At 42.9% G+C, this 288,358-nt stretch overlaps 2 protein-coding genes across 21 annotated transcripts; one reads left to right on the top strand and one right to left on the bottom strand.

Annotated features, from left to right (window-relative positions):
• The first annotated feature begins 103,196 nt into the window (after nucleotides 1-103,196).
• CUL1 (cullin 1) lies at nucleotides 103,197-196,493 on the top strand. 8 transcript variants are annotated; one of them, XM_035699737.2, is made up of 23 exons: nucleotides 103,364-103,637; nucleotides 105,122-105,186; nucleotides 139,285-139,585; nucleotides 156,344-156,518; nucleotides 158,653-158,820; nucleotides 162,360-162,410; nucleotides 162,604-162,694; nucleotides 163,639-163,802; nucleotides 167,302-167,464; nucleotides 168,716-168,846; nucleotides 182,961-183,068; nucleotides 183,150-183,256; nucleotides 185,766-185,814; nucleotides 186,178-186,309; nucleotides 187,512-187,629; nucleotides 188,759-188,835; nucleotides 189,166-189,297; nucleotides 190,139-190,231; nucleotides 193,880-193,927; nucleotides 194,008-194,090; nucleotides 194,526-194,631; nucleotides 194,912-195,025; nucleotides 195,977-196,493. In XM_035699737.2, the coding sequence occupies exons 3-23, from the start codon at nucleotides 139,446-139,448 to the stop codon at nucleotides 196,055-196,057; spliced, it is 2,331 nt and encodes a 776-aa protein (XP_035555630.1). In that variant the 5' UTR covers nucleotides 103,364-103,637; nucleotides 105,122-105,186; nucleotides 139,285-139,445; the 3' UTR covers nucleotides 196,058-196,493. The 8 variants fall into 8 exon arrangements, with proteins under 8 accessions (XP_035555632.1, XP_025289808.1, XP_035555630.1 ...); XM_049094627.1 differs by lacking the exon at nucleotides 103,364-103,637 and adding an exon at nucleotides 103,763-103,874; XM_025434022.3 differs by lacking the exon at nucleotides 103,364-103,637 and adding an exon at nucleotides 104,006-104,120.
• A 3,646-nt stretch (nucleotides 196,494-200,139) lies between these two features.
• Nucleotides 200,140-265,782, bottom strand: EZH2 (enhancer of zeste 2 polycomb repressive complex 2 subunit). 13 transcript variants are annotated; one of them, XM_025433739.3, is made up of 22 exons: nucleotides 265,664-265,782; nucleotides 239,402-239,525; nucleotides 238,674-238,802; nucleotides 230,272-230,380; nucleotides 229,997-230,175; nucleotides 226,424-226,540; nucleotides 223,102-223,222; nucleotides 222,153-222,293; nucleotides 221,073-221,175; nucleotides 220,383-220,561; nucleotides 211,986-212,077; nucleotides 210,319-210,559; nucleotides 209,442-209,611; nucleotides 208,980-209,074; nucleotides 207,709-207,749; nucleotides 207,211-207,336; nucleotides 206,318-206,496; nucleotides 204,754-204,849; nucleotides 204,071-204,152; nucleotides 203,367-203,447; nucleotides 203,124-203,208; nucleotides 200,140-200,468 (listed from the first exon to the last, which is right to left on the bottom strand). In XM_025433739.3, exons 2-22 carry the CDS (start codon nucleotides 239,516-239,518, stop codon nucleotides 200,408-200,410), a joined length of 2,544 nt encoding a protein of 847 aa, XP_025289524.1. In that variant the 5' UTR covers nucleotides 239,519-239,525; nucleotides 265,664-265,782; the 3' UTR covers nucleotides 200,140-200,407. The 13 variants fall into 13 exon arrangements, with proteins under 13 accessions (XP_025289524.1, XP_025289528.1, XP_025289527.1 ...); XM_025433743.3 differs by having other exon boundaries at nucleotides 238,701-238,802; XM_025433742.3 differs by having other exon boundaries at nucleotides 220,398-220,561; nucleotides 265,664-265,781.
• Nucleotides 265,783-288,358: the final 22,576 nt, after the last annotated feature.

Raw genomic sequence — 288,358 nt, 5'->3', positions numbered from 1 at the left:
TACTATGAAAGACAGTGTAGAGGTTCCTCAAAAAGTTAAAAATAGGGCAGCCCCTGTGGCTCAGCGGTTTAGCGCTACCTTCAGTCCAGGGTGTGATCCTGGAGACCCTGGATTGAGTCCCACGTCAGGCTCCCGGCATGGAGCCTGCTCCTCCCTCTGCCTGTGTCTCTGCCTCTCTCTCTCTGTGTGTCTCTAATGAATAAATAAATAAAATCTTTTTAAAAAATTAAAAATAGAACTACCCTAAAATCCAATAAATTGCATTACTGGATATTTACCAAAAAAATACAAAAACACTAATTGAAAGGAATTCATGCATCCCTATGTTTATTGCAGCATTATTACAATAGCCGAACTATAGAAGCAGCCTAAGCATCCATACATAGATGAATAAAGACAAGGTGGTGTATGTATACAATGGAATATTACTCAGCCATAAAAAAAGAATGAAATCTTGCCATTTGGGGTGCCTGGGTGGCTCAGTTGGTCAAGTGTCTGCCTTCAGCTCAGGTCAGGATCCCGGGGTCCTGGGTTGGAGCTCTCTGCTCAGTATGATGACTTTTTAAAACTTGGTCTTTAAATAAATAAATAAATAAATAAATAAATAAATAAATAAATACTTGGTCTTTTTTTCCAGCAATTTAAATAAAGAAAAGTCAGCTTTACTACAGATGAAGAATCAAATGGCATTAGATTTAGAACAACTTCTAAATCATCATGAGGTACTTTTTCCTTTTTGTCACAGTGGGGAGCCTGCTTCTCCCTCTCTCTCTCTGCCTACTGCTCACTCCCTTCTCTTTCTCTCCGTCAAACAAATAAATAAAATCTTCAAAAATCAAAAAACTTATAAAATGAAATCTTGCCATTTGTGACATGGATGGAGCTAGAGAGTATTAAGCTGAACAAAATAAGCCAACCAGAGACATACCATATGATTGCTCTCATATGTGGAATTTAAGAAACAAAACAAACAAAGGGGAGGAAAGAAAGAAAAAAGACAAACCAAAGGACAGACTTAACTACAGAGAACAAACTGATGGTTCCCATAGGGGCAGTGAGGGGGACGGGGGATAGAGGAAATGGGTGATGGGGATTCGGAGTACACTCATTGTGTAGATCAGAGAGTCATATACGGAATTGAGGAATCACTATATTGTACACCTGGAACTAACAGAACACTGTACATTAACTACACTGGACTTAAAATTTAAAAAATAAGTAAATAAATGAAGATAGGACCAGAATTGCTGATTTTTTCCTTTTGTCTCATGCTCCAGCATGGCTTAGCAGGCACTGATTCTTGTATCTACCACTTTATCCCATCTGAGCAGGCTTTTCTCAGCCTTTCCATCATGGCCCAGCTGGCTCTTCCTAATTCTCCAGCAGACAGTAACTTTCATTGCTGTGCTTAATTCCAGCTCACAGGGCCATAGGTTCCTTCACCTGTTATTAAAAAAAATTGTAGTTTCTTTTTCCCCCACAATCCACTAGGTCAAAAATCTCTGTGAGGGGAGCCTCCTTGCCCACAGTTCATACACATGCTAGTATTTGAGAGTCGTGGTTCTAGAGCACTCTGTTCCTTTAGCTTTCTTGGCACGAGTACCAAAAAATTCCTCTTTCCTCATTTGCTGATTAAGAAATTGAATTTTTCCAGAAAAACATTAACTAGAAGACAAAGAAGGAAAGCAAAAATATTTTCATGACTACTCAAAAGGATGAAGACAGGTGATTCTGCAGAGCACATACTTCTCCAGAGAAGATTCATACTGCGTCAAAGATGCAAGAGTTCCCAGACTATTCAGCCTCTGGGTACTTTCCTCCCTCAGGCCGAACTCTAGAAAGAGAAGTCTTCAGAGATTTCTACCAAAGCTGCATTCAGTGGCCAAGTTTGAGAAACACTGCATAATCTAACGCCCTCTAGAAAATTTAAAATTTACATCAGTATGTAAAACTCCAGCCATAACAATATTTGTTTATCTTTGCTTTGCCTAAGATTTTTGAATGTTAGCCTAACACAGAATCTTTTTATAAGTTAATCAAAAATTAACCATCCTGAAAGAAGAAAAGAAACTAATCCAAGTAACTTTTTTTTTAGGTTTCTCTGTATGCAATTTTATTTTTAATTCCTTTGTCTTTCATACCTATTGTTGACATTTTTATGACTTAACAGGTGTGTTTTTTTTAATTGTGGCATGTTTATTGTAAGAAATTTGGAAATACAAGTTTAATAATAAAAAAAAGGTCATCCAGCCACTAGCCATCATCCTATCACCCGGAGGTAACAATTTGTATTTCCTTCCAGTCTGTTTTTCTACATGCACACACATGCGCATACACATATACATATATGTTATATGCATATGTATTGCAAAATTGGAATTATATAGTATACCTAGACATTTACCCTGCTTCATTCACCTGAACAATATATGCTAATATTTTATATCTTAAATATTCTTTTAAAATATTGTTTTAAATGGCTGCAAAATGCCCATATTCTATTACTGTTTTTAGTTTCTCATTATTATACATAAATCTAGGATGAATGTCTTTGTTCAAGTATCACTGACAATGTCCTTAAGACAAATTACTAGGAATAAGTACCAGGCCAAAGAATTAAACATTTTTAAGATTTGGGACACCTGCTGCCCCACTGCTTACTGAAAGCTTGTACCAGCATATATGCCTGCCACAGTGGAGAAGGACCCCATGTCACTTCATCCTCACCAGCCCTGGATGTTACTTTTTAAATTTTTTAAATTAATTTTCTAGGAAAGAACAGAATATCACTGTTTTAATTTACTTTTCTTTTGATTACTAATTAGGTTGGAGATGTTTTCATTAGATTATTGACCACTATATGTTTTGTAACCATTTGTGATTTATTCAAGTTTTTATTCATCCTCTTACTGGAGTGTTTACCTATTATCATTTTACGCTAGTATATTTTATAATCAGGTCTGTGTCATTTGTATTGAAAATATTTTCCCTAGTTCTTCATTTACCTTTGATTTGGCTTATGGCACTGTTTGGTATACAGAGTGTTTCATTTCAATGTAATCAAATCCACTGGTCTTTCTTCTTGTGGGAAAAAGAATATATACTTAGAATAGTATTCTTTTCATACAGATCTGGTAAGATCTGATAAATATTTACACGTATTTCCTTCTGGGTCTTTACTAGTTTCATCATTTACATTTACTTCCTTAATGAATATGAAATTTCTTTGGGTATAGGGCATAAGGTAGAGAGCCAATTTAACTTATTTGCAAATATTTAACCATTTATCCTACCACCTTTCTCATTTGCTTCACATAGGTCCTTCATGTTTAGAAGATTATTTCCAGATACTTCATATTTTTGCTGCTACTGCAAGTAAGATTTTTTATTTCTACTTTTTATTTATATTTACTAATTGACCTTATTTTTTAGAATATAAGAAGCTGTTATTTTTTGGACATTAATTTTGTAAAAAGCAATCCTACTAAACTTTCCATTTTGAATTATGCATCAGTTGTTTGTCTTGGATTTTCTAGATATAGAATTATATCCTTTACAATTAATGATAATTTTTTTTCTTCTTGTCTAATACTTGTGAAATCTCTTTTTGTTGTTTTATACATTCACTAAAACACTATTAAAGTGTTAAATAATAGTTACAACAGGCCATCTCATTTCTGATTTTAAATAAAATATGAAACCATTTATTCATTTAACAAATATTTATTTATAGTCTGTTATGTGCCAAGGTGGTTCTAGGTACTGGGAATACAGTAGTAGACAAACAGTAAGAAAAAAAATGAACTTCCTGTGTCTATAATTCTAATAATACTTATACTTATTTTAAGACAGATCATTCTTCATAGAAAGAATTTTTGAGGGATGCCTGGATGGCTCAGTTGGTTAAGCGTCTGCCTTCAGCCCAAGTCATGATGTCAGAGTTCTGGGATCAAGCCCTACATAGGGCTCCCTGCTCACTGGGGAGTCTGCTGGCCCCTCCCCCTGCTCATGCACTCCCTCTGTCTCTCTCAAATAAATAAATAAAATCTTTTTTCAAAATTAAAATAAATTTTAAAAAGAAAGAGTTTTGAACATCCAGAATTATCCATAGATTAGTGGATGGTCTCATGTGGTGGGGCTTTCTGAGGTCTAAGAGTACTCACCCATAGAAAAGACACCTACACAAGAACGTCCTAGAAACCATTCCAGCATTGGATGGATGGTTGGGCTACATTGTTTAATTTAACAAGCATTTATTAAGCATCTATCATCTGCTAGCTGCAAGAGAGGTAAATAGAACATTCTCTGTCCTTCATGGTTTCAGAATCTAGCGGGAGACACAGTCATATGGACAAATTCATTATAGTAATGTGAATTATGGTATGAGTGGTTTAAATAGTCTTATACACAGACATGAAAAGAGAAGTGAGTAGTTCACTCTGCTCATTTAAGGGAATGAGGATGGCATTCCAAGAATAAGACACAGCATATGGAAAGTCAGGATCATAATGGAACATGTTCATGGTTAACTACAATGGTTCAGTGTGACTGGAGCACACAACCTTGGAGTTCCCTTGAAATCCTGAGATTATATTATCTACTGTTAATAGAAATGTTATTAATGTTAACATATATATTATTCACTGTTATATAAATTCATGTGTTGTGTTTCAAATTTCTTATTAAGCTTCTTTTCTCAGTCTTCCTATGCTAACGTACATTGTAAATCTCTAATCATGAAATATTTACTTATAATTTAGAAGCCATTTGTTTTTAAGAGGAGTTGCAGGGTTTAAGGTAGCTAACAGAACAGTAAAAATATAAAAAGATAATTAAAGTAAAAATTGCAAATCAAAACCACATTAAAATAGGGTGACAAATATATCAATCATTTGAATGTGTGTGTCCCCAAAGTATATTCTGTGGAAGTAAAATTGTGGTTGCCAGTAGCTGAGGGTGAGAGAAATCAGCAGTTATTATTTATGGAAAGTTTGGGGAAATGAAAAAATGTTCTGGATGATGGAGGTAGTTGTGTAACATAACGTACTTAATGCCACTGAAGGGTGCACTTAAAATGGTTAAAATGGTAAATTCTTTCTTATGTGTGTATTTTATCACAATAATATATGTATTTTATGGAATGCTAATACCAAGAAGTGTTAATACATGTTATATGGGAGAAAAAAAAAAAGAATCCTCCCTTCAAATAAACAGGGGGCAGAGGAATTGAATCAAAGTAACATAGGTTTCTTTTCCACAGACATTTCTGAGTCTTTTGTATATTAATGTGTATTATGGAATATGCTATCCCATAATTCCCAGTTGTATTTACGCACAGAGTATCTTGTGGGGCTCTCTTTCATGGAACCCACTCAAGGCAATGCTGGCATAGGAAATAGTGTGTCTACTATGATTGATTATTAAATTTACTGTCACTATTTTCTTGACAGCTAAAACAAAAAAAGAAAACACAACCAGTTAGAGCTCAGAATAGGAAGCATTTTTCTTTTTCTTGTGCCCAATACTTAAAAGAAGTGATTATGTGATCCTTCCATGAAAAAACAAAGCAAGGGCACCTGAGCGGCTCAGCAGTTGAGCATCTGCCTTCAGCTCAGGCCATGGTCTCAGGGTCTTGGGACAGAGCCCTGTGTCAGGCTCTCTCCTCAGCCGGGAGCCTGCTTCTCCCTCTCCCTCTGCTGCTCCGCCTGCTTGTGCTCTCTCTCTCTTTCTCTGTGTGTGTCAAATAAATCAATAAAATCTTTTTAAAAAGAAGAAGAAAAGAAAGCAAAAAACAAACAGTATTATCTTCAAGAGTTTTACAAAAGGTGCAGAAATGTTCTTCATGCAGCTCTTTCTAATATTGACTCTCAATAAATGTTAAAGCTGAAATATGAACATACAACTGAGTAAAGGTGTCAGGTTGGTGTAACAGAATTTGGGTACAGACAAGAGAACTTTACAGAAGTAAATTTATGAATCACAGAACGGTGGTTATAAAAACGAACCTAAAATTCCTGGCAATAAAACATACGGACATAGTGCTAATAAACTGACCTCTCTTGTGATATTTCCAGAAAACCAGAGTTTTCGTATTTTGGCACTTTATGTCAAACTCGTATCCTTCTTCATAATTTTCAGTTATCACTTTTTTGTCATAGGGAACATAGAGACACTATTACGATGGCTTTTGTCACCATGTCTCCCCGAGACGGATCACAGTCTAGTATTCATGCTGCTTTTAAATATTCTCCTATCTGAGATGCATCCAGAGGCTACTTTTAATTGCTGCCTCTGATACACGTTACCCGTTGTGACTTCCCCCAAATTCTGTGACAAATTAGCTTGGAAACTCCCATTCTGAACAATCACTCTTGTTTCTGAGCCATTCCGACACACCAGGCTGGCTAATTGTGTCATAATGTATTGCTGTAATTAAGCATCTTGACAGGAAAGGGACGTGTTTATGTTCCTCGCCAGCATGCCCTCCTAGGTTTCACACCCTGAAGACTGAAACTCAACAGAGAAGCATGAAAGGGGCAGAGAAATCTGTGGGACATATAAACTATACATCTCTGCCAGATGCCAGAGCCTGAGGCTTTCACGTTGACCTTGCCTGTACTTGCTCTGTGGCATCAACTGTATGGATCCAGAAAGCAATGAACTAACATTGTTTCAAAAGGCAGCCATGTTGGAAAGCCTCCTTCTGCGTTTCCGGTCTTGGTTACCATCCGTCTGGTCAACCAAGCTAGAGAACTCGGGGCAACCTTTGTCTCTCCCTCTCCTTCCCCATCTGTATTCTATCCATCACTTAATCCCAGCTCAGAAAACTGTCTGGACAAAATCTGCCTCTGTGTCCATGATCCCTGTCAATACTTAGGGCTCCCATTTTTCCTGGACTATTAGAATATGTTCATGATTTTGGTTAGATTCTTTTGCCTAACTTGAGTCTAACGCTCTTTAAAGCAAAGTTTTAAAATATTTTATTTATTCTTGAGATTTTATTTATTCTTGAGAGACACACAGAGAGAGGCAGAGACACAGGCAGAGGGAGAAGCAGGCACCCACTGGGAGCCTGATGTGGGACTCGACCCCAGGACCCCGGGATCATGACCTGAGCTGGAGGCAGACGCTCAACCACTGAGCCACCCAGGTGCCTCTCTGTATAGCACCTTTCAATCCGCTGCGTGAGTTATTTTTCTAAAACACCTATCTGGTGATCCTACTTTTCCTAAAATGCCCCCACTGACCCTAATAATCACCTGCAACAATATTTCTCTCAGTGAGGCCTGGGAAACACTAGCACATAAAAATTTTAATAGGTATTGTCTAAAGTAAGGATTGTATACAGCCAGCTCTCTTTGGGAATGTCAAGTTAAGAGATGTGTTCACTTTTCTTTACCCACAAAACCTCCTAGAGCCTTGAAAGTGATGCTGTGTATCATGAAGCTCCAAGATGCAGGAGCATAGCTGTGGGGCTTCACAAACATATCAGTTCTGGAACTCTTTCTCAAGAGTGTCTTGCAGAAGTGTGTTTCTATGGAGAACACTTCAGGAGATACTGACCTAAAGGGGAAATCCTCACTCCTTGGTGTGACACAACAATCTTCAAGACGTGTCCTTATACCTCCCTTTGCAATCACGATGACATGAGTTCGGATATAAATGGCCAGTGGTTGGTTCCTATCCTTGGTCCAGCCCCTTCCCGAGCATGTAATAGGGACCCCTTCTCATAAGTTCTTGTCTTCTGGATGGAGGTGTGATCATCAAGTGACGACCCTATGAAATGAAATTGACTTCAGCCTTTCACAAGGAAGCAGCATGTTGCTTATGTCTGGGAAGGTTTAGAAAACGGAAAAGCAGAGCTTACCAGCCTGCTCTCTGAAGTGAGAGGGCTGCCGTGGGACTGGTTGCTCATGGTGGCAGTGGTGACAGTGTGGACACTGGGTGCCCTGACTCGCACAGGCCACCAGGAACCAATGAGGGTCTTTCTATTGTAGCAAGTCCAGTAAGCCTGCCTCTAGTGTCATTTATCTGAAACTATTTCAGCTTTTCCTGCGGGCTGTCTGCTCCTACTCTGTCAAGGAAGAGGCCCCTCCTGAACTGGACAGTCACCCTCTAACCCGCCACATGGGACCAACCCCAGATATGCAGACACCTCAGCAGGGCTGATGCCAAACAATCTTAAAACTTGTCTTTGATGACCTGCTTGTGAAAACCTGAGAGACAGCTCAGCTGCTTACGGCTCAATGGAAGAGAAGAACAAGGCTGAGGAGGACAGGGTATGCAACAGCTCTGATGATATCAGCCTCCATTTAGAACCTTCCATGGCTCCCTATTGTCTAACCAAGATGACTCAGCCTGGCAATAAGGATCTCCAGGAAGGCCACATCCCCCCACTATCCCTCTAATTATTGGGCAACACGGTGATTAAGAGTGAACACTGAAGGCTGACTCTCTGATCCCAACCCTACATCCATTACTTGTTACTAGGCAACCTTAATCTCTCAAAATTTCCATGGTTTCTGTGTCTGCAAATGGGAAAGAATGGTAGTAATCGTGCCCTACTTGCATGATCATTTTGAGAACTGAGATAATGCATACAGAGCGCTTAGCACAGAGTTCGTTTGTCACACAGTACTAGTCAATAAATCAGGGTTGGCAAACTCTGGCCTGTGGGCCAAATCCAGCCCACTGCCTATTTTTGTAAATAAAATGTTTTGGGAACTCAGCCACAGCCATACTGCCTATGATTGTTTTCACGTATGACAGCAAAGTTGAGACCGTGTGGTCCACAGAGCCTAACGTATTTATTATCTTGCCCTTTATAGAAAAATCTTCCAACTTCTGCAACAAATGTTACCTTAATATTTTATTCCACTCAAACTGTACCACTCACCATTCCTTGAATGAACACTGTGATTTCGTCCTTTGGCCTTTGCTCAGTCGTTCCCTTCACCTGGAATGCCCTTTCCACCCACCAGGATATGTAAAACACCCAACGCAATGCCTGACTCAGGGAGTGCTCAGCCAATGTTTCTTCCCTCTCTTCCCAGCTCTGTTTTTAAAAATTTCTGATATTGATCCATGGAATTGTACTTTCTTAATTGTCATCACTACATAATATTCCTTTATAAGAGTATACCAAAATGTATGCAGTCTTCTGGTGATGGATATATTGGTTGTTTTGAATTTTTACGACGACAAATAATGATCCTAAACATACTTCTGTACACTATATTCCTTGCCGGGTAATTGCTGAGTTGCAGGTGTGTTCACCTCTACTAATTAGCGCTAACTTGTTTTCTGCTGTCGTCGTGCTTGTTTTGACTCCAAACAGCACTAGATGAAGAGGTCTTGCTTCACCACCTCACCAACGCTTGGTATGGTTTTACTGTATTTGCTGCCAATGATGGGGGTGTAAACTGATACCCCACAGTGGTTTTAAATTCCACATTTCCCTTCTTGCTATTGAGGGTGAACATTTTTCATGAGTTTATTGGCTATGTGTTCTGTGAAATGCTCTTTCATGGCCTCTTGCCCATTTTTCTTTGGACTTTCTCTTAGTGATTGTTTTTTTTCATTGACTTTCTATTATGTCTTTATTACTAATTTGTAGGAGTTTTTTTTTTTTTTAAGACTTTATTCTTAAGTAATCTCTACTCCAACATGGGGCTCAAACTCACAAGATCAGGAGTCGCACGCTTCACCAACCGGGCCAGCCAGACACCCTAGAGGAGTGTTTTGTTTTGTTTTGTTTTGTGGACTGTTGTCTGCTACATGAGTTGCAAAGAATCTCTCTGGAACCCTTGGAGGGTCCCTCTTTGGGGAACTTGTTCCCTGAGGTTCATGCCCTCAGAACCAAGTCCAGTGATTTGGCTCAGAGTATCAGAGTTTTATGAACTGAGAATGCTCACACAGGCCCAATCTCACTTTTCCTACTGGCCACCATGGGTCACAGGCCTGTGACAATTCCATCGATGGCACTGATCATCCAAAACTACCATTTTAGGGCTCCAGACAGCATTTGAGGTATGTTAGCTTAACTACAGCATCCTCTGCATCAAGTGCTCATGTCCAGATGTCCCTTCTTCAGCATCCTGAATGTGAGTTCCTAAAACCACCTCCCCACACACTGCTCCAGAGTCAACTGGTCCAGGGAAGCTGAGAAGCCTGATGACCGCTCCTGTGCTGTCAGCATCCAATCTCTGCTCAGCAATGGCCTTTGGCTGACTGGCTGTGCCCTCTCCAGTAGGGTCTCAGCTCAGCCCTCCCACAGCTCACCAGGCTTTTTCGAGACCCAGCCAGGCTAAGAAGAAACTGGAGTCCCCCTGCTTCACCTGGAGAAAGCGAGCCAGTGTCCTGCTCTGCAGCTCAGCTCTTCTAGGGCCCAGCAAAGGCCCTGTGGTGTGCAGGTAACAGAAACAGCCCCTTTGTCAAACGTTTCTCTCCTTGAGCAAGAAAAAAACATGAAAATACAAGCGCAAGTTGTATTCTTCAAGAGGTAAATATGGAAAATGTGTAAACTTCACCCTTGATTTTCAATATGTTTTCCAGATCTGAGAAAGTTCCCCAAATAAAGTTCAAAAATTGAATTCTATGGGCATGTTTGAAAACATGCTCCTTCTCTGATGCAGCTATTGAAAAATTCTAGAGGCAGGGTGCCTGGGTGGCTCAGTCAGTTATGCATCCGCCTTTGGCTCAGGTCATGATCCTGGGGTCCTGGGATGGAGCCCCCTGTCAGGCTCCATGCTCAGCAGAGAGTCTGCTTCTCCCTCTCCCTCTGCCGCCCCCCCCCCCATCCCCCATGCTCACTCGGGTGATCTCTCTCACTCAAGTAAATAAATAAATAATCTTAAAATAAAATAAAACAAAAATTCTAGAGGTGAACATTTCTGTGGCCTGAGACCTCCAAAGGGGAAGCTCCTTTCCTGGAGATGCATTCCTCATGTCTCCACCAGGACTCCCTTCCGTTATGTACCTGAATTCCCCTGAGGCTGACTGTAAGGAAATACATATCAAAGTACCACAAAAATATTTTTTTTCAGTTATTGATTTAAACTTCGTGGCCTGGGAAAAGTAGAAAAAGAGCATCAGAGTTGACTTCAGTGTTTTAAAACACCTAAACAGAGGTACTCTTTGCCAATAAGATACACACCCAAGAGGAAGGAGAGTCAGCATCCAATCTCTGCTCCAGAAGCAAGGAGAAAGCCACCCTCCTGTAGAGTGGATGAAGCAAGATCTTCTTCTTGAAGGGAAATAATCTTCTCCCAATAGTAATAAAAACTATGGCGCAGAGGAACAAACTGGTTCTGGGTTAACTGCTTGCAGATATGTTCGCGCCCTCGCTTCCTGTTTATCTGTGTCATAGACAGTGATACTGAGTCGCTGGAAAAGCCATCGGAAGGTGAAGTGCCAAAGCCACAAGTGTGCAGCTGTCAGAGGATGCTGTCTAATTAGTCCTCATCTTTCACCAGAGAACACAAGAGAATGAAATGGGTACAAACCAACCGGAGCCTGAAAGGATGAGCATATAAATGCTTTTCTGGCAGGTAAGGTTGTGAAACATGCCATTTCAGAGGTTCATAGGGGGCGGGGGGTGAGCAAAGGAGGTGGGGGCAGGGGGAAGCAGGAGGATCTCCCGGTTTGGAAATGGGAACAAGTAGTGAGCTAGCAGGACGCTGAGCCAGATGATGGAGCAGTGTGAGTGATGGGGGAGCAGAGGGCCAGCTGGGGACAAGGCACGAGCCGGGCAGCACATTGACAAGCCCTTGAGACAGGCAGAGGGACAGTCCTCTAGGGACTCAACTGCCTCAATGTTCATACTGTGCTGAGGGCGAAAGGCCATCTTAGCCTGACCCCCAGGAGCCTGTGGGTCTACTTTAACATGTAAACACTCCTTTAGAAATTTCCTTTGGTGACAAAACATGAGACACCTAACTCTGGGAAATGAACAAGGGGTAGTGGAAGGGGAGGTGGCCGGGGGGTGGGGGTGACTGGGTGATGGGCACTGAGGGGGGCACTTGACGGGATGAGCACTGGGTGTTATTCTGTACGTTGGCAAATTGAACTCCAATTTAAAAAATTAAAAAAAAAAAAAAGAAATTTCCTTTGTCTCTAAACCCCCAAGGTATGCGTTGGTGATCTCCCCCCAAGCACATGGCCCACCCCTACTCATCTGAAGGGTCTCATGACTCAGGTTTAATTAGACGGAAATCAGTGGCCTCTCCCCAACAATAGCTACCCCCTCACGGTCCTGGAAACCCTGCTTCCAAAATTCCTTAGAGAGCACGCCGTCCCCAAACCCCTCCCGACTCCCAGGTATATGATGAGCCACCCCTCAGGGGCCCGGGGCAGCCGCGCTTCCTGCCCCCCTGGTCCTGTCCAGCATTTTGCCCCAAGGACGTCTCAAGAATTCTCCCTTGGTCGTCGGCTCTGGACCTCACCCCACCAACCCTCACCTATATTCCAAAACTTCATCATGAGGACAACATATCACTCGACCCTGTTGTTTCAATCTCTTACACCTTCTCTGGTTGTCTCTTTGACACTCGTATCCACATCCAGGCCCATATCATCTTTCTGTTGGAAAATATGACTCCTCCTAAATAAATCCCCTGTCTCCATCTCCCCCACCCCCTCAAAATACCTCCATATACCTCCAAAGTGCTCTTTCCAAAATGCAGGTGAAATCAAAACAGTTCCCCAGGGCCTACAGCATAGGATCAAAACTGCTTGGCATGGCGTACATGATCCCTTCTGACCTAATCCTGCCCTTCACTGTCCTGCATTTCCTCTTTTTTTTTTTTTAAGGTTTTATTTATTTATTCATGAGAGACTGAGAGAGAGAGAGAGAGAGAGAGTCACAGACAGAGGGAGAAACAGGCTCCCCGAGGGGATCCTGATGCAGGACTCGATCCCAGGACCCCAGATCATGCCCTGAGCCGAAGGCAGATGCACCACTGCTGAGCCACCTGGGTGCCTCTCTCCAGCATTTCCTGATTGTGTTCTGCAGATGACGGGAAGCTGAAGAATATTGTTGGGCACCCCACACACGATGGCTTCTTGCTTAAATAAGGGGAGGAAATGTTGGATTAGACAGCCCCAGGATTTCTCAGAGCCTTTTAAATGCTGATAAACATTGCAGATTTCCCAGGGGGTGTAGTAAATACTGTGGTGCCCCAGCCAAATCTCTCCTTCAGGATGGGTGACCCATCCCCCAGCTTCTGGGACTCTGGGCCACTGACACACACAGCTCTGCCCCTCTCTGGATGACCTGAGGCCTCAGAGAGCAGCCCTGTCCAAGGCTCGGCCTCCTCTGGGGGTGGGGGTGGGGGGTTGCCCATAGCCAGGGGTTGGCTGGTGGAGAACACAAAGGCCTGGCCATCTTGCCTCATTGGAACCACTCTGAGAGGCCATCCCAGCCCCAGGAATCTCCGCAGGTTAGAATGAGGCCTCAGTGCCAACCCCACTAGGGATCAGCATGGCAGCCAGGAGAATGTGCCTCACAGAACTCCAACCACGGGCAATGTGATTGGCCAAGGGCCCAGGGGCTATGCTTTGAAATCTGTTCCACGTTTGCACCAAGGCCATCCTGCCATGGGCATCTGCCTCTCAGTGACTGAGTGTCAGGGGCACAAAGACAGAATTCCTTTGCCAGCAGACTTTCCTGACAGCAATCTAGATGCTTCCACCCAACTCCCCCAGCTCCAATGATAGACGTCTGGTGTAAATGTTCACCAACCACGTGACTTGATTATAAATTGTGCTGGTCTACCCAATGCACCAACACACAGTCTTCGAATAATAAAATATACAGTACAGCTCATTGTAAGTTCCACGTAGCCATTGTCACAGATCGCTCTCAGTTGACTTTGGCTAAATCCTGTGTCTGTAATCAGCCTCTGGTCATTCGGGATGATCAAGCACAGATCCAACAGGAGTGTTGGTTGATGCCTTGTTTAGGTAAAGGCAGAAGGCAGAAGGGAAACAAGAAAAATGAATTTCAGAACTTTGCTTGTTGGTCAATGACTAGTGAATTCCTTGTTTTTTGTTTTGTTTTTATTTTTTTATTATTTTTTTTTCTTTGTTAAATCGAACAAGGATTTTCAAGCACTGGAAGATTATTTCCTCAATTTTTGTGCTCTTCTCAATGTAGCAGCTACAGACCTGATACACTTTTAGGTTTAATCTGCATTATTAGCTTTTTTATCCATCGCCGTCTTAAGCCCGGCAATCAACAAAACAATTAATCAAGCCTTGATTTGCAGTGTGTATCAATACGGGGTACAGATCATCACCACGGCTGATTTTAAGTTGTTGGAAGATGATCACAAAACAGAGGTTGGGAAGAGATGTGTACAAGCCCACCATCATACAGTTTTTCCATCATATAGTTGCAATACACATTAATGTCCTCAAGGATGGAGAACAGGAAGTTGTAATAAAATAATTAGGAGATGATGACGTTTTGCTCACAACCAAAGATTTAATGAAGCACTGGGATTCCCTGACTCTCTTAAGCCTGTACGACCGTCTTACGCAGAATGAAATTTGGAATCCATGTCGTCTGGTTTCTAGACTGACCTGTAAGTCCTATTTCATACCAATGCTTGTTGACGACCTGGAAAATCACCCAGAGCTCAGCGGGTGCTGTTACCATGTTCCATGATGATAGAAACAAAACTAATGTGCTTTTAGGTAAGATACTCAGAAAATTACTTAAATTTCCAATATAATGATGACTATTTATTCTCCACTGCTTTCTTTTAAAATAATCAAAACCAGCTAAAAGTACAGATGTAAAATATTTCTCTGAGCGCTGTGCCATTTTGATGGAAGCTGACAGATTAAAATTCTTAACAAATACACCCACTGCGGAATGCTAAAGTATACTTTCGGGCAATTTTTCAGAGCCATGGATTCCATTTATTCTTGTCACCATAGCAACAAAAGGAATCACTCTATTATTTTCGTTGTAGCATTTCCAATTATTTTTTCTCATGGTTTAGGCCACAGACAAAACTAGAAAGAATGGTGTTGGCCAGAAAACAAGCCATAAAGTCATAGTGTTCTCTCAAGGCTAAAGGTTGCTCCTGGGTAGCTGATACCTTTTGGCCTTTAGGAATCTCATACTAAAATCCCATATCTTTGGGGAGGAGCGGGGAGATTTACTTAAAAACTCATCACATGACCTGTCTCGAATTGCAGGAAGAGGAAGAGGAGACATTTTACCAATTATGTAAACTAAGAAAATTTAAAACTAATTTTCAGAGGGCTTTCTTTGGGGGTAGTGAAAGCAAATTACACCTCAATGATTATGGACTCCCAGTGATGAAGCAACATTCTGTTCTCTGCTTCTAACTTGTCAAATATGGTGTATTTGGGGGGTAAGATGACACAGCGGTAATAAGCCCCCGAGGTCAGAGCATCAGATCCCGCCCTCCACGCAAGACACAGGGGAAGAGGAACAAAACTAAGCCTCACTGGGCTTTGCCAAAACACCATACCATCTGACCACATAAGAACACACTTGCGGGATCCCTGGGTGGCGCAGCGGTTTAGCGCCTGCCTTTGGCCCAGGGCGCGATCCTGGAAACCCGGGATCGAATCCCACGTCGGGCTCCCGTTGCATGGAGCCTGCTTCTCCCTCTGCCTGTGTCTCTGCGCCTCTCTCTCTCTCTGTGTGTGTGACTATCATAAATAAATAAAAATTAAAAAAAAAAAGAACACACTTGCTAAAATAAAAAAATAAAAATAAAAAATATATAAATAAATAATAAAAAAAGAACACACTTGCTGAGCGGCCAAAGGTAAATGCATTCCTCCTGCAGAAATGACTGTGTACGTATGGTTTTTCTGCACACGGACTCAGCATCTCACGCCTTACAGCATTGGGGATAAAATAATGCCACAATTTCATACCTACCCACCAGATTTCAGGAACCACATCCTCTCCCGTCTCTCCTCCTGGTGCTCCTGGTGCTCCTGCCGCATCTCAGATTATGGCAAAGTCCAGCCTGGAGTCAGCCCAGAAGTGAGACCTCACCTTCTCCCTTGTTAGCCTCCTCATCAAATCACCGATCTGTTTTCCCTCCTGACAGTTTTGCCTTTTCCAAGATGTCATATAAATAAAATTACGTGGCCCTTTGGGTCTGGCTTCTTTTCTTTAGCTAAATGCATTTGAGATTCTTGCCTATTGTTGCACGTGTCAGTAATTCTGTTTGTATTTACTTAAAGGACCCCAAAGAGAAAAAAAAATTCTAAAATACAAGAAGATATTCCAAGAAGTAATGAGTAGAGAAACCTGGCAGAACCACCTTAAACCAAGAGACCAAAATGATCACCAATTACAAAACAAGCCAACGTCACATGGCTAGTCCCAGCTCTAACTAGAGATCAGATATTTGAGTTATATTTGGGAGACTGGGCACTTCCTGATTAGCTGCCTGGGCTTGAATTCTGGATCACAGATTATTATCGCTCTGGTTTCCCCTACAATTTTAAAGATAAGCCTTTATCTCTCTCTACTTCTTAATTACTAATACGTCACGGTTTGAAAATCTGAGCCTTGGAAACACTTCCTAGAAGGATTTCTTCAATTATAAATTTTTAGACATTAAAGGTTTTTGATCATAAATATATAGTCATTGTATAAATCTGGAAAACAGAAGGAAGATTTAAGTCCCGCATTGCTGTTGACTTTGACAATCAGACAACCCCACGTGGTATATGTGCTCAGTCCTTGGCTACTTCTTAGTCTGCTGCATTTTTCTGCTAGAGAGAGAAACTGGATTTCAGCTCCACAGTTACGGCTCTCTTCTCCACGCAGCTTGACTTGTGCAGGAAAAGTCACAATGCACGTCCTCATGACTGCCCTTTCCTACACAAAAGCATCAAAGTTAATTTTCAAAAAGTTAAAAACCTGACCCATGCACAAATAGAGGACGAATGCTTGCCAAAGATTTATTCTACTCTTAATGAAAGAACCAGCACGATGGCAGGGTTGGTTCAAGGAGCTTTTCAGGAAGTGAGTATATATGGGCATTTGACAAAAAAATGTTAGAATAAGAGTTCTAGGTTATGCAACACTGGATGCATGTCCCACAAAGCAATAAGCTGTAACCTTTCCATTATCTTTTCTACCACTCAGAAATTATTTGCATCTTTTTCAGACAAATATCTCAAGATAACTGGTAATTCCATAACCGGTTATGGCCGGACGCTGGCCGGATAACCGGACGCTGGCCCTTTAATCATTAATAGATAGCAAGACAAGCAAGTACATTGCCCTAAATATTTCAATAATCCTAGGGTAGACTTGTTAAATAATGCTTTAAGATGACATTGAAAGGACAAGCTCTCCTCTTTTTGCCTTATTTCCAAGTTTTGAATACCAAATTCACTTTTTAAAAAATCTTCCAAATTTTTTTCTCGATATATTTAAATGTTCTTCAATAGCAGACAAGTGGACTTTTTTGACAGTAATCTACACAGTGAGTTTTTCTACATGGTGAGATTGTGCTGATGCCTAGAAAAGTCTTTATGGTAGGGTTGCAGGGTTAGCAAATAAAAATACCAGACACTCAGTTAAATGTGAATTTCTGATGAACAGATAAGCAATAGACATTTTTTAAAACAATATAAGCATAGTAAGCATATAAACAATGAATAATTTTTAGTAGATAAGTAGGTGCCAAACTTTGCATGGTTGCGCATTATTATTTCTTTGGCCCTGCCACTTCTAATACTCTATGAAAATATCCCCTTAACAAATCATGAATATAACGCACACATTTTTTCCTAGCTGCATTTTGAATCCCTTCATATTTCCAGCTAATCATGTTCTACAAATGCACTGTGTGTTTGAATACTGTACTCTATTTAGTTTGCTCTAAAATGAGCAATTTAAAATGTCAGAGAATCCCAGGGTTACATCGTACAGGGAGACAGCGAGACAGCTTTGTAGCCTGACAATACCTGGGGTTTGGCTCTCGGTGAGACAAACGTGATCACAAATACTCACTTTGTTCCTGACCTTCCTGAGGCAAGGACTTGAATAACCCCCTATTGTTTATACTGACCTAATTCAAAGTTCTTTGTGGCTTACTTCCCCGGACTTACTGACACTGGTCTCCAGCTGCAGTTTGGCTTTTGCAGCTTCGCCTCCTGATTCTACAAAGTCCTGGGAAGTTTTCCTGATCCTTTTTGATGAAGTCATTTTACTTCGATTTTTCAGGCTTCCCTGGGAACCGTGCATTTTACCACTTCCCTCTTTAATAAGAGGGACAAAGCCTATGGTACACATTTTTTTTCTGTGCCAGAAATGGAAACTGAATACGTGTACCATTCTGCAAAATAAAAGCATAGCTCAGAGATAAACGTCATTAGGACTCGTGAATGTGTGTGCTCTCATCCCATCTCTAGAAACTTCTCCTCGAGCCAATGAGAAAGAAGGCTCAATAGTCAGTGATGGATCCACCTCAGGAACCGAGAAATACATACATATGTTGTTCTCCCGAATGACTGAGGGATCATGGACACATCAAGAAGCTAGTCTGAGCTACTGTCCTATCCGTCAAGTACCCCAGGGCCATGCTGTCTGAGAGCCTGGAAAGATGCAAACAGTAGAGACTGTTATTCCAGCCTTGGATGGAGTAAGAAATAGAGTATCTAGAACTCAGGGTCCTTCACTTCCCACATCTGGTGGTGTACCCTAATTAACTCAATCATCAAGATTTACCTTTCCTCAAACTCGCTAAGTGGATTACTTAAGGCCGTACCTCAAGCAGAGGAAAAGAGATTCAAGATGGATGGTCTGAAATATAAGAAGATATGAAGAACAAAGAAAGAGAGAGATCTATAGACCAATATGTGTGAATATGGGCTAAATAACTCTATATAAATTAGTAGTAACAATGTCTAATGAAATTTTAAGAACTAACGTACATAACAATATGCAGCCAAGAAGACCAATGAGTTTAAGCTGTTCTAAATTCTCAAACTATCCAAAATCAGAGTAAAAAATTTGAACTCATTTATAATCTGATAAAATAAGTATGCAAGTGAAAATATCTCAGCTAACCAGTAAAAGAATAGAAACAGAAGAATAATTTCAAAGCTGGGATTAAGGAATAAATGCATAGGGAAAGAACACTATTTTGTTCCAAAAAGAAGCAAGAAAAAAAAAAAAAAGAAGAGAGGAAAAAAGAAGAGAAAATGCAGGACAAATGGAAAGCACAAAATGAGACGATATATTTAAACCTAAATGCATCAGTAATTATATTAAATGGAAATGGATTGAATTCTCCAGATAAAGAAAAATATTGTCAGACTGGATTTTAAGAATTAAATCCAACCCTTTGCTGTTTATAAAGACACATCCAATCCATAATAATACAGAAAAGTTGAAAGTAGAAAGATGGAAAATGATATGCCATGCAGATCCTACAGGAAAGATAGATGGTGTTAATATAAAAACAAAATAAGGCAAAAAGCAACAGTGTAAAAAAAAAAAAAAAAAGAGCCACATCACAAAGACAAAAGATTCAGCCTACTAAAGGATTTTTTAAAATTTAACTTATGTGCATTTAAGATACAGCCTCAAAATATATAAAGCAAATATTGCAGAAATACGGAACAACAGAATGATCCACAATTACTATGAGAGATCTCATTATACCTGAGTTATTAATACAGCAAACAGAAAAAAAATCAGTAAGGATTTAAAAGATTTGAACAACATGTTTAAAAAACAACTTAATGGCACATAGAGAACATCATACCTAATTACATAGAATGCTCACTCTTCTCAGGGCACCTGGCTGGCTCAGTCATTAGAGCATCTGGCTGTTGATCTTGGGATTTGTGAGTTCGAGCCCTATGCTGGGTGTAGAGATTATTTAGGAAAATAAAATCTTTAGGGGGCTCCTGAGTGGTTCAGTGGATTAAGCAACCAACTCATGATCTTGGCTGAGGTTTTGGTCTCAGGGTGGTGAGTTCATGGGGTTCATGGGGCTCACCATGGAGTCTACTTAAAAGAATGACCATATATCTGGTTGTTAAACAAGTCTTGACAAATTTTAAAGAATATGAATAAAATGTAGCATGTTCAATGACCATAACAATCTTACTAAGGATCAAAATCCAGAAGACAACCAGGAAGATATTCATGTGTCTCCAAATTAAAAAAAAAAAAAAAAAGTCTCAAATAATCGTGAGTGAAGGAATCCTATTGGGAAGGTGAAAGTAGTAAAAATTTTGCAAAAATGAAAATATCATATATGAAAACTTGTGGGATAAAACTGAGGCAGTATTTAGAAATGTACATAGGCTTAAGTGCAGATATGCAAAAGAAGAACAACTAAAACCTAATGCATGACACATCCACCTCAATACATTAGGAAAACAGTTTCAAAATAAACCCAAAGAAATAGAAAGGGGAGGGGAACAGAAATTAATGAAAAAAAAAATTTAACAATGAGGGTATTCACCATTTGCTTTGACATGGATGGACCTGGAGGGTATTATGCTGAGTGAAATAAGTCAATTGGAGAAGGACAAACATTGTATGTTCTCATTCATTTGGGAAATATAAGAAATAGTGAAAGGGAATAAAGGGGAAAGGACAGAAAATGAGTGGGAAATATCAGAGAGGGTGACAGAACATGAGAGACTCCTAACTGTGGGAAACGAACAAGGAGTGGAAGAAAGGGAGATGGGCGGGGGGTGAGGGTAACTGGGTGACGGGCACTGAGGGGGGCACTTGATGGGATGAGCACTGGGTGTTATGCTATATGTTGGCAAATTGAACTCCAATAAAAAAAATTTTAAATAATAATGAAATAAAAAATTAATAAAAATTAAAAAAAAAAACAATGAGGGTATTAGTAAAGCCAGAAACAACTTCTTTGTAAAGACCAATAAGAGTAACCAACTGGAGGGAAAAAAAAAAGAGAAAAGGCACCGATTAGCCATAATCAGGAATGAAAAAGAGGATGCTGAAGATGCAAGAAAGGGGCAAAGATAAAGACAAAACAGAGAGGAGACACTACTATAAGCTATTTCATGCCAATAAATCTCCAGAAAATAATGTTTCTAGAAAAAATATAACTTATCATTTCTTTTTTTTTTTTTTCAGAGAAAGAGAGAGCACAGACAGGGGGAGCAGCAGGTGGAGGGAGAAGCAGGCTCCCTGCAGGGAGCCCAATGTGGGACTTGATCCCAGGACCCCAGGATCATGACCTGAGCCAAAGGCAGACCCTTAATGTACTGAGCCACCCAGGAGCCCCAAAATTTAACTTAGTAACACTGATTCACAGGGGGGCCTGGGTGGCTCAGTCAGCTGAGCATCTCGGTGTCCGGCTCTTGGGTTTGGCTCAGGTCATGATCTCAGGGTCCTGGGATGGAGCCCTGTATCAGGTTCTGTGCTCAGTGCGGAGTCTGCTTGAGATTCTTTCTCCCTCTCCCTCTGCCTCTCCCTCTGCTCATGTTCTCTCTTCTCTCTCGATCCCTCTCTCAAATAAATAAATACATCTTTAAAAAATAAAGTAGAGAAGAATGTCTCCATGACTACAGGGTGAGGTTAAGCTAAAAGAAAAGCGAGGACAAAACCAAAGCAACTGGGGATAGGTCTTGGGTGCATCTGTGTCTGAAACAGGAAAACAAGGCATGGTGGGAAGAACAGCGACCAGTTTAACTAGCATCCCAGGCATTGAGAAAGAGCATGAAAACATTTCTGAAAATGAATTCATAGTATATTCATATTAACACTTTTTTATTTCAGCAACGTCTGCTAAATACATTTGGAAACTCGCCTGGGACTCCTCTCAGGCAGACTCTGCTTTTCGCCTCTCTTGGTGAAAGATCACTTTTCCACACTCGCCTTCTGGTTCTTTTCATTCTGACCCACTCGAATATTTCCTTTTTTACAGCTTGCTTGCAGAAGCATATAAAATAAACTTCCTTAAAGTAAGACTGAGGTTTATTCGATTTTTAAAGCATACTTTAGGCTCCCAGAGATATTTTTTTGGAGCGAAAGAGATCATTTGTTTCTGAAAACTTTCAAATATGGTTTCATATGTAGGATTACATTATAATTGTGAGTATGTTCATTTGCTTACTTGGCCTATTTTTCTAATGTTTCTGAATGATTACATAAAAAAATGCTTAACAAATACAGCATGCATGGTTTTGTGTAGGAAAAACTATTGGCATACTTTGCTTAACAATTGGGGTATGAGGGCGCCTGGGTGGCTCAGTCAGTTAAGCATCTGCTTGCAGCTCAGGTCATGATCTCAGGGTCCTGGGATCGAGTCCCACATCAGGATCCCTGCTCGGCAGGGAGTCTACTTCTCCCTCTCCTTCTGCTCCTCCCCGAACTCAAGCGCTCTGTCTCTCTCTCTCAAATAATAAATCAAATCTTTTTTAAAAAAAATAATTGAGGTATGAGGAACGAACTTGAATTTTTTTTTTAGGTTTCTTTAAATTTTGAATAGCGTAACTATAAATTATTTAAATAAAATGTGTACTTTCAGTTTTTTCACCTTCGATGTTTCTCCCTGTAATTCATTCTCGTTTGCCTCCCCGGAGAAAGAGGAGAACGTTCATATTGAGCCCCCACTTTGTTGTAAAATAAAATGCCGAGTAAATAGAGCAGAGTTCTGCTCTAAGCTGAGAAAACTGTCATCACCGTCAGAGGGCAAAACAAATTTACTAACTGATAAGCAGTTGAGCTCTAAATTCTTGTCAACAGCCTGTGTTTCTTGAAGCAATGTTTTATTCTGTGTTTCATATAGTTAGGAAAATGTGGATCAAATTTCCACTACCTGTTATTGTTATAAAATAAATATTGCCCCATTTGACTTTCTGAATTCTGTCCTCATTCTCTTCAACAAGACTGAACACTGCGCTTAGGGAAGCAGACACACCTAAAAATATATTTAACTAGACTGTATTTATCCCACCTTTTAGTTTCAAGGTGAAATTTCAGATTTTAAAATTGTAGTTACCTCGAATGATTACCCCAAATGGGGGTGTAATGATATCCTGCATTTATGATTATTGATGTACCTTTTTATAGATTCATTTTTCTCTGGAACTACTTATTTGATATGCATTGATGAGCATAATTGTAATTAGTTGTCTAGTTTGGTAAATGAGTATCTGGGATAATTTATGAGTGTTTCTAATTTTTAGTTCGGAGTTGACGTTTTGATATTGACTTGAGTACTTTACATAACTAGCTAGATCCATGTGATGACTCACATTTACAGTGAAGGAGATCCCTGCAGAGACTTAGAAGCACGAAGGTGAGCCTTGAGTTTAGCTATTCAATGCTTAGTTTCTTTACAGGGTAGCAAGTGTCAACTGCCCAAAAAGGACCCTCCAGCCTGGAAAGGAATTCCTAAAAATATATGGGTTTCCCCAGGTTAAATTTATTAAAGTTATAAAGTAGAAACCTGACATCTTTTAAAGCTTCAAGCCCAATTTCTATATCTTGATATTTTACTTAGAAGTCTAACAAATTTTATGTAGAAAATAACAATCGCTTTGCATTATCCCTTTATTTGCATTTCAGGGAACTCCACCGACCAAATCATCCTTACACAAGTATTCAACATTACTTAGAAAGTTAATTAAATTCCCTTAGACATTTCAAAGTCTGATAAATTTGAGGTATCTGGTTCTCTCAATACCTCAAGCACCTAAGAAAATGTCTTAGGTTGGGTTCACCAGTAGCACATTCAGACAAAAATTCACATAAAAGTGACTTATTAGAAAAAAAAATTGGTAGGGGACTGAGGAATTAGGGACAGAAGAAGGCCATGCAACAGTGTAATCTCAAGCTGACCACGAGGTGGGGCCACCTTGACTGGGTCCCACACAGAAGTTCTGCAGGTCACACTTTTATATTGTCCTAATCAGCAGCAAAAAAAAAGCCAGAGTAGGGCGTCCGGGCTACACCTAGTGAAATGGAAATTCTCAGACACTTCCAGCTTTGGCAGCCTGAGGGCAGCTCTCTGACAGAGATTGGCTCCTAGGGTCCTACCGGTTGACCGTGAAAGCCTGCCAGGAGCCAGAGCACACCACAGTGGGAAGGGATCTGAGGGACATGGGTGGAGCAGCACTGAGATCCCTCCACGCCTCTCCTGAGTTGGCTTCACTGCTCTTTCAGGGTGGTGGCTGGTCACAATTTCAAGAGAAGTGTCAGTGGAATGCACTATGGCTGGTTGGTCCTCAACCTGTAGCCAATTTTCCTCTCCCTCCTCTCCTGTCCATTTGAGATTCCCCTCATCTTAGGCCGCCATTTGTTTTTGTAATTTTTTTTTTATTGGTGTTCAATTTACCAACATATAGAATAACACCCAGTGCTCATCCTGTCAAGTGCCCCCCTCAGTGCCCATCACCCAGTCACCCCCACCCCCCGCCCTCCTCCCCTTCCACCACCCCTAGTTCGTTTCCCAGTTAGGAGTCTCTCATGTTCTGTCTCCCTTTCTGATATTTCCCACTGATTTTTTCTCCTTTCCCCTTTATTCCCTGTCACTATTTTTTATATTCCCCAAATGAATGAGACCATACAATGTTTGTCCTTCTCCGATTGACTTATTTCACTCAGCATCATACCCTCCAGGTCCACGTCAAAGCAAATGGTGGGTATTTGTCGTTTCTAATGGCTGAGGAATATCCCATTGTATACATAAACCACATCTTCTTTATCCATCATCTTTCGATGGACACCGAGGCTCCTTCCACAGTTTGGCTATTGTGGACATTGCTGCTAGAAACATCGGGGTGCAGGTGTCCCGGCGTTTCCCTGCATCTGTATCTTTGGGGTAAATCCCCAGCAGTGCGATTGCTGGGTCGTAGGGCAGATCCATTTTTAACTCTTTGAGGAACCTCCACACAGTTGTCCAGAGTGGCTGCACCAGGTCACATTCCCACCAACAGTGCAAGAGGGTTCCCTTTTCTCTGCATCCTCTCCAACATTTGTGGTTTCCTGCCTTGTTAATGTTCCCCATTCTCACCAGTGTGAGGTGGTATCTCATTGTGGTTTTGATTTGTATTTCCCTGATGGCCAGTGATGCGGAGCATTGTCTCATGTGCATGTTGGCCACATCTGTGTCTTCCTCTGTGAGATTTCTGTTCATGTCTTTTGCCCATTTCATGATTGGATGGTTGGTTTCTTTGCTGTTGAGTTTAATAAGTTCTTTATAGATCTTGGATACTAGCATCTTAGGCCACCATTTTGCTGAAGACATGCCCCAGACCATCATCTCTATCTTTTTTTTTTAAGATTTTATTTATTTATTCATGAGAGACAGAGAGAGAGAGAGAGAGAGAGAGAAGTAGAGGAAGAAGCAGGCTCCCTCAAGGACCCCAAACTGGGACTCGATCCTGGACTCTGGGATCACACCCTGAGCTGAGGGCAGCCACTCAACCACTGAGCCACCCAGGCATCCCTGGACCTTCATCCCTGAGAAGCCTGAACCTCTGGTTACCACAGCCTTGTCACACCATAGTTGCTTATTCGCAATTAAAAATCTAGAACACTAAGAGGTGTCCTAGTGTGTTCTAGACATGCTTCTCTCTGCCCCCAGTATGTGGCAGTAAGTGGACCTCCTCATGCTAACCTGTCAGGATATTAACTCCCTCTTTGTCTGTCGGTCCTCTGTCAGGAGGAGACCAAAAGGACCCAACCAGGTGGCATTCACAGCTTTAGGTAGACTGGAAATGTTATTGGATCCCTGGTCAGAGTGTCCTGTCTGCAGGCCCTCGCCTTCCCATCACACACAACGTTGCAAGTACAAAAAGCACAGATTACCCCCAGTGGGTCACCAAGAGTGATGATGAGAAGGGCTGCTCTTGCCCTGGGTTCCCAGGCTCCGTCCTGGGTGCCTCTCATTTTATCATGGATTGTTGTTGTGCTCACTCTACTTTATGACTTAGTGGGTCTGACAGCACCCCACCACCCAGTTCATAATAGGCAGCTCTGACCACGTATCGACTGATAAATAACTTCGTCAAAGACTCAGCACCCAACAGCAGAGGAGGAGCGTCTTCCAACGGTGGATAGTTTTCTTCTGCAGGTGGCATGGCCTGGCTTCAGTACCAAAGGTGTCTACACTAAGACTCTCCTACTGGAGCCCACCAGAGGCAATGTCTCTGTCTGCCAAGGATACCTCTAGCACCATGGGATCTGCTGCGCCATATGGCCCCAGAAGCAAGGCCTCTTGTCCTACAGCTACAAAGACTGCTACAAGGCCCTCTCTTGCTCCGGAACCCACACAAAACTGATAGCTGAATGGTGGCCCCCCGGTGTGTAGGTACTGGCTGTCGGAGGGGAAATCACTTGGGAGCTGTGGGCCTGGAAACGGTAAAGGGGTCTGAGAGGATATTCAGGGCGCACACTGACAGCACCTCCCAGAGAAAGCAAGTGCTCCCTAAGCTCTTAAGTCATTTTTGTGATTCTAACAAATCGTCATTATCAATTTAGTAGGTCAGATTTTGTTAAATGTTTCGATCATGTTAAAATCAGAAAATACTCCAAAAATTCAAAGATGGCTACCACACCCATGTAAACATATCTTTGAAATGTGAATTTTTTCTTTATCATCTCTCTCTCTCTCTTTTTAAATACCTTCCTAGGGGAATGGTGACTTTGAGCACCTAGGGTTAATCGTTTGGAAACCGGGACCCAAGGAACTCCAGACTTAGGGGCGCAGCTCCAAAGAGAGCCTGACAAAATGTGCTCTCGATGTGGAACCCACCGAAGCCACCATTTCTTTGCCAGGTCAACAGACTTTTCTAGACGCGTGTCCTTCAGCGGGGTTTTAAGCAATCACGTAGGTTTCCATTTCTTGAAAAGGAAACTTGAAATTCCTTTCCCTCAAGTGCCCCATGGTTTTTAGATAAAGGGGACTTTCTGCGATCCCTAGGTTTCACTTCATCTTGCTGATTAAACCTTGTTGGGTAACATCCTGAACTAAGGCCTGCTGTGTGCTAATAAGGTTTGAACTTAATCAGTCCCTATGCTTCCCTCTTTCCCTTTTACTGTTTTTATGCATTCCATTGGCTTCCATTCCTTACTGACGTTGCTAATACAAAGAACTAGGAAGTCTAAGCGTAATTCCACTATCATGCCTCACACTACCTGAGGGAGGGTGTATGTCACCTAGGCTCTCACGCACGGAACAGAGCCAGTCACAATACAGGGTTGACAGTTCTGGTCAGGAATGCATTGGGTAGGGCGCCTGGGTGGCTCAGTGGTTGAGCGGCTGCCTTCGGCTCAGGTCATGACCCCGGGGTCCTGGGATTGAATCCCCACATCGGGCTCCCTGCAGGGAGCCTGCTTCTCCCTCTGCCTGGGTCTCTGCCTCTCTCTCTCTCTGTGTCTCATGAATAAATAAATTAAATATATTTTTTTAAAAAAAGGAATACATTGAGTATATAAAAAGGCAGCCTCCCTTGGATGGAGGCACCTGGAGGTTCTCACCTCCTTACCTCCCTTCCTCTTTCCTTCTCTGGCCCTATTTCTCCCTAGAGTACCACGTCCATCTTGCTGAAGCCCCTGGGGCCCAGGTTGCTAAGTGCCACCTTCACAGTGCATGGAAAACCTCTTCACCCCGGGCCCTGATTTTTGCATCCTATTCTCTAGATGAGAGAGGCTCATTCACCTTGATCCCCTATACTTCAAAGGGAAGCATTTTTTTAAAAAGATTTTATTTATTTATTCGACAGAGAGAGAGAGAGAAAGCACAAGCAGGAGGAGCAGCAGAGGGAGAGGGAGAAGCAGACTCCCTGCTGAGCAGGGATTTCCCAGGTCCCCGGGATCATGACCTGAGCTGAAGGCAGATGCTTCACCAACTGAGTCACCCAGGTGCCCAGAGGTAAGCATTTTTAAAACTTCTTTCACTGCAATTTTTGTGCCAAGCAGAAATGATGCCCAGACAAAAGATGGAAAGAGATAAAGGCAGAAAGCAAGACCAAGAAGCCCTATATTTTTAGCGAGACTTCTCCCTCTAGCAGGGACTGCATCACTCCCAAAGCGCCCTATCATGCCCCTGAGGCTCACGGTCCCACTGCCTCCCACTCCATCCGGAGGTGGTCTGGATTCACAAGGTGAAAGCAAGAAATAAAAGCAAAGAGCTGGAGCTCCAACGTGGCCAGATCGTGCTTCCAAGGATGGCGAGTGATCTTCTCCCCTTCCAGCCCTCCTGGGGAGTCTGAATTTATGGGTTGTTCCTACAACATTTTTTATGGATTCAGGACTTGTCTCCAATCTGAATTGCCTTGAAGAAGCTTTGGACTTTTATTTACCTGCCTTTCCCTAGTTTGTTCCTCCCTGGCAAAATGTAAAACACTTGGCTGTGTCATCCCAGTGTGGCCTGGCCTCACTGCTTGGGCCTCGACAATGGCAGTGAGACAACATTCGCTTGTCAGGCCCAAATTATTGTAATGACCAGGGTCTTTTACTAGGCTTCCTTCCCCAGGCATTTTGAAAATGTATAAAGAATAATAACATGCAGGTGCCTGGGTGGCTCAGTCGGTTAAGTGTCTGCCTTTGGCTCTGGTCTTGATCCCAGGATCCCGGGATCGAGCCCCAGATCAGGCTCCCTGCTCAGCGATGAGTCTGCTTCTTCCTCTCCTTCTGTTCCTCCCCCTGCATGTGTGCTTGCTCTCCCCCACCTTCTCTCTCAAATAAATAAGTAAAATCTTAAAAAAAAAAAAAAAAAAGAGTGATAAACATATCCAGTTTGAAGCTTGCTGCCCTGATAGGCAACCTGTAGATTATTTCCTGTCAAATCTGGATCTGCTTCCAGAAGCTGCTGTGTTCTCCCACAATACACTTTACTCCGAGGATGGGCACAGACCCTTCCTGAATATCCCACAGTGATAGACGACGCATGGTTTGTACATGCCAGAAGCCAGCAACAGGAACAAATGACAGAAACTGATGAAAACGGACAGTCCCCAAGCAGAGTTCATCAGCTCTCATAACTGAAAAAATGCAGGCATATCCTTAGTTTGGGCATGGCTGGATTCAGAGGCGTCAAACTGCCTGTCTTGACCCTGTTTGGCCCTGTCTCCTTTCATCTCCAGCTGGAGGCCCCCAGCAGCTCCAGACTTGCTCAGCCTGGTTTTAAGAGGATATGGCATTTTCACAACAGTCCTGGCAAATGCAAAGGCTGACTCTGATGGGCCGAGCTCGGGTCATATGCTCAGCCTGGAGCCAATCCCTGTGGTCGGGGACACACAGCGCTCTCGGGGACCAGGGCTGTGTCCCAGGCACACCCCGGAAGCTGCTGGACCCCTTGGACCACGTGGGGAATCCAATTGCCTGAAGAAAATGGAAGGTGCTGTTTCCAGAGAAGGGTAAAATGAATGTCAAGAAGGTGAAACAACAAATGCCCGCTACCCTTGCAGATCATAGAAGGGACTGCAGGAGGGAAGTCCTTTAAAACTTCACTCTACAAATGACTGCTTTGAGAATTCCTAGGTACAGGTCACCCCACATGCCTTGGACTCAGCCCCATGAGGCCCAGAGAAAGGCGGTTTCTCTGTGCCCTCTTCCAGGGCAGGGCCCTCTGGTTCCTCAGCCCAGGATTAACCTCTTCCCAGGATCACGGGTGGTGGGAATATCCACTCCATTCAGAGAAAATTCAGCTCCTGCGGGTAGTGTGATCTGGCCACGGGATTCCAACGAGACATTCATCCACTAGCACTAGAGTCCCCAACATCGGACTTCCTTAGCTGAGGGAACACCATGAATGGGATGCAGCATTTCCAGGCCCATCTAGCTCCTTTTCTCCCTGTAAAGATGAGGCTGCATGTCTTTCCTTTTCTCCAGAGCTATGTGCGCAGCTACTCGGCCAGTAAGCCGTATCACCCCAAGAAGAAGCAATAAGCTATTGGCCTGGAATTGTCCAGATGAGGTTCAGAGGGATCATTCACTTGAATCACTTAGCATTTAAGAGCTCAAGAAACATTAGATATCAGTTTTTTCAATGACAATGACAATGTTCTGGGCAAGGGGTTCTGCTCTGGCAACATTGAGGGTGGAAAGGAGAAGGAGAGGGAGAAGAGGAGGAAGAGGCCCTCGAGGATGGCAAGACAGAGATGGAGCACAGCAGTTGCTGGGTTGCTCCTCGGAGACCCCTCCCACCCAAGCCCCAGGCACCTATGTCAGCCCCCAGGTGGCCCCCCTCCACCGAAGTCCAGAATAGAAGCAGGGCTGTTTGGGGTGATCTAACCCCCTGAGGGCTGTAGCCCTATTGCTGCAGAACCCATGGATCTGTCCACAGTGCCACTGCCCTCCAACACAACAATTAATCCCATAAGGAAAGGGATTGTTGGTACCTTGTACCTGTACTTATATTTGGGGATTGTACCCTTGTACTCACATTTGGGGGTTTCTGATCCAGGTGTCACTATCCTAGTGACTGCTGTAACTTGTTTCTGAAATCATTTCCTAGACTCTTTAAATTAAATTCATCCGTGGGGCGCCTGGCTGGCTCAGTCAGTAGAGCACACAGCTCAGGGTCATGAGTTAAAGCCCCACATTGGGTGCAGAGATTACTTAAAAATAAAATCTTTTGAGGCACCTAGGTGGCACAGTTAGCCAGTTGAGTGTCTGACTCTTGATTTCAGCTGGGGACCTTATTGCAGGATCATGAGATCGAGCCCTGGGATGGGCTCTGTGCTCAGTGTGCTATCTGCTTGAGATTCTCTCTCCCTCTCCCTCTAACCCTCTTGCTCATGCTCTCTCTGTCTCTCTGTCTCTCTCTCTCTCTAAAATAAATACATATTTTTTTAAAAATTCATCAGTAGAAGCAAGTGACTGTAAACATTTTTAGTCTTAATACTTTATGCAAGACAAAGATCAAAGGCGTGTACACTCAATGAGAAAAGGCAGTGTTTCAGGTGATAAGAACTAAGCGTTGTTCCTAAGTATATATTTTGGGTTTGGTTTTATTTTTAATAGCTCAGCTATGATACTCTGAGTTCACCTATATAGATACTGAAAACAGATCCAAGTCCTCAAAAATACCAGAGATGCTTCACAGTAGGGGATCTTCACACCCGAACCACCTCCCACCATTTGTGCTTTGGCTAGGCACTCATTCTGTTGCTCCATCCCTTTTAGGACAGTTGAGGTTTGCAGAAGGAGTCCTTAGGGTCCGCAGCACTGTGCTTATAATTTGGATTTTGAGCACCAAGTGAACTTTGGTACCTGCTAATGGGGCACAATAGAAATAGCCACCAATGGGAATAATTGCATTTCTCTTTATAGCATCTGATACCAGATAGGGTTTTTTCTGAGAAAATAAACTCTTTTAATACATGTATTAGCAAACTAATACAGCATTAATATCAACTAGTTACTAATTTAGGCAAAGAAAAACCATTTTAGAGTAAAAGTGAAGTTCACATTGTCACAGAGTCATTTACCATTGGTGACAACACTTAATAAAACCCTGGTTTCCCCATTCTACCTTTTTTTTTTTAAGGTTTTATTTATTCATGAGAAACCCACAAAGACAGGCAGAGACACAGGCAGAGGGAGAAGCAGGCTCCCTGTGGGGGAGCCCGATGCACGACTCGATCCCAGGACCTCGGGATCACGACCTGAGCCAAAGGCAGATGCTCAACTACTGAGCCACCCAGGTGCCCCCCATTCTACTTTAAAGGGAAACCCCAAACTCTCCCTTTCACCAACAGAACTGTGTAACTTGGAAGAGTCCAGAACTTTACAGTGATTGTGCTCCTTGAAATTAAACTGCAGTTTTCACTTTTCTTTGAGTAAAAAGCTTTCAAAACGTGCTCAGAGAGAACAAGCATCGATTGTTCAACTCCTCCAAGGAGCCGCCTTGGTCTCTGCACCCCCGGTGCCTTCTGCATTCTGAGTGCGGGCTCCTCTTCTGAGAGAAGAGTTACTTCCAACCCTGCTCCCGCCCACACCTCCAAGGCCACGCGCGCTCAGAGCTTGACAACAGGAGGAGCTCAGTCCTATGCCCCATAAAGAAGGCCTTTACTTCCAGTTTCTAGCAGGACGACCAACATGTGATTAATTCGCGGGATTGAAGGTGCACTTCTCACCAGGACGTCAGGCATTGTTCAGATATTTAAATTTCGCAAACAGAATCAATGGCCTGGTGAGGGCATCATCGCTGCTTGCCCGGAGAGCTGGGCCATCTGTCGCAACACTGACATTCTCAGGCATTTTGGATGACAGAGTGCTGGGGTCTCTTTGTGGGTTTCAGGATAAAGTCACCCAATAGGGCTCCGTGACTGAACCAGGTTTGAGTTCCTCATAATGTGCCAAGATGGGGCCCTTGGCTGATGAGACAGCAGTGAGAAGATGGTCTGGCGTAAAAACTGTCTCAAGAGCAAGGGGTCGAGTCCCCCAGCACAGATTCAACAGTGGAAGGGAAATCCAGATTTCTGCTCTAGAAGCAGAGACTTTCATTTTTCCCTAAAAGGTCATCTTCTGGGGTTTTTTTTAAAGCTATTATGAACAATTTTCTTTTTCTTTTTTAAGGTTTTATTTATTTACTTGAGAGAGAGAAGAGAGCACAAGCAGGGGGAGCAGCAAAAGGAGAAGCAGACTCCTGGCTGAGCAGAGAGCCGGACACAGGGCTCAATCCCAGGACCCCGGGATCATGATCTGAGCTGAAGACAGACACTTAACCTGCTGAGCCATCCAGCCACCCCAACAGGTCACCTTCTTAGGAGTACACCTCTGGGTCATGACCTGAGGACATCTCAGTGCTGATACACCAATCACAGAAATGCACAGGTATTCCTCACATGCAGCGTGGGGCATGCAAACAAGTTAGGCTTGTGCTGCGGCTCTTTGCACCCCCGGGTGACCAGCTGTCTCGCTCCTCCACTCAACTCCAGGAGTCTTTAGGAAGCACTTCTCTCCCCGGGGGAATTGTCTGACTCACTCTCATTGGGGTCCACCAGTCTTGATCAAGAGTTAGGTGTTCCTAACCTAAGACATTAACCTTGTTTGCAAACAGCTTAAGACATAATACTATGAGTTTGGCCTATTTATTGGGGAGCCCAAGACAGGGTAGCCAAAAGGCAAAACTGGAATCAGTGTTGCTAGCTGCAGGTTCAAACTTCCACAAAAAGTTCTTGGAACTCCAGCCCTACCAGCTCGACCTGCTGCAGGTAATCATTATCCCTGCCACCCACAGAAGCATTTACAGAAAAAAGAAAATATCTCCCCTTACTTTCCCTCAGGGCAATGCTGAGCTCTTTAAAATTTCCCCTTAGTATACAAAGTCCTCTAAAGGATTGCGGGGGGAGGGGGAATCCCAAATTCTGGCTCTTTATGTTTCCCCAGATGGCCCTAATCACGAGCCAGGCACAGCCTAAGGGATCCCATGATTCCCCAAGGCCCAGCTGCAAGCTCACTTCGGTAGCTACGTGGGTCTGCACCTTTCTGGTATTGCCCAGAAATCCTAACATTTCTACCATTTTGACTCATCCTAAGGGATTAAATCACACTATGTGATCTTCCTGCTGACAAGCAGCCTCGCAACAGGTAATTTACGAAAAAAAGATTTTCAATTGATGGGCTAAGCCCGTCCCTGGTGATTTAGGAAACTGTCGGTCTGGGTGGACAGATTTTCCCATTAATTCCTCGTATTTACAAGAGGAACAATAGAGGGAAAACCATTTGATTAAGTAACAGTTCCAATTTGTAAGTCTTAGTGTATCTGCATCTGTGATGTGATGCTACGCTGAAAACATAACTCAACTAATCGAAATGAGGTTTTTCAGGTTTTCACTATTTTATTTTTGCCTCTTGGTGTAGTAAACTCTCAACCACTAAGGAAAGGAAAGGAAAGGAAAGGAAAGGAAAGGAAAGGAAAGGAAAGGAAAGGAAAGGAAAGGAAAGGAAAGGAAAGGAAAGGAAAGGAAAGGAAAAAGGAAAGGAGTTTCTCATTATGATCTGAGACATTAATTCTGATTTTAGAGGTTTTGGATCATTTCCTCCAGGTATTAATCAGCTCTGGCCATATGGTGAGGGTGAGGTAATTCGTTATTACTTTACAATGAATGCCCTTAATTACATCTTCAGTAGTAATATTAGTCCTTCTGTTTATTTGAGTTTCTAAGAGCTGCAGGCAACGTGATCTGAATTGCATGGAGGATGAGCTCCAGCTGACTGTGTAAACTCACATGAGGAATCTAATCTGAGAAGACAAGAGCAGGTGGGGGTGACGAGGAGGCAGCCCATTAGCCTGCCCAACTGGCTCCTCTTTCACCTCCAATTTGCTGCTGGCGTTTTATACTTAGCTGTGACCTCGCTCACAGTCATGCCAACCTGGTGGTCAGGAGAGAGGGGCACCCATCCTGCTTCTGGACCCTCCAGCTGCCCCGGGGGCACAGGTATGACTCAATTTCAAGTTATCAATGGGGAGCCGTTGCCCTCCTTGACAGCATCTGGGATAGGTCATCGCTTTCCCGAGATGCAAATGGGAAGCCTTGAAGAGCATCCCTGGGAACTTCCAGGTCCTTAATGTGAAAGGGGAGAGCTGTTGCGAGAGGGCGCTTGCCGGATCTGGGTCCACGGCAGCAGTGAGCAAGGTGCAGTCCACGCCGCCACACCACAGGGAGACGAAAGGTAGGCTCTTGATTCTTAGGTGGCCCACCTGCTCTCTCAGCCTCAGCTCAGGGATCCACTCACGTATCGGTCCCCCAAAGGCTTGAGGCTGGCAGCTGGGTGTCTGGGCCGTGGGCGAAAGGACATTTAAGACAGGCAGAGACCCGTTCGCTGCCCTGAAGACACTGGGATCTCCTTTTGTAAGAGTCCTCACAAAGCCATCCACTGAGTTGTCTTTTGCATAACCTTTGAGTCAGGGTGACTTAAGTTTTTCAGCATGAAAACTATATTTCTACCCACCCACTAAGGTAGAAGGAGTCGTCAGTCAGTCCTGTGCTGTGTTCTTCTCTGTCTAGGAACCAGGGCTTGACCTCCAGACGAGGTCCTGCCCCGGAGAGAAGTCACTGGAAAGCCTCCATCTTGGTCACCCTTTGGTGTAGGCCCAGCACCTCTTTCCGATTTCCTTGCTCGGGTGTCTTAGGCCCTGTCTGTGAAGTCCCAGTGGACTGTGGTACCTCTTGATCTCTCAGGCAGCGCCACGCCTGACTCCCCAGACTTCTCCCTGCAACTAGGCATGCGTTTTTGGAGGAAATAGGGGCCCCCTCTTTTGGATTTGTCTTGGTCTCGGGTGTCCAGTTCCCCTGGGACCACAGGCTTTCTCATCTAGCTTCCTGCCACTAATTTGCTTCCCATTTTGCAGATACTGACTCTTTCCAGTCACCCACTCCCTGTGGCATAGTGCACAAAACTGACACATGCCACAGGCCCAGGGTATCTTCTGGGCCAGTCATTCGAGAGCAGAATAGGGCTCACAGATCTTCCTTGAAAACAGCTGCATGAACTAAAGGGTCAAAAAGACATTGCTAGCTGCCTGTCAACACGGGCTTAGCTGCAGGAGGCCGTGATCGGTCTGCTCCCAATGTCAGGGAAGGCCTATTTCACATCAAAAGAAGAAAGAAAATAAAAGAGCTAGGGGTATGTTGGTGTGAAACCAATGAAATTAGACTTTGAACTATGAATGTGAATGATAATTGAATGGCATATGTGTGCTTAAAAAAGATGAGAAAAAATTATCACTGCCCAATCCCATTTTTGAAAGAGGCCTACAAGTGAATGGATGGAGTATATGGGGTAGATCTGATTTAAATCTAATTAAATCACAGGAATCTATACCACAACCCTAATAGTAGTCGTCTCTAGATGGCACCATGGATTCTGTATGGCTTTTCCAAAACTCAGATCATTCTGAATTTTTAAAGTAAGATAATATGAATATAGTTGACCTTTGGGCAACATGGGTTTGAACTGCTCCAGTCTACTTGTGTATGATTTTTTTTCAATAAATACAGTATCATGAATGTACTTTTTATTCCTTATGATTTTTGTAATAACATTTTCTTTTCTCTAGCTTATTTTATTGTAAGAATACATATATAATACATATACAAGATATATGTTAGTCGGCTGTTTATATTACGGGTAAAGCTTCCGGTCAACAGGAGGCTTACAGCAGTTAAGTTTTGAGGGTGTCAAAAGTCAAACACAGCTTTTTGACTGTACAGGGGCATGGGTGCCCCCAACCCCCGTGTTGTTCAAGGGTCAACTGTGTGCATGCATTTGTGTGTGTGTAGTGTGGAAAATAAGATTTTTCAAATTATCTTAAAATGTGAATTTAAAGTCAAGATAATTCAAAGTGCTTCTCCTGTGACTTGATGCCTAGCACCTTTGGAGAAGGCTGCACATGAAGCTAGTGTCAGGAAGAGGAGCCTATTTAGAGGGGAAGATAAAAAGGGGAAAGTCCAAGCTGGGACCCAGTGGAGAGGGACAGAGTCAAGAGAGATGTCAGTTGGAAGTGAAGTGAGAGGAAAGAGTATGCCGATTTACTGGTAAGGGTGAGTTGAGGTGACACCTAAATGCAAAGCAGTCCTGGTATCACTCGATTTGCTTGGCAGAAGGTGGGTGAGAATTTGTAGGGAGACACCCTTATAATCCATCCACGTGGTTTAGGGAAAATGTGATGCAATTTGATGTCTGACAAATCCTTGGAGATTAAGACTCAGTGTGATCAGTGGGTCATTTGTCTTCTACTCAAAAGAATGATGACATCACTGTGAGTGTTGTGATTCAGGAAACTAAATGCAAGTGCAGCCTTGATGCATGGCCACTCCCGTCCATGTGCCATGATACGGAGGAGAAAGGACACTTGCCGATCCAAACACTGCCTGGCCCTAGAGTCAGGCCAGGGAAGTCCCAGCCACAGAACAATGACTAGCCAGGTTTTCAGACTTCGTTTCTGAACGTTGAGCAGGTCGTTTTTGTTTGCTTGGTTGGTTGCTTGGTTGCTATTTTTTTTTTCCCAATATTTTTGGCTTCATTACCTTCTTTAGCCTTAAAGCTAATTTAATTAGCTTGAGTATTAGGAAAGGATGCTTCTGCTTAACCAGGTCATGACCATTCAAATTTTATCTTATCACAAATTACTGAAAATTCTGGCAAGAATTAGCAACTACTAAATTACAATAGGCCATTGTGCGACTTAAAATTTTTTTCCCAAATAGGTTTTTTTTTTTTTTTTTTTTTCCCAAATAGGTTTTATGTTAACAATAAACATTCTGGAATTAGAATGTCTGGGCTGTGGTTGAGGCATTTGAGTTTGAAAAAAAAAAAAAACAAAAAACGAAGGTCTTCACAGGAATGTGAATTTGTTTTTAAAGAGTTTATTTATTATTCATTTAAGAGAAGGAGGGAGGAGGGACAGGCAGAGAGAGAGGGATAAGCAGACTCCGTGCTGAGCGTGGAGTGGAGCCTGCTGTGGGGCTCGATCCCACGACCCTGAGATCACGACCTAAGCCGAAGTCAGGAGTCAGACGCTTAACCAACTGAGCCACCCAGACACCTCAGGAATGTGGATTTTTAAAATATATTTTTTATTAACAAACTCTGTATTTTGGAGCACTTTTAGGTTCACAACAAAACAGAACAGAAAGGACAGAATTCACATAGTTCCCACTGTTCCCATATTCCCTATTCCCCATCCTCCCCCATCATATGCACAGCCCCCTCCCACTTTCAATACCCCCCACAGAGTGGCACATTTTTTACGGTCTTTGAACTGACACATCATAATCATCCAAAATCCATAGTCTACATTAGGATTCATGCTTGTTGTTTGTGTACTCTTTGGTTTAGACAAATGTCTAATGACATGTCATCACCATTATAATATCCTATAGAATTGTTTCACTGCCCTAAAAATTCTCTGTGTTCTATCGCACTCACCTCTGGAAGCCACTGATCTTTTTACCGTCTCCTTTTTGCCTTTTCCAGAATGTTCCAGAATCGCTGAAGTCCTATACTATGTAGCCTTTTCAGATTGACTTATTTCACGTAGTGATCTGCATTTACTTTTCCTCCATGGCTTTTCCTGGCTCGATAGCTCATTTCTTTTCAGTGGTCAGTAATATTCCATTGACTGAGAGGCTGTGTTCATTTAGCCATTCACTTACTGAAGGGACATCTTGGTTGCTTCCAAGTTTTGGCAATTATGAATAAAGCTGCTATAAAGATGTTGTGCAGGTTTTTCTGTGGACATAAGTTTTCAGCTCACTTGGGTAGACACCAAGGAGTGTAATTGCTGGGCTGTCTGAATGAAAATAAAAGATCTGTTTTACAAAAAAAAAGTGTCAAACCAAAATTAAAATTGAAATATTTGCTAAATGTGGTTTTAAATGTTTCAGGCAAAAGACCTAAAATAACAAAACAAGAATCTTTCCACCCACTACCCAGCATACTTGACTGGTGCTTCTTAATCCCCTTCCCCAAGAAGTAACTATTATCTTAATTTCTCATTAATCCTTCCCTCATATTTCTTATATTTTTACTACTTATACATGTACTCCTAAACACCTAGGGTTTTTTTTTTTTTGCATGTTCTTAACTCTAGATAAGGGGTGATATATGTATATGTATATATACACATATATTCTTTCCCAACCTGTCTTCGTTCTCCTCCTCCCCACTTCCCCACCAATACTCAGCTTACAAAACTCATCCATATTGAAATGTGTGATTCTGAGTCATTGCCTTTCATTGCTATGTTGTGTTCCATCCTGTAAACATACCACCATCTGGTTTCCCATTCTCTTGTTGTTGAACATTGAAGGTTGCTCCCAGATTTTCACTATTACAAACAATGCTGTGATAAACATTCTGGCATATAACTTTTTGGGACACGTTGGCAAGACTATCTCTGGGACAGTGCTACTCAAAGCATGGTCCAAGAACTGTTTGTTTCTGGTACATCAACGCTTTGCTTCCTTCATCAAGAACGTCTCACTGTGAAGCAAATTGAAGCTACACTAAATAGTGTGCTTCATGATAAAGCTGATTTGCAATGTTCTGGTGCAAGCTCTTCTTACTGAAGAATTGGCTCTCTGAATAGCTCTGCTCTTGGGTATATATCTAGAAATGGAATTATTGGTGGTGAATGGTCTACTTTCTAATAATGGCAAACTGCTCCCCAGAGCTTAACACCTAACAGCAAAGTATGAATTCCCATAAATCTGAAATACTAAAATATGTCTGCCTCAAACATTGCAGGGCCTGGGGCAAAAATGCAAATGGAAATCCCATACCACATGTCTACATATTTAAAGTTCTAAGTTATGCTAACCAATTGTTAAGTAAGTCCTATTACCCTACATTGACAATTCCACCTTCATAGCAACCTAGAAAGTTTGATTCCAGTTTAGAATTCATTTCTTTTTTTTAAAGAGTTATTTATTTATTTGAGAGAGAGAGAGAGAGAGAGCACACACACACAAGTAGGTGGGGGGTGGGAGGGAGAGAATCTTCAAGCAGACTCCCTACTGAGCACAGAGCCTGACTAGAGCTCAATCCCAGATCCTGAGGTCATGACCTGAGCTGAAATCAAGAGTCAGGTGCTTAACCAACTAAACCACCCAGGTACCCCTCAAATTTAGAATTCTTGAAGTCCTTCAAGTTCACTCCATAATGTGAGTAGCTGGGGGGAGCTGTCCCCTGGCCTCTGACCTGCAGTGCACCCCCCTTCTCTCCCCATCCCCTCCTCCATCTTGTACCTCACAGGGCCTCCTATGTACATGTACAGACGTTCTGTCTCCACTCCCATAAACAGCCATCCTTTGGCCACGTTGGAAAAATAGGCCAAGTGCAGTAAAGAGCCCACTCTAGACTTGAAAGTAAATTTATAGCTGCTTGGACAGAGAACCCCACAGCCGTCCTCCTTGTTCCAGGAGGAAGGGATGGGCTCCAGTGGGCGCACCTTCTTGGCTCTGGGTACCTCTGGCCCTCTGGAGAGAAACAGAGCCAGAGGAAGGTCAGAGTTAGGTTAGGCCCTGTAAAGCAGGGCCAGGGCAGGGGCCCCTCTTGCCAGGATATGAGGGCAGTACTTGGCATTTATTACTTTCAATAAAGTCTTTAAATTTTCAGTGTTCTGTGATTTATAGTACTCATTAGGAAAAATATCTCTGATACACCTGCCTTCATTTCCCCTTTTTAATTCTTTATCTATTTTAACTTTTTGTGTTTTCTTGATCAATCTTGCTGGAGTTCTATCTTAATCTTTTCAAAGGACCAGCTTTTGGTTTCGTTAATCTCCTCTGTGTTGCTGTTTCCTCCACTGTGTTGACTTCTAAAATCCTAAAAAGATTACCTTTTAGGTTCATTTTATTTAAACATCCATGTTGCCTGTTAAACTGATTTTGAGCTAAAAATTTTCCTCAAAATTCTACTTTGGCAGTTTCCCATGAACTCTGACAGGTAGTGTTTTCATTATAGCCTAATTCTATATAATTCTTACTTTTTATGATTTCCAAGTCCTTTGTGAACCTGTGATTCTTCAGTACCATGTTATTTGCTTCCTGTGTAGCCTTCCTGTGAAGGTGGGTCTCTTTAAGTAATTCATTTGCGATTCCTTTTAAATTTTATTGCAGTGCATTTAGAAAATATTCTGTTGAATAACGATCCTTTGAAATGTAGTTTGGCTTTCTTTAGAGCTTATTACATGACCTAGAAAATTCCTAGAATTTAGCTTCTTCATGGAGGTCTTGGAAGGAAGAGGAATCTCTTGAAAAAAGAAAACAAGCAGTGAAAATTAAAAGTCCAGCAGAGGGCAGCCCACTGGCTCAGCGGTTTAGCACCTGCCTTTGACCCAGGGCGTGACCCTGGAGACCCAGAATCGAGTCCTGCGTTGGGCTCCTTGCGTGGAGCCTGCTCCTCCCTCTGCCTGGGTCTCTGCCTCTCTCTCTCAATCTCTCCATCTCTCATGAATAAATAAATAAAATCTTAAAAAAAAAAAAAAAAAGAAGTCCAGTAGAAACCAAAGAGTCCTACAATCGAAGATATACTGACTATTCCCAACACCAAAAAGCAGGAGTCCTTTCTTAAAGAACCTGTACTTTGCTGTCTGGACAGAGAGCCTTCCTGGACTGAGGAACCTACTAAGCTACTCAACCCCTCACTCATGCGGTGGATGCATGTGTTACTGATGTAAAACCCAAGGGGCACTAGCCGGGCTCAGTCAATGGAGCATGCAGTTCTTGATCTTAGAGTTGTGGATTCAAGTCCCATGTTGGGCATAGAGATTACTTAAAAACTAAATCTTAAAAAAATGAAGAAGAAAAAATCCAAGACACATATATGAACAGACATAGGCAAATTCTATACAAAGCTACCATGAGAAGAGTGTAGTGAGAATCCAAATTTGTTTACTAATACAAAATTTTACACCAAAAAAGAGGAAATTAAAAAATGGTAACACACTTCACAAATTAAATATAACTAAACAAGGAGTAGCAACTATGACAGAACACAGTGAATGAGAAACACTGGACGGAGGTAGACAAAAAAAGTAAGTGAAACAATTTAACTCAGAAAAAAAGTGAAGAGAAATCAACTCCTGAAATAGAACTAGATTTCAAGGTGTTCAAAGCAGAATAATGAGATGAAAGTATTCAAAAGAGGGGCACCTGGGTGGCTCAGTCAGTTAAGGAACTAACTTCTGATTTCAGCGCAGGTCATGATCTCAGGGTGGTGAGATCAAGCCCCCAGTTGGGCTCTGCACTGGGTGTGGGGCCTGCTTAGGATTCTCTGTTCCTTCTCCCTCTTCTCCTCCCCCCAACTCTCTCTCACACACACACACACTCTCTCTTTCTCCCTCTAAAAAAAAAAAAAAAAAAAAAAAGTATGCAAAAGAATTAGTGACAGAGACATCATCCAGCTGTGCCAATCATGAAGCATCATCTTGAAGTTCCAACCCCTTCCTTCTATAATCTGACCCACAAAGTAGTCCCCACCCAGCCCCACCTCCAAGGTCTGAGTTCCACTCCTGGCTCCATCCCTAAAGTCCTCCATTTCCCCTTCTTGTTCCATCCACCCTAGGAGCTGCCATTACTACTAGTTCCATATTGCCTTAGAGTTCTCTTCTTATGCTTTTATAATTAACACATTTTTACCCAATTGACTTTTTTTAGATGAAATTCTTTTATGTTCAAACAACCTGTGTGTGTACTGGCTCCAGGCTGGGCCTTGACCTCACTGGCGAACTTAAGTAGAGAAGGGATTTGTTCAAAGGATACTGGGTGACTCATCAGAGGAGCAAGATGGTGGGAGAAGCAGGCTTGCTAGGGCAGGAAGGCAGCCTCATTCTTTCTGCAGGGATCATTTGGACAAGTCCCCGCTGTGGGGTATTCTCATTGCTGCACCCACCACACCACCGCAGGCCCCACGAGACAGGAGGTTATGAGCAGGCAGGTAAGGCTTACTCTGCAGAGAGGAGTGCATAAGTGGCCAGGTTTCTGGCCAGTCACTTTTCGTAGATCCATTCCTCCAAAAACCATTTCTCAAGCACCTTCTGTGTACTAGGCATTAGAAAGAAACACAAATAAACTATAGAGGTCCTTTTCAAGAAACTTAAAATCTAGACCAGTGTTTCTCAAGATTAGAATTTGTGAAAATTATCTGGGTTGCTGGTTAAAAAGTACCCTACCCCAACACCTCCCCCCGCACCTCGAGATTCTGGGTCATTCAGGCTGGTGTGAAGCCTTGTAATACATGCTTTTTAATGAGCCTTCCAGGTGATGTTACTGTCAGTAGATGTCGTACAGGCCACAGGAAGGAACACTGTTCTAGATATTGCAAAAATAAAGGAACTATGTAGCAGATGGACAAAACTGTATCTGGGAATTCTCCAAATTCTCCAAAATGTGTATTTATTGATAAAAAGAGGCAGGGGGGGTGCCGACTCTTGATTTCAGTTCAGGTCTTGATCTCAAGGTGGGGACATAGAACCCCGAGCTGGGCACCGTGCTGGGCATGGTACCTGCTTAAGATTCTCTCTCCCTCTCCCCTTGCCCCCACCCTTTCCCCTCATCCTAAAAAAAAAAAAAAAAAAAGGTAGAAATGCATGAGAGGATGGTTCTATGAAACTATAGGACTTCAGAAAGAGATCAGATCCTTCCTGCTTGATTTTAGGCAATAAATGCTCATTGTGTGATTGACCAGGATACCACAGCCTTCAGATAAATATAACTTAGAGAAATCTGCTTCTTTCAGTTTTTGGCCAGCCTTTAAAAAAATTCTGCAGGATATTTCCACTTAGCAACCACCCATAACTGTACCTTCTGACCGTGGCCATGCAAAAGTGAATCAGGCATGAATATGCTTCTTGAATCATGCATGCCCTGGTGAACCTTGATCTGCTGGTCATATTCCTATATTCTTTCCTATTCTTAACCTGTTGTTTTTTCCCTTCTTTTCCTGGCTCCAAACACCTTCAATCTCCCCGTCTCCAATCAATTATCGATGATTTTTTTTCAATTCTTGAGCCATAGGTTCCCCCCATAAAATGCCCTTCAGTTCTTGCCTCTACTTCCAATATGTTATCTCCCATCCCCTGAAGCTCCAGGGAAAACTTTTTATCCATTCCTACTTAATGGAGATAGGTGGAGGAAAAGAAGATCTTTCTACACATAAAGACAAGTACTTGGAAATTATGAGCAAAATAACCAGAAAACATGTCAATAACTAGTCCTCTCCCCTTGCCCACCTAATGCCTCCAACAATCACTCTACATGGACTTAAATTTACACAAGAGCTTGTTTGACTTCCCATCTAGATTGCAAAGAAAGGCAAAATAAATCTCACCGTGAAGTTGACCTGTCAATTTACAACATAAATAACTCTATTTCCTGCCTATTACGACCCTCAAGTCCTGCTAAGAGTCCTGGGTAGAAGGTCCCTTAGGTAAACATGCCTTTGCTTTGGCAAATGCTGTTGTTGATCTACCCTGGGTTCAGAGTTTAAGGGCTTAACACTCATTTTTACCTTGAACAAGCAAAGCGGTTTTTTTGTATGTATGAAAAAGAAAACATCTTAAAAATTTTGTAGACACTATTAAAAAAAAAAAAAAAAGCAAGTCCAATGTAGTGAGCAAGAGGCAGCACATAAAAAAGACCCTAGAATGAACAGAGAACAAACCCCCAACCCCCAGGGATGAGCTGCTGTAGGTGATACATGATGTTCGGGCTTGATGGGGTCTCTCTGGTATAAACCATTCTTACATTTCTGGGCCCAGAGCAAGTCTAAACACTTAGAGGGCTATTCAGTCATATTTTGGCTCCCAGAGCAGAAGTAAATATATGTGCCTGCTTTCAGATAAAGAGTAACAGAAAACTCAGCTCAAAGACCTTTCCAAACAAGGAAATATGTTCATTCACAGAAGAAGTTGAGAGAAAAAGCAGGCTTCAGGTTGCCCTCGATGATGTTAGCAAGGATCAAGATCTTTTCAAATCCCTGCTTTGTAGTCCACACGGACATCTGCATCTTGAAGCCGGTTCTTCTCCTCCTAATTGCAAAGTGGCTGCCAGTACCAACCACGGCTTCTCCCTAAAGAAGGAGGAGGTCACAAGCAACCCTTCCTCAGGGTTCTGTAGCCAGAACTTGGTCACCAATCCATTCCTACAACAATTCCTGGCAAGAGGAAACACATTTCCCTTAAATTATTCTAGCCCAAGGCAAGTTTTCCCTCTGATATTTGGCTATGTGGTGGATAAAGGAGGTTTTGAACAAACTCAGGGCTCTGTTAGAGGAAGAAGGGAGTACTGCCAATTAGGCCACCCACAGAGGCCCCTACGGAGAGACAGAGTCTTCCGTGAGCAGGAGCATAAAAATGGCTACATTAAAAACGGAAAGATATTGAGGACCCTTCCAACTAGCAGATTCCGAAAAGCCTGGATATTTCCTAATCCTCAATCCATTTATTCATTAAGTATTCGCTGAGGTACTATGCAATATCTTGGGCAATATCAGGGCTTGTGTGGGTCCTGCAGAGATAGAAAGGTGAATAAAAATAGTTCTTCCTCAATAAGCAATGAGAACCATATGATGTGTTTGTAAATAACAATAAAACTTAGAATTACTTTGTGCCAGTTCAATGTCCAACAGATCACTGCTGAGAAAACTTAAGGAACAGCAGCAAGAAGAAGGTGGCATCTGAATTATTTACAATACTAACATATGAAAGCTACCCGTCCACCAAGTGACGAATGGATAAAGATGGTGTGAAGTGCATACACACATACCACACACCACTGGAATATTACGCAGCCATGAAAAGAATGAAATCTTGCCATTTGTGGCAACATGGATGGAACTAGAGGGTATTATGCTAAGTGAAAAAAGGTAGAGAAAGACAAATATCATATGCTTTCACTTACATGTGGAATCTAAAAAACAAAGCAAATGAACAAGCAAAAACAGACAAATAGAACAAAGAGGTGGTTGTTACAGAGGAAGTGGGCAAGGAGCTGGGGTGAAACAGATAAAAGGTACAAACCTCTAGTTATAAAAGAAGTCACAGGGATGAAAAGTACAGCAGAGGGAATATAGTCAATAATATTGTGATAATGTTATATGGTCACAGGTGGGGACTGCACTTAGGGTGAGTGCTGCACAATGTATAGAATTGTCCAATTGCCGTGTTGTGCGCCTGAAACTAATATAATGTACAACAACTTAGCTCAATTTTTTAGAAATATAAAAGAAAAGGTAGCCTCTGAGTTGAGGCTTGTGAGAGAGAAGTTTTACATGCAAAAGTCAGGACTGGGGGTGGGGGCAGGTTCTCCTGGGTAAAAGGACAGAAGCTGGGGGAGGACGTTAAAAGACATGCTGAAAGGATCACTTATCTTTTTCTCTTTTGTTCTTCCTTTCTTACTGTAGATTGTTCTCCTAACCCCCACCCCCACCTCACTCCCCACAGAAAGGAGCAAAGTATCCAACTCATCATTCTCATTACTATACTGGTTATCCTCCTCACACCCCCTCCATCCTCCACTGCTCTCCATCTTATCCTGTGGCCCAGTGACTGTCTTTTATGAACTACATCTACCAGGTCCCTTTGCTTCAGTCATAGTTGGGTTCAGCTAAAAGAAGGCATAGGCTGGAGACTACAGAGCAGAAGGAGAAAGACCTGGAGACAATATTTCTCCAGCTTCCTCCTTGCCATCCTGTAGGTTTGCTGTGGCCACATTCCTTTACTAAAAGTCATGGCTTCATGAACAGCCCTTCTCTACAACTAGCTTCCAGTAAATGCGCCGTCCCTGTTCACCAAGTTGAGAGAGCAGCTTCCCAGCATCACCAGCTGTGGATGCTGTGTCATCTTTTTTTGGTTTCCCTTAACACTGTCAACACTTTATATAAAAGTCCTTCCAGGGACACTTAGGTGACTCAGCAGTTAAGCGTCTGCCTTAGGCTCAGGTCATGATCCTGGAGTCCCGGGATCAAGTCCCACATTAGGCTCCCTGCATAGAGCCTGCTTCTCCCTCTGCCTATGTTTCTGCCTCTCTGTATGTGTGTGTGTGTCTCTCATGAATAAATAAATAAAATCTTTAAAAAAATAGTCTTTCCGGGATGCCTGGACCTCTCAGTGGTTAGGCACCTGCCTTCGGCTCAGGTTGTTATCCCGAGATCAAGTCCTGCATTGGGCTCCCTGCGAAGACTCTGCTTCTCTCTCTGCCTATGTCTCTGCCTCTCTCTCTCTCTCTCTCTCAGTCTGTGTCTCTCATGAATAAATAAATAAATCTTAAAAAATTAAAAAAATAAAAGTCCTTCCATTAAATTCTCCCTGAGTCACCTCTTTTTAGTATTCCATCTGCTTCCTGCTAGGACCATGAATAACAGAACTTCATAGTCAACTGAAGTTAGCCAGTGACTTTTTAAAAAATCTCCTTTGTCTACTGTTTCCTTATGTCTTGGTCCTAAAAGTGTCTTGTTTCCTCATCTCCAAAGTGTCGTGTCAATAATAAACTTCCCACGGCACCTGGCTGGTGCAGTTGGTGGAGCACATGACTCTTGATCTCAGGGTTGTAAATTCAAACCCTACATTGGGTATAGAGATTACTTAAAAATAAAATCTTAAAAAATAATAATAAAAAACTTCCCAGCAGACCTACAAGTTGTAACTCTTTCACCTTTACCCCTAAGGAACTAGATAGAGCTTTCAAAATGTTGGAACAGCACAAGAGACAAACGAAAAAATAGATTAAAAATGAGATTTCATCAAAATTAAAATCCTTTGTGTTGCAAAGGATTTCAGCAAGAAAATGAAAAGACAACTCACAGAACTGGAGAAAAATATTTGCAAATTATGTATCTGATAAGGGACTTGTATTCAGAATAGATAAAGAATTCTTACAACATGATAAGAAAAGATAAATAACCCAGTTTTTAAATGAGGAAAGGATATGAACAGACATTTCTCTGAAAAAGATACACAAATGGCTAATAAGTGCCTAAAAATATACTCAACGTTATTAGTCTTTGGAATATGCAAATCAAAGCCACAATGAGATACCACTTCATACCCACTAAGACAATGATAATAAAAAAATAACAAGTGTTAGAATGTGGAGAAACTGGAGCTCTCATGCACTGCTCATGGGAATACAGAATAGTGCCAGCCACTTGGACACATCCTCAAAATATTGAACACGTTCTCAAAATATCAAGCACAGTTACCATTTGAACCAGCAATTCCACTTCTTGGTATATATCCAAGGGGAATGAAAATATGTGTCTGCACAAAAACTTGTACATAAATGTTCATAGTGGCATTATTCATAGCAGCCCAAAAATAGAATTGACCCAAATGTCCACCGACTGATGAATGGATACACACAATGTGGTACGTTCGTACAATGGACTATTATCAGGCGTAGAAGGGAATGAAGGTACATGTGACAACGTGGATGAACCTTGAAGACAGGTTGAGCAAAAGGATTCAGTCATTAAAGACCACGTATTGTATGATTCCGTTTATATGAAATGTTCAGAATAAGCTAATCCATAGAGATAGAAAGCAGATTAGTGGTTGCCCAGGGAGATTTGGGAGTCAATAGGGAGTAACTGCTCATGGCTGTAGGCTTTCTTTGGGGGGGCAGGTGATGAAAAGTTCTAAAATTGACTGGGGTGATGCTTGCACATTTCTGTGAATATACTCTACTCTGTCCTCCAGTTACCTGCCTCTTCCAAGTATCTCCTGGAAGCCTAGGAGGAGAGCAGATGATTCACACCTAAACAAAAATTCTGACGGATGTTGGAACTTATGAACTTAAGAAAACCTCAGGGATCCTCCAAAAGTTTCCAAAATTTAAGACTTGGAGGACTTGTTTCTTTCTAGCATGCCTGACGTTTCCTAATTCTCCAAAGATCCAGCGTGAAACAATGATCACGAGCTTTTTCACCAGAGTGTTTTAATGTTAAAATAAAACAATTTTTACCAACCTCCCAGAGCATCTCGTTAACATCCTGCCCTTCTTCTTTATATTCATAACTACCATTATTAAGAGAACTTATGGCAACTTTAGGAAAAGATGAGTTCAGCCACAGAGATCATATACCTAAACTTGTTTATGCAAACACATTCCTGAGCTAGCTTTGTGCTGTAGAGAGAGGGCACTACGGGAAGCCAGGGGCCTCAGTAGTTATGTGACCTTTGGGAAATCACTCAGCACAAATATCTGGTTCCATCAAATTAGAGCCTCCAACTAGAATATCTCTGGGGAACTCCCAACTTAAGTGATCTATCAACTTGAGCATTCATGTCATCCACCTTAACCTAAAAATCATAAACACTGTTGGTGGTAATAAAGCAGCAAGGCTGGTCTAAAATTATTGTTGGCTACATCACTCTTCATCTTCGAGATGAAAGATTTCCATGAAATCTTTTTATGGAAAATTCTAAAGCCCTACACAGATCAAATGGGCTGAATATTAATAAACACTTGGATGACCTAAGTGAAACTGATTTTGTCTGATTCTAACGGCAGTTGGTAGCAATACTGTTTTAAACTGTGCTCGTGATGTTCTGGGGAAAAGGTTAATCAGTCTGGGATGACCTAAATCCTTGTAACCCACGTGTAGGAAAGTGAGTATGACTTGTGCAAGCTCTACATCCCAGTTGAGGCTTCAAGTGCTTCCGGCGCTGGCAGCGGTAGTGAGAATTTTGCGGAATTGAAAAGTCAGGCCTCCCCAAATGTGTATGGATTATGGATCATCCTCTTGGGAGTAAAAAGAGAATAGCTGGAATTATGGAAAGAACAGTGGCTGAAGACTTGGTCATCTGAAGTCTGACTTTGAACAATAGAGACTGAGAATTCTCATCAGTTATGAACCCTAGATCCATAGGCACCCACAGAAATTGGAGCGGTGAGTATACACAGGTGTGGGCCCCAGAAGAGCACCACCAACTGATGAGGAACCAGGCTGTAAGGGACAGAAAGGTCCCACAGGACCAGGACAGACATGTTTCCCTGACTGTTGTCTGCCAAGCATGTCCTCAGTGAGAGGACCCCAAAGTTTACACCTGAACTACGCTGTAATTCACCTCCTATTATTCGTCACATCTGGTATGTCTAAGTTAACTGTTTGGTAAAACAAGCTATGCAACCATCCTGTCACGATGAAAGCCATGAAACAGTTTAAGGTTGGGGGTGGGGCGTTAGATTTATCAGAGTTTTAAGATGGATTAAGCCAGGGTAGAGCAAACCAGAGGCAGGAAGAGACTTTTCCAGAATTTCATCCATAATCTAAAGAAAAGGAAAAAATGGTGCTATAAACCAAGGCTGGGGCAATTGCCACCTCCATCAAAAGTTCAAGGACCTTGAATATACGAAACAGAAGTGACTTGGTGACCAAGTCTTGTGACTTGGTGTAGGTGAGAGCAGAAGACTCTAGGATATCTCCAAGATTCCTGGTTCCTCACATTGTGAGGATGTTGATACCCTTAACCAAAGAGGAAAATAAAGGAACAGAACTGGTTTTCAGCAGGGAGGAAATTAATTCAGTTTTGAACCTGGAGATTAACAAGAGGCTCTGGCCCGCGTGTTTCTCCCACCCGATTCATGCCACATTGTAATGTGTGACTTCTGTCATTTTCTGTGAATAGAGATGCTCTGACATTAACTGGGGAGATTTATTTTTTATTTTTTTAAGATTTTATTTATTTATTCATGAGAGACACAGAGAGAGAGGCCGAGACACAGGCAGAGAGAAGCAGGCTCCATGCAGGGAGCCCGATGCAGGACTCGATCTGGGGACCCCAGGGTCATGCCCTGAGCTGAAGGCAGATGCCCAACCACTGAGCCACCCAGGCATCCCAACTGGGGAGCTTTAACTGTGCTGTTCTGTAGTCTACACCTGAGCTATTCCACTGGGGTTCATCAGTGGACCTTTATTTACCGCCCTTTGTACCTTAAATCTAACTGTGTCCTCAAGAGATTTTTTTGTATTCAAAGTAAAACTCATTTCAGCCACACAACAGACACGTGCTGATCACGTGCTATGCTTCAAGGTGTCATCCAGGAGATGTGGAGTTCGCTCACATCTCACATGCATACAACACCGTCCTGCCCTCAAAAAGTTAACAAGCTGATAGATGTTTTGATAAGCTCTTTGAGGTTCTTTGGGAAAGGCAGCTTTTTTTTTTCTTTAATTCAATTTGCCAGCATATAGTATAACACCCAGTGCTCATCCCATCAAGGGCCCTCCTCGCTGCCCATCACCCAGTTACCCCCTCCTCCAACCCACCCACCCTTCCCCCCACTCACCTGAAAGACAGCTTTTCTAACTGGTGAACCACCTGTCTCATTTTCTCGGTAGCTCTTCAACTACAAAGTAGGTCAACCAAGAACAGGGTGTTTAGTGACTTATAAATGAATATAGTGCTTCTTGGGTCCTGGCATTCCACAGCATAATTACACACTCCCCAGCCTGCTGCTGCACGCCCAGAGGGCAGAATGGAGCCTCGTGAGACTGATGTTCCGGGCAGGGCCATGCAGACCGGCTGAGCAAGTGTCATCGGGCCCAGACTGAGCAACAGATGAAGGGAGGGATGGGAGAAGGGACAGATCCAGCACCAGCAACACGGCGTCCCCATGTTTGGGAGTCCACCAGTTCTGGCTACAGACTACCCATGGATGAAACTGTACCCAAAAGGAGAGCATCATTTTCCCATTTATATAAGACAGGGAAGGGGGTATAATTCGTATGCATGTAGAAACTGCGTGGATGGATACAGAGGAAGCTGTTGACCCCCGGGAACCAGGAATTATTCTAAGGAGAAAAGCATGGGGGAAGGCAGTTAGAGTGGGAGAGAGCTTTCCTTGTCCTGTATCTCCTTTCTGTTCTATTTGAATTCTTAATGCATGTGTATTACTTCTTCTGTGAAAATGAAAAAGTAAGCATTCAAAATTTTTATTTTTATTATTTTTAAGATATTTTATTTATTTATTCACGAGAGACACAGAGAGAGAGGCAGAAACATAGGCAGAGGGAGAAGCAGGCTCCCTGCAGGGAGTCCAACGCGGGACTCCATCCCGGATCCTGGGGATCAGGCCCTGAGCAGAAGGCAGACACTCAACCGCTGAGGCACCCAGGCGTCCTGCATTCAAAAATTTTATTTTATTTTATTTTATTTTTTAAATTTTAAAATTAAGTAAATACATAAATTGCCATAAGACCCAACAATTCCAACACAAGGTACATACTCAAAAGCTTGAAATCAAGGTCCCAAATAAATCCTTGTGCACACGGGGTCGTAGCAGCACGATCCACAAAAGCCAACAGGTAAAATGACCCAAATGTCCATCAACAGATGAATGATGAACAAAATGACAGCTAGCCACATAATGGAATATTACACAGCCGTGGAAAGGAATGCACCACAGACATGTGCTACAACACAGATGAACCTTGAAAATGTGTTATGTGAGAGAAGCCAGTCCCAAAAGACCCCATACTGTCTGACTCCATTTACACTTCATATACAGGATTGGTAAGGCCACAGAGACGGAACACAGACAGATGGTTGCCAAGGTGGGGTAGGAGAAAGGGAAGAGGAACAACTGTTCAATGGGTCTGGGATCTCCTTTTGGGGGGTGAGGAAAGTGTTTTGTAACCGGGTGGAGGTAGCGGTGGCACAACAATGTGAATGTGCTAAATACCATTGAGCTGTTCACTAAAAATGGTTGATTTGATATTACAAGACTATCACTGCAGCAAAAAATAAATTACTTCTATTTTTAAGTAAACAAAAGTGGGAGGAAGAAGGAGGTAGCGGGAAGGTCACAGCAACAGCAATCTGAATGTCAGTGGGTACAGAGTAGAAGCCCAAAACGTAGCTCGCCATGTATCAAAGTAGTTCATCGAAAGTAGAGCATAATGAGATTAAACCAAAATTCAGAAGAATGATCGTGAAGCTTACCCACAATCCCATCACACTAAGAACTATTTTCATTTTTGTTTCCACATGGTCTCAATGGCACATGTCTTGGAAAACACTGAATTAATAAGCCCTTTTGCTAACGTTCCTTCTGCTTTGGGAAGCACGTTGACTCATAAAAATACTCTCATTACGTTTCTTCGTGTTGAACTGGGCACGTATCCAGCTTGAAAAGAGAATCGTTCGATTGTGGTTAGACCTGGCAGGGAGCTGCCCCTCTGAAGTCCTGCTGTCACCCAGGTGAGAGAGCAGCTGTGGAAAAGATCACTATGGCATGAGCTCTGGCCTGTACTGCCCCTTCCTAGGCCTGGCATCATCCTCCACGATGTCTACTTCATCACACGGCTGTGTCCTTCTCTTTGACTCAGCACCCTTAAACCTGGGGTCACTCTCCACTGACTTGGCCTGAGGGTCCTTTCTCATAAACAGCCCTATAAGAAGGCCGGGCGCATCCTACACCTGGCCTCTGACCCTAGATAAATTAGATGTCTCCTAGGCATCTCCAGAGTCCTCCGAAACCATTTGGAAACCATCATATTGACTCTAAAGGAAGTTTGACCACTCTGTGATCCTAAAATTGTTTTGGTGCGCTTGGGCTGCCCTAACAGAGAACCCCGAGGAGGAGGCTAAAATGGCAGAAATTCCCTTTATCACAGTTCTGGAGGCTGGAAGTTTGAGACCAAGGTGTTAGTTTCTTCTGAGGATAGGACTAGGGCCTTAGAGAGGGAAAGGCAACCCTCCTTTCATTTTAGCTGTGCAGAAATGCAGATCTGTTGAAGAGTTCTCCACCCGCACCTGTCTCCTCTGTGAAGCAGGAGGCCAAGTCACCTCCTGAAAAGGAAGGGACGGTGGGGCTGACGGCTTCACAGTGTCATCTGAGGGAACACTGCTGGGAAGGCCGGGGGGCCAGCTGTTCCTGCCTGCCACCACGTTCTCTCCACGATGCTCATCAGAGCTCAGGAAACCAATGACTTTGAGCTGAGAAGACCCACCGTCTGGGGTCCCCGGGGCTCGGCTACCTACACCGTCTACCCCTTCTGTCCAACGGGCTTGAGAGCCTGCATGCCCTCAGTTTCCTAAAGCCTCAGGGAGCAGGCACACTGATCTCCATAAACTCCTTCCTGAACCACCTGCAGCCTCCAAACCTACATCTTCAACTTGACGGGCGCCTCCTATTCTGTCCCCCAAGCCCAGGGAAAGCTCTTGTTTCTCAGAAATCTGCCGTTAATGATTTCCCAGAGTCCTAGATTTTAGCACATCTGGTCTCCCCCCCACCCCCACCACCGTATTACAGCCTTGCAAGAGCTTTTGTCCAGGACACATTCCAACTAAGTGTCCGTCGATGGGTCTAAGGGACTTTGTCGTCCTGTTCTTGAAACTTTTCCGGAGGTTTGAGATTCTTCAGGATAGAAATGCAGCAAGTGAACAATCCAAGAATCTACCCAAATCCTTTTCTAAACTGAATCAGCTTCGGGTACTGTCGCCCCTGATGAAGACCCCCGACACCTGTCAAGGAGAGAGGGACGTTCCCTGGAACTGTCACTGGGGCCCAGGGATAAACCAGACTCGCTGGGCCCCGGGACCTCCCTGCAGAAGCAGACCCTGCGCGCTGCAGGAAGAGGACACCTGAGGGGTGGGGTAGGGACACCAGCTGCCCCACCTGCCGCCCCTTCTCCCCAAGCACTACATCCACTTGCTGCGTCCCGTGACGGGCCCACTGCTGCGGAGCCAGGTCATAATCGGCTTCTCTGCTAGCAGAACTGGTCAGTTGGTACTTCCTGGTCGGAGTCACCCAGCATTGATTGAGCTTTCATTCTGGAGCCGCTGGGTCTCCTGGTCCGCATCCACACCTCTGCTGTGTCTGCTAGCTGCTCCCTGGGCTTGCTGCTGATGTCCTGCCTCCACCATCCCTTGGTCCCCCCACATGAACTTGGTGGCACCTGGAGCGTCCTGGCTGCCGACGCTGTCTTTGACCTACTGCCCCCCTTGGTTAACCTGTAGTTTTCCATCTGCCTGATTTCACTCCCTTGAGCCATGCGTATATTCCTGATGTTACTGAAACCACTGGCCATGACGCTAGGTATCCCTTTGGGTCTGGTATACCTCAAGCACCCCCCGGATTGCATGCATCCAGCCTCTCTCCAGTGATTTTAGATCCCGCATTTACCCAGTATCCAGCCCTGGATACACTGAGAGCCATGAGGCTTGTAACATGCTCTAGGCTTTTGAACAAACTAGGTATTCTCAAATCTGGCTCTCATACACTCTCCTTGGCCTTTACCTTGCACCTGGTTGCACTTACATATTGTGCAACTGCTTCACTTGCTGATACTTCTCCCATTTTGGTCCTCCCCCCTACGCCCCCCCAGTGATTAGACTTAATGCTTTCCACCATTTCTCTCATGGTGATCTCCAAGCTTCGCCTCTGGGATTCCAGTTCCCAGCTTGGCTGAACACTCACTCTGGATTTAACTCATTTCCAGAACGTTTGGCAGCATATTTATGAAGCTCCCTCCAGCTCTACAAGGGGGAATGGAACAAAAACATTTAACCTAAAACTATTGGTTAAACAATAAAGATGCCAATTACATTTTTTAAAAAAGTAAAATCCCGACCCTAAAAAGATCAAATATTCAAAAGTAGAAAGAAAAACAGAGAAAGAGAAAAGGAAAAAAGGAAGAAACAGAAATGGAGAGAGAGAGAAAGAGAACTATAAAAGTAGTAGAAGAAAACTTAGCTTTTTTTTTTTTATAACTTTGGATTAGGTGGGGTCTTTCTAACAGAGACACAAAATCCAGACACCATAAAATAAAATACTTAGAAATTTACCTTTATAAAACAGAAAACGCTTTAGCATAAAAAAATAAGCAAAGTCAAAACACAAACAAGAAATTGAGGAAAAACCACTTTCTACAGTGCCCCAGATGAAAGCTAAGCTCACAAATATAAAGAAGTACTATAAATTAATTTTTAAAAAATCAACAACCCAATAAAAGAATTGGCAAAATATAAGAATAGACCGTTCATAAGAAACAAAATGTAAAAGGCTTTAAGACGTGTAAAAGAGGGATACCTGGGTGGCTCAGCGGTTGAGCATCTGCATTTGGCTCAGGTTTGTGATCCCGAGGTCCTGGGATCAAGTCTTGCATCGGACTCCCTGCATAGAGCCTGCTTCTCCCTCTGCCTGTGTCTCTGCCTCTCATGAATAAATAAATAAAATCTTTAATTAAAAAATTTTGACAAAATATAATACACCGTTTACAAGAAACAAAATGTAAAAGGCTTTAAGACGTGTAATAGATATTCTACCTTAGTCAAAATATACAAATGCCAGTGAAACTTCACTGAAACATCACCCTCACCAATCAGTTTGGCAAAAATCAAAGAGTTTGGTAACATGCCATGTGGCCAAGGCCATCAGCAAACAGACCCTCTCGTGAGTGTAGGTACAAGTGTAAACTGGTAATACCGCAATGGAGGGTAATTTAGGAATCTCTATCAAATTTATAAATGCATGTACATTTCATTTCAGAAACTCTAGGAATTTTTGTTTTTTTAAAAAGATTTTATTTTTAAGTAATCTCTACACCCGGTGGGGACTCGAACTCACAACCCCGAGATCAAGAGTCACGCTCCACTAACTGAGCCAGCCAAGTGCCCCTTCTATGAACTTATTGTATCAACATTCTCACCTTAGTGTGAAATGATTAGGAATAAGTTTATTCCAATATTGTTTGTCTAGAATATTCAGAGTATATCCAATATTTAACAAAAAGTGAAAACAACTTGATAAAAAATAATGCTAAGATTTTTTAACTTTATGTGGTAGGAGCACTAAACAAGATCTGAACAAAGTTTTTGAGTGTATAATATGTTATCGCTGACTATAGGAAGACTACTTTTAAAATAATAAGTGAAATAAATTCTCAGACTCAAGGAAAAGGTTTAGAGAGTCACACCTCCCTGTTTGGTAATCAAGTAACTCCTGCCCTGCCTCAGGGTCTGCAGATTTTTCAAAATGCATTCCTCCACGGAAGCCTGGGCTTGGTTATCTGCATTGAAATGCCTGCATCAAAAAAAAAGAAAAGAAAAGAAAAAGAAAAGAAAAAGAAAAAGAAAAAGAAATGCCTGCATCTCCAAAAGCTGTTTCCCTTGACGAGCAAGCTCGCTCCTGTGGAAACACAGATCTCTCTGGTTTTTACTAGTCCTGTGGAGCTGTTGATTTATTGACAGATGGTGTAGCATTGAAAATACAGCCACACGGGAGAGGGGAAAAAAAAAATCAATGAAAAAGACAACCAAAGCACTCTCTCCAAACAGAGTCCTTCTGATTCTCGTCAACGAGACTGAGAAATTTTAAGTAAAAAAACACATAAAATGAAATATTTACAGCAGGTGTGCTACGCATGAGGATTTATGGCAAGTATTGCAACTGGCCACGCCTAGAACAAAAAACCTCTTAAACGCTTTTTGTAAGAGCTGGTCCTCTCAATCTTCCCAGTGATAGAGGAAAAAAAAAAAAAGACAACACTTTTAACACTTTTTTTAACAGCCTTCATCTCCCTAAATCTTTTCTTTTCTTTTCTTTTTTTTCAGGATGCAATTAATTTGAAAGCTTTATCTAAACGTAGACTGAGTGGATCAGGGTAGAAAGGGAAATTGATACACTTCAGATTCAAGATAACTCAGAGAAACGGAGTGACCTATATATTCAGAACATTTTAATAATGATTATGTGTCCCTTCTGCTCAGTGCTAGAGGAAGAAGTGGCTGGCAGTTGGCAAAATAACCACTGGGACAGGGTAAAACTGTCTGTCGGAAATCTGTTCCTTTTTGTGGCTCCTTGGGCCACACTCCTTGTGGGTGCTCCCTGCCAGCGCTGGTGCCATCGCCGCCCTGGGTGCTGGAACCTGCCTGGCCTGTCACACGCTGATCACATGCATTCCGGCGGGCGAGCCTTCTTCTCCTGGTCTGGATCCCATGACGTTAGGGGGACCAGCTGATTTGGTGTGACACTTCCTATAATTTTTCACCTGGAGACCAAAAACAAAAACAAAAACAAAACCCAGACGTTTGAAAAGAGCCACTCGAAGAGGTTGTAAACAAGCACGAGGTCTGCTTTCCTGTCTCATTAGCAGATTCCATCCTGCAAAATGCATCCTCTGGAGGCTTCCTTTTTAAGAAACAAACTGTGCTAAATACCATGTGAATGGAAAACCGTGGATTAGCCTTAAAGCTTCGAAAATGGCCATTTCCCAATTGTCCAAAGCCAGAGCTGCTGTCACTTCTGAACATAGTCTTCTGAAGTGTTTGTTAAAATATTGCGGAATAAGGCGTGGAAGGAACCTCCAGGGTTAACAGGATAAAGTGCAGCAGTACCCGTTCAACAGGCTAGGTCTAAATTTTTTCCAAACTGTAAAGTTTTCCCTCCTTTGTGCAGGAAGTTAGAAAAGAAACTAAAACTAAAGCAGTTTTAGTTTAATGCCTGACACACAACTGGGGTTTGGGGTTTGTTTTGGTTTGGTTTTTTTCCTACTTCTGGAATATTCCATTCCATGTTGGCAAAACGCGTATTCCTAACTGAAAAAGAAACAGAAGAAAGGTATTGTGAAAACAACGCCTGTGCTCAGTTCGAATGTGCCCTCCTCAAATGTCATGTGCCTGTTTGTTCCCTCCCATAATGCAAGCTTCATTCCAGGTAAGCCACACTCGGCCCCATCTCACTTCTCATGGAAGGGCAGGGTTCCTTCCAGTTCCTTCCAGAAACAAGGCCAAAGGCAGGTTGAGCTGAGGTCAGGTGCTTGGAGACGCCAAAGAGCAGAAAAGCAGAATTGGGGATGGGTGGAGGTCAGAGCATAAGTCAATAGCCAGAGACACCAAGTTCACACAAGGACAAGCTAAGACCGGCATTTTGGGGGCAAATCTAAGAACAAATCAGGCAGGGAGAGGCAAGCAGGCGAGTTAAAAGATGCTAAGAAACACATGAAATGGGCATGGCTGGATCTACACAGCCGTTCATTCTGTTTTGTGTCAGATCAGACTTTTTCCTCTTCAAACCGGCTCCTACTGGTCTTAAAGAAGCCATGCTCTGAGAAGAGGAGAGAAGAAACCAAAAGCAAAGAACCTAAGGTGGAGACTTGGCTATGCACAGGTGTGTACCACCACAACCCACGAAGGAAGAGCTACAAGCAACACACAAGCTAAAGATTGGCATCACTGTCATCAGCACGATAAATGATACGTAGCAGTACATGCTACATTATTTCTAGGGTGCTACATGAAGCAGTAGCACCCTAGAAATACAAAGACTGAGGTAATGTTCACCCCATGATTCATTCATTAAAATATTGGTTGAGTATCTACCAGCTGGACGCCACCCTGAAAGCTGGCGATGAAAAGTTGAACAAAACAAAAAGTTGAACAAAATATAGTCTGTGGTCCCAAGGAAGTCACAGAGAAAGACGAGTAAATAAGCAATTTCAGTACAGTTGGTGAATACATTGCAAGCAGAAGTCGTGGAGTAGAAGATACGATAGAAGGATAACAGGCGGTGTCCAACGGAAATGAAGTCTAAGCTGGGGACCAAGGGGGGATGCAGGAGAACCAGAGGAAGGAGACCCTCTCTCCTTACTTAAGCCTTCTGTGTCATTCCTCTCCAGAGTCAGGGAGAATTGGGAAAGGAGTCCAAAGAAGACAAATGAATGGAAGCCGAAAAGACATGACCCATCTGTCAGGAGTGAAGGTAGTAGCATGGTGTGATCTTGAGTACTGTCAGAAGTGTAATTCTCAAAATGCTAAAAAAACATGTGTAGAAAGCATATGTCAGGGTTTCGTTGAGCTCCTTCATGGGGGAACCAACAGAGCGACTCCAAGGCAGACAGAAGAAATGGATGTATATATAGCCTATGAAAGAAAAGAAGACTGATTGGGGCACCCAAGTGGCTCAGTTGGTTAAGCATCCGACTCTTGATTTTGGCTCAGGTCATGATCTCAGGGGTGGGAGATGGGAGCCTCGTGTCAGCTCTGAGCTATAAACGTGAAGCCTGCTTAAAAGTTTCTCTCTCTCTCTCTCTCTCTCTCTCCCTCTCCCTCTGCTCCTTCCCCACCTTTCTCTTTCCCTCTCTAAAAGAAATAAAAGAAGAAGAAGACAACAACTAGAATAAAAGTATTGAATTAGATATAAAATTCATTAATATCCCACAGGGCAATAAACTATCATCTTCATGGTTCATTTCAATAGAGAGGAGAAATCATTTGCATTGCTCTTGGACAAAAAATGATTTTTATCTTAGTCATTTCCTACATATTAACTTCTAACATTTTTGTAAAATGTCTGGGTCCTATTAGTTAGTAAATAATAAGTTATATAAAATTTATTTTTTTTAAGATTTTATTTATTTATTCATGATAGACATAGAGAGAGAGAGGCAGAGACATAGGCAGAGGGAGAAGCAGGCTCCATGCACCAGGAGCCCGATGTGGGATTCGATCCCGGGTCTCCAGGATCGCGCCCTGGGCCAAAGGCAGGCACCAAACCGCTGCGCCACCCAGGGATCCCCAATAATAAGTTATATAAAGTTATATTTGCTGAGAGTCAAATGATCCTTAGACAGGTTTGCTAAGTGATGCCCTAGCATAACAATTAAAATCACACCACTATGTTTCCGATAACTTTTTAAATAATTGTAAATTATTTAATCAATTTTTTAAAAGATTTTATTTATTCATGAGAAACATAAAGAGAAGCAGAGACATAGGCAGAGGGAGAAGCAGGGTCCCTGTGAGGGGCCCAATGCAGGACGCGATCCCAGGACCCCAGGATCACGACTTGAGCTGAAGTTGGATGCTCAACCGCTGAACCACTCAGGTCAGGTGTCCCTTTAATCAATTTAAATTGATTTAAATAACATGGATTAAATATTTTAAATAATTGTAATTTACCAAACCTAAAAAAAATCCCACAAAGAGAGTTGTGACCATCACCAGTCTCTACAAATGCTGAAACTTAAAGTTATAGAAAAAAACTGTTTCTACCTGATTCTAAAACATATAGATGATAAACATCTACATGGCAAGCATTGGTTTTTCTCATTTAATCACTTGGCCCATCCCACGTAGTAGGTTTTACTGTATTTAATTTCTATAGTGGAGGCAAGAAAGGAGGGAGAAATCAAATAACTTGCCCCAGGCATAAATTAGTAAAGCTGATGGGGAGCGCAATTGCACAATATCAACCCAAATTTAAAACATATACATATCCTTTGACCCAGTTAATTCTCCTTTAGAATCCATTCCAAAGTAATATTTGCTGTTTGGTACAGCAATGTTTATATTAGCAAAGGAGAAGGGAGAGAGGGAAGGGAAGGAGGGAGGAGGAGGAGGAGGAGGAAAGGAAGAAAGACCGCTCTGATTCATCAAAAGTGAAGTGGTTAGGGGCAGCCTGGGGGAGGGGGGCTGCTCAGTGGTTTAGCACTGTCTTTAGCCCAGGGCCTGATCCTGGATACCCGAGATCAAGTCCCACTTCGGGCTCCCTGCTTGGAGCCTGCTTCTCTCTCTCTCTCTCTCTCTCTCTCTCTCTCTGTCTCTGTCTCTCATGAATAAATAAATAAAATCTTTTTTTAAAAAAAGTGAAGTGGTTAAATAAATTAGGGTATATCCATGCTGTGGAATATTAAGCAATCTTAAAAATGAATAAGGTAGACCCACACTGACCTTCAAGTTCTATTGTTCAGCAAAAGGAGCAATTTATAGAATAACACACTTATGTAAAATAAAACCTGCTTATAAAAGGCTGTAAAGGACACACCTCAACTGTCAATGGTCATCGCCTCGGGCAAGGGTAGTAGGCTTGGGGAAGTAAAGAAAGATAAAGGTGGTAAGAGGAGAATTCTCTACTTCTTTCTATACTTGTACAGTCCTGGAACCACTGATGATGGAAATTGATTACTTCCACAATTTTTAAAATAAAAAATGGTATTGGTCCAGGAAGGATTACCCAACTGATAAAAGAAATTTAATTGACAACTCAAACTCAGGTCTGGCTAACCTCAAAGACTTTGCAATTATTCACCTCATTGATTACCCATGACTTCATTTACAAAGGGATCTTTATTGAGAGTGTGTCTACCACTCATTTGTTGGTGAGAAAATTCCTTTAGAGGAGAGGAGACTCCCTTTGCTTCTCCTAAGACACTGTTGTGGTTTGTTTTCTTCCAGAACAATGAGAATTCTGTACCAGAACAGAACTGCTTTTCATCTGGATTACCAAGAAACTCAGGGGCAAATCTAGCACCTAATTCCCACATTCTGGTTTTAAGGTAGACACTCAATTTCCGGCACAAAGTGGAATTTAGTTAAATTGGGGTCCAGGTCCACATCAAAATATGGCTCCTGAGTCAGACCCAGCATAGGGGGCTAGATCTCCATCAATTACCTCAGCAAAAGGTCAGGATTTGTTCTAACAGACAGATGATCAAAGTCAAGTGTGCCTAAGCATCACCTGGTATTACTCATTAAAAATACAGATTCCTGGGACACCTGGGTGGCTCAGTGGTTGAAGGTCTGCCTTCAGCTCAGGTTGTGATCCTGGGGTCCTGGGATTGAATCCCGCATCAGGTCCCCCTCAGGAAGCCTGCTTCTCCTTCTGCCTATGTCTCTGCCTCTCTCTGTGTATCTCTCATGAATAAATAAATAAACAAAATCTTAAAAATATTTGGATATGAATGTTCATAATAACCAAAAAAAAAAATTAAGACAACCTACATGTCCATCTCCAGATGAAGAGATAAACTAATTTATTCATAGAAAGTTGCCTCTGATCATCCGTAGGAAGTAGGTAGGTAGGTCTGCTGCTACACATGTGTACCTATATGTTAACACTCAGGTGACCCCCTGGGACACCTCTTAGTGCTCTATGCTCAGTTTTATAGGTAAAGGGACAAGTACAGTAGACACAGCCTAAGAAGAGCAAGGTAACCAAAGGCTTACCCACTTCGGGGATGAGGTCAGAATCACTCAACTGGGCAAGCCACTAGATCAGCAGGAGTGCTAGCCCAGAGACAGAGAAATCTAGAATAGGATACAGGAGAGAGGGGGGATGAACATCAGTTATAGCTTTGAGATCAACTATGACATCAGGAGCTATACTTTATCCTTCCCCTCTCAGTTCCCAGGAAATAAGACCGACTAGAATTCTAGAGGAGCTGTTCCCAGACAGGACAAACTTGCTGTAAGATGCGAAGGGAAAAGAGCAGCTCAGGGGGTGGACTGTAATGGATACTTGTTCACTCAGGTGCCCCCTTCAGAGCCAGTGCGCCCTTAGCAGCTGCTGAAGGCTTACGGCTGTGTCCCTCTTTGGGACTTGCTCTCAGCCACATGACACCATCCTGCACAGGTGACCATCTCTTCCCAGGGGGTAGCCCATGCCAAAGACGTGACTGGCTTGTAGCTGCCAGCCTTTTAAAAACTGAAAGTTTATCTCTTTAAAAAAAAATTAATTAAAAGAGCCCTTTTCCAAATAGATCTCTGGACAGACATCCTAGGCTTTAGCAAGGAAGTGGGCTAAGTAATTATGGGGGAGCATAGCAGGGGAATTGCTTGCTCAAATGCAAGCTTGAGTCGAAACGTCACACGGGAGAATGTTTCCAGCTTTTTAAGACTCTCTCAATCCACATTTGCACCTGCACACACTCCCCCCAGTCAACCAGCCTTGCTAGTTGGGGTTCTCCAAACAAGATGCGCTGCCCTTTCCCCCTCTCTCTCCTTTTCTGCCCAGATCTGGCTCTGACTGTCTTGATCCTGACCTAATTTATTTGATCGTCCTCCTCACCTCAAGCCTTATGACATCTTCAGTTTGCAAAATGAGAATCTCTGCTTGTTTGGTCCATCTTCTGAAGCTTTTCTTCTTGGGGGTCAAGTGTCAAGTGGCTCCAGAGTGTAGAGTCCTCACTCTTACTGGAGGAGGGTTTTAGATGATGGAAAGAAGGGGCACAGTATAGCTTTCAGCTGTGCTGGGTGTCTTTTCAAAGCCACCTGTGGTCCAGTTTCCCCAGGTGCACAACCACGGGTCTTAAAGTCACAGTGCTCATAACCCTACAACCAACAAGAAGACTGGCCAGCCTTAGAACTGTCCAAATGCTTTTTTGTTTTTGGGCCAATGACTCTTGAGATTCAATCTACTGGCATAACATTGGAAACTGAAGAGCCCTGACCTCAGAGAGATAATTATTTAAAAGCTAGAGCCCATGCTATCTGTAGTATATGTTATGATTCCCTTATCTTTGAGTTGAGTAACTTAATTAGCTGGGATACAATGAGCTTAATTGGAATATTAGAAACAAAAATAATCACTAATATGATTGCTTGGAGCTTGAATTGAAAGCCTTGCTCTAAAAAGAAAGAAAGAAAGAAAGAAAGAAAGAAAGAAAGAAAGAAAGAAAGAAAGAAAGAAAGAAAGAAAGAAAGAAAGAAAAACAAAAAAAGAAAGAAAGAAAGAAAGAAAGAAAGAAAGAAAGAAAGAAAGAAAGAAAGAAAGAAAAAGAAAGCAAGCAAGCCAGCCAGCCTTGCTCTCCACCTTTGGAACTATAATTAATTAGTTTTTGTTGTGAAACAGCAGTACGTTTTGAGAACTTCAAAATACATTAGAGACGGGAAGTTGCACTTGCAGGGAGGTAGGCCAGGGGGCGCTCTGGCCCAGTGCTTACATTTTACTCTTAAATCTGGTTTGGGGCAAAGCAGGTTTTGCATGAGATTAGTACTGTGTTTTTTTATTTGTTTGTTTGTTTGTTTTAAACATAAAATATTACTTAGGGCGTTCTCTTATCTTTGCACACTTTTGTTCTTTCTTAATCTTCTCTTCATGACTGCCCATCCTTTTCCCCTCTCATTCTACACTACTTTTTTACATGTTTCTCTCCCTCTTTCTTCAGTAGCTTCTCTCTTCATACAACCTGTCTCTCTCTAAGCCCAGTACTGAGGACCAAAATGACATATGTGCTAAGTATTGTCAGGGAAGGAAAACCCACCAAGATGCACATGTTGGAAATGGTATCAATCAACACACCCAGGGACCACGTTCTCTGAGCCAAAAATTGGGGTGTGTGTTCTGATAAGTATGGGGGTACGTTTGGGAGCAGCCAGATAATATTTTTGGAGTTGAGCCTATCCAATAAAGTTCAGATCACATAGTCTTGGGACCTGTATAGAGAAGACCTCAAATGCACAGCCTCGTGTGCTCCAGGGAAGCTCCCCATACAGGCTGACATGGTGCCTTCTCACTTCTTGGACCTAAATCTCCTAAAATTCATGTCCTAACTCTAGATTCTACAGTAAAAACTAGTGCATCACATCCACAAAGCCTTTATTAAATTGCACATATTTAGCCAGGCAAGAAAGAAGCCCTTTTGATTTCCCCTTTGGTTCATTGGTATAAAGTGGTTCATGATGCTGTCTCGAATGGTAAAAAAAAAAATGAGCATCTCTGGAGCACAAACTAATATATATTAATGGGAGAACAGAAAAGATAGGAGGCATCCAGGAGCAGAGAAAAAGGCAAAGCCAGATGGGGTACCTCACCCCAAGCCCAGGAGTGAGGAAAGAAATCCAGCTGTGGGACAGAACTGACCCGGTCCCAGAGAACATGTCACTGTTTTCCTGGCCAAGAAGCAGGACAGACATTGACTTCTTTTTCTATTTTCCCTCCCCATCTCTACCCCAGCATCTTCATCTTCTGCCCCTCGTTTTTTCTTGGCACTTTGCCAGATTTGTGTCTTGGAAAAAGTAGTCCTAGATTCACAGAAGCTAAACCAGGGAAAAGTCATGCCTTCCAGTCATGTCTTCCAACCCCCTGAATAAACAACTGAGGAGCCTGGTGCCCAGAGAGGAACTGTGACTTGTCCTGCTAAGAAGTAGCACAGGCACATCTTGAATGTAGCTTTTTCATCAACACTATGCTGCCTCTCTCCAGAAGATTTTTTTTTTCTAGAAGATTTTTTAGGCAGTGAAAACCAGTAATGAAACATTGTACCCTATCAGGAGACACAAGAGAGAAAGCAGGTGTCTTATAGAGAAAACAGAGATATGGAAGGTAATTGGTAAAATAGGAAGAAGAAAACCGATAAAATAAGACGGATGGACGGGTAGAGACATGGGATACTCTGGGTTACACTGACCTCACCATCTCATGCTAAACTAAACCATTTTTTAAAAAGATTTTATTTACTTATTCATGAGAGACACAGAGAGAGAGAGGCAGAGGGAGAAGCAGGCTCCATGCAGGGAGCCCAATGTGGGACTCAATCCCGGAACCCCAGGATCACTGCTCAAGCAGAAGGCAGACACTCAGCCACTGAGTCAGCCAGGCGTCCCTAAACTAAATCATTTAAAATCATACTGTAGATTCCATTTCTAGGTATTTACCCACAAGAAATGAAAACATATCCACCCACAAAAAAATTTGTACAAGACTGTCCATAGCAGCTTTACACATAATATTCAAAAGTTATGAATCTCCTAGTTATGATTGAAACAGCCCAGGTGCCCATTAATGGGAGAATGAATAAACAAAATGTGATATATCCAGACAATGGAATGTTGGTCAGGAAAACTGCAATGTTCACATGAACATGGGTGGCTCTCACAGATGTTACACTGAGCAAAGGAAGCCAAGCAAAAGAGTATATACTCTTTGATTCCCTTTTAGGAAGCTCTAGAACAGATGAAACTGATCACTAGTGGAAAAAGTTAGATCACTAGTGGAAAAAGTGGAAAACTGATCACTAGCCTGGGAAGGGGGGGATGACAGTAGCAGGGATTAACAGGGAAGAGGCATGAGGGAAACTTCTGGTATAATGGTAATGTTCTATGTCTTGTTAAGGATTTGGGTTACAGGGATGCCTGGGTGGCTCAATGGTTGAGTGTCTGCCTTCAGCTCAGGGCCTAATCCCATGATCCAGGATCAAGTCCCACATTGGGCTCCCTGCAGGAAGCCTGCTCCTCCCTCTACCTGTGTCTCTGCCTCTCTGTGTGTGTGTCTCTCATGAATAGATAAATAAATCTTTAAGAAAAAAAAAGGATTTGAGTTCCACAAGTGTGTACATTTGGTCAAAATTAATGGAAAAATCTACCTCAGATCTATGCATTTCATTGGGTGTAAATTTTATTTCAAGAGGAAAGAAAAAAAACCAAAGAAATACTAACTCCTAGTTAAGGATATGGCAATTTACTTTGACATGAGTCCAAAAGATAAGATGAATTGATGAACGGAGAGACCGAAGATACATGATAAGGCAAGTATAGTAAAATATTAACTGGACAGTCAGGGTGGTAGGTACATGGTTATTCACAATAAAGTTCTTTCAACTTTTCTGCATATTTAAATTTTTTCATTAGAGTATCTTGTGGAAAACTCACTAAAAGGACACAGGGTTTTTGAAGAAGAAGAAGAAGAAGAAGAAGAAGAAGAAGAAGAAGAAGAAGAAGAAGAAGAAGAAAAAGAAGAAGAAGGGAAGAGAAAAGAAAAGAAAAAAAGAAAAGAAAGAAAGAAAGAAAGAAGAAAGAAAGAAAGAAAGAAAGAAAGAAAGAAAGAAAGAAAGAAGAAAGAAAGAAAGAAAGAAAGAAAGAAAGAAAGAAAGAAAGAAAGAAAGGAGGAAAGAAGCGGAGAAGGAAGAGGAGAAGAGAGGAGAAGACGAGAAAGAGAGGGGGGGAGAGGAGGAGGAGGAGGAGGAGGAGGCGGAGGAAGAAGAAGAAGAAGAGAAGAAGAGAAGAAGACGAAGAAGAAGAAGAGAAGAAGAAGAAGAAGAAGACGACGACGACTAAGCTGCTGTGCATGAGGATTTTTGACTGGATTTTCCCTCAACGTGCAACGTACAACAGTACAACAGTGGTGTTTCCGGAGGAAACGTGAGACCAAGTGAGCCAAACTCAGGAAAGTTTGGCTTCCAAACTTCCACTTGCCCCCTTCCTACCTACATCTTTTGCCTTTCTCGTATTCTCTACCACTCAGGAGTCGGATGTGCGATGGATACAATGATGTATCTTAGTATTTTTTTTTTACTCGTCACGATCTTGGGACATTTGCTTTTTCAAGAGACACGTGTGCCACATCCAGCTCTGCTCCAGCTGGATACTGAGCTCTGGAGCAGGTGTCAGAACACAGTGTGGGCTCTGAACCCGAGCCGGCCACTGATGAGTTCTGGTGGGCTGAGTCATCTCATGGGTTGGAGCGCCGGGAAACAGGAGTTACAGGCTAAGCCTGGGATGACATCATCACCCCCCAGCTCATACGAGCAAGAGTCTGAATTGATTTTTAAACTATGACAATGAATTAATTCAATGGATTTTACGTTTTACTTCATGCCCAATTGTTTTTATTTGAAAATATCTGGTAGTGTTTAAATCAAATCTGGCAAATAAAACACCCTGAAACGCAATGCCTTTTACCAAAAGTTGGCTGAAAACCCACATATATTTATGATACAGTTCATGGGAACCACACATGTGTAAATGAAGCAAAACACATGTTGTCTGGCCTCCAGACTGTGACCCTCACTTGTGGGAGGCCCCAGGCAGCCACCTGGAATTCTGCTGGCGATAAGCCAGGACTGTTCCCTTGAACTGCTACTCTCTTCTGTCTCTGCTAAGAACGAAACATCAACTTCCCACTGGTATTTTTCTTTTTCACTGTGAATTAGGATAGTGATACTAATTTCTCTTTTTTTATTTTTTAAGATTTTATTTATTCATGAGAGTCACAGGCAGAGGGAGAAGCAGGCTCCACGCAGGGAGCCTGAAGTGGGACTCGATCCCAGGACCGCAGGATCACAACCTGAGCCCAAGGCAGACGCTCAACTGCTGAACTACCCAGGTGCCCGAGTGATACTGATTTCTACAATCCACATCTAAAAAGCATTCTCAAAAAAAAAAAAGTAAATAAAATAATAAAAAAGCATTCTCTTCTCTTTACAATCTCACATAGCCACTGATGTGTCTTGTAAATATTCAACAGTCACTGGATGATAAATCTCAGTGTAAGCAGACGATGGAGTCTCACCATCAAATTCCCTTTTAAAATGTAACCCTACTATCTAATGAAAAAGGATCACTAATTCCATAATAATATAAGGCAAGTTCTCTTTGGATTCTGGTAACAAGTAATTTTCATTTTTAAATATTTGGTCTCTGGACTCTGAATACCAGAAGTGAAATAAACACTTTGAAGTAATTTGTAGAGTCTGCTCTACATCCCCTGGATGACATGATTGGTTTTCTTTCTGGTAGGAGTCCAATAAAATCCTTATGTGTGCGGGATGGAAGGCAAGTTCCCAGCTCCCTGAATGTCGGATATGTCCAAGACAGCCCCCTGCCCTGACTCATTTTACACAGAACAATAGAATTGTGATTTAATGAGAATCATAGCACTTTGCTTTCAATTCTCCTGAGGAACTTGCCACATTTGATTGCTCATCTCACCCTAAATTTGTGACATTTCTTTGTGCCTCTGAGTTTTGCGCATGTTATGCCCCCTGCCTAGAAAGCCTGTCCATCCTTAATCTGTTTTGCAAATCCCTAGTGGTACCTCAAGACTTATCATCAATGTTACCCCCTCGGTGAGGCCTCTCCTGGCTCGTGCAAGCAGAACTCAGTGCACTTTCTTTTTTTGTTTTTGTTTTTTATAATTTTTTTTATTGGTGTTCAATTTGCCAACATACAGAGTAACACCCAGTGCTCATCCCGTCAAGTGCCCCCCTCAGTGCCCGTCACCCAGTCACCCCCACCCCCCGCCCTCCTCCCCTTCCACCACCCCTAGTTCGTTTCCCAGAGTTAGGAGTCTCTCATGTTCTGTCTCCCTTTCTGATATTTCCCACTCATTTTCTGTCCTTTCCCCTTTCCCTTTCACTATTTTTATATTCCCCAAATGAATGAGACCATATAATGATTGTCTTTCTCCGATTGACTTACTTCACTCAGCATAATACCCTCCAGTTCCATCCACGTTGAAGCAAATGGTGGGTATTTGTCATTTCTAAGGGCTGAGGAATATTCCATTGTATACAGAGACCACATCTTCTTTATCCATCATCTTTCAATGGACACCGAGGCTCCTTCCACAGTGTGGCTATTGTGGACATTGTTGCTATTTAAGCAGGCTCCACGCCCAACGTGGGGCTCAAACTCCTAACCCGAGACCAAGAGTCACCAAGCCGGCCAGGTGCCCCAGAATTCAGTGCATTTTCCTCTGTAGTTCCTCTACAGCTTCCTGATCGTATTGCTGTTATGACAACACTATAATTATTTGTTTACATGTCTTTCTCTACACTAAACTGTGAGTCCACAAATGGGTGCTATTTATCATTTTGTGCCCTTACCTGGTGCATAGAAGACATGAAGGATGGGAAGCTGCATGGATCAATGATAACTCCGAATCCTCAATTATGAACTCCAAAAACATGGGCACAGGCTCTTCTTACTCATCTCACTCCCTACAAAGTGTAACTCCTTGACTTGCACACAGTAGGCAAAACTAAAGAGCCAAATGAATGAGATCTCACAGCGTGGGTCGTAACAACAAAATTGGCAAAACTTTTGCCCCCCACTTCTCCTATACTTTTTTGAACTGAGATTATAGAGTATCTTTCACTCCTGAAAGGAAAGAATGGCAATCACGAAACAATTTCCCAGGTTTACGTGTCCTGTCATATTGGAGTGTCCTGGTTTTCAGGAACCACAGGAACCATTTGCCCCCCAAAGTCTCTAGTAAGCAGGAGCTGCAGCCTGCTTCTGCTATTTTTTCCCCACTTGACCTCTTCCCTCTCCCCCCTTCCTCAAAGTCTAGAGCCAAGGACATAAACTGGCAGCCCAACCACAAACTTGTTTTGTTCACACAGTATTTTTTATGCTTTTAAGTCAGCTGCCAATATGTAAAGGGTGGGGAATTTCACATGAAAATTCAGATGGACGGCTTCTCTTGGAAAGCCAAATCTGGACAATACTCAACCCTCTTCCTCATGTGGCTATCATCAGCTGAGCTGAGTAATAGGAGTCACCACTACTGGGGCATTGCCTCTCCAGGGCTACGGCTGCCTGTTTCACTGATTTGCTTTACCTTCCAGAAGCATCTGAGCACGTGCCTCATGGTATAGAAGCAGAGCCCAGAGTGGCAAATCTAGGGTTGTATATCCACCCAGGGTCGAGGCTCTGGTTGGCCGTCCTCATTCTTCTACCAGACCTCATAGGGAACTCGTGCAAGCCATGGCCATCTCTGGGCCTCAATTCCCCCATAAGCCAGCGGAGGGTACCCGGGAGAGTTCACGTACATTGTCACTAAAATGCTCCCAACTTGAAAGGTCTGAGTCCACATTCCACTACCTTGCCCTGCCTATGAACATTATCACTGACGAGTGCCCCTAAAAATATAAGTTTTTTTTTAATTTTAATTTTATTTTATTTATTTATGATAGGCACACAGTGAGAGAGAGAGAGAGGCCTCCCCACACAGGCAGAGGGAGAAGCGGGCTCCATGCACCGGGAGCCCGACGTGGGATTCGATCCCGGGTCTCCAGGATCACACCCTGGGCCAAAGGCAGGCGCTAAACCACTGCGCCACCCAGAGATCCCCAAAATATAAGTTTTTTAAAAGTAACCATTCTTCAATGGTCTGCTCGTTATCGTCGGGGACATGAGGAGGGCACAGTCAGCCCCTAAGTACCTACTAATCTATCTTCTCCGTCCCCATCCACCTCTATCTCCAAAGACCACTGACGCTCCTCCCTTGAAACATTCTGCCACTTGGCTTCCATAAATTTACATGCTCTGCACGGTCTGTCCTCTCCAACTGCTCCTGTATTTTCTTCCTTTTCTCTTTTACCAAATATAGAAATCCCCTAGCATTGTAGTAATTTTCTCAGACCTTGTTTCCCATGGCTATTCTCTCAGAAAACAGATCCCCTACAGTGGCCTTCACCACAGCCTCCGTGTGGGTGACCTCTCTCTCCCGTGTGCCAAACCCACATTATCACTGAGCCCTCACCACACCTTCCCTGCACCCCAGCCATGATTCGATATTGGCGTGTCCAAAAATAAAACACCCAGATCCAGACTCACCGGGTTGGGTATCTCTTGTTTCTGCCTGCCATCCATCTCTGTTTGCACTGGAGAACAACCACCTCTTCATCTAGGGAGGCTGGGTGGGTTGGTTTCCTAGCTGGCCCACATGGGAGAGAGCATGACCAAGCCTTCACCAGTTGCCAGTACCCCATCTTCCTGTTCACAGTGAGGGGGCTAAAGAGTGAGCACCTGACCTCAGGATTTGTCATATGGTTATGCGGAAGGAGCAACAGGGTCTCTTCTTAGATCATCAACTATAAGGAGGGTATAACCCCCTTTCCTGGCCACATAGAAAATGTAGAAGGAAGGCAAGACACCCAAAGGAAAGCAAAGCCAACACAGAGGCAGAAGTAGATACTGACAATAGCATCTGAGCTCTTGAAACCAAGGGTGTGGAAAATCAGCTGTGCCCCCCTGGATTTCACAATGACATCAGCTAATGAATTCCATCTTTCCTTAGGTTGATTTGAATTGTGTATTTTTGTCATTCATTATCACAAGTCTCCTCTTAAGAGGCGCCTGTGTGGGTCAGCAGGTTAAGCATCCAACTCTTGATTATAGTTCAGGTCATGATATCAGGGTCGTGAGATCGAGCCCCACGTCGGGCGTCATGTGAAGTGTGGAACCTGCTTAAGATTCTCTCTCGGGAGAGAGAGAGCACCACCTTCAACCCAGGGCCTGATCCTGGAGACCCAGGATCAAGTCCCATGTTGGGCTCCCTGCATGGAGCCTGCGTCTCCCTCTGCCTGTGTCTCTGCCTCTCTCTCTCTCTCTCTCTCTCTCTCTCTCTCTCTCTCTCTCTCTGTGTGTCTCTATGAATAAATATATAAATAAAATCTTTAAAAAAAAAAAAAAAGATTCCCTCTGTCTCTCCCTCTGCACCCCCCTCACTTGTGTGCTCTCTTTCTCTCTAAAAAAAAAAAAAAAAAAAAAAAAAGTCCCCTTTCATTACCCCATTCTCCTGGTCAACATGTTAGAAAATCTATAACGAAAAAAAAAAAGAAAAAAAGAAAATCTAAAACGTCTTTAACTCTGTTTGCTTCTCCTCCAACATTTGGTATTAGACCAAACCTTGTGAATCTCATTCCCATGACGTTGCCTTACCATAGTCTCCTCTCCTCTCTCATGCTAGATAATGCCCTCACTTACCCTTCTAAAGGCCATTGTAGTAACTTTCTAACTGATCTCCTGGCCTCCAGGCTCTACCTCTTTCCCCTCCCCTTATATACCATTCAGGGCTACACCTATTTTCCTGAATCATAAATCTGTCTATGTAACCCTCCTCTTTAAAAAGTTTCTGTGGATATTCATTACTTCCAAAATAAGAAAAAAAAAATCCCATATTGGTTTGCTAGGGCTGCCATAACAAACCGGGAGGCTTAAGCAGCAGAAATTTATTTTCTCATGTTTCTGGAGCCCAGAAATCTGAGATCCAAGTGCTGGCAGGACTGGTTTCTTCTGAGGCCTCTTCTTGGCTTGTAGATGGCCTTCTTTATCCTGTATCTTCACATGGTCCTTCCTTGGTGTGCGTCTGTGCCCTCAACTTGTCTTCCTATAAGGACACCAGTCATATTGAATGAGGACCCACCTTAATGACCTCACTTTAACTTAATTACCTCTTTGAAAATCCTGTCTCCAAACATAGTCACATTCTGAGCTATTGGGAGTTAGGTCTTTAACATGTGAATTTTTGTGGGGGACATAATTCAGTCCATAATAATTCCTCATTCAGATTTCTTTACATGGCCCCCAAATCAACATTTTTAACCCTATCAACCTTATCTCCTACCCCTACTCCTATACTAGCAAAACTCCAATAGTTTCTGAGAGTCTCATAATACCTGTCTCTGGGTCGTTGCCCCTCCTACCCACATCCCTTATCCGTGTCCATCAGAACCTGTCCTCCATCCTTCCAAGTCCTTCACAGATGCCATTTCCTCTACACTTGCCTGTTTTCTTCAAAGAAACTGCTGTCTCATTCCTCCTGAGCAGGTATTAGCTGTTTTGTTCCTTTACTTCCTCCCTGTGTTAGGAGCTCAGCTTCTCCCGCATTCCAGTAGGGCTGCTGGAGCTTCCAGGTAGAGAACCCTTGGCTATGGATGTAGTCACGTGACCCAAACTTGGCCCATCAGATCCAATCACCTGGCGTTTTTCTACTGAGTAGTGACACATCTGACAGAAGGTGGTCGGAGCTAAGGTCATTTGATGATGGCATGTGATGGCTCTTGAGTTCCTCCTGTTGCAACTACCACTGCTGTTCTGGTTCCTGTCACTCCCAAAGCATCTGTTAAGCTCTTCTTTTTCTCTCCAGCGAGCTACCCAGAATCCTTCTAATAAGCCCACTAGTTTTCTTTCTTACGTTAGCCAATGTTCATTTCTTTCATGTGCAACCAATTATCTCCACTGATATACTTTGAACCCCAGCACTTGTACATCGTGTAACACACCCTATTTCTGCCTTATATGAAATAGCATCCATGGTTCCCCCACATTTTCCCCCTTGCTCTTCTCCACATTCAAGCAGCTAGTCCATTCTGTGTTTGTTGGATGGAGCAGAAGAGAGAGAGAAGAAGCTTCCTCCATGGGCAAGTGGCTCACAGCACAGACAAAAAATTTGCAAGCAAACATTATTTGTAAGAGCAGGATTCCTACCCCACCCACCCAATCTTCCCAGACCAGAGGATCCTCAGGGCTAGAAGTAAGAAGGAAAGATGGCAGGCAAGTGACAATTGCCAAAACGTCCATTGGTTCTGGAAGGAAGAGGCATTTTATCTCACGTTCTATGCAGAACTTTGGGGGAGATAGTAACATCCCATAAGGAAAACTAATGAAATGTGTGTGTCTTAGTCTGTTCGGGCTGTTATAACAAAATGTCATAGACGGATGGCTTGTAAACAACAGAAATGTATTGTTCATAGTTCTAGAAGTTGGAAGTCCAAGATCAAAGCACCAGCAGATTTGGTGGTGAAATTTGGTGAGAACCCAAATTTCTTGTTCATAGAAGGCTGTCTTCTCAATGGTCCTCACATAGCAGAAGGTGTGAGGGAGCTCTCTAGGGTCTCCTTTCTAATTGCACTAATCCCATTCCCTCATGACCTCATCACCTCCCAAAGGCCCCACTTCCTAATGCCATCATTTTGGGGTTAGGATTTCTATGTAGGAATTTGGGAGGACATAAACATCATAGAGGTGTGTTTAAGCATGCTGGGAAGGGTCATAGTGATTACTTTGCAACCCAGAAAGTCCTAGAAGTAGCAAAGAGAATCAAAAAGTCCTAAAGGGCCCATGCAGAGAAAATGAATATGTCCCTGTGGACACCTGCATGGTCTGATAATGCTGATCCACAGGGGCAGGGGATGCTTCAACAGATAGTGCTGACAGATGATATTAAGGACCATAAAGGCATCCCATAAGTGATGCCTTAAGATTATGTAAGCCCTGAGAATTAGTCATGACCCCAAAAGTGGTGAGGACCCCCACTGAGTTTATTCCAACTGGTAAAAAGTAGGTTCAAAACAGAAATTAAGTTGTTAAAGAGAAACATAAGAAGAAATTGTTTCCTGAGTTGAACGCTAAGATTTATATCCCCAACACATTTATTTCTTGTACTAGTTTTCTCCTTCCTATTAGACGAAAACAGAGCAAGGACTGTGGCTGGTTGCCTTTGTATCCCCTACAACTGCTGTCTCAGTAACTTACACAAAGCAGACTCCCAATGTGTTTTTAAGTTGAAACTTATTGAATCAAGTTCAGATTGGGAAGTTCACAGCAGGGTTGGATTACCAGTGTCCATGAGACAATTATTCCTGATTTATGGAAGGGCCCTGAACATTTTTCATATTTTCATGAGAAAATTAAAGGGTTGCATCAGTGGCCTAGAAATATTAATGGAATTTGCTTCTCCAGCATAGTGCAGGTTGCTTGACCTCAGTGATTAGAAGGAGTTGGCAACGTTTCTCACTCACAGTCAAAGAGTGCTTGTATTTTTTTTGCAAAAGTGAACCACAGAATTTTAGAACTGGAAGGGATGTTGTTAGCCCAATGAGCCAACACCCTCACTTACAAGTGGGAAAAAAACCAAAGCCCAGAGATATGTGGCAATGTGCCCAAAGTAACAGAGTCAATGAGAAAGTCAGAGTAAGAATCTATCCGCAAGGTCCTTATTTTCCCCAGCCGGCTGAGATTCCATGCCCTGCCCCTCCCGCCAGTCCCTTGCACCTCCAACTCTCTTGCTCCATCGTCTCCATTGTCCATACTCCCCAAAACCTGGGAAAACCTCAATTTGGACCATGCCACAGTTTCTCAGCTCTTTGTACGATGGGCCGCTGAGCTCTACTTAGGAATATCAGATGACTTCACAGATGGTTGCCCCCATAAATTCATGACTATCAGACTCAATGGGACCCTCGATGTTGCCGGCAATGCACTCTCTCACAGGGTCTCTGCCTAGCTAACTCACCACGTTTCTCCCCACTCACACTGCTGACCTTACTACATCTCTCCCCTTCACACTCCATCCTACTGAAGTGAACTCCTGTAATGGGAAAACCCTTGACCTCCCACCACCAAGCCTGTGTAAACATCCGCATCCACACTCTTCCTTTCCTTCTGTGCTCTGAACTCCACCTCCTCTCCAAGAGCTCGTTCATTGCTTTATGCTCCCTCTGCTCTGTCTTTCCTTTTCTCTGAGCTACTTCTTATCATCAGCACTTGAGCAGAAGAACACAGGTGGCTCCTCTATTTAAAAATCAAACAGACGTCCTCCCCCTGTTCCCCATGTCCTCTTCCCCAACCACCTCACTTCTAGGTCATTGTCTTCGTCTCCCACCACAGCTGCCCGCTGTCTCAGATTCACCACAACGTTCTCACCGGGACCTCATTGCTGTTAAGCCCCCTGGAGTCCTTATCTTACTGGACAGCAGCTGATCCTATTCAGTAGTCCACCACTTCTGAAAACATCATCTCCCTTTCTGTGATGACTAATTCCTCTCATCTTCTCAGACTTCTCCAGACATATTCTGTCAGTGTCTTTTTCAAGTTGGAGTTCCTTTGGGGGTGCTAGGTTATTTTCCCTGGTCACCCTAAATACTATTATCACTAGGCAATTTCATCTACTTTCTTAACTCCAATTACAATCAGATTGAAGACTACCAAATCTACATTTCCCAGTCCAGACCTGACACCTGAGCACTAGATCTATAATTCAACTGGATGTGGGATGCCTGGGTGGCTCAGCAGTTGAGCATCTGCCTTCAGCTCAGGGCATGATCCTGGGGTCTGGGATCGAGTGCCTCATCGGGCTCCTTGCTTGGGGCCTACTTCTCCCTCTGCCTATATCTCTGCCTCTCTCTGTGTGTCTCTCATGAATAAATAAAATCTTTTTAAAAAAAAATAGCCATATAATTCAACTGGACATCTCTCCCTCTACCTCCCTTCTCTTCCCAGTGAAAGGCAATACCATCCCTCCCCCTACTCATCATCCTGAACTCCTCCTTCCTCATGACTTCCAAATTCAGCCACTGAATCCTCTCAAGTCCACTCCCTCAATACCCCTCTAATCAGCCTACCTCTTGAGAGAGAGAGAGAGAGAGAGCTGTAGGGAAGTGATTAAACTTGCAGCCACATGAAGTAGGTTCAAATCCCAGATCTACCACTTGGTTATGCAAGTAATTTAGCCTCTCTCATTTATAAAATGTAGGTGGTAATAATGGACCTTCCTTGTGGGGATTCTATGAAGATGAGATGAAATGGTGCATGTGAGCACTTAAAAGAATATTTGGCACAAGAAAGGTATCGGCTCTCATCTTTGTTCTTGCTGCCACTCTCCGGAGGTGGCCATGCACTATTGTCCCTGCCCTGGTACTCCTCTTCCCTGGGATCTTGTCCCTCCTCCAACTATCATCAAAAGGATCTTATGAAACAAAATTTGACCAGGTCACTTCACTTCTAAAAACTTCACAGTGGCTCTCCATGGCTCTTAAAATAAATTTCAAATTTCTGAATATGGCTGATCATCCTGTATGATCTGGCCAGGAACACTGCTTCCTTCCCTTCACCTCAAACCCTCACCTACATCGGTTGTACCAGCTCCTCCTCAGCCTTCAGGTCCCACCTTGACATCACTTGCTCTAGGAAGAGAGGCTTTGTCCTCCCAGGTCTGAGAACTCCCCACCCTCTCCTTGTCCAACAAATTCACTTCTGAGCTTGTCATTGCATACTTACCCGTTTCTTGGTGGAGTATGAGTTCTTCTAGCTTTTACATTTATTGCTTTACTTTTTTTATTGCCTCCACATTAGATTATGAGGTCTTTGGGAGCAGGGACTTCATGTGGTTCCCTGCTGGATCCCAAGAACCTAAAAGACTGTCTGGTACATAGGATGTGCTCAGTAAATATCTGTTGAATGAACTAAATGACACCAAGGCTATCATTTTCTCAATACAGAAGTCAGATTTTTAGGTAGCAGAGAACATTACAATCTGTTTTGGAAATTGAACACCCAGCAAATTTTCTTAAAATAATATAATCTGATTTTCGTTCAGATATCTCTCACCTTAAGAAGCCTTGTATAATCTTCTCAGATGCCTTCTACACATTCCATCATCTCTGCTGTAATTTATCTTCATGGAATAGGCTCCAGAGACCCTTAACCTTGAAGAAACCTTAGTTCTTCTTCTTATGAAAATATTTTACATTAGAAAAGCCTGTGGGCTTTAATATTAAATAATGACCTTAATCACATTGGACAACCCTTTCTACTTAAAATTATTTATTTATTTTTTAATTTTTATTTATGACAGTCACACAGAGAGAGAGAGAGAGAGAGAGAGAGAGGCAGAGAGACAGGCAGAGGGAGAAGCAGGCTCCATGCACCAGGGGCCTGACGTGGGATTCGATCCCGGGTCTCCAGGATCGCGCCCTGGGCCAAAGGCAGGCGCCAAACCGCTGCGCCACCCAGGGATCCCTTAAAATTATTTATGAGATTCAAGTGAGTAGTTAGTAAATTAATGACAGATTTAACATTAAATGGTTCTTCCTTCCTAATGCTTTTGCTATAATGACTTGCAATACAAGGTAGCCTTTGCTAGTTTTAGAAAAGAGAAAAAAAAAAGACAAGTTTCTTTCATTTTAAAATGTTCTTTTAAAATATCTTTCCTCGGGATCCCTGGGTGGCGCAGCGGTTTGGCGCCTGCCTTTGGCCCAGGGCGCGATCCTGGAGACCCGGGATCGAATCCCACGTCGGGCTCCCGGTGCATGGAGCCTGCTTCTCCTTCTGCCTATGTCTCTGCCTCTCTCTCTCTGTGTGACTATCATAAATAAATAAAAATTAAAAAAAAATAAAAATAAAATAAAATATCTTTCCTCTAGGCTAAAACAGATGAGATTCAAAAAGGGCATGTGTTGTTAATGATTATGATCAAGCATTTATTCTTCTCATAGTAAATGTTTGAATATTTTTTGGTCACCCCATCCACTTCTCTATTCTCTCTCTTTCTCCTCTCTTCCCTCTTCCTGAGGAAAAAAGAAAAGAAAAAATAAGGAAGAGAAAAATATACGATATATACACACACATCTGTATGTGGAGGAATGTCACAGTACATTCATATATTGCAGAAGAAAGGTTTGCATATAGGCATATATAATATATTAATATATATGCATGTATTTACATATGTTTGTATTTAAGTGTATGTACGTATATACTTAGTATGTCCCAACATGTTTATTAATTAATTTCCTTTTTTTATTTTAAAGATTTTATTTATTTATTCATGAGAGACAGAGAGAGAGAGAGAGAGAGAGGCAGAAACACAGGCATAGGGAGAAGCAGGCTCCCTGTGGGGAGCCCGACATGGGACTCGATCCTGGGCCTCCAGGATCACGCCCTGGGCTGAAGGCGGTGCTAAACCGCTGAACCACCCAGGGATCCCTATTAATTAATTTCCAAGCTCATCTTCATAAATGGGTAAAATTTCCACAGATGTATATGAATATATGTGTGTGTATATATGTATACACACATATATGCACGTTGCATATGCATAACATATATATTATATAATATGTGCATGTAGTACTTTTATATATAAATAGCATACACATATTAATACACATGTCCTGTATGTGTGAATGCATATATGTATACATATATATTATAAATATATAGGTATATATTTGAATATGTATATATTATGTATATATGCATAAGTATGTATATATTACATAAGTATATTATATATACATAATAGGAATATATATCGTATGTTCCTATGAATCTTTTTTAAATTTTTTATTTATTTATTTATGTTCCTATGAATCTATGAAGCTTTACCTATTTATGAAGATGATCCTGGAAATTAATAAACATGATAGAAGGTTCTAGGTATGTCCCTGACAAAGCTACACTACCATCCATATTAAACCAATTTTATTTATTTATTCATGAGAGACACAGAGAGAGAGAGAGAGAGAGGCAGAGACACAGGCCGAGGGAGAAGCAGGCTCCCTGCTCAGGACTTGATCCCAGGACCCCGGGATCATGACCTGAGCCGAAGGCAGACACTCAACCATGGAGCCACCCAGGTGCCCCTAATCCAAATTTTTAATACTTAGTAATCGCCAACCTTTTGGGAAGTGTTTGTAACCTTTTGTTTGGTCTAAATTTGACTCATTTCCTTTCCTCTGAAAACTGTCCTATTAAACCAAAGTAAATTAAGTGCATTCTGGATTTGGGGATAATTCTGTGAGGTCACATGAAAAATCTAGAGAAAGAGGCAGGTCCAGACGTCCTGGTGAAGAACAACTTGTGCTTCCTACATTCTATACTGTCCATTTGTCCTGGACAGGTCTCCATGCAGCCGCCACACTCTGTCCTTGTCCCAGACAACAGAGGGCCTTTCCAGAAGAAGCTAAGACCCTCCTTATGTACTGCTGGTGCAGGAGGAAATAGAGAAGCCAGACATCTTAATGCCTGACAGGGAGCCAGCAGTGGCCCCCCCATCCCCACTTCCCCTCTGTTTTAAGGGCTACATGCCCATGGAGAGTCCAGCTTGCAGGCGGCCAGGGTGGTTCTTGGTGTGTTTCTGTGAACCAGGAGAGCTGAATTTCTACTGAACATGATTATTAATAAGCTGTGCAATCCAGGGCATATTCCCTTCCTTCTCTGGGCCTCACTTCCCCTCTGTAATTGACTTTAGGCTAAATTATCTCGCATTTTCTTTTTAGCTCTCCTGTTCTTTTTTTTTTTTTTTTTTTTTTAAGATTTTATTTATTTATTCATGAGAGACACAGAGAGAGAGGTAGAGACATAGGCAGAGGGAGAAGCAGACTCCATGCAAGGAAGCCTGATGCGGAACTCAATCCTGGGACTCTGGGATCACAACCTGAGCCAAAGGCTTCCCTCTCCTGTTCTATTCTAACTTTCTAAGTTGCCCTTCATAAATGTGGAAAGGCTACTGTCACTCTAGTCTCAAATCTATGTGGTAAAAATGTTGACCAGTTTAATTAAAGTTAAGTATCTTTTGTACTGAAGACAAAATTGGGAGTTTTGGAGGTGCTAAATTAAAAAAGGACTTAAAAGTAGTCAGTGGTAGGAAGAAGGAAGATTTTGAAATTTAATATCCCTCTACTACCAAGATCTTAAATGAAGAGAAAGGAAGTAGGTGGGCCATTTACAGATTAGCTTACCTTACTTTAGAGAGTTCTAGAAGCAACAGAGTTTACTGTGACCTTGCCTTCCTGGCACACTGGTCTTATTGTTAAGACAGGCATATGAAAATATCTGGGGGGCCCCTACCTGGCTGGCTCAGTCAGGGGAGCATGAGGCTCTTGATCCTCAGGTTATAAGTTTGAGCCCCACGTTGGGTGTAGCGATTACTTAAAAAAAATAAATATTGGGGCACCTAGGTGGCTCAGTGGTCGAGTGTCTACCTTCAGCTCAGGTCGTGATACCAGGGTCCTGGGATGGAATCCCACATCAGGCTCCCCGCAGGGAATCTGCTTCTTCCTCTGCCTGTGTCTCTGCCTCTCTCTGTGTCTCTCATGGATAAATAAATAAAACCTTTAAAATAAATAAATTAATTACAAATAAAATCTTTATTTAAAAAAAAGGCATCTGGAAGAGACTGGGAAGGGTGGGTTATGGCAGGATCTCAATCCTGGATTTATGTATTTATATTTGACAAGTTAAAGCATGTGCTCTCCTAGAATCCAGGAAAAAAGACAAAACTTATGAAATAAAAAGTCAAAAAAGTACTGATAAATAATATTAATTATCACAATGATTATTGATCAAGTTCCTACAGGCTTTCCTTTGCTCGAGTGAAAGTTCTTCAGGGCAATCCCGCCTCTTCTCCCCGTCCAATGGGAAGACTTCATATCTTACAGGGGCATGTGATTAAGTGAACCATCACAGACTTGTCCCACTTCACCAAGGAGAAGGGGAAAGCCACAACCCCATTCTTAAAAAATTCCCTCAGTGTCTCCTCTGTATTCTCTTCAGAGCCCTTGCTCACTTCATGGAATCTTGCATCTCCCAGGCTCCAGGGTTGAGGAAACAACCATCCTCCCATCAACATGACAAACAAGGCAGGAAGGTTTGCCTAGTAAGAGACCGGTCAGCATGACAAACAAAAGCGTGACTGAAATTCACTATCTAGCCTTTCAAAGAGAGTCTTAAACAAATTTGCCCTCCACTATGTCATTTTGTTGATTTTAATAAATATTGGGCAATTTTGCTTGGCACTACCTATACTAAAAAAAGGAAGGAGTGGGGAAGGCACTTATGAAGTTAATATTGCTACTATCTGTTACCTGGTATAGGAAAAGTACTAGGTGTTCCCAGTATCTGTTTTACCCATCTTCTTTAGGAAGGGTCAGCCTGCGGGCCAAATCGAGCCAACCACCTGTTCTTGGAAATAACATGTCATGAGAACACAGCCACAAATGGGTATAATCTATGGCTGCTTTCACATGCAACAGCAGAGTTCACTAGTTAAGACAGAGGCCATGGGCTCTGAAAGCCTGAAATATTTACTATCTGGCCCTTTACAGAAACAGTTTGCCAACCCTTGCTCTGTATTAATAGAACACGCAATTCTAAGCTATGTGCATGGCTGCCCAGAATAGAGACCTCATTTCCCCACCTGCTGGCAATTATGTCATGTGGCTAAGAGTTGCCAGTAAGATATAACAGGAAGTTGGGTACAATGTTATCTTGGACCATGAGATTAGCCTGAGCACCGAGGCCACACACAGCAGAGCAGGGAATTAGGGAGGGCCTAGTCCTGACACCACGGCACACCATTCTGGACTTGGATATTCCACCCTGATTTCTAGATGAGCGGGAAATAAATTCTTATTTTGGAATTCTTTTGTCTCTCACAATTAAGTCTAATCCTAATATTATTGGGTTAGGCCCATTTTTAGAATAAGATGTAGCTACAGCCAAAAAGGTTAAACTTTATCTTCCTCAAACAAAAACACACGTATCTGCGTTCAAGTCAAAGACAAGATGTTACTAGAACTTCTTAAAATGATTTCAAATGAATGACCTCCAGACCATTCAGTAACAGCATCATTGCCGAGAAATGGATGTGATCCTTGTTTGTATCTAGAGCTTTATTTTCATAAGCTATAATTTCTCAGTGTATCACCCTCATCCTTAATTGGGTGAGGACAGGATGTTATTTCTAGTAATTATAATAACTATTAAACAAAGTTGTCACTCCCTAAATAATTGAGAATGTCAAATTCAAAATGAGTGCTTTCCTAATGTGTCATCACAAATTAATAGGCATTTGTTGGCGGAAACCAGGGACATATTGGCTATGATTCGACTTTTCCCTCTCCCTGGTATTTTATCTTTGCCTTCATTGTTAAGTGGTAAAACCCTTCCATCACAACAAGCAAGAAAGCTGTGCCTGGTGACACAGCAGGTGTGGGGCACATGTTTTCACAAAATGCCTTTTTATTAATTTAATTAGCACCTGGGCTCGCAGGCTGCTGAGAGAAAATCTGGAAGCTGAAGCATGAACTCTGCAAAACCTTCCTTCCCGCATGGCAAACATCTCTCAGGTTCTCATTCTCTTCCATCTTCTTTCACAGTGAAGGCTCTTGTTGTTTCTTACTGTTTTCCCCTCCTACTACTTTCTCTTGGATTTAAAAAATGAAAATAGGGGCACCTGTGGCTCAGGGGTTAAGCGTCTGCCTTTGGCTCAGGTCATGATCCTGGGGTCCCGGGATCGAGTCCCATGTTGGACTCCCTGCATGGAGCCTGCTTCTCCCTCTGCCTGTGTCTCTGCCTCTCTCAGTGTCTCTCATGAATAAATAAATAAAATCTTTTTTTTTTAATGAAAATATAAGCCTTTCTAGACTGTGGCAATTTATCCAAGTATTTTGTTTTCTTTGGTGAGAAAATATTTGAGAATCAGAAAACCAACACTCAATAATATAAATGTTTAAAATACAATCATAGAATTTGGGGGAGTGGGAGATAGTACTGAAATCAGTTAGCCCCAGCTCCTCAGTCTGGAAAAGGAAACTGAGGCCCAGAGAAATGGAAGTGTTTTGTCCAAAACCGTGGGGAAATCTGAATTGCAAAAACAAATCTCTTGATTCCCAGTCCAGGGCTCTTTCCACAAACTGGGCATATTCTTTCAGTCTCAAGTCTTAAAACTTTTTGAGGAAATGTGACACTGAACTTGACTCGGTTTGTATAATGGGTTTTCACACCACAGAGAATGTTTCCTGGAGAATACAGACCTCTTCCTTCTACAGTGTGCAGACAGCGTTAGGATATCACAGTCAACATGTGGTTGGTCACCAACAAGGTGGACTTTGAGATCCACAAATTTAACTTGCAAAGATTCAGCCATACAAGGGCTTGTTAGTCTATATGTTTGGTGACTTTGCTGCACAGGAATTTGAATCATGTGCCTTGCCACAACAATCTCTTGAGAGTGAGCCTACAGCCACTCCAGGCACACAGGACTTTGTTACTCTCTTATTGTAACAACCCTAAAGTGAATTTTTTTAAAGATTGTATTTATTTATTTGTTCATTTGTTTATTTGAGAGAGAGAGAGCATGAGAGAGAGTAAGAGCAGGGGAGGGGCAGAGGGAGAGGGAGAAGCAGACTCTCCGCTGAGCAGGGAGCCTGATGTGGGGGCTCAACCCCAGGACCCCGGGATCATGACCTGAGCTGTAGGCAGATGCTTAACAGACTCAGCCACCCAGGCGCCCCAACACTAAAGTAATTTTTAAAAGTCATTTTGAGGATCCCTGGGTGGCTCAGCAGTTTGGCACCTGCCTTCGGCCCAGAGCGTTATCCTGGAGTCGCGGGATTGAGTCCCACATCAGGCTCCCTGCATGGAGCCTGCTTTTCCCTCGGCCTGTGTCTCTACCTCTCTCTCTCTCTGTGTCTCTCATGAATGAATGAATGAGTGAATGAATGAATGAATGAATAAATAAATAAATAAATTCTAAAAAAAAAAAAGGCATTTTTATGGTGGAAATTTGCTCCTTAAAGTGATAGAAAGTCAGCTCAAACTGACCCAGGCCCAAATTAGGGGGGAAATGATGAACTCTGGTAACTGAGAGGTCTAGGCTACCAGAGCTTCAGACAAGGTTAGATTCTGATGTCAAATGACATCATTAAGAATCAGTTTCCATCTTTCCCCTTTGCCTTCTTCTGCGTTGGCTCCCTTCTCAGGCTGTATTTCCACGATGACAAACAGGCTGTCAGCAGCTCCTAACTTAAATCCTACTAACTTAGTGACTCCAAAGGAGTAGTTCCTGATCACTGTTTGGGGTCTGCTCCCGTTCCTGGGGCTGGAGTGTGTGGCCACACTACTTGAGCCACAAGAACTGAGATGGGTACGGTGGGGACACCCAGTGGTGTCCAGTAAGTGTTTAACAACCAGTTCTGGGGGTGGGGAGTAGAGTCCTCATCTGTAGAGTCTACCAATTTCCACTGTAGATCTCAAGTTCCCAAGGTGGTCCCTGAGCACCAAGTTGGGAAGAGATGTGCAGAAGTACCCGTTATATAATATTTCTACCATACAGACAAAATAAACATAAATAACCTCAAGATCAATGATAATAATACAACATAGTGAAATAATTAGTAAATGATGAGTTTTGAACATGTACTGCCTTGATGTTAAGTATAATTTATCTAATCGTGAGTTTGTAGGGTTTGACATTAAATAATGGCTGTGTATGTCAACAGGCTGGCCAGATTTCTGATATTTTAATATTTGGCTCTCATGAGCCGAGATGAGCCAGCTGTGGTACCCCAATGGCAAATGCTCCAAAAGGAGTTCTCGTGCTCAGAATTAGGGAGAATGGCTGCTGAGCAAGCAGAAACAATTGATGTCTCTTATAAGTGAGAGATAAGATTTCAGTGAAAATTGAAAATGGTTCTAGTATAGCTGAAGATATGTAAAAGAAAAGTTTTATTCTGGCCCAAACATATTTTGAGAGAAAATCTTGGAGAATTAGGAGACCCAAAAATCTTGTGTGTGTTTGTTCTCACTCACAGTATCAGGAGGAAATGGCTCCTGAGAGGTTCTACAGCCTCTGTGCTAATGATTGGTTGGTGGTTTGGAAGAGGACATCCTGAAAAACCCCGAAGAGTTGTGGGGTTGGAGGCCGAAGAAAGATCTTCTCAGTATTGCACGTTCCCACTTATGTCCCCCATAAAGCTGATATTCATCATTACAATGAAATGTAAGCAAATCCTTTGTAAACTGATAGAAGTCTGGATTATAATTTTGTTGGAAAGCACTGAGGTTGCATTTCCCTCTGCATGGTGAGGACCTTCCATAAAGCCAGTCCCCGCTACCCTAGAGCACGGGGATGTCTACCTCTTGAACTTCTGCTATCCATCATTGTGACACAGTTTACGTACGCTATGATTATATATTCTCTCATTTTGGTAAAAAAATATTCGTGGGAGAGAGCTTTATCCTGCCAGACTCATTATTGCCTCCTTCATGTTTATTTTTTCTCCCCAACAGTGCTAAGCATAACATTAAGCACATAGAATGTGTTTAATAAAAGTGTATTGATACAAAAACTGATGTAGAGTGACAAATCACCAGCTCCTAAAAGAACTTGTTTCATGAAAAGATGATGGCGATTTGGTAACCAGGATAGTAAGTGGTATGTAAATAGTGCTTCCAAGCCCTTCAGGGTGCCTGGAAATTATTTATTCTCTTTGAAATTTTATCAAGGGGCACCTGGGTGGCTCAGCGGTTGAGCATCTGCCTTTGGTTCAGGTTGTGATCCCCTATCAGTCTCCCTGGAGGGAGCCTGCTTCTCCCTCTGCCCGTGTCTCTGCCTCTCTGTGTCTCTCATGAATAAACAAGTAAAATCTTAAAAATAAAAAAAAAAATTCTGACTTGGTTTTCTCAAAGATGGTATCATGGCAAAATGCAAGTGAGGCCCTGTTCAAATTAACCAGGTCCAAAATATGAGATGCTCTGTAAATAAAATTCATAGTGACAATCGTCTCTCAGCCAGTCCCATAAGCTCACTGTCCACAGTGTGAAGGCTGACCAAACTTGAGAAATTCACAGAATTTCGCAGAGGTAACTTCAAATTAGATGGCCTTGATGAGCCAATGCCTTATGTTGATCACTGGAAGAGAAATTACCCAATTCTAAGGACAGAGCCTAAGGTGGTACATTAATGCCAGAGGAAATTTCTGAGTTGAACGTAGGCATCAGCACTAACCTGGTTGACAACCATTTTACTTACCTTTGGAGGCAAAGTCACCTTTCTGGTAAGAAAATTGAGACAATTATCACCTAATCATCTTAATTGTTCACACTACATATTAGAAAAGTTGTAGAGTTTCAAATGCTATAATTATAGTGTCTTATTCAGCCTTCCGACTACAGCTGTTCCCCAGACACTGCCCCACCCCTCACTAAAACTGCTTCTTAAAATTATGCTGTTCAACTTCTGGTTGAAGTTTCCTAGTTTCAAGGAGATTTACACCATATATCTGAAGTCCTCTTCTTTTGATTTTTATTTCTCAGTCTTGTTGAGCCAGCTGCCTTCAACAGATGGAAATGTGGTCCCTTTTGAAGGCTGCATCTGTTATGGTACCTGCTGGCATCATTTCTTCCCATTTCATGTTGAATTCACATAAGCTTTTGCCTATGGCCTGCTCTAGCCACACTTTCAATTATACCTAAATTTAATTATTTAATTTTAATTCCAAACACAATCTCTCAGAGCAGCAAATAAAAACAAGTAATTAGAAGTTTGCAAGTTTCTGATATAATTTGAAGAAACAGAAAAATGGTGTAAATGTGGAATTTGAGAGAGAATATGTGAAACTCACAAATGTTGCTAAAACCACACACACACACACACACACACACACACACACCCCAAGGAAACACATTATTTTTAACCATAGTCAAATTCTCCCAATATCCAAAGGACTTAACAGAATGCAATTTTACACCATTTACTTTCCAAAAATAGTTAAACAATTATGCCTTTAAGAATCAAAACTTTAAAATCATAACCACTCTCATTTCAATACTTTGCAAGATATAGTACATTATGTTTATAAATAGAATTTCATCCAATTCTTAATGACTCGTGGTGATCCTTATGAACATTCTTCACTGTGACACACTGTTGTGACAGATAGAGCACCGGGACAAAAATAAGTCTTATTCATTTCCATTCAGTACCACAAACATGTGTGTGTTTGCCCTCTCTGCGCCAGATATGATGCTGAGTTCTAAGAATAGAGGCAGACGACACCCGGTCCTGGATCCAGGGTTGCTCATTTTCACTCAAGGAACATGGGAGTCCAGGAGATGTGCAATGAATGGCCACAGATGACTGGCCTTGCGGTTGAGCAGGAACCAGATCATGAGGGAGTTTGAATTTAGACAGTAAGAAGAAGAAAGAAAGCAGTTGGAGAAGTGAAGACAATGAATTGAGTGTGGAGAAGTCTGCTCTCGTCCAAACAGGAAATGATGCAACCTGAGCATCAGAGGTGGTAAACGCCAAAGGAGATGAAACCAATAGGATCTGGTGTCTGTCTTCATGGTGGAATAAAGGAGAATCTAGGATTGAGTTCTAACTCTCTTGCTATGGTAGCTAAGGGATGATGCCGTTCACCGAAAAGGGAGATTCAGAAAGAATGGGCTTGAAAAGGAAAGGCACTGAGTTTGATTTTTCATTCATTTCTTCAACAAATATGTATTGGCCACCAAGTATGTGCCAGTCACTGGCTTGGCACTGGGGATACAATGATAAGCAAAAGAAGGCTTATCTTTGATCGTGTCCTCTTCTTCAAAGGTAGCTCGTCGTTCTTGGATTAAACACTAAACTCCTTACATGGCCTATAAGCAGGAGCATATTAAAAATAGTCAAAACAGGAGTGCGTGGGTGGCTCCTTTGGTTGGGCCTCTGACTCTTGATTTCAGCTCAGGTTGTGATCTCGGGTGGTGATATTGGAGGTCCACGTCAGGCTCCACGCTCACCTCGGAGTCTGCTTGGGACTCTCCCTCTTTCTCTCTCCCTCCCCACCTCTCAAATAAATTTTTTAAAAAATCTTTTGAAAAATAGTCAAAACATTGAATAAGCAATAATAAACAGGTACTGATCATCAGAACAGATGCCAGCATCTTGGAGCAGCATTTTAAATATCTGTACTCCCTGCCCCATTATGCCAGGTATGACTCTTTTAATTACTGGATTGTGGGAAAGTCCAAAAGATGGGCGGGGCCGCTGGACTGGTGGAGGGGCTGGGGGAACACTAGGGTAGCTTGAGGTAGCAGCTATTTATCAACTGTGCGGAAGTATGTCACCATCTTAATGACAGCATGGCCATATTGGTGCCGATTGGCTGACCATCGGGCCTGCTTCCAAGGCCTTCTGTGGTCTGGCATCTCTCCACCTCTCCAGCTTTATCTCCTTCCCTTGCTGCTCTAGCCACACTGGTCTTCTCTGTGTGCCTCCACAATACCCCACTCCCACCATGGAGCCCCCAAACATTCTGTTTCCCCTGCAAACAGCCTTCCTCCCTGCCTCTCTCAGCTAACTCCCTTACATCCTAACCATCTCTGCTCTGACACAGATTCCTCGGGAAGCCACCCTGACTTCCCTGAAGAGGGGATCCACACCCACCCACCCAATGACAATCCCTCATAGCACCATGTCCTTCTCCTCCCTGGCCATCATCCCAGATGAAGCTTACAAATATCCTTAAGTGGTTACTCAGTTACTCAGTTACCCCTCCCTTGTAAGCTTCAAGAGGGTAGAGAGCAGATCTCTTGGCTGGGGCTGGGGGATCCCTTTGACAGGGCGCCCTCACGTGGCTACTGGCAGGAGGCCTCAGCTTCTCACCACGTGGAGATCTCCTCACAACATGGCAGCCAACTTCCCCCAGAGCAAGCAATCCAAGGGATCCAGGAAGAAGCCGCAGTGCAGTGCCTTTGGTGACCCAATCTCCTGAAACTCACACTGTTGCTTCCACTTTATTCAGTTTAATAGAAGTGACTCACTATGTTAGGCACACACTCAAAGAGACAGGAATTTGGCTCCACCTCTTAAACAGAGGAGTATAAAGCACTTTGTGGGCCTGTGTTAAAGTCACCATAAGGAACATTAACGCCAAGGACTGTGACATTTCAGAGGTTGACCTCTCTTTGGGTGGAGAGGAGCGATGTGCAAGCAGATCAAATATTATGCAAAGTCCCCCATAAGGATAATGTGCATTAAAGGATGACAGCTGATTTTGGTAGAACTCATATCACTGCTGACTTTAACATTAGACAAACAAGCTCTTTGGAGTCCTACCATTTTCTTTGAGAATACTAGTCAGAATGAAAAAATTAACAAAAAATTCATTTCTCAACAGTGATAGTTTCAGATAATCATACTGAAAATAATCATAATATACTTTATATAATGATTTATAAAAAGTGTTCTGAACATACTGAATATAGTAGTATGGTTGCAATTTGGAGTTTTCTCTGTACATTATTTACTGGCATATTGAACTCCCTGCCCATTAAGTGAGTTTGTAAAATATAAGCATTAAGAACTTTCAACCCAAAGTAAAGTTGCCTCAGAAACTCAGAAATTCTTGAGAAATCCTTTCTGTAACACTTGTTTTTTGCATTCCTTTTTGATACTTACTTCAATCACCAGTTTCTAAAAATGACTTGTCGAGATCTGATTTGACATCATGCTTTTCTTACAGTAATTACCCCATACTCAGATGTTTGGGCCAAAAACACATTTCATTTGTCCCTATTCTTCTTTCACATGCATGCATCCTTAACTACTTCACCTTCTAAACAGCAAGAGATCCTAATTAAATAATGTGAACATTATATTTACTTCCTTTTCCTTGTCTTTAAAATGAAGTCAAGAGTTGTCATCTCACCCGTTACTGAGGGTGTATTGGCGGAGAGGCAGCATTTTAGATGAATGTTACACCAGAGTGACTGCTTCTGTGCTATGATTTCAGAAGAACTCCCCCACTGTTCCTGTGTTTGAAATTTACTCAGCAGGAGTCAGAGTCTTTTGCTCCACGGTTTGTCTTAAGGTTAAATGAAAATGATGACTAGTTGTTTGGAACATCACGAGGAATGAACCCTGTGATCCTCATCTCATCAGCAGAGCAAAGCTGTGAAGCGTGATCATCACAGTCTCTCCTGGTAAGGTGCAGTGGATAAGGTGTCTTGGCCAAGATGGCCTGTGTCATGTTGAACATCACTCGTGAGTTTGAGTGATGTTATAGTGGCCAAACTTAAACTCTGGGCTTTTTATTGCCAAAGTCCTGGAGCTTTCCACCATAACAGGCTGACTGAATTCATACCAACATGTAAGTGACAGCTCCCAGAGTTGTGCCTTGGAGCACTGCTGCATAGATGGAAAAGGGGCTCTGATGGATGAGGCTGGTGGCTGCCCAAGTATGCAGTCTGGGTCTACTCAGGAGATAGAAGCCACAGGGTTAACCAGGGAAGCTGAACATAAAGGATTATTAATTATGATGAAAGGGAGGCTACATAAGACAGAAGGAAACTCTTGCTGGTGCCCCAGCAGACGGGAGACAAACCCAAGGAAGGACAAACTTAGAAGGTGTTCGGATCTTACTGGAGAAGGTGTGGTTCAGCCCGCTGGATAGAGAGAGAGGTTTACCAGTTTGGCCAGGCTGGAGCTGGTCTGGTTGCTGGGCAGGCAATTGGCCATCCTCCAGAATGCACTTAGGAGAGCAGGGAGCAGGTGACCAGCAGCTGGTGGCGTGGACATGGAGTGAGTGTGAGAGCCTGTGCAGAGGGGCAGAAAGCCTTCAGGGTGCAAGTTATGTGTGTGTGTTGGGGGTGGGGCTTGCAGAGGAGGCCACTGCTGAGTGTGTCAGAGGCAGCTCTGTGCAGGCAGCACGTAAAGGGGCAGGGGATGGAGAGCATGCAGAGAGAGTCCAGGCGCTAGTGTGGGCAACAGGCCTCTCGAGTGTGTAGGATGTATGGAGACTCTAATTTCTGTGCGAAGAGGCCTTCAAAAAAGTTATCACCGGGTCATCGCAAGGTTCTGAAGGAGCACAGAAGTCTGACTTCTTTTGATTCTCAAAATTTTAAGAATTAATTCAGCAAGACTTTAACTCCCATTTATAAAGCACTTATCATTGACTCTTTCAACGAAAACATATTGAGGGCAGCCCGGGGGACTCAGCGGCTTAGCACCTGCCTTCAGCCCCGGGGCATGATCCTGGAGTCCCAGGATCGAGTCCCACATCCAGCTCCCTGCATGGAGGCTGCTTCTCCCTCTGCCTGTGTCTCTGCCTCTCTCTCTCTCTCTCTCTCTCTGCCTCTCATTGTGTCTCTCGTGAATAAATAGATAAAATATTTTTTTTAAAAAACGTATTGAGCATATACTCTGTGCCAGGCACTAAGTTAGCTGCTACTATTTGGAGACAATTCCCCAGAGCCAGCATTAAAAAAAAGACCTATATTGGGCCCTCCAGGCACCTGGAATCTAGACATATAGATCAATAAAACAGAATAGAGAACCCAGAAATATAAGCACACACAGTTTGACTAATCTTTGACAAAGTTACCAAAACAGTTTGGTGGAGGGAAGACAGATTTACAACAAATGATCCTGGAGTAACTGGCTGTGCATAGGCCGAAAAATAAACCTAACCCTCAGACCTCATATAAAAATTAACTCAAAATGAATCCCACATTTGAAGGTAAAACATAAAACCACAAGATGTTCAGAAGAAACTGTAGGAGAAAATCTTCGGGATCCAGGGCTGGGTGCATGGGTCTTATTAGATTTGACACCCAAAGCATGGTGCATAAGAGGACAAGTCTGATGAAGTGGACATCATCAAAATTAAAAACTTGGAAGGCCAGATTAAGAGGATGAAAGACAGGAAACCTGGAGCCGAGTCCAGCAAATATACTAACTACAAGAATCCATGTCTATCGCCGAGGCACAAGCAAAGTGCTAGAAACACAAAGGAGAAGGAGACTAATTTCAGCCAAGGGGATCTGAGAAGTCTGAGGAGGTGATAAGTAAACTGGGATTTGAGAGACAAGTAGGATTGCAACAGATGGACCTAGAACTATGAAGAGCATCCAAGGCAGAATGAGCAAAGGCCAGAAGGAAGAAAAGTGCAGGAATGTTTACCCAGTGCGTAGCCCCCGTGGAGCTTATGGTGGACTGGGAGGAGCCGGGTGGGAAGTGAGCCTGGAAAGGTGGGTGGAGCACAAATTGTGCAACCCAGTACAGTGCGGATCTAGCCTGGTTCCCAAACAGAGTAAGGCTAGAAAATGTTAAATACGGTGAGAGGTGCAGAGAACCCTGGCAGGAGGGAACAGGGGGCTTTGGGAAGAAGCGGATTATTGGGCCAGGGGCTGTGATGCAAGATGCCCATCTGCTCCTGGTGGCATTGCTGGAAGGGGGACACGAGGGAGGAGCTGGTGGGGGGCCTTCTGTGCTCTTTTCCTCTTTGGTCTCCTGTCTTAGGCACAGGCTGAGACACCCAAGTCTGTCTCCTACCTATGGGCATCTCTTCCTTGTTTCTTCCCATGGCCTTGCTCAGGCTAAGGTGGAAAAGCGCACCTGTCGCAGTGTTACTGTGGGAATTGAGTCCACTCTGATCCCACTCTGATTCCACTCTGTGCAGGGAAGAGCCACCCCTACTTCCCAGGTCTAAACTCCAGCCAGCATAGTATTTTAGCTGCAGGGGGAGAAAGTAGGTCAGTTAGCAAGTGGTTTAGGAAGTGCTTACTCAAGAAACACATCACAGTAAATGCTCTACTCTATTTTTCAAAACTGTGGATACCATGGGATTTAAGGAAATGCAGTTTATTTTGACCATCAGAGCTTTACACCCACTCTTTACATGTACTGACCTAATTCTATCAGGAAAACTTAAGTGTCTGTGATTCGAAGTATATATATATATTTTCCATTGCCAATTTCTTCCAGGTGATCTTGCTGGTAACTGGGGGAATGTAAGTCTATCTGCACAGTCTGAGTAACATTTCCTAATTTAAAGGCATGCAAGTCAGCGGTCTTTTAACAAGCAGGAGGACAGATTGCTGGATATTTACTGAGTTCTAATCTTCTAGTAAAAGGTTAGAGCTGTTGGGAGGAAGGACAAATGAGAGAAAATATTTTTCTTCTAAGATTTGGTTTATTTATTTATTCATGAGAGACAGAGAGAGAGGTAGAGATACAGACAGAGGGAGACGCAGGCGCCATGCGAGACTTGATCCCAGGACCCTGGGATCACACCCTGAGCTGAAGGCAGATGCTCAATCACTGAGCCACCCTGGTGCCTGGAAAGTATTACTGACAAAAGACTGGGAGAGATGGACGAGCTTCCCGAATGGGAGGAAAACTTGAATGTCTATTTTGGGCTGGCTTCTTCCCACCTCCCTGTGTTCCTTGCTCTCCTACCAAGATATTCCAGGGGCATGTTTCTAACTCTTGTTCCATCATGGAATTTCCCCTTGACTAACCACTTTAGCTCACAGAAGCACACCTGAACCCTGATGGTGTCAACAGAAAAGCCAAAAGCCTGCCAATGGCCTTGTCGCTGCTGAGACAGGGACAGTGGCTGATGAGATCGACTGAAGTTTCTGGGACAGTACCAGCAGAACTAAACTGGAGCACTCCCTGTACAATGAGAGTTTGGTTTCTGAGCTTACTCTGCCAGCAGAACTAGCCAGGAACTCTTTATCCAGATTCCAAGTCAAAATTAAACACACGGTCTTAAAAAAATGGTCAGAGAGATCATGCACATTCAAAAGAGGTCTCTTTCACTTGCCATTCCCCAGGAGGAAAAAAAAAAAATTAGTGGGCAGGGGGTAATTTCCCCCAGGAAATAGCACAATAATATATCTTTTGGTTGTTATCTGTTTTTTGAGGACTCTAGCCTGCAGCCTCTTTAGCATCCTTTTTTCTTTCTCCCCAAAGTGAATATTGAGTCAAAAAGCCACTCACAGATCAAGAAAACCAAGCCCTGGGGTCACTGGAATTTCTTATATTCTCTGTACATGTTATCTAAATACTACAGCTGCTCTTTAAAATATATCATATAAACAAATGATGATGATGGGCTATAAAGTTTTTCCTGGCACAAACGTAGTGTGACCTGGAAAACACACTTCATCATTCATGACTAGAATGTTCTCTCTAATTTATGCCAATAAAAACTTGGAATAATCCAAGATAAATTTTATACATCTGACATTACATAGGAGAATACAGGAATAATGGCTCAAAGACTTAAACCCCATGGTTGGCAATCAAAAAAAGGCAGTTCAGAATGAGAAAGACTTTGTCAGAGGACTTTTGGCCAATGTTTATGCAAAAACATCAGGACACAGGGTAGAGAAGAGGCTGAGGAAACTTCATAGAGAATGTGGCAGGAAATCAGGGACCTGGTGAATGGATTAGATTTCTTCAGGAAAAAAAAAGAAAGGAGAGGGGCACCTGGGTGGCTCAGTGGTTGAGCATCTTGCCTTTGGCTCAGGTTGTGATCCCAGGGTCCTGGGATCGAGTCCCACATCGGGCTCCCCGCAGGGAGCCTGCTTCTCCCTCTGCCTATGTCTCTGCCTCTGAGTGTCTCTCATGAATAAATAAAATCTTTATTAAAAAAGAAAAAGGAAAGGAAAGAAGGACATTCCCAATGAAGAACACTGAAATATCCCTAAACTTCCTGGGTAGATCTGCTTGGTGGTGGAGTGTGGTGGTAGCACAAGGTCTGGGAAGGGACATGACTGGGGTGGAAGCGAGGAAGGGAGACTGGAGGTCACACTGTGAAGATTATTATCGAGTGTCTTCTTACAGAATGTAAAATCATTGAACATTTTCCACGGGAGCACTACACAATAATGACTGTAATATAGCAAATGCTTACTAGGTGTCAGATACCCAACACCATGGCGCACTGTGACTTAGTGCATAAAACCATCCCTGTGAAGTGTGAACTGCTCCCATTTTACAAGTAGGAAGAAATTGAGTTGCAGACTGATGAAATTATTTTTGAGAAGTCAAACAGCGAATAAGTGGTGGGGCCGAGATTTAAATCTAGGGTGCCTAGCTGTCTTGCTTCTTGGGGGAGTCATTACCTATTTTAGAAAGATAATTCCAGGGGCACCTGGGTGCCATAGTTGGTTAAGCGCTGGCTCTCGGTTTCAGCTCAGGTCATGACGTCAGGGTCATGAGATGGAACTCTGTGTCACATTTGGTACTCAACTCAGAGTCTGCTTGGGACTCTCTCTCCCTCTCACCCTCCCCTGGCCCCCCTCTCTCTCTTTCAAATAAATCTTAAAAACAACAACAACAACAAAAAAAAAAGAAAGATAATTCCATGGCTATGTGGAGAATGAATTAGAAGGAGGCAGGGAGGCCAGCAAGGAGGCCACTGTATTGGTCCAAATGCAAGCTAACCCAGGTCTCAAGTTGATAGGATTTAATGAACAAGTGGATGTGGAGGTGAAAAAAGAGGGCAGAGGTAAAAAAACAAAAACAAAAACAAAAACAAAAAACTGAGTCATCTCCCTTGAATGGCTGGGTAGGTGGTGCTGCCAATCCCAGAGACAAAAAACAAAGGAGATACAGGATGGGTCAGGGGGAGAAGAAAGAATAGTGGGCTTTGTTTGAGGCCAAATGATCTCACAGAGGAGGGACATTCAAGTACAGGCATCTGCAAACAGGTGGAATAAGTGACCTGGAACGTGGGAGAGGTTGAGGCTGAACACAGAGATGAATAGCTCAAAGGTCGTGAAGTTTTAGATTCAGGGCTCCTCCCATCCCATGCACGAGTCCTTCCAAGCTGCTGGCGGGCACTCCCACCCCACCCCGACTCTATCTATACTCATGTAGTTGTATGTGTTTGCAAATACTTCAGAAGTCGCTGACATTAATGAAAACTGTGACTGTTACCTTATCACATCCCAACTTCCTCTCACCTTACCTTCAGATCCAAGGGCATTGGAGTGCTTCAGACATTTGGGGGAATCTGTTTAGGGGAAGCTGAGTAAGGAACACCTACTGTTTGGGATTAATGGGGTACAACTGTATAGCTTCCATATAGAGTTAAATTTTTGCTAGCTATCTTAGCATAGAGATTTTGTTAAGAACATCCTTCCAGGGTGTCTGGATGGCTCAATTGGTTAAGCATGTGCCTTTGGCTCAGGTCATGATCCTGGGATCCTGGGATCCAGCCCCATGTCAGGCTCCCCTGCTCAGCAGGGAGCCTGCTTCTCCCTCTCCCTCTGTATGCTCTCTCTCTCTCTCTCTCAAATAAATAAATACACTCTTTTAAAAAGAGAGAGAAAAAAATTTTAAAAATAATAAAAAGAGAGATAGAGAGAGAGAATTGCCTTCCCCCAAACTGTATAAACGTCAGGTATCATAACCCTAGATGTATCCCCAGATTGAGTTAGAGATGGTAATTTGTTATAGTTGACAATTGAAGCCATGGGAATGACAAAATCTCACAAAAAGAGAATGTAGCAAGAAAAGATCCCCAAGAATAAAATCTTCATGTTTAAGTGGTGGGTAGAAGAGAGCCATATGAAGAAAGAGTTATCAGATAGGTTGGAAGAGCTATGAGAGCGTTGGGGGTTGGGAGCCAAAGAATGACAAGTTTCAGGATGGGACAACAGGCTGGAAGGATACCAAGTGCAGAGGAGAAACTGTTGGACTAAATAAGGTGGATAGAAGTGGCTCAAAGAGTGCCCAGGAGGTGTGAAACCAGAGGCAATGAGTATAAGCTACTTTCTAAAGAAATGAAATGTTCTTTGCTATGTCCAGGATATTTTGCTCAGTGCTTACAAACATTACATTCATGTGTCAACTTGGCTGGGCCATGGTGCTGTGATATTTAGTCAAACATTATTCTGGATGTTTCTGTGAGAGTGTTTTTTGGATGAAAGAAGCAATTCAATCAATGGACTTTGAGTAAAGCAGATTGCCCTCTGCAGTATGGGTGGGTCTCATCCAATCAGTTGAAGGCCTGCCTAGAACCAAGACTGACCTTCCTTGAGCAAGAGGCGGTTGAGCCAGCAGAGGCATTCAGACCCAGACTGCAGCATCTGTTCTTCCCTCCGTCTCCATCATGCTGGCCCACTCTGCAGATTTTGGACTTGCCAGTCTCCATAATCACGAGCCAACTCTATAATTTCTCTCTCTTTCTCGTATATATATATGTATATATGTCCCATTGGTATATACATAGAACTCTGTATATACATGCTGCTGGTTCTGTTTCTCTGAAGGATCTTGACTGATACAGTCCTATAAGCGACTTGTTTAAGAATGTCCTCAAGAAGCTGACCCAGTGTGAGGGAAGGGTGGAATTCACATCAGACAGAGGAGCAGGAATAGTTTCACTAAGGAGATTGTATTTAAGGTAGGCCCAGCGGGATGGATTGTATTTGGGTTAGCAGGGACTGGGGAAAAGCAATTGACTGGGAAGGTGTAGTTACATGAAGAAATGCATGGAGCTTACTTGGGTGTTCATGGGAGCCCAGTTTGGATTTAGCTTGATAGGTAGAAGAAACCAGAACGGACAAGTATGGGTAGATCCATGGAAACCAAGGTGTAGAGGGTGTTTTAATATTAGGAATGAGGTGTTTGGCATTCTTTTGGTAGGAAACAGAGAATTAGTTCTTTGAGTAGGAAAGTGACACGATTGGGTTTCAGATTACAAACCATCCTAAATAATCCATGAGTTAAATTCCAACTGTTCTTTCAGTATATTGTGTGCCAGGCACTGTGATAAGTATTACAGACACGGTAATAAAAGACACAGTCTCTAAAATCAAGGAGCTTGCAGCCTGTGAGGGAGTGGGAGATGGAGCAGGGAAATATTATAATACAATACTGATCAACTCTTTCATAACAGCACGCCTATGGTGTAAAAGAGGCCCAAAAGGGATCCCTGGGTGGCGCAGCGGTTTGGCGCCTGCCTTTGGCCCAGGGCACGATCCTGGAGACCCGGGATCGAATCCCACGTCGGGCTCCCGGTGCATGGAGCCTGCTTCTCCCTCTGCCTCTCTCTCTCTCTCTCTCTCTCTCTCTGTGACTATCATAAATAAATAAAAATTAAAAAAAAAAAAGAGGCCCAAAAGAGAGGTACCTCATCCACAAGAGGAAATGGGGCTGGGTTGTCACAGAAAGCTTCCTGGAAGTAGCAGTCTAGGACAGTTTTTGGAACTCCCGAATAATTGTCTCTTAGAGATTAAGTCGGATCATTTGAAAAGGAGTTGTAATTTAACAGGATCCAATCTAACAGAATGTTACAATGGTGGTCAAGTCTCCCAAGTCAGACCTCAAAGACTTTCATAACTCAGGACTATCTTACAATAGTATTTCGTGTCTTACGGGTCCCCAGAGCAAGAGGCCTAGGACTTCTCAATACGTAAAATCTGAAATTGGACAGATAATATTTTTAAATATTTCCATCTTCTTTCCTCATTTTGTTCTTTTGCTTATAGCTCCTCTCCCCAAAAGCTCTGGACCCCAGGTGCTCTGTGTTTCTCCCAAGCCTGATTTGCCCAAAAGTTTCCATTCTTCAGGTGCTACTGACCTCTGTTAGAAAAAAAGCAATCTGATGGAACTAGTTAATCCTGACATGTGAATGACTCTCAAACCCTGTTCCCTCTCAGAGCTATTTAAGTCTTTAAGAGAGGGCGCTACAAATTTTTGGTGAGGGATCCCTGGGAGACCCGGGATCGAATCCCACATCGGGCTCCCGGTGCATGGAGCCTGCTTCTCCCTCTGCCTGTGTCTCCGCCTCTCTCTCTCTCTGTGACTATCATTAAAAAAATTTTTTTTTGGTGAATTACAGGTAATAAAAACAAGGCCTTTGTGTATGTTGACACAGGCCATTTATAAGTCAAGAGTGGAGAAGATAGGACTACCCATCTGGTGTTCCCCACTCAGACTTATTTAGTTTGCTACTTCAGTGAGTAAATCTCCACTTCCCAATTTTTATACATTTTACCTTTAGTACCATTAAAATATTGTTGATTTGGAATCTGGTGGACCAAAACGAACTTTGAGTTTTTTTTCTAATGAATTAAAGGAGAGGATTTAAAAATCTGCTTCTTCAAAAGCAATTTACAACTCATTGTCCTAAGTGGAAGAAATCATGATATTATTTCATCTCTTTCCTGCTTCCTTTGAATACTTAGCTGGTTGGAGTCCCTGTATAGTTATAGTAGTGTAGCTGTTTTTCTAAGAGGAACTAGTTTTTTTCTTTTCTTTTTTTTTTTTTTTTAATCACACCTAAGGTGCATTTCATGATTTGGATTCAATAAACACATTTAATGGAAAACTGTTTGCTTGGCTCGTCTTCCTTAAAATACAGTTTCAAAACCAATAAGACTTATTGTAATATGTCATAATGCTAATACCAGAAGTTTTAAGGTCATAATATTCGAAACTTTGGCAGAGGAAGGTTCATTATTAAATCAGTGGTTCCCAAAACTCAGGTCACTAGACTGGCTCTGGGTAATTCCTTCTTCTTCATCATCGTCATCATCATCGTCATCATTATTATCGATTATGTTCATTAGATATTTAATTCACAACAACCTCATATGAAGCACAATTATCACCCTCTTTTCCTGCATGAAGAAATTGAAGCACAGACAGGTTAAGTAACTTACTTAATGCTACCCAGAGGTAGTAAAACTAGGATATAAACTCTGACAGTTTCAAATTCCCTCCCTGTCCCTGCCCACCCAATTTTGACTCAGTAGATTTGGAATGAGCCTTGAAATCAGTATTGAAGTCCCCAGGAATTACTGCACGACCCAAGGCACAGACCATCTAGTTTAAAGGCACATGTGAGAAGTCAGCAATTAGGAAGAGATCACAAAAGCCTGGGTAGAAGGTGCAGCGTAGGCTTCCTGGAGGGAGGGGTGTGAGCTGGATCTCAAAAAGAGAGCAGGGTTTACAAATGTACGAAAGGAAGAGGGAACTATTTCTGGTTAAGGGAGGAAGCAAGCACTTGTAAATAGTGATTTAAGACTGGTATTTGTGAGCCAACAGTAGGCCCAACAAGACCGAGTGAAGTTGGGACTTCCTTTTGGGAGGTGGCTAGAAATAAATTAGGGAAAGTAAGCTAGGACAAGATTGTGGCCAATCTTAAATGCCAGGTCAGAGCTTGCTTGGACTGATCCCTATGAACAGTGGCGTGTGTGTGTGGGGAGGGGGGGGGGACATTAAAAAGTTTGAAAGGACAAAGATATAGTGATGAAGGTATCAGCTAGGAGAGAATCCTCCGTAGTCAGTCACTGCACAGGCTGGAAGGACAGACAAGAGATCAGAACCAGGAAAATCATTTAGAAGGTTAAAGGAACAATATAGGTGTGGGAATATATCTTGGTGAACTAGTGGATGTGTATAGACCTGGGAATTACTGGATCAGGTTATGCTGCTGACCAAGCTGAGTGATTTGAAGCAAATTGCCTACTATCTCTCTGAGTCCTAGGATTCTTCACTGGAAGATGGGTATGATCATGATAATGTCTGACCTCACAGACTGAGCCAAAATAGAGGATTCCTCTAGGATGTGGTGACCAGCTCTGGGGTACAAGGTAAATGAGCCAGAATTTTGAGTTTTCAGGCCCCCAGGATTTAGAAAATGGAAGATACTTTATGGGAGACAAGGAAAGAAAGGGAACTAATACTTAGTGTTTGGGAATTATGCTGGGATTTTAGAGGAATTACTCTTTCCAACAACCTTAAGAGGTAGGGCTTTTTACCGCCATTCTAACAGCTGACTTAACTAGAGGAAAACATAGTTTGAGTCTGGATATAAACCAGGGTCTGCCTAAATCTAAAACTTCATCATATCATAAGGTTATATTGTAAAAAGTTATATTTTATTTCATTGGTTTGGGCCTAATATTCTAGTCTGAGACTATTTTGAGTTTTGATTCTGACATCTACCCAGGTCATTCATCCCTCCAAACTTCGTGTCATCTGAAAGGAGGACATCAATTTTGCCAAGATGGGGGTAGAGAAGATGGGGAAAGGATTTTTTGGAGTGAAAAGAGAGTAGATGGCCTTGATCTGTTAGGTCTAAGGCAAGGTCACACGCCCAGAGTAGGAGGGGTGTAGATGCAGCCTGGTTGTGAAGGGGCAATAAAAGCCAATGGAATAGTCTAACTGCTAAGAATGATAGTGCAGATGGGTAGAGAGTAAAGGACAGAAGGAAGTCAACAACCTGGACCAAGGCAGGGAGAAGCGGAGAGGGTGGTATGGGTGGATGAAATACTTCTCTCCAAGAAAAGCAGAGAATGGGATACACAGTAAAGGGAGAGGTGGCCCACTCAGCTGGTACATTAGTTGTGTGAGGTGCCAGGCAAGGAGGCCGTATGGAATGAGAATATTGAAGAACACAGGTTATGGGGGATGAGATGGGTTATTGTCTGAGGAAAGCTCAGGTTCCAGTAAAAAGGGAAAAGGGAAGAAATGAAAGCTGTAAACGGGAAGCCATATATGTGTCGTGGAAAGCACTGTCCACGGGGACAAGCCTTGCATTTTTACTTCCAGTCTTACCATGTGCCCACGAAACATGGCTAAATGGATGTAAGTGTTCTTTTGACTAGGTTATTTATAAGGATAGGAGATAAACCAAGAATTTTGACACCCTTGCACAGGCCGAGGTTACACACTTTGGGGAAGTGCAGTACTTCCAAAGGCACCTCGGTGTTCCCAGAGACCACATCTCGATAGAAGGAACCACATGGCACCGGCGGGATGGTTCTTCTAAGGAAAACCCCTATTACTGAGGATAAACTGTGGGCTCTGGGGGCAGCTTTGTGTTGTAGGCCTAGGGCGTGCACCCCAAGGTACTCGTAGCAGAATCCCTGTTCTGTTTTAGTTTGAAGCAAAACAGGAAGTTACATCCACCACATCTTTTGCCCAGATAGGCCAATTGGGAATCCTTCCTCGCGTGTTCGCGGGGTGGGCCGGCTCCCTGGTCCGTGGCGGGGGTCGTCGCAGGCGAGCGTGCTTGCCCCGTCCTCTGTCCCCCTCGGAAGGCGCCCGGCGGCTGGCTGTGCTGCCGAAATTAGTGTTTTAGAGTCGTTCCGAGGCCCCGAGGCCCCGAGCGCCCGTTGATGTCACCTGGCTGCCGTTCGCGGCTCCAGGGGACACGTGAAGACGTTTTCTCTGAGGTCGCCGCCGACCACGCACACCTGGGGAGCCTCCCGCGCGTCCTGATGGGTGTCTCCTCGTCGCGGGCCCAAACGGAGTTGGCTGAAGCGTTCAGCGCAGGGCAGCGTCCTCGCCGCGTTTCTCTCGGGGGGAGGCTCCCTCGGGAGCGGGGCGCGCCCCGCTGGGCCCAGGCTTTCAGGTACGGGCTGCAGGGCCGCAGGTGTCCCGGGGCTCGGAGCCCCCGCCCCCGGAGGCAGGAGGCGCAAGGCCCCCCTCGAGGGTGTTTCGGGGCCGCTCCTCCAGACGCGGGTGCCCTCCCCGCCCCCCCGTGACCTAGAAAGGTGACCCCTCCTCGTGAGGTCCGAAGTGGCGGGAAGCCGGGTCTCGGGAGGCGCCCGGAGAGGATCGGGGCCGCGGGCGTCCAGGTAGGGAGCCGGCCGGTCGCGGGGCGCGGGGGCGCGGGGGCGCGGGGGGCGCCCCCGGGGGCAGGGCAGGGCAGGGCAGGGCAGGGCCGCGCCGCGGGGAGGCTTCCGGGCCCCTCCCGCGCCGCGGGCTTGTGAGGAGATGGCGGCGGCGGTTTCCCGGCTCCCCCGCCCCGGACGCCGATGGCGGCGCGTTCCGGCCCTCCCCCCGCAGCCTCTCCCCCGCGGGAGCCGGAGCCGGTGAGGCCGGGAGGGCGGGGAGCGGCGGAGGGGAGGCGAGAGGGCGGAGGTTGCGCGGCGCGGGCGGCGGCGGCGGCGGGCAGGGGGAGGCGGGGGAGGCGGGCGCCGTGTCGCGCGCAGCTCCAGGCGGGGCGGCCCCGCGCTGAGGGACGCGGCCAGACGTCGGCGGGACGGGGAGGCGACCGGGGCCGGCCCGGCGGCCAGGCGGAGGCGTCGCCGAGCCCTCTAGGCCGCAGGGAGATGCGGGTGAGTGGCGGCCGGGCGGCCTGGCGGCGCGGGGCCGGGGCCGGGGCGGGTGGGGCGGGTGGGGCGGGCGGCGGCGGCGGCGGCGGCGCAGGCCCGGGCCGGAGCCGCGGTGTCGCAGTGACGGGGCCGCGGCGGCCGAGCACAGGCGCCCGGCGAGGCCTGAGGCGCCGCGGGCCGGCATGGCGGCCGGGCCGGCGGACTCGTGGGCGGAGGACGCCGGGGCGCGAGGGGAGCGAGCGGGGCCCGGGCCTGAGTCACCCCGGCCGGCTGCGGCCTGCGCGGGCCGCGGGCTCGGTGCGGCCAGGCCTGGACTACGCACTGGGGCGCGGGGTGGGGATTTAAAAAAAAAAAAAAAAGCCCGATTCATCGCGTCTGAGCGTCAGAGGCGCCGGCCTTGTGGCGCCGGCCTCTCCCCCGGCGGCGACCGGGCCCGGCCTGTCGTGCGGCGGCCCCTCGGGGCGCCCGGGCTCGCCCCCCCCCCCCCGGGCCGCTAGTCCCCCGCGCGGCGCTTCCCCCTCCGACTCGCGCTCAAGAAAGTGCAGGGCTCGCGCGCCGGGGAGCCGGGGAGCCGGGCAGCGGGAGCCGGGCTCTGCTCTCGGGGTCCCCCCCGCATTGTTGCGACGGGGCAGGTCGCGATTATTGGGCAACAGTCGCCGCTCGGCCCGGGGAGGCGCGCGGGTGCGGGCGCGGCGGCCGGCGGGACGGAGCCCCCGGTGACCCCCGGCGCCCCCCGGTGCCCCCCCCAGGCGCCCGCGAGTCGGGCCGGGCCTCGGCGCGCCCCCGGCCCTGCGCCCGGCGGGAGCGCGCGCTGACCCCGCAGGTAACCCGGCGCGGGCGGGGTCGGCCCCCCCCCCCCACCTGTGCCGCGCCGGGGTCGGTGGCCCACATGGTTAAAGGGAGAGGGAGGCGCTTGAGGAACATTCCTGGAGACTTGAGCCCCAAAGTTGAGGGTTTTCTCTCTCTCTCTCTCTCTCTCTCTCTCTCTCTCTTGCCAAAAACAGGATTCTCTGTTCCGATTGGATCACGAGGCGGTTGCTCTTTAGTTCGTAGTTTGGGGTTAGCGGTGGTAAGTGTGCAAATACGGAATTGCAGTCGGCGTCCTCAAGTCCTGTATTTGCTGCTGCGTGTAATTGCCCCTTCCCTGGAGTGTGGCGTTTGAGACAAAGTGAAGAGTGGAGTAAGTGGCCACGCTGTTGTTGGAAACGCTCTTAGCGGAGTGACAGAAGGGCGACTAAATTCGCTGTTACCTCGAGCCCTGAGTGTGTGGGACCTAACCCTTTCCCAAAACGCCCCGCCGCAGCGTGTGCAGTTCTAAGTTTAACACCTCCTCCCCCTTGTCTACCTGATTCTCTGAAACGCTGGAGAGCTTATGGCTTTGTGTAGCGAGAGCGGAAATGTTGAAAAGCAAAACCAGCCGTTTTGTGGAAAAAGGAATTTTGGGTTTTCTTTGTTTAAAAAAGGGTGCTTGAATATTAGGATTTTTTTTTTTTTTTTTAAGTGGAAGTGCTATTTGTTGCTTTCCCCGTTAAGTCAAATAGCACCGCATTTCCAGTTCCCAAGCGCGCAAGCTTTAAACCCCACCGTGCCCATTTTTGGAGGTTTCGGGAGACTGCGCATCAAGTCTGAGAGAATTACTCTCTGAAAATATTAGACGTTTTTTTCCTCGTCGGCACCGTCTTTTAAAAACGATTTTGCCGAAAAGAAAAAGGAGACACTGTAGACAGGCTTAGGCTTTTAATTTTGAATACCCTCCCTCTCTCAGCCACATGCTCAGGTCCTTGCAGCCGTGTCTCTCAGTCCTAATGTCTGGGAGGCCACATCAAGAGGCCAGAGGGACACAGGAATGGCTGTACTGGTTCTGCAGTCTGCTTCCATGTCACAGCCCCTAAGACTCCTTTGCCTCTTGCTGAATATTGTCTGCTAGAGGTGATTAACTTAGTGTTGTCATTGCAGCCTTTATGCATTTCAGGCTATGAATTCCTTGAAGGTAGGGGATATGCCTTCCTTTTGCCTCCCCAAAGTAGCATGGAACTTGGTATCCCAGTTGTCTTTTGAATGAGTAAATCTGGAATGATTCTGATACCCAGTGTTTGACCACTTCTGATGTGGGCTGCAGAAAACCCTGCTTATGCTGGTAAGAATGAAAGTTTTATTATCATTGGGGTCATCGTTGGATCCAATATAGTGCCCCAACAGAAAAATACTCAGGTTTTCTTCAGCAGTGGGAATCTAGGAAAGTGTTAACAAGTGGTGAAACTTCAATTAGCTTTTTTCCTTGGGAACTAGTTTTAAGGTGCAGCTAGCTAGTTATTTATCTATCTATCTATCTATCTATCTATCTATCTATCTAATCTGTCCAGCAGAGGATTGAAGTATTTGCCCCCAGGTTAAATATTGTAGTCTTGCTTTTGAAATGAAATCCCTTGGTAGCTGAGGCTCTTCCCTGTTGTAGAGATAGGGCACGCCCAGCCCCGGCGGTGCCGGTGCTACTGGAGTCTGATGTGACCTCTTTTGCAAGAGAGGCCGTTCTTGGATCCTTGTGGGCCTTTGTTCAGAAATTTACCTCCAGTATACCCAGCAGGCTTAGTGTACCTTTCTTTGAACTTGGAAAATTAAAATGAAGTACTTTATTTTATTTTTAAGATTTTTATTTTTTTCACCCAATGTGAGGCTCAAACCCACAACCCCAAAATCAGGAGTGGAGTGCTTTTCTGACTGAGCTAGCGAGGCACCCCAAAATGAGCACTTTAAATTGACTTGCTACTTGCCGTTCAAATTAAAAATGAGGGCCCCCCAAATTTAGGAATGTGTGTGTATTTTTGTTCTTTGCTGTTTCAGCCTTACATGGCTTCCAAAGCCACAGGTCTTCTGTCCTCAGCAGTTGAGTCAGTCTGGAATATGATGTCTTTGGGGGACCATAGGCTTGTTTCGAATTGTCTTTTTTTTTTTTTAATTTTTTATTTATGAATGAGAGACAGCACAGCCGAGACACAGGCAGAGGGAGAAGCAGGCTCCATGCAGGGAGCCCAACGTGAGACTCAATCCTGGGTCTCCAGGATCAGGCCCTGGGCTGAAGGCGGCGCTGAGCCACCCAGGCTGCCCTCGAATTGTCTTTTAGTAGATGTGCCTAGAAAAAAGTTTACCATTTTTAAGGGCCAGTTCTAGGCTCACCTTGCTCTTTTTTCTGTTACCTAGTATTTTCTCAGTAAGGTGTATTTGTTTGCTTTTCAAAACTGAGAAGTAAACATTAAATGAAGAATACATTATATTTGAGTAAAACCCTTAACTCCATTCTATTACTGAGGACTTTTCAGCTCCCTGTTTATAACATGTACATTTGATAATGCGTGCTGTAAACAGAATTATGATACTTAATGATGTTAAAACATTTATTCATACAGATATTTTCCAGCCATGTGTCTGTTGTTTATTCGTTCATTTATTTTTACTTAGGACATTTTGCATAGAACATTTTGCTTGGTAGAGAAGACCTGAGGTCTAATTCAAGCTTAATTTTGCTGGGCCTATATTTCCTCATTTGTAAAAAAAAAAAAAAAATAAGATGGTTTTTAATTGATACTATTTTAAGATTTCTTTAGGCCTTCTCAAAGTGTGGGAATGTCATCGCTTTTAACAGCATTTGGAAAACTGTCTTCTTTCTAAAGCATAATCTTACTCATGTTTGAAAAGCAGACTTGTGAAGCCTAAGTTTGAGATTCATTTAAATTTTTTCCCTTGGGAAACGTGGATCGAGTAAGTGGAATCCCCTCCAGGGCTTTCACTTCTTGTAGGGAGTGTTAAGTACCGTCCTTGGTTCCACCTTACAACGTATAGGTGGAGAAACTGAGGCCGCTGGTGGTTAAGATCAGGCCTAGTGGGTGGTGAAGCCTGAAGCAGGGCAGGGGGACTTCAGAGCTCCCCCTTACAACCAGATGCTTCCTCAGTGTTTTATATGAAAGGGGAAGGGGAGAAGAGATCGGAATGAAAATGCTTTAAGGATTGATAGTCAATGACTATGACGGAGCCCACTATGCAGAACTCGGTTGATCACCAAGCGTGAGCTTATTCTTGGTCTTTCAGTAACTGGTAGACGCTGAAGGAGAGTAATTGGGCACTGATGGGATAGAAATGAAAGTTCTGGAACCTCAGACCATCATTAAATTGGCACAAATTTATAAAACCCATTTTAACACCGTTCAGGTCTAATAAATAAATACAATTTATTAATTTAATTTATTTGAGGGAGAGAGCATGAGCGGGAGGGGCAGAAGGAGAGGGAGAGTCTTAGCCGACTCCACACTGAGTGCAGAGCCCAGTGCAGGGCTCCATCTCATGACCCTGAGATCATGATCTGGGTCGAGACTAAGCTTAACCCTAACCCACTGTGCCACCAAGGTGCCCCACAAGTTGCAATTTTTAAAAAGGCCTGTGTGAGAAAATATTTTGGAAAACAGGTTGTATGAAATCCATGCAACCATTTAAAATCTGTGTGCTTAAGGTGTGTATGCGCTGGTGAAAATATTTAAAGTGGTGCAAAATGATTGTAATCTTAGTTTGGTAAACTTGTGTGCTTTTTAATATCATTCTCAGATTTTTTTTTTTTTTAAGATTTTATCCATTTATTCATGAGAGACACAGAGAGAGGCAGAGACACAGGCAGAGGGAAAAGCAGGCTCCCCACAGGGAGCCCGATGTGGGACTCGATCCTAGGACCCCAGGATCACACCCTGGGCCGAAGGCAGACGCACAACTGCTGAGCCACCCAGGTGTCCTCCAAAAAATGTTTTAAGAAACAAAAGATAATACAGATGATTTTAGGCTGACAGCACAACACCCAAAGTAGGAACTGTAAAGGAAAAAATTTCTGTAAAGGAAAAAAGTCAGAATTATTAAGCTTCTGTATGCTAAAGTGCCATAAACAGAATAAGGGCAAGTGGCAAACTGAGAACTACTGTAACTTACAAGCAATTTAACTCTCCTTACTGTCAAAAGAGGGCTTATAAACCAAGATGATAAAGAAGACCCGTTCCTCTGGCATGGACAAAAAGTGGGCAGACTGGCAGTTTATAAAAGAAGGAGGAAACATGAAGAGTTTCAGCTTCACCAGCAGTACTCCTTTGAGAAATGTCCATCAGTGAGATGCTGCTCTTACATACTGGGCGAAGCTTAAAAAAGAAACCACTTCTGGTGAGGGTATGGAGAAACGAGCCCACTCATACGTTGCTAGAAAGAATGTAATTTAGTGTGACTTTTCTGAGAGAAATACATGACAAGTGACGCCTGGGTGGCTCAGTGGTTGAACTTCTGCCTTCGGCTCAGGTTGTGATCCCCGGGTCCTGGGATCGAGTTCTGCATTGGCCTCCCCGCGAGGAGCCTGCTTCTCCCTCTGCCTGTGTGTCTGCCTCTCAGTCTCTGTGTCTCTCATGAATAAATAAATAACATCTTTAAAAAAAAGTACATGACAAAAGCTTACAAATATGTGTGCCCTTCGAAATAGCTAATCCACTTCTGAAATTTTGTCCAGGAAAAGAAAATGATTAGTAGATTAATACTCTGTCACTAGGACACTTATTTAACACCTTTTTTGAGCATGTGTTTTCAGTTTTTTGCTATTAAGGATGATTATTTGATCATTTTTAGATAACTTAGCATCTGTGATTCTGTATTCAACTATTATCCAATAAATATTAAATGACAGAAACATGCTATAAAACAATATATGTCACATCTAAAATTTTGGGTTGTTGGTGAGTATATACGTTAAAAAAAAAAGTCCTAAACCAAGAGGATAATAGTGATTATCTCTGAGCAGTGGATTTATGGATTATTTTTAGGCTACTCTTGTTTTCATTTTTTTTCCTCCAGTTTTCTGCAGTGCCCATATATTTAGAAAACAACCAAGGAGTGTGACTCCTTGCCAGTGAGGTGTTTCTGCTTGGTGTCACGCTGGAAAGGCCTTGCAGTGGCTTTGCGAGCCGTCCCTGTCTGGGCGAGCTGGGACCAAGCTAGCATGGAGGGTTCAGTGCGTGAGGGCAGGACTGCCTCCCCTCCACCTCTTCAGCCTTCAGCTACTTCAGGTCCCTGCGGATTTCGCGCTTTCCATGAAACCATCTTAATTGCACAAAATTCACTTAGGTTTTGATATTTTATTAAATTATACCACCAAATTCTGTACTGAGTGTGGAAGCTTTTCTTAGTGATACTGTGAACTTCCTATTCTTTTATGATTACTTCATAACTTCTAGTAATAATAGGTGTGTTTTTAAATTGCATTTTTAATTTTTTTTTAAAGATTTCATTTATTTATTCATGAGAGACATAGAGAGGCAGAGACACAGGCAGAGGGAGAAGCAGGCTCCCTATGGGGAGCCTGATGTGGGACTCGATCCCAGGACCCCAGGATCAATCATGACCTGAGCCAAAGGCAGACGGTCAACCATTGAGCCACCCAGATGCCCCTTAAATTGAATGTTTAAACCTATTGTCGTTATGCTTCATATAAATTTGCTAAAAATTGGAAGAAAACTTCATTGCCATACCTTGTGCTATAGCTTGGAAAATTGAAATGTTTCCATCGACTTAAGAAATGTATTCTAAATGACAAATGGGGAATGCCTTTGGAATGATGAGAAAAGAGGTACACCGAATACCAAGAATAAAATACCTTTACTATGTAGAAATTAGTTAAGTGTGCCTGAGGAACAGCCAGAAGTCAGGACGTGGGGAAAGGGGCAGTTCTCCAGGGTAGATGGAGGGCTGGGGGCGCCTTTAGCTTGCAGGAACGTAGAGAAGAGAAAGTCCAAGCGTGGTTTCTTCGGACTTCCACCATGTTGAAGATTTCAAATCTGTGAGAGATTTCCTTGCAGGTCCATCTTACAGGAAATAATAACCCCTGTTTACTTGGCACCTAGTATGTATAGTATGTATGTGCCAGAGGTGGGGCCGAAGCCATGCTGGTGACTTTGGAACTCCTCCCCCTCGGCTCTCTGCTGCTTGCACAAGCCCCACTTTGGACCGAAGCCTTTTCTCTCTGTCCCTGGTTGATGGTAGCGGTGGATACGGTCCCGGAACGTCTTTCTGGTGTTCAGAGACTCCCCCAGTCTGGGTCTGCTATTTGATACGCTGAAGAAACACTACCAACAGGAGGACCGGAAAAACACAAAGCCGGGCAAGGCCTAGTGATGCTGAAGATGCTCAGCCTTTTGGGCAGTCTGCCCAGAGTTCTCCCTTGGGTGGCACCTTCGGAAATGTTGTGTAGGGGGACTCTGCATGAATGGGTGGTTTTTAATGTCTGCATTTTAGCTGCGGCCTTTCTCTGGTGAGCCTGTCATGCATATAATCACTCTTATATTATGAAGCTTCATTTGCTTTTGTTGGTTTATTTTTTGGTCACTATTTTTAGAATGACAGTGCTCAACTTTACTACACGTTTCCTCCACACGTGACTGCATTTTCAGTATTTTTATTTATTTGTTTAGAGCAATAGTTGCCCGTCTATGATCTGTGAGACTCATAAGGTAGGAGGTTGGGTGGGAAGATCGTGAATAAATAAATTTAGGAAATGCCGGGTTGCATATTGAGTATGACCTTACATAGGTTAATATACATTGCCTTCACAGGGAGATGTATATCTTACAGGAGATTGGTTCTTGCAGGGTATGTCAATACCCTGAGTATAGCCTTTGAGGGAAGAAAACCCCACCATCTTAGTAAAGAATGCATTTTGTTTTGTGGAACACATCCTGATATTAGAATCTAGAATGTGAAAAATAAGTGCCTTGCAGTAGCAAGTAGTAGTAGTAAATCGACACGTTCATTTTTGACCTGACTTGAAGCACTGATCAAGTCTGGAAATGCTTGTGTTCTTTGGAGCAGTGTGGGAAGTGACGGGATCCCCATGAATACAGTAATATGTGTAGTTGTCCAGAAACAACTTCTGCTTCACTTTATTCCATGTCTGAATCCTACATGCTATTATAGGAAGTATCTAAAAAAATTTTAGGTGCGTGGATTGCATTAATCTATAATCACTGCTGAGGAACAACAATAAAACCAAAGTGTGCATCACTCACGTTTTCTTGGTGCTGTTGTATTAAAAGTACTTTTAAAACCTGGAAAAGACTGGTTTATGACATTAACTACAAAGATATTTCCAAAAAAATTTTTTTTTCCTTTAAAACTCTAAACTGCCTCTACTGAAAAAGCATTTCAGTCCACCAGAAATCAGACTTCATGTCTCTTTATTCTCCTAGATTCATCCCTGGTGCATGACTGATTCTCCTGCATTTCTAGCTCAATGGTTTCCAGTGTGAACTGTGTTCACAGGAAACGTTAGATCAGGTTGGTTTGAGAAGGTCTGTGTTCTGGAGCGTTTCAGCCTCTTTGAAGGAGAGGGATGCAACATGCAGCGATGCCCAAAGTTCTCCGCTGAGCCTTTTTCTTCTAGAAAGATCTCTCGACATTCGCTTCCGCAGAGAATACTGTGCTCCTCTGTGTTATATCTTTTCTTCTCCTGAGGGACGTCCATTCAGGAGAACCCTCTATGACTTGATTCTCTGTTCTAGTTTATTTTGCTGTGGGGCTTTCCAGTTGTTGGGGCCAAAGCAGATGTGATAGTTCCAGCTGTTGGCTCACCGGCCTGTTGCTGAGCTTCTCTCCTGTCCTGCTCTCTGTCCAGCCCGGCCACCCTGCCTTCTGGCTCCACTTGCCCCAGGCTCCCCTCTCTTGCTTCCCTCTTGCGAGCATCTTGAGACCAGTGTGTTCCCCTCCTGTCCATGTCCAGTGAGCTACCCAATCTTACCAGTCCTTTCTTCACGGTGCTCTGTACTCACACCTTCTCTTGGAGTTCTAGCACCAGCTTTGTGTCACTTGTACCTCCTCATACTACTTCACCCATATTCAAGATTTGGTGTGGGTCTGGAGACGAGAGCCGTTGGAGTTGCCGTGATTTGGTAGCATGGGCTCTGCTTTTGTTTTTTTTTTAAGATTTTTTTTTTAAGAGTTTATTCATGAGAGACACAGAGAGCGAGCGAGAGAGGCAGAGACACAGGCAGAGGGAGAAGCAGGCTCCATGCAGGGAGCGCGACGCGGGACTCGATCCCAGGACTTCAGGATCATGTCCTGGGCCGAAGGCAGGCGCTAAAGCACTGAGCCACCCGGGGATCCCCTCTACTTTTGGTTCTTGACCATCCTTTACCTCACAACCCCACCCCGTCCCCAGAAGCTCCAAAAAGTACTGCCAGTCCAACTCTGGGCACAAAGCTAGCATGCTGCCTGGCCTACTCGACAGCAGGCCGCTGGGTATGTTTCTGGCTGTTTGTCCTGTCTTGATTCTTCAAACTGGGAATACGATCTCTATGATAAAATGTAATGGAATTTCAGTAAATCAAACCAATTTGGGGGAGTTCTGTTAACTTTGAGATTTTATCCGCAGTGTAGAAATTTTCCTTTGATAAGGCTAGTTTTTGGAAAATGTCTATGGTTAAAGAATTCAGGGATCCCTGGGTGGCCCAGCGGTTTAGCGCCTGCCTTTGGCCCAGGGCGCGATCCTGGAGTCCTGGGATCGAGTCCCACGTCGGGCTCCTGGCATGGAACCTGCTTCTCCCTCCTCCTGTGTCTCTGCCTCTCTGTCTCTCTCTCTCTATGTCTATCACGAATAAATAAATAAATCTTTGAAAAAAAAAAAAAGAATTCACAGACTAACCAACAAGCCATATTACACTAAAGTTTCCTTTTGCCCATTTAGCTGTGGTATAAGGTAAACATCCACATTGTCTTTTTGGTAGATCTATTAGGTGAGTGTGTGTGTGTGTGTGTGTGTGTGTGTGTAAGTAACTAGGACAGTAGATTCCCTTAATGGCTGTAGTGAAAAGTAATTTTAAAACACATTCGGATGACTCCCTTGGCAGCATGTGCTTCTTTCTATATAGTTCATTGCACTTATACCTTGCATAAGTTGGTTTCTTTGCAGTGTTGATGTGTAAGTTTTATTTTAGAAGATTGAGCTGTTTCTGAAACCCAAGCCCTCTGGAGTATCTTTTTTTTTTTTCTTTTTTTTTTTTAAGATTTATTTATCTGAGAGAGCGAGAGAGCACATGGTGTGTGTGTGTGTGGGGGGGATCTTAAGTGGGCTCTGCTCTCAGCTCAGAGCCTAAGATCCCATCTCACCTAGGATCATGATCTGAGCCAAAACCAAGAGTCAGATAGGTAACTGATTGAGCCACCCACGTGCCCTCTTTATTCATATTTATGTGTGCATTTTAATTATTGTAGAGGTGCAAGAGAGCCTTTTTTGTTTTCTTCTGCCCCTAAATAATCTAAAAAACACCAGTTTTATGGTGACTACAAAAACCAGTTAGTTGTATATACCCTGTGAGAGAAATGAACTATTCGCTACAAATTTCTGCAACTAGGAGATAATCTTGACTTGGAGCAGTTCAGTTTAAAAAAAAAAAAAAAAAAGTGAACAGGCCAGGAATCTAGCATTAGAGGTGTTTCAGAATCCTCTTAAGGGAAGCTGTTGTTTTGGGTTTACTACATTTTTCCCTTTGTTATGGATATAGCTAGATTGTTTTGAGTCAAGGTGGGGAACTAGATTTAAAAGAGAAAAAAAAAAACTTTCCCACCTGCCTCCAAAAACACCCCACAAACCCTCTGTTACTGAAGGTTATCCTCGAATGGCATGTTTTCATGGGCTTAGAAGATCTACTCAAATAATCGAGAGGCTGAATTTAATTTTACATTCGATTGACTCAAAGCCCAGGTTTATATACACACACTTGTGTATTACGTTTCATCACCATACCTTTTCTCCTGTATTTATAATGTCAGAAAATACAAGTACTTGATGTTGTAGTAGCTACTAAGAACTTTCTCAGCAAGCTGCTTATCCTGTGCAGCAGCTGATCATGTGCACAGAAGGGAGTGCGGATCTCTGACAGGTGGACCCATGGGAGCAGTAGGAGGCATCAAGCTCAGAGTAACCTTAGAAATCAAGATTGGTTCACGCACTGGGAACATTTCATCTAAAGGAAGGTGATTCTTGATTTCCTTTGGTATCTTCAGGAGGGTGAATAAATTGTTAAAATGTATTCAAAACAAATCAGAATGTAAAAGTTGTAAATCAGAGTTTGAGGTTGGACTGTTTATCCTTTTTTTTTTTTAATGGGGCGAGGGAGGGTGGGGAGAGAAAGGAAGAAAGAAAGAGAAAGAAAGGAAAGAAAGAAAAGAAATGGAGAGAATGAATTTTAGGCAGGTTCCATGCCCAGGGAGGAGGCCAGTGTGAGGCTTGATCTCAGTGACCCTGATAAGATCACCACCTGAGCCAAAAATCAAAAGTTGGACGCTTAACCGGCTGAGCCAATCAGGCCCCCAGTTTAGCCTTTTTAAACCAATTTGGAGTGAAATGTGAAGTGTCTTTGAAAGTTTGCTTAGCCAGGGAAAGTGGCTGACCAGAATTTTGGCTCAGGGTTGGATTTTTTTTTTTTTAAGGTTTTTTGTTTGCTTGCTTGTTTGAAGTAATATATATCCAATGTGGGACTTGAACTTGTGACCCCAAGATCAAGAGTTGCATGCTCTACGGAGTGACCAGGTGCCCTCAGGGTTGATTTTTTTAGTATTAATTAAAAATTAAGAGAAGTGATGATTGAGAAACCCCAGATTAGGTGACTGGTTCACCTAGAGATGGGGTGGCTTTCACCAGCCACTCATTTAGCACTCACCCACTAGAAGGCAACCTGTTCACCACACTTGCGGAAAATTTGGAAATGAGTTGAAGGGCATTGTGGGGACTATGAGTTGAAACTTCGTTTTGGGATCCCTGGGTGGCGCAGCGGTTTGGCGCCTGCCTTTGGCCCAGGGCGCGATCCTGGAGACCCGGGATCGAATCCCACATCGGGCTCCCTGCATGGAGCCTGCTTCTCCCTCTGCCTGTGCTGTCTCTGCCTGTATCTCTGCCTTTCTCTCTCTGTATCTCTCATGAATATGTAAATAAAATCTTTAAAAAAAAAAAAAAAAGATTTTAGAAACTTCGTTTAAATGAAAGTTATAGCGGTTGTGGTAAAACACCCTTTCCTGCAGCAGCCCTTGGGTCTGCACCTCACCGGGAGAGGGAGAGACTGGGTACCTGCTTGCGGCCTGTGATTGTGCCACCCTAGCTGCAGGTCTGGATATACATCCTCAGTGGCCTGAATATGTTTCCGGTACCACCAGTGTCCTGGCCATCTCAGGAGGGAATCTTGACTTGCTGTTTGGATTTGTGTGTCTGTGTCAGTCTGGATCCTGAAAATGCTGTGGCACCAAGACGGAAATTTCTTGGGTGTTGATAAGCAGTGAAAGCTCTTATGAGTAGTGGGTTTTCCAAACTCAGTGGATTCAGTATGACAGCAGCTTGCCCATTAACTAATAAGATAAGAAACATTTCGCAAGCTGACATTTTAAAGCATTCTGTTAAACCCATTCGGTGATAGAATGAAAGACTCCGGTGAGTTTTAAGAAAAAAGATTTCAAGGAAAGTTTGAACTTCTGGCAACTGCTCCTGGCTGGATCCCCAGGTGGGAAGCTCCTGGGAGCTTCCTACCTTTTTTTTTTTTTTTTAATATTTTATTTATTTATTTGAGACAGCACAAGTGGGGAGGAGGGTCAGAGGGAAAGGGAAGAAGCACTCTTCACAGAGCAGGGAGCCCAACAGGGGGCTCGATCCCAGGACCCTGTGATCACAATCTGAGCAGAAGGCAGACACTCCACCAACTGAGCCACCCAGGTGCCCCCAGAGCTCCCACCTTCTGATGACAGACACACTTCCATGAGAATCTTTGGAAAGTACTGCCCTATTTCAAGGGTATTCAGAAATTTTCAAGCAACATTAGTTTACCTTGTTTTGACTTAAAAAAAAAAAAAAAAAAAAAAAAACATACTGGCTTTGGCATTTCTCCCCTGAGTTTTTGTTATGTTTTAAATTGGTGTACTGCTGTTAGGATTATCAGGGATATCTGATAACCTTTGTGGAAATGTTAGTATGAATAGAATAGTAGCAAGTGCTTACTCTGTGCCAGCTGTTCTTCTAAATATTTTATTTACATAACTCATCCGTTCCTTTCAACCACCTTGTCAGATAGGTACCCTTATTAACCCCATTACAGATTATTATGGCACAGAAGGTCAGGAATCTGCCCTAGCCCACACAGCCAGTGAGTTGTGAAGCTAGAAGTTTGAAGTACCACAAACATCCACATACGTTTATATATTAACTACAATATTTTAAAAAGTCCTGTCCCGTGTAATGTTGATCCACGCTTCTCAAGTTGTTTCTACAGTAAGAAACACATGTTGTGGGAGAACCCCAGACACACACTGGCAAACTGAAAAGATGCACTGGTGGCACCTGGGTGGCTCAGTTGGTTGAACATCTGCCTTTGGCTCAAGCCCTGATCCCGGAGTTCCAGGTTTAAGGCTCAAGCCCTGCATCAGGCTCCCTGCTCAGCTTGTGTTCTCTGGCTCTCTCTCTCTCTGTCAAAGAAATAAAATCTTTTTAAAAAATTAATAAAAATAAAAGATGCACTGCGTATACTTGCCTTCCTGTTGTGTTCTTCGAGCTCTTTTTTTTTTTTTTTCACTGTTTTAAGAAGTTCCAGTTGCCATTTACTGAGTTGATTTCATGACCCACACACTATTGGATTGCAGGCCTCAGTTTGAAAAACAATACATGTCGATAATCCTGACGAAGTATAATACCATTTTTCTTTCTTTTAAAGAGAACGAAAATGCTCAGAAATGAAATGCCAGCGCCAAGTGAGATCCTTGAATAAATGTGCTTATAAAAGCCTCGTGCCAAAGCTGAGATCTGAAGTTCAGTCTTCAGCCGTGGAAACTAGTTTCTGTGGACAAATCTGTCTGTCGTGCACCTGTTAAGTAATAAACGTCTGGTCTTGTGCAGTTTTCTTTTGTGTGTGTGTGTGTGTGTGTGTGTGTTTTGTGCAGTTTTCTAAACCCTACTGAAGCTTTGGTCACCCTACTTGGAGATCACGTGATAAAGTAGAGGAGTCTGTGCTGCCTGAATTGAAGTTCAGTGATGTGGATTTTTAGGATTTAGAAGGACTCTCTTATGTTAAGGAATTCTTCAAGTACCTAGGCCTAAGAACAAAAATTGTTTAATTCCTAAGTTGTTCATAGGAGAAAATTCTGTACTTAATGACATCTGAAATTTCTCATAATTACAAAGTAGTGTGTGGGTGTGTTGCGGAATGAATTGAATTAGCATGTGCATATATTTATATTATATAATTAGAAAGACAAAGATTGAACATGAGAATGCAACTGTATTAATTCATTTAGTGTAAGGTTGAAGGCCTGCTAATTGCAAACCTCTGCTGGTTTTTAGAGAGCAGGAGAAGGCAGACAGAGAAACCAGCCCATGGAACCTGAAATCCCTTTGCCCTGCAGTTGTGGGTCCTGGCCTTGTTCCTCGGCTTATGGCTTATTTCAGTAGTTAGTTTCATGATCATACCTTACTGTTCATCATGTAAATGTCGTACCCCCCTTCTCTCCCACGCACTGTTTCTGCACCCTGACAAAACGAACAGACACGTCGGCAACTGCTGGATGCAGCCTCTCTCTCTACTTTGTAGTAGTTCTGTGATGCTGATAGGCTGAGTGGGTTTCTGTATCGGTTTTTGTTTAAGTGTCCTCAGGGATTCAGGTGTGTTCTTAAAATCCTTGGATGAGTAAGTTCCCCAATATTCCTGGAGCACTTGCAGTGTGCCCAGGCCTTGTGCTGAGGATTCAGCTGTGGACAGGGCCCCTGCCCTCCAGCCACAGAACAGGCCTGGAAGAGATTTTCAGTTTACAAAGAAAAACCTTTAGTTATTGATGCCTCTTCCATTTTTATAGTAACAGAAGTGGGAAATTCACTTATTGAGACCTCCATTACTCAAATAACAATAATGAGCAAAATAGCCTAATTTTGAATTCAGGAAATAAGCAGATACAGTATTTGATAGTTGCTTTTTGTTTACTCATGTTTTCCAGATTATATGTTTTCCAGATTATAAAACACAATATTTCATGAGTGAAATATAAAAATAAAAAATGAGCCTCTGCTTTCATTTTTTCCTCACAAAGAGTTTTTTTTTAGAGCAGTTGTAGGTTCACAGCAAAATTAAAGGGGAAGAAGGTACAGAGATTTCCCATGTACCCCTGCCCCACATATACACAGACTCACCCTGCTATCAGCATCTTGCACCAGAGTGGTACATTTGTTAAAACGACAAACATACACTGACCCATCATGATCACCCAAAGTCTGTAGTTTACTTTATGTTCTGCTGTTTATCTCCCCCCAACCCCAAATCCCTGGGAACCACTGACCTTTTAACTGTCTCTTTGTAGTTTTGCCTTTTCCAGAATGTCGTTTAGTTGGAATCATACAGTATGTAGCCTCTTGAGATTGGCTTCTTTGACTTCATAATATGCCTTTAAAATTCCCCTGTGTCTTGGCTTGATAGTTCATTTCTTTTTTTTTTTTTTTTAAAGATTTTATTTATTTACTCATGAGACACACACAGAGAGAGGCAGAGACACGAGCAGGCTCCATGCAGGGAGCCCGACATGGGACTCGATCCCGGGTCTCCAGGATCACACCCTGGGCCCAAGGCAGCGCGAAACCACTGAGCCACCTGGGCTGCCCAGTTCATTTCTTTTTAGTGAAGAGTAATACTGCATTGTCTGGGTGGACCACAATTTATTCATGCATTCATCTACTGAAGGACATCTTGGTTGCTTCCAACTTTTGGCAATTATGAATAAAGTTGCTGTAAACATCCATATACAGGTTTTTGTGTGGATGTAAGTTTTCATCTCCTTTAGGTAAATGCCCAGTAGTGTACATGCTGAATCTTATGGTAAAAGAATGTTTAGTTTTCTAAGAAACCACCAAATTGTATTCCAAGGGGGCTGTATCGTTTCTGCATTCCCACTAGCAACGTTTTTCTTGCTCCGTATTCTTATCAGCATTTGTCAGCCTCAGTGTTGCAGATTTTGGCTATTCCAACAGGTGTGTGGTGGTTTCTTGTTTTAGTTTTCATTTCCTGGTGACACATGATGTGGGACATCTTTTCATCTATTTGTTTGCCCTCTGTATGTCTTCTTTGGTAAGATCTTTGGCCCATTTTTTAACCAAGTGGTTTACTGAGTTTTAATTAAGAGTTCTTCATATATTTTGATTAGCAGTCCTTTATAAAATGTGTCTTGTACAAATACTTTCTCTCACCTTGTGGCTCGTCTTCTTATCCTCTTGACATTATCTTTCATAGATCAGAAGTTTTCTATTTTCATGAAGCCCAGCTTGTCAGTGATTTCCTTTGTGGATTATGGGTCTGGTATTGTGTCCAAAAAGGCATCATTACACCCAAGGTCATCTGGGTTTTCTCCTGTTACCTTCTGAAAGTTTCATAGTTTTGCTCCACTTTTATTTTTAAGGAAAGTTTTACAAAAACTACATGAATGATTTTCAACATATTAAAGGAGTCCTTGTATATTTATGCATTTGATGGGTTTTAATCATTTTCTGGCTAAAATCAGGTGAATTAGAGGAGTCTTTAAGGATGATCTCCTACAACCTTTACTGTACTTCAGAGGAAAGAAAGGAAGCTATCATTTGGGGAAGTTCTACTCTGTACCAGGTATAGAACTAGGCATTTTAACATCTGATGTCTCATCTAAATCTCTAGTGGGTATTTGAGTCTTTAGTTTAAAATGAGTTAGCAGAATTAGAACGGACAGTATCGAAGGAACCAAATGTTACCTTCTAAGTGAATCTGATTAGCAGTGCTCACTGGATTTTGATTCTGTTTAGTTGTCTCTTTGTAGGGTTGGCGTAGTATTTTCTGTCTCATGGTGGGGGCGGTGCTCTGAGTTGGAGAGTCATCTGGATGAGCTCATCAGAGGGGCCCCTCATGAGCATGAATGCAGGCAAAATATAGTCAACTTTATATTAGAGATGTGGTTGTACATTATTTTTGAATAAGGTACGTGGTTAGTTTTGGAAGCTGAAGCATGATAGTTGTCATGTCCTTATTCAATAAGTTTGTAATGTTTATGCTAGTATGCTGGCTTTATAATTTAAAAGGAAAATTCGTGTCTTGCACACGCTTTGATTTTTGTCATGTTGAATGGGGGTTATAAGCACATTATCCCAGCTAGTCCAAGAACCCTCGTGTGACCCCAGATACCAAGAGAGGCAGGCTTCTGTTGGATCTAGTGCCAGCATGGGTCTAGCATCGTCTCACATCACTCTCTGTGGGCCATTTCCACCTCGGTGTAGCTTGGCTTCTACTCTGTTGGAGCTATATTCCTGAAGACACCATTTCCTGGGATTGCTGCCATCAGTGACTTTCTCATCATAGACCTTTTTCTTGATTTATCCCAGACTTTTGACACGGTCAAAGACTAGAGATTTCATAAAACTATCCTCCTCTGGCTTCTACTTTCTGGCTTCCTGGTTCTCCTACTTGTGCGTTCCCTGTCTCTTGCAGCACTGTTTTTGGGGGACGAGAGCAGGGACCCATTTTTCCTGTGCCCTTTAAATAGAAGCTTCACTCTTCATCTTTATTAAGTTTGTTCTTTATGCTTTGAAGATTTTATCTGTGTTGATGCCAACAACTTTTTTGTGAATTACTAAATTAATTTTTTCAGGTGTGATTTCCTTTGGGCTACAGTTCTATATTTTTTTAACCACCTTGGGTATTTTCATTTTGGTGTTATTTTTTAAAATCACTTCACATTCAATATATTAAAATTAAGCTCTTCATTTTCCCTCTAGATTTACCCTTCTTAACATTTCCCCTAATAAGATCACCTTTCTTTCATTGGGTTGTTTCTCTTTAACTCCCTTCAACCCCTGGGGTTTTGCCAGTATGAGAACTTTTTCAGTGAGTGTTGAATTTAGTGATATTAAAAATTTCATGTGGGCAGATTTATGAGCATCTGGATGATTATCATTTCACCTAGAACTACCATGAGACTTTGTGCTTATAAGCTCATATTTACTTACAATTATAATGTTGAGCTCTGGCTGGCTCAGTCAGTAGAGCATGTGACTCTTGATCTTGAGGTCATAGGTTTGAGCCCCACGTTGGGCGTGGAGCCTACTTTAAAAAAAAAAAAAAAGTACTTTACAGTTATATTGTTGCCATGTGATTGCCTAAAGTAGAGGATGTAATTGGTTGAGATCCCTAGGCCAAGTATGGCTCACAGATATTTTTATAACTTTTTTTAATCATGAAAGATATCAAAGTATAGCAAACACATCTACCACCAAGAATTAACACACATTAACATTTGATGTTCTACTTAAGATTTGAGTGGGTTTCATAACTGCTCTAATTCCAAAGTATCAGTGAACATAAATGATCCTGGCAGTAACTGGCAAAGGATAATGAAAATATCTGTGCATTTCTTGGTGGTACAGTCAGGGGTACTGCTAAAATGACTGTGGTCTGTCGCCCATGTTCATGACTGGAGGAATTGCTGAGCTAGAGGTTAGTGAAAACTACTTGTAGTTTTTTCCCATCTGTAATCACAGGGCCCCTGAATTCTCTTGCCTGTGGACCTGCCCGCACTGAAGTCTCACCTCCGCCTTCCCCTGGAGGGAACACTTAGGTTTTGGTTTAGCCTTTTTTTTTTTTCTTTTCTTTTTGAAAACGAAAACTATAGCTGCATGTTGGTATTTACTCCCCTCGTGCCCATAAGGAACCATGATTTTTTTTCGGTTAATGTGTATACCGAGAACTCAACTGTGTTAGCCCGTGGAGGTGGGCCGCCTGCCTTTGTGACTGCACAACGTTCCATTGTATGGATGTGCCATCATTTGGCTCTGACCCCTGGGGATGGATTTGGGGTGGGGGTGGGGGGCAGGTGTTCCAGGCTTTTGCAGTGACTAAACTGTTTACAACCCCTTGTGGATTTGGGCTGATTTATTTGGGGGCTAAAGTGCTAGAAGTGCGATTGTGGGGTCAAAGGGTAAAAGCATCTGTGACGATGTCAGACACAGCCAAGTGACCATTTGTGTCATGGAGCGTTCCCATCAGCAAGAGTTAAGTTGTTTTGAATTTTTAGTGCCAGGTCTGCCAAATTCTGGAATCCCGAGAGAAATGTGGGGAGGCCGTTCGTTCCCCCTGTACACCCATGTGCACAGTGGCCCCCTGCTACCGCAGCAACTGCTTGGGGGGGCTCCAGGCGGCTGCCCTGCCTTTTCCCATTGCGAGATGTTCAGGTCCAGCCGCTCACTCAGTTCTGATCACCTCCCAGGTCGTTTCTCTGCCTGTAGGTCCTCTCTGATCCCAGGTCCACAGAGCTGTCCGGCTCACGCCTCCAAAGTCACGTCAGAGTCCCATCAGACGTGTCACTTCCCTCTTCGGAAACTGCACTGCCCCGCTGCCCCCTCAGAAAGGAGGCCTGGCTTCCTGCACCTGCACACCCGCCCTCTGCCTCTGCATACCCCTCACCCAGCCCCATGCCTTTTGTCCCTTGTGAAACACCCTCCCCGTGCCTCTCCTGCTGTTCAGAACCTGTTCGTCCCTGAGAAAAAGTTCAAAGCCCACATCTTGTGAAGTCTTCTTGATCATTGCAGCCAGGAATGATTTCTTTCAGACCCGTTGAGCTCATATTGCAGTTTTTGTCTATGTCTTTATTTTATATTTATTTATTTATTTATTTATTTATTTATTTATTTATTTGTCGATGCCTTTAATGTAGTAAATCATGCCATGGGACATGTTCTCTAGCACCATCAGCTAAGCTAAGCCTTTTTTTTTTTAAGCTAAGCCTTTTATTTAAAAAAAAAAAGATTTTATTTATTTATTCATAAGAGAGAGAGAGAGGCAGAGATTCAGGCAGAGGGAGAAGCAGGCTCCATGCAGGGAGCCTGACGTGGGACCCGATCTGGGGTCTCCAGGATCACACCCTGGGCTGAAGGCGGCGCTAAACCACTGAGCCACCGGGCTGCCCAAGCTAAGCCTTTTAAATTACATTTTCACTTGTTTATATATGTTGCAGGGGAATATGGTAAACACCTCTGTTGGTAACAATTTTTTTTTTTTTTTTGGTAACATCTTAAACAGCAGTTCTAAAAGTTCTCTTTCCGGTGGGACACTCAGTAATACTGTTGACTGTTGTTTGTGCTAAGGGCCTTACCTGTGCAGAATGTGTGCAGAACCTAGTCATCGTGTAGAGAGAGATACATTCCTTTTTTGTGAATGAACTAAATTTGACCCATAAAAATTTATAGCTAGTTTGCTGTCTTTTCTTAATAGTTTTATTGACGTATAATTCACATACCATAAAGTTCACTTGTTTTAAATGCATAATTCAGTGATTTTTAACAAAAGCTACTGAGTTGTGCAGCCACCGCATGATCAGTTTTAGAACCTTTCCATCACCTAGGAAAGATCCCATGTACCTATTTGCAGTTATTCTCCATCCCCAACCCCAGGCAAACACCACTCTACTGCCTGTCCCTAAGTTTGCTTGTTCTGGACATTTCATGTAACAAAGGGAATCACATAATATGTGGTCTTTTGCATCTGGTTTTCACTTAACATGATGTTATTGATGGTCACCCATGCTGTACTATAGCACATATCGGTACTTCAGTTTTTATTGCCAAATTGTGTTCTTTGGTACCGTACAACATTTTGCGTAGCCATTCACCTATTACTGGACATTTGGGTTATTCCACTTTGAGGCTAATATAAAACTGTGCTATTTGTACATGGATCTTTGGGTGGACATATGTTATCTTGTTTTTTGGGTGGATACCTAGCACTAGACTTGATGGGTCATTTGGTAAGTTTATGTTAACAGAACCTGGTCTGGTAATGCCCTGAATGTTTAATGACTAGCTTTGAGTAAAGACATAAACAAGGCAATTTAAGCACCTAAGATACATTCAGGTCTTGGGAATTTGGTTTTGAATTGGTTGAGAACTAGCAGAACCTACTTTCCATGTGGCCATGTATTTCTGTTGCTTCTCTTTATAACTGGATTGAAAGGCTTTGAAAGACTTTAAATGAGTAGACAATTCAGGTAATGTCTCTAAAAGCCATCTATTAAGGTACTAATTGAAATTTTTTATGCTTCTTGTCAACTGTAATTGTTTGAACTTAATTGCGATTGTTCCTTTAGTTCTATGTAGAAATGGAATAATATGTTTTATAAGTAAGTATAAAGTTTGCAAGCCTTTAAATTCAGTAATAAAGTCATGTAGACTTATCTAAGATGGTAAGTGTCCTTTCTGGTCGGTGTACAAGTAGAATCCTGATTCTTGAATGTGCAAATTGCTGGCTTGGATTTATAAGATATTAGCCCCTGTTCTAGCATCTTTAAGATTACTTTTTTTTTTTTTTTTTTAAAGGTTGGGGGGTACAGAGGGAGAGAATCTTAAGCAAGTTCCATGCCCAGCAAGGAGCCCAGACATGGGACTCAATCTTAGGATCCTGAGATCAGGACCTGAGCCAAATAAGTATTAGAGACTTAACAGACTAAACCACCTAGGCACCCCAAGATTTCTTCTTGATTAAAAAGGTTAAAATTATGAGATGCCTGGGTGGCTCAGTGGTTGGGCATCTGCCTTCAGCTCGGGGTGTGAACCTAGGGTTCTGGGACTGAGTCCCACATTGGGCTCCCTGCATGGAGCTTGCTTTTCCTTCTGCTTGTGTCTCTGCCTCTTTCTGTGTCTCTTATAAATAAATAAAATCTTTAAAAAAAAAAGTTAAAATTTTAAATAATTAACATTCACTAATTAATGAATATTCAAATAACATGGTTTTAAATAGATTACAAGGTGCATGTGTAAATAAATGACCATTTCATGAATTTCCTAGCTCTTCCTTGGACTTTTAGTTTGCAGTCATTTGGCCTTGGACATTTTCACATCATGAAGTTGTGGCTCGTTGTTTTGCGTGGTTCCTTTGGAAGCCAAGGTTGTAAGCTCTTGGTAGCATGCTTAAGGAAGTGGAGTAAGAAATCTCCACCTCTCTAAAGAAGCAGTGTGGGATAGGGTGATGGGAAGAACGTGGCTTTGGACTCTGAACACTTGGGTCCGAGTCCTTGCTACTTATTTGCAGTGACTTTGGACAGATTACTTAATATCTTTGAGCTTAACTTTACTCATCTGTAAGAGATGGTACCATGCAGAGAATATAGTTACTGTAAGGATTAAATGAGAGTATTAGAGCTCCTGTTGGCAGAGAGTCTAGCATCATAGGCTGCAGTAAATATCAGGTCCTTCCCTTACACAGTTTATAGCCACACTGGGGTGCTCATGGGTGTGGTAGGGTGTACACCAAGGTCACTGGAGTTAAATTCACTTAACAGAATGAATGGCTGTATGTTGTTGTTGTTGATGTTGTTTTTAAGATTTTTTACTTATTTACTCCTGAGAGACACACAAGAGAGAGGGAGGCAGAGACGCAGGTAGAGGGAGAAGCAGGCTCCATGCAGGGAGCCTGACGTGGGACTCGATCCCGGGTCTCCAGGATCACACCCTGGGCCGAAGACGGCGCTAAAGCGCTAAACCGCTGAGCCACCTGGGCTGCCCTGTGTTTGTTTTAGAAAGTAACCCAGGGGAAAAAAAAAAAAAGTAACCCTGGCAGCAGTGTGAAGGGTGCATCGGAGCGGGCAGGACTGGTGGCAACAAGGCCAGTGAAGAGAGTCGTGTCTGTGACCCAGGTGGGATGATAGCTCTTGGACTGGAGTTACGATGGGTACAGAGAGCTGTGCAGATTCGGGAGCTACCAGGGGGGCGTTGATGGAATGGATTTCACAACAGGGTGAGGAGAGGAGTCAGAGCCACAAAATACAGAGGGGGCTGGTTGGGTTGAATGTAGGGAGGGCAGTGAGGAGGCCCAGCAGGGGCCCTAATGTCAAGTGTCCACAGAGGGCCTGGAGAGGAGGGCGGAGTGTCCATGATGGAGAAGGTGGGAGCACAGGCTATTAGGGAGGCAGGCGGTGCTTTCATTACCACAGGGCTTTGAGTTGGGCACCTGAAGCTCTTGTTAACTGAGATGGGAAGAAAGGCAGAGAGGGAGGCCTTCCGTTTTGGGGACATTATGATTCGGGGAAGGAAAGGAGGACGGGGAGCTGGGTGGAGCTGTGGGTGTGCAGAGGGTTGTGTGGGCAGAGTAGATGCGCCACACCATCCTGCTTGGGGCGGCCTCCTGGAATCATTAGAGTGAAAGTGTAGACGTGTATTGTTTCAGTCTCCAACAGAATGGCCTGCAGAGTTCACAGCCAGGAGCTGTAGTCTTCTTGCAGGGCACTTGTACCTCGGCTGTACCCTTCAGGCGGGTGGGCTGATTCAGCCTCTGGTCCAGGTACTGTCTACATCTGAAACTTCAGTGGAAGTTAAGAATTTCTAAAAAGAAAAATTTAAGAATTTCTCAGCTTAGCAACTTTGTGATCTCAGTTCTGAATGGCACTGAGTACCCTTTAACCCGCCGAATTGTGTTATGTATCGTTTTCTTATGTATCATGTATAGGCTGGCTCTCCATAGAACATCACAGAGCTCTCCATAGAACACCACAGCGGCGTGTCCAGGCATGCGCTGCAGTGAGCTACATACTCCTGCAGTGAGCACCTGTGAACCCACATCCTACCTTCCTGAATACACTGTTTCCAGTATTGCGCCCCACTCCACCTGGAAGCTCCCCATGTGCTGCTTCCCAGTCTTTGAAAGTCCCTGTACGATCTTGAATTGCCCTTCCCTCCCAGCCTCTTGCTTTTCTATTTTTGTTTTGTGTATTGTGTAGGTTTGTTTAGATTGCTGTTAGCTTTTTATTATTCCATAGTAATAGTAGTCCTATTATCCAAATAGGAACTACAATGTACATATCTGTCACTCATCTTTTTTCCTGCAGTATTTTAGAGTAAACCCCAGCCATCATACCATTTCATGCAGGAGAGAACATATCTCTAACAAGTATGGTATTTGTTGTTGTTTTTAAACAGAAGCACTATGGTGGCCCATGCCTTAGCCAGATAACGTGCCTTCTCTCCTCCCATAGAAGTACTCTTTAAAAAAAAAATCAATATTATATATAAAACATGATCATACCCAGATGTATTTTCTGTCACCTTTTCCACACAAGTGTCTTTCTCAAATTGATCCATGCTGAGGTATGTAGATGCAGTTGACTCAAGGTGTGTGTAATCTGTCGTGGGACTGAGCCTCCTACAGTTTATCTGTGACCTCTCCCATTAGTGGACATGTAGGTCGTTTCCAGGTTTGGTTTTGGCTGTTGCTCACATAAACCATACAGTGAATGCATATGTGTTGCTGTGCATTCGCAAGAGTTACCCTAGGTGTAAATCATTGGTGGCCAGTTCGTTGTCTTCTGTGCCACCCTGCAAATCAGAGCCCAGGGGTTGTTCATTCTTTTAACCAAGTGTCAGAAAATAAGTAATTCCTATATTGGGTAAGACCCAATATAGGATCATTTCGGATGTAATCAGATTTAAAATGTTACCCACCTAGGAAAGCTAAATTGAGTCTTGTTTTTTTTTATTTCTTCAGTTTCCTTTGGGAAACCTTTCTGGTTCTGCGCAGTGCCCTCTTCTGGTCTAGGAACAGTCCCCTCTGTTTCAGTCAAAATTGTCTCCCAGTGGCAGGGAATGCTCCCGAGGGGGTTAATCCAACCACACTGGGATCTCATTCACCTGGATGTGCCCAGTGACAGAGGATCTACATCTAAATCCTTCAGTCCCACAGCTCTCTGTTTTTAAGCACGTGCAGAAAAAAATCCACTGTCTGGGCTGCCAGCCGTGTTGGGCCCCCAGTCCTGCCTGGCTCACCTACCCGGCTCCACCATCTCTCGACAGAATGGTGCACATCGCAGCTGAAAGGTAACATCCTTCAGAGACGTGGCGGCTCTTCCGATGTGTGTATGACGGCCTGGGCAAGTTTCTTTTTTTTTTTTTCTTTCTGGGCAAGTTTCTCAAAGTGAACACGAAGATTTTAATCACTTGATTTGCATGATTTTGTGGGGTTTTCTGGGTCATGAGGATAGTGGATCACCTCAGATCACTTACAGGAAGAGCTTGTTTTGTTTTTTAACAGTGAATTTTAATTGTGTTTTCACTAGCTTTAATAGAGCCTTTATTTTTAGAAGAAACTAACTTTTTAAGTCAATGGTGCTTTTATCTTTTTAGATTTTCAGAAGCCATCAGCCTAAATGAAGCACTGTAGGTAGTCTTTTTTTAAAAAAAAAAAAAAACTTTGCTTCTTGTGTTCCTGGTACAACTCTGATTTATCTTGCTTTAGCACTCAGCGTTGGCTTCTACAGCAGCATCTGCTGGATGTGTTTGGTCTGACAGTAAACAGGACTTTACTCGTATGCAAAAGTGGTATCTGGACTTTTGGAGTCGTTGAGGTGAAACTGAGGAGGGGCTATGATTCTCTTGTTGCTTTATTTATTTATTTTTGTTTTTATCTATTTGTTCATGAGCCACAGAGGGAGAGAGAGAGGCAGAGACACAGGCCGAGGGAGAAGCAGGCTTCATGCAGGGGGCTCGACTTGGGACTTGATCCTGGGTCTCGAAGATCACGCCCTGGGCCAAAGGCGGCGCTAAACCGCTGAGCCACCTGGGCTGCCCCTCTTGTTACTTTAAAACATGCGGGTTTCTCCTCTTGTGTGGAGAGGTAGTTATGTTCCTTAAAGGTCTTAAGAATTTATATTCCTGTGTGTTCTACGGTGAGGAATTGCGAAGGGGAATAATACATTAGGAGAATACAAACTGTTAGATGTGTAGTAAAAAAAAAAAATGCTTGGCCCCATAGGCCAGTTGGAAGGCCGTGGCCGAGTCTTACAAAGGGGAGGCCATCCTCCTTCCTACAACTAGAGGCTTCGGTCCCCTTTGTGTCTCCCAGTCACGGTCACATCCCAGTAGCAAGCCCTCAGGCCATCTTTCCGTCTCTGACCAAGCACTCCTGGAGCTGCATTGCCTGCCTTCTCTGCCAAAACCTTACCCTCTCCCCTCACCTCCTCCCCCACCTTACTTCTTCACCAAGCTCCCTGGAGTCCTGCCCTGGGAATACGAAGCTCCTCTGTAGCCTGTCTCCATTCCTTAAACGTCCCGCTCATCCTCAGATGGTAAGCCTCCTGGAAGCCAAGCTGTGGCCGTTTATATTCTCCCACATTCCACAAGCCCTGTGAGGTTTAGAGCTGCAGTCAGACTGACTCTCCGGGGGCGTGCGCGGCCAGTTCTCCTCCCCGTGGTGGGCACCTGCTCACCGCGGACGCCAGAAGCTCATCGGAGAGCCAGGCGCCAGCTCAGTTCCTCAGCACCCACCACCTCAGGTGATTCCCCACCCATGTGGACGTTGCTCCCTGTGCCTTGACTGACACTTCCTCGAACGCCATTCTGTTCTGTCCTCCTCAGGCCTGGCCCCGCAGCCTAGGCCTTCCTGCTCAGACCGCGCTATTTCCCTGGTCAGTGATCCGACCTCCCGCTGCCAACCACAGCCTTCTGCCCTCCTGACCCTGGCTCTCTCTCTCTTTCTCAGACCTCACAACCCCCTTCCAGCGTTCTTCACTCCTTTGTGGCCAAAAAAGTCTGCATTTCTGTACCTCCCAGTCCATTCCCGTTTGATTTCTATCCTTAAAACCACAGTGAGACTTTCCTTACTGAGGTGTCACTAGTGACTTAAAACTAAAGCCAGAAGCTGCATTTCAGATTATCGTCGTGATGATGAAAATAAGAGCTAGCATTGATTCACTATGTTGCCTCATTATTCCTGACCCCCGTGAGATACGTCAAGTGATTTACCCAAGGTCACACAAGAAGTAAAGAGCAGAGCTTTTTCTATGACCATGATGAGGCCCCGCCGACCATGGCCCTCTTTTCTGTGGCCTCCAGGATAGGGGTCCTCTCGTTGGGGCTGTAACTTTGCAGATACAGACTCTGGTTCCCCGTCTTCTAGTCAGTTTGCCAATGTTCTCAGGAATCAGTTTGAGCCCATCTCTCTGTATAATTTCTCTGACTGGTTCCCAAAGATCCTGGTGGTGCCTGTCAGAGATGATCTCTCCACAACCCAGCTTCCTAGGATGACTCACAAGCTCCTTAGATCCACTGTGTCCAAAAGTAAACTATCTCCCACAATCTGTGCCTCCTCTCCTGTGTGTTCTCACCTGGTAGATGGTTCCATAGTCCATTTATCAGGCAGACACCTATAGGCATTTATTGTGCACACTCAAGTCAGCAGGAGAGAAGTTCTCAGAAGGCTGCTTGTTGCAGTATCACTTATAACTGTTAAGAAATAAGCACCTAGAAGCCCTTTAACAGGGGACTAGTTTGAACAATAGCATTTTAGCTCACAAAAACAAGGATGTGTTATTTTATCAAGTGAAGTGTGAGGTATATTTCATTATTAAAGAAAAAATTGTAAAACTGGTTGATCCAAGAATGTTAGGAATAAGTAGGGATTGGTGCAGAATTATCTTATTAAAAAAAGAAAAAGAAAAGCTCTGTTGTTCCTTGAAAACATAGTTTTGTGGGTTTTTTGTTTAGTTTTGTTTTTTTAAAACTCTGTCCTGAGATAGGTTCGGGGAAAAAAATACTCTTGTGGCCAAGTCAGCCTGAGTGGGAAAGGCTTTAAATTGTTACTGTGATGGCGATTCATAAGGTATATCCACTTAGTAAGGCCTCTGAAGTCTTGTAGTAAACAAAATGATTTAAAATACTTCACTAAAGCTAGCATTTCCCATAACCTTTCTATTCAGTTGATGCTCTGATGAGTGTTCAGTGGAAGGCTGTTGTAAGTGCTCATTTTTCTTAGAAGCCCTTTTATTACTAATAAGACTCTGAATTACTAATATCAAAGAAGATGTATTTTTCAAGATTCTTGGAGGTCGTTTATTTAGTCAGTGAAGGAGTCTTGTGCACCGTTACTCTTGAGAAATAGGCTGTTTGGTTAGTTCACAGTTTGAACTGTTAGAAGGCTTGTTTTTTTGTTTTTTTAGAAAGCTTGTTTATTATGGATTCTTTTAACTTTTCATAACCCTTTGGAACAACACAGTCTCTGAGAGAAGTCCTTAAATATACAACCTCCCTGTTCCTATGTGACCTGTTTACCTCGTGTTCCATTCCACTATCTTTATTTTCCGAGGCAGAGATGAAAGTGAAGTAGAATTATATGTGTGCACATGGTGTGATTGTTGAGGCTTCACTAGGTCCAGCCGGCATTGCTGTTGGTTTCTGCCCGTGATTGGTGGCATTTTGTGCCCTGGTTTCCTGTACAAACCTGCAGAATCTGTGTCTGAAAACTTGAGTGTTAACTCCTGGGTGTCAGTGACCACAGATGGTACACCTTGTCGTGTCAAAGGTCTACTGTACCAGAGTACTTTTGAAAACTACATAATTTCCTAAGTATGTATTTTGTTTAGTTTTGTCCATTGTTTTTGATAGCCATTGGCTTTTTGGGCCTCCAGAGTTTTTTGGCTACATGATATGATTTATTGGGGAAATATTTTACCCCTTACCTAAAAACCATTCACAACTGATTTTTTGTGAAGTCTGCTTAAGGCTATCCACGGTTTTGATGGCCTGGTCATGAGACAGATGCTTCATACTTTGTAAAGTGGTATATTTCTAAAGTTGCAACATTGACAGATAAGCCTATCTTTTCTGATAATCTGTGTTGTATGTTATCACTCCAAGCAATCTTACAGAGAGCTGCCAGGTCTGGCCCTCTTGCAGCGTCTGAGCCCAATGGCAGCAGGAGGGCCAGCCAGGCCCTGTGCCCTTGCGTGTAACACTCTGACAGTGCTTATTGCAGTGCTCCCTGTTGGGTGGGTGCCAGTTCTGTAGGGGCTTTGTCACAGCTCACTCCCCTGCCTGCTCCTGTTTCCCCCATCACACAGATGCCTCATTCCTAAGAAGCATCTCCCACCCAAACTCTGTCCCCCCATCTGCTCCAGAGAGGTCACCCAGATACCAGCAGGTCAGCTGTTTGCTGTCAGCATGTCCTCTGACCTTTAAAACGTTTTTCTGATATGCTCACTTGTTTCCTTTTAGACTTAGTTTCGGATTTCTTTGCTGTAATATTAGTAATAAGTGTTTAAGTACGTAGGCGGGAGGCTCCCTAGGGGATATTGAAAATACAAGGTAAAAATAACCTCCTTAAACTTCTGGGTTAAATACAGGGCGCCTGGGTGGTTCAGTGTGGTTAAGCATCCGACTCTTGATTTTTGGCTCCAGTCCTGATCTCAGAGTTGTGGGATGGAACCCCGTGTCTGGGCTCCATGCTGGGTGTGGAGCCTGCTTAGATTCTCTCTCTGCTTTGCCCTCTGTTTCTCCGCTGCACACATGTGCAAATTCTCTCTCTCTCTCAAAAATAAACAAACTTCTGAGTTAAATAGATGAAGACGTGAATTTTTGAGAACCTCAGATCAACCATGCATGAATTTTGGGCACTCGGTGGGGACAATTAGAAAACTGGAATCAGTAGTTTGAAATAGAATATTTTGCTTATTTTCCAGCATATTCTGCATATAAACTGAAGTGTGCTTTGGCACAAAATTACATGTGTAGAATTAGACATAAAGCATGTATGACAAGTAAAACTTGACATTTTAGCATGAAAAGGTTGTATATTTGATCTTACAGAGTATCAGCAAGTCTTGGTGTAGAGTAAGACTCATTGGAACCAAATGTAGTAGAGGAAGAGCATATAAAGAACATTTGGAAGAAAGAGCATATAAAGAACATTCGGATGCTGAGCTAGAAGAGTAGAGGTGTTCTAGAGAAAAATTACACTGACCGTTTTATTTAGTGTGTTTTAACTTTGCCAGAGGATAAGTGGTATCCTGACTTTATCCTTTGTGCTGTTTAGTGGTTTTCTTAGTTTAAAAAATCTCAGACATTTTTAAAAAGTTGGCTTCCTTAAATTTTAAAATATTGTAATGGACTTAATATTGATGCAGCTAGGAATGATTTATTAGCTCTTTCAATCTATTGGCTGTTTTAATTAGAGCCGTTTGGGTTTCTAAGATTAATAAATAGAAAACTGGTGACTGTGAATCTGGGTTTTTCTTTTGGCTCTTTTAGTCTTTCCCTGGGTTTTGTTCTGTTTCTTTTTGTTTTGTTTTTTGCTTTTGGGGTTTTTTGTTTTGTTTTGTTTTGTTTTTTAAACCTTCTTTATTTTAAACTTTAAAATTTAATCCAATATTGTTAAGATATAGTGTTAGGTTAGCTTCAGGTGTAAATATAGTGATTCAACAATTCTATACTTTAGTCACTGCTCATAATGATAAGTGTACATTGTAAAATCCCATCACCTATCCCACCCATCTCCCCTCTGGTTACTATCATTTTGTTCTCTGTAGTTAAGTCTGTTTCTTGATTTGCCTCTCTCTCCTTTGCTTGTTTTGTTTCTTAAATTCCACTTATGAATGATATCATATGGTATTTGTCTCTCTCTGGGGTATTTTGCTTAGTGTCATGCACTCTAGCTCCATCCATGTTGTTGCAAATGGTAAGACTTTATTCTTTTTTATGGCTGAGTAATATTACATTATGCATATATATTTCACATCTACTTTATCCATTCAGTTGTTGGACAGTTGAACTGCTTCATAATTTGGCTATTGTAAATAAGGCTGCATTAATCAGAAGAGTGCATGCATCCCTTTCAATTAGGATTTTTGCATTTTTGGGTAAATATTCGGTAGTGCCATTACTGGATTATAGAGTAGTTCTTTTTTTTTTTATTTTTTGAGGACCCTCAATACTGTTTTCCAGAGTGGCTGTACTAGTTTGCATTCCCACCAACAGGGTTCCTTTTTCTCTACATCCTTGCCAACACCTGTTGTTTCTTCTGTTTTTGATTTTAGCCATTCCGATAGGTGTGAGATAATATCTCACTGTAGTTTTGATTTGTATTTCTCTAATGATGAATGACGTTGAACATCTTTCCATACATCTGTTTGCCACCTGGATGTCTTCTTTGAGGAAATATTTCTTCATGTCTTCTGCCCCATTTTTTAATTGGATTATTGGGGGGGGTTGGTGTTGAGTTGTATCAATTCTTCATATATTTTGGATACTAATCCTTTATTGGATATGCCATTTGCAAATATCTTCTTCCATTCAATAGATTGCCCTTCAATTTTGTTGATTGTTTTCTTTGCATGTGGAGGAAGCTTTTTGTTTTTATGTTCCAATCATTTATTTTTGCTTTTATTTCCCTTGTCTCAGGAGACAAGGGAAAGGTGTTGTGATGGCTGAGGTCAGAGAAATGACTGCTTGTGCTCTCTTCTAGGATTTTTATGGTTTTAGCTCTCATATTTAGGTCTTTCATCCATTTTGAGTTTATTTTTGTGTATGCTGTAAGACAGCTGTCTAGTTTCACTTTTTTGCATGTAGCTGTCCTGTTTTCCCAACATCATTTGTTGAAGAAACTTTTTCCCATTGCATATCCTCGCCTCTTTTGTCAAAGATTAATTGACCATATAATTGTGGGTTTATTTCTGGGTTTTTGATTCTTGTCTACTGATCTGTTTTTGTGCCAGTACAAAATGCTATTTTGATCACTGTGTATAACTTTGTAATATAACTCGAACTCTGAAATTGTGATACCTCTAGTTTTGTTTTTCTTTTTCACGACTATTTTGGCTGTTTGGGGTCTTTTGTGGTTCCATACAAATTTTAGGATTGTTTAGGTTTTGTGAAAAATGCATTGGTATTCTGATAGAGAGTACTTTAAATCTGTAGATAGCTTGGGTAGAATAGATATTTTAACAATATTTGTTCTTTCAATCCATGAGCCTGAGATGTCTTTCCATTTGTGTCATCATCAGTTTCTTTCATCAGTGTTTTATGGTGTTCAGAGTCCAGATCTTTCACCTCTTTGGTTAAATCTATTCCTAAGTATTTGTAATATTTTTGGTGCAGTTGTAAATGGGATTGTTTTCTTAATTTCTCTTTCTGCTCCTTCATTATTAGCATATAGACATGCAATAGATTCCTACATATTGATTTGCTGAATTTACTGAATTCATTTATCAGTTCTAGTGGTGGAGTTTTTAGGATTTTCTACATATAGTATCACGTCATCTGCAAATAGTAAGAGTTTTACTTCTACCTTTCCGATTTGAGTCTTTTTTTCTTTTTCTTGTCTGATATTGTGACTAGGACTTCCAGTACTATGTTGAATAAAAGGTGGGCATCTTTGTCTTGTTCCTGACCAAAGGGGAAAGCCTCTTAGTTTTTCCCGCACTGATGATGATGTTAGCAGTGGGTTTCTCATAGATGGTCTTTTTCATATTGAGGTATGTTTCCTCCAGACCTACTTTGTTGAGGTTTTTTTTTTTATTATGAATGTATGTTGTACTTTGTCAAATGCTTTTTCTGCATCTATTGAAATGATAACGTGGTTTTTATCTTTTCTCATTGATGTGTGTATCATGTTGATTGATTTGCAAATCCTGAAATGAGTTTCCTTATTTATTGACACCTTACAAATGAAAGAACCTAAAATTCAGACTAGAATATTAGGAAATACTGGCTTTTGAGAATCCAGAGGTCTGTCTGCTTGTGGTCCTGCCACTTTCCAGCATTTTAATTCTGGTTAGGTTTGATTACTTCTCTGAATAAGTTTTTTTCTAATCTATAAAAAGAAGGACCAGAACTATCTTTAAGGTTACCTCTAGTCCTCTTGTCATCGGCTCTAAGCAAATATTTTTGGTACATAAATTTTTCAGTTTACAAGTATGTCACATACCAGAAGTTAATGGGTTAGCTTTTAAGAAGTTGCTTTATTCCACAACAGTAGTGCTATGTCTGTTTTGATTGACTATTAATAATACATAAGATAGTGCCTATGATAGTGCCTAGCATGTGGTAGTTCCTACTAAATATTTGTTAAATAAAATATTAATGATCACTGAATTTCTATAACTCTTAGAAGTCTGTTTAAACACCATGTTAAAATACATATACATTGCAGTGACCAGAATAATACACATTACTAAATGAAACAGCAAGAAATAAATTTTAGCCTAAAACTTGATGGGATGAGCACTGGGTGTTATTCTATATGTTGACAAATTGAACACCAATAAAAAATAAATTTATTTAAAAACATTTAGCCTAAAATCTAGTGTTTGAAGGAAAAAGTTTAGAAAAAACAAGATCAAATTTAATGGAGATTCTAAAGAGGGACTTGGGGGTAAGTTCAGATGCTTTATAATAGTGATGTTTCATTATTTCTAAATCCTGTAAAAAACATCCAGCTTTTGAATTCCTCAATTTATTATTTCATTTATTCATACAAAACACTGACCTATATGCACCAGGCTCTGAGTGAGATTTTCAGGATACTGTGGTGAGCAAAAGAGATGGTCTCTGTGCCATGAATCCTTCTCACCAGAGAAGGGAGACCCAGGCTTGGAATTACCAGGAATAAGAGTTAAGAAGGAGAAGTCCCATGAAGGGGGCAAGCCTCATCTGGGACTTCCTGGTAAGCCTGCCCCAAATGGACGTGGGTAGAGAATGAGCACAGGGGCTCACTGGCCCATGCAACAGATGCAGAGATTCTCAGGAGTGAGAAGGGGACTGGCATGGCCTGGAAAGGAGGGAAAAGCCTGCGTGGCTGTGCCCGGGGGCCAAAGGGGAGAGTTTTGTAAGAGGCACATGAAGAGATAGAAAGATCTTGTAGAGAGTGAGTGGTTTGAGCAGCTGCAGCCCACAGGGCCCCAGGCAGGGCTGGCTCCTGGGGGCCCGGGCTGTAGCCCTTGCTCAGGTGTGAGAGGGGCTGCAGCTTTTGTGGGTAACTGTGTTGGTGGTGGGCCGTGGTATTAAAATTGCTAATCTCGTATAGAACAACTCTAGTAAATTATTTCAAGTTTTCCTAAAGAGAAGATCTGGGGGTGCTTTGTTCAGGATTTCCCTGCCTCAGACACCAGCTTGACTCCCCGACACCTAATCAGATTTATAGTTTTAGACTCAACTGCTGTGTGAAGCCTTGAGAGGGTGAGTCAAAGGGAGGGGCGCTCTGGGAGTGTAGACTGCTCAAATGGCATCCCTGTGTGCAACAACGATGATGATGATGATGATGATGATGATGATGATGTCGTTGTTGTCATCCACTGGGAGAGGAAGAGGAGGTAGTGAGTGGATGTGACATGACCCCAAAGGTTAAAATGAGTAGCACTGGAATGCGAAAGAATAGGAATGAGGCATTAGAATTATTCCCAAGTTTCTGACACGTGGATACATGGAGCTGCCCCTTACGGAGCTGGGCAACACTGGTGAGCGGTAGAGCTGGGGATGGTCCCTGAGTTCAGCCAGAGACCTGCCGGAGGAGATGTGAAGTGGACACTTGGGTGTAGAGCTGGGTCTGGGCCTCAGAGGAGCTGTCTGGGCTGGTGATAAACTTCATTCTGTGAGTCACTGGCATGTAGAGGTTTGAAGAAAGAAGGTTGAATTGGCCCCATAGTAATCCATTTACTTGAAGTTACTATGATGGTGCCCAGTGGACACGGTATGGGGAGGAGAAGGTAAAAATGGGAGGAGTAGAAAGTTTTTCTCAGTTGCTGCTAGGAATTAAAAGAGCATCTCGATGGGTATGAGGTGCCTGGCTTATCTAAGATAGAATTAACTGAACTGTGTGTGAGTCTAGGGAATGTAAGTGATAATTTCTTTCCCCTTAGGGGAAAATTAAGTGTTAGGAAGGCGTGTAGTTTTAAAGAGGTAATAGTACCAGGTGGTACTACCATCCCGACCACACTATCAGGTGGGGTGCTGGTGCTGGCTGGGTTTTCCTACTTTTTAGGTATTTGTGCTTCTCTTTTTGGGAGTTTCCTTTGGGTTTTGATACCTTCAGAAGGCAAAGAAAGGCAACAGTATTAGTTGTGCTTCTACAGAGTTCCACACAGCTTTTCTTGTGAGCACTTTTCTTATGAATTCGTATGATTCCAAACTAAATCTCTAAGCATATTTGTGTACGTAGATCATATGATTTTGTATGCACAGAGAAAGAGAAGTGTTCTGTAGATGAGTGTGGTGCCAACTAAAGCCTGTAGACTGAATGTTTCTATCTATGCGGCAGGTACCCTCTTACCCACCCTGGGATGTCAAGAAAGAATTCATTAATTCACTTTATTTCTTCTTCAGGTCTGCCTGCAATGAGATTTCATTCTCTGCATTTAAAGGACATCCTTTCTGAGCTGCTGTGAATAAATTTGGAATGATACTGTATATTTTCATCTAATGGAGAATTAGCTGTACTTTGCATAAGGATTGCTACACTGGACGACTTCAGAATATTACTCACAATGTCCTCGAACCGGAGTCAGAATCCTCATGGACTGAAGCAGATCGGCCTCGACCAGATATGGGACGACCTCAGAGCTGGAATCCAGCAAGTATATACCAGACAAAGTATGGCGAAATCCAGATACATGGAACTCTACACGTATCCTACTGCTTGAGCTGCAATTAATTTGCTTAGAATTTTTATTATTTCCTATAGTGTGATCTATGAATTGCTAGAAATTTTACATCGTGTTTTCCTCTTTCCAGTTCATTCTGAGACACAATCGGAGTTCTTTTTTAACTTTAAAAATTAACTCACTCTTTAAGTTTTTTGACCAGAGGTGAAATTGGCTAGTTGGTTAGTCTTGAGCAATGCTGTTTGGTAGGAGTTATTCGCTACATATGGCTGTTCACATTTGTAGTCACTAAAATTAACAGTTCCTAAGTCATGCTATCTGTATTTCAAGTGCTTGTAGGTGGCGAACTACTTTTGTCATTGCAGAAAGTTCTGTTTTGCAGAAAGTTCTGTTGGACTGTGCTGGTTAAAGCAAGGGAGCCTGGGTCTCTGTATTGTCTGCAGCCACCTTCATGCTTTGGGGGCTGAGCAGAGTCGTTGCATCAGAAATGGTCTGGTTCACAAAGTCAGAAATACCTGCTGTCTGGCCCTTGATGGGAGCAGTTTGCTGACCTTCCTCTAAAGGGTTACCACATAGAGCAAAAAGTCTTAACTTTTATGACCTTGTTTTACAAATATGGTAGTAAAGCATTTCACTCACGCATTATGTGGTGCATAGTGTATGCAAGGGGCTGCCTGAATGCTGCAGATGTCACGAGGGTGTAAAAGATGTAGCTCCTGGTCTCTATTACCTACTTGTGATATACTTTTTAACTTGCGGAGTTTCTTGATTCCAATCAAATAAAAGAAGATAAAATTTACGCTAACTCAGTAGAGAGCAGATTGTTACTGGTTCTAGTAGTTTATAAAGTTGTTAGTTCAGTGGAGACTCACGTGTAAATTTTTAGTATGTATCAGTAATTGTCAAACTTGGTTTTGTGATATTCCAATATACCATCAGCCGTGCTGATATTTTAGAATCTTTTCCCCAAAATTAACATTAAATAGATATGAAGCTACATGTCTAGCTCAGAATTAACTTAAAGCTAATTAGAGTACACATTCATACAGGCACATACATTTACAAACCGCTTAATTGAGATACACCTCACATACTACAGAATTCACCCTATTGTGTATGTGTGTCCCTACGTGGGTGTGAAAAAATTCACCCTTCTTTAATACAGTGTTTTTAGTGTATTCCCAAAGCTCTGCAGCCATTGACATTGTCTAATTGTGGACTATTTCCATCGCCCCCAGAGGAAGACTTTACCCATCCGCAGTCACTTTCCATTCTCCCTCCCCTGGGTCTTGGCAACCACTAATCTACTTTCTGCCTTGATGCATTTGCCTATTCTGGACCTTTCTGATGGATTGCACAGTATGTAGCCTTTTTAGACTGGCTTTTTTTACTCAGCACAGTGTTTTCAGGTTCCATCCTTGTTGTATTGTGTGTCAGCATGTCATTCCTTTCTACTGCGGCATCGGGTGGGTAGATGCTGCATTCTGTTTATCCACTCGTCAGTCATGGGCCATCTGGGGTGTTTCCACTCTCTGGCTCTTCCTGAACGATGCTGTTAGAAATAGTATAGGTGAATTTTTGTGTAGACAAGTGTTTTCAGTTACCTTGGGTAGATGGCTAGGAGTGGGATTGCTAGATCATAAGATACAGAAAACCTTCAAGAATAGAATCTCTGACAAATGAGAGGACATGACTCCACTCAAGAGGGCTGTGACTTGCTTTTAAGTGCACGGCTTTTGTTTTTTTAATCTTGTAAGTAATACAGCTGAAGATGATTCCAGTGGTGAGACAAGGCACTTGGCTGGATTTCTGGTGTGCAGAAAAATCAGGGAAGCCCCGATGGAGACCATGGACATGTACCTGCTGATTTGTCTCTGGAGAATTTCTTAATATGTCATTTTTGGCTGAATCAGATTGGTCCTTTGTCCAAGGTGTTAGGCTTTTAGAACTCTAGAATGTAGAGACTTTGTCCGCTTGCAGCAATTACTGAATTCTTGCATTCTACAAATAATTATAATATGTAGTTCTTCAGTTTTAAAATTTTGGGGGGAATACTACTCTACAATTGAGCATTCTTTTCCTCCCAGTTTTGAGAACGTAATGGCTTCATACATTTATTAAGAGTGGAGAGGCTAGCCTGACTCTGAAATATTTTACATTAATTCTTTAGATATTTATGAGTAGCAGCCACAGTTTTAAAGATTTTATTTACTTATTTGAAAGAGAGCACGAGCAGGGGGAGTGGTAGATGAAGAGGGAGAAGCAGGCTCCGCACTGAGCAGGGAGCCCAATGCAGGGCTCGATCCCAAGACCCTGAGACTATGGCCTGAGCCGAGGTCAGACACTTAACTGACTGAGCCACCCAGGTGCCCCTGTCTACTTGTATTAATTATTGCAAATTCTCAAGCACACTCCCCCCTCACCTGCATTTTTAGTCTCAGTGTCATTATTGTCAGAATGAGAACTTTGGGGCAGCAGACACCTCTTTCTGAAGCACATCTTCACTTCTGTTGAAGTGTTCCAAGACCTAGCGCTGCCTCCAACACTGCTGCGAGCTCTAGCCCCGCCTCAGTTTGCATGATGCAATAGATCTTTTTTAAAGTTTTCTCTCCGGGTGTATGTTCAGTCTCTCCTGTAACCACTTACTGAATCGCCTCTTCAGATCGTCTCCTACGGGCTGGTTTACAGTGACATCTGATGCTGACAATTGATTCCGTTGCCGGTTGGCAGGTGCTTTGGGTTCCGGGAAGGAGGAGCAGACTGTGTACCCCACTGTTCACTCTTCAGAGTCAGACAATCCTGGTCATTAGTTGCTGAAGGAGAATGGGTCAGAAATGGGGGAGAGGGAAGCTGGTTGAGAGAAAAGAGGGATCCTTTTCCTTCCTGACTCTGGCTGGAAGCTAACAGCTAGGTTTTTACCCTTTGTTTATGCTGGAGAAACATATGTGACATGCTTTCTCGAGAAAGTGTCTTGCTTCGGAATATGACACAAATATTCTTGGAGCCTTATTATACAGTGTAAACGTTTTTCTTGACTTTTTAACTCAAGATGGCAAGGGAAAGAGAACAGTATTTTTGGAAAGAAAAAAGCCCGAGAGCATCTGCAGTCCGAAAGGTCTAGTTCAGTCCACTTTGTTTCCAGCCACTGCTCAAAGGCTTCCTTTTTCTTCTCAAGTTTTAGTCTCAAGCCCTTTCTCCTCGCTGCATGCCTGCCTGTTCGGTTGCAACTTTCTGTGATGTCTTACATACTACACAGTTGACCTTTGAACAACACGGGTGTTGGGGTGTTGACCTCTTGTGCAGTCCGAGCTCTGCGTGTCACTTGACTCCCCAAAAACTTAATAGCCTGCTGTCAACTGGAAGCCTTACTGAGAACATAAACAGTCAGGTAACACATATTTTGTGTGTTCTGTGTGTTGTTTCGTCTGTTCTCACAATACAGCAAGGTAGAAAAAAATATTAAAATCATAAGGAGGAGAAAATACATTCATAGTACTGTACTGTACTTATTGAAAACAAATCCACACTTAAATTGAATCATCCTATGCAGTTCAAACTTCTGTTGTTCAAGCCAGGGTCAGCTGTAGATACAATACAGTGGTGAAGTGTTTTGGGGATTTTTTGGCAGTAAAATAAAGGAATGCATTCTGTATGGGTGGATATGTAACAGGGGTAGATAACAGCAGATGTTCTTTCTTTTGAACTTGAAATAAGTCATGTCATTTCTTATTTAGTTTATTGACACCATCATGCTTGAGGTGTCATGCTTGGTTCAAAACAAGCGTGGTCTTGATTAATGTAGCAGATATTTATGAAGGGGGTGCAGGATGATGTGCGGGTCCTTGTGGCATAACTGAGAGCAGCCCATGTGATCAAGTCTGTCTACCAGGCTGTGTGGTTAGTTTCTGTTTTTGCCAGGCCCCAGATCTACCTGCCCCTCGTCTTCAACCAAAATCCTTTTTAATTTTGGTCTGCGAACACTCAAATCATGATTTTGCCTTCCCTTGGAATCAAGAGAAACCTGCAGGTTGAGGTCTTTCTTTTTTTTTTTTCCCCGTATGCCTCCATAAGTTCTCGTCAGTCTTGAAGTTTCTGGTCTTTTAAACCCTGTAGTGCTTTTAAACCCTGTAGTGCTGTGGGCTGAAATAGTTTATTCTGTTTCTTAGCCTCTTTTTTCCAAAGTCGTCTTTTTCCCGAACCGGTACACTAAGAATCCCTTTCCTGTTTCCTAGTCTTGGCTGTTTACCTCTCAAGAGGTTACAAATGAGCATACTTGGGATTCATATTTAATCTCCGTCCTGATGTTCTTTGACACAGTTCACCATCCCTGGAGTTGGGGGCACTTTTCCACCTATAGTAAAATCTGCTGAGCCCTTGGCTGCCTGTAGCATATGCTTTGCAGGGATAACATGCCAGGACATGCTGGTCCTGCTGCTGCTGCAGTACCTACCAGCTGTGCGGGCATGTCCCAGCTGCTGCGTCATTCTTCTCAGGTTGACACACTTAGCCTCTTGCCAGCTCTCCTACAGGAGCTCTGGGCACACGGGGGATATTCCAGGTAGTGGCCTTTCTACCTCCTTGGCCTGCCTGCTGCAGAATTCTCTTAGCTTTGTAGAAACTTAAAATCTCACAGAAAAGCAGATTGGGCCAAAAGAATAACAAATTCTTTGCACAGTAGATTGATGATGATCCATGTCTACTTTGAAGTAACCACCTAGTCCGATTGTATTTGGACATTTTCATCTTTTTTTTTTTTAAGTTTTATTTATTAACGTATGCAAGTATGCGAGATGAACGAGGGTGGGGGGAGGAGCAGAGAGAGGAGGAGAAGCAGACTCTGGGCTGAGCAGGGAGCCCCACATGGGGCTCGATCCCAGGACCCTGAGATTTTTTTTTTAAGATTTTATTTATTTATTTATTCATGAGAGACACACACACACACACACACACACACACGCACACACACACAGAGAGAGAGAGAGAGGCGCAGAGATACAGGGAGAGGGAGAAGCAGGCTCCATGCAGGAGCCCAATGTGGGACTCCATCCCGGGACACCAGGATCAAGCCCTGGGCTGAAGGCGGCACTAAACCGCTGAGCCATCTGGGCTGCCCGATGATAAATTTTCAAATGTTCTTTTGTGCTTTTTAAGATTTTCAGTATAGAACGTGCATATTAAAGTAGTTTATTTGGGACACCTGGGTGGCTCAGCAGTTGAGTCTGCCTTTGGCTCAGACTATGATCCTGAGGTCCTAGGATTGAGTTCTACATCGGATTCCCTGCAGGGAGCCTGCTTCTTTCTCCCTCTGCCTGTGTCTCTGCCTCTCTGTATCTCTCATGAATGAATAAATAAAAATTTAAAAAATAGTTTATTATTTTTTATTATGCAAATGGAGTCCTAGTTATACCTGCCCATAAAAGTCTACCTGTCACTGCTGACCTTATACTATTAAAATAGTTTCTAAGGTTGACAAATCATATTTATCTTTGAGAGAGAACCCACAAATTATATTGCATAGTTGCCTCTAAAAGCAACTTTTTGTTTTTATTACTATAAACATGATATGTTCAGGTTTTCTCATTCTAAATTTGAAGATATATCGTTATTTTGAGAGAGAGAGCACAAGCAGGGGGATGGGCAGAGAGAGCATCTTCAAGCCGACTCCCCACTGAGCATGACCCTGAGCTACTCAGGCACCCCTCCTTTTAAATTTGATTCATCTTACACCTATTTAGAACACTGAGCATTTTCAAATTTTATAGTCACAATTTCAGTTGCAAGCAGAGTTTGCTTTTGAAATATGCTGTGGATGTAAAGTTGCTTCACATGGGCTATCCCTTTTTAGAACCATACCTAACAATAGCTGAGTGAGAATTTGATTCTTTTACAACTTTACAGACCAACTGTACCAAATGGTAGGTGGTCTTGGGGCTCTTGCATATTTGTACGGGTGATACATTTGTTGACATGTGATGTCAATTCCTATAGGAATATAGGAAGTATTTTTAATGTTTTAAATGCAACTTCTAGTGTAGTCTTTCCAAATGATTTTTAATGATTTTAATTTTAACTGTTTAAATTCCACTCTTAAGTTTCAGTTGGGTAAGAAGTGGTGGTGGAAAATCGTTCTGTTTCGTTTTGCTTCTTGAATTGAATTAACTTCTATTTTAGAAAATGAAAATCATGTGAGTTTGGTGGTAACTAAAATTCGTGGAGAGGTTCCCCAGAGGTGTGTGAGTTGAAGGCGTGGTGCTGGAGGTGACAGTCATTGGAGTCCCCCATGTCTCCCCGAAGCACTGGCATCATTCCTTGGTCTTACAGGTGGATGTGTGCGGACCACTCCTGCAGTGGGAGACAAGCCATTCCTTTATAGTCCCTGCAGCAGGGAAGGTGCTCTGGAAACATCTGCAGGAATGTGTGCACGTGTGTGGCTTTGCCTTAGACCCCTCTGCATCAGATGTGACCCCTTTCAGTGACTTGTCCCTACCAGTCATGCAGAGGGATGGCCTGGCAAATGATTGAACACTTCTGTGGTGACAGAGGAGTTGTACGGCCTGTTGTAGAGGCACAACCAGGCGTGGCTCTTCAATACAAACTGTCATACTACCTACCACTTACTGGCCTGCTGGCGCCGAGAGACCCCATGTCTGCTCATTCCTCATATATTTTCTGCCTTTGGCTGTGTTACCGAAGAATCTCCAGTGAACTTTTTTAAAGAGACTCTCAAAAGTTTTAAAAGTCAAATATACGGGTTTATTAGATTCTGGCTGCCTTACATAAAAACAACTAACCCATTGACTCCTGAATGGAGCTTCTATTTCATTACCTTTTAGATTTTTAGTTTATTTTTACCTCTTGATGGTTTCCTCTTATTCCCATATTTAGCTTATCCTCATAATCTATTTTAGTTGTTTTTGGTTTAAAAGTAATCTTAGATGTGACCCATTTTCTTCTAAATATTCGTCATATTTATTTTGTTTTTATACTCTTCATCTAAAGTAAATGATGCATTAACACGTAGTTGTTCATGTGTTGGAATGGCACGTGGTCAGTGTGGTCTCTGGAAGCGGAGTAACAGAAGGACCCCCACTTCATGCAGAGGGAAAGAAAGCATCTGGAAGCGTGAGGGCTGTGGTTTTCCCAGAAAAAGGCCACACCTAGTAATTCAGGAGTGCATCCATTTCAGAATTATTTCAATATGGATTATTTTCCCTTCCAGATGCTACACTGGAAATACTCCAACAGTGTCTTTCTTCACATCTGACTCCGGGGTGACTCAGGGAAGGACTAGTTTCCCTGGATAGATGACTTCTCTCAAACAGCTTCTGATACACATGAAGAACCTGCTTTTTCCTTTTCTGATAACATTTCCCCCCATAGTACAGCTGATTCAAAGCTAAAAATTGTGAAAAGCTGAATATTGTGTGTTGTCAAAGAGTGTGTCCAAATGTGTGGGCTGTGTTCCTTGCCTTTCTGCTGACTCAGCCTGGATTCAAAGCACAATTGGTGCCATTTTTTATAAGAGGTGGTTCACTGCTCCCTAAAAAATCTACACCTAGGGATGCCTGGGTGGCTCAGTTGGTTAAGTGCCCAACTCTTGGCTTCGGTCAGGTCCTGATCCCAGGGTCGTGAGATCTAACCTAGCGTTGGGGTCCATGCTCAGCCAGGAGTGTGCTTGAGGATTCTCTCTCTTCTTCCTCTGCCCCTCCCCTACCTTCCCTCTTAAAAAAAAAAAAAAAGTATACACCTATTATTATCTTCTGTATAAGCTTTGTGTCTAAAGTTTCCTCTTCACAAAAAACAGTAAGTAAAAGTTGCCTAGGCCAGCAGTTTTCATGAGGAGTAGCCAGGCTTTAGGCTGGACTCTTCCGCAATTGCACACAGCCATTCACTTTGTGGATTGCAGCTCCTGGGAGGAAAAACCTACATGAACCCCAAAATAGATGTATTTGGGGACTTTTTAAAATGGAATTTTTGTTTTTCAGATCAATAATCATGTAAGATTTAGAAGTCCAAAAAGGCACATAATGAAAAGTATACCTCCTTTCCTTCCATCTTCCATTCAAGTCAGGGCCACACTAGTGGTCCTCGCAGCTGCTCTTTTGGGCACATCCCTCTGTGTGTTATCTGCGTGCATGTGCGCACGCACACACACACTTGTACAGAAAATGGTTGTTTATATTAACTTGAAAATCACCTTTAACACAAATACTCAATTGTAAATTAACATATAACTGTAAGGTTTTTGTTTTTTATGTGAATAGTAATTGATCCTTGCAGAGAACTTGCTCTGAACCATCCCTCTGAGGGAACAGAAATGATCTCCTGACCATACCCCCATTTTTAGCTCATAGCTAGCCACTTGTTGTTCTTTTGTCCCCGAAGATAAGCATCTTTGTTAGAGACAATAGAAAAAAAATTTTTTTTGCTTTTCCTTGATTACTTTGATAATATTTGTATTTTAGTCACAATTACAAATTGGTTGTTACCTGAATGCTTTTAGAAATGCTGCAGATAAATACACTGAAATAAAAATTACTTTTGACATATAGCCCTCCAAATGTGTAGTGTGGTTTTTTCTGTCACTTTGTTGACAAGTGATAGGTCACTTTGTTTAGGTAGATTTTAGGATCTGGCTTAGATATTATGATTTTGTATCTTATTTTATTTTCCTGTTCTGTCAGATGTTTATTCTAGCTTATGTCTCTTTTTTATTTTTATTTATTTTTATTTTTTTTATTTTTTTTTTAAATGTTTATTTATTTATGATAGTCACACAGAGAGAGAGAGAGAGAGAGAGAGGCAGAGACACAGGCAGAGGGAGAAGCAGGCTCCATGCACCAGGAGCCCGACATGGGATTCAATCCCAGGTCTCCAGGATCGCGCCCTGGGCCAAAGGCAGGCGCTAAACCACTGCACCACCCAGGGATCCCTGTGTGGTATCCAAGTCTTTTTATCATTGAGTTGTAGGAATTGTTTCTGTATTCAGGGCACCACTGTTTTGTCACATGGGTTTTGCTCATATTTCTCCCTATCTAAGCCTTGCTGTTCCTTTTCTTAATGGTGTCTTTGGATGAGAAGGTGTTTTTTATTTTGAGGAAACCTATTTTTTTTTCCTACAGTTACTGCCTTCTATGACCTATAAGAAGCCTTTCCCTAGGTCAGAAAGATAATATGTTTTTCTCATAAAGTTTTATGGTTTGGGCTTTTACATTTAAGTCTATAGTTCATCGAGTAAACTTTTGTATATGTGAGATAGGCTTGAGGTTAATTTTTCCACCATATGGCTTCCATTTTTATTTCAGCCTCATGTGTAGAAAAGACTTGTCCCCAATAGATTACTTTGGTGCCTTTGTTAAATTTGTGACAATATAAGTATGGTTCTATTTCTAGCATATTGTTTCATTGATCAATATACCCATCCTAAAGGAATAATATCTAAGTAATGTTTTGTGAAATATTTTTTGCATCTGTATTTATATGGGATGTTGCTATTTTCATTTTTTGTTTCTTGATTCCTGTCGCGTTATGAAAACTCTTGGAAGTCAGGTAGTATAAATCTTCCAACTTTGTCTCCCCCCACACACATACCAGTTATTGTAGGTCCTTTGCATTTCTCTGTACATTTTATATTTAGCTGTCAAATTCTACTCTAAAAACTGCCAGGATTAAAGATTGGGATTGCATTGAATTTTTTAATAATGATTTTATCAAGATACAACTCACATACCTTGTAATTCACCCATTTAAGTGGGTTTTCAGTGGTTTTTAATATATTCAGATGTGCTCAACTGTCACTAAGAAATTTTAGAACCATTTTCATGACCTAACAAACCCTGTACCCTTTAGTTACCATCCTCTTAATCTCTCTAATCTCTCTACCCCTAGTAATTTATCTTTTGTTTAAGCCAGCCAGTCTATATTTTGTTAGAGCATCCTGAGCAGACTAATCCCTGTGGTCTTCTGTGACTGGCATCTTCCGTTTACCATAATGTTTTCAAGCTTCATCCATGTCGTAGCATATATCAATATTTCATTCATGTTTGTGGCTATGTAATATTACACTGAATGGATGTACATTTTGTTCATCAATTAATGACCATTTGGGTTGTTTCTGCCTCTTTGCTGTTATAAATAGTGCTGCTCTAAACATCTGTGAACAAGTGTTTATATGGACATATATTTTCATACTCTTGGGTAGATACCCAGAAGCAGCATTTCTGGATCAGATGGTAGCTCTAAGTTAACTGTTTTGCATAACTTTTCCAAAGTGGCCCGTACCATTTACTTGCCCTCAAGCTGTGTGTGGGTTCCAGGTTCTCTATATCCTGACCGACACTTGGTATCTTTTTGATTCCAGCCATCCTAATGGATATGAATTACTCATTGTGGTTTTGATATGTTTTCCTAATGACTAATGATGTATCTATTGGCAGTTTTTATACCTTGCTTAGAGAAATGTCAGTTAAGGGCAGCCCAGGTGGCTCAGCGGTTTAGCACTGCCTGCAGCCCGGGGTGTGATCCTGGAGAACGAGGATCGAGTCCCGCGTCAGGCTCCCTGCATGGAGCCTGCTTCTCCCTCTGCCTGTGTCTCTGCCCCACCCCCCCGAATGAATGAATGAATGAATGAATGTCAATTAAGATCTTTTGCCCTGGGGCGCCTAGGTGACAGGGTTGAGCGTCCAACTCTTGATTTTGGCTCAGATCATGATCTCAGGGTCCCGGGGTCGAGCCCCACGTCGGGTTCCATGCTCAGTGTGGAATCTGCTTGTCCCTCTCCCTCTGACCCCCCACCCTGCTCTCTCTCATCTTTAAAAAGAAAGATCCTTTGCCTGTTTTGTAATTGGGTTGTCTTTTTTATTGAATTGTAAGGGTTTTTTATACTAAACACAAATACTTTATCAGATACATGGTCTACAGATATTTTCTCCCATTCTGTAGATTGACTTTTCATTTTTTTGATTGTTTGATGCAAAAGTTTTAAATGTTGATGAAGTCCAATTCATTGACTCCCCCCCCCCCTTTGGTTGCTTCTCCTTTTGTTGTTATGTCTAAGGATCCCTTGCTAATCCCAAGGTCATGATTTAGTCTTATGTCGTCTTCTACATGGTTTATAATTTTAGCGTACATGTTTAGGTCTTTGATCCATTTTGAGTTTCTATAGTATAAGGTGGAAAATTCATTCATTTGCATGTGCCTGTCTTAGTTGTCCCAGCGCCAGTTGTTGAAAGTCCCTTTTCCCCCATTGAAAGGCCTTGGCCCCTTGGTAGAAAATCCTTGTCCACAGGCACATGGGTTTATTTCTGGATTCTCAGTTCTGTTCCACTGATCTGTATGTCTGTCCTTTGCCAGTGCCTCTCTGTCTTGATGACTGTGGTTTGTAGAAAGTTTTGGAATCTTGAAGTATGAGTACTCCAGCTTTGTTTTTTCAAGGTTGTTTTGGGTTTCCTTGCAATTTCATATGAATTTTAGAACCAGCTTGTCACTTCTACAAAGAAACCAACTGGGATGCCGATGGGGATTGCATTGGATATGTATATCAATTTGTGGACCATTGCCAGAATGTCCTCCTACCTTTTCTAGTGTAAGTATATAAAGGCATAAATTTCTCGAAAGAATTTTTACCTTTGTTCCACAAATTTTGATAGGTTTTATTTTCATTATTATTTAGTTCAAAATATTTTATAATTTTCCTTGTTATTGCTTTTTTGACTCTTAAATCATATAGAAATGTTGGGGATCCCTGGGTGGCACAGTGGTTTGGCTCCTGCCTTTGGCCCAGGGCGTGATCCTGGAGACCCAGGATCGAATCCCACGTCAGGCTCCCGGTGCATGGAGCCTGCTTCTCCCTCTGCCTATGTCTCTGCCTCTCTCTCTCTCTCCCTGTGTGACTATCATAAATAAATAAAAATTAAAAAAAAAAAAAAAAAGAAAGAAACCAAGGAAAAAAAAAAAAAGAAAGAAACCAAGTGGGAGAAACAGAAAATTCTCTAGGTGTGAAATAAAATGTTTAAAGTAAACAGCAAATTTGACATTGATTCTTTCAGAATCAATTAACTAGAAAGTTTGAACAAAGATAAAGTGATAGAACAGAACTGAAGACCTGAATTGAGGTATGGAAGGTGACATGAAAATGTTTGACATACCTGTAGTGGAAAATAGGAGAACAGAAATATTTGAAGAGATGGCAACCCGAGAATTTTCTGGAATTGGTGGAAGGCAAAAAGTATGCATGTCAAATTTCTAGGTAACCAAATGAAGTATATTAATCCAGAATGATGTAAGAACTACGACAGAATAACAAATCCATCAATCCAATAGAAAGAAAAAGAAAATACAAAACAAAATAAGGTGATAAAAATTAATCCAAATAGCAATGTATAAAACAGTATATTTATATTTTGGTTTTATGATAAAACCAAACTTATCCATCGGAAATTGTCCGACTCCATTTTAAAGAGTGCATTTTGCTGTGGTTTGCATCGACACACCAAGAAAGAGAGATATAAAGTTGCAGATATAAATTGCAGATTAAGAAATGGAACAAACGTATTGAGGTAAATTCTAACCATACATCTGATCCGGTGGATTTTCTGAGGCATGATTGTGAAGAGTGACCACGATTACCTCCTAGTAATAAAAAAACAAATAATCAGGAATATTATTCAAAGTTTATATACTTGTTAACAGGGCCTCAAAATATATGACGTATTTCAGAGACATATAAGAGAGAAACTGGCAAATCTATAATTAGGAAGATTTCCATTAAAAAATTCTCAGTAATTAATAAACAGACAAATGACCAAGATTTGAAAAACAGAATGCTCTAATGGGTTCCTGTTTTCAACAGTAAGAGAATGGATATTTTTTTAAGCACATGTAAAGAAAATCACATTCAGCTATATGTCTCATCACATATTTAAGAAACTAGCAAAGAAATAATATTCTCTGATTCATTCTAAAATGAAATTAAAGGGTTTTTTTAAAAAGTTAAAAAAAATCACTTTGGAAATCTAAAAAATCCTAAACAACTCTTAAGAGACCTAAAAAATGGAAAAGAGAAAAGACAACTGAACAATAAGGGAAACCCATGCATATCAGACCTAAGTGATGTACCCAGAGTGGTGTGAAGAAGAAAATCTGTTTTAAATGCTTACATTAAGAACAAAAATACCAAGCTAACAGATCAGGGCAGGGTTTTCTAGAGAATAATACAAAGAAGTACATTTTTAAAAAGAAGTAAAAACCCCCAAACTGATTCTTTGCACAATTAATCATAACATTTAAAATAAATATATCACAGAAAACAGGTTTTTTAAGAGTTCAGACAACTGGGCAAGTATACTTGAAAACTTCACTGAAATGGACGGCTTTCTAGAAATAGTAATACCTAGAGTGGGGAAAGGATAGACCATGTCATATGTGGTTTGTGAACCATTGCATAGCCGTGCAGGGAAATATGAAATTATAATTGTTCTTCATACACAATTTTACTTTAGTTAGATTAGAAATCTCAGTGTGAAATCAGTTGTGAAAGACAATGCACTAGTGCCTTGACAGAGAAGAGGATTTCCTAAGTAAGAATTAAAATGTAAACTGTAAAAGAAAATTTGAATAAACTTGATGACAAATTAAGAATTTCTCTTTATATGGTGCTTTTCATAAAAAAAAGTTAGGCTACAAACTACAAGAAGATAATAACTGGACTATATAATTGATACAGCAGGGATTTTCATAGTAAACTGCCAAGTCAAAGTGGCAACTCAGTATTTGTCGGTCTGTAATACTTATTTTTTAATATTTATTTGAGAGAGACCAAGCATGAGCAGGGGGAGGGGGCAGAGGGAGAGGGACAAGCATACTCCCTGCTGAGCATGGAGCCCAACTTAATACCCTATCCCAGGACACTGGGATCATGACCTGAGCCAATAGCAGACACTTAACCAACTGAATCACCCAGGCGCCCCAATATACTTGTTTTTAAAGATGTTTTTCAGGCAAAATTCACATACTGCAAAGTACACAGATCTTAAATAGATTGTTTGAATTTTTTGAAAGATCTATACACCCAGGTAAACCATATCCTACTCAAGATACATAGAGTTCCCTGGAGCCCCTGATGGTCCATTTTCACCCTCTAAGGAGGAAGAAATCACTCCTGATTTCTATCAGTAGATTAGTTTAGCCTAATCTCATGTGAATGGAACCATACATAGCTGGCTTTTTCCCTTTAACAAGTTTTTTTGTTTGTTTGTTTTTTTGTTAAAGATTTTATTTATTTATTCATGAGAGACACACAGAGAGAGTCAGAGACACAGGCAGAGGGAGAAGCAGGCTCCATGTAGGGAGCCTGATGCGGGACTTGATCCCGGGACTCCAGGATCCCGCCCTGGGCCAAAGGCAGCGCTAAACCTCTGAGCCACCCAGGGATCCCCCCTTCAACAGGTTTTTAAAACTGATTTGTAACAGTTCATTTTTTAAACTGCTGAGTGGGATTCTATTCCAGGCATGTATCTAAAAATGTTACCCTTTGCACAGGAAAAACTGCAGAGTGGTTCTATCATGTTCTACTCTCATCAGTGTCCAAGCAAACTGTTTTTGAAAAGAATGTGAAAGATAGGACAGAGAATGTACAGGAAAGGAAATAAAAACAATAAACTCCTAGGCTACTCCATCTCCCTGTAATCAGAGAAATGCTGATGACAACCGAGACGAGGGACGCCGGAGGGCTCAGTGGTTGAGCGCCTGCCTTCTGCTCAGGGCGTGATCTAGGATTCCCAGGTTCGAGTCCCACGTCAGGCTCCTTGCTTGGAGCCTGCTTCTCCCTCTGCCCATGTCTCTGCCTCTCTCTGTGTGTGTCTCCCATGAATAAATAAAAAAAATCTTTATTAAAAAAAAAGAAAGAAAACCGCGATGAGCCATGGTTTGGATGTGTGGGAGAGACTATAGGCAATGAAATGTGTGCACCTCTGGTGACACCTAAGGACTTGTAGAGCACATCTGGCAAGGTGTAGTCAAGTGCATGGTGGCCCTCCTGTCACCTGGCAACTCTGTGCTATGAGAAACTTAAACATATATGTGAGGGAACTTGATAGTACTGTTCTTTGCAGTTTTGTCAGTGCCCAAACTTGTAGCCCACCACGTGATCATTAATAGGGCCCATCAACAGGAAGAGGGATAGCTGCCTGTAGATCTGTACCATAGCTAACGTTTGAGTACAGATGGGATAGTAATACCATGTACAGTTTCGCAGTAAGCTATGAAGACATTCACAGGAGTGCTGTGCACCAAATCACGGGGCTCTTTGCCCCTAGAGGAAGTGGAAGGAGGACTGGCATGAGGGAGGAGGAGGAGGCACACGTTGCAAAATCTGCCCGACTTAATTTCCTAAAAGGTTGAGGTGGAATGTAAGTGGAATGAGACAAGTATGGGAATATGAGATTTGTCCAAACTGGATCATGAATTTATGAGAGTTCGTCGTGTGTTATAATCTGCCATTCTCAGTGCATCTGAAACATTTAATAAAATGATTCACTGTTTTTAAGGAATCCTTCTCTGATTACTGCTGAGGTTGAAGTTTGTTCATTTTTTTGTTGTTTTTGTTTTGTTTTCAGATTTTTGGCCATTTGTATGTATTTCTTTCAGCTTTGGTATTTTCTGTTGGTATATTCTGCCCATGTTCCCGTGGAGGTTAACTTTTTCACATTGTTTTTGATTATTTTAATTGATTAAAGGTAGTAACTCATTAAGGATACCTTTCCCTAAAATGTTTTCACAATTTCAGATTAAGTGTTTTGATGACTTTGCTGAGAAAAGCCTTCTCCAGTCTGAGATCAGGAAAATGTTTGTGTGTATTTTCTTTGTTTTATTGTTTTGGTTTGTATATTTTAATTCTTAATCCATTTGTAACGTATTCTGGAGTATGGAGTTATTTTTTGAAGTTGCCTCAGTCTTTACCCACTAACTTGAAACAAATAGGCCAGAATATTTTGTCTTACTGGATTTTTCTTTCTCAGTCAGTGTTGTTGTCTTTCAATTAGTTTTAGCCCAGTAATACTTCATGCAGACGAACTAAAAGAGTATGAAAAGTTACAACAAAGTAGAGTGGTTTTCTGCCTTAGCCGGCCCATCTTCCCATGCTCGGCAGCCTCCCAGAGCTATTGTCGACTTAGGGGCCTCTTCTGTGACTCCAGCATCTCCGTCCCTCCTAATAGCACAGGAGCCTTGCTCTGTTGTGATTGATCAGTTTAAAATAAAATTTTAGTTATTTTGATATGTATCATGTATATTTCTAGAAATATAGCTAAGAATTAAAATAGACTATGGTTAGAGCTTTTTGGTTTTCTTGAAGGAGGTAATTGCTTCTGTCTCTTGTTTGGAACCTTTGTACCAATGGCCAGTTCTTTTCATGCCTTCTGATACACTCTCGGGACAATATCCCACAAGGTCAGTCGCATTACGTGATCTGAGAAGATAAGATCCCCGTGTTTCCTTGGCGACCTTCCTCAGAACCTTCCTCTGTTCTCAGCAGGCTGCTCCCTGGCCTGTGGACAAGCTTGTAAGTGGGGCTGGTTGACTTCAGCCTTATTGCCCTGTTGATTGGAAGTTTTTTTCCGCTGTAGTTTTTTTTTTTTTTTTTTTTTTTTTTTCGCTGTAGTTTTTATAGATTTTTGTTGCTATATTGGAAATATTGGTATGAACATATTTTCTTTAAACATCTTTTGGTATTAATCAATGTTGATACTGATGATGCACGTTGATTTCCTTAACTTTTCTCCAAGTCACGTTTACAACTACTGCACGAGTGTTCACCAGTCAAACCAAGCCCGAGGGGCTGGTGTCCCTCCTTCCAAATCAAAAAAGGGACAGACGCCTGGGGGAGCTCAGTTTGTTGGCTTGGAATTATACAAACGACTTAAAGAATTTTTGAAGAATTACTTGACAAATCTTCTTAAGGTAAGAGGTTTTACATATATACTGACCATTTGTAATAGAGTGTAAAAAAGTAGTAGTGAAATGATGATTCTAACATGATTGAATTCTAAATTGCTCGCTGTTATGGGTTCATTGTTTCTGGCATTGATGTGTGCATTTTGCTATTGCTTAGTCTTTGACCTGTTGTCAAGATGAAACTTTCATAAGCCCTTTCCTGTTTTTTTAGTTTGTTAAATGAGAAGTTTTTGGTAGCTATACCAGAGTAGCACTTTCCTAACCATTTTCTATTTGGTCTTTAGAAATTGATGACTCTTAATTTCCAGCATTTAATTATGAATTCAGATGACCTATGTTGTGTTTCGAACCCAGTGTGTTGTTTTGTATACAGACGTATAATAAATGATCATAAGGTTTTCTAACCTTTGGAAATCACATTTTTCCAGTGTGACTTTGCTTTTTACACATGGTCACGTAGTATGTTTCAGAACTACGATGAAATCGTGCCCTTGGCTAGGATGGTTCTGGCAGTGATGTTTTTCATCTTCATCTTCTGCCTTCATCTCCATCCTCTGTAGCAAGGGCAGTGTGGTGCCTTCCATCCAGCCACAGGATGGACAAGTGGCTCCTTCATCTAGTGCTACCCATATCACATAGAGTGAGTGAAGACATCTCTACTTTCTACCTTGGGGAAATTTGTGCTGTGTATATCTTTTAAAGATTTTTTTATTTACACAGATCCTAGGCAAAAATTTCAGCAGGCTTCAAAATTGCTTTCTTAATATATTTTACGAGGTAATTGGAAACCTATTATCATTCTAACAGACCATAGTTGATTGACCACAAATTGTGGCTAAAATGTTCATGATCCCTAAACAGTGTTTGTAATGTTTTGCTGAAACCACAGTGTCCCTATTTTTATTCATAACATTTTGTAAAGTGAACACTGGAATTAATTATTCTTCAGCATTAAAATGAGGAACACTATTAGTAAATTGAACACCAATAAAAAAAAATAAATAAAATAAAAAAATAAAAAATAAAAAAAAATAAAAAATAAAATGAGGAACACTAGTAGTATATTGTACTGTATGAAAGTATTGGTAGCTGTACTGTATCAGTGATCTTTTTTGCCTTTTTTTTTTTAAACTAAAAGGTCATGTACTATAATTCAGAGTGACTTAGCTTTACATTTAATAGTTCATTCCTTATGTAAATTTAAATGAACAAAAACATGATTGTCTGAAGATAATGATCAGGTTTTCATGTGGCTTGTTTGGGTCATTTGTGTACCACATATTTGTCAAGACTTCTTACTCTGGTGGGAGACGAGGCTGAGCCAAGGGGGTGGCATGCCCGGAGCCTCAGGTCCCAGCAGGACTGTGTCCCTCCTGCTTTTACCTTGGTGCTTTTCTGCTACAGTATATATGTATACTGTATCCATAGTAGTGAAACATGCAGTTTTTAAAGGGTACACTTTACTTTGTAGATGTCATTAAAACCTGAGAAAAAATGTCAAGTTGCTTCTTCACATAAAAAAATTGTGGTTTAAGTTGTGGAAATCTTGGTAAAAATAATTTTGGTAAATGCACAGATTTTCCCCTCGAGATCTTGTTAAAGAAGAAATATTGCACCATTATACTTTATTTTTTACAGAGACGTAACAGATTACCACAAAAACTATATATTTATCATTTTTTGGATAAATTTAATGAAGGAGGAAGATGCATTAAAAAATCGAATAGTATTGGCCCCATGGTCTAAATTGTTCATAGGACATTTTAATTTTTAACAGAAAATACCAAAAATAGGGATGATTTGGAGGTAAATTCCTTTGTTAATAAAAATGAATTACTCTCATTCTAACAGTTCAGAGTTCTGTAAAAATAAATAAATGAGAATTCCAGTTTCTTTGTATGAGCATATGTGCATATTTAATACCACTATGAAAAAGTTCCAGTTTGAAGAAGTTCTTATTAAAGTTCTCTCTGATCTGATTCTCACAAGCAGATGAGCATGTTTTTGTATACAAAATAAAAAGCTCATCTGAAACCAAACACAAAAATGTGTTTTAATGCAGATTTGTTTTAGTTAATTTTTATCTTTAACTCATCATGTGACAAATGAGTCCTTAAAGCTTGAGTTAACTTGTTTGTAGGATGGAGAAGATTTGATGGATGAGAGTGTACTGAAGTTCTACACTCAACAGTGGGAGGATTACCGATTTTCAAGCAAAGTGCTGAATGGAATTTGTGCCTACCTCAATAGACATTGGGTTCGCCGTGAATGTGACGAGGGACGAAAAGGAATCTATGAGATCTATTCTGTAAGATTCTTTTATTTTTTTTTTTAAACACCTTTCACATGTGTATTTTCTTAGTGATACCTACCTCACCCTGTCAGTAGGGGAATCTAGACCAATATTAAGCTATTTTCATAATAGTAATTAATTTCTTTTGCTTTAATTTATCAATAAATGACTCTTAAATATTTTGTGGCAGGAAAGGGGAAGGATGAATAAATTGGAATTCTAAAATACAGCCTCCACCCTTCTGCATGGACTGATAACAAGTCTCTTCTGCGATCATTTGACCAGCCATCCGGGTCAGCCTGGAACTGTCCCAGTTCTGGCGCTGGACAGCCCACATGCTGGCTCTGTGTCCGGCAGATCGGTCCCTAGCCTGAAACCCAGGTTTTACAGATCAGCCCTCGTGGTCTTTGTGGTTTGGGAAACTGCTCAAGGAGAGGACTATGCTGTGAGATGTTCTCCTGCCTTCTCACTTTACAAAATAATACGCTACGGACAGAGTAAAAAACCAAGGGGTTCTTTTAGACCCCATGAAAATAGATTTTGAAAAGGCAAAATTTGAATGATTGAATATCATCTTCATTAATTTATTTCTTCAGTCAGGGAAGCTCTTCCTAGGCCCATTGGTTTCCAAAGTGTGGTCCCCCAACCTGCCCCATTATGGACACCTGAGCACCTGTTAGAAATGCAGATTACTGGGCCCCGGCCTTGACTTCCTAGAATCTGTGGAGGTGGGGCCCAGCAGTGTGTCACAGCAGGCCCTCTGGCTGATACTGCCGCGCAGTCAGATGGGACCACTGATGTCGTAAAGTGGTGAAGGGTAGGACTCGACCACAGAATGGTCTGTCCGCTCAGAACAGGCCAGCAGATGCACAGTCTATACTCTTCTTGAACCAGTGGTATGAAAATGTCAAGTTCTGCATAATAGGGTTCTCTCCATATCCAAGATTGTTGGTATAATAGCAGTACTTTATTGCTTTACTATTGACAAATTTAATAAAAGAAAAACATAATGGATCACAGATGCAAGACAGACTCTTAACCATTTAAATAGTTCAATTTCTATACAAACTGTTGCTTCATAAAGGTACTCGGTTGTATAGTTTTAACAAAACTTCCTAGATTTAGTGTTTTGATTTGAGCCTTTTGTACTTGCCCTTTTCTTTTCCACTTAGAAATGCTTTCTTGAGACTGAAAGTTGTCAGTGTAGGAATTTGTGATTTGGGTTGATTTCCTCTTGGTGCCACTTTGACCTGAAATATCGCATGTGCCCTGCAATAACATCACAGACTCCTAAAAATCATTCTAATTTAACTTTTTGTGTGTTTTATTCAAGAATAAAGAAAATAGAAGTACAAGCATACCTCAAGATTTGACAGCTCTTATTTTTTTATTTGCTTTGAAACCCATACTTTCTATCTTCTTAAGTCCTGTAGTTACCATTTGGAAATAAGATAGGCAGCCATACTTTTTATTTTAGCAAAGACTAATTAATACCTCTCTCTAGAAACAGTTTCCTTTGTGTGCTGTTCCAGTGAAGCCGATGAATTCATTTACAGTTCAAGCTTCAGTTGACACAGTGAAACAGTTGGGCACAATGATCTCTCATTGTATTTTCTAAAAGTTCCAGAAGGTGGAGATGATTTGTCAGGAAATATAAAGCTTTTCTCTTTTCCTAATAATTCTTTTTTCCTTTTTAATTATAGAACATTATTGTTTTCCTTTTATGTCCACCAGAGGACATAAATTAATTTAATTGTTGATACATTAAAGTGATTGAGCAAAATTTTTTTCTGGATTCTGTTCCTCTGAACTTTATCTGGAGTACCTTTGGCCCTTCTTTCTTATCTTGCCAATTCTCTTCCTTTCTTCCCTCAAAGTGATAAATTATCCAGAGTCAAATTAGACCTGTCTAAGGCTGTCTTACTTTAGAAAAATGTTTGGAAAAAAGTTATTTTTAAAGGTGCAGTATATCTTTACTAGAAGTTCATGGCCATGGCATTGCATTTTCCCTCCTGCCTGACTCCTGCATTAAAGAAGTCTGTAGAGTTGAAAGAATAGCAACAGAGAATTTGCACAGGGAAAATTTATTTTCAAAACAAATGCCCCAGGGTTGCATTTTTCCTCAAAAATGAGGTTCTTCCTCATATTTAGCCTCCGAGCATCTTTTCAGATATCATAGTTTCTAATTTGGAAATCTTATTTTTATGCTAATATTACACGAGTATGTATTGTTCATACTTTATTAAAAATAGTTTTCTCTTAATATGATGGAATCTTGCCATTGGCAACAAAATGGGTGGATCTGAAGAGTATAATGCTAAGCAAATCAAGTACCATATGATCTCACTCATATGTGGAATTTAAGAAACAAACCAAAAACAAACAAACAAAAAAAGACAAACCGAAAAACAGACTTTTAACTATAGAGAATAAGCTGATAGTTACCAGAGGGGGAAGTAGGTGGGAGCAAGGGGAAAATAGGTGATGGGAATTAAGAAGTGCACCTACTGTGATGAACAGGGAGTAATGTGTAGAATTGCTGGACACTGGAAACTAATATAACACTGTTAACTATACTGGAATTAAAATTTTTTAAAATAATACATTTAAAAATAGTTTTTTATTAAATATTGCTTTCATGTTGTCTCTTTTTTGTGTCGTAGAAATATCACTCAGTGAAAGTTCATTACATAAATTATTACGTACAATCTTTTCTGAAATACAAGTCTTACATAAACCCAGCTTTATCTGTGGTTAAATTTGGGAAAAATAAGAGTGAATGCATTTATGTTTAAGTTCCTCAGCAATTTGTATTAGTAGTGAATTGTTATAAATTTGACTTATACTCTGAAAAATACCTTTCTTAACAAACAGCTTAAAAATAGTGAATGAATTACAACATTTCTCTTGTGGGGGACATTTTTATAGTGATTTTCTGTGGGAAGTTTTAAAAACTTTTAAAAATCCTTCAAAGAACCACCACCACCCCCACCACCCCACACACACACACAAAATACAAGTAAAATGAGAAATCTGAGTGATTCATGGAGAGTAAACTGCATCTATGCAGTGTCCATTTTGGTATATTTACAGTTGTATGCATCCATGCAACATAAATCACCACAATTATGATACAGAACTTGCTAATTTTTTATTGTCTATTACTTATTTTACTGAGTATTAGGAAACAATGATAAATGGAATTACCTTCATTAAGTGTGTTAGGTTAGAAATTAAATTTGGGCCAAAGAACAGTGTTAGAGGTTGAATCCACTGTTGTCCTATAAGCTGATATGTATTTTCTCCTAAAATCCAGATTTTCCTCTTTATCTTAATTATTGAAATGCAGGCTAATAAACATCTGTACTCTGATATTTCCTGAAGTTGTTAACTCAAGTCAGTGTCTCTCATTTCATCACAATGATAGATTTTTACCCCGTTATGATCTAGAAATACTGATCAGTGAGATTCAGTCTGATTCCTAGGACTTTAGTCTTAGAAAAACATAGTGAAAGTATAGACATTTTATGCTTCTCCTTTTTCTTTTCATCCAGCTTGCATTGGTGACTTGGAGAGATTGTCTGTTCAGGCCACTGAATAAACAGGTACCTGCTTGTGTGAGTGTGCATGTTGCCCTTTCAAAATCCCCAGGTTTGTTCCTTAGGCATTGTCTCCCCCTTCCTTTAGAATGTCCTGTGAGTATCTCTCGTCTTGCATTGTCAGTGGACTCGATCTCAGAGATGTGTAGTAATATGCACACTACAGTCTATGACCCACACGTCTCTTTTCTTTATCAAGGTAACGAATGCTGTTTTAAAACTGATTGAAAAGGAAAGAAACGGTGAAACCATCAATACAAGACTGATAAGTGGAGTTGTACAGTCTTATGGTAAATATTTTCCCTTTAATTTATTCAGTTTTTGTATCAAATGATAGTTGTAACAGTATCCCAGCAGATTCATTTACAGATATTTTAGATTTAAGAATATTGTTTGAATTTACACAGGTACTCAGAATTCTCTTTAAGTTAGTGTGATTCTGTTTGATTTTACCCCATCATAAAAATTGTTTGATCTTTGCACCTTAGGGCAATTTTGAAGATTTAGACATTTGAATAATTTTCTGGTCTACTGAATTACTGTATATAACACTATGATAGAGTGTCATTAATGGAGCAGAATGATAAACAGAAATCTTGCTATCGGTTTGAAAAATTGAGGTTGAGAAACCGATAAACGAAGTGTTTTAAAAACTTAGGAGGATCGTATTTTCTCTGAAAGTTTAAATTTAGCCCTCTTTAGGGAGCAGGTAAAATCAATGAAGGGGATTACAAGCTATAAACATCTAGGTATAAAGTCATGGGGTGTAAGGAGCAGCATAGAGAATGTAGGCAATATTGTACTAACTCTAAGGGACGGATAAGGACCTAACTGTGGGGACCATCTAGTAACGTACACAAATACCAGATCACTGTGATGTACCCCTGAAACCAGTAGGCTGTTGTATGTCAGTTATACTTCAATTAAAAAATAAATGTCATGTGTATTATTTTTAAGCTTTTAGAAATACAAAAGTTTTTTAAATAAGCTGCATGATAACTTTGAAGCATGCCTGGCCATGAGTCAGAATTACTTGCTTCTATGTCTTGGATCTTCTGTCTTTTTCTCTCATTGAAACCGTGTACTTTAGTACCAGTGAATAGCACATTTACCCTATGCCTTATCATTTTCCATTTAGCTTTTATAAATATAAACTGAATGCTACACCCAGGTATGTTGTGTAAAGTGTAACAAAAACTGGGGTAATTGAAATATAGTTCCTATTTATTTCTAGTGGAATTGGGGCTGAATGAAGACGATGCATTTGCCAAGGGCCCTACGCTGACAGTGTACAAAGAGTCCTTTGAATCTCAGTTTTTGGCTGACACGGAGAGATTCTATACCAGGGAGAGCACTGAATTCTTGCAGCAGAACCCAGTTACTGAGTATATGAAAAAGGTAAGCTTAAATATGGCACTTAGAGTAGACTAAGTTACAGTAGTTACTGCCGCTCCAGTGAGTGAGTCCTTTTCATGTAGGCAGCTTTCTTTGCAGGTCACTTCTCAGGCCTTGTTGTCCTGTCATGTCATAGCAGGTGCAGATGCTTCCACCCAGTGCACCAAGAAGCTTTTATAAACTCATCTGATAACCATGGCTCCGTATTCTCTGTGCTGCTCTGAGGGCAGAACTGTGACAGCCATGTGACTTTTGTGTTCTGAGCTGTCTCTCCTAGCGTGTGTGTGTTTCTGATGGGAGCCACAGTCCTGTGTCAATGAGAAAGTAAGTTTTTAAGAAACACCTATTACTGGATTTGCAAACTTTAAGCTCTTGTTTTTTCACTTCTGAAATATTCTCCAACAATCTCTAGTACAGCCTCACATTTATAGTAAAGCAGGTCCTTCTGAAACTACAGGATATAGGATTAATCATAAACTGTGTACCATCAATCTTTTTCTGTACTAGGTATGTTACGGCAAAGTTCTAGTGTAATTGTTTTCTTGTTCTCCTTGGGAATATGGGTGTCCTGGACTTACCACTGTGAGGAATGACCAAAGTTCAGAACCCGCAAACCCATTCTGTAAAGGGTCGGGTAGCAGATTTTGAGACTTGTGCTCACTCTACGTGGTCTCTGTTGCAACCGTTTAGCTCTGCCATTGTCATGAACAAAGCAGCCGTGGTGACATCTAAACACGTGAGTGTCGCTGTGTTCCAGTGAAATTTTACCTCCAGGCAGGATTTGGCCCGGAGTGTTTAGTTTGCTGACCCCTGACTGAGAGGTACACGATTTCCTGGGAGTCCAGCTAACGGTACCTGATCTCCGCTTTGCCCTTTATTCTCTCTTCACTGGGAGAGCACAGGGAGTGACCACAGAGCCCCCCAACTGAGTTGATCTGCTCACTTACTCAGCACGCAGAGTAAGTGAACAGATCAACTCAGTTGGAGCAACAGGGAACCTCTCTAAGCGCATAGCGCCCCACCCTGTTTATGTGTGCTGTTCTGGTTGCATCTCCCCATAGATCGTGATTAGAAGCTGGAAGCTGAAGGTCCTCGACAAACAAATTTCTGATTCCTCAAAACTAACAAAAATGGACCTCTTCAGAAGAATTACACTTGGAGGAGTAGTAGTTCTCTGTGTCTGTCAGTGGGTTCAGTTAGTTTTTCTGCATGCCAACCAAGAGTGGGGTCTCCTATCAGGGTACACATCGCAGGAGCAGCACAAGGAACTCTCAGAGTTCCCGTCATCTGCGTCAGCCACACTGGGGGAGGTAATCGTAGTCTGGTGTAAGGAAATGTGCTGGTGAGGCCAGAGCTCCATGAGCACCCCCAAAGCAGGGAAATCTGGTTTTTTGTTTGTTTTAAAGATTTTAGATTTTATTTATTTATTCATGAGAGAGAGAGAGGCAGAGACACAGGCAGAGGGAGAAGCAGGCTCCATGCAGGGAGCCCGTTGGGACTCAATCCCTGGACCCCAGGATCATGCCCAGGGCCAAAGGCAGGCTGCTAAACCACTGAGCCACCCAGGGATCCCTGGAAATCTGGTTTTTAAATCAGGCCTGGAACAGCCAAGACAGCTTGAAGAGCAAAGATGTCCAGTGGTCTGGATGTTTCCAAACCAATGTGACCCTGCTTCCTGCATCCTGATGCTCTTACAGGGATTCCTTTCTAGAGGGCTTAACGGTTGGTCCCAAATCCAGTTGGATCTTAACCAAACATAGCTTCTGTCACCTTCTGGAAATCCATAATACAGAGAATCTATAAGCATAAAACTGGAATCTAACCATGTGAACTGTTCTCTTGCATATAGCCTTGGGCTACAAGTCTAGCTCTAAATCCCTGCTCAACCATTTACTGGGAAGTTGACCTTAACCTTTCTGGTCCTCTGTTTCTTCATCTATAAAATGGGAGTAATAATTTTTATAAGTGTTTGGTAGTACACGCATACATCATTCAGAACCTCCAGTAGATGCCTGAGAATATGCAAAACCACAGGATAAAAGGTGGCACAATTTATTTAATAACTTGAGGATAAATTATGTTTAAATTAAAACATTGTCAGGAAATAGAATACAAAACTCATGAATAATATTGAGATAGAGCATGAACCTTTAAGATTCTACTTTTAGCTGCCATCGTGAGCTAGATGTGCAAATTCCTCCTCTGTGTTCCCTTTTCTGTGATGTTTAGGGATATTTTAGTGGAACCACTTGAGACTCTTTGGCTTCTCTGCAATAGGGATGGCTTTGATTAATGAACCCTAAACCACATTTGGGTTAACATATCCCACTGTCTTCGTGTGATTGAAACTAATGTGAGCTACAAAAGATTTATTGACTATTCTAGGTTACTGATGTCTCTCTTTCTCTCTTTCTCTCTCTCTCTCACACACACACACACACACACACACACACACTTTAAAAATAAAATATACAGGGCAGCATGGGTGGCTCAGCAGTTTAGTGCTGCCTTCAGCCCAGGGCGTGATCCTGGAGACCCGGCATCGAGTACCACGTCCGGCTCCCTGCATGGAGCCTGCTTCTCCCTCTGCCTGTGTCTGTGCCTCTCTCTCTCTCTCTCTCTCTCTCTGTGTCTATCATGAATGAATGAATGAATGAATGAATAAATAAATAAATAAATAAATAAATAAATAAATCTATCTATCTATCTTTAAAAAAAATAAAATCATTTTGCAAAGTTTGGTACTTTTATAATACAAAATATAGCTTTTCTTTTTATTCAGATCACCTGAATAATTTGAGATTATCATTGAAATTTTGTCCTTGCTTCCATAGTTTAGTGGTTCCTTGGTGATACTTTACAAAATTTCTGGTGATGCTTTGTAAAATACATGGACTTTCATTTATTTTGCTGCCCTTCTTATGACATCTTTGTTTTCCTCTCTTCCTTGAAGGGAATTGTAAGAACTCGAGATTAATAAATCCACTAGTTACAGAGGCACATACCCAGATTGGCAAAAGAAGCCCATGTTTTTCTTTAAATTTTTTTTAAAAAGTATGATTACTGATAACTATTTCCATGTGGTCGTCATCTCAGGGAATATATTTGTGTGACCCTTGACTTCAGTAGCTTTCGGCCAGAAGTAGGGGTTCTAAATATGGTATCTGTGTATGAGAGATGATCCGTAGGTTTCTCAGATATTTCCCCCAAAAGGTGAAGTGCCATGTATCTGAAGGAAGAAAGGTAGCATAAACGCATTTGAATTGCTCATAGTGATGACCTTGGTAAGTCATTTCAAAGGAGCTGGAGGTAGAAATATACTATAGAGAAAATGAGCACATCATTGACCACTTAAATATGGTTGGTGTTCACCCAAAACCAAAGAACTCCTTCCCTTTTCTCTTAATTTATTAGAGCAGGTTTGTGAGTTTAATTTGCCATTTTTCACGTAACAATTTTTTAGAAACAAACCCAGACTGTTTGCTTGAATTAATTCCTGCAGGCAGAGGCCCGTCTGCTCGAGGAACAGAGAAGGGTCCAGGTCTACCTTCATGAAAGCACACAAGATGAACTAGCAAGGAAGTGTGAGCAAGTGCTCATTGAAAAACACTTGGAAATTTTCCACACAGAATTCCAGAACTTGTTGGATGCTGACAAAAATGAAGGTGAGCCTCTCAGACTTTCAGGACATGTGCATGTCTATTATGACCTACAGTTTTGACATTGTTTGAAATTCTAGACTCAGAGGTAACAATATCACCAACATCAATCACTTTCTGAAAGATTAACATGTGAGTGTGCATTTACCTTGTGTGTAGATTTCAGGCCTCTGTAGAGTGTTTTGGGTATAACTTTCGGGGGCAGGGAGAGCATCTTTGCAGTTCCACTGGGAATATAACTTGTTGCATACACTTCAGCATGAAATGATACTACCCCCGATTTTTTTCTTGAGGATTTTTATTTTGAAAATTCTTCAAGGGATCCCTGGATGGCGCAGCGGTTTGGCGCCTGCCTTTGGCCCACGGCGGATCCTGGAGACCTGGGATCGAATCCCACATCGGGCTCCCGGTGCATGGAGCCTGCTTCTCCCTCTGCCTGTGTCTCTACCTCTCTCTCTCTCTCTCTCTCTCTCTGTGACTATCATAAATAAATAAAAAATTAAAAATTCTTCAAGATGTGAAGGCTAGTATTTTGTAAAAGTATTTCTTTTACCCTTCAGGTTTTACCAGGACATGTTAGGAACTCAGTAAAAGATTGAAGTTCAAAAGTTTTTTTCTTTGTCCTTCATAAACTAACCATGTGCCACACATGTAGTTAATTTGGGGACCCTTTTGTGACTCACTTGTTTGTAGAGTTGAGATGGATATTCATAAATGCTCCTTAAATGTATTCATTTTTTTAAAATAAATATTTGAGGGATGCCTGGGTGACTCTGGTTGAGAGTCTGCCTTCGGCTCAGGTCATGGTCCTGCGTCAGGTTCCCTACAGGGAGCCTGTTTCTCGCTCTGCCTGTGTTTCTGCCTCTCTCTGTGTCTTTCATAAATAAATAATCTTAAAATAAATATTTGAGTGCCTATTATGTATCTAACATAAATAATATCTCAAGCTTGAGAATTTTAGGTAGCATCAGAAACACTTTCTGATAAAACGATGTTTTTTCTCTGTTATTTTGGTGGTTTCTCATACTAAAGGGAAAAAATAAACTTTTACAATAGGACAACTTCATTGTTGTTTTCAGCTTAATATACATATACAAAGGACAAAATATTTGGCTATAATTAAAACATTTTTGATTATTTAGATCTGAAAACACCGTTTTATTTCAAGGTATTTTTCATCACAGTATAAATACATACTTAGTACAATGGATATGTAAAGTTTATTCCGTGTATAATGGTGGCACCTTCTTCTTTCAGATTTGGGTCGCATGTATAATCTTGTATCTAGAATCCAGGATGGCCTAGGAGAATTGAAAAAACTTCTAGAGACACACATTCATAATCAGGGTCTTGCGGCAATTGAAAAATGTGGAGAAGCTGCTTTAAATGTAAGTACTGTGTAATTGGAAATCAGTCAGGCCTAACCATTTCCACACAGGAACTGCAGACATGTGTGCCTCCATTTATGAATCCAAGTGATAAGATTTTCACTAGAGCTCTCACAGGGAACCTTGTTTTGGCTTTTTAAAACAAGGTTCACAAACCTCTTGGTTTAGTAAATTCCTCCATGAACTTTTCTCTGATATCTTTCAGGCATTGCGGATGTCATTTCTTGATATTTTTTTCCCTTCATGTCTTCTCACAATTACATTCCTTACACTAGAAAAGAGAAGATTCATCCATAGAATGAATAGACTAAAGCCTCCTAGACACTTGGCTCCATCACCCACCGGCCACAGGCTGTACCTGTTGGGGACTTTGAGGACCCCTGCTGCTGCCACCCCCCACCCCACCCCCAGAAGGTCACAGGGCTCTTTGCCCTGGATCATCCCTGAAACGTGTAGTAGTCCTATGAACCCTACTACGCCAGGAGGCATATGGAATGTTCCTACTAGTGTAATTTCAGGTGATAATTTCTCATAGGGAGTACCTCGTGTTCCTAAAAGATGGGTAAGTTGTCCTTGGTTTTGTCCCTGTTGGCATTTTAATTTTAATAGTGTTTGGGAGAATAAGGAAAAGCTTCTAGAACATGGTTGGTTCTTACATCTAAATCAGAAAACATTTTAGTCTCTGATTTTATTGTGTTTAATGTTAGTTATTTTTGACAGTACTGTATTTTTTTTTTTTACAATACTGTCTTTAATACATCTTTTAAAATCTTCATTTCTCTGTTAACTTTGGAAGATTCCCTTTAATGGCTTGCTGCTTCCCTTTTGACACAACTGTGAATTATTAACCAGGTGGATATAAACCCCTCCTTCAGATTGATAAAATAATTAACTTTACACATTCAGATGGAAGAGATCTGGCTTAGTAGTGGCCATTGTGAAAGAGGTGTCCAGGTTTCAGTATAAGCTACTGTGTGAAGTCCCCAGTGCGGGGACACATGGTGGTGGAGGTGTGGAGCTGTTGTAACTGAGGCACGATTGAGTGTGGCCCCTTGACAGTCAGTCTGGGTTCAAATCCTTGCTCCACCTGTGTGACCCTCCTGCTAACTTGTTTTTCCATCTGTGTCAATTGGGTTTTTTTTTTTTTAATAGAATAATGGAGTTTTTATGAACAAGTAGTACATGTAAAGTGCTTATTAAATCTGGTGCATTAAGTGCTGAGTGCTCAGCAGTGATGGCAGTTTTAATTTTAAAAACTCATTTAAAAATCATCCTTACATCTGGATGGCTTTTTTTATTTCCAAACTAAATGTTCCTTTCCAAAGGGCCTGACATGCTCACGCTTGCACACACATGTCATTTAGGAAGGGCCAGTCTTGAGCAATAATGTAAGGTGTTTTCACACTAGTTAATTCAAAACCCAGTTTAGCCACATGAGCAGCAGAGCCAAGTAAATAACTTGTGTTCCTTGAAATGAGTGAAGTGGTGAGTCTGTTATTTCATCAGACATGGGTTGGAGTAGTAGCTACATGAAGCAGTTTGCTTTTTTAGGTGACCAGTTGTGTATGTTCTCTGTGCTAGGAGGCGTCCTTGTGTGTGTGTGTGGGGGGGGGGGGGGCTCGTGGTCTAGATAAATGCACTCAGATTATTTTCATAGGATGATGGGGTGTTACTTCTAATGTCCATCTTTTCCAAACCAAAGTCAGGTCCTAAATGGAGAAGTAATCATGCTATAATTCTCAAGTACTATGGCTTTCTCTTTCTGTTTGATATGATCACCTGACTTGGTGAATTTAAATCTGACTTTGACTGGGTTGGTGAATCTTAAATCTGACATTTACTTTTTTCACGGGCAGTTAAACCAAGTTTAGTTTCTAAATAAAATTATTTTTTTATACCTGAAACCTTCATCTGTCAACAATAAGCAGCACAAATAGACCATATTTACCAGCAGTTCTTTTTTTACTGGTAATTAAATTTTTTATTATTCCTTTTTTTTTTTTAATTCATAAGAGAGACAGAGACACAGGCAGAGGGAGAAGCAGTTTCCTCACAAGGAGCCCAATGTGAGACTCAGTTCCAGGACCCTGGGATCATGTCCTGAGCCAAAGACAGGCACTCAACCACTGAGCCACCCAGGTGCCCCGGAAATTAAACATTTAAATAATCCTTTAATTACTTAGATGTAAACCAGTGATTCCCATGAATTTAAAAACAGAAATAAGGCTCTCCCTCTTGAAGAATAATCTGTATAGCTTAATAAACTTGTATGGCATCTGCCTTAACTTTCAAAAGTCAGCTATTTTTTTAATACATAAAATAACATGTTATTATTGATCATAAAATAACATTATTTCCATATGAACTATTTTTATATTGAACTTGTGAAACTGGTTTTCTAAGCTGTTCTTGTGAAGAAAAATGTTTCTTTGGGAAAGCATATATTATACTTCCACTGTTTCTGTAAGTTTTCCCTGAATTTCCGTCTCATTCTTTTATTTCTAAAATTTCAGTTGACTCATAGTTTGCAGTGATGCATGAGTTTCTTACACAGCCATTGTGGCCTGGGTTCTATCCAGTGATGGGAAAGCCCACAAAACTTGAAGACGCTCAAGAGAGGGCAGGTGTGCCCAGTACTTAGCCTGGCACACAGTAGGTGCTTAAATACTTACTCTAAGAAAGAATAAATATAGCTACCTAAAACATAAATACTTGTAAGTAGGTATTTTTATCACAAATGTGGTAAATACAAAAGATATATTGTAACCCAAATCGTGATAGTTTTCCAATTCCCACTTGTGCTGCAGGAAAAGCAGCAGAGGGAAGCGACTTTGTATTAATTTTTTAAAAAATTATAATCATTATACATAATTTTAAGTGGGATTTAATTACTTTGAGAAGACCATTATTAAAGTTTGAAAATTTTTGCCGAATTGAATCGAATCATAGTATATGAAAATAATTTACGGTGAGCATATTAAATGTCATAGAAGGCACTGCTTAAATGAGTTTTTAAGGGCTAAAATATTTTTTATCTAGTCCTATAATTCTGTTTATACCAAACAAAACAGATGAAGTTCTCACAAATAGAGAAATGATTTTACTTAGAAGCTGGACTTCTGCTTTAACTGGCCATGAAAAGGTATCGATTAGAAAACTAGACTTAAAAAAAAAGAAAAAAGAAAAGAAAACTAGATTTACTACTGATTAGTTGAGCCTAGACTGAAATTATTATAGGTTTTGAATTTGTAATGTGATTTAAAATAATATTTTATGCACTGAAACTTTCAAAGCCTGCCTGAGAGTTTTCCTACCTGAGAGGTTTTTTTCATAGTTAAAAACAGATTTTTAAAATTAAAGGCTGTTCCTGAATCCCTTGCACAAGGAGAATCTCCCTCTTTACCTAAGCAAGAACTGGCAGTCCTTGCGAGGTGTCCCTGAGAGCCCTTAACACGTGCTGTTTTTAGATGTGCCGCTGCTCGCACCTGCCTGACAGCCAGGCCAGTGAGCCCTCGGGAAGGCAGTCGGGCCCGGGCTCCTCAGCATACAGAGAGTGTCAGCCTGCGTGGCTGAAGCTGACCAGTGTGAGTCCATCGTACCCACCAGGCAGGATTCCAGTGCATCTGGAAGAGTTCTCTCCAGCCTTCATAGGTCCTCATGATTGAGGGACATGGATGCTTAGCCAGCGTGCCGATTCATGCATAACAAAGGCAGGATAAGTAACCTGTTACGTTGGGGTATCAGTAGGACTTTGGGAACCTTATACACACAAAAAATATTCAAGGATGGGATTTAAAACTGGTTTAGACCGAACAACCGACAAATAATTTTAAATAGACGAGTTGTTTTATAGGCAAGTTTCCCATGGGTGGCTTCTGAAGCGAAAAGAATGGGGCAGCATGGATTAGCAAGCACACTGACGTGGCACTAAAACCAAAGTCAAAAATTTGAAGGGCCCCTGGATGGCTCAATCTCTTAAGTGTCTGCCTTTGGTTAGGTCACGATCCCAGGTTCCTGAAATGGAGCCCTGCATCCCACATCAGGCTGCCTGCTCAGCGGGGAGCCTGCTTCTCCCTCTCCCTCTGCTGCTCCCCCTGCTGGTGCTCTCCCACTGTCTGTCAAATAAATAATTCAAATCTTTTTTAAATCTTTAAAAAATAAATTTTTGAAAGACCCTGTGTGCTTACATAGATGGACCAAACCACTCCAGATGTGTTCAGTCTTTGTAGTATAGTAACTAGAAAAATACTCTGTATTAAATATAGGAGGACCCTGTCCACTTGGGTCTTAGGGAACATCTTGAAAGCAGAGCCCACACTGTCAAGTGTTCTTCGAAGATATTGAAACCCACAGTGTGGCTTGCCCTGTGCTGGGTTCTCAGGTTATTTATCTGCCAAAGCAGCTGGCTGAAGGATGCTGGGTGGTATTGCAAATCAGAGGGCCAACAAACATTGCAGATAAAATTGAAATCATTATTTTCATTCATTCAACAAGCATTTGTGGCGTTCTTGTGATGGGATTGATGGCAGGAATCCCTAATGGAAATGTCTCACCTTTGTCTTCATGTCCAGATGACTTCATCTGCCTAGTCACTGTATTACAAGTTCATTTTTGTTTTTTTGTTTTTTTATTTTCTTAAGATTTTATTTATTTATCCATGAGTCACACCGAGAAAGAAGCAGAGAGACAGAGGGAGATGCAGGCTCCCAGTGAGGAGCCCAATGCGGGACTCGATCCCAGGACCCCAGGACCCCAGGATCACAACCTGAGCCAAGGGCAGACGCTCAACCACTGAGCCACCCAGGGGCCCTATAGGGTCATTTTTCAACTCACATTCTCCTTCCTCCGTTCCTTAGCACAGGGGTCGGGGTAGGGTAGCAGCTCTATAGGATATGCCACCTTGCCCTCCTCCTTTGCCGGTGACAACATTCACAACCTAAAGTGGTGTGATTTCCCACTGAGCCTGGGCATGGCCTCCGCGTCCTCTCGAACCAGTAAGGGCTGCCTGCCTGCCAGCCCTGCCCCTGCTCTGTCCTCTTGGGTGAGTCGGTAGGGTGTGGACATGCCCCTTCCCTACCCCTCCAAGTGTTCTCTCTACAGGCCCAGCGCCACCATGTTCATGCAGGCACCATGACTTCATTCTCCACGTGGTCCTCCCACTGTCCTTTCCTATTCATCCCTCACGGTGCTTGGCACTCCAGTCTTTCAGAAGTACCACTGAACGCTTTGACTTTTACTCCACATTCCTTATCCTTTTTTTAAACAAAGCAAAATAAAACCTCTTTTCTATTATAGTATATTAAATCTACAATATATTGTAGATATGTATACCTAGATATGTTAAATCAAAATCCTCTCCTGATTTACCCCTGTTCTCTTGAACTTTGTCTTCCCTGCCATATCATTTATTTATATTCAGGCTGTTCCCTCCGCCCGTAACACAATCTTCCTTGCTTTCTGCTTGCTTTGTCCTGCTTCTAAGACCAGCTCAGATCCTCCTTTCTTAAAACAAAAACAAAAAGCAAAAACAAAAAACTCTTCACTATCTCTTCAAGCCCTAAGTGAGTGTCCCCCCATCCTATGCCCCTGTGGCATCTATAAAAATCTCCTGTGCCACTCTGCATCTGTGCATCACTTCTGTGTTTCCTGTCACTGCCGTGGATTGCAGTCCCTGGAGAGGGCAGCTGGCACCTCATTATAGTTTATGCTCTTTATAGTTTTAGTGCTAGCATCCTGTGCAACAAGCGTTCCTTGATAATGGTGACATAACAACGATGGGAAAGAGGAAGAGCCGTCAGCTGCGTGGCCAGAATCTCCTTTCCCATGTTTTCGCCCATTCTTTCTCTTCATTGGATCCATCATCTGCTCACCTTCCTATACCTTGTGGGACCTTCCTAGTTCTCTCTGCCCAGACACATTTCATTTCTTTTCCCTACATGTTAAACACCTACCTCTCTTTCGAGCCCCAACTCAAATGCCGTTTCTTCCACAAGCCTTTGCTGGTCACCCCTTTGAAATAGTAGCATGTTGGGCTCTTTATATGACATGCACACTACTTTATATTTTACATGTCTGTAAAAGTGTCTTTTACAGGAATGGCTTTATCCATCTTCATGTCTTCAGAATTTAGCACAGTCCCTGGTGCAGAATAGGGTGTCAGCATACTTCCATGTTAATTGTACTCCTTGTCCCCAGCAGGACTCAGGCTGCCTACACAGTACATAAAAGACAACGGGATATAAGAGATAGTGGCAAAATAAGGATAGGAAACCCAAACGAAGCCAAGTGTAGAGGTGGACAATGCTCAAAATGCATGCAGTGGAGTCTAGTATACTGGTCAGAGATGGGTCACAAACACACCTCCAGTCCTTTGCAGTCAGACCAGAGAGCTTGCTGGTAAAGGCAGTCAGTGCCATGAAGTACAGTCAGCTCTTGGATTCCTAGTGATCATAAGGAATAAGCCTGTAACTCAGAAGAACAGCTTTATTGGCATTCAGAGCTGAGAATACTCTCCCCAGTGGCCCATCCTAAAGAGAACGCCAGTAATGTGGACAGTCGTCAACACTATACTTACAAGTAAACGTGATACCAAGTCGTTGGATGGCTTTATAATTTCGCTTGATGGTAGCTTATAGCAAAATACCAAAATAAGGTTCAGGAAAAGTGTCAGTATAGACTTGGAAGTACTTGCTAATGAATGCTTGATGATGCAGTTGGTTCCATGTTGAATTTTTAATTAGCACATGATTTTGCAGCAATCTGAGTACTGTTTTACTTCCCTACAAAGAGGGCTCCAAAATTGAACATAAATCAGGTTAGAAGACAACACTTCAATACTATCTTGTGTTCAGGGCAGAAATGGCAACAGATGAGCGTAGAGTCCTCTTGAAACCGTGTTGATTTAGTAACCTCCGCCTCCCTGGGACTGAGGTGTAATCCAGCAAGAGTGGGCTTGTAGACCCTTTCCTATCCAGCAGAGCTGTTGGTCTAACAGTGGGGGTGTTAGGCTGCAGAGATGGATTGGGGAGCAAAGTTGTAAAGGCTTATTTGCAGCTGGGAGAAAAATCATCTACTTGAAACGGGAGGAAGCATTTTCAGGAGCCACCCAGGGGTCTGGCTCCAGGAATGATTGTCCTTATGAAAAGGGAGCACTTGAAATGGAGAATGATATAGGCCAAAATGAAATCAGAAAGCTCTGACCGTGTATCTAAGACCTTACCAGAATTATGGAAAAGCCCTGTTTGGGGATTGAGAAGTTGAGTTAGAAATAATTACAGGAACCCAACTGTTTGTATGAACTTGCACCAGAATGAGCAGAGTGACACAGTGTGGGGTGCTTCTGGCAGGCTTGGGTTTTGTTCATCCAGCCAAGATTCCCTTTATCTTTTGGAGTAAAATGTTTAAATAACTTGGTCCTGACTCAGCCATTCTTTGGATGCTGGTAATAGAAGAAAATTACCCACACAGTGATAAAATTGGCCAAGGACCCTTACATCAAGAGCCTAGCCTGCTTTGGTCAGAAGGGATGGAATACACACCCCTAAAATCTTTACATTGGAGGAGGGCAGGGTGAGTAGATCCTGGGCTACCCCAGCCTCAAGCTATCCCTTAAAAGCTGAGGGATGGATTATGGGTGCTGATTTTACTACTCTTTATTTTGATTAGGTTTTAAATTCTTCTATAATAAAAACATTTTTTAAAAAGCAAAAGGAAAAAAAAATGTGCCAGTTCTGATGTAGTCGATGTGGGAGAGGAGAAGGAGGAGGCAGTTTTATCCAGTAAGTCAAACTGACAAATTTAATTACACAGAGAACTGATATGTGCTGATAATGGAAATTGGTTCTGAAAGCCTACAGCTGAATTCATGAATCTATTTTCTGTCTTGCCATGGGCTGGAAAGAATTAGCGTTTTCTTTAAAAGACAAATCATACAGGTGTTCATTTCCAGTTTAGGATGACCCGGCTGTGAGAAGACTCACTGTTTGAATTTGATATCCAGAATACACCCTTTTTTCTTTCAACTATGGGCACAGCTGTAATCTTCCCATGAGCAAACCAGTTACGGAAGCCCCTCACTCACCGGATCTGAGTTTATATCCCATGTCAAACTACGTTTTGGTTTAATCTTTGCTGTGTATTTTGAAGTCCTGAATGGCCCCTGCTTGTCTTCAGATGAGTTCAAGACCACCCATGACCTCTCAACCACCTACCCACCCACTTCATTCCTGGATGCAGTGCTTTTGTTTCTAAACTGATGTGTTACTTTCTGCAGCATCATTCTCTCTCTTAGGGGAGTCACAGTTTTTCCTGGCAAGCCCATCTTAGTTCCACTTTCAAATTTTAATATTTTCACCTCTCATTGCTCTGTGCCTGAATCTTGCCAACTTGGAGCCTCAGTAGTGAGCACATATGGAAGGGCTGCAGGCAGGGACTCCAGCCTCCCCTCAGATCTAAGGGAAGTAAAAGTGTGAGTCAGGACGAGGGAGGTAACCAGGCTGGCACGAGGCCCGGGGCCGGTGATGGAAGCCCACCCAGTTACGTAACTGGGACCAGGCATTCATAGAAGTTTATCAGATCCGAAGGTAATGATTAAAGATGAGTTATTTACAGTCTGAGACTCAGAGCCATGATTGCAAGATAAGTACATAGGATTGAAGCAGAAGTAACAGGTGGACAGAGGTTATAGTAATGAGAATACAGAGCACTGGTTACATTGGTAGGTTTTTTTTTTGTCTCGGCATTTTCAACTTTAAACCGCAGTCAGAAAAACTGGCGATTTCTGCTTATCAGAAGGAGTGAGATGGTGGCATAGAACAAAGATTGTCACATCACTGGTTGGTGCGTGAGGCCTCTCTGTTTGCTTGTCTCCAGTGGCTTTGTGTTTTTGTTTGGTTTGGGTTTTGCCTATTATTAAAGACAAAAATTAATTTTACTTCCTGAGTGCGCACAGACTGGTTGAGGAGGGAGCACGTCAGAAGCCTGAGGAGGCTGGGAAAAGGCCAGGCTCGGGTTCAAACCTTCCACGGCCAGTTGTCTGAGTGGGCAGTCCTGGTGCCCACAGACTTTTACCTGCCTTTCTCTCTGGCTGCTGGTCTGGGATTGTTCTTTCCTGAAACTTCTGCTTCTCTCTGTGTTGCATGTGGTGAGAATGTGGCTCCAAGGACCAAGTGCTAATGCTTCTGGGGAAGAATCACTCTGCCCCCAAATAATTGCATTTAAGGTTGTGGACAGTGTCGAGCAAGGCCCCGCCCATCCTGTGGGTGCTGTGTGACGGTGACTGACCCTCCTCAGAGGCCTCTCTCAAAGCTTCTGTAATGGACCTGCTGCCTTCCTCCCGGCTGGATAAGAAATGTGGGTGCCATGTGTGCCTAACAGGCAGTCTAGGTGAATCACGGGTTTCCAAGGACAGGTCATATCAGGTGCTGGCTTAGAGAGCACCAGCTGATGTACATGAAATGGTGAGGGTGGCCCCTTGAGCCTGTCACACCCCAGTGTGCCGCTTTGGGCCATATTACAACATCAGGACCACAAGTGATCCTGAGAAACCCTAATACACACCAACTCCCCAGACCTCTTCATCTGACACATGTGCTATACGGTTTTAAGGAAGATAGGATAAGATAAGGTAGAAGTTATGTGAGGCTCCTAAGTACATTTTTTTCTTTTTGTGAAATTGATCCTTTTTTTTTTTTTTTTTTTTTAGTGGAAATGTATGGAATAAAAGGTAATATTTCAGTCATGATTATCAGCATTTCTGATCTCTGTCCATTCAAGAAGTATCTGGTGAACGCCTCTACCCTGTGCTTATAAGCAAGGTGGATGTGGTCCTGGCAGGCCTCCCCGAGCTCATACCTGGCAGGAGAGGCTGCCAGTAGCAACACCTCACAAGTATGGTTAGCATTCCAGTGGGGGTTTGGGCGTTGTATGTATGTAACAGGAGGCCCGCCCTGTCCTGCCAGTTCAGGGAGCTTCCCTGAGAAAATACTTGAGACCAGTAGAGGAGTTGAAGCTAACTAGGCAGGGGGGTCTTAGACAAAGCCCCTCAGTGAGTATAAACATGACCCAGTGCAAGAACCAAGAAACCTATTATGACTTGACAAAGAAAATGGCACAGAGTAAAACTGAAAGGGTAGCCATGCCGGCTGGCCAGGCCAGGAAACCTCAAAAGCCACATTAATGATACTGCCTTAGTCCTAAGGGCAAGAGGAAACCAGGTAATGGTTGTAACAGACACAAAATTGATACAATCAGATTTTTTTTTTTTTAAGATTTTATTTTATTTACTCTTGAGAGATACAGAGCAAGAGTGAGAGGCAGAGACACAGGCAGAAGGAGAAGCAGGCTCCGTGCAGGGAACCCGATGTGGGACTCAATCCCAGGGCCTCCAGGATCACGCCGTGGGCCACAGGCGGCGCTAAACTGCTGCGCCACCAGGGCTGCCCAGATTTTTTTTTTTCTTTTTAAAGACTGTACCAGTGTAGAAAATAGATTAAAAGGAGGTAGAGCGTGAGTGTTGGGTCAGGTCTGTTTGGGTGGCTAGACAGGAAACCGCATGGGTTGGTGAGGCTGGGGGTGGGGAGGAGAAGAAATTTGGTGCTTTAGACTTTGGGGGGCCAGGTGTTTGTGCTCAATCATTGTTGACCCTGGATCATGGGTTCACGGAGTAGGTTTTACCATTCCTTGTAATTTTGCAGAGATTTGAATTTTTCTACAGTAAAACCCTAGAAAAAGGGAAATGGAAAAAGCAAGCTCTGGAAGAGAAGCAGGTTCAGGGAGGAGACCGGGGCCTCTCTGATGGACAGTTTGGGAATCCCATGGCACAGCCAAGGGCAGGTCGTGTGAGCTGAGTGGGGAAGTCTGGTCTGGGCTAGAAATAAATATGCCTGTCGCTGGCAGAGTAAAGACAAGTGAAACCACATCAGGGTGGATGATAGCTGCCAGGGACAAGCCCTGACAAGTGTCGTGTTTCTTAGCAGAAAGCCCTGCATACTGTTGAATAGAGCAGATGGTCATGAATCAAAACAGTTATTACTCCGTTCATTTTCTTAAACACCAAAAATTTACAAGTTTAATGAAAAACATGCATTTGTTCTAGCCGATCTCTCGTCTCTCCTCACCTCGGTCATGTTTATAACCCTGTGAAACACCTGCTCTTCTCTCTGTTACCCCGAGCGCTCCTACCTTCATCTGCCCTAGCCAGTACCTAAGCGGCTTCTCTCAGGACCTCAGATTCGAGGTTCAGGTTTCCAAGACTTGCTGCTTCATCATGGGGTCTGTTCAGACCCCTCCTTTTGCACCAGCCAGACTGTTGGCTAGGTCTCTAGAATCTTGGGATCAGAGTCTGATGACTTCTGCACCCTTGGGGGTGATCCATCTGATTGGTCTTTCCTTCCTTCCATTTCTTGGGATATCCATGTTTTTCCAAATCCTGAGTCTGAGAAATATCGCTCAAGAAATCATGGAAACAGAGAAAAGCATAATTCTCCCGCAAGCGTGATAGACAGTATAGACACATTCCTGGCCCCGAAGAACCCACTGATGGCGAGGGTAGGGGCGCGCTCACGCAGAATTGAAGGTTAGGATGAATGCCTCCGGGAACCACAAGGAGCACACATGCTGCAGAAGCAGTGCGGTCTGATGCCAGGTTACAACCGTGTGTGTGCCCTCTCTGCTGCCGAGGGCGTCCTTCCTACAAATAAAATCCATGTTAGTATGGTTATGTACATAATATATTTCACATAAGTCCTTTGAGTGGTGTTCCCCAAAATAACATGTGTTGGAAGCAAAATAAGTCCTTAAACTGGCAGTTTTGATGTGTGATTCTGTGTAATGCTGTTGACCTTCCCCTTGAATGTTACCTTATCCAGATACTCCCCAACAATTTTTGCTGGCATTTTCCGGTGCCTGGATACTTTGCTGTAGGCTGGAGTTTTAACAGAGGAATTAATTGCAAAGGGAAGAAAATGTGAATGTCCTGAAATAATTTGATGTGAAATCAGAAAGCAATCCAAAACCCAAATTAGCAAAAGCAATATCAGTTTCAGTGGCAAACCTAAGATTAAGCAATGTTTTCATTGTTAAAAAAAGTTTAAATGAGTTTTATGAAATAAGATGTATGCCAGTTGGAAGATGCTTTTGGTTGCACTTGTGAATTAAGACCATCGGTGCAAAATGGGAGAAATTTTTTTACATCTGTAATAGTTGTCATGAAACAACAAGATATCTGATTGGGCAGTTAACACTGTGTGTTTTAACACTTGAAGATAGGTAATTTTTAGATATTAAATATATGTGATATTGGCTTCCAATATTTTAGGTACTTTTTATTTGGCAATCATTTTGTGTTCCCTCTTAACATTTTCCCTTATTAAATGTCTGTATCAGGTCAAGACTGCTTTACATACTGTTAAAATTATAGTCTAGTTCAATGTATTTGTAATAATAATAAACTTGGCATTTTTATATTTTTTTAACAGAAAATCTTTGTAACTCTTAGTATAGCCCTATCACAGGAAAACAGTTCAAAGTATTGTAAGATGCAGAACGATTAGAATTTGGGGAATTATGTTTTTCATTCCTGAAACCTGAGTATTAATATCTGTCAGAAATTTGCAGAGGCACCTGGGTGGCTCAGTGGTTGAGCATCTGCTTTGGCTCAGGTCATGATCCCAGGGTCCTGGGATCGAGCCCCACATCAGGCTCCCTGCTCTGTGGGGAGTCTGCTTCTCCTTCTCACTCTGCCTGCCACTCCCCCTACTTGTGCTCTCTCACTCTCTGTCAAGTAAATAAAATCTTTAAAAAAAAAAGGGGGGGGGGAGAAATATACAGACTCTTGGCAGCCATGTGAGGCCCCCACGCTCATGCCTCCTGCTTGTGAAGGGGCCAGCTGCTGGCGTTGTTCTGGCACGTGACATCTGTCCATGCTGCTGCAGCTGTGGACTGGTCCTGTCATCTGGGCCTTTTCCCTTCTCAGAGCTGTGGAGGAGATGTTGGCTTGGGAGTTAGGCTGCTTGGGGTCAAGCCTGACAGCCATCACTGAAGCCCTTGGCCAGATGCCCAAATGACTTAGTTTCTTCGCCTGTTGAGCAAGAATCCAGATAGCACCAACCTCATATCACAGTGTGGTGGTGACAGTCCTTGTATGGATCCTCACACCACGGGTGTGTGGTGAGTTCCCAGCGACAGCCACTCTGTTTTTATCATTCAGGCCTGTCTCCCTTGACTCCCTACCCTCCTGGTCCTTCCTGTCTTCCTTGTGCATCCTTGCCAGAGTTTCTCCTGTGCTGATCTGGGCATTGTATTCCCATTATGTTGTTTCTTTGTCCAGAGCTCCTAATTGCCCATCCTGCCGAGTCCTCCAGTGCTCTGCCTGTCTCCCTGGCCCTGGCCTGTCCCATCCAGTCTTGCAACGCAGTCAGGTGTGCGAGTCAGACCTCTCGGCCTTGCCCGACCCACTTACACCCTTGCGTACTTCCTCGGACCTTGATCTTACCCTATTCTTTCTTTTTCTTTTTCTAAGATTGTATTTATTAGAGAGCACACGAGGGGAGGGGCAGAAGGAGAGGGACAAGCAGACTCCCTGCTGAGCAGGGAGCCTCACATGAGATTCGATCCCAGGACCCTGAGATCATGACCTAAGCTGAAGGCAGACACTTAATTTACTAAGCCACTTAGGCACCCCAATCTTACACTGTTCTTACATCACCTGCCCCCCTAAACTCTAAGTATCCAGCTGATTACTGATCATGCTAGCTGATTGGTTTTTCCAGCGAAGCCTAAAATTTGAATTTTTCAGAAAAAATGGGCCAAGCAAACTGTCACTTAAAAAAATTGTGTTTCCTGCAGTCCTTTGATTTTTCAAATAATTTAAAGAATCACTCTTTTTTATATAAGCTGGAAATCAGTACTTAATTTCAAGCACAGAGAATTTATTTTATTATGTATATAAGCAAAGTATCCTATGTGCTTTGATGATGGAACCAAAGCTATTTCTTGATCTTCTGTGTCAGCATCTTTGAAGAAATTTCTGAACCTTTCAGAATGTTTTATAGTAACACATGAATATATCATTTAATCCCCAGTAACAAACTTTTATCTGTTTTTCCCCTCCCAAGGACCCCAAGATGTATGTACAGACAGTGTTGGATGTTCATAAAAAATACAATGCCCTGGTAATGTCGGCATTCAACAACGATGCTGGTTTCGTGGCCGCACTTGACAAGGTGGGTGCGAGCACAGCGTCTTTGCTGCAGCGTGGGGGGGGGGCCCACATGTTCTCTGACTGTGTTTTGTATGTCCCACAGGCCTGCGGTCGCTTCATTAACAACAATGCAGTTACCAAAATGGCCCAATCGTCCAGTAAATCCCCTGAGTTGCTGGCTCGATACTGTGACTCCTTGTTGAAGAAAAGGTATTAGTGACTTTGTGGGGATTTTTTTGTTAGTAAATCTATTTAAAGTCTCTGCTTATATATGAGAACTAACTTCCTGTTATATTTTACATATTTTAGATTGTCATCTTTGTACCTTTTGAGAAAACACTTTAAACCAAATACATCTTCTTTGTCTCCTTAAAAGATACTTCATGTTATAAATTCTAGTGGGTTTTTATTGTGGGTTTTTGTTTTTTTTTAATGTTACTGTGGGCTTTGAGAATTATAGAATTTATTTAGCTAAATGAAGTTCACAGGTTGGTCAAGCAGTGGTTACGAGGGTGGCAAGGAAGGAAGGAGTAAGTGTCCTTCTTGTACTCCCTGCGGATGTTCTGTGAGCCTCGGTCATGATGCCAGGGAAGATCTCCTGTGGGAGCTCCCACTGGCTGTTTTCTGAAACAAGACTTTCTGTGCACTCTGGCATTTGAATTATCGTGTGCACTTTTAACATTTATCTTCATGTGATCAATTCGTTTTACTGCTGTTTCGTATTCTTTGTGTATGTGTATATTTACATTTATATATTTTTAAAGATTGGGGCTTGAGCTCACAACCCTGAGATCGAGTCGCTCCCTACACCAGCTGAGCTAGCCAGGCGCCCTTCGTATTCTTTATTTATTTTTATTTTTTTAAAGATTTTATTTATTTATTCATGAGAGACAGAGAGAGAGAGAGAGAGAGGCAGAGACACAGGCAGAGGGAGAAGCAGGCTCCATGCAGGGAGCCCGATGTGGGACTTGATCCCGGGTCTCCAGGATCAAGCCCTGGGCTGAAGGCGGTGCTAAACTGCTGAGCTACCTGGGCTGCCCCCGTATTCTTTTTTTTTTTTTTTTTTTTTTTTTTTTAAACCATCATGTTTCTCACCTGTTCCTCCTCCTCTGTGTGTGTGTGTCTATTAAGAGCTAGAGGCCCCATGATCTCCTGTGGCTCTCTCCTCTGCGTTGTGCTTCTAGGGTTCCAGGTTGTGTGTATTTGGGTATTCTCAGCTTCTGTTTCAGTTTTCCAGCAATCCATCAACAAACGCAGTCATTTCCCATGCCCCCATGTTGTCCTGGTTTTGAGATGAATAAACATCTCTTAAAGGCTCACCTAACCCCACTGCAGAAAACACTGAGGATACCTACATGTACCAAGAAAAACACTGGAAACAAGTCCCAGAACAGAGTTGGGGAAATCCTAAGTAAAGTGTTAGCAGACTAAATTTATTAGAGAACTAAAGAATAATTCTCCAGAACATAGTATAGTGTCCTAGGAATGTAGGGATGGCTTGGTGGTAGCAAATTTAACGTAATTTACTATATTAACGGAAGTATATGTGGTCTTCCTGGCAGACGTGGGAAAACGTTTGATAATGTCACTAGCTGTCTCTCTGACTTTGCCAGAAAGCCATGTCCCCAAGGCTGGTGAAAATGGGGTATTTGGGGGTGGTTTTCTATTTATTGCAAGTCTGGTCAGTGTATAATTCAGCCGTTCTAGTCCGATCTTTTCTTGTAGTCCTTCGAGAATAAAAATGGACTTTAAAGTGGAATGCCTCCTCTGACCTGATTTCATTTTTTTTTAGGCTAGATTATATGAAAATTCTCAATATTTTATTTTATTTTATTTTTTTTTTTTTCAATATTTTAATAACATGCTTTAGCAGACCTTCAGTTTGGCAAAAAACTTATTATCCTTTTTATACGTTGCCTTTTCACAAGAGGCCCTCACCAAGTCTCTTGGTGTGTTGTTTCTTAGTTAATGCTGCCAAAGCAGACAGAATGGCAGACACATGCTAGGGTTGCTTCAGTGAGCACGCACTAGTGAGTGGAGCTAAGAAAGAAAACTCTTCCAGAGAGAAAAACCACCCTGGGCTACCTGTGTGAGGACTAGGACTGGATTTTCTTAGAAATACCTTTCCAGAGCTTGTTTGGTCATTTCATGTGCTGGATCATGAGCTGGATCATTTCATGTGAACTTATGGGGATCTTATCTATGAAGGACTCATAAAACCTTAAAAATTTCATTTACCCTAGAGTCACCTTTCAGTTAATACTTGTTCATAAAAGAGAAAGAATTAGTTGTTAAGGGCAGCCCTCTGTTACATAGAACCACAGAGGAAGGCAGTGCTTTAGTGGCTTTAAACAGTTTTGTTTTCTTTAATGCTTAGGCCATTAGAAATCTACATGTGCTTTTGGTTTTTTCAGAGTTAAATTAAAGCATATTATAGGAAGCAGTTGGCAAAGTAAAGTTCCTTTATTTTGTGTTTAGGTAGATTTCCTTTCAGAAACGAAAGGAAAGCTTGAATGTTCGGGCAGACTTTAATAAGTATCCTCTGTTGATTTTCATCTTGCATGTCCAAAACGATTATTTCGTAAACATGTTCTTCCGTGATAGTTTCAGTGTAAGATTGCCACGTTGCCATAGGTGAGAAAAGTTTGGCTCAGTGGTACTTGCTGAGTAAATGTTTACTGATTTGTTTGAAAACAGTATACCTTTTTTTTTTTTCCAGTTCCAAGAATCCAGAAGAAGCAGAGCTAGAAGACACGCTCAACCAAGTGGTAAGGCGCTTCTTACTAATCACTCTGGTTTCCAGTAGCAGTTTATCTCCCAAGTTTTAAGGTTACTTGTATAGGGCATCTGAAATGTGAAAATTAATAGGATCATTTATTTTACTTCATATCTATGGTTTTACTCCCTAAATTGAGTCATTAATTTTAGCACTCGTACTTTCCTCATTAGTACTAAGTCTAGACCAACTTAATATGATTAAAGGGGTTGATGAAAATATTTCAAGACTGTGGATGGTATTTTTTTTTTACCACTGTAAACGTTGGCACACAGGCCAGTCAAAATAAAGCACCTGTGTCGGCTGCCGGCGTGTGTTTAGTGCATTAAATCTGCTCTCTTGGTGACTTCACTAGATGGTGGTCTTCAAGTATATAGAGGATAAAGACGTGTTTCAGAAATTCTACGCAAAGATGCTGGCCAAAAGACTCGTACATCAGAACAGTGCCAGTGATGATGCCGAGGCGAGCATGATCTCAAAATTAAAGGTAAATTTGATCATGTCCTGAGAAAAATCCAGTTTTTAAGTCATCGTGAAAGATCTTAGCTGTTGCAGGTTGTCAGTGGGCAGAGTCGCTAGTCTAGGTAACAAAGAGTTTGTATGGAATGAGCCCCGCTGCTCCGCTACAGGGGGGTTGTGACCGGTCAGGCCTCCCCTCCCTGTTTCACATGCTTTGCCAACCCATCCATGCTGCTCTTGGAGGGGCCTCCTGTCCCGTCAGACCCGGCTGTGCCGTGCTCACCACCGCAGCATCTCCTACTCCGCACATTCGTCCCCACTCTGTCTTCACACACCAGAACCACTCAGGGTGGCTCAGCCCACCTGCATGTGGTTGGCTTTGAGTTGGTTTGTGTTTGTTTTGCTCTGGGTTTAGTTCACTGTCTGCGATTGTACCTGCAGGAAGACAGCGTTTTACTTGATCGTTGAGCAGTTATTTCATTATCCAGCCACCTCTGCGCTGAGCTTGTGCCTGCTAACCTGTTGAGTGCTGTGATGTGTCTTAGACCTATTTCACTTCGACTGAAATTAGTTATGTGGGTATATTATTCTGCTCAAACTGCCGTAACAAAACACCATGGACTGGGGGCTTTAACACTAAAAATTTATTCTCCCAGTTCTGAAGGCTGGAAGTCCAAGATCCAGATGCTGGCTGATTCGCTTTCTGGTGAGGACTCTCTTCCCACCATGGTGACAGCCGCCTCCTCGCTGTGCTCCAATGTGGCGAGGAGCAAGAGCAGACTCTGGCCTCTTTTTACAAGGACCCTAATCCCATCAGGAGGGCTCTGTCCTCATGACTGCATCTGGCAATCATTTCTCCAAGACCCTACCTCCCAATACCATCACGCTGGGGGTTAGGGCTTCAGCATAGGAGTTTGGGGGACACAGAGTTCAGCCCCCCAGTAGTGGAATAGAGACATAAAATAGGTCATCTGTGTGTTCTGTTAGACATCCTTGCTCCTAGATGCTCAAATGAAAGTTACTGGGTGAAAAAGACTTAACTGCTTGGCTATGGCTATATTTTGGGCAGTGTATTAATTTGAATCTGTACATATTGACCCCGTGAGATGTGGTTCAGTGTTACTCCTAGCTTAGTAGCTCTCGTACAGTTGTATGACTTCCATCAGATTTCCTTGTATACACTTCTATTTCTGTAGAAATTAATAAGATGGTTATCTGGGTTCATTTCAGCAAGCTTGTGGTTTTGAATATACCTCTAAACTTCAGCGGATGTTTCAAGACATTGGCGTGAGCAAAGATTTGAATGAGCAATTCAAAAAGCACCTGACGAATTCAGAACCGCTAGACTGTGAGTATCCACGAGCGTGTGTAAGCTGCTTTTACGGGCAGTGTTCTCAGAGAAGTTCATGTCCTTTGTGGCAAACGAGAGAGATGACAAAATACTAAGGGTGGTCAGTGCATATCAGAAATTCCGGGACAGGCAAACAGGAAGCCCGGGATCCTCCTGACTCCTGTGTGTCGTTAGGAGATGGCAGGCACAGAGCATGTCAGCCTTTCCCAGGGGCCCCAGCGGCATGGCCATCCCACCCTGGGCAGCTACCAGCTCCGGGCTCCACACAGTTTAATATTTAGTAAATTTCTTTAACCTTAGTGTGGATCCATTCTAGCTTTCTCTCTCTCTCTCTCTCTCTATTTTATTTATTTATTTATTTATTTATTTATTTATTTATTATGAGAAAGAGTTGCAGATGGCTGTGTGGATCACAGAGTCAGACTAACCTGAGATTTCGGCTCCAGGTTGGCATGGGGATGAGGCCCTACTGGGCGCCAGGCCACGCTCTTGTTGTCAGGTCCGCGGGGTGGCACCCGGCAGGTGATGCTGACATCATCATATGGTAGTATTGTCTTTTTAAGCAAAAAATGGGAATTTTACCTTTCCCCGAAACTGAAGAGCCATTCCACTGTTAAATGTGGCAGGGATGCCAGTGGATTCCTTAGCTATGTGATGATGCAGTTGTTGTTACAATTTACAGGTTAGGTATCATACGTAGTGGGTGTGTGTGTGTGTGTGTGTTTGCAGTTGTGCGTGCTGCACAGAACACCCTGGAGTGAGCCGCTGGCGCTTGAGGCTTCTGTTTCCTGAGTTTGGGCCCCGGTGCCAGCCGTGCTGGGCGAGCTCGGGGGCCTCAGTGGACCCAAGCAGAGCGGCCCTATGGTGTCCTCAGTCTGAGCTACAAGTGAAATGAAAGACTGCCTCTCTCTGTAGAAAAAGAGTTTCTGGCTCTTTCCACCTTTTACTAATTGTACTTGAGTGAAACAGTCTCACTGAAATATGGTCAGTTCTGCCGTTCATACCGCAGCAGGGTTTTTCAGTCAGTGTGTTTCCTTCCATGCAAAGCAGCCCACGTTGATTTGAGCAGCAGCATTGTTGGGTTTCTGAGACTAACTGTGTTCCCGCACTTTCATTCCCGCCCCAGTGGATTTCAGTATCCAAGTGCTAAGCTCCGGGTCGTGGCCCTTCCAGCAGTCTTGCACGTTTGCCTTGCCGTCAGAGGTAAGGGTGGGTTTGTCTCGCATCCTGTTAACTCTGAGCAGAGATGAGTGCAGGGGTGTGGAAAGGGTGCGGGGGGCGGTGTCTGCGGGCAGGTGCCGCTCACCCCAATGGCAACCTGCGGGCCTCACGTCCGGGATGGTTTTCGATGGCACCCTCAAATGCCCGAGTGCTTCACAGGAGTCAAGCACCGGATGTTTGCATTTCACTTCTATGTCACCAGCTTTTTGTGCTGTGACCCTGGAGCACTGTGTTTACTGAACGATGCTGTGCTGCGTGGTGAGGCAGACGCTCCTCACAACGCTGTGTGTCCTTTTGTATCCTCTGATCCAGCTGGAGCGCAGTTATCAGCGGTTCACAGCTTTCTACGCCAGCCGTCACAGCGGCCGGAAGCTGACTTGGTTATATCAACTGTCCAAAGGGGAACTGGTAACCAACTGCTTCAAAAATAGGTACACTTTGCAGGTAAGGTCACCTTTCTGTTTGGGGGATGTATGGTCTGAGGTCTAAACAAGGGTACAACAAATTCTAGAACTCCAGAATTCTAGAGTCCAGCGGTGGGCGCCACGGTCGAGAGGGAGGCCTGTGGCAGAGCGCAGTTTGTGGGGCAGGTGAGCTGAGATCCGATGCTTTCTCGCTGAGGGTGACCGTTACTGACTGATGCCTCTGTCCCCTCCTCCGTGAGGCGGGGGTGCTAGTGCTTCCGCTTCGGAAGCGCAGTGACTGCTAGTGCAGTAACATGTTTAATAAGCGTTGGGCATGGCTCCTGCCTGATGCACACCAAACGTGTAGCTTCAGGGGCCGGAGTTGTGGGTACTTAGTTATGACAGCAGCCCTCTCCCTTCGGCAGGACACCTTCGTGTTAACAGTGGCCCCCAGTGCCCTCCGTGGCACCCAGTCCTGAATAGGGAGCCCCGTGTGACTACTGTCACAGTGTGCGGAGGAGAAACTGAGGCCCAGGGTCATTTAAGGCACTTCCTCGGGACCCTAGCTTATGTGGCAGAGCCAAAATTTCAGTGAATGTGGAAGCATAAATAGCGTGTATTTATGTGTGTGAAACATCATAGAAGAGAGTTGGGCGTTCTCTCCTGTGGAAGCTGGGAGAGGACGGCCTCCAGGAAGAGTCGCAGCAGGGTGGAGTCCTGACACTTTGTGTTCTCTTTTCTGTGGGGCTACTTGGTTTTTTGCATCTCCTGAGCAGAATTTGTTTCATAAATAAGTTCTTCAGACTTCGGCTGTATATTTTTGGAGGTTTTTCCACGCATGTAATTTTGCTTCTCTTTCTTCTGTATGTGGGGCCTCAAAGGCATCCACGTTCCAGATGGCGATCCTGCTTCAGTACAACACGGAAGACGCCTACGCCGTGCAGCAGCTGACGGACAGCACCCAAATCAAAATGGTATCTCCCCGCCTCCCGGCCTCCCGTGTGTGCTGCAGGCTCCTTGGTCTGGCGAGTGCTGTGGGGACGGAGGGACAGAGGACCTGGGGGTCTTCGACCTGAAATAGTGATTTCCCTTAGGATTATAAGTAATGCACATTGTTTTTTTAAAAATCTTCGTTTTTAAACTCGGTATAACATGCACATGTGAGCACATGCTTTCCCTCGTTCATTCAGTCCATCCTTCACCCTCTTCCCAGCCAGGCTTTTCCTACTAAGCCTGCATGTCACTTAATTATAGTGGTATTCTTCCTATCAGTCATATTCTTTAGTGACATTTATCTCCCATGCATAAAATTCGCCATTTTTAAGTATGCCGTTCAGGGTGTACGTAAAATAGACAAGGTTTTCACAAGGCCATACAGCCACCACCACTGTCCCAATCCCAGAACCTTTCCGTCATCGCAAAAAGAAACTCATCAGCGTTTAGCAATAACCACGTTCCTCTCCTCTCCTCTCAGCCTCTGACAACCACTAACTAACTTTCTGTCTCTGGATTTGCCTACCCTGGGCATTTCATGTCCCTGGTTGTGGTGTTTCTTTTCTGTCTGCCTTTCACTTACCATGCTTTCAGGGTTTCTTCGTGTCATAGAATATATCTGTGTTTTATTCTGTTTTACGGCTGGAATACGTTCCAGTGTATGGACGCACCACATTATGTTTATTATTCGTTCTCCAGCTGATGGGCATTTGGGCTGTTTCCCCATTTTGATCATTAGGAATAGTCCTGCTGTGAACACTCACGTACACGTTGTTGTAGGAATGCGTTTTCAGGTTTCTTGGGTATATGTCTGAGGTGTGGAATATCCGAGTCATGGTGGATTAGCTCATTGAGGAACAGCGTGGCCGCCCCTGTTCACAGGCTCGCCAGCAGTGCATGAGGGCTCCGGGCTCTGGTTTCTCCGCATCCTGACCAACATTTGCATTTCCCTTTTTTTTTTTTTTTTTTTTTTTTACTTTCTAGCCACGCTAGTGGATACGAAGACACCTCATTGTGGTTGTGTTCACATTTCCCATTTCCCTACCAACTGATGGTGTTGACTGTCTCCTCAACCTGACTTGACTATTTATATATGTTCTTGGAAGAAATGTCTGTTCGAATCCTGTGGCCATGCCCATGTTTTATTTGCCCTCTACTGTTGTAAGAATTCTGTATTTTTTATACATGGAGCCTCTTTTTTCATTTGTTGCTTCTGCTTTTGGTGTCCATCTAAGGAACCATTGCCCTGATTCAAGGTCAGAGATTTCCTTCCCTGTTGATTGGTAATGCCTTGTTGAAAATCAGTTGACCACAGATGGATGGGTTTCTTTCTGGATTCTCAGTTCTTTTCTAGTCACCTGGATGTCTGTCTTTATGACAATATGTCATCGTCTTGGTTGCCGTTGTTCTGTAGTAAGTCTTGAAACTGAGACCTCCAGCTGTGTTCTTTTTCAAAATTGTGTTGGCTGTTCTGGGTCCCTTGCATTCCCATAAGAATTTCAGATTTAGCTTGTCCATGGTTAGAGACTACATCACATCTCTGGATTGCTGTGGGGCGTACCTCTGCATTATCAGTAGTAGGTCTTCCAGCCCATGACCGTGAGCAGCTTTACATTCATGTAGGTTGTCTTTCATTTCATTTCTCTCAATTGTGTTTCATAGTTTTGTGTATGCAAGTCTTGCACTTTGGTTAAATTTATTCCTAAGTGGGATCCCTGGGTGGTGCAGCGGTTTAGCGCCTGCCTTTGGCCCAGGGCGCGATCCTGGAGACCCGGGATCGAATCCCACGTCGGGCTCCCGGTGCATGGAGTCTGCTTCTCCCTCTGCCTATGTCTCTGCCTCTCTCTCTCTCTCTCTCTCTGTATGACTATCATAAATAAATAAAAGTTAAAAAAATAAAAATAAAAAAATAAAAATAAAATAAATTTATTCCTAAGTATTGTGCTTGGTGCTACTGTAAGTGGAATTGGTTTTTTTGCTGGTAGATAACAGAAGTAAAATTGATTATTGGATATTGATCGTGTATCTTGCAACCTGGTTAAACTCATTTAGTTTTTTTGAAGATTCTTTAATGTTTTTTTTTTTATACACAATCGTGTCCTTTGCAAGTAGAGCTAGTTTTACTTCCTTCTCCTACTTGGATGCTTTTTATTTTGTCTTCTTGCCTGATTGCTTTGGCTGGAATTTCCAATACAGTGTTGAAGAGAGGTGATAAGAATAGGCATCCGTGTCTTGTTCCTGATCTTGGGAGAAAGCTTCAGCTTGTTACTGTTAAGCATGGTATTAGCTATAGGTTTTTCTTAGATTCCTATTATTAGAAGTTCCCTCTATTTTTGGGGTTTTTGTTTGTTTTTAGTGTTTTCATCATGAAAAAATGCTGAATTTTGTTAAACTGCTTCTCCATGGAGATGAAAAGGTGCTTTTTGTCTATTAATATAGTCTATTACAGTGATGGCTTTTCTTATTGTTGCCACCTTGCCTTTCTGGGTGAACCCTAGCTGGGCATGGTATAGAATACTCTTTATATGATGGTGGGCTGCATTTGCTGGTATTTTCTTGAGAATTTTTACATCTACATTCATAGGGATATTGATCTGTTGTTGTGATGTTTTTGTCTGGGTTTGCTGTCAGCAGTGATACTGGTCTCTTTGAGTGTCAGGAGAATCATTTCTTTTTCAGTCATGCCTCAAGTTGGCCCAAAATATATCTGCAAATTCTGATAACAAAATGAACTTGCCCCTTTGTGGGTGAGAGTCTTTCTCACTTCTCACGTCAGAAGACCTCAAATCAGGGTAGAGGCTCAGGCCGCCACAGGCTGTGGGGAGGGCGCTGCTTTGGCCCCTGCGCCAGGGTAGCCGGCCTTCTGCCAGGAGGAGTACTTCCTGTGGGGAGGGCTGCTCCCTCCCGGGGACACATCGTCCCTCCATCGGATTTAGCTCTCAAGTGACTCCTCTGTCCCCATCCTGCTTGAGGGGTCCAGGCTTGTCACTAGACCAGAGGCCTCTCGCTTTTGTAGCTGTAGGTTTTTACCCTAGGACCAGAATGGGGATCTCTCGAGGCAAGGGTGGGCCCGCTCTGTCCCTTGGGGTAGGGGGTGAGGGCAGGTGGCATGCAGGCATCGGGCAGATGCTGTCGTCTGGTGTCATGGGACACAGTGGTAGAAGGGCCTAGAAGTGGCCCCCCCAGCCATGGTTACAGGCGAGGAAATAGCCAGAGGCACCCACAGTGCTAAGAGTTGAGCGAAGGAAATGGACAGTGGGGTCCAGAAGCCCTCAAGCGTTGCTTTTGTGGTGATCTGTGTCCCGGATGAGCTGTCGGACAGCTAAGGGGTGAATACGTTCCTGGGGGTTGAAGTGAGGAATCAAGGTGGTTTCTGATATTTAAAACTGAGTCGTCAGTTCTTCTGACTAGGTGATCAAGGCCAGAGAGGGGCTGGCGTCACTCAAAGGAGGTGCTGGTGGCGGTAGGGGATGTCGGGACCTCTTAAGCAACCCTCTCCCCCGGGTACATTCTTCTATTTGGGCGGCTGCTGTGTGTCAGGAAAACCAACTACGGGATTGCGTGTGGTTTTTACTGCAGAGAGAAGTGCATTTTTTCTCTTTAACTTCTCTTTTTCTCTTTAACTGCAGGACATTTTGGCACAAGTCCTACAGATTTTATTGAAGTCGAAGTTACTGGTATGTTTGTGCATGTTCTGTGTTCAGCTAGAACGAAGCTGTTTCCTGACATCATGTAGTAACGGTTGTCTTCCTCGTAGGTTCTGGAGGACGAAAATGCGAATGTTGATGAGGTGGAATTGAAGCCAGATACCTTAATAAAATTGTATCTCGGTTATAAAAAGTAAGGAAAATCTTAAGTAGGTGTTCCTAGACCACAGACCCCCACCCCCACCCCCGCGTGGCTGCGAGTGGAGGCTGTGTGCGGGGTGGCCTCGGCACAGGAAGGGCTTCCGCCTCAGGATCCCAGGTGTCCTTCGCCCGACTCCCTGTCCAGTTTTGGTGGTTCCTGCTTTTGGCAGCCAGCTCCTCGGGGGCTCGCGAGTCTGGACCTCTGTGTCCAAGGGTCTTGATTTTATTTCATTTGACAAAATTTGGGAGACCAGAGGGCGGCACGGGGGCTCCTGTGACGCAGGTGTCCTGTCACTGGCTGTGGGGGAGGCCCTCCCGGAGGCGGTGGCCAGGGGAGCGGAGGCCTCTCAGGGATTCAGAACCGGGGGAAGCCCTCCACCCCTGTCTTTGGAAGCCGCAGTGATTGGTTTCCTGCGTTTCTTGACAGTAAGAAGTTAAGGGTCAACATCAATGTGCCGATGAAAACCGAGCAGAAGCAGGAACAAGAAACAACACACAAAAACATTGAGGAGGACCGCAAGCTGCTGATTCAGGTGACTCTGGCCCCGCGTCGGGTTGGGGCTGCGGCGGCGGATCAAAGCCGGTGGGTGGCGTGTGCGGTGGCCGTGGCTCGGGGTGGCCGCCAGCGGCTGAGCCAGACACGGTGGCAGGTCACGGAAGGCCCGGGCAGGGGTCCCGGCGGGGCGGCCCCCGTGGCTCCAGCATGGACCCTGGAGTGGCCCACGGGCTGCCTGCGGTGCATGGGGTGGTTGCCCGGGGCGTCTGAGGGCGGCTGTAACAGGGAACGTGCTGTTTCCCCCGTGGGTGGCGCAGGCGGCCATCGTGAGGATCATGAAGATGAGGAAGGTCCTCAAGCACCAGCAGCTGCTCGGAGAAGTTCTCACTCAGCTGTCCTCGAGATTCAAACCGCGGGTCCCAGTAATCAAGGTACCAGAGCCCGCAGCCGCAGCGCTGCGCTGATTATGTGAGAAGAGCAAAGGCGTAGCTGAGACTAGTGGAAAGAACGCGGCTTAGTCGTCCATGCCAGGTTTCTACAGAAGGAAATAGGCTTAATTTTTTAGACTTTTTGTTGGCATGTCCCATCTCCCGAGCAGCACGCACATCCTAGAGGGCCCAAGTAAGCACGCTTGTACAACCAAGACCCCAGTTCAGGAGGTTAAAACGGGACTGGCATTCCAGAAGCTTCCGCTCTGGCCGCCTCCTGGCCAGCACCTCTGCTCCCTGGAGGATGACGACCCGCCGAGCGTCCCGCCCGTGGCGGTGCTGTCTGTGGGGTGCTCGGTGTGCGGACAGGGCTTCTAGGGCTCCCACTCTGCTGTGTCCGAAGACGGGCCCCGCGTCACGTTCGGGGGACCCTCTCGTCTGTATTGTAGGCTGTCCGTCGCCCGCTTGTCCCTGCTCTGTGGTCCTACCTGGGGGGCGCCCGCAGCTCCGGGCCATCGCCTTGCCTCCTTTCTAGTGGGTTCTTGAACATAGAAGCTCAGCGGCTTTCTCTCTCTGAGACCACTCGGTAAAGAGCAGCTGGGACGGAGCGGAGCCCCCGAGGGTGGCAGTGAGAGGTGACTTCCCGACAGCCAGGGGGAGGCCCCCTCTGGGTCTTGGGGTGCTGGGAGGCCGTGCCTGGGCTGTCCCCAAAGGGCCCCAGGCGACCTCCCCGTGAGGACATTGAGGAGCTGGGTAGTTTCCTGGCTCAAGAAAGTGAGGTCGGGGCTGCCTGGGAAGTAAAGCCGCTCTGCAGGGCGCGTGGGGTGGGATGGGTCCCCGAGTGAGCCTCCAGGGGCAGGGGCACAGCCCAGGTGAGGTGGCCGGGCTCCATTCTGCTAATAAGTGTGTTTTTCTTCATTCCATTCCCTCTGTTTTTCTTAAAATAATGCCCAGAAATGCATTGACATTCTGATCGAGAAAGAATACTTGGAGCGAGTCGATGGTGAAAAGGACACCTACAGTTACTTGGCTTAACCCTTCCAGAAGGGTCTGACTGCGACCTGCAGCGAAGAGTTCCCGGTGGAGAGAACAACCCGAGTTCATAGCAGCCAGCCTGCCACCATTTGAACCTCCCTTTTTAGACCTGAGGCCAACCGCCCCCCGCTGGCCTCAGCCGGACATCAGAACTGCTCAGGATTGATACATTTCAAGTCTGTAAATATGGACACCAACGCCATTTAACCTAATTTAAGAACAGAGGGGACTCGAACCTCCCCTGCTGAGGGCTGCATGCTACTGCATCTAAACCGCTACGTTGGCTACGGGGTTAACAGCTGTCGTCCTGGCAGCACTTGGAGAGCAAGTCTAATGGGCCCACGTGTAATCTGCTATGAAAAACCATTTGTATAGTGTGTTTCATTTTTTAATGTGTGAAAATAAAGAAAATTAAAGGATTTCTGTACAAGTCGCATTTGGTTTTAAGTTTTACTAATTTCTACATGTAAATAAAAGATATACAATGATGGTGCAGATTTACAATCCGGTGTCTTGCTGTGGTCAGAAAGGCTGCAACCGGTAGGCTCCTGGCCACACTCGCTGGGGTCGCTGCGGCCTCTCGCCCCTGGGGGCCCGCAGGGTCGGCCCCGAGGAGGGCAGGTGCTGGCCCTGCCGGGACCCCAGGTTGGAGGCTCGCACAGCGGGGGAGGCTTCGTGGGGACCGCAGCGGCCTGCGGGGGCCACGGGGAGGGGTGGGGCGGAGCCTGTTGGGGCCCCAGGGTGACGGGCGTCCCCTGCCCCACGCCCCCCCAGTGATGAGCCTCCCGGTGCCCGACTCCACTCAGCACCTATTAGGACCGCTGACACCTGGAGGCTGAAGGTCCGCTCCCAGCTTCCCGTGTCTAGCGCCTCTTTTCCAGTCGCCGCAAGATTCTCAGCACGCACCGGAGAGACCGGCAGAGACCCCAGGTTGGGAGGTGCCTGGGGTCCCCACCACGGCCCTCCCCTCCTGGGGCCAGACTGGCTGCGGATGCCGCGGAGCCAAGGTGAGTGGGTCCTGGGGAGGGGGAGCGCTCGGGGCTGCTTCCACCCCCACCCCCACCGGCTCCCACCCCTCCCAGGAACAGAGAACTGCAGCTGTCGCCTTCAAGCCGCCACCTCTGGGGAGACCTCCTGGGGCTTGTGCCCAAGGAACACCACCAGCATCCAGGCTGTGGGGCTCGTGATCCAAGGGAATGGGTAGGAGCTGGAAGGTGAGGCTGCAGTCAGCAGCCTGTGAGCAACCAGCCTATCCTGCGCTCTGGAGCCCTCAGTGCCTTGGAGAGAACATTCGAGAACGCGGGGGGGGGGGGGGGGGGGGGGGCTGCAGTTTTATTTTTATTTTTTTAAATTTATTTGAGACAGAGGCAGAGACCCAGGCAGAGGGAAGAGCAGGCTCCATGCAGGGAGCCCAACGCGGGACTCGATCCTGGGGCTCCAGGGTCATGCCCTGGGCTGAAGGCAGCACTAAACCGCTGAGCCCCCGGGATGCAGTTTTAAATGTTTCCATCGCCAGGGCTTTTTAAGATGGCCCGTCCCCCTGCACGCTGGTCCCTAATTTTCCTTTGCAAGAAATTCAGATTTCACCACACCCGGGTGAAAAATCAAACAGGCTGACCCGTCTCTGAATTGAATCCCCCTTGGATGAAGCTCACTTTAGCAATCCCCATCCCTTGGCTGTCTGGGCGGCTGGATCTGATGACCAGAGCCTCCGCTCGCCAGTCCACGCACCTGTCCAGCGGCGGACCAAACGGCCCCATCCTCACAGGTGCACGTGGACTTTTTTGTAAACCGCCTTATCGAGGTGGCTCAGCGGTTTAGCGCCGCCCTCAGCCCAGGGCCTGATCCTGGAGACCCGGGATCGAGCCCCACGTCGGGCTCCCTGTGTGGAGCCTGCTTCTCCCTCTCCCTCTGCCTGGTCTCTGCCCCTCTCTCTCTCATGAATAAATAAAATCTTTAAAAAAAGAAAAAACGTTCACACTAGGAACTTGTCTTCATGACTTAGGTGCAAGCTGAAATGACACGATAGTCACTCACGGGAGTGGCGCTGGCGGGGAGGAGGGCAGCTGTGGAGCACCCGGGTGGACGTGGAAGCCAGGACTTTGCCTCGCGACGGACACGGTGAAGGCTGGAGGTTGGATAAACCAGGACAATATTGGAAAATAGTTAAGCAGCTTCTAGATGGATTGTAGTTTGCATTTTCCTCAGAGACTAAGTACCGACTGGGAGTAACTGACAAGCAGAATGTTCTCTGGCGGGGCTCTCACGGGGGCCTGCGCGGTGTTGGTCGGCCCGGATGTCCTCTGCCCGTGGTTCCTCAGGACCAGGGGAGGCAAGGGAGGCAAGGCTTAGAGGGAGCCCCGAACTGGGAAACGGTGCCTGGAACATCTGTGCATCTTGATGCAGCACTCGGCTCCCCACATCTGTCCTCTTCCTGGGTTTCCCCTGGTGGGGAAGGAAGCACGAGGCTCACACGCTTTCACCTCCCAGTGGGGAGCTCTGGGGGTGGGGAGAGCACCCACTTTTTGAACTTAGTTTTTTCCCCCACATCTTGGCTTTAATTGGGTGTTTAAACACCTCATAGGTCAAGCTCTGTGCCCCACCCTTGCCCCATTATAAAGCCTGAACCCGACCAGATCAAAGATGCCCTTTGTCACGTGACCGGGCGCCCGTCCAGTATTTCTGCTCAGAGAACCTGTGCTCACGACGTCGGCCAACAGGACCCACGAGGCATGTTTCAAATCCAAGTACAGAAAGCTTGTGTGTGCTGCTCAGAATCCCTGCTCTCTGATGCATCTGGGTCTGTGGGGGTCTTGAGCAGACCTCCCCTGGGCTCGAGGACCACGCCCCACCCAGCTGTTCACACGCGGGGAGGGCTGGGCGCTCCCACCAGGACAAACACTGTGGCTGGAAGCAGCTCCTTGTCCCGACGTCCTACCGGGGCCGCTCATCGACTGGGTGATCATGAAGGAATGGGCTCCGCTCACCTGAGTGCCAAGTGGGGGATGCACCTCTGAGGGCGAGCACCAAGGGGTGGCTGCCCTTCGGGAAGCAGCAGCAGCCAACTGAGCTTATGGCGCCGTCTCCCGGACAAACATCACTGAGTCCTTCCAAACCAGACGTGGCCCAGAACACGAGCAGCACAAACGAGATTGGCAGCTGACGCCAGGGCTGTTCGTTGCAAAAAAAGCAAAGTGGCAAATAACTTTTCCGACTGGCGTCGCTACGGCTGATGCAGCCTGGACCAGAGAGGCTTATCAGTGTTTGCATAACTGGAAAGAAAGGTGGGTGGGTTTGCTTTTAAAGATTTTATTTACTTGACACCACAAGCAGGGGGAGGGGCAGGGCTGGGAGAGGGAGAAGCAGGCTCCCTGTGGGGGACCGACACAGGGCTCAATCCCAGGACCCTGAGATCATGATCTGAGCCAAAGGCAGATGCTTAGTGGAATGAGCCACCCAGGTGCCCCAGAAAGGTAGGTTTTTAATTAGTTTCACATTAAATATTCTCACATCATGTAAATCACACCTGGAGCCGGTACTCCAGAAAAGGCAGCTGTACCCCACAGACGGATGACAGCGGTCAGTCTAGGAGCCAGCACCCCATGGCCTTCACGCTCCCCCTCCCAACCCCACTTAATCTTTACTTCAAAAAAGAAAACTAGCTTGGTCACACCCAGCACCTTGGTAGTGAGGAGCTTCTGACTGCGTGTCTAACCTCCCCTGGGGTTCCGCGCCGTAGCCAGCTGGGCCTGCCGTTACTTTATACACAGAGAAGGCAGCTCAGAGGCTCCGGTGCCAGGGGACCCGCCCGCCGCGGCCTCAGGATGCCAGCCTCGGTCGCTTGCGGGAATCTTTCACTAATAGGCAATACTGAAGTTACGATTAGACAAATTGTCAATTATAAATAGGCACGTGTTACGTAGCATACACAGATTATGTAATTATATATTCTATTTAAGCTTCACAGAATGACCAAGCATCCCGGGAGCTGAATGTGAGCGTGTTCTCCCATTAGAGACGCATCCCTTTTCTAAAATCAATCCGCGGACAGATCTGTACCATTGATGACCCAACAACAGGGGGAAGTTCAAGTATTCTTTATTCAAAGTTGAAAAATGTACCATACTGCATTATTGCAAAAATTCACTGGTACAAAACACTTTGCAGCTGGTGAGAAGGCAATAAAAAGTGGATTTTTAAACTCATTACTATAAATTATTCTTACAGTACTTTGCAAATTCAGAATTTCAAACTGCATTTTATTTTTCTAAATTGCCCACAGTACTCGAGGTTCCTGAAGCTAAGGCAGCTGTTCCAGAAAGGAGGAGGGGGAGGAAGAGGTAGCAGACGTCAAGGGATTTCCATCTCTCTTTCGATGCCCACGTACTTCAGGGCATCAGCCTGGCTGTATCTGAAACAGCAGGAAAAAGGAATGAGTGAGCATCCAGCACAGGGGGAGACCCACACAACCAAGCCGCTCCGCTCAGCGTGTGTGTTAAAACATCTACGAAGGCCCGCGTGCGGACAGGCCCGGCCGTGGGCGCTGCCTACGGCGGTGGCACTACTTCTACCGCAGGGGAGACGTGCCCACACCTGTCAGCACAGCCCCTCCCGCGCTTTCTCCCCGGCCTGCCCGAGAAGGCTCGGAAGGGGGGCGGGCATGCATCACGGTGGGAGGGCAGGAGACCGTACGTCGGGCCAGGAAAGCAGCCCCAGCCTCCAAGTGAAGAACCGGAACCTGGCAAACAGGAGGCCCAAGGTGCCCCCAAGGGAGCCTCGGCTGCTGTGCACACATGAAGGGGGGTGTCCTGGGCTCCCGTCATGTATGGTATCCAGCTCGCCCTCACCCCTGCAGCACATCCCCAAGAATAGGGCTACAACACATGGCTTGTTCCAGACAACTCTGCTCAAAAGCGAAGCTTCTAAATGGGACAAATACTCAGACATGGGATTTTATGCAGCTGAAACGTCCTCTGTTGCAATTTAAATATATGCTGTCAACCTCAAAGAGCTGGACCACACTGCCACCCAGACAGCTGGCGCGACTTCCCCCACAAGGACCCAGGCGGTGACCAGGAAGGATAATGCGCCAACCGTGCCTTAACCGTTAATACTAAATACGAACAATGTAGTAAGTACTTTGGCTAATAGTAAGGAGTCTCTAAATACACCAGGGTTAGAAACAACCTCTAGTAAAAGCATGCCGCACACCCTATGTGAATACAGCGTGATCACACGGACTTGAAAATGCACCTGCAGGCGGCCCAGCAGGACCGTGCACGCGGCGGCCCCCAGCTCCTCCCAGAGGGGTGAAGAATGGGGCCCTCCACGTCCCTGTGGCGTACAGGCACGCCTCAGTTTATTGCATTTTGCAAATAAATACTTTTTAAGCACTGAAGGTTTGTGGCAACCCTGCATCGAGCACACCTGCCAGTGCCATTTCCAACGGCATTTGCTCACTTCATGCCTGTCACTGTGGTCCTTCATTCTTACAGAATTTCAGACTTTATATTAGGTGATCTTGGATGTTACTACTGTAATTGTTTTGGGGCGCCACGAACTGCACCCTCCTGAGAAGACAGATCGGATGGACAGAGGTCATGTGCCCTGACTGCTGCACCGACCGGCTGTTCCCCCATCTGTCCCCCTCTCGTCCCTGAGACAACAATATTGAAGTAAGGCCGGTTAATAACCGTACAGGGGCCTCTATGTGTTCAAGTGAAAAACAGACCTGTGACCGATTTATTTGAGAGAGTGAGGAGGGGAGGGGCAGAGGGAGAGAGACGAGAGACTCTCAAGCAGGATCCCACTGTGTACAGAGCCGGATGTGGGGCTCCATCTCACGACCCTGAGATCATGACCTGAGCCAAAATGAACGGTCTGACGTTTAACCGGCTGAGCCACCCAGGCCCCCGTGTCTCTGCACACCAGCAGCAAGGCCCAGAGCTTCATCATTTCTAGTTTCTGATTTAAAGGGAAAGCGGCAGTGGTTCCCACAGGAGAGCACAGCAGGCACAGTTCCTTTAGGCCAAAGCCTAATCCAGAGCAAGGCCGACTCCCTTCAGATCTAGGACGGCTGAGAGGGGAGGAGGCTGCGGAAGGAAAGTCTGAGGCTGGGAGGCTGGTTCGGGAGGTTTAAGGGAAGCAGCCACCTCCACGACACAGAAGTGCAACATGAAGCAGCAGGTTTTCCAGAAGACCTAGCTAAGATAACCGATGAGGGTGCTGCACCAAACAACACATTTTCAGTGTAGACGAAACAGCTTCTACCAAAGAAGCTATCAGCTAGGACTTTCAGCCGGAGAGGAAAGGTCAGTGCCCGGCTGACCCTCTCGTGAGGGGCTAGTGCAGCTGGTGACGAGGCTGAAGCTGGTACTCGGTGACCATCCTGAAAATCTCAGCGTCCTTAGCGATGATGCTAAGTCGGCTGTGCCTGTGTTCTCCAAATGGAGCAACAAAGAAACAGCGAGACAACAGGACGAGGAGTGGAGCCCAGAGAGGGACTGAACGGCCGCGAGCGAGCTCAGCACCAAACGTGAACAGACGAGCAGGTGCTTCTCAGGGACCAGCCAAGAAAGTGGTTTCCCAAGTTGGCCTCCTCCTGGTGGACACGCTGTCAAGACGGTTGAAACTACAACCGAGGACTGGGAACACGACAGCGGCTTAGCTGGTGGACCCGGCCGGGCCCGAGGACACACTGTTCTGAAGGCGGCTCTCCGGGGGGTACCGTGCACCGAGCTGCATCGCCGGCTGCAGGGAACCGCTCGTGCTGGAAGAGCCACTAATGTGGCAAACTGCACGGCAGCACCAAGTCCATCCGCCAGCAGAAAGATTACAGTTCCTTTACCGCAGTGGTCGGGACCCAAACCCACAGTATCTGAGGTACGCCTGTATCTCAAATATACCCATTACTTGTGTAGCCTAACTACCCAGCCACGCCCCGACAACCAAAAATAAGTTCCTCTAAAAAGAGATCTGACAAAGAGTAAGAAAACAGCCTTTGTCCACAGCCCAGAGTCCAGGAAGATGAAGCCCTCAGGTCACACAGAAATATGCTGTTACCAACCTGTAATCAAAAAACAGCTCTTCACCGGTCTGGATGGCTCTCTTAGCAAAAATCCCTATCCTGTGATCGCCGTTAACCATCATAACTGGAGAGAGAGACACAGTATCAGTGAGTTGGATGAAGACAGGCCACGGGGAAGACCTGACTCACGCACAAAGTCCACGTCAGTCCCAGGCTGCTCCAGTCCCCCCTCCCTGGTCTGCAAGCAGTTCTGTTGGGGATTCGGACTCCATCGGCACCTACCTTTTGCATAGCAGTTTGGATTTACTGAGTGATTTGCAAAACGAATTTTGTTACCCTTGCGGGTTGCATCCACCACAAAATCTAAAAAGAAGAAAAAGTAAGTATAGTCCAGTGAATAGGTTCAGTCCTAGGTCTGTAAACACAAAGTTCTGACAATTCTGGAGACACCCCAGCCCTAGTTTCTTCAGGGCTTGCCTTTATAAAGCACAGGGTGTGCATTCTTAACTTCAAGAATAAGCATCTCACATTTAAAATACCTTTTTCATTGCACTCTCTGTGGAACATGTTCACAGAGACCTCACGCGACTGTCCCTGCCCCAAGTTAACCTGATGTTGGGAGTGAATCCCCACCCCCAGCAGCAACACCTACTGCGGCCTCACCAACCTGAGATCATCATCTAGAAACCAGCTTCCTATTCCCCCCAGGCCTCTGACAACAGGCAGGGGAGCCCCAGAGAAGCTGCACATCTGGGGGCTCGAGCCCCTCCCTCCCCAGGTCAGACGGAGCACTAAGGAGGCAGGGGACACAGCAGGGAGGCAGCAGCAGCACAGCCGCAAGCTCAGGCAAGCTCAGGGCAGCCGTCTGGAGTGGCCCCAGCCTGGCTGGCTTGCCAACAAACTGTGCCAGGGAGTCAGGGATCCCAGGAGCTCATAAGGAGAAGGGGCTCCTCGATGCGTCCCGGGGGCCCCCAAGTCAAACGTACCATTGTTCAAGTTGAAGAGAAAGCTGCACATGTATTTATCGTAGACTTTCCCTCTTCTGTCTGCTTCATCTTGAGAAATAATCTAAAAAGATAGGCAGAGGACAAGACCTGGATCAGGTGATCAGGACAACCTCAGACCCCCATGAGGAACCCCAACGAATGGTCCCTACGGCTGGTGTTGCTCCCCCATTCGGCCCACATGCTGGTGTCACAGGACCAGGGTCTTTTAAGGACTTCATTCTCACAGAGAAAGGAATCGTGCTGGCAGAAAGTGATTATTAACAAGTCTCTACTGAAGAGAAGAGACAAACTGGGTGGCTTAATTCCAAAATGAAGCCAGCCCGATGGCCGTTCCCTAACTCTACGACTGAAAGCCACAGGATGAAGGACACCGTCGTCTCTAGATCCTTATCCATCAGGCTGTGGACTGAGCAGGGCACACTCCACAGCACAACTCTTGTGGCCACGACTGAAGCGCTCATTTACCAAGCGAGCCACACCTACCAGCAGGAGTTAAGTCCAAGCTGAAAAGGCATTTTTTAAATTAATTCACTTCTCATCAGACCCAGTAGACTGGTCCAATGAAATCAATCCAAAACAAAGGAAGTTACTACACACGACACCCCCGAACCCATGTGGTTCGTACGTGCGGCGCCGCCCGGGGCTGGGTCCCCCTGCCTTACCTCTCCACAGTACTCCGAGATGAATTCATTTTTCTGCACAGGGTCTTTGATGAAAATCCCCCAGCCTGCCACGTCAGACGGTGCCAGCAGCAAGTGCTAGAGAAGGAAACGCACACAATCGCATCACCGAAGGAGAGCAAAGACGGAGAGTTAGCTACGTGACAGCCCAGAGCTGTCCTCAGCCAGGTCCCAAAGTCACACAACCCGCTGCCGCCAGCAGGAAAGCTCCGAGCGCGCTGCACCAGGGCCCGGCGTCCCAGGTATGGGACAACAGTGGTTTCTTTTGTAAATAAAGCGATCTCTGGTCATACTGTGGAGCAAATGAGACCCAAGTGGTTAAAGTATGCTATTTTCTGTCTCAGGAGTTCTACAAGACGCCCATAAAAGGCGTCAACGCGAACAGTTTCTGAACAAACTAAGAGGACCTGACAAGTGTGGGGGTGGGGGAGGAATGAGTCTTAGGACTGAGCAGGTGTGCCCTGGGGACTGTACCGCACATCACTGTGATGGGATGACTAACAACCTAGGGACGCCCGGGGGGCTCCGTGGTTAAGCATCTGCCTTCAGCTCAGGTCTGATCCCAGGGTCCTGGGATCGAGTCCCATGGGGAGCCTGCTTCTCCCTCTGCCTGTATCTCTGCCTCTCTGTGTCTCTCATGAATAAACAAAATCTTTAAAAAAAAAAAAAAAAGATCTGGACTCTTAAAACCACCGAGCCCCTGAGACCATCACAGCAAAAACAAAGATGCTGCCACGAACAGAACTACTGGTGGAAGGGCACTATGGGCCGCAGTGTGACCCCAGTCACATCCAAGGGCTCCTCAAGAACCTAAGATGCGCACATCACCCATATTTCCGGTGTCCCCCACGCACACCCCCACACTCATGGGCAGCACAGGTCCTGGCCGTCAGCAGCAGGGGGTCCGGGGGCCACAACACCTGGATCGGAGCTACTGCTCCTTTCTTTACCTAAAAGGAGTTTTGTGGTTATTCCTAACTCCCAGAGGTACCAGGACTAGTAAGCTGACACGCGCGCACTTAGGACGGGGCCTGCCATATATTCCCTGATCGTTGCTCTGACGGCTGACGTTTATCAACCGAAGCAGCAGCCCTGGGTCCACCCTAAAATAAGGTAGGGGACTTCCCCAGCAGGTGCCGGCAGTCTCTTCTGCTCAGTAAGAAACTTCCCAGGAGCTACGGTTACGAGCACCTGCCTGCAGCTCGCAGGCGCCGGTTCCAGAACCCCCGCTGCACTGTGTTCAAGATCATTAAAGAAACGGGAACAAAGTTCGCAGGAACTAGAGGGTCCCGTAGGAGATACTCATCTTTCTCTCTGCATGAAAGAGGCACCTTGAATATTGTGTGGTGATAAGGCGGGGGGGGGGGGGGGGGGGTGTCTGTTCTGATGTGACTGACTTCTGTGAACTAGAAAACTCCCCCACCCGGGTCTGATGCATCCAGGGCTGCGTGTCACAATGTCCTGCGCCTCGCCTCACGGCGGAGAAGGGACGAATGCCTAAGGGCATGCCCCCTGCCCCGCCCCCAGCCAGTGGGGCGGTGCGTACCTTCTTGGAGCCGCGCTGGATGCTGCAGTTCTTGCAGGACACGTTCTTGCTGTCCCAGTGGTCGGCGGCGCCGCACGTGAGGCACAGGTCGGGGTCGCACTCGCGCACGGCCAGGTAGCACGGGCACTGCTTCGTGTTGCACTGCGCTTTGCAGCGGCACCCAGGAAAGCGGTTTTGACCTTCAGGGACAGGGTGGTCCTCAGGCGGGAACCTCGTGGATCCCACCGCGCACAGCCCTGCGCAGCCCTGAGCCCTGCGAGCCTCGACACTGGGTCACCCCAGCCCCCCTGCTCCCCTCCAGCCTCGGACCAAGGAGGAAACTGAAGGCACAGGAGGTGTACCCGGTCACCCCCGAGCTCTCCATCCGGATCTGTTAGGCAGCACGTGTCCTGAAAGCCCTCTGGTTTAAACGACAGGTGTGAAGGCAGGGTTTGGTTTGGACTACGTAACAGTCACGGCTCTCGACCATCCCAAGGGCGCAGAGCTCTAGACGCTTCCTCGGTATCCACGCAGCTGTGCCCTCAGTACCCGCTCATGGCACTATGCTCACGCCCCACTGCGCTGACGCTTTCTGGGGGCCAGAGGACCTGGGGGCCACCTCCAGATGCCCTCCACGTTCTGTGCCAACTCTACTATGACTTAACTTCCATGATCCAGTTCTAACCTGCCCACAGACCCGCGCAGGCCCCTAGCACACAACCCCTTAATGGGGCCCCATAAATCCCTGTGGGGTAAATGCGTTTCCTAAAAAGGATACAACAAAGCAAGAGCTGCCATGGCCTTGTTTTGGCTTCCACAGGCTTTTGGTCAGCAATTTAAAACAGGAACTCAAAAATAAATAAATAAATAAATAAAACAGGAACTCACACAAGTCATCAAAACGAAATACTTACACTCTGAGCTACATTGACAAAACTTCTCACAAAAATTTTGTGCTATCACACAAGGGCACGAACTGTCACAAGGCTGCCGTGGATGGTCACAGGGTTGATAGTTGTAAACGTGGTTAGAGGAGCCGTCTGCGGAAGGAGAGCAGCGCGGGTCAATCCAGAGGCGAGGGAACACGACGCCCGCGAATCCGGCCTTCCCCGCCACCTGCGGGCTGCGGCACGTCCTCCACACTGTTTGTTCCGAGTGACTGGAGACGCCACCTCCCACCCCCAAGTGCCGGCCAAGGCCAGAGCACTGTCACCCCGGCCCCCAAACACTTCCGTAACTGACTGGCCACCCCGCGCCACCCACCCGGAAGTTACTCCGCAGACAGCCTCCCTCTAAATGGGCTTCGGGTACTGAAGTCAATTACATCAGAACATCCCAAACGCTAATCCAGTTACTATTCTCAAACAAATGAGCAGGCATTTTTAAGTTAATTATGAACGGAGGATGCTAACCCTTTTTCAGCTGTATCTTTCTGCAGTGTGCCGCCCACAACCTGCAAGACACAAAACAGAAGCCATCCTTGTGAGGCTAAGGAGTCGGGTCACGGCACAAACCCAACAGAAGCTGCCTGCGCAAGTCAATGCGTGCCCTGAACATAACCGCACTTTGGATCCAAGGACAGCCGGCCCCCGGCCGCCGGGTTAGGGCCACAGACCCCTCCCGCCACCCAAAATCTGCAAGTAACTTTTGACTCCCCAGAACTTACCTACTGCTAGCCTGTGGCCCATAAGCCCTACTGATGACTGGTTAGGACGGATTTTCTACGTCCTACGTATTCTATACTGTGTTCTTACAATAAAGCAAGCCAGAGAGAAGAAACTGTTGAGAAAATCCTGAGAAAATACATTTGCGGTATCAGAAAACCCATGTTAAGTGGCCCCGTGTTGGAGGCTCAGCTATGACCACGAGGAGGACTCACCCCAACCTGGGCTCCTGGGGATGGGAGGAGCCTGAAATAGTACCGTTTCTCTAATTCAGGCATCTTTAACCACTGACAGGGCTGTATGATCAAAATTCAACCAAGAAACTCAGCTGGACCTACCACAGCTAAGTTCTTCCGGTTCTAAATTAGCCACCTCCCGAAAGAAAGGGGACATGAGCGGGTGCACAGCTGCGGAGTGCAGTCCTGCACCCCTAGTCGCGGGTGTGGGGGGGCAGGCGGTGTGGTGGGCAGCTCCTCACACAAACCCAAGCGGCCGCGCTCCCTCCTCCCTCAGCGCCCCCGCTTCCAGGGGCGTCAGCGGGGCATCTGTCAAGAACAGACGCCCGGGTGGCCCAGTGGTTGAGCATCTCCCTTTGGCTCAGGGCCTGATCCTGGAGTCCCGGGATCGAGTCCCACATCAGACTCCCTGCAAGGAGCCTCCTTCTCCCTCTGCCTGTGTCTGCCTCTCTCTGTCTCTCGTGAATAAATAAATCTTAAAAAAAAAAAAAAAGAAGTGACTCGCATGAAGAAAATTCAGGCTCCTGGGACTCCAAGCAGCTTGGTGCTCCCATCACCCTCAACACCGCACGCAGGGCACGGGTTCGGTTCGTGCAGGTGGGGCCTGTGGTCAGCAGCCAGTGCAGAGGTTCCCTGAACTGAAGGGCAGCGCGGTGAGCGTCGCTGTCCCGACTCCCCGCACCCCAGGCCACTGCAGGCAGAGGAACAGACTGGCGAGCGAGCGTGTGCGGCCACATGACTCTGGCATCCAACCCACAGCAGAAGCCACCCACCCAGCCTTACCGGTGTTTCCTCTTCTTCTTCCTTGGGGGGGTGTCCACGTCCTCGGCCGGGGCTGGAGCAATGATACTCGATTCTTTGACACGGAACTCATACACCTAACAAGAGGTGTGGTCACAGGGCTGTGAGCACTGGCAGCTCCGGCAAAGCGCCCCAGACCCGCCCCTGCTGGAAGCTTCTCTGGCCTCTCCGTGCTGCCAGGGGTGGGGGTGCTACCAGGGGCTGGGCCACTCTCAGTAGGCGCCCGAGGCTGACCTGACCCTACTGGGCTGCAGACTCACCCCGACATATCCATAGTCGTTAGAATCGTTTTCATTCAGGTCCCTCCCAGTGGAAAACACCACCAATTGACTTCTTTTTCGGGACATGAGCAGGAGCACAAGAGGAACCGAGAACGGTCTGTTTGGACAGTGACTGCTCATCCCCCATCTCAAGCTCTCAAACTGCGGTGTCAGACATGCTCACCTGCCGACAAGTCTTGGTCCCGATGAGCCTGGCAATGGCACAGAAATTGTCATAGTAGGTACCGATGAGCACCCGGAACATGGAGGCCTCAGCGCCGCTCCACTCCACGTTCTCGGGAGGCTCAATGTTTGGCTTCATCTTTATTGGCGTTTGACACCGAGAATTTGCTTCTGGAAAACCAAAGTGAAGCACTGGTCAAGAAAGGACGACTAGAGTCAATAAGTAAACCTCAGGGCTGTGCTGAAGAAAAGAGCAGGAAGCGACTTGTGCTGAGAATAAACTCAGCCGGGAACCATCTGCAAGTCTCCCGTGGAGCTCAGGGCTGGTTCCCTTTGACACAACCTTCTAAGATGCTGAGGGGGCGCCTGGCTGGCTCACAGGCGGGGGGCTCGTCAGGGCAGCACGTGACCCTGGATCTCGGGGTCCTGAATTCAAGCCTCACGCTGGGTGTAAAGCTTACTTAATACAGAAATTTTAAATCAAAATGAAAGCTGAGGAGTATCTCCCGTTGCTACTCAGGATGCGAGTTGTGGGTTGAATGGACATGGAAAACCCCAGCAGCAAAACACTGGTCGGGAGTTCCCACGGGCTCTTCTAACCAAAACCACCCCCAGCACAGCCACAGGATTGACCAGAACGATGCCCTGTCTCAGAGAGACGGAGAAGGACGACACACCGCATCGCTGACCTTCCAGTAGCCGGGCAGGCGGTCTGCACAGGCCAGGCTGGGGTTGGGGTCGGAGTGCGGGGTCGGGGTGAGGGCAGAAGGCAGCTCCACACCCCCGAGGGAGTTCTCTGGCTTCGGCCCTCTCCTCACAGCGAGCACTAACCCAGGGAGCCGAGTTCCGATCCCTCCTGCACCCGCGGCGGATCTCACCCGAGGAGCTGGAGGTCTCGTCCTTCTTCTCCTCCTCCTCCTTATCGTTGTTCTCCCCGCCCGTCTCAGTCCCCGCTTCCCTGTCACTGTCCGTGTCCTTGGACTCCAGCACATTAATGGTGGGGGTGCTGGGCCGGCTGCTATTGTTGGGAAGCCGGCCTCTCCTGCGGCCGCCGGGCCGCTTGGGCGGGGTCTTGATGCGCTCGGCAGTGAGGGCAGCCGCAAACTCCTTTGCTCCCTCCTACAAAGTGAAAAATGGAGATATCAAAGTCAAGTTCTTAGACTCATTTTGCTGCATGAGAAAAAAAGGACTGCATAAAGCAAGTTAGTCAATAAATTTATCACATTATCCACTTTTACAAACCATCGTTTGCCTATCTCGATGCTCTTGGTTTTCTATCTGCTTTTGACAGTTTGGAACTTTCAGAAAGGTCAGTGTAGATTCTCTGCGCTACAGGAGTATGACATCACGCAAGATGACTCCATGTGAACTTGTGGGCAACACTAACTGATTACAAGTTAAAATGTAATAAAATACTTAAAAATATGTAAGCCTCTTTAAACATGAACTTTCATGAGAAGATTCATAGCTAATGTGCATCCAGAGTCAGACTTTCCTATTTTAGGTTTTCTTAAGATACCTCTCTCTGATAATATTGAAAGTACACAAGAAGAATACAGAACATAGAAGCATGCCAGACTTGTCGCTTCCTGTCTTACTGTTTATTCAAACATCCAATTTTTGCCCCGTGACGGATGCACAGCCCCCAGAAGTCGTGAAAGGAGCTTGCAGAGGGAGGCTGTGAGCAGGACATTCTGCATCAGCACATCCGATAATCCAGTCTTACAGAGTATGAACAACAGCAAGATCGTGGATTATAGAGAGACCACAGAAACCTCTTAGACGAGCCAAATAAAATTCTGCCTTGTAGAGAGTATTATAAAATAGTGCTCAAGAATTCCAGGTTCAGTGGCAGGAGAAGGGAGAAGTTTGAGAGCAGCCAACAGTTTTACACTTCATTCTACAGAAACCAAATTGCTTAAAAATAGGATACCTTCTGCAGGTGCCATTCAATGAATCTTCTGTCCAAAATCCAACAGGCAATATATACCCGTTTAGTTCCTAGGTAGGAGTGGCTTGGTTCAAAGAGGGGAAAGGGTAAAAATAAGATAGTACCTGTAAAAAACAACTTTTCTACCTCCTATTCTCCTAAACCCTTACCTTTTCTCCATCATTTAAAAAAAAAAAAAATCTGTGGGACCTACTAGCTGACTCAAACTACCATAGGTCTAGATCTCGAGAGCGGCCAGGCTCTGAGGAAGGCTCAGGAAGTACTGCCTACAATTACCGAGCTTCTGGGGCCTGAGTGACTACCTGTGCTGCTCACTCTCACAGACTTGGTGGCAGGTGTAAGAGTCCTTGATCCTCAAGGCCCTGAAAGGTTGCGGAACAGACTAACACAGACAGACAAAGGATACGGGATTAATGGAGGCCTGCAATGTGCAGTACACAGCAGCTAGGAAGGAGACCGCCCGGGTGAGGATCTCTGCCTAGAGTATGGCCGAGGCACAGGAGCAACAGTGCCAACGCTGCCTTCATGGACCTCGCCACAGTTCACCACAAAACTCCTCAAATGCCCTCTGGATCACGCAGCACCCGAGCTTACCAAGTGCTGGTAACACTGTGGTCCACAAGGTTTGTTGTCTAGAGCGGTTTCTGTGTTCTTCCGCTTGTAAGTATTGGGTGTTGCATGAAATGCTGCAAAATAAACAGAAAACATCCATGTATAATTATATTTACTTTTTCATCTCCACAGTTTCAGTGGAAAAAGCCAATTAATACATTAGAAACTTGCCAATATATTGTTTCCATAACAGAACCTTCCTTCAAAGCTCTCACTGAATCATCTCCATGTTCTCCCTAGACTCAGTGGAACACCGCCACTCCCTCTCCACCAGCCCCTAACCAGGGAGGAAACAGTAAACTCTGGAATAATTAGTCATTGCCCACTTTTCTCCTTACAAGCATAACTGATGCACGTAACTCTAAACTCTCATTACGAACATTAAAAGAAATCTCTTTAAACATTTATTTAGTCTTTAATATATCCATAGAAACAACTGATATATACCCTCTACAAGGAAATCAGATTTCCTATTTTTACCAAAAGAATTCGGATATCTACAGTTTCTTGATTTCTAAAGAAAGGTTAGTAATCAGCTTGTCAAAATGGAGAAATAAAGGACAGCACTTGTTAAAAACTAGTTTTTATTTTATTTTTTTTAATTTTTATTTATTTATGATAGAGAGAGAGAAAGAGAGAGAAGCAGAGACATAGGCAGAGGGAGAAGCAGGCTCCATGCACCGGGAGCCTGATGTGGGATTCGATCCCGGGTCTCCAGGATCGCGCCCTGGGCCAAAGGCAGGCGCCAAACCGCTGCACCACCCAGGGATCCCAAAAAACTAGTTTTTAAAAGTAAAGAGGACAGGGTGCGCCTGGGCAGCTCAGTCTAAGCAGCTGACTCTTGATTTTGGCTCAGGTCATGATCTCAGGGTCATGGGATGGAGTCCGGCGTCAGGCTCCACGCTCAGCGGGGAGTCTACTTCTCTCCGTCTCCCTCTCCCTCTCCACCTCCACTTGCACAGTCTCTCTAAAATAAATCTGTAAAAATAAAGAGGACAAGGGCGCATCTGGCTGACTCAGTTGGAAGAGCATGCAGCTCTTGAACTCAGGGTCATGAGTTCATGGTGTGGAGACTAAATAAATAAACTTTTAAATAAATAAAGAGGACAGCCTCAGACTACTGAAATTCCATTTCTCCAGATCAGACAAAATTCAAGAATCTAGTGAGAGCTTGCAGTCACTACCCTTCTCTAGGAAACACGTGGTCACATAAAACAGGTTCTAGAAAGAAAAGTCTCTGAAACTTAAAATCCCCAAATAATGTGATAACAAAAAGATTCAAATTCTAGTACACGGGTGAACCAAGTGTGAATGCACAGAGGTGAGAACTTGCAGAAACCCTCGAGAAAGTCTGCTTCCAGCTACCAAGGCAAATACTAGAAATGCCCTGCTCAGAATTACACAAGATGAAAATATATCTTAATTTAGATAAAAACAGGTGACATATTCACAAAACCATTTTAAAAACCTCTGCAGCAACACCCGGGTGGTTCAGTCGGTTAAGCACCTAACTTGTGATTTCAGCTCAGGTCCTGATCTGGTGAGTCTTGGGCTCCGTGCTCAGTGCAGAGTCTATTTGAGATTCTCTCCCCCTGCCTCTGCCCCTCCTCCAACTCAAGCACATGCTATGCTCTCTCTCCCCCAGCCCCCCAAAAAATCTTAAAAAAAAAAAAAGTCTGTAACTTAAATGAGAAATACAGACTGATGAGGGAAATAAGGGAAAAAAAGACAAAACTATGTCTCTGAAGTAGAAATTCAAGGTTCAAATTTTGTTTCAAGTATGTATTAGATTTCCCTGGAATGAGAGACTGATGCCACGACTAATTTCACAATGGATTACGTTTCTGAACACGTGAGGACCTCTAAAATACAAAGTCTGAGCGCGGAAAAGGTTATGGTCACATCAGCAGCAAGGAATTCCATCAATCCAAAAAACAAGTTCGTTCTCAGCCAGTTAGCAGCACAAACTAAGTGATATCAATTTGGCAAAATTCATTTTTAGTGTGTATGTTCCCCTATTTATAGGCTGACGTTCTGGATTTCACCTGATTCAGTGAATAATACAAAGGCACATATGTATCTATACACACACAAACACAAGTGAGGACAGTAGCCCCTTGCTGGTCCTGAGCTGGGAGATACAGAAGAGCAAAGTAACAAAGTAACAGAACACTCAACAAGCCAAGCTCTGGCTCTAAAGGAAGAATTAAACACACTAATAATAATCAAAGATACTTTGATGATCACCAAAGGCAAAAATTTTTTAAAGTACTATTCTTAATTTCACATTGCATTTAGCTCAAGAAAGAGAACTATTTGCATTACTAGACTTTCTCAGCAGAATTTCAAACTTCAATTATTTAAGAAAACCAGGTATATGAAGAATTCCCTCTTCGAGAAATGTCTTGACTATTTGAGATTTTCAGAATGCTTAATATTTTCACCATGAAATACTAATACTTCAAATAAGCTACGAAAATATTTTTAAGCTTAATGAGGGGAAAATTATATTATCTGATCAAGAAAATTATTATTAAGAAAATTTAAGCAAGGTGCTTTTTAAAAAATTTTTACAAAAAGAACATGGAATGTTGATAGGTTTTGTTTTGTTCTATTTTAATTTCAAAAAGCAACATATAAAATCTTGATGAAAAATCTTATCTAAAAGGTTTTCAAGCAAAGGTAAAAAAAAAACCCTGTTATAATACACAGTTCCAGCCATTCCCCATCCCTGTGAGCAAACTGGCATAAATGGCTAAAAATATCAAGTAGACCCCCAGAATCTTTTAATGTTTCACCAAAATAATGATGCCTCAAGCACAGAACTGGGGAACCAGAAAATTACAGAGAACAAACCTCAGCAATCACCTAGTTCCAGTGGTGACTTTACAAAATAGGAAACAGGACTAAACAGAATCATTTGTGTAGGTAGTTAGCTGGCAGCAGGTGTGCCAAGGCTTGTCCCAAGGAGGAAGAGCCACCTCCCCTCTCTGTAATGCAACACTTCTCTTAAATACTTCAGCTCATTCATTGTCATGTAATAAATGACAAAATTAATGAACACAGATCAATACAAAGTGTCAGTTTTATACATTAACTTCTGCTCAAAGTACTGATCCTGTTTGCTCAGATTAGAAATTGGTATTAAGGGCAGCCCCAGTGGCCCAGCGGTTTAGCGCCGCCTTCGGCCCAGGGCGTGATCCTGGAGACCCGGGATCGAGTCCCATGTCAGGCTCCCTGCATGGAGCCTGCTTCTCCCTCCGCCTGTGTCTCTCCCGTGAATAAATAAGTAAAATCTTTAAAAAAAAAGGGGGGGGGTGGTATTAATAATAATTCTTACTGAAGGGCGCCTGGGTGGCTCAGTTGGTTGAGTGTCCGACTCTTGGTTTTGGCTCTGGTCATGATCTCAGGGATGTGGGATTGAGTTTAGCAGGAAGCCTGCTTGAGAATTCTCTCCCCTGCCCCTCTCCCCACAAATGTGCATCCCTCATTCTCTCTCTCAAATAAACAAATCTTTAAAAAAAAAAAAAAAAACCTTCTTACTGAATATACTTATACCTGGAATCACATAAATTCTTGTGTATATCACACATTTCAGACTTCTAATGCTAAGTACCTTAGAGAAAGTGTCAATATTCAGAGCACAGAGTAGTAATAACAGGCAGTTGCTGCAGCTAACAGTAAACCTCCTGTGTTCAAAGCACACACTAAGAGGCTTATGGATTACCTCATTTAATCTCCACAAAATCCCCCAGGGATTGATTAGGTGTTAACCCTCATCCCCATTTTACAGACAAGAAAAACTGAGATTGAGGGAGGTAAGTCCCTCTAATTACATGGTAAACATGAATTCAGTATATCGAATTTTAATCATTACACATCTGAAATACTAAAAAAGTCAACCATCAACTACAAACTTTGGAATACTGTTTCTGAAATTCTAACCATTATAATGTTAAGAACTCTACAATACGCATTAATACACATTCCAAAAAGGATAAACAGACTTTTTATATAATATCAGAAATGACAGAGTTGGGTTTTATGCTTAAAATGGATTCTTCTGTAGGCCATACAGGTGACAGAAAATCTAGCAAAACATTTATTCTAAGGCTCTATTTTTTTATCCTATTTAAGCACATAAAATTTCCCAACTTTAATTTCCCAGCCTGCCTTCCTTCCCTCCTTGGATCAGAAAGATGTTACTTCTCCATACCCACCCACAGTCAACTGAGGAGCTGACCCCTGGTTCCTCTAACAAGTGTCAAAAGACATACCAAGCAGCCAATTTTAGGCTGAGGCTTTTTATAAAGAAATTACACGATTCCAAATTTGCAGAACAGCCTGATTCCAATTTACAAAATGATCATGGTCTGAAAGTTATTTGGAATACAAAGTGGGATTCATTCCCAAACCAAAACCATTTATCCTTCAAGGTTCATTAGAATACACAAGTCCCACTAACAGAAAAGATCCAAGGTCATATACTGAGCTGCTGGCTCAGATGAACTGCCAAACCCCTACTATCAAAACATATTCCTTACAGATAAAAATGGTAGACAGTCCTAACACTTAAGTAACTAATTATCACACAGGAATAATAAAAATATATAACATCCAAAAAGGCTCTTTCACCTATAAGTTTAACAAATTCTCTCAAACAATGAGTTAAAAACACAAAACATTCCTTAAAAATAATACCAAATATCAGAACCTAAGAGGTTGGAACAGTCCTCTAGAGACAATTCACCACGTGTTAACCACATATATCCAAAAAACAGAGGGAAGAATGAGAACAATGCAAAAATCACATTCATAAAGAGAAAAATAGTAAAACTAATACAGTAAGCTCAGAAAAATACACATAAACAGATTTTAAAAATAAAATATAAAAACCACTTAAGCTTATCAAGAAAAACGAGAGAAAAAAACATTTGAGCAAGAAAAGAATCATTAGAACACTTAGATCAACTTTATACAAATAAATTTCAAAACCTGGGTGAAACCGATAATTCCCAAAAGTGATCCAGAAGCAATAGAAAATCTACTAGTACCAATATTATTTAACGCTGTACTGAAGATGCAAGCCAATGTGATGAGACAAGAAGATAAAGTCCTAATGACTGGAAGCAGAACATATCAGTAACTGTGTATATAGTTTACTTACATAGCTGGAAAACTCAAGTAAGAATCCACTGAGAAACTATCATAAAACAAAGACAACTGAGTATGGTATCAAGGTATAAAATATATAAAATTTAATGAGAAAAAGCCAGCAACAACCTATTAATAGCTACAGATCATCTTAAGAAAGAACACACAAGAGCTACAAGAAGAAAATTTGAGGTTATTAAATGACACAAAATGAAACTTGGTCATATGGCTACATTTAAGCACTTAACTGAAGTGCCCCCTTAATCCTCATTTTAAAGTGTCAGTTTCCCCTTAGGTAATTAATAAATTGAATGAGGTTCCAATAAACATACTACCTGAACTTTTTTTTAATTAGATCAACTAAAGATTCTAAAATTTACATGAAAAAACAAGCAAGAATGGCCAGGAGATCAATGAATAAAGCCTCCTAGACAGAAAGACCCAAGGAACAAATGCAAAGAAAAAAGACCCAAGCACACATGGTGATGGGTGATGAAGACGGCATGGCGTCGCAGTGAAAGGGGAATTTTTTGGTAAGTGGTATGGAAACAGCTTGGTAGCCTTGGAGGTGGGGAGGAGGAGTGGATCCAAAATTCTGTAAGAATAAAACTCCAGTCACCCAAAATTAGATGCAAAAGAATGAAGCCTATCCAAACACAGGGGCCTGGGTTAACCTGCACTCGTGGGAAGTGATATACAGGTACAGCCATGGTCATGGTCATTCACTGTAGTGCTATTACAGCAAGAGGCACAAAACCATCCCAATGCTGACTGCCCCTCAGCAATCAGTTCAGTAAGTCCTCCCACCTCCTACAGTGGAAGACAACGCAGCTCTCCGGAGAAGAATAATACCTACCCTAGATTAAGTCAAAACAGGGAAAAGCCTGAATAGCATGGCACCTTTTTAACAGGATAGTCAGAAAAAGAAGACTATCTTTGCATTTTGCTAGAAAAAAAAACTATAGAAACACAGAGGAACTGACATTAGTGGTTTAAGGATGGGGGCAGAAGTGGCAGGGACAGGGCACTGGACACCTTTTAATACATTTCTGAAACGTGTATCATGTGAATGATGTTCTGTTTAAACAGTGTTTTTGTTTTTTGTTGTTGTTATTGTTTAAACAGTGTTAACTAAAAACAAGCCAGATACTGTTTTAAGTATTTTACACAGAGTACTAAATTTAATCCCCACAACCAACAGCTTATGACCTACTGTATTATTCTCCTCTGACATAGACAAAACCAAAATTAAAGCACAAAATGCTGCATTTAACATATGTTTAAGAATGTATTTACTGACTCATTTTACTGAGGAAAAACCTACGTTGTGGGATATTTTGTCAAGGATAATGCAATGCAATGAATACTGTGGAATCATTAAGGCTAAATTATGAAGAGACCCCACTGCTCCCGAGTGCTCCAAATGAACAGTCTGCCATTCCACAGAAGCAAACTTCACTAAAGTGAACTAATTATCTATCTTCTATCTCCCCAGCCTGAATAAGGAGATAAATACTCAAATCTGAAGAACAGAATGAAGTAACTCTTGTAATAAATGTTCAAAAGTAGTATCCTACTTCCTTTGATTTGTCTGTAAAGAAAGGTACAAGAAATGCTACATCTATCGTCAAATTGGAGGAAACATTTCACGACTTCAAGCAGAGGTTCGAACACCCAACTTTTTTGTGATAGTGGTAACTGAATGCAGTTTATATTATTTTTAATAAAAATTGAACATAGTTTATAAAATGACTGTGTGTAAAGGCAAATTAAATGCAATTCAAGGCAACTATTTCAAGGGCTGTATGAAGATAATACTGACACTTCGTATTTGTCCAATGCCTGGCATACCAGAGATTATTAAAACTACCAAGTCATCAAGACTAGGAAGGTACTAGGTTTAACCACATAGCAAGGACATGGGAAATATAATAATTCTAAAAATCTACTTGAAATTTTTCTAATTGAAGGTAACTACACCACTAATACTACACACACTCTCTCTCTCTTAAACCATTTCCAGGTCATGATACATATCACATAACAAAGTATGAGATACAGCAAACATAAGGTGATAGTGCAAAACTCACAAGACGTTATCTGCTTGGGCAGGCTAATGAATATTAAGAGGTACCACTGGATAATGAGGGAGAAAATTCTGTAAAAGCCAGCCATAGGAACTCAAAAGGGCAAAGCACTGCTAAGGGCCACTCAGTATAGCGGAGCCAACTTTACATAGGTCAAAAGCCCCTGAAGGTGTGACCTGGCCATAGATGGTTGCACTAAAATGTATTCTGGAAAAAGCTAACCTTCATTAAAGTAAACTCTGCTTAGGAAACCAAAGAGATATCAAATATGTTTTCAAAACAAGCACCTCAAAAAAAGTTGGTGCTTTTTAAACTGTACTTAAAAAATTCCTATTACCTGGAAAAAATGTCCTAAGAAACCTAAGAAATCTCATTCCCCAGCAATGTCAGAAAAGCAAAGTAACATTGTTATGTGACAGACTTAAATTTCATTTACAACATTTTATGCTTTCCCTATATTCAAATGCAGATTTTTTTTTTGAGAGAGCCAAAGTGAGAGTGCGTGCGCACAGGGAGGGAGGGCAAGGGGGGCGAATGGGTCACAGACAGAGGGAGAGACTCTCCAGCAGACTCTCCGCTGAGTGCACAGCCAGATGTGGGCTCGATCCCAGGACCCTGAGACCATGACCTGAGCCAAACATCAAAAGCCAGACGCGTAACCGACTGAGCCACCCAGACGCCCCCAAATACAGATTTTTTTTAAAGTAACTTTCTCAGAGGACGCCCCCCCCCAAAAAAAAAGAATACTAAATAGACAAGAACATATATAAGCATCTTTTCAGCCGATTTCTTAGTCAACAAAATTTGTTCATCAATGTCGCAGTGTTGCTCTAGGCTATCAGCGAGTTCACAGTAATAGCTTTATTACAAAACAACTGCTTGGTTAGCATTTATGGAAAAACCACTGACCTGTATTCCAAATTAGCGGGCGACAGGCGGTCCAAATTAAATACATGTAGAAGAACTTCACAGCAACCCTCAGGCAACAAAGTACGTAAGAACAATACTCTGACACTAACATACTTTTCAATCATAACTGCCAGATTAAATGATAAATTCCTAGTTATAACAAATGACAGTACTCTCCAAGTTGCTTTAAGACATAATTCCACAACAAAGATAGAAAAAGAAAACGTACAATAACTGCACTTACGATGTAGGAAGCAGTCATATTTAAAACATCGCCTACAGAAAAGCGTATGAAATGAATGCAAGCTTTGCTCCCTCTGAACAGATTTAGCATTTGGTCCATCGATGTTCGGGGTACATTCAGGAGGAAGCGCACCTGGGAGCTGCTGCTCGGTGAGCTCTTTATACCTGACATTGACCAAGAAAAACGCAAGTGAAGCTGTAGCAAAACCTGCTTCTCTGAAAATACAGTTTCTCAAAGGTGCCATGTATTATTTGTGATGTTCGCCTTGCCCACAACACACTAGTAAAGGTCTAACCTTCAACGATCTTGATGGAGATGAAGAGCCAATTAAAATTATGCATATGGCGTATCAAGAGACAAGTTCACAGAAAGGATTCAGATCATGGAAAGTGTCACCATATGAATTAAAATAAATTTCAATGACACTAACGTTTCTACAAGTGTCCAGACAAATTCTCCTCTCCGCGTACTACGGTCAATGAAGTTGTGTGCTTGCTCTCCCTACAGTAAGTGTCCTGCAGCAGAGCCCACACACACAGCTTCGAGAACCCTGTGGTGCTGTCAACCAAGGAAGCCCAGGGGCTCACCAGCTAAATTAGTTCCGTTTCTCATCAACCGCAATGCTGAGCTAACATACCATACAAGGCAAGATTGCCTCAAAAGAACAACTCTTACTTTTCCTTTAGTTCTTCTGCTGTGCCCTTATCTGGAAACATTGAGGAAATGGCTTCAAAAATTTTATCAGAAGGAAATTTCCGAGGTGGGCGGCTTTCTTTATCTAAATGGGGAAATATGAAAGGGAAAAAAGATGAAAGCAAACAAGTTTTCAAACCTTCCTTCTCCATGCAACCACATCTAACAAAGTGGATTTCCTAAGAAACTATCATCTCCATGTTTCACTTACTTCTGACTATGTTACATGTATCCACGGAGTGTGGGTAGCCAAACAAAAAAAAACTCAAAATCAATTACAGAGTTTTTGGTGCACCGGAAGGCAAGAGACCCAGGTTCTAATCCCGGCTGGGCCACTGACTGGGTCTGTGACCTTGCCTGGCCACTACCCACGGGGGTCTGTTTCTTCAGTGTAAAATGAAGGAAAGGAACACGTGATCACTGCCTGTTACATCAACATTGTGCTTCTCTCAGATTGCAGTTTTCCCCCGCATTTTTCTATGCTATTTAACAATGAGCTCTGCCTGTCTCCAACTATGGGCCCTGGTCTGGGGTCCTCTAGCTTTCTGATAAGCCATCACTAGCATAGGGGTTAAAAGCCTGGGCTCTCCGGTCAGTTGGAGGAGCTACCGTCAGAATGTTCTGGGCTGTTTCCTCCCAGTAGTATAATATTAAATAAGTTACTTAACTGCACTGAGCCCATCACTTCAACCATAAGAGAGAGATGATGACAACAGCCATACACTGTGGGGCATTACGAGCGTAAATGAGCTGGTGCAGCACATAAAGTGACTGGCAGACTCACTGCCTATAAGTAGTCAATGATCAATATGTTATGTCATAACGATGATTATGATGATTACCCAGCAAAATCCCAAAAACAGAGTAACGTTCTTTCGTTAGCCAAAGGAAATAAAGATGCCCGAATACAGGATATGTTACAGTTTGATTCTATTACATATTGATAGGATATTTCAGAAAAAAAAAAAGAAAAAGAGAAAGAAGGAATTAATAACAGTTTGTGATTTTTTGTTTTTGAAAAATGCTGTCAAGGCTACACACAAACCTGATAAACAGACATACCATCTCTGTTCTCCTCTAGATCTTTCTGTTTTTCTTCTCTTTCATCAGGATCATCTCCATCATCATCATCATCATCATCATTGTATTGACCAAGAGCATTCACCAACTCCACAAAAATTTCATCATTTATAAACCCACATTCTGAAATTCATCAAGTCAAATATCAGAAACACACAGAGGAAAGTAGTAATGATAAAACTTTATGTATGCCTTTTCTAATCTGGAAGAAGAGCCAGGGCCTATTAATTAACACTAGAACACTGTAGTTAAAATGAGGCAGGAGGATCATTTTCAAGACCGGCCAGAGGCAAACTTAGGAGGAATTTCTCTTCAACACCTGTCATTTTCTCTTTGCTCACACCTTCCCCCAAATACCCGCTGCTATTCCCATATACTCTAGAAATTGTGGCCTCAGCCTCCTCCCAACAATGCATGTGAAGACCCTCATCTCCCCAAGAAAGGGACAGTGATGATGATGTTACACATGCTCCCCTCCTGCCAGACACTCTGACGGGTCTCCTGGACGTGAAGCACAGCAGCTGTGACCACAGAGACAGAAGTGCAGGTCCTGCAGCAGCAAAGTGGGACATATTTCTGAGCACAGGGCCTTCTGTAGCACATGTATCACATAAGCAGAGCCCTGATCCTAATTTTACTATGAAGGAATCTTAAAATCTACATACACTCAAACAACTCCATTTACATGTTACTGGCACTATAATTTATGTGATAACCAACTGCGCATCTTTTAAGTATCAAAAAAGATTCTTCAATTTAAAAATAGAGAAAACATTAAAATGTTTAGGATTGAAAACAGGCCCTGGCCACTCCAGCAATAAACTTACTTTTAATATTTTAAAAATGTGTTTTTAGTACGTATGCTTAAAAAATTCAAAATATCTTTCAATTCTTTGGCCCCTTTTTTGAAGAGAATAAACACAGGGCTCACCTCTATCCCCATGTACTTTTCCATCATAATTTTTTATTAGTTCTTCAATGAAAGTCCCATCCTGATCTAAAACTTCATCCCCCATATACGGAATGTTATGTAAAACAGTTTCATCTTCCACCTAAAAATAAACATATTTTAAAAGCAAGTTAATCTGAAGTATCAAAATATTTTTTAAATCAATGTCATGTAATGTAAAATACATTTTTTCCTAAGTAGATGTCTCTACCCAGTTCTCCAGATTTAGACAGGAAACTCTAAAACATAAAGACCCCCTCCTACCAATAAGAATTATCTCAGAAATCAAACTGTTAAGAGAACATTTTTAAGAAAAAATACCCTCTTCACCTAATCCAACATGTCAATCATTAAAACTTACCAACATTTCATTTACCTCAAGGAAAAATGTTGTGCTTTACAATATGACTCATCAATTTTAAGATACACCCCGTGTCTTAGAATTGATGAAATGTGGTTTTACCAAAACCACTTATAAAGAGCTGTACACCGTAAGATAACATAAGTAAGGATTTCTAAACTTCACTTGATGATCTAGTTATTCAGAGACCTTCAAAATAATAAAAATCTAGGGATATAAAATCAAGTATAGGGCAGCCAGGGTGGCTCAGCGGTTTAGTACCGCCTTCAGCCCAGGGTGTGATCCTGGAGACCCAGGATCGAGTCCCACGTTGGGATCCCTGCATGGAGCCTGCTTCTCCCTCTGCCTATGTCTCTGCCTGCCTCTCTCTCTCTGTTTCTCATGAATAAATAAAATCTTTAAAAAAAAAATAAGTAAAAAGTTTATGCCAAAAGGATCTGCTCTTATATATAAAGTAAGAACATACATGGGGGATCCCTGGGTGGCTCAGCGGTTTGGGCCCTGCCCCCAGCCTTTGGCCCAGGGCATGATCCTGGAGTTCCAGGATTGAGTCCCATGTCAGGCTCCCTGCATGGAGCCTGCTTCTCCCTCTGCCTGTGTCTCTGCCTGTGTGTGTCTTCCATGAATAAATAAATAAAATCTTTTAAAAAAAATACAATATTTCAATGATGAAAAGAACAAGATGCCTATCAAAATTATCATTCCAATCAAGATGACAGATGAGTTTACGAAGGTTTAGAAGACAACAGAGAAAAAAGAAGATGCTAACTTAGCCGGGAAGAGCCCATCCACAAAAAGTTCTGGAGAAGGGAGAACTTAAGAACACAAGGGACTGGGGATACCTGGCTCAGTGGGTTAAGCATCTGCCTTCAGCTCTGATCCCAGGATGCTGGGATCAAGCCCCACCACGAGGAGCCTGCTTCTGCTGCTCTCCCTCTCCCTCTCTCTCCTCCTTCCTCTACCCCTCCCTCCCTCTCTCTCCTCCTTCCTCTACCCCTCCCTCCCATTGGAGGGGGCTCTCTCTCTCTCTAATAAATATAAATCTAAAAAAAAAAAAAAAAACCCACAAGGGACTGGAAGCAGACATGCATGGTAGGGAGAGAATCTTCAATAAAGAATAAAAAAGACAGTAATGACAGATAAAAGACTAGAGGGTTCTGAAGTCCATATTTAAAGAGACTAAAGTAAGGATAGGTGTATCTTAAGAAGCCTGTAAACAGGGTATTGGTTAAAAACAGAATTTTAGGGATCCCTGGGTGGCGCAGCGGTTTGGCGCCTGCCTTTGGCCCAGGGCACGATCCTGGAGACTCAGGATCGAATCCCACGTCAGGCTCCCGGTGCATGGAGCCTGCTTCTCCCTCTGCCTGTGTCTCTGCCTCTCTCTCTCTGTGTCTATCATGAATAAATAAATAAAATCTTTAAAAAAAAAAAAAAAACAGAATTTTAGGAGAATAATCTGATTAACAGAGTGGACTGGATAAGAGGACAGGAGGCCATGACAGGTGCGGCTGTGGAGGTGCCTCCGGCAGGTGCCTCAAGCACAGAGCACAATCAAAATGAAGAATACACCAGGAAAAGGCCATGAGACACACCGGGGACTGTCATGCAGCAGCAGGCAGGAAAAACGAGGAGAACAGGAAAATCTCAACTAATCCCCAGATGACAAATTTAGGACAACTGCAAAGTTCAGAAAGACAACAGAATCTTAGAAAAACAGGGGAAAGGGAAGTTGGGGAAGAAAGTACATAAGGGATATAAAATTAAGATTTAGATTTTAATGCACTGATCTATCTAGAGTCAAACTTACATACAACTAAAGAGTCCAGTTTGTGCCACATCTCACTTTCACTAATCCCATTTAAACTAGAAGTGTTAATTTTTTTGGATAAAGGCCAAAATTAAGTTATAATTGGCTATTTTGTCTTCCCAACTGTATCCATGTAAGCTCTGCTCCCCACCAAAACATATCCTAACCATAATATAGTCTGCCTAATGTGCCTTGGTCAGTGACCAGCAAAACCCATGGATAATTCTAAATAATAATGACAATTTTAAACACTAGATCCTTTCAGAATTGTAGTCTATGAAAGTATAAAATCTCCCATAAATTCTTGCAATTCTTAAACTAAATGTTTTTTGCATGAAGCCTTAAACACATGAGGCAATTACAGAAGAGTATCTGAAGTTTATCTTTAATCACTCACTGTAAAATCTTTCAGTTACTAAAGACATTAGAAACAACTATTTAGGGTAGACCCAGTGGCTCAGCGGTTTAGCGCCGCCTTCAGCCCAGGGCGTGATCCTGAAGACCAGGGATCGAGTCCCACATCAGGCTCCCTTCATGAAGCCTGCTTCTCCCTCTGCCTGTGTCTCTGCCTCTCTCTCATTTTCTCTCTCTCTCTCTGTCTCTCATGAATAAATAAATAAAATCTTTTAAAAAAATTTTTAAAAATAAACATATTTTTAATCCCAGGTAGAGGGGATTCCTGGGTGGCGCAGCGGTTTAGCGCCTGCCTTTGGCCCAGGGAGCGATCCTGGAGACACGGGATCGAATCCCACATCGGGCTCCCGGTGCATGGAGCCTGCTTCTCCCTCTGCCTGTGTCTCTGCCTCTCTCTCTCTCTCTCTCTCTCTGTGACTATCATACATAAATAAATAAAAATAAATAAATAAAATAATAAAATAAAATAAAATAAAATAAAATAAATCCCAGGTAGAATTCCTGCTCAACACTTTTTCTTTGGAGAATATTTTAACTTGGAAAGACTAGAAAAAGAGCAACACCACAAAGGCTTATTCAAATATATGTATCAGTTAAAAAAAAAAATCACTGAGTGTTATCATTTCAGTAACTTTTTTTTTTACTTGTTCTTGATTCACAAGAAAAGTGTGTTTTATTTAAAATAAGTGATAATAAAGTAAGCAGATCACAGATGTACATACCATAAAATTCTGCTGAAGGGGAGACCAAGAATACATTATGGGTACTGAAGCAACCGCATTCAGAGTCTTTAATGGGATGACTTGTGTTGGAAAATCCAAGTCACTGGTCACTGAACACTAGAACAGAAAAAAATAAAATTGACTCATAAGAATAAAAGGACAACCTCAAGTGGTAGACATATTAAAAAGGAACTCAGCCCACTTAAATAATTTTGAAAAGGAAATCCCTTTACCTAAGACAGAAAGGTTTCTAAAAACCATGAAGGATTCTCTCTCCTTCTCACTTTCTTTTACTTAGGGTGGGAAAAAAAAAAAAAAACGCTTCAGATTTTGCAAATTTTTAAAAAGCCTCCAACGACCCTTCCCATACTTACCAATATCGATCAGAATCAAAAACGATATTTGCTAGCCTCAGGTTAACTGCTCCTTGCTTTCACTATAAATTTCTTGGCTTGATGCTTAGTTTCTTTTACATCTCCACCACTTGGAATAATATTATATATACCAAATATGCCTCTTAAATCTCAACTAATAATAATATGGAAACTATTAGGTTCACCTTTCTTATTTTTATCTTCCCTTCTTAAAAAACCCAAGCATCATTTGCTATTACCAGATGTTAAACAAAGATGAAGGGTCATAATAGATCTGAGTTTCAATCACAACAAAAGAAATTCCTATCCATTCTACAAAAGTATAATCTCTAAACTAGTAATAATAATAATAGGTAATATTATTAAGCACTTTCTATGTGCGAAGCACTATTTTAAACACATTCCATGTCTTTTATTTTTGTCCTCATGACACCATAAGATAGGGATTAATTCTTAGCCCCCATTTTACAGGTGAGAAAACTCTGGTGAATACAAAGGTCAGTAAATGGCCCAAAGCCATACATTAGACAGGGCTAGAATTTAAATCCAGAAAGAAAGTCTGACTCTGGAGCCTCTGCTCTTACCCACTACACATACTGCCACGATACTGTATCTCTATCATGTTTAAGTGCATAGACTCTCTGGAAATACCGTATTTCATCCAACCTATGATGACATTAATTTCAAGGCATTCCATTACTTTCTGTATCAGTAAGAAAATAATGTTGCCAGTTAAACTGTAACAAAGCTTTCTTTTTTTTTTTTTTTTTTTTTGTAACAAAGCTTTCTTATCACAGTAATTCTAAGATGCATTCCAGTTTCAGATGTTAAAACGTCAAAATTTTGCATCTCTTGATTCTATGAAATACGGTAAAAATCTGTGCCCAAATGATGACCACAGCACTTTCTATCCTGTCTAGGAATCCAGCTTTTCTTAAAGAGTACCATTATCCAATATCCAATTAGCAGGCTTCCAAGAACCTTCTCAAAAATACCCTTGGACATATATTCATAATCTACAATCAGTGAAAATAGAGCAAAAAGAAGAATTGAAGGAGTAAAATGAAACCAAAAAATTATGTCTACACACGCATAATTATTATATGTTAAATTTTTATTTGAGAGGTCTGAAAAATAGCAGGCCTAGATTTGGTGAAATTACAGTGAAAATCTTTGGCTTACAGGCCACACCTGGCCCTCAGCATCTCATCAGGCCAGAGGGACAATCTTGCAATGGTCACAGTCACTGCAGCACAAAATAGCACCTTCCTGGTGGAAGTGAAGGTTTAAAGATAAGAGTAGTTAGAAAGAACTGTGACAGTGATTAATCCATTAATTTGCTTTCCAAAAGGGCAAAGATAAAGATAATAATACTAGAAAGCTCGTAGCTCAAGTCAATGAGGAGGTGTGAACGGTTCCCTGCTACTCCAGAGCCACAATCTCTCCCTGTGCCGCACTCTGGTCTCTGACACGGTTCTTCATCCATCCGTCCATCCAATAACCCAGTCATAATCGCAGTTAACATTTATTGAGCACGTACTATGTTGCAGGCACTGTGCTAAGTGCTTTGTATACCTTATCTTAACCACTGCTCCTCTCTGCCTTTGGTGTCACAACCTCACAAATGAGACTGAGGCTCACAGAAGTTAACTAACTTGCCTAGTCAGAAAGGTAGTTAATTTCCCAAGCCAGGATGGAAGCCTAAGTCTGACTCCCAACAGCCAAGCGCTCATCACTGTGCTCCACTCCTGCCCTTGAGAGGCTCCCAGGGTCCAAGGACGAGCACAGCTATGTGCGGGGTGCTGCTGGGCCGAGATGCCCTCTCCCCCAGGCCCTTCTCTTACTCCTGTTACTACCAAGTTGCCTCTCCTCCTCCCTGCCTAACTGGGTAGGCTCTGGGGCCAGGAGGGGTTCTAATTACTGAATCAAGTATTATATGCTGTCCAGGGAACATTAAGTGCGAAGTAATCGTAATGTCTTAGCAAAAAAAAATTAGAGTTTGGGGTTTTGCTTTATACTCGGGGGGGGGGGAGGGGTGGGAGAAGTAAATTGATACTGTGACTTTAATTCTGAAGAGTAGCCTCCTTTAAAGCTTGAGGGGTGAGGGAGAGCGTGTGGCCTCTCCAGCTCTGACTTACCCATCTGGCTTTACCTAACATCTGAACCTGAGGCCGTACTTAAGGTTAGAGACAGCTTAATGGTATGCTGCTCAACTACCAGACAGGAGGGACTCTGCTTCCTCTATTTGCTCTAAAGATGCAGACAATGCTCTGCATCTATTGAATGGGGTCCGCTGGTTTTTCCCTTAAATAGAAAGAGCTCCGAGAAGCACAAAAATGAGATGGCAAAGGCTGTAGCACTAAAGTACTACCTCCAACGCCATCCCATGACCCAACATCTCAATTCTGAGTCCTATGAGAGTCACCAGGGGGTCAGAAGGAAGCTCTCTGAGGGCAAAAAGCAGCTGAGACGGTGTGGTTTCACTTCTGTCTTGCAATGATACTCAGCACAGTGTCTCAAAAAAGAGTAGGCACTCAAAAAATGTTTCTGGAATGAACAGACTGCATTTGCTGATTTTGCCTAATGGAGATTTCACTCCAATTTCTCTTTAAAGCTATGAGGGCATCTACTTAGAAAATTGAAGGTCTACACCCATGTCATTATCTATGTAGCATCTCTAGAAACCTATTCCATTCCTTACCTATTAAACCTTAACTAATAACCATATTCCTTTCCATTTACAAAATAATATTCAAATGCAAAAGCATTTGTTGGTAAAACAAGTTTGGGAATTCTTATTTATTGACTTAACAGGAAAATAACTCAAAAAATTCCAGTTACTTACCAGTAACTTTTTTTCTTTGAAAATGTATCATCCTTGACAGTTTATGCAATTAAGTCTCATATCACTCAAAGTACTGAAAAGGATTTTGACCTCCTGGGTCTCCAAAGCATTTGACCTGATCACAGTCAAGCGTCCTGGACTCAGGAACTCACTAGGAGACCTACCATCGACAAATAGAATTCTCCAATTCTAGTTCCTACTTGAGGATCACACAAGGACATTATTAGAGGTGATTCATCATCAATGGTAAAGAAGGAAAAAAAAAACTCTATTAGTTATCAAGGATGCTACATTTTCAGAGAAACACAGCTTACTGGTAAGTAACCGGGTTCCTCTGAGGATGGATAGACTTACATCAACCAGCTGGTACAATAGGCGACTGTGTGGCTGGACCACTGGGAGCTGGAGAGGGAAGTCAAGCCAAAAATAGTAGTTGTAGGAGTACACAACCAAACTGAGACTCTTGGCAGAAGGCTGGTTCCAAGTAAAAACTGTGTTATGGAAAATCGTAGAGGGAAGAGCAGGTGAATGGCCTGCAGGGAAGGGAAAGAAATTAACACACCCTACTATGTGCCAAGCACTGTGCTAGAGACTTTACCAAAATTAACTTCTTTAAAATTCACCACTACCTAGGAGGTTGGTACGACTCCCCATGTTACAGTGGGACATCCCAAAGGAAAAAGAGCTATGGCCATCTGGTCTCTGAACAATCTTTGACATCAGAAGGGTGAAGTCCAACTTCCATATAGTAGGGGGGAGAAAAATACAGTTAGCCAAGTTAAAAAATATTCTGGGATACTGGTTGGTCCATTTAATTCATGCCAGAGACACAATGAACTGTTGATATTGTCTAATATCCTTCAATCTTTCCAATTAAAAATAATAAGGAACCATCTTATATCTAAGGGGTAGGAAAGAAGACATCAACTGTCCCCCAGATCTAGAGAAAAGCAGAGGATGATTTCTGAAACTGCCTCTACTCTTCAAAATCACAGCAGAGAATAGGTAACACACCCAAATCTTAAGCTGGCCCTTCTGGTGAAAATGATAGTGTATATAATTTACTTTCAGACTGCTTTTGGCCAAGAAGTTCTAAAGAAAAAAAAAAAAAAAAAAAAAAACGAAATGAGCAAATATCAAGTTTGGATCAAGAGAAGCTGGACAGAAGTAGTCCCTAACCACGCCTCGGGGGCTGATGAGGAGACCAGGGAGCACAAGACACGAGAGGGTCCGGTGAGATAGAGTCAGAAATAAAAATCAGGGAGACAAACTCATCAGATCTTGACAAAGACATAGTCAGTACAAGCAGCTCATCGAGGGTGTTGGAACTAAGAAATCAAAGAGTGGCTCATAACCAGATTATAAATTATTTCCATTTTTGTTTTTAAATATGTTACAGAGCCATCCCAGACTGGAGGAAGAACCCCTACCTGCAACGTAGGGCTCTTACTTCTGAGTTCACTTAAGTATTACAGAAACGTATCCTGTGTGTCAGTTCTTACACTTCTTTTCAGAAGAAAAATACACATACACGCATTTAACACAGAACACGTGGAATGTAATTTCAGGAAGTTTAGACCCTTAACTCTTCCTTGCATTCTAATTTCAAAAGCTTGATCCCGAATGAAAGCAACCATAAATGTGTCAACTTAGTAATCCCATTAAAACCCAATGCACAGGGAAAAACCCAATGCAGTCTGGGGTCAGATGGGCTGAATTAAATCATTCCTCATAACCTGCAGTTTTGCTACAAACTCTATTTTGCTAAAACCAGAAATCAGAAATTGAACAAGAGCCAATACGTAAGTTTTGGTAAAACTACAAAACACCCAAAAGGGACATGAAGCAGCTAACTGAAGCCATGCAAACTCAAAACACCTAATTCAAGAATAGTCCTAGGAGTGGGAAATAAGATCATTTCTGACTCTGAGAACAAAACAAAACAATCAAGAACAAAAGAAAGCAAAAACTAAGAAATGGAAGCCAGGCACTACTGAAGCCCCTGGGTTCCATATGCCGTGGCGGCGTGCTCGCTCCATAGCCCTGCTTCCGAGAGTGGGCACAGGCCTGAACGCTACAGGGAAGTAGAGGCACGAATTACAGTGAAGAGGTGAGACTGGCACCAGGCCCTGGTCTGAGGATGAGCACTAATTCCTGGCTCAAGGATAGATCTGCTCTGGGGACCGTCAATCAGGTCAGCCAAGTCTGCTGACCTTTGCAGAAAAGATTTATAACTGCCTCTTGACTATCCACTGGCTGTTCAGTGTTGCAACAACAGAAAGCTAAACAGAAATATACTATAAAAATATAAAAACCAAATCCCCCACTCATTGTTTATACCAGAGGAAATTGCTGATGGGTTAAATGATATTAAAATATAAAAGTGAAAACAACTAAACAGAAAGATGGAGAGGTAATTTATATAAGCTTTCCTTTCTAAGCCTTTAGAAACACAGAAATCAAAAGAAAAAATTATAATTTGATATATAAACTTTTTTTTTTAAGATTTTATTTATTTATTCATAGAGACACAGAGAGAGAATGAGAGGCAGAGACACAGGCAGAGGGAGAAGCAGGCTCCATGCAGAGAGCCTGACATGGGACTCGATCCAGATCTCCAGGATCACGGCCCGGGCTGCAGGTGGCACTAAACCTCTGCACCACCGGGGCTGTCCTGATATATAAACTTTTAAAATTTCTATAAGCCAAAATATACCAGAAGTAATATCAAAATGGGGGGAGGGGGTGTCTGCAAAACATGATAAATAATGAATATTTAAGAGTTTACAAAAGTCCTCAAAAATCCTAAGAAACAATCCAACCTAATTTTAACAGATCCGACACCCTAATAGCCAGTTCATAAAAGAAATATAAACAATAGAAACTTCACTGAATAAGAAAAGCAAACAAACCGTAGTAACATTTTTACCTTTCACACTGACAAAGATCCAAAGACTGATATTATGCATTGGGAACAGAGATAAACAGACACTACCATAAACAGCTGGATGGAAAATCCTTTGGGAGAACAATGTGCTAACATCCATAAAAATTTTAGTATGTGTATCCTTTTAACCAAGTAATTTTATTTCTAGGAACTCTTCCTACAAAATCATTCAAGGATACAACAATACAGATGAAAGGTATTAACCAAAATACTAACTGCAAGAGTAAGAAAAATTTAACTAAAATATTCATCAATTAAGAATAGGGCAATGAATTATGGTATATCCCACAGTATCAAACACTGCATTCTTAGAGATTGGGGACCTGGACAGAGGTTGTAGTGATGGCCCAAAATAGGGGGTGGGGAGATGGGCTAAATGGATGAGGGGAGTGAGACACAGCTTCCTTATGACGAAGTCATGAGAATGAAAGGCACAGCAGAGGCGCCTGGGAGGCTCAGTTGGTTGAACATCTGATTCTTGGTTTCTGCTCAGGTCATGATCTCAGGGTCCTGCTCAGTGGGGAGTCGACTTGGGATTCTTTCTCCCTCTCCTCCTGCCCCTCCCCCAAATCCACACATGCTCTCAAATAAATAAATATCTTAAAAAATAAAAGGTACAACGTAGGGAACATTGTCAGTAATACTGAAACAGTGTATGGTGATAGGTGGCCACACCTGTGGTGAGCACAGCACTAGGTGCAGAGAAATTGAATCACTATGTCCCACACCTGAAACTAATCATTAGGTGTGAACTATACTCAAAAAAAAAAATCTTTTTTTAAGTGACGGCTCAAATTGGCAGGCACATTTTATCTGGCCAGTAACCATTTGAAATAAAATATATATTATCACTATTAACACGTTATATGTAGAAAAAGAGATGGGAAAGATTAAAAATTACAGACGTTGAACTACAGGAACTTTTTGCCTTCTGTTTTATATATTTCAGTGTAGTTTGAATTCTCAAGAGTCATTTTGTAATGGCCTTTTAGTTGAAGAGAACGATTAAAAGAGTTTCATTAACCCGACAGATATTCACATGACCTGGTATAAAACTCCCTCAATCAATACAAGGTAGCTCATGAAATCTGTCCAACCCTCCCAAAAATGGTACTCCCCCCCCTAATATTCTTTCATAAAATTAAGAGAAGATAAAACAGAATCCTAAGCAGTGAATTTAATTAAGTCAATCCATGTTATCCTAGAAGTTCTAGGTCTAATAACATTTTATTTCTTCACAGCAATAAACACTTTTAACAATGCAGGCTAGACTTTCATTTCTTCTGGTTCAATCTGTTCTTAAAATAGCTGTCAAAGTTTGGTTTTGCATTTTGGGAAAAGACCTGATCTTTGTAGATCAGTGATCTTTGATCTTGATCAATGATCTCATAGTCAAATAGTTGACTATCTGCATATGTAAAACACCAACCATATAAACAATGGTCTAGGAGAAAAACAGTGAACTGGAAGCAATTTCTGGTTTATTGTACAAAGTAAACATTTGACATTTTTTAAAAGATTCTGTATCTTACACTTGAAAAGTGAATTAAGTTCAAAAACTAAACTCAGACGTCAAATAGAGGATATATAATTAATAGGATAATGATATAAAAACTCAAACATAAGTGACCTTTTTTAAAAACGTCGTTTTGGAAAAGCATAGGACACATTAGTTTCCTTTCAAAGAAAAAAAAAAAATAAGGAAAGCCATCTTTATGGTCATTTAAGAAATGTTCCATCTATTTCAGCCTAAAGAAAGCCAGAAAGGAAGCAAAGGCTGCAATGATTTGAAAAGTTCTAAGGGTGGGGAAGGACTCCACTCCCCAAACAAATACCAATAAAGGGTTAAAAAGAAGCAAAGAGCTACAGAGAGCCAACTTGGAAACTAGTTCCCTGAGAAAGGCTGGCTGTGTTCAGACTGAGAACCACCCGTTTATTTCTAAGACATGAGAGAAATGACCTCACTCCCCATCATATTTGCTCAAATGGCTCATGAGAATCTAGACCTACTGGTTCTACAATTCTGAAATTTACAAAGGAAAGAAAGCATGCTACTATATTGAAAGTTGAAAGGTATTTAAGAGCACTAAATTACATACTGGGTGCACTAGCATATCATTCTTTCTTTGTAAATAGTAACAAAAATTTCTATTTACAATTAACTGAGGAAACTGCATTATGAGTCAATAAATAATGCAAGTGCTTAAGTGTAAATGAGACAATGTTATCCTTCTCCTTCAATAAAAATAAGTCCAAACTGCAAACTTATAAACTGACTACATTGTTATTTTCATAGAAGCCTCTTCACCACTACCACCCCCCCAAAATTTGCAAATATCAAATGACAGATGATGAATTCACAATTCTTTCAATCATTACTAGGATCAAATCTGTATGTATTAAAATGTTTTAATTCTTCTTAAATGTGAGGACTATGATGGCTTTCTAAAGATGCTGCTGCGTTAGACATCCTGAAGAAGCTGCATGTTTAAATATACACTAAAAATTCTATTTTCATTAGTAGACAAGACACAAAATTCCTACAAGAACATTAAATTCTCCTGGGAATCTAGAAATGCAGATTGGCAGGATATTTTTAAATTACTATACGAATCACACCCACTTGCCCAGAAAAACAGACATCTGAGCAAGCCTCTCTTTCAGTCCTAATACACACAGGTAATAAAAATCTTGATAGGAAGAAACAATGAAGGAAAGCACCTTGTGGTTTTTATCAAGAAATGGACAAATATACAAAAAGCAATGCACCCATAAGAACTCCAAGAGTAACTCATAAACCAGGCTCTTCATTAAAACCGGAGAAACAGACACATTGAAGAACAGGACTACCGACGTGAAGACTTACAGAAGATAAAGTGTTTTACCGATAAGACAAAGTAATGAAAGTCACCTAGAAGCCATGGTTTTTAAAAACAACCACAAACCCTATCAGTAAGGTGTGCATCCCTTGGTCTGTGTTTATCACTTGGTGACGTTTCTAAGGTGAATGTTCCTTAAAGAGATTAACTGAAGAGCAAAGGAAATAAATGTAAAATATACCATCACTGCCTACAAGAAGTCAGGAGTCAGGAGTAGCTTATAAAGAAAAATATTGACACATAATGTATAAAAACTGCATAGGCAACACCGCTTAGGTTCTGTAACCTCAACACCAAAAAATAAGCACCCACAAGTTATCTTCAAAACATACGTTAAGAAAACACTATAGTGAAGACAGGGTCTCTGAGTTCAACTGCAGGGCTCACTAGATCTGAATCAGCATCTACGGCAGCCGCTTCGTTAGATCAGAGAGTGACCTTTGCCAGCCGTTCTTCACTAAAATAACCTAGATAAAAACCAGTCATTTTAAAACTGAGCACATCTACTTTACACGCACAGAAGGGATTAAAGTAGAACTGAGTGAAAAAATGAAAACTGTCGTTGAACGGTCCTCAGGCCGCAAAGGATTTAAACAAAGACAGCACTTACAAAGGATCGGCTTATAAAAATAAGCAGTTAATTAAAACAATGTTATAACAGCACTTCCCAATGTTGAAAGCCACAGACTTTAGGTGTTTGGACCGACACTGCAGTCTGAACTCCTGCCAAGCCTACTACTAGGAAAGTCTTTGCAAAACACACTAACTTTTATTTATCCTCCTGCTTCTGACCTACTTCGGGCTCCAACTTTTAAAGCATATAAAAGAAATTGACAGACAGCTGAGAATGCTCAAACTGCAGAAAAATAAACAGGGATACAGTCTCATCTACAAAGTAAGGAGATTAGACAGATATCATTAAAGTCCTTCTCAGTCTTAAAATTTTATTATTTTTATTATGAGAATACCAAAAAGCTTATCACAAACTGTATAAACGTGCAGCTTCCTGAAGTCAGTGATGATGGTTTTAAAGGTGCTTGGAGGTTGGGAAGTAAAAGATGAATCACTTGAGCAGAATCAGCTACCAAGAGTAGCTCAAAAACTAACAGCCTTGACCAGGTCACTTGAGTTCCTGAGGCAAGGGATGAATTCCCTCCTTCCCCTCCTATTTTGTGAAAATGGTTTTTCTCAACCTGCATGGGGTACTAAGTTTAGAAAACAATTTTGTTTTATTACAATTCTCATTTCTTCTTACAACTTCTCACATAAACTCACATTACAAAGTTAGAGATCTTTACATTCAATGATTTCTCTCCATTTGACAAAACGAAAAGCAAAATTCAATTAGTCAATATTAATTTGAATTAATTGTACTTGCAATTATATTACGAACAATTCAAGCTGTATATCAACCATGACCTTTACTCATTTCCTAAGGTGTCTGAGCAAAGCGGTGCTCTTCTGGGCCCACATCAGATCACTGGAGCAAGCTGACTAGTATTCCGAAGCCCAGTGTCCTTGTCCAGGGAGAAAAAGGCCTAATACAACTGTCACAAAGATTAAAGAAGGTTCATGTGTGTGCACAGTACCTACCACCGGCCGGAAATCATTACTGCTGTTAACTTTTACTTATAAGTGTCAGATGGGCTTTCGGTAGCATTCGGAGTCGTAATGGGTGGCAAAACTTAAGTATTCCATGTGTGCCTACTTATTTCTCCAAATTTTACTTTAGAATAAGATTTATTCTTCCAATGAGAAGAAAAGTTTCCTTCTCCTTTACCCTCAAAATTTCTAAATGGTCACCACAGATAAAACTTTTGAAAGAACTACTGAGAAGCCCCATCCTTTCTCCCTTTGAGAACTTTCTAACTAGTGTAGAAACAAATCCCTTCCACCCTTAGTATATTAACACAAAGTCATTTACCTCTAATATGTAGTCCCTGACCTGTCCCAGATGGTGTGGAAAGTGTTAGCAGCACAGGATATATATTTATACAACTGCAAGCCCAAGCTTTAAAGAGCTGTTACCTGACAAAATGAATAAATGACTAAGAACCATTCCAAGTCATGGGTCTCCAAGACCATCACAGCATGATCACGATCATCACTAGGACCATGCTACTGTGACAGTACTGACAAGTCTCCAAGGCCAGGGTGTCTCATGCACTAACAAATTACTTCATATTACAATTTTTCATAAGTATCATATCGTCACTGAAAACATTATAGCATAGATCCCACTGTCTAGGTGTTTCCTCCGTTTAGACAGAGAAACAACCATCCACTGTGCAGTTTAACTTAAATCCCAAATAACTTTCTTCCTCCTTCTTGTTTAGGCACCCATTCCAGTAACATTCCCCCTCCTATACCATGTTTTCCTGTATATGACAGGTACTTATACCACAGTGCTTTACCCAAACCCTACTGATCCGTCCTATGCTGTTTTTCAGCTTTTGCCATTTTCTTTTTTTTTAAAAACGGCTCCGTGCTCAGCGTGGAGCCCAACACGGGGCTTGAACTCATAACCCTAAGATCAAGACCTGAGCTGAGATCAAGAGTCGGCCGCTTAACCGACTGAGCCATCCAGGTGCCCCAGGCTTCTGCCACCTTTTCATTTTGCTGCCACTGTGTTTTATGTGCCATTTAATTATAAAATCTGCCATACATGTATGGCCTTCTTTTCGAAATAGGATTAAGACCTATTCCAAAGATCTTTCTTTTAAAAAATACTATAAAAAAGGACTTCTGATCTCAATACTGAATTTAAAAATTCTTAGAGAGCTGCAGAATTTGAACAAAATGTTCAAATAATAAATAACTTTCTTAGTCTATGAATATGAATGAAAAGGAAATATTTCTTATAGCATGGCTAATTCAGAAGGGACCAAAAAAAAGACAACTATGAGTCAGAAAGCCTTGCTCTAAACAGTGATCTGATGAAGCCATTAAAGAGTATTAAAGTTAAAAGTTTTTTTTAACCAACAATCCTCAAAAATCTATGAACCTACCTGGTAACAGTAAAATATATGCTAAACACTACAGCTCTCTTATAGGGACAGCTAGTAGTGGCCTGAGGCAGTCACTAAAAGAGCAATAAAAAGACGGACATCCTGAGGTGAATGACTTCCTATCAATAACCAACCAACATTGCAAGAGCAAACACCAGAATGCACCGATAATTACTACAGTGCGTGAGTTAACCAACCTCCCTGGTCCCGCGCAATGAGCTCACAGAAGTCAGGATGTGCACAGGCTGTATCCTTCGCTGTTTCCATTCTTGGTTTAAGATTTCCGTTCTTTCCAAAATTTTCTGACGATTGGAACTAAACATACTCTTTAAAAAAAATGAAGGAGAGGAGAAGAGAAATTGTTCATCGTTAGAAAATGTGTAGTATCTCTAATGCAAGTTAACATCTAGTGATTTCTCAAAAATATCAGGAGCGTTCCTTCAAACACATACAGATTTTACACTAAACTGTGGCTTCCCACATTCGAATCACATAGAAGCACCACACCTATTATTTTACTAAGAGTGGGCAGGGAACAGAAAATCATTGCATCCTTTCTTTGTTAACATCATATAAAAACAAAATCACAATGACTTTAGAAACATAAAACCATGAAACACATTCCTTTATATTTGGGTCCCAAATCTGCACGTGTAATACAAAAGATACACTAAAAAGATAGTGATTTCTAAGCAGATTGACTGGCCATTAGATTTCAATCTTTCCATTCCCATTACTGTGCCTGGGACAATCTTTATGTTAATTAAGACAGATCAAGGCCCTTGGCTTCCAAGCCTTCATGTATCTTACTATAAATATGACCTTGGCTGAAAATGGACCCTTGCAAATTGAAACTTATCTTTGGGGGGCGGGGCGGGGAACTACCCTTAACCGTAGGTGTGCTTCACAAAAGATAAAGCTGTACCTTAACTTCGTCAGCCCGCCTGAACCTCTTGAGCTGCCGCAGCCGCATGTACTCTGATTTTACACGCTTGCGCCAACAAACAGGTCCCTTCTCAGATTTCTTCCCAGTCTGGCCCATGATTATTCTAAAAGCAATGGTTTCATATTAAAATCACTAATCTAACCAGCCTGAATATGATCATTTGTGTTTTAATCCCCAGCAAACTAACAATCAGCAAAATAAACAATACATGACACTGATGACATTTGCAAGGATGCTCATTCGAGTTGTGGGGTTTTATCCTTAAAACATTTCATCCAAAATATGAGTTTTTATTTAATACAACTTTTAGGAGAGATTTTTATTGACAAAGGTTTTCCACTCCTAAAAAGCAGCCGTCTTTACAGAAACGTGATCCCATTACAGAAATTAAGCATACTATAACATGCTAGTTTTCAGCCTATGAGATCCACACATGTAGACACATACTCTAAGTTTTTCATCAAGTTAGCATAAATGAAGAATATGATTGAAAAAGAGAAATCTGAAAATGTAAAATTTACATACAGAACTAAAAGTAAAAAATACACAGTATAACGAATGTACAAACTAAAGCATTCCCCCTGCACACACTTTTTACCAGGCTTCTCACCTTAAACACTGTGATAAAAGTCTGTACTTTTGCCTCTTGTGCCCCTTTTACTCACACGAGGGGTTTTTCCACTAGCAAACCAAAAATGCAGCAAATGCCAAGCAAATTCTCCAGGCTTATCTTCAGTTGCAGGCTCTAGGTAACCAATTACGCTTAAACGTGGGGACAGCCTATAGTTCCCCAGATGCCTAAGTACAGAGTCCCCATTTTAAGTCTAAACAAGTGTCCCCTTCTAGAACATTCACCTCTCAAAGTATAAAAATCATACTTGTATCCTAAAAAATTAGGACATTCTCTCTGCCAGAAAGTACAAAGGGCTGCATTAAGGATGTTTGCTGTAAATTTATCTAAGAGCAAAGGAAAGCCAGAATGTTTTAAATAAAAGAGAAGGGGGAGACTGACATTCTAGAAAGAGCAGGTGACCAATAGAGGAGGTTAGGACTGCAGCACAGCATTCGCACAAGAGAGGAGGGTAGCTTCCCCCACCACAGTGGTGATAAAAGTAAAGCAAAGGAATTCAAGAGTCACTTAACAGAAAATTTGGTGATGGCTTATATATGACTGGACAGGGGCACCTGGGTGGCTCAGTGGGTTAAGCATCTGCCTTCAGCTCGGGTCATGATCTCAGGCTCCCTGCTCAGCAAAGAGCCGGCTTCTCCCTTTCCTTCTGCCTCTGCCTGTTGCTCCCTCTTTTTGTGCTCTAATAAATAAATAAAATCTTAAAAAAAAAAAAATGGAGTGGATGATATTCTGGCTTGAATACCTGGTAACAGAGTAGAACCTCATTTACCTGTCCACATAAAACCCTTGGGCACAGAGAAACCGCCTAAAGAGACAAGATTTAGAGGGCGGCAGCCCAGAGGTCAGTGGGTAACTTCCTGTCAGGATAGCCTCCCACCAGAGACAAGGAAAGCAGCCTCGTGGACTACTCTGGCTGAAAGAGGGGCAAGATAAGCACTGGATAACCATCGAGTACTAGGAACCAGGCCCTGAACATACAAAGATCAATGACACAGAACTTGCCCTGATGGAGCTTAGGTGCCACCTAACAAGGCTGAAAACAAGAAAACAGAATAGGAGATATACAGGAAAAATTCCGGGGGTGGGGAGTGGCAGGAAAGGTGTTAACAGAACCTTAGAAGTTGAGCTGGATTTCAAAAGGCCAAGAAAGATCAGAAGAGACTCTGACCCTAAGGTATGAGCAGGAGGACGGCTGGAGATGGGGCTCTGAAGGCCAAGAGGTCCAGCTGGCAGATTCCACTAACAGAGAGGGACACCTAGCCAGCTGGAGACACCACTGAGGGAATGAGAAGAATGAAGAGATTTCAGAACTTGAGCCAAGTCGGTCGGATGAGGCCACAGAGATATAACTGAAAAGGTTCTAAGTGTGACCTGAAAAGACTGGACGGAGGAAGACGACCCCATCTCTGAGGCAAAGTACAAAGTGAGGAAGACAGAAGATGGTGAGGGAGGCCAAAAAGACGGGGGTGGGGGGGTGGGGGGGTGGTTATTTAAGAAACCTCCATGCCATTCCTTTGCTTTCTTACCTGCTACTTAACAGAGGAGCTCAAGTAATTCTATGCAAATTCTTTTCAGCCGTGTAGCGCTTCAAAGGCCTAGGAACTAGCAGGGAGAACCATCAGATAAAAAGGGATTATCTTGCTTCATTAGCTCACAGACTAATCACAACTAGTGCATCTACTGCTCTGACAAATTCCTGGGCCCTGGCAGCAGCACCCCTGGGCCCCGCCCGCACCTGCCGAACCCTGGAGCAGGGATGTGGGGCAAGACGGATGTGACCCTGGCTCATCTCTGTAAGATGCGCATCTTATGTGCTTGGTGAAGAGGTGTGCATCCCATGTCTGCACACTAGAACTCGCCTTGCCAGATATTCTGAGTGCCTTCCATGGCACTCCCACCATGAGCGACAACGTCTTTGGTCAATTATGTCACAACAAAATAGTCTCTCTGACCAAAACTGTACAAGCTGCAAGGTCAACACCACCACTTTTCAAATTATTCTAGAACCAGCATCTCTGTAAGACAGCGTGTACGGAAAAATTTCTACGTTTCTAAGTTTCACACAGCTCTTCCAGATACAGAAGTATAAAAGTGAAGCTATGAAACTATAGGATTATCTGGTCAATATGCACAATAGAGATGAAATAAGAAAAAGCATGGTAACTCACCTATGGATTCAAATATAAGGATCATAACCTCTGAACAACCTAAGAAATAGGGGCACCTTGGTGGCTCAGTGGTTGAACAACTGCCTTCGGCTCAGGGCGTAGTCCCGGGGTCCTGGGATTGAGTCCCACATCGGGGCTCCCCACAGGGAGGCTGCTTCTCCCTCTGCCTGTGTCTCTGCCTGTCTCTCAATGAATAAATAATAAAATCTTAAAAAAAAAAAAAAAAGGCAACCTAAGAAATAGATCTAAAAATGTGTGGACCATTCTTTGAATACATAGGGATAAGTAGGCTGGTCTACTAAAAAGTAATAAAATTTAAGTCACCATTTAGAAGACTGGTTTACATAAAATAAACCCACTTTCACAGCATTTACAATATATTAAAATCATGTTTTCAAAAAAAAAATGTTTTCATATTTTTCATTCCAATTCATCCCCACTGTCACTGTAAGTTCTTCAGGAGCAAGAACCATTCTTACTCATTTATAAGATCTCAGAGCCTGGCTGTGTGCCTGGCAAATACATTTTAAAACAAACAAAAACAGAACACATCTCCTAACGAACATTAATGGTGAACTGTTCATGAAGTCTAGGTATGCCACGAAGTATGAAAAGGAAGGGTGGGGCCTCCTGTGAGTGGGCATGAAAATGCACCCCACTACCACAAAAGCCCCAAGGAAGAGGAGTCTCAGGGATGACTCAGACCCCATGGTCCAGAAGCCCTACCAATCAAGAGAGGATATCCTGAGTATAAAACCTGGAGCGTTTGGGATTTCTTCTTACTAAGGAAATTGATATTACCTTAAGGATCTTTTCCAAACTATAGGGATAACACCAGTACCTCCAAGTTGGTTACAAACACCAAACACACTGCCTCACCTAGTGCTGAGCAAGCAGTAAGCCTCCAAATGTCAGCCAGCCCCGCACCCTTCCCACGAATGGCAGCCTCGAATCAGGTCTTCTGATTTCCACCATACCACTGCCCAGTATTAGAATCCAGTTCCAAATATCTACATGTTGGCAGAAAAAAGCCTCTATTAGAATAACGAGCCACTAAATGAATGAGGATTTGTGAATACACCCAATTTTTACATTTCTCATTCAAAAGATTTGTTAGTTTCATAGGTGAAATGGCACTAGGGGGATTTTTATCCAGGGTATGAAAAGGACTTCTCTTACTCAAAACAGTACAACTCTAATCATTAAAACAAGACTCTATCCATATACAGTAAAACCCAAACAACAGGTATTCTTTTTTTTTTTTTTTTTTTTTTTTTTTTTAACAGGTATTCTTTAATTCAAAAGACAAAGCAAATTATGGCAGGAGACCATCAAAACCTTTGTACAATGCAGCAGAACCTTACAAAATAACACAGATACAGGTTACATAAGGAAAGTAAGGAAAAATACATAGTTCACAGTCTCTTTATCCTAATATCCTGAACTCCATTGCCCTTGTAACCCCGCTCTGTCCCACCAGAGCAGACAAGGTGTCTGTGCCACCCGCATCAGCTCACCAACCCTTCTCTGAGGACTACCATCCACAGGGTGCCAGGGCACACCGCTCCCTGCTGACAGGCACCAGTACACACTAGATAAATGATCAGACTGGTCTGGTCACAGGGAAGATTTCAGGAGGCTCCCTGCTAAGTCAGGACAAGAATGCGCACTCTTTTCCACTTAGATTCGAACCTGGATATACAATGCCCCAACAATCACTGGAAGCCAATCTCATGCTCTCTCTCCGCAAGCCTGAGAGAAGAGTCTGCAAAAAAAAAGTCAATGACAAAAAAGAAAAAACACCCAAAACCAAGAAATGGACTCTAATCACCTCACTGAGCGAGCCCTGAACTGGGCGAGCTTTGCCAAACCCAACTCTAGAACATTCAGTTACATAAGCTAAGAAACGCTTTTTTTTTTTTTTTTTCTTAAACCGGTCTGGATAAGGTTTTCTTGCCACATGAAATATAAAGCGGTCTGAGATATATTCTTGGTATTGAGACTACACATACAATAATGCCTGAATTAACAGAAAATGTGTTCTGGTGACCATTTCCTCACCAAGGACATCACCTCATCAAGGACATCACCAGAGACACCAATTACAGCAGTCCTGCCCACCTGGTAAGGAGCTTCCTCCATCCTCTCAGGTTTCTACGGCCCCTGTGATGTGCCAGGAGACACATCTCCACCCCTCAGGGGACCAGGACACAAAGCCTAAAGAACGAGCATTCCGCTCTCTCTTAGGTCCAACTTGTGAGGGGCCTTTCCTTGGGTTGGTACCCCTGCCCCTCCTTACTCAGTGACCAATGACGAAGAATTAAAAATAAATTCCCTAGGCATTTTCAGTTCCCTTGAGGCCTTTCTTTAAAGGTTCTTCATTCCTAAATGATGGCTCAAGGCACGTGCTAGTGCCTATTTAGTCTTGCAGGGTTCTGTTTTCTACTTGTCTTAAGAAAACTAAATAATAAACTACATGTACTACTCATCCTCCCTAACTAAATTAATAGCATGAACTCTGACTCTTTACTGACTACCAGACTCTATAAGGTCAAATCCAAACCTAACAAAATTTAAGTAATACGATTCCAATATTCTTGATGTCCATCCATAACTAAAATGTCTTTTTTTACTTCACAGTGAGCCATTAAATTGCCAACTTTGAAAAACTGCCAGTCTGCAGCAGTGCTTATGTTTAAGATTCTTTGAGGGCAGCTGCTCATCTCATTTAACAATTTTATTTTTTTAGGTTGAGCTCTGTGCCCAACATGGGGCTAGAACTCATAACCCCGAGATCAAACCTCATACTCTACTGACTGAGCCAGCCAAGGACCCCAGTTCCTTTTTTTTTTTTTTTTTTTTTTTTAAGATTTATTTGAGAGAGAGCGTGAGAGCACACAAGCAGGAAGAAAGGGCAGAGGGAGAGAAAGTACCCTCAAGCAGACTCACTACTGAGCACTGATCTCGAAGCCCAGGGCAGGGCTTAATCCCAGGACCCTGAGATCACAACCAGAGCCAAAAATCAAGAGCCAGCCTCTTAACCAACTGAGCCACCCAACCCTGCAAGCCACCCAAATGCCCCTCATTTATTTCTTAAGTTAAAACCCACTGCTTTAATAAACTCAAAAATAAATTAACAGTAATTAATCTTTGTAGGTAAGGGAAAAACATATAAAGAGAATTTCGACATATAGATACTACCCTTGGTAAGAGGTAAAAATCAATTATCTGAGAAGCAGATCTTATGCCCAAGGGGAAATAAAGGCAATGCACCTCGAAAAGAAGACCAAGAGTGAGGGGTCCCCGTGGCACAGCCATACTGCTGCACTAAGGACTCCAGACAGACAAGATTTCACCTCCTGCCATCACTCCAGTGTTAGGTCTACACAGATTCTGAGGCCAGGCTACGTTCTAGCTCACCCAAGGCTGCAACAAGCTGAAGAAAGAGCAAAATAAATCACAATGGTATTGTATTACAACCGAATGAACAAGTATCCAGGAGTCCATAAAATAAATAAGTAATTAATAAGTAAACGGGAGAAGAGGGGCAGTCCTCCTTACAGGGAATTCCAAATAATGACATATGTATACCTCTCTAACCTGGGAGCCTGACCTCAGGTCCCTTCCCCCTGAGCAGGGCCTGGACTCAGTAACTCACTTCCATGGCAGAGAGCCTGGCATGGGAAACAGTAACATCACCGCAGAGAAGCCCAGAAGGCACCACCTCACACCAAACAATGATGGATAAAAGATGAGGGACAAGCCACATTGCCGTCGTGTGCCGCTCAACATGAGGGAAGAGGGACATTTCACCTCTGTGGCCTTCTTCACCCAAAACCTCAGAACCCACACCTCAGTCTTAGCACACAAACACATCAGACAAACCCATACCGAAGGACACTTCTACAAAATACCTGATAATAGTCCTCAAAACTATCATGAGGTCATGAAAACAAGAGGAGTTTAAGGAACCATCGAAGTCTGAAGGCCTGAGGAGATAACTAAGTGCTGCGTGGTGCCCTGGCCTGGATCCCAGGACACAAAACTGGTAAAATCCAAATAAAGTCTCTAGTTTAATTAACAGTAACATACTGGTGTCGGTTTCTACATTTTTAAAAATGTACCAAGGTTACAGAAATCTAAACTTATTCCAAAATAAAGTTTAAAAAGAAAAGAGAGACGAGTAAGTTATACAACCACCCAATGTAAAAACATTCACTTTTAAAATCCCCTCCACTTTTGGGGTGCCTGGTTGGCTCAGCTGATACAGCATGTGACTCTCAATCTCAGGGTTTTAAGTTTGAGCCCCAAGCTGGGTGTAGAGATTATTTAAAAACAGAAATCTTAAAAAAAAAAAAAAAAAAAAAAAAAAAAAAAAACCTTTATCTTAAATAATTTTAAATACGTAAATTTTAAAAATAAATGACACCCACTTTTAAAAATGATAAACAGAACGAAAACACATAAAAAATGTCCAAATGTGATAGAAAATGTTAAGGGAGGGGGACAAAAAAACGCACCAATGATTAGAAATCTGGAAAAACATCAAGTCAAGGGACACCTAGGTGGCTCAGTCGGTTAAGCAGCTCTTGGTTTCCACTCCTCAGGGTGGAAGATCCAGCCCCAAGTCAGGCTCCAGGCTCAAGCCCAGAATCTGCTTAAGACTCTCCCCCCTGCCCTCCCCACCACAGCACGTGAGCTCACTCTCTCTAAAATAAATAAATAAATAAATAAATAAATAAATAAATAAATAAATAAATAAATCTTAAGGAAAAAAAATTAAAAAGAACAGGCAGTAATTAAGGCAGCTGGTACTTTTACGAACCTTAAAACAAAATTGAGGGGAAAATTCACACGTACAATTGTACTATTTTAAAACTCAGATTAACATTATACTTGAACAATTTAAAAGGAAAAAACCCTCCATAAATGCCTTAAGATGGTGTCTACTTAAAGAGATAACGCACATTTAGGCTGCACTAAGCAAAACACAGAACCTGAACCAACGAAAGTAATCGTGCCCCGATTACACGTGCACTGATCAGCCGAAACAAAAGGATTCCATAAAACTCAAGTCCATTTTAGCTGTGCTTAAGATGGTCAGAGAATCGTCTCTCTGCCCCAGCGGGGAACACAGCATTAAGCACCTGACACAGAAAAAGAGCATTTGAGTTTAGAGTTTGAATAGAGAGAAGTGTCGTATAATATACATTTACTCATTCAACACATACCAGGTATTATTTATAAAAACTGAAAGCTCAGCAGTAAATAAAAGAGAGAAAATTCTGTAATCCCATAAAACTTACAATCTACTTGGATGGAAATGACCCAAAAAAAAAAAGGAAAATGTTTTAGTGTGGCAGACAATGTTGAGCACTATAAAAGAAACCAAACAGGTAAGTATGGTAAAGCAGGTATGATAAGCTCGCAAACAAAGGAACCTGGGCTGGACCACTTAGCACCCTCCCTGTGTTACAAAGCCAATGGGATACCGAGACCCCCACCAACCAGCAAACCCAGAAGTAAAACACACAGCACAATATTTCCCAGTAAAGATTCCAAAATAATTGGATTAAGTATATATCCAATATAGATCTCACCACTCCACAATGCTCTAGTGATCAATACAGCTTGACAGGATAATCAACTGGCATTAAAACTAGTATTCAAAGATTGCTAGGTGCCGCTGTTCAGGTTAACTATGAGGTCTGATTATTCTGGAAGTTAACAAGCCATTTTATAAAATCTGTTTATGCAAATAGCCATTATCTGTGTTAGTATTTGTAAGCCAAACTAAAGAAACATTATAAAACTGGTCCCAAGGCTATGGCATTGTTATAAGCTCTACTGTTGGTTATTCAGTTTTAACCAAACAGCATCATTAAACATGTGTTGCTGATATGACTAGTATATTTCATTTGTAACTCTGCTTTGATTTTATCTATACATTCTCAAGGAACATATAAAGAAAATTAAGGTCAAGGCAACCCTCAGATCCCATTTAACACTCAAGTTTGAAAAATATATTAGGAAAAACTGGAGCATTGAAGTAATTCAGGAATAAGGTGATCTGAGCTCTGACTAGGTTGATGGCAATGTGAATGAAGAAAGAGATACCAAGAGACACTAAAATTAAAAATCCAAAAATAAACCTAAAAATAAATTAACTAATTAAATTAAAAATCCAGATGCCCATATACACTGGGGGTAGGGGGGCCCTTGGGGATCAAAAGAGGCCTTAAGTGAGCCACTATAACAACAAAGAAGTTGGAACTTAGAATGCAGATTATCAGATGTTAATTACTTACTGGGCCCTTCCTAGCACAAACAGAATGATGGGCAGTTCACAGGAAACACACCATCCTTCACAAGTGTCTGGTCTCAGGACCCCTTTAGTTTACCTGGGCTGTAACGATGGGTATGTAGGATCTTAAGAATACTAGCTGAGGAATTTTTAAAACATCAACTCATTTAAAGATAGTAACAGCAAACCTATTACATGTTAATAGAAATAACATTTTAAAAACTACTTTCCTTTAAAAAAAAAAAACAATCACTGAGTGGTATGGTTTTACAGTTTTGCCAATTTTTACTATCCGTCTTAATAGAAGACAGCTGGATCTTATCTGCTTCTGCATTCAATCTGTTCCAGTATGTTGTTTTGGTTAAAGAATATGAAGAAAATCCATTTCCAAACAGGCATTTAGCTAGAAAATGGAAGACTATTTGAACAGCCTTTGAGGTAATTGTGACTCTCATGCTTTGATATTAGACCAAAACTGTTCTGTGAAAATAGTGGCTGAGCTTGCAATTCAAGCTTTTCCTCAAGACAACACCATTCTTCAGTAAGCAGTGATAGATTTGTAAGATTAGTTGCAATGTAGAATCTGAAATTATAAACTTTTTGAACTCTGCTACGTTAAAATTCATTGGTCTATTCACTTTGAATGGATCTTTAACCTGTGCATGGTTTTATATGATCATCATTCCTCGTATCTGAAAAATACTGGCCCACTGGGGTTATGCAGATTTCCCCAAAACTGACATTATTTCCAAAAATCGTATTTGGTAAATCCACCGATCTCATCTGAAAAGTCTTTTAAGTATTTATCGGGAAACTGTCAAGTTCGCGGTGACAGATACAAGTTTTCCAAAAATCCTAATTTTTGCTTGAATGCTCAAAACATTATCATCGGCGACAAATACAGTTGTTGATTTCCTTGAAGGCTCCTTTCACTGAAAAGTGCTTGCCAAATACCCGTCTGAATAATCTTAGTCTGTCTGTCAACCCCTCTTCCAAGCAAAACCGTTCTCCATGAAGAACACAGCCAGTGCAGTGCTGTTCCTAAGACCCATCCTGCTTTGGTATGCAGCAGAAGCAATTTACACATGGCCCCATCTTGGTGCACAGAACATTTCAAAAGTGTGCACCCGGGCTCACAAGTTAACAAAATTAACAATTTTTATTACTTCATCAAGAACATTCCCTAGAACTGCCTTTTGGTGTCTTGTTTTTTGGGTTTTGGAGCACAAGTGCTAAGGCATCAATGGTTTCAAAAACCTACCATGGCTTTTCCACCATTGGTGCATATGTCAACACACGGAAGGAAGAAAAAGAAGGAACGAAAAGAAAGTGGCAAAGAACATTTCAGTACTGTGACGAGGATAACCTCACAGGCTCTCTGAGGTCCACAGACCATGCTCTCAGAAGAGTGCTGCGCTGTAAGTGTATCCAGACACCATACAAATCAAATCGCAACAATTCCTGCCTTTTCATTTGCCTAGCAAAGCACCTAGAATGAGCAATATATTCAAATTATATACTTCTAAAATACACATTTAGAAGAATGAAGGCCTAGAAATCACCATTCTTGCAACTAAAAACAAAATCAATATGAAGCTTATTTAACGGGGGATACTTTTGCCCTGCCAAACTATAGAATCTAAATGGTAGTATGCCATACATCTGCGCCAAATCAAGAGACTAGTGTCTAACAAAATGCATTTTAAACAAATTGCTTGTCTTCACCCATCTGTCCCACCCTTCACCATTGTAAGAAGGGATCAGTGGTCATGGTCACTCTCTTCTGATTCTAAAACCTAAAACCACCTCATCCTACCAAGTAATGCCCCATTCATAGAGACCTGAACCTACCCCCATAAAAGAAAGATAAAATAAAAATATTGTTCAGGGACCTTTTCAATTCCTAGAATGCCTCCATTTGTATCTAGGAGAAAAATGACAAAAATATACAAAAGCTCACTAGTGCTGGACCCAAGTATTCCACCCAAACAACCTGCAAAACTCTAGAAGAAACTTCTGAAGTTTTGGTTTGAAGGACTTGGGGAGGCCAAGTCCTTTAAACCAAAATGAGAGGTATTATCAACCAGAATTTATGAAGTATTCAGAAAATGCTAAATCCTGTAACACGACGGGCATCTCGGTGCCTAAACGTTAGCAGACCACTTGTACATACAGCTACAGATGAGCAAGCATCATGAACAGCGTTTGTGCTCAAGAGTCTTTAGGAAACAGATGAGCCAGTGACTAGTGATCAGGAGAAAATAAGGGGGCAAATACAGATCTTATTTGTAGCTCGAAGTGAAGGAGTACTAAAAAAGGCACAGTACTGCTCAACAGCACAGGAAAATGATAGTGACATGGCAGTCTCCGCAGAATAGAAAACACTGACTTGATTGTCACAGCAAAAGTGAGTAGATTCTGCACTAATGCACTTTCCACAAAAATAAGATCACGCTCCTCCTTCCAGCAGAAGAGTAAACTCAACTGCAAGTTCAACGTGGAATCTACAGACCAGCATTCCTGTGTTTATCCGAAATGCTATCAGTTTACAAAGATATGTCTTGGAAAAGAAATGGCCATCTAAATTTAAACCAATTGGAGGGGGCGCCTGGCTAGTTCTGTCCGTGGAACTCAGAGTCCTGAGTTCAAGTCCCACACTGGGCATACAGATTACAGATTACTTTTTTAAAAAGTTTCACAAGTGTAAACCAAGTGGAGAATTATATGATCTCATTCATTTGGGTCACTATAAAAAAGTGAAAGGGAATAAAGGGGAAAGGAGAGAAGATGAGTGAATATATCAGTAAGGATGACAGAACATGAGAGACTCCTAACGCTGGGAAACAAAGGGTAGTGGCAAGGGAGGTGGGCGGGGGGTTGGGGTAACTGGGTGATGGGCACTGAGGGGGGCACTTGACGGGATGAGCACTGGGTGATATGCTATATGTTGGCAAACTGAACTCCAATAAAAAACAAATAAATAAAAATGTCATAAATGTCAAGAATTTGCTTCAACAGGGGCACCTGGGTGGTGCAGACAGTTAAGCCTCTGACTCTTGGTTTTTAGCTCAGGTTGTGAGATCCAGCACCACATGGGGCTCTGCACTGAGCACTACTGAAGATACTCTCTCCCTCTCTCTCAGCCCCTCCCACTCCCGCTTTCTCTAATAAATAAATCTTTAAAAAAAACAAAACAAATTTGCTTCAACAGTAGACAGATTAAATTGACATTTAGAAATAAAAGTCTTCTTTGAAAATATACTAAATCCATTTTATTAGCTGAAACCTCTCCTTTCTTTGGGTGTGTACTCAGTTTAACTGAAATACTGCTGGAGGGAAATGAAAGACAAAGTTATGGCTCAGAAACTAAAACTATGATATATAACTCATGATTCAAAGACAACACAAAATACATATTATTCATTTAAGATATATACTATTCACTACTAGTTGATACAAGCAAAAACGGGGATCCCTGGGTGGCGCAGTGGTTTGGCGCCTGCCTTTGGCCCAGGGCGCGATCTTGGAGACCCGGGATCAAATCCCACGTCGGGCTCCCGGTGCATGGAGCCTGCTTCTCCCTCTGCCTGTGTCTCTGCCTCTCTCTCTCTCTCTCTCTCTCTCTCTGTGACTATCATAAAATAAATAAAAATTAAAAAAAAAAAGTTTGGATACAAGCAAAAACGTAGGTAAGTCTGATGCCAGACGTTCTTCCCTCTAGAAAGTCGATTTTAAATCTTACACCTCTGATAAGTCAACATCTAACACAAATTTAATAACATCCATTGTGCAAAATTTTAAGAGAAACTCGAGTCAGGTAAATAGAAAGGATCTTGTATTGCACTGTTCCAGCCAACAAGTGCAGGAACTAGCTGCCAGGAATCTGCAGCTCCCACAGCCCACTCCACCTGCCTCCGATGCGGTGGTTAGCCACTCAAGTCCAGCGCTCAAGGGTATTTTTCAGATAGCACTGGCCCTGAAGTACGAACCAACAACTCTGTGCTCAAAAGAAAAGCAATGATGCATTCCTCATAGTAGACAAGAGACAGGCTGGTTTAGGGCCTAAAGAGAAGTATTTATGATCTGGAATCTTCCTAGAACTTTTCAATGCATAACCCTGCTGACATACATACTATTGTTGTCTGCACCCTGTCCTTACGTCCTAGCCCCCAAATGAGATGCAGTTTCCTCTGTATTCTGAAGACAGAATTAGGAAAAAAAAAAAAAAAAAGACTAAGCCCAAAGCATTTACAGCACCTCCCAGAGTCTGCAGGCATCCTACAACCAAGTGACTGTTATCAGCTGGTTTCAGCATTTGAGTTTAGTGTACACCACAGCGGGGAAAAATGTCTTCAAGTGCCATTTCTTTCATCTGTGGACACCAACAGAACTCCTCACTGAGTGAGACCCTTCAGAAACTTCTTGGGCTCATCTCCACCCTGAAGTTCACTTTCTTGCTGAAAATAGTTAACAGTTTACGGACAAGATGAAAGTAAAAGAGGTAGGGACAGTTATAAATTACAAGCGTTTTTTGTGAGTTTCCTATCCGTAAGGTCCATCAGGAACATAAAGACACTGAGCTGCTGGAAAACTTCAAACTTTACAGTATAATTGACAACCAATGATACTTTTCAGTATTTGTTTTACCAAAGATATTGTCTATTGAATTTATTAGTATAACATCACTTGTCACTAAAAGTTAAAGCCCTGGGAAAATCTTTTTCAGCCTCCAAATACCTATGGAAATGCTATAAAGAATTCACCAACCGCAGGGAGACCAGTTATATAATCCCTGCAGTTATCACTCTGCAATTTCCAGACTAATATGAAAGTTTTTAGGCAGGAAAAAACGACTTCATCCCAGCACTTCCATGCAGAAAAGGAGAACAAGAAGGCTAGGATGAGTGCCTAGCATTTGGGCCTCTTAGACTCTGCGGCTAGGAAAGACAGGGCTTTTGTTTGGTAGTCCGGCTTGAAACACTGATATTTTCACTAGTACAGAATGTCTCCTTATAGAGGGTAAGAAGGAGAACATCTCACCCTTTATCTGAATAGTTCTAATGGGTGAAGACTGGGGCAGCCAATAGTTTTAAGAAATTTTCTTTTCCGGGGATCCCTGGGTGGCGCAGCGGTTTGGCGCCTGCCTTTGGCCCAGGGCGCGATCCTGGAGACCCTGGATCGAATCCCACGTCGGGTTCCCGGTGCATGGAGCCTGCTTCTCCCTCTGCCTGTGGCTCTGCCTCTCTCCCTCTCTCTCTCTCTGTGACTATCATAAATAAATAAAAATTTAAAAAAAAAAAAAGAAATTTTCTTTTCCAGAAAATGTATATATGTTAGGTCTAGCTAGCTGTTTGGTTACATGCTGTTAGCGGGTTAACAAGTGGCAACTGGTAAAGAAAACGATTTTATTTCTTTAAATTCAACACTAAATTCTATCAGAAAAATCGGAAAATAACTTTTAATTTGCCAATGCAGGTACTTGTAAAGAGAAACTATTTTCATTTACATCACACACAGTACTCTAAATAGTACTTCACTTCTGATACTTCCAGTCACCAAAGGTGTGGCAACACCTACTGAGTGTCCTACAATTTAACTCAATTGTGACACTATCTACCTAGAGAGGGCATCTGATTTCCCGAGGTTCAGGGCTCAATCCCACAAGACTTGTTCCCCTCCGTTCTTCAGATGCCAATGCCAAGTCCAGACTGTCACTTGAGTTCTGTGCCAACCAGTTCCAGACTGTAGGCTCCCATGATCCCCTCTTGGGTTCAATTAATTTGCTAGAACAGCTCACAGAACTCAGGAATAACAGTTTCTTTACTAAATCACCAGTCTGTTAGAAAAGGATGTAACCCAGGAACAGCCAGATGGAAGAGACGCACAGGGTGAGGTGTGTGTGAAGGGTGCGGGCTTCCAGGCTCCCTCCGCAGCAGGACCTCTCCCAGCTGCTTCACAAGGTCTCCCAACCCCGTCCTTTAGGATTTCTCTGGAGCCTTCATTACGTAAGCATGATTCATTAAACCTTTGGCTATGGGTGACAGAACTCCAGCTCCAGCCCCCTCCCTCCCCAGGGGTGGGGGAAATGGCAGGTCTAAAAGTCCCAATCCATCTCTTTGTGTCTTCCTCAATTTCTTTCAGAAGTGTTCTATAGTTTTTAGGGTATAGATCCTTTACCTCTTTGGTTAGGTTTATTCCTAGGTATCTTATGCTTTAGGGTGCAATTGTAAATGGGATTGACTCCTTAATTTCTCTTTCTTCAGTCTCATTGTTAGTGTATAGAAATGCCACTGACTTCTGGGCATTGATTTTGTATCCTGCCATGATACCAAATTGCTGTAGGAATTCTAGCAATCTTGGGGTGGAGGCTTTTGGGTTTTCTTTGTAGAGTAAAAAAATAAAAATAAAAGTCCCAATCCTTCTAACGCCTCGAGTAGCTACCCTGGCAACCAGGCCCATCTTTGGGGGCTTTCTGCAAGCCATCTCATTTGCACAAACCCAGGTACTGTTCAAAGGGTTTTGTTACAAACACCAAGACACCTTTATCACACTTATCACTTAGGAAATTCCTAGAGTTTTAGGGCCTCTGTGCCAGAAACAGGGTAAATATTGTAATTCACAACATCCCAACCTGATTGTTTACAAAGCTAGTTTAGTCAGATACATAATAGTACCTAAAAAGCTTTATGCTATTATGCCTGTAATGAAGGGACAATAAAAAAAAAAGAGAGAGAGAGAGAGAAATAATAAGCTTTTAATCAGCATTAGAGGTTTTATGAATTAATTGATCACAAGAATTTCAGAGAAATGCATATAATGTAACAACTCAAATGCCAGCTAGGGGGATCACAATCACCTGTAGTGGTGAGGTGAACTCCAGTCCAATATTTCTCAAACTCTCCAGAGGAAGCGCTCTAAGTGGGTAACAGAAACCAACCACCTTGAGTCTCAGTATCTGAGTTAAAAAGGACTCTAGAGGCAGCAAAAGCCTCTAAGGGACTTGGGTCCTACTGGTTGTGTGAACCTCAGCAAGTAAGTTATTTCATGAAGTTCCTATTTCTTTATCTGCAAAACAGACATCTCCTCTTTGAAAGCACATGGTAAATCCTCAACAGTTACAAATTGTTCAGTTACTTGTTCATCTTTATTTTTGCAATGAAGATGAAATTCACAAAAGCTACTTGCTACAAATACTAGTTTAGTGGCAGAGTCTAGCTTAGAGCCTAAGCTCTTTGCAGAATATCCAGTAGCCAATGGGAAGGTGCCCTTTAAAAATATCTTTACAGTGCCGCCTGCAGCCCAGGGCGTGATCCTGGAGACCCGGGATCGAGTCCCACGTCGTGGGCTCCCTGCATGGAGCCTGCTTCTCCCTCTGCCTGTGTCTCTGCCTCTCTCTCTAGCTGTGTCTCTATGAATAAATAAATGAAATCTTTTTAAATAAATAAATAAATAAAAATATCTTTACAGCCTAACCAGCTCTGTATTTCAGACAAATATTATCCAAACGCAAAACTACCTACAGGCCAAAGTGGGACAGCAACTCATTTCCTTCCTAGCCTGCTGTTCAAGCAACATTTCTACTACATAAAAGTCTTTGATTACTACTCTAGAAGGGCATTTTCCAAACTTTTCTGGCCCATCAATACTTTGCACGGCAACATATCTCACCGTATCCATGGCGGGGGGGGGGGGGGGGGGGGTATTAATCACTTTTGCAAATTTAATTTGTACTATTAAATAATTTCAATGTGAAAACATTTCAGATCAAGATTTTATAATTAAGGATACTCACATGGCAGTTTTTTCCATTTAGTATGATAGATCAGTATACTAATAAAAAAAAGTTCATCTCAATAGAATCTTTAAAATATTCAAAAGATATTTTTTCCATTTACCAAATAATATATGGTGCTTATTTTAAATAATTCATATGCATGATTTCCAACGAATTTGAAAAGTAAAATGTTTGGTTTAGAGACTCCATGTCTATTAAGCACAGGGCAGGTTTCTCAATAAACAGTCATCAGTTCTACGATTTGTAAGGCACAGGGTAGGTGCTTAGGCACCTACAAACAAAATACAGTGATATTTCACTATTAGGCTTTGGCACTGAAAACATAGAAAGCTCCTTTAGTGACTAAAACTTGAACTATTTAAAGAAAATCTTCTAATTTTCTTAAATTTGGGGGGCTTGCTTATAAAAAAGCACTTCTCAGATGGTCTTTAGTATCAAAAACCAAGGCACCCAGAAAACAGACAAAATAGACATGATGTTTTGTCTTTCTGACACGTTTTTAAAACTTAATAGACGTTTGGATATATGAATTTAGTGCACGTGAATGTGAGGGATAAAAATCATCCTGAGATAAATTTACAGAATTATTGTTTTACACTCCTCACTTTTTTCCAGTTTCTCAACCTTTTTGATCTTAATCAACAGTATATGAAGAGTATAAATTAAGACTTTACAACAGTATCTGATAATAGGAAGAAAAGTTCACTGGGTGATATATAGTATAGCCATGCAAAACTCACTTGGATAAAATCTCCAAGGCTCTGCTTTAGGGGCAGGGGTACTATTTAAATAATTATGTATTGAGTTGTAAAGAACTGATCGCCCAAGTTTTCATGGCTATGGTCCTGAATCCACTCCTCAAAAATTTTATTTTTATCTACTATGTACAAGACTTTTTCCACGGTCACCATGTAGATGAGTAAAATAAAGCTTAAAATGAAGCAAGAGAGGGAAATGAAACACAAGAGATGTGTTGTGGTATTTCTCTCTTTGCAGAAGATAAACTGTATAGCTTAGCTGGTAGAGGGAAAGGGTGTTTTGAGCCAAACAAGCTAAACAGTATCTTGCTAAAATGGTAGGGAAGACATTCCAAAAAAGAGGACAGAGCACACTTTCTATGTACAACTTCCCGGGGATCCCTGGGTGGCGCAGTGGTTTGGCGCCTGCCTTTGGCCCAGGGCGCGATCCTGGAGACCCAGGATCGAATCCCACATCGGGCTCCCGGTGCATGGAGCCTGCTTCTCCCTCTACCTGTGTCTCTGCCTCCCTCTCTCTCTCTGTAACTATCATAAATAAATAAAAATTTAAAAAAAAAAAAAAAAGAATTCTATGTACAACTTCCCGGACACTAGTAAGAAGACCGATCAAGTTCAACAAAGGGAAAGGTATAAGAAAATTATCAGAGATGAGACTAATTAGGAGAGTGCAGGCTGTTCTGCAGACTGCCTAGTTTCAGGAGTTTCTTACCTGAAATGACAGCCAGCGGAGACTGAGCTAGGCAATGGCATGATCTCCCACAGTGGTGTCTGACACCCAAAAGTGGCCCAGAGGCTTGCTTTCCCCCACCCCCACCCCTTATTAAAGGAGGTGTACTCGCTTCGGCAGCACATTACTAAAATATTAAAGGAGGAGGAGTCATGTATGACTCCTATAATGAAGAAAAACTGAAAATTATTGTGAGGGTAAACTGGGTGCTGAGCAAAAGAACTGAAACTGTGCAGAAATAAATAGGATGCAGAAATCAAGTATATATAACCTCTTAAAAACCATCCTGTTTGTATAACAAAAAATGTACTTAACTGTCAAAATAGGTAGACCAAGCTTGCAATCCCATCACTTTTACATACCAGGTTATAAGATCAAGGTTACCTTTGACTTGCTTTTAACATTCTCATTTATCCTCTAATAAATGAAAAGGTCTGAATTACCCAAACTGAAAATTTAAAGAATTACTAAATATTATTACTTTGAAAACAGCTTAATTTAAAAATTCCCAAAAAACAGGGGCACCTGGGTGGCTTATTGGTTAAGTGTCTGCTTTCGGCTCAGGTCATGATCTCAGGGTCCTGGGAACCTGAGCCCCACATCGGGGAGTCTGCTTCTCCCTCTCCCTCTGCCCCCACCCCTTCGTGCACACACTCTCCCTCAAATAAATAAAATCTTTTAAAAATAAAAATTCCCAAGCCACACAACTGTTTATATAAAAAGTTGGTTTTTTCACTTCCATGCTTCTGCAAACACATAACACTTTGTTATACTCCGAACTAAGTAACTTGTGGATTAAGTATAAATTCATTTTCACACAATTTAACTGAATTTAAATAATTCCACCTCCCACATTAACCTGACTTAACTTGACCTATACATTGTCAATAATACACAAAATCAAAGCATGGAATAAAGGAGAAAACATTTGCAATACATATTACAGAGAATGTGTACCAAGAATATCAAAGACCTCTTACAACTCAATTAGACCAAAAAAAAAAATTTTTTTTAAATGGGTAAAAGGCTTGATCAAAAAAATGTACACAAATGGCCAATGAAGCACTTGAAAAGATATTCAACATCACTGATCACCTGGGAAATATGATTTTAAACCACAATGAGATACTCAACACTCATTAATTAGTCAGCCCAAACTTAAAAGTCTGGCAACACCAAGTGTGAGCAGACACACTAACTCCTGCAGAGCCGCCAATGAAACCATAACCCTCCGTAAGATGGCAAACCATGTGGGAAAATAGTTTGGCAGTTTCTTATAAAATTCAATCATCATTTACCCTATACCATATAACTCAGCAGTGCAACTCTAAGGTATTTAACCCACCAACGAGAAATTAAAAAAGAGATGTCCACAAAAGACTTACACAAATGGTCATAACAGCTTTAGTATAGCCAAAAACTGGAAGCAGCCCATGTCTGTCCATCAGCAGGTAAATAAAAAAATAGCATATTAATACAATGGAATACTATTCAAAAATAAGAAGAAACTCCTGAAACAAGCAACATGGATAAATCTCAAAAACACATTGGATGAAAGCCAGTCACAGAAGAGTATAGACTGTGTAATTCCTCTGATGGGACATTCTTGAACAGAAACAATCTGATCAGCAGCAGGGAGGGAAAGATGTCAAGAGCATACAAAGAATGGAGGACAGCCAAGTTACACCTGGAAGGAGGTGGGGGTGACATGGACGTATATACATTTGGCAAAACTCTTCAGACCATACTCTTCAAATGTGTGCATCTTACTGTAAATAAAGTTCTATTTCAATAAAGCCGATTTTTAAACTGAAGAACTGATACTTTTCTAGAAAGCAATTTGACAATGTCTACTAAAACTTGAAATGTGCATTATCTTGAAACAGCAGTGTCTCCTTATAGAAAGTTGTCCCACAAACATTCAAAGGTATGTATGTTCTATTCCTTTGAGGAGAGATCACAATGTCCATCACAGAGGGTGTGATGACGCATTCATAAACTGGAATACTATGTATTCTACTTAACAAAACAGCCTAATAGCACAGAGCCGGAACAGCAAACTTTTTCTATGAAGGGCCACATCATAAGTAGCTTGGCAGGCTACATCCAGTCTCCTCAAGTATTCTTTTTTGGGGAGTTTTGTTGTTGTTTTACAACTCCAATAAACAGTAAAATCACTGGCAGTTCACAGGCCCTACCGAAACAAACAAAACAAAACAAAACCCAGGCTGAGAGTGAGAGACCATTGCTCCAAAAACAAAGTGAGCAAATCCAAACCCCAACTCTACAACTACCAGGCTGTTACCCACTCTATTTCTTATTACTGCACTATCAATATAAAATAAATGAAAGCAATGAGCACAGTGCCCAAGACATAGCAAGCACTAAAGAAGTATCAGCTATTTTTTTTCCATACAAAATTTCTCTGTATTGGGCAGCCCCCGTGGCGCAGCGGTTTAGCGCTGCCTGCAGCCTGGGGTGTGATCCTGGAGACCCGAGATCGAGTCCCACGTCGGGCTCCCTGCATGGAGCCCGCTTCTCCCTCTGCCTGTGTCTCTGCCTCTCTCTCTCTCTCTCTCTCTCTCTCTCTCTCTGAATAAATAAATAAAATCTTAAAAAAACAAAATTTATCTGTATTGACCTAAAACAAAACCGTGCTGGAACAAAATAACTTGATCCCACTTTTGTAAAATAGATGTTTAAATGCATACTCATGTAAACACATTGAAAAGTTTGGGGGAAATATACACCAACTGTTAAGGTTAGGGAATGGGATTAAACAGATCAAGAAAGCAAGCATTCACTTTGTAACTCTAAAATGTTTCAGTATTTTAAACTGAACACCTATTATACTGGTATCAATAGGCATTTCTGACATAAATAAAACCATTTACTTTACTTACAGGTCCTAAGCACATATTTAAACTTGAGAAGTGTTTAATTCCATTCATGAAAAAGTCTACTGATTCTGAAAAACAATACTGGCACACTAACTAAAACTCTTTCATTCAACATTTTTTCCAGGTGTAGGTTTAAGGGATTCATATGTATTAATTCATTCAAGCCTCTCAAGAACCTTCTGGAATGAATACTGTCATTATCATCATCAATATACAAACAGAGGACTTAGGCATCAAGGATAACTTGCCCAGGGCATAACCTGGCAGCTCAGAGGCGGAACCCAAGCAAAGTGACTCCAAAGACCACACTTAAAACTCACCTGTATCCTCCCTGAAGTACACACACCATTACAGCTGTGCCTGAGAAAGAAATCTGCAAAGATACCTTTTGGGTTGTCTAGGGCATTAGACCATCCCTCCCATAAAACTACAAATTAATCTACTTTTAAATATAACCCTCTGACTGAGTCAAATAAACTCTTCTTGGGACCAACATGTCATTAATCATCCAGACTAGCAGATAACATGAAGCAGATAATTATGGAGTCAAACAATTTAAATCTGGATCCTGACTACAAATTCCCAGCTGGATAATCCTGGACAAATTCTTAAACCAAAGTTTCTATCATCTGTAAAGGTTTGCAGAGTGGTTCCCGTATCATTGTTTAAAGGGTCTTTTCTTCATTATAAAATACACCTAAAATTTAACACTATAACAATTTTAAGTGTGTATACATAATTCAATGGCATCAAGCACATTCAAAATGTTGCCCAGCCATCACCATCACCCATGCCCAGAATTCTTTCATCATCACAAACAGAACCTCTGTGTACCGGTAAACACTAATTCCCCAATTCCTCGCTCCTCAGCCCCTAAAAACATCTATTCTACGTTCTATCTCTGTGAGTTTGCCTATTCTCAGTATCTCCTATAAGTGGAATCACACAATTTTTGTCCTTTTGTGTCTGGCTTATTTCACTTATTAGCATGTTTTCAAGGTTCATCCACGTTGTAGCACATATAAGAAATCCATGCCCTTAATGGCTGAATAATACTCCACTGTATGTGTACACCAGGCTTTGTTCATCCGTTCATCTGCTGATGGGATGCAGGGTGGTTTTAACAATAATTAAATATAAAGCATCAGATGTAAATAATACCACAATAAGAAATAAACCAAAGGAATGAATAAAGCATCTGGCAAATAGTAGGCGCTTTACTGTCTTTTCCCTTTGTCTCTGTCAAATTTTTGTACCATGTAGTAGCAAGATATGGAACCATTTTAGAAACATATCAGCTATGCCTTTTGAGATGTTATTGCTAATCTACACTTATCATTTTAAAAGAATGAAGAACATCCCAATAAATGATGTGTAATTACGCTGACACTACTTCCTTCAGTTTTAGCTTCAAAACCTACCACGAATTATTCCAGTAAAGAACTCATCAATTTTAACTAGACAGCTTTCAGTTAAAAGATTTACTACTGTCTCCGACACTTTCTCCTTTTATTTTTGGACAAGGACCATCAATACTGACATCAAATCAAATTAAGCAGATACTATATGCAAGGTATCCAGACGACTCATCAAGCTTCTCTCTAGCTGCCTGAAATACCAAATATGAATAGCAAAAGAATACCTAAAGGATATAGAATTTTGAGTATCTTAGAGTATTACAACTAGGAGAAACCTTGAAACTTACCCACATTGATGATTATTTTTCTTTACAATTGCTGCATCTCAAAGAGGGAGAAAAACACCTTCCAAAGTTCCATCACAATATAAACATTAACATAACCTGTAGTATGCTTTGCAAAGTTCCTTTGTCAAATTATTCCCCCATATTTCCTTCATTCAACTATTAAACCCTCTATTCTCCAGCAACTACTAGGTATACAAAGAAAAACAAGACAGAGCCTCTGCCTCAAAGCACTTAGAGCGCAGTGAAGGTGCCAGATGCATAAACAAGTGATTACAATACAATTTGATACACGCTATAATAAAAGTATGAACAAAGCCCTGTGGAACACAAGGGTGCCTGGGAATTCGGGGAAGGCCTCTAGAAGGCAAAGGTATCATCTGATTGTGAACCTCTCTCTGAATTTAATGAGCTGTTCATCTCCACTCATGCTCTCCCCGAAAGATTTCACCTGTATATGCAATCTTTCATAATGCACAGAAAATGTTTTCATCGTTTGTAGGGACATAAAGAATCCAAGGCAAATCCGTGTATCATTTCTAATTGACCTTAGAATACATTAGACGCTAGAAGAACTTCATTTGTCAGTTTCTAAGAAGCAGATCAACTTTCTTAATCACTATTTAGGCCAATACAGAAATTCACACTCCTTGAGCATGCCAGCTCAAGGGATGGCAGATAATCTAGAAAAACGTCACTAGGACTTGGAGAAATCTGCTTAAAATTTTTAAATAGCCAAAGCTGGCATAAAAGTCTCAGAACTGGGGATCCCTGGGTGGCTCAGCGGTTTAGCGCCTGCCTTTGGCCCAGGGCTCGGTCCTGGAGTCCCCAGATCCAGTCTGTCGTCAGGCTCCCAGCATGGAGCCTGCTTCTCCCTCCTCCTGTGTCTCTGCCTCTCTCTGTCTCTGTCTCTCTCTCTTTATGTCTATCATAAATGTCTCAGAACTTTTATTTTGCCCTAAATCAACAAGTGTTTTTTTTAATCACTGCTACTTAAAAGTGACTTGTATATACTCACAATTCAACCAGAAAAAAAAAAAAAAATCTAAGCCAAAGCCCCAAAAAGGCTTTTTAAAAAATTTTTGTGGCACGTATAAGGACAGTAATTATCAATTACAGAATACACAAGGGAAAAACTAGAATTTATCCTAAAAGATCCAAATTTCTGCCAAGATCTGCATAACTCATCTCCTAACAGTGGGCAAGAACTATCAGGACTTTTTAATAGATAATTATCAGCAACTAAATGTAAACATCATTTAAGCATCTCAACCCTGAGGCAGCACCTGGGACGTCCGTTCAACGGTGTCCAACAGTCTCTGCAAAATATTCGTAATAAAGACTTTCACACTGCGTTTCTTTTGTCTCCATTTTTATGCAACCAGAAGACAGTAGGTGCACATTAGCTCTTTATCAGAACGCAAATAAAGAAGAGTGCCTGTGGGTCTCTAAATTCCTTTTCTTTGAATATGTTCGGTTTCCACAAAAATCAGAAAGGAAGATGCAATTTTCCTAAGTTTCCAAGAGTTTAAACATCCCGTATCCTGATCGGTCTACAAAAACACATACAGGAATCTTTACACATAGGACTAGAATCCCATCTAGCCCCAACTTAGACCCTACGAAAAGAACATCAAGATACATCTCAACCATTTTCGTCTTCCTGCATATAAGATCATCAATAAAGTGGTCAGGCTCTGAACACCTGTCCACTTTATTCCTAAATATGAAAAAGAGTTGCTAATGCTCACGGAAAGAAGAGTGATGAAAAACCACCTCCAAAGCCCCAGAGAAGTACAGATCATAATTCAACCGTACGAGCACTGGACTTTTTTTTTTTTTAAGATTTTTTTTTCTTCTTCTTCCCCAAAGGTTGCTTTAGGTAATTTTCAAACGCCAAAGAATGCAACCGCTGAGCTCCGGAACCAAGAAAGCAAACCGTGTGGAATACTTTTCAATTCCAGAGCCGGGTTGTTATTTCCACACGGATCTTTTAAGTTTTACGGGTCCTGTGCTGCAAACAAAGGAAGTTTAGCTTGACTGCGGGCAGCACACGTTGGGTTTCTTAGGCGACACACGCTGTCTGCGTCCAGGCTTTCCTGCCTCCCCAAACCTATTGTTCGGGGGAAGTTAAGACCCGTCCGTGGGAAGGAGCTCGTCAGCCTCCAGACGCGCGTCGGTCCCGCGCCCGCCCGCCCCTCCGCCCGCCCGCAGGGTGCTCGCCGCCGTCCCGCCGCGGGGCCTGGGGCCGGCCGCCTGCGGGGCAGCGGGTTTCCTCGGCACCTGCCGCCCCCTCCGACGCACCCCACCGGTTGGCCAGGGCGGCCCGCGGCTGCTTTTCTCTCTTGGGGACGGCGATTCTTTGCAAAGTGGGAACTCCCCGAGACGCGCCGAGTTCACCCAAGTTTTCCGAAAAGAGCACGCTCCTCGGCTCGTCCCGTCTCCCGAAAGGGACCCCGCGGCACGGACTCCGTGGGGACGAGGAGACGGGGGAGGGGAGGGAGGGCGAGAGGGGACCCCGCAGGCCCAGGAAGCCGAGACGGGGCGGACGGCCCGGCCCTGCCCGGCCCTGCCCGGCCCTGCCCTGCCCGCAAACTTAGGAGAAGGGCGGCCCGGCACCGCCTCGTCCGCGCGGCCGCCCCAGCCCCGGCTCCGCTCGCCGGGCCCGCGCGCGGGGAGGGGGCGCGGGGCGCGGGGCGCGGGGAGGGGGCGCGGGGCGCGGGAGGGGGCGCGGGGCGAGAGGCGAGGGGCCGAGCGCCCGCCGCCGGGCTCCCCGCGCCGCCCCCGCCCGCTGTCAGGCCCGCGGGGCTGCCCCGAGACGCCGGCCGCCCTTTGTCTGCGTGCGCGCCCGGCGGCGCGGTCCCACCAACTTGTGTGCGCCCCGCGCCCCGTCCCGCCCGGGCGCCCCGCCGCGGCGCTCCACACAAAGGAGCCCGCGCGCCCGGACGGCGGACGGCGGGCGCCCCCAGCCCAGCCAGCCCAGCGCCCGCGGACGACCCCTCCGCACGCCCCCCGCCCCCGCCCCCGCCCCCGCCCCGGGCGCCCGCGGCCCCCGCCCGGCCCCCGCCCCGCCCCCGCTCCCGCCCCCGCCCCGCGGCATCCCCGCGCCCCCCGCCCGCCGCGCCGGCGCCCGCGACACCCCGCTCGGGGCGACACCCGCACGGGCAGCGCGGCGTTGGGGATGTCCCGGCGCCGCCGCCGCCCCCCGCCGGGCTCCAGGGCCCCGCCGCCGGCCGGCCCGACAGCGGCGCGTTACCTGCGCCCCGCGCCCAGCCCGCGCCGCTCCCGCTCCCGCTCCCGCTCCCGCCGCTCCCGCCGCCGCCGCCGCCGCCGCCGGGGCCCCACCGCCTTCTGCGTCCCAGCGGGTGTCGGGCGCTCCCGGACCGAGCGCCAAACCCGGCAGCCCAATCGCCAGCGCTTTTATTTGGCCCCCCCTGTCCAACTAAGCGCCGCCCCGATTGGCGGGCCGCGGCGGGCTCCCGTCCAATCACAGGGCCCGCCGGGCTCGGAGGCGCCGCGCCAGCCCCACGCAGAGGCGCCCGCGGGACTCGGCCGGGCCGGGCGGGCGGCGCGTGCGCGCGGGCGCGGGCGCGGGCGGGCGCTGAGGGACGCGGCCGCCGAGTGGAAGCGCCGCGCCGTTTCTTTGTTCTTTGGCGGAACGCACGGCACCTCGCGGGAAGGCGGGAAGGCGGGAAGGCGGGCGGGCGGGCGGGGACGCGGGGGCCTGCGCAGCGCCGGGCCCGGGCGGGGAGGGCGGGGTGGCGGGAACCGGCCGGAGGGCGGGACGGCGCGCTCGCGGCGCTTGGCGGGAACCGCCGCCTCGGAGTTCCCGGGCCCGAGAGGCGGGGCGGGGCCGAAAGCCAAGTTTGAACCAGTTCAAAACTCGGGGGTGGTAACGGTTGCAACTGCCGCGCTCTTTTCCCCGCGCGCCGGGCCGGGCCGGGCCGGGCCGGGCGGGGAGCGCGGGGCCGGGGCCGGGGCCGGGGGTGGGGGCGGGGGCGGGGGCGGCGCACCGGGTTAGAGACCCGGGCTGCAGGGACGCCCCGCACCTGGGCCCGGGGCAGACGCCGAGCCCGGACCCTGGCAGCGCGCGTGTCGGCGTGCAGGGAAGATGAAAGAGAATCCTTGCTCAAGGACCGCTGTGGTTCCCTCGCCTCCTGCTAATGCTTCTGGAAAACGAAAACCCTTTTCGATGATCATTAGGTGATCTTGGAGGAAAACCTTGTCGCACCGGGAGGAATCGGGGACGTGTCGGGTTTTAGGGCACAGTCTCCTCCCCCTTTGGCTCTCGTCTGTCGAGGAAGTCAAGATTGGGCCGAATTTATTTAGCAGGACGCAGTTATATAGTTAGTTATAGGATGCAACTGTGCAGTGGTAGGATGCGAACATCACTCATGCGAACTGGGGTTCCATGCTGAGAGTCAGACCCCGGGTCACCTACGAACTGTTGAGTCTAAAACCCTAAGGACACCGTGTTTCTTTTATATATGTATATTTAATATTATAATATTGTAATATATTATCATATATTAGTATAATATGTTAATAGTAAATTTAATATATTAACATAATATTATATATTATATGTATGATTTTTTTTAATTAGCTCAGACTTTTTAATGACTCAAGTCTTGGTCTGGTGATTTAAGCCATAATTTTCCCACCTTTTCCTAAATCATCGTCCAGTTGCTCAGCTGTATTCCCGACCAATTCAATGTCAGGATTACATGCGGCGGGAAGCCACAGAGGAAAATAACCGTGTGCCCAAATGGAAGCACGGTTATGAACATAGAATAAGTGCAAGAGTAGGTTGTGCATGTGAGATGTAACTGTGAAATAACGCAAAAATCCATCTACCAAACACCCAACAGCCACCAATACATTCTTACTCCGAGGTGAAAGGTTCCCATCTAGACCAGCGATTTACAACTCCCTTTTTAAACAGCAATTTAAACCTCAGAAGTTAACTACTTATCCCTAAATTGCTTGTCAAGTTACTAGCTTTACCTGTACTCTATTAAATATTAAAACAATGTGCTCATTATTGAAAGAAAGGTCAAGAAAATAACATTAACCGAGGTTATCAGAAAGCGAATCAAAGACCTATATGAACACATCCAGCATAGTGTGAAAGGTCATAGGAATCGCTAGGGCATTTAGAATCAAGGAACGATGTTGGATCAAGGTGCTTCCACTGCCACACACACACACACACACACACATGCACACAAATCTCAGAACAGGAAGTTTTACTTGGACCCTGAAGAAAGCATAAGCTCTAGATGGAGGAGGCAGTGAGGACAGCAGAGATGGAAATGAAAATCTACTCCCAGAATTAAAGCTGAGAGCTCCAACTGGTAGAGTAAGAGAGTCCATTAGAGTTAAGTGAGGCTGTATTAAATATAATGTGTATGTTTATGATACATATTTAAGCTAAATAGAATATGCAGGCTGACTTGGAGCAGGAAGTAGGGACACCGGTGGATCACAATACTTACTTCAGTGCTGACATTCATTACTCAGTTAAGCAAGACATTTTAGGTCACAGTGATGGCAGGAGAAAGGGATAATTTGAAAACACTGCCAAAGGATTTCATCATATATGGAGGGCATACAGTGTGCTGCAACTCAGTTTTGTATATTGACAAATACAGGAGAGTTGGGAGGGAGAAGTCTGTTCTCCATACTAAGAATAAATTTCTGAAGATTCCAAGCAGGGAAAGCAAGACAATGTGCGTGTGCCTGCATGTGTGCGTGGCAGGGTGGTGAATGCTAGTCACCATCGGGGTGACTAAAGAGGGGGCCTAAAGAAGCAAAAAGCCAAGCTGATCATGAGGTGAACGTGAAGGGTGAGCATCACCAAGCTTTTCCATTTCTGTAAAGGTGCTCAGCTTACAGCTGTGCTACTACCAGCAGGTCAGTCCATCCTCCGTTAAAGACACAGATGCACTGTTGGAGTTGCAGGAAGAAACCAAAAATGGGGAGTTAAGCACTGAAGTCAGGACGTACCTCTACCTAAGTGGAGGTTATACTCTCAGGGCCGGTCACTGCGGGCACACAATTTATCCTCAGGGGGAACAGGAGAAGGTCAAGTGCAAAGTTAAGGCTATTAGCATCACAGAGCATTCCTTTCAACCCCATGAATGGGATTTACTTCTCACACATCTCATTTATTCACTCAGCATTCAACAAGTATTTATGGAAGGCTTACTAGTTGAAAGACACCGGTCTGCAGCTAGGAATACAATGTGAGCAAAACAAAAATCCCTGCCAAAGTGAAGCTGACATTCTAGTGGAGAGAAACAAACTAAATGACAGGGCCTATGAGGTGGTGGGAAATAATATGGAGAAAAACTTGGCAGGAAGGAAGGGAATTGAGTGCAAAGGCAACAATTTTAAAATAGCTCGGTTGGGAAGACGTCTCCGAGAAGGGGACCTTTGAAGAAAAACTTGACAGAGGGAATGATGAGTGCCTGGCCCCAAGGGGGAGCCTGCCTCGTGTGTTTTGGGAACTGGAAGGGAAAGGGAGCAGAAAAGGGGGCCAAAGAGATGAAGGGCACAGACAGACCTTGTCGGGCCTGCTAGGCCATTGTTAGGACTTTACATTTTACTTAAGGGAGAGGATGCTGAGCAGAAAGGTGATCTGAGCCTTTAAAACAAGATCATCCCAGCTGCTGTGCGGTAGCCAGAAGTGGAGCGGGGACCAGACCAGAAGAGGAGTCACGAGTCTCGTGTAACAAGCCGGGCAGAAAGTGACCGTGCTGTGGCCGGGAGCCCGAGCGGGAACAGCGGAACCGGTAGGAAAACATTAGATTCTGGATATATTTTGAAGGAATGGGCAATAGGATTTGCTGACAGATTGGATGTAGGATGCAAAAGAGGTTAAAAACAAGCCTGTGGATAAGCAAGTGACAAGCTTAATTGAGTTGGACGCTGCCGAGGCAAGAGGAGCAGGAGGGCTTATGGGGATTGGAGGTTTGGCCATCAGAGTTTGGTGTGGGACATGGTGAGTTTGAGATGCCTATGTTCAACCAAGCAGAGATGTCAGGTCGTAGCCGAGCCCAGGGGTGTGTGCCCAACAGACCAGGTTTAGCCACTTACTACTGACAAAATCCAAAGGCAGAGTGGCCAGCAGTGGTGAAACACGGATTCATTGCAGTGAGGCCACCACGAGGAAGACAGTGGACTGAGTTCTCAAAGACTGCCTCCGAAGTGCTGAAAATACTTCTGGGTGTACAGCAGAATATGGAACAAGGGTCGGTGAGTACAGGCAGGTGGGCCGGGAAGGTCAGGTCACTATTGTATTGGGGCCAATCAGGGCTAGAGGGGATAGTTTCAGCTCCCTTCAGGGGTTGCTTTGCCCTCAGGGTCTTGCCTGAGATAAGGTGAAACCTGGAAAGAAGAACTTAATTAGGAAGCTTGAGGCCAAAATGGAGGTAGTAAAGTCCTCTTTCAAAGTAGGTGCTAAGTTCTTGTTGGGAAGAAATCTGTTCCCGTAACAATTTATGCCCTAGTTATCGGAGCCTGCAAATTACTTGACAAGGGATGAACAGGAAAAAAGTTTATCATGCATGCAGGAGTTTCTATGGAAAGAATAACTCCCCAAACAGCTAGAAGTAAAGGTTTAGATAGCCTGCTTAATAAAGGAGGAGGGGAAAAAATAAATAATAAATAAATAAAAATAAAGGAGGAGGGGACCCTGGGTGGCTCAGTGGTTGAGCCTCTGCCTTCAGCGCAGGTCCTAGTCCCCGGGGTCCTGGGATTGAGTCCTACAACAAGCGCCCCACAGGGAGTCTGCTTAATAAAGGGAGAGGGGAGCAAAGGGGCTTCAGCCTCCTAACGCTGGAAGGTTCTGAGAGGCTTGTTTAAAACAATTGTTTTTGGAGCGTCACAGGGTCCAAGGTTGGCCCAGGCTACTCAGCTCCCAGGCTGGGTTCTTGGGAGAGTAGGTAGCAGACTCCTAGGGCTCTGCTTTCATCAGGTAAGGGCAGTGTAGATAAGTTCTCTCAACCTCTGCTGTAGCTCAGATATTTTCACTTTGAAGCCATCTCTAGACCCTTTCTAGTATAAAGAAGTCCCTCCATTGTACAAGTGTGGAGTTAGGGGAGAGGTCATGACTAGGAATATCAGTTTATGAATCATCAGCTTATAAATAGCCTTTCAAACCAAGGAAATATGTGTAGATAGAAAAGAAGTTTGAGGTTTGAAAACATGAAAAGGAGACCATGAAGACGGAGTAAACCAGCAACCTTGATGAGAGTTTCTGTGGATGGTCGGAGTGGATTCCAGAGTGAATGAGAGAAGACTAGAGACAACAGTGACAGGCACAGTCAAGGATTCTGCTAAAAAGGAAAGGAGAGAAAATACAGCTGGAAGAGCAAAGTGGAATCAAGAGAAAGTTCTTAAGATCTTTAAGAGAAGGAACATACCATGTTGGTATTGTGATGAAAGATCCAGTGGATATGGGAAAATTGATGATCCAGTAAAGAAAGAATATTGCTGGAGCAGCATCCTTGAGTGTGTTAGAAGGGGGGTGGACTCCAGACCTTGAACAGGTGAAAAGAGGTGGGTCCTAGAGCCTGAGGGGAGGATTTGGCCTTTGCCAGGAGCATGAACAGGAGAGTATGTGGACACAAGGCAGGTACATGGGAAGATTGGATGGAAGTTTACATGTGATTGCAGCAGGCACTCACTGGGGATTGAGAACTGGTAACTGAGAACTGGGACACCATGTGTTAGGGTAAAAAATTATATTGTGACATTGCATTTATATCAATTCATTCTTCTTGGCCTTAATTTAACCGACTGATGACTTTGCATATAGAGTACAAAGCAAAAGTAAAAAACTATAAAAGGTTTTTTTTTTTAAGATTTTATTTATTTATTCATGAAAGACAGAGGGAGAGAGAGGCAGAGACACAGACAGAGGGAGAAGCAGGCTCCCTGCAGGGAGCCCAATCAGGACTCCATCCTGGGACTCCAGGATCATGACCTGAGCCAAAGGCAGACACCCAACTGCTGAGCCACCCAGGCGTCCCTGTAAAAGGTTTTAGAGGACAAATGGAGAGTCATGGGATATAAATTTGGATAAGAGATGTGAACTAGTCAACAAAGAAGTTGAAGGTCTAAGGACAAATGACCTCTCCTAGAGAACAAGACTGGCATCACACTACAGCCCGACTGGGCCAGGGAAAATGTGGCATACAAAGAAATCTTAATCTAAAAATTGTGAGATAAAAAAAAATAAAATAAAATAAATAAAAAATAAAAATTGCGAGATAGATTGATCATGATTTAAATTAGCCTGACCCCTTTTTTTTTAAAAAAAAAAAAAGATTTTTATTTATTTATTCATAAGAGACACAGAGAGAGAGGCAGTGACACAGGCAGAGGGAGAAGCAGGCTCCCCGCAGGGAGCCCAATCAGGACTCCATCCTGGGACTCCAGGATCATGACCTGAGCCAAAGACAGATGCCCAACCGCTGAGCCACCCAGGCATCCCATCATTTTAAGACTCTTAAAGAGAAATTTGATCAAGTCAAATGAATAGATTATAACATTTAATGATCATAACAAGATTAATGTGTAAAGTTAGCAAGGTCACAGGATACAAGGCTAGTTTACAAAATTTGAATTCTGTATGACAGCAATTAACAAAGAGGAAAGTAAACGTTCAAAGTGAAATCATTTAGGGGCACCTGGGTGGCTTAGTCAGTTAAGCATCTGCCTTTGGCTCAGGTTTGGATCTCAGGATGCTGGGATTGAGCCCTGCGATGCACTCCCTGCTCCATGGGAGTCTGCTTGGGATTCTCTCTCTTTCCCTCTGCCCCTCTGCCCCCTCCCCAGCTTCTGCTTGCTCTCTCTCAAATAAATAAATAAAATCTTTTTTTAAAAACAAAAGTGAGGCGGGCAGCCTGGGTGGCTCAGTGGTTTAGCACCGCCTTCGGCCCAGGGTGTGATCCTGGAGTCCTGGGATCAAGTCCTGCGTCGGGGTCCCTGCATGGAGCCTGCTTCTCCCTCTGCCTGTGTCTCTGCCTCTCTCTCTCTCTCTCCTCTCTGTGTATTCTAATGAATAATTTTTTTTTAAAAATCTTTTTAAAAAAATAAAATTCTAAAATAAATAAATAAAGCAAGGGGCACCTGAGTGGCTCAGTGGTTGAGCATCTGCCTTTGGCTCAGGTCATGGTCCTGGAGTCTGGGATGGAGTCCCTCATCGGGCTCCCCATGGGAAGCCTGCTTCTCCCTCTGCCCATGTCTCTGCCTCTCTCTCTCTGTCTTTCATGAATAAATAAAATCTTTAAAAAATAATAATAAAATAAAGTGAAATCATTTACCTTTTGAAAGCTATCAAATACCTAGTAATAAATCTGATGAAAAATGAATATGCAAGACCTGTATACTGAATATTATAAAATGATGTTGAGGAAAACTAAAAGGAGACAAGTAAGTAGAGAAATGTCATTTTTATGATTTAAAAGATGCAGAGACTCAACACAATGCCAATCAAAATCCCAGCAGGGTTTACGGCTGCATGTGTGAGTGTGTGTGCATGTATGTGAGTGTGTGTGCACGTGTAAATTGACAAGTTGATTCTAAAATATATGTGAAATACAAAAGGCCTAGAAGGGATCCCTGGGTGGCGCAGCGGTTTGGCGCCTGCCTTTGGCCCAGGGCACGATCCTGGAGACCCGGGATCAAATCCCACGTCGGGCTCTCAGTGCATGGAGTCTGCTTCTCCCTCTGCCTATGTCCCTGCCTCTCTCTCTCTCTGTAACTGTCATAAATAAATAAAAATGTTTAAAAAAAAAAAAAAAAAAGGCCTAGAGGAGCCAAGACACTTTTGAAGAATGAAGATGGAAGACAACACTACCAGATATCAAACCAAGTTTTTTAAATTCATAGTAATTAAGACCGTGATACTGGCACAAATGTGGACAAATATGCCAATGGGAGACAGAGTCCAGCCACAGACCCATACCTATATGGTTACCTGATTTATAATGGAGGTGACCTGGCAGTGCAGTGGGGAAAGGACAGTCTTTGCAATAATCAGTATTAGATATCGTTATGGGGAAAAAAATCTTGGCCTCCACCTCACACCAGATGGGTTACTGATCTAAATGTGTAAGAAAACATAAAGAAACATCTTTATGATCTTGGAGTAGGCAAAAGTGCTTAAACAAGACACAAAAAGTATTCACCATGGGGGGGGGAATGATATTGAACTAAATTAAAATTAATTAATTTAATTTTATTAACTTCTATTCTTCAAAAGACACCATGAAGCACTGAAAAGGCAGGCCAAAAATAGAAGAAATCCACTCCTATCAGACAAAAGAACTGTCATTATATAAAGAGCTCCCACAAAACAACTTTTTAAAAAGCTAAAACATTAGGAAATGACCAAAAACCACCAACATAACACCTTAAATGGGCACCCTAAAAGAGTAGATACACAAATGTCTAATAAACATACAAAAAGGTACTAAATTCCAATAATTACCAAAGAAATGCAAATAAAACTATAATGTAATAAATACTACTACATACCTACTAAAACAGCTAAAACAAAAAACAGAAAACATCAAGTGTTGGCAAAGACGTGGAGCAACCAAAATGTTTACTACACTGCTAATAAGGAGAGTTGGTTTGCAAACTAGCCTCTGTACCCAGAGGGCAGAGAGAGACCAAAGATGCAAACCAGGGACCCCTGGGTAGCTCAGTGGTTGGGCACCTGTCTTCGGCCCAGGGCGTGATCCTGAGGTCACAGGATCAAGTCCCATGTCCAGCTCCCTGCATGGAGCCTACTTCTCCCTCTGCCTGTGTCTCTGCCTCTCCCTCTCTGTGTGTGTCTCATGAATAAATAAATTAAAATCTTAAAAAAAAAAAAAGAGGCAAACCAGTCCAGATTGGTGGGTGGCAGGTCTAATACGCAAGGGAATTTACATACGAGGCTCGTCTTGAACAGCCATAGATGTCTGCATCCACTTGCCAGAATCTTAAAAGTTTATAGAGAGGCCTTCACAGGGTTCAGCACCTGTGCTGTCCAGATGGTCTTCTCAGCACCCCACTCTCTCAAGTGGGAACGATGCTCAGAAAGTCAATTCAAGGACAGGGGAAGGATGGAGGAGGAGCCTCCAATTGCCCAGGTCCAGATCTCAAGTCAACCATAGTCACAGCCTTTTCATTACCCCCTCCAACAAGGAGTAAAAATTGGTACAACCATGTTGGAAGATTGAGAAGAGATAAACTTGAACAAATATTGACTACTCTATAGCCTACCAATTCTCCTAGGTATAGATCTAGCAGATATGTATACATGGATATAGGTAGGTATGTGTGCATATTGCCAAAAGACACATACCCAGATGTTCTTAAGAGTACTATTCCCGGGATCCCTGGGTGGCGCAGCGGTTTGGCGCCTGCCTTTGGCCCAGGGCGCGATCCTGGAGACCCAGGATCGAATCCCACATCGGGCTCCCGGTGCATGGAGCCTGCTTCTCCCTCTGCCTGTGTCTCTGCCTCTCTCTCTCTCTCTCTCTCTCTCTGTGACTATCATAAATAAATAAAAGTTAAAAAAATTTAAAAAAAAAAAAGAGTACTATTCCCTTTTTTTAAGGTTTCCAATGTTTTTTTTTAATTAATTAATTAATTTTTTTTAAAGAGAACTACTCCTAATAGCCACAAACTGGAAACTATCCAAATGCCCATCAACAGTAGAATGAATAAACTGTGGTAACTTTACATAATGGGATGTCCTACAGCAATGCAAAAGAACAGTCTATGGCTACATGCAACAATATGAATAAATCTGAACAACATAACAGCGAGTGAAAGAAATCAGACAAAGCAGAGTATAGGTCATGATTGCATTTATTTGAAGTTCCTTAACAGGCAAAACTTATCTATGGTGTTAGAAGTCAGAACAGTTGGTTATCCGTGGCAAAGGTAGAGACCAGAGAGAACAGGAGGCCCATTTCTAGGGTGCTGGTTAAACAGGTTCATTCCCCTTATGAAGACTCACGTAAGCCATTTCAATTTCAATGTTACACTTCAATAATAAGTTAAAAAATAAAAAAGATTAGGGAGAAGAGAAAGAACCAGCCAAGAAGACTGAAGCAGGCAAACGATGAAGAAGAAAGAAAACCAGACTTCATCAAGGGGCACCTGGGTGGCTCAGTTTACCTTTGGCTCAGATCATGATCTTGAGGTCCTGGGATGGAACCCTGCCGGGCTCCCTGCTCAGTATGGAGTCTGCTTCTCCTGCTCCCTCTCTCCGATCCCCCACCTCCCACTCATGCTTGATGTCTCTCTCTCAAATAAATAAACAAAAAAATCTTTTAAAAAAAGAAAATAGTTCATCAAGAAAGAAGAGATATATCCAGAATATATAAAGAACTCTAACAACTCAACAATAAAAAGACAAATACTCCATTAGAAATGGGAAGAATTTGGGGCAGCCCCGGTGGTGCAGCGGTTTGGCGCCGCCTGCAGCCTGGGGTGTGATCCTGGAGACCCGGGATCGAGTTCCACATCAGGCTCCCTGCATGGAGCCTGCTTCTCCCTCTGCCTCTCTCTCTCTGTCTCTATGAATAAATAAATAAAATCTTTAAAAAAAAAAAAAGAAATGGGAAGAATTTGAATAGCGTTTCTCTAAAGAAGATATGAATGAAAAGAGCTTATGATCATTAGTCATTAAGGAAATGGAAATGAAAAATCACAATGCAATACCACTTCATGCCCTCTAGGATGGCTATAACCAAAAAGACAAACAATAGGGGCACCTGGGTGGCTCAGTGGTTGACCATCTGCCTTTGGCTCAGGGCGTGATCCCAGGATTCCCGGGGGGGATGAGTCTGGCATTGGGCTCCCTGCAGGGAGCCTGTTTCTCCCTCTGCCTATGTCTCTGCCTCTCTCTGTTTTTGTCTCTCATGAATAAATAAATAAAATCTTTAAAAAAAAAAAGACAATAACAAGTGTTGGCAAGGACGTAGAGAAATAGGAACACTCATACACTACTGGTGAAGAATCAAAAGGTGTAGCCACCAAGAGAAACAGTCTGGCAGTTGTGGAAAATGTTAGGCAGAGTCACCATATGAACCAGCAGTTACACTCCTAGGAGTATAACCAAGAGAAATGGAAACATATCAACACAAAGACTTGTACATAAACATTCGTAGCAGCAATCCTCACTATATTGAATAGCGAAAACAAGCCAAGAGGTGAAAACAACACAAATATCCATCAACTAATGAATGGATAACAACGCACTAGTAGTAAATATCTGAAATAAGTAGTCTTCCAAATAAGGTTGCAATGGAATGAAATACAGGAAAAGACTGAGATGACTAGATAAAAATTTAAAACTTTATGTCAAAATAAACCAAAGTGAAAAGATAAAAAAAAAAACTAATGAATGGATAAACAAAAATGTGATACATACATACAATCGAATATTATTCCGCAACAAATAGGAATGACGTTTTAATACATGCTACAACGTGGATGGACCTCGAAAACATCATGGTAAGAAAAGAAGCTAGAAAAAAAAAATAATATGAAAATAAAGAAAAAAAAAAGAAAAGAAGCTAGATAGAAAAGACCACAGATTGTACGGTGCCAGTCATGTGAAATGTCTAGAATGTGTGAATCTAGAGTCAGAAAGTAAATCAGTCATTGCCTGGGGCTGGAGAGGGAAAAGCCAGGAAGGGGGAGGGACCATTAAATTGTACAAGGTCTTTTAGGGGATGATAAAGATGTTCTAAAGTTAGATTATGGTGATGGCTTTACAACTCTAAATACACTAAAAAGCACAGTCTAAAAGCAAAAACTTTAAAATATGTATGTTCTATATAAATTCCTTTATTTTTTTTTTGAAAAAAGAAAGGGGTGATCACTCAGAGGAATGAAGCTAGGAGAACTTATTTAGATGTCCTTTCTCCCAAAAGATTCTACTTCTAGAAAAATAATATTTGCTCACAAGGAAAGTTTAAGACAGCTTCTTTAGGGATAAAAGAAACCCTCCATGCATTAAAAGAAGACCTCTGAGGCATGGATTGAAGCCTAAGGAAAGGCACTTGGAAAGGCAGTTGTTTGAAAATGAGGTCTTAGGCCCTAAATGACAACAAAACAGTGCTTGTCTTACCACCAAATTTAAAAGCAAAACCTGATACAATTTCTGAGGCAAAAAAAATCTGTTCAGAGATAATCCCTGCGTGATTCAGGAATATAAACTCTTGTCACAGAACTCTTTATCCTCGTTTTAGCTGGTTCAAATATCTCACTACCAGTTACATACTAGTTCAAATTCAATTCCAGATAATGTTCTACTTATTAATGACAGGGGACCTGTTACATTCATCTCCGTATCCTTGGCTGTACTTAATGTTGTGTCTTGTGTATAGGATGTGCTTGGTAACAATCAACTGAATAAAGGACTTAATGAACGAGTGAGTCAGTGAATAAAAGAATAAGTTATATGAAAAAAATCCCCTGTGTCTATGCCTCCTTTTCATAGATAGATCTGACTCAATAGCTAAAGAAATACAGTATCTTTTCTATACAGTTTTCCCTAACTGTGTGATATATTTTATTCTCTCTTAGTTATATGAAATATTCAGTTAGGCACTATGGAATTTTGTGTAGGGCTGCTCACAAAGACAAAAACAAAAACACACACACAAAAATAAAAAATCTCCAAGGTGTCCACAAAAGGAAACATTGCAAGCATTTCTGATCACTGTACCTGGAAGGATTAAGAGGGGATGAGAGGGAGGCAGAGCCTGGGGAGGAAAAAAAGAAGTGGCTCTGCCAGATAAAGACGGACGATGGATCTATACTCTTCAGGCTAAAGATACGAAGGTTGAGAAATGAATCAGGAGTTCAAATTCTCTGAAAACACATGTGATCTGGATAAAGTGAATCCAGGCTAGGGATTTCTTTTCTTTTTCTCAAAGAATCCCAAGATGTTTCAATTAAAAACTGCTTGCATTCTTGACAATATATATTGAAAACAATTAAGAATTACTTCGTTTGGTAAGTAACAAGCTTAAGGAACTCCTTACCCAAAAATACAGTATAATTAAACAAACATAAAAGAGTTGATTTAAAATGTTGGCATAGGATCCCTGGGTGGTGCAGCGGTTTAGCGCCTGCCTTTGGCCCAGGGCGCGATCCTGGAGACCCGGGATCAAATCCCACGTCGGGCTCCTGGTGCATGGAGCCTGCTTCTCCCTCTGCCTATGTCTCTGCCTCTCTCTCTCTCTCTGTGACTATCATAAATAAATAAAAATTTAAAAATAAATAAATAAAATAAAATGTTGGCATAAATGTTTAAAAGCCTCAGCCATACATGATCCTTTATTCATCCAAAAGACATTTACTTAATATTTGCTTTGGTCCTTGCCCTATTTGTACCAGGTCAGGAATACAGATGGGGGAGGGGGACAACACAGAGAATTATTTCTCAGGAAAGCAAGAAAAGGGGCACCTGGGGCCTCTGTTGGTTAAGCGTGGGATTCTTGGTTTCATCTCAGGTCTTGATCTCAGGATCATGAGGTTGGGCTCTGCGCTCAGCAGAGTCTGCTTTTCCCTCTCCCTCTGTTTCTCTCTCTCTCTCTCTCTCTCTCTCCTTCAAATAAACATTTTTTTAAATCTTAAAAACAAACAAACAAACAAGAATAAAGCAAGGACAGAAGAAATGTGGGGTTGGCACAGAGGAGTAGAGTCAGCAATGCCAAGGTGAGAAGTTGGCCAGGTCAGCAAAGAAGTGAGCTAGACCCACTCCCAAGAGCAGAGTGAACTGGACCCATTCAGAAGCCCCTTCCTATGACTGGTGGGGATGGAGGGGGAGGGGGATGTTCAACCACTGAGCCACCCAGGTGTCCAGTAACTGGTTTTATACAAAGTCCATGACAATCTGTTGTCATGTAGCTTTGCAACTGCAAACAACTTCAGTGTTCTGTTGACTAAACACTTATTCCCACCATTATAAGAAGAGTATGTTTCAATTCAATATTTTTTATTTTTTAAAAAAGATTTTATTTATTTATTCATGAGAGACACATAGAGAGAGAGAGAGAGGCAGAGACCTAGGCAGGGGGAGAAGCAGGTGCCATGTAAGGAGCCCGATGTGGGACTTGATCCTGGATTCCCAGGATCACACCCTGAGCCAAAGGCAGACACTCAACCACTGAGCCACCCAGGCATCCCACAATTCAATATTTTTAATTTAAGGAATGTTTCCAACTGCAGAAATTCACTCCTAAACTTGAGGAGAAAATATTTTCCCACTGATGAAATTTATCAACGTGGTATATATAATCTTTTGGGAAGAAAAACCATAGCAGTGATAAAATGTCAGCCAGAACCATATGCTTAAAAAGCAGCCATCTTAAACTAAGGACAATATACCAATGATAGAGCTGATTCGCTTCATTTTGCACTGTGCTCACACCCATCTCACCTGTGAAATAAAAAATCTTTTGCAAAACAATCCCTAAGCAAAAAAAAAAAAAAAAACAATCCCTAAGCTTAAAACATTGCACTGGAAATTAACCTCATAAGTTACTTTTTGAAGACTTTCATACCAAGATTATCCTAGGATAACCTTCAAAGAATGATCAATTACTCAATACTTTATATGTTATAAATGCAAAAGAGAATAGTATGTAACAGTCGATGCACACTGTCAGAAACTTCTCAGGAAAAAGACATTTATTTCACCTATAATTTTAGTATTTCTCATACCTTATATTATTTTGTAAGCCAAAGTCCTTTTAAAGTAGGCTGGATTCTAGCAGAAAATGAGATTACTAAATTTTTTCTGAAGTCATTACTACTTTCAGAGCATAATAATTATATGTGCTTTAATATTATTTTAAAGAATCCACTCTAATGTCTATTCTAGTTAACTGTTTTTGTGTACCAAATGCCCTCACTGGCATTGCTTTGCAGTGTAAACAAACAAACCAGTTCTATTCTATCCAGTAGCTAACTGGACAGGACCTATGATGTCTCTCTCTCTCTCTCTCTCTCTCTCTCCTCTCTTTGTTCTTGTTTTGTTTTCTGTAACATTTATGTTTGATTGTTAACATTCTTGTTTTATTTTATTTTTATTTTTTTAATAAGAAATTTATTTTTTATTGGTGTTCAATTTGCCAACATACAGAATAACACCCAGTGCTCATCCCGTCAAGTGCCGCCCTCAGTGCCCGTCACCCAGTCACCCCCACCCCCCCGCCCTCCTCCCCTTCCACCACCCCTAGTTCGTTTCCCAGAGTTAGGAGTCTTTAACATTCTTGTTTTAATTAACTGTGGGGTTTTTTTGCTTCAGATTATAAAAGAAATGAAAACTGCCCATAGCCCATCTTCTAAAGAGAGAACCACTTTTACCATTTTGGTGCATTTGTTTCCAATCTTAGAAGGCAACTTTTTAATTTCCTTTAAAAGATTTTTTTTTTAAAGTAATCTCTACACCCAACATGGGGCTTGAAACTCACAAACCCAAAATCAAGAGCCATACACTCTTCCAACTGAGCCAGCCTGGCTCCCTGATAATTTTAAAACTTTTTCTTACTATGTTGTTGTGTGTTGTTGTTTTTTTTTTTTTAAGATTTATTTATTGATGAGACACAGAGAGAGAGAGAAAGGCAGAGACACAGGCAGAGGGAGAAGCAGGCTCCATGCAGGGAACCTGACGTGGGACTCGATCCCATGACCCTGGGGGCACACCCTGGGCCGAAGGCAGCGTTAAACCGCTGAGCCACCTGGGCTGCCCCTTACTATGAATACACGTTCATTCAAGAAATCCATCATATATTCCTGACAAACTTGTGTTTTTCAAAATATCATGCTAGTGAAATACAAAAATCTGAAGAACCTGGACTCACACTTGTTGGGAGTGCTAAGTGACAAATCTTTTAGGAAGGCAGTGTGGCAGTTTCTATCACTAATATGTGTGGCCCTCTGACCTAGAGACTCCATGTAGGAATCTTTCCCACAAAAATTCTTTTTTCCCCCCACAAAGATTCTTGTGCATGCACGTTAAGATAAGGACAGTCACTGAAACATTGTTGATAATAGAAAAAAATTAGTGAACAGCCTAATCTCTCTTATTAAGGATATAGTTAAATCAGTGGTGATACAGCTTTTATATACTTTATAAATACCGTGCTGCTATTGATATGAATGAGATGAAATTTACTTTTTAAATGTTTAAATTAAAAATATGAAGCAAACCAATGTACACTGATATTTAAAAATTCCCCAAAGGTTGCCTGAGTGGCCCGGTTAGTCAAGCCTGGGACTCATAGTTTTGGCTCAGATCTTGACTCAGTCTTGAGATGAAGCCTAGCCTAGGGATCTGCTCTCAGCGTGGAGTTGGCTTGAGATTCTCTCCCTCTTCCTCCTCCTCTTCTGCTCCTTTCCCTGCTCCTACATGCATACACATACACTCTAAATCAATCAATCAATCAATCTTTTAACAAAACAATCTCCTGGGACGCCTGTGTGGCTTAGTCAGTTAAACCTCTGCCTTCAGTTCAAGTCATGCTCCCGAGTCCTGAGATCAGGCCCTGCATTGACTCTGCTCAGCAGGGAGCCTGCTTCTCCCTCTCTCCCTGCCTGCCACTCTCCCCTGCTTGGACTCTGTCTCTGTCAAATAAATAAATAAGATCTTTATTTTTTTTAAGATTTTTTAAAAATTTATTTATTAGAGAACAAGAGAGAGGCAGAGACACAGGCAGAAGGAGAAGCAGGCTCCATGCAGGGAGCCCAACGTGGGACTCCATCCAGGGTCTCCAGGATCACAATCCAGGGTCTCTAGGGTCACAACCTGGGCTGCAGGCGGCACTAAACCACTGTGCCACCAGGGCTGCCCTAAATAAGATCTTTAAAAAGTAAATAAAAATCAATCAATCTCCCGAGTTGCAGTATGAAATGGAAGAGAGAAATTCTGGTATTCTATGTGTATGTATCTATGCACATATGTACAGAGACACAAAGAAAAATGCCCAGAAAAGGACTGGAAGTATGTGCACAACATTGTCCCTTCTGGGGCAGGACCAAGGGGAGGGAGCCTGACACTCAGCTTTGGATCATTGTGGCTGGCCCAGCTCTGCAATAAGAAAAGTGTTCATTCACGGGGCCACCTGGGTGGTTCAGTCGGTTAAGCTTAAGCGGCTGCCTTTGGCACAGATCATGATGCCAGCATCCTGGGATCCAGCCCTGCCTTGGGCTCCCTGCTCAGCGGGGAGTATGCTTCTCCCTCTCCCCCCTGCTCTTGCTCTCTTGCTATCTCTCTCTCAAATACATAAATAAAATCTTTTTTTTTTTTTGAGGAATGCATTCATGTATTACTTACATAATTTTTTTAAGATTTTATTTTTAAGTCATCTCTACACTCAACGTGGAGCTCAAACTCACACCCCAAGATCAAGAGTCACCAGCTCTTTCAGCTAAGCTAGCCAGGTGCCCCGACTTCTATAACTTTAAAACATGAAACTGTACAATTCACTTCTTCATTGTCAGAGACCTTATTAATTTATTTTAAATACCACTTCTTAGATGATAAAAGATATGTGATTATAAAACAATCAGATAATGCAAAAATATAATTAAGAAGATAAAAATCACCAGATAGCCTCTTGTCCCTTTCCATTTATATGTGTGTGTTTGTATACAGATATACATATGTATGTATGTGTATGTATATTATTATTTTTAAATTTACTTATTCATGAGAGAGAGAGAGAGAGAGAGGCAGAGACACAGGCAGAGGGAGAAGCAGGCCCCATGCAGGGAGCCCGACGTGGGACTCAATCCCGGGTCTCCAGGATCACGCCCTGGGCTGCAGGCGGCGCTAAACCGCTGAGCCACCGGGGCTGCCCTATATATATTATTTTAAAACAAAATTGAGATCATATTGTGCATATATTTTATATCTTGATCGATTTTTCATTTAATATTTTATCATGACAGTATCAAGTAATTAGAGTTTGAAAACATGGTTTTTTAAATTATGAAATAATTCACGCATACAAAAACACCGAAACTCCTATGTTGAACACCCATGGACCCACCACCCAGCTGAAGAAATAAACATTACAGATTTAATAAACTCCATCTGCACACTCCTCAACCTCATGTTCCCTTCTTTCTCTCCAGAAGTAACACATTGATTTGAATTTGGTGTCTGTCACTCCCATGGGGGTTTTAGACATTTTACATATAATACACATATATACAGAACACACAGCATTGCTTTGTCGGAAACATGGCTCTTAGTGTCTGATTAATATTCTGTATTATATACGTGCTGTAATCATTCAACTTGTCCCCTGTTAGTGGGCATTTCAGAACAAATAGCATTTCTTACTTTTCCTTTTTAGGTACAGATTTTATTTATTTATTAATTTTTTTTTTTTTAGGTACAGATTTTAAAGTTGCTACAAAGAAGGTATAGTCTCCTTGGTAGAATCACTTCTATTATATTCATAAACTCCAGAGCGAAGCCCACATTTCCCATGTCATCTTTAGCTTGGCTCTGTTTCCAGAGAACTTTTTTTTTTTTTTTTTTTTTTTGCAAATCCACTATGAAAAGAATATTGCAAGCCTGGAGGGCCGAAGAAGGACCAAGCCAGAGTTAGACCTTTCATAATCCTGTTCTGGGGCTCTGGCTTCTCCCATAGACACCATCAATCTTGCGAGCTTCTCACTGATCACAAACAGCATTACCACTGCTGGTCAGACTGGGATAGCTGGTTTCTCTTTCCAGGTTTGATTCTTTCTCCTTCATAACATGTAATTTCATACCTTCTGCTCTAAACTAACCATCATCTCCTTTTCTCTCTAGATTTGGGTTTCTCCAAATAAGTCAGATATCTGTCACCTGAGGTGACAGTTCATCAAAATGATAGTCACTTCTTGGAAGCTGCTACTAAGTGTATCAGTCACCAGGAAGTATGACAACATAACAATACTCATCCTTGAGCACTGGGTGTTATATTACATGTTGGCAAATCGAACTCCAATAAAAAAAAATATACAAGAAATAATAATAAAAACTTTAATAGTCAGAAAATTTTAAAAAAAATACACATCATTGAATAAATAAGCCAGAGCGTCTATGCTCTCAACCAGCAGTCCACTTCAAGAAAAAAGAATTTATTCCAGACATTGCTCACAATCTCTTTGAAAACCCTCCTCTGAAATTGCTTTCAGAAACCAAATCTCCTAAATGGAGACAAACCTTTTCCTCTGGACAGTAGGTTCCATTTACAGAAGCACCTAAGAGGCATTTGGAGCCAGCTGGGATGGTAGAGCTGGTGCCAAAGGAAGCGGCCCTGTCTGCTGCTGAGGTGACACCAGCCACATGTGCTGTTTGTGACCAGTCTCCATTCTGATTGGTCAGTGCTTGTGTCATGTCAGTTATAAAAATAATTTTTTAAAGATTTTATTTATTTGAGAGAGAGTGAGAGAGCACAAACAGGGGAGGGGCAGAGGGAGGGGGAGAGGAAGAAGCAGACTCCCCACTGAGCAGGGAACCCATTCCAGCAGGACCCTGGAATCATGACCTGAGCTGAAGGCAGACACTTAACCAACTGAGCCACCGAGGCACCCTCAGTTATAAAAAAATTTGAGAGGCACCTGACTGGCACTTTCAGTGGAACATGTGACTCGATCTCAGGGTTGTGAGGTCAAGCCCCATGTTGGGTGTAGAGATTACTTAAAAATAAAATCTTTTTTAAAAATTTGTTTATTTGAAAGAGAGAGAGAGAGAGCACAAGCAGGGGGAGTGGCAGGCAGAGGGAGAAGCAGGTTCCCCGCTGAGCAAGTTGCCCAATGCAGGACTTGATCCAGGGCCTTGGGACCATGACCTGTGCCAAACACAGATGCTTAACCAACTGAGCCACCTAGGTGTCCCAAAAATAAAATCTTTAAAAAAAAATAAATAAAAATAATTTGAATCTCACACCTCCTAGGGGACCTGATCACCTTTAGCCATCCCCGAAGCACCCCCAATTATGCCAGTCTTGTTAAAGAAACAAAAATACATACTCATTGAAGGAATAACTGTTGACTTGTGGGTTATAGGAAAACATTTTTGGGTTTCAGGGGTGTGCTATACTATTTCCAGTTCATACCAGAAGTATTTTTTTTAATATTTCATTTATTTATTCATGACAGACACAAAGAGAGAGGGGGCAGAGACACAGGCGGAGGGAGAAGCAGGCTCCATGCAGGGAGCCCGACGTGGGACTAGATCCCGGGACCCCAGGATCACACCCTGGGCTGAAAGCAGCAGTAAACCGCTGGGCCACTGGAGCTGTCCTAAAAGTATTTTATTTTATTTTATTTTATTTTATTTTATTATTTTTATTTTTATTTATTTATTTGAGAGAGATTGAAAGAGAGAGCACATGAGCAGGGGGAGGGGCAGAGGGAGAAGCAGACTCCCCCCTACTGAGCAGGGAGCCCCATGCAGGGCTTAATCCTGGGACTCTGGGATCATGCCTGAGCTGAAGGGAGACACTTAACAGACTCAGCCACCCAGGTGTCCCCCAGAAGAATTTTTTTTTAAACATCCTTTTTAAAGGAATTTGTATAGCTTCAAACAAACAAAAAGGACAACCACTCAAATGGCTGTTGAAGTCATTTAAAAGTCCAGAGATTCATTTTGTTCAGATCGATGAACAAAGGATGAGTTTGAAAATGGAGCCATAAAATCAGATCCAAAAAGAGGCTCCTTGTGGATCTGAATTCTGGAGACTCTTCAAATGTGGCTCCATGTGCTCACACCAGGCTTCAGAAAAGTATGCAGAACATGAAGGAGAATCAAGGAGACCAAAAATGAAAGGCTTATAAGCACCAATGGGACACAAAGAGCCACCAGCATGCTTCTCAGTGGTCTACAGGGGCACCAGGGACCTTGGGGCTGGGACCTGCCGGGCAGGAATAGCCAAAGATGACTGGGAGTAAGACATCATGCTGCTAGTCCACGGTGAACATGGCAGGCCCACGCCACACTCATTTGAGAAGCCAAGGAGGCCAGTGAAAATCATGGCCCCGCTAAATGAGACAGCTCAGAGCATTCAAAAATTCACTTCTTAAAAAAAAAAAAAAAAAATTCACTTCTTCTTTTTTTTTTTTTTTTTTTTTTTTGTAAAATGCATTCTTTTGCTAGCAATCAACCCAAATCCTCAGGATACGGTGCTCAAAAGCAATTTAGGGAGGCGATTTTCTATATTCCAGCACACAAAAAGGCAGTACAGATGCATAATTCGTTTTATTTCACAGCATTATATTTCATGATATCAATTTGGCTGCAGCAGCTTCCTATGCCAGACGGGGCTAGAACAAGAGCACACAGGAAAAGTGGAAGGAGCTGAGTGTTCTGGTAGGCCTGTGAGAGCTACCTGAGCCTGACTAGGTTCACGCACTGGCTCTGGGAGCTGTGATCTTTAGCAGCTTATTTACCCCGGGCCTCAATTTCCTTCTCTGGGAAATGGAAATAATGAACAATTGCTACTTCCAAAGGTTGTGGTGAAGATTTAAACAAAAGAATGCATGTGAAGGGGATGCCTGGGTGGCTCAGCAGTTGAGCATCTGACTTAGGCTCAGGGTGTGATCCTGAGCCCCGGGATCCTGGAGCCCCGGGATCCTGGAGCCCGGGGATCGAGTCCCACATTGGGCTCCCTGCATGGAGCCTGCTTCTCCCTCTGCCTGTGTTTCTGCCTCTCTCTCTCTCTGTGTCTCTCATGAATAAATAAATAAAATCTTTTTAAAAAATGCATGTGAAGAATATGGCTATTGTTTTAGCTACTGTTGCTAGAAACATGGGTCATTAGCACATCATGGATCTTGTAAATACACTCTCTCTATAATCCCACAGTACAGTGACCATGACAATCATAGTGACATAATAACTTGTCTCTTTCTGCAGAAACACTAGGCCGGTTCTAAGAAGGTGCATGAACACGACAAGGCTGGATGGTGATCTTTTTAAAAGCATTGTTGAGATCATTCTTGTAAGCATAGCCTAATCATGTTCAGTATGAGCAACTGTATCTCCCACAGTAGTAGTGCTGGGCATCTTCTGTCCCCTAAGATAATTCCTTTAATTCTTAGTTCTGTCGGGTTCTAAGTACTGTGTCAGAATAACGTCAGAGGCTGTTCCTTTGTTGCCAACAGTCTTCCCTTACAGGACGGCATTGTCTCCCCACTCTTCTCTGCTCCCTTCCTGCTGTGCCCTTTGCCCGGTGACTGTGTGGTCCCTCCCACCACTACTCCAGTCCCTTTCCTACACCGTGGATGTTGGGTTTGGCCCTATGACTCAGTTTGGCCAATGGCATGTTTGTGGATGTGATACAAGCAAAGGCTTGAAATGTGTGTTTGGGCTCGCCCTCCGGCATCTGGCACTTTGGTCATTGCCACGGGAAAAACACGTTCCAGCCAGCCCGCTGGTCCAAGAAATGTGAAGTAGACACAGATCCAGCCTTCAGCTTGGAGCCAAACCCAGTCGAGCACAGGCTGGACTGTGCAACCTGCAGACACAGGAGTGGTAACGTCTTTGCTGTTTAAACCACTGAGTTTTGGAGGGGTTTGTTACGCAGCCAAAGCTAACTGGTAAACCTCCAGTCCTTTTTGTCTTTGGTATACTATAAACACAGCTTAAAAAAAAATCCACAAATATTGTCAGATACAGATATGTATGAGGTAATATACAAGTTTATATAAATAGCAGAGAAATACATGTGACCAAGTTTACTAGAGAATATGCTTTTTCCTTCCTCAAATTTTCCAAGTGAGTCAAAATGGCTTTATGAGAGTATGAATCAAACATGATACAAACAAAAATCTACTCTTTAATTAGTGGGTTAGTTTTTTTTATGTCAGTTTGTAGGCAATGGGAAATAGCACAAAAATTTATCAGAATAGTAATGTTTGGAGC

This window comes from Canis lupus, chromosome 16 (genome assembly GCF_003254725.2).
Source record: "Canis lupus dingo isolate Sandy chromosome 16, ASM325472v2, whole genome shotgun sequence".
Classification (NCBI taxonomy): Eukaryota; Metazoa; Chordata; class Mammalia; order Carnivora; family Canidae; genus Canis; species Canis lupus.
This window is presented reverse-complemented; position numbering and strand designations above follow the sequence as displayed.

What these genes read in the sequence shown, in the direction of transcription:
- CUL1 (XM_035699739.2), top strand. Translation starts at nt 139,446, where the DNA reads ATGTCCTCGAACCGGAGTCAGAATCCTCATGGACTGAAGCAGATCGGC. An exon ending in TCGTGGCCGCACTTGACAAG is followed by an intron (nt 183,069 to 183,149) that starts GTGGGTGCGAGC and finishes TATGTCCCACAG; the next exon opens with GCCTGCGGTCGCTTCATTAA. An exon ending in AAAATAGGTACACTTTGCAG is followed by an intron (nt 189,298 to 190,138) that starts GTAAGGTCACCT and finishes GGGGCCTCAAAG; the next exon opens with GCATCCACGTTCCAGATGGC.
- EZH2 (XM_025433739.3), bottom strand. Translation starts at nt 239,518, where the DNA reads ATGGGCCAGACTGGGAAGAAATCTGAGAAGGGACCTGTTTGTTGGCGC. An exon ending in GGACCAAGACTTGTCGGCAG is followed by an intron (nt 209,075 to 209,441) that starts GTGAGCATGTCT and finishes ACCTCTTGTTAG; the next exon opens with GTGTATGAGTTCCGTGTCAA. An exon ending in TTGTCAATGTAGCTCAGAGT is followed by an intron (nt 206,497 to 207,210) that starts GTAAGTATTTCG and finishes CTGTCCCTGAAG; the next exon opens with GTCAAAACCGCTTTCCTGGG.